The sequence below is a fragment of the Dendropsophus ebraccatus genome, chromosome 4, assembly GCF_027789765.1.
Source record: "Dendropsophus ebraccatus isolate aDenEbr1 chromosome 4, aDenEbr1.pat, whole genome shotgun sequence".
NCBI lineage: Eukaryota > Metazoa > Chordata > Amphibia > Anura > Hylidae > Dendropsophus > Dendropsophus ebraccatus.
In genome coordinates, this window is record NC_091457.1 from 101,859,147 (window position 1) to 102,083,298 (window position 224,152).

The 224,152-nt window shown below is 46.0% G+C and overlaps 10 protein-coding genes across 17 annotated transcripts; 5 read left to right on the plus strand and 5 right to left on the minus strand.

Moving 5' to 3' along the window:
* The first annotated feature begins 23,554 nt into the window (after positions 1-23,554).
* Positions 23,555-39,305, plus strand: USP4 (ubiquitin specific peptidase 4). The gene is made up of 22 exons (XM_069966495.1): positions 23,555-23,774; positions 26,367-26,494; positions 26,582-26,712; positions 26,795-26,921; positions 27,284-27,429; positions 27,508-27,566; positions 27,660-27,818; positions 28,909-29,020; positions 29,118-29,291; positions 30,423-30,581; positions 30,667-30,891; positions 30,969-31,052; positions 31,143-31,237; positions 31,452-31,640; positions 31,958-32,046; positions 32,147-32,377; positions 36,246-36,316; positions 36,403-36,518; positions 36,600-36,749; positions 37,277-37,380; positions 37,537-37,625; positions 37,928-39,305. The coding sequence occupies exons 1-22, from the start codon at positions 23,611-23,613 to the stop codon at positions 38,078-38,080; spliced, it is 2,955 nt and encodes a 984-aa protein (XP_069822596.1). The 5' UTR covers positions 23,555-23,610; the 3' UTR covers positions 38,081-39,305.
* Positions 39,306-43,967: 4,662 nt separating this feature from the next.
* On the plus strand, positions 43,968-46,227 carry C4H3orf62 (chromosome 4 C3orf62 homolog). The gene is made up of 4 exons (XM_069966493.1): positions 43,968-44,031; positions 44,387-44,684; positions 45,045-45,136; positions 45,999-46,227. Exons 2-4 carry the CDS (start codon positions 44,392-44,394, stop codon positions 46,205-46,207), a joined length of 594 nt encoding a protein of 197 aa, XP_069822594.1. The 5' UTR covers positions 43,968-44,031; positions 44,387-44,391; the 3' UTR covers positions 46,208-46,227.
* Positions 46,228-47,980: 1,753 nt separating this feature from the next.
* On the minus strand, positions 47,981-54,774 carry GPX1 (glutathione peroxidase 1). Its single transcript, XM_069966494.1, has 2 exons — positions 54,524-54,774; positions 47,981-48,573 (listed from the first exon to the last, which is right to left on the minus strand). Exons 1-2 carry the CDS (start codon positions 54,740-54,742, stop codon positions 48,208-48,210), a joined length of 585 nt encoding a protein of 194 aa, XP_069822595.1. The 5' UTR covers positions 54,743-54,774; the 3' UTR covers positions 47,981-48,207.
* A 29,216-nt stretch (positions 54,775-83,990) lies between these two features.
* Positions 83,991-104,971, minus strand: RHOA (ras homolog family member A). Of its 2 annotated transcripts, none has more exons than XM_069966496.1 (5): positions 104,759-104,971; positions 87,881-88,038; positions 87,686-87,806; positions 85,407-85,537; positions 83,991-84,829 (listed from the first exon to the last, which is right to left on the minus strand). In XM_069966496.1, the coding sequence occupies exons 2-5, from the start codon at positions 88,034-88,036 to the stop codon at positions 84,656-84,658; spliced, it is 582 nt and encodes a 193-aa protein (XP_069822597.1). In that variant the 5' UTR covers positions 88,037-88,038; positions 104,759-104,971; the 3' UTR covers positions 83,991-84,655. The 2 variants fall into 2 exon arrangements, with proteins under 2 accessions (XP_069822597.1, XP_069822598.1); XM_069966497.1 differs by lacking the exon at positions 104,759-104,971 and adding an exon at positions 104,502-104,525.
* A 6,635-nt stretch (positions 104,972-111,606) lies between these two features.
* TCTA (T cell leukemia translocation altered) lies at positions 111,607-117,464 on the plus strand. 2 transcript variants are annotated; one of them, XM_069966499.1, is made up of 3 exons: positions 111,607-111,931; positions 113,102-113,156; positions 113,449-114,183. In XM_069966499.1, coding segments are annotated over exons 1-3 (270 nt in total). In that variant the 5' UTR covers positions 111,607-111,717; the 3' UTR covers positions 113,450-114,183. The 2 variants fall into 2 exon arrangements, with proteins under 2 accessions (XP_069822600.1, XP_069822599.1); XM_069966498.1 differs by lacking the exon at positions 113,449-114,183 and adding an exon at positions 115,668-117,464 and having other exon boundaries at positions 111,620-111,931.
* A 4,374-nt stretch (positions 117,465-121,838) lies between these two features.
* Positions 121,839-132,576, minus strand: AMT (aminomethyltransferase). Its single transcript, XM_069968651.1, has 9 exons — positions 132,474-132,576; positions 128,851-129,021; positions 127,501-127,581; positions 127,166-127,297; positions 127,009-127,087; positions 126,549-126,694; positions 124,770-124,950; positions 124,514-124,669; positions 121,839-122,639 (listed from the first exon to the last, which is right to left on the minus strand). Exons 1-9 carry the CDS (start codon positions 132,546-132,548, stop codon positions 122,461-122,463), a joined length of 1,200 nt encoding a protein of 399 aa, XP_069824752.1. The 5' UTR covers positions 132,549-132,576; the 3' UTR covers positions 121,839-122,460.
* A 2,356-nt stretch (positions 132,577-134,932) lies between these two features.
* NICN1 (nicolin 1, tubulin polyglutamylase complex subunit) lies at positions 134,933-140,635 on the minus strand. Of its 4 annotated transcripts, none has more exons than XM_069966511.1 (7): positions 140,210-140,635; positions 139,250-139,434; positions 138,991-139,176; positions 138,253-138,366; positions 136,104-136,175; positions 135,658-135,762; positions 134,933-135,328 (listed from the first exon to the last, which is right to left on the minus strand). In XM_069966511.1, the coding sequence occupies exons 2-7, from the start codon at positions 139,379-139,381 to the stop codon at positions 135,287-135,289; spliced, it is 651 nt and encodes a 216-aa protein (XP_069822612.1). In that variant the 5' UTR covers positions 139,382-139,434; positions 140,210-140,635; the 3' UTR covers positions 134,933-135,286. The 4 variants fall into 4 exon arrangements, with proteins under 4 accessions (XP_069822612.1, XP_069822613.1, XP_069822611.1 ...); XM_069966512.1 differs by having other exon boundaries at positions 139,297-139,434; positions 140,181-140,219; XM_069966510.1 differs by having other exon boundaries at positions 140,181-140,217.
* On the plus strand, positions 140,328-163,677 carry APEH (acylaminoacyl-peptide hydrolase). The gene is made up of 22 exons (XM_069966507.1): positions 140,328-140,439; positions 145,655-145,784; positions 147,971-148,097; positions 148,340-148,430; positions 148,512-148,587; positions 155,710-155,861; positions 156,064-156,201; positions 156,287-156,378; positions 156,453-156,493; positions 157,405-157,526; positions 157,833-157,893; positions 157,972-158,069; positions 160,458-160,512; positions 160,599-160,687; positions 160,768-160,906; positions 161,204-161,287; positions 161,360-161,440; positions 161,523-161,611; positions 161,698-161,888; positions 161,967-162,069; positions 162,379-162,485; positions 162,579-163,677. Exons 1-22 carry the CDS (start codon positions 140,425-140,427, stop codon positions 162,682-162,684), a joined length of 2,187 nt encoding a protein of 728 aa, XP_069822608.1. The 5' UTR covers positions 140,328-140,424; the 3' UTR covers positions 162,685-163,677.
* A 1,208-nt stretch (positions 163,678-164,885) lies between these two features.
* On the minus strand, positions 164,886-187,557 carry MST1 (macrophage stimulating 1). Of its 3 annotated transcripts, none has more exons than XM_069966506.1 (19): positions 187,449-187,557; positions 185,143-185,317; positions 184,135-184,273; positions 183,659-183,771; positions 183,340-183,454; positions 183,040-183,176; positions 182,142-182,262; positions 180,552-180,670; positions 175,465-175,633; positions 175,113-175,243; positions 171,383-171,482; positions 169,483-169,607; positions 167,316-167,348; positions 167,129-167,240; positions 166,931-167,008; positions 166,649-166,795; positions 166,462-166,568; positions 165,696-165,841; positions 164,886-165,609 (listed from the first exon to the last, which is right to left on the minus strand). In XM_069966506.1, exons 2-19 carry the CDS (start codon positions 185,195-185,197, stop codon positions 165,448-165,450), a joined length of 2,109 nt encoding a protein of 702 aa, XP_069822607.1. In that variant the 5' UTR covers positions 185,198-185,317; positions 187,449-187,557; the 3' UTR covers positions 164,886-165,447. The 3 variants fall into 3 exon arrangements, with proteins under 3 accessions (XP_069822607.1, XP_069822605.1, XP_069822604.1); XM_069966504.1 differs by lacking the exon at positions 187,449-187,557 and adding an exon at positions 185,526-185,603 and having other exon boundaries at positions 175,465-175,630; XM_069966503.1 differs by lacking the exon at positions 187,449-187,557 and adding an exon at positions 185,526-185,603.
* An 18,886-nt stretch (positions 187,558-206,443) lies between these two features.
* Positions 206,444-211,936, plus strand: TERF2IP (TERF2 interacting protein). The gene is made up of 3 exons (XM_069968652.1): positions 206,444-208,296; positions 211,104-211,216; positions 211,408-211,936. Exons 1-3 carry the CDS (start codon positions 206,502-206,504, stop codon positions 211,813-211,815), a joined length of 2,316 nt encoding a protein of 771 aa, XP_069824753.1. The 5' UTR covers positions 206,444-206,501; the 3' UTR covers positions 211,816-211,936.
* The last annotated feature ends 12,216 nt before the right edge of the window (positions 211,937-224,152 follow it).

The following is a 224,152-nucleotide window of genomic DNA, read 5'->3' on the forward strand; positions in this document are numbered from 1 at the left end:
ATTGTGCTTTTTCAACATGTTAAGTCTGGGTTCACACTACGTATATTTCAGTCAGTATTGTGGTCCTCATATTGCAACTAAAACCAGGAGTGGATTAAAAACACAGAAAGGATCTGTTCACACAATGTTGAAATTGAGTGGATGGCCGCCATTTAATGGCAAATATTTGCTGTTATTTTAGAACAACGGCTGTTGTATTGAAATAATGGCAGTTATTTACTGTTATATGGCGGCCATCCACTCAATTTCACCATTGTGTGAACAGAGCCTTTCTGTGTTTTCAATCAACTCCTGGTTTTGGTTGCAATATAAAGACCACAATACCGACTGAAATATACATAGTGTGAACTAAGCCTAATGGTGCGTTTACACAGGCAGATTTATCTGACAGATTTTTTAAGCCAAAGCCAGGAACAGACCATAAACAGGGGATGGGTCATAAAGGAAAGACTGAGATTTCTCCTCTTTTCAAATCCATTCCTGGCTTTGGCTTCCAAAATCTGTCAGATAAATCTGCCATAAATCTGCCTGTGTAAACGCACCATAAGGCTGGGTTCACACTACGTATATTTCAGTCAGTATTGTGGCCCTCATATTGCAACCAAAACCAGGAGTGGATTAAAAACCCAGAAAGGCTCTGTTCACACAATGTTGAAATTGAGTGGATGGCCGCCATATAATAGTAAATAACTTCCATTATTTCAATATAACAGCCGTTGTTTTAAAATAACAGCAAATATTTGCCCTTAAATGGCGGCCATCCACTCAATTTCACCATTGTGTGAACAGATCCTTTCTGTGTTTTTAATCCACTCCTGGTTTTGGTTGCAATATGAGGACCACAATACTGACTGAAATATACGTAGTGTGAACCCAGCCTAATGCTAAGTTTACACGGAGCGATAATTGGCCCGATCGCACGATTAACAATTTCGAAGTAACGATTTTTTTTTTATAACGATCAGCGTTTAGACAGTACAATATATTGTAAAGAAAAATCGTTTTGCGATCGCCCCCCGGCCCCCTGCTCATCCGCAGCCCGGCCCGACGGTCAACCGCAGCCCCCTGCGCCGCCCCGATTGCCACCCCCGCCGCTCCGATCGCCCCCTTGCTGACGCTCTGATCTCCACCCCCGCCGCCCTGATTGACACACACACACACCCCGCCGCCGCTCCGATCGCCACCCCCCCGCCGCCGCCGCTTCGATCGCCATCCCCCTGCCGCCGCTCCGATCGCCCCAGCCGGCCCGGCCGAGAGCATATTTTACCTGCTCCGCGTAGCAGGTCTTCGACATCCCCGGCTCCGCTCTTCAGTGCACTGATTGGCTGAAGAGGGGAGCGGAGAATTTCAAACGGCTCCTCTTCCAGCCAATCAGTGCTCCTCTTCAGCACTGTTTGACTGAAGAGGAGCCGTTTGAAATTCCCGTCTTCCTTCTTCAGCCAATCAATGCAAGGCAGCACTGATTGACTGAAGAGGAGCCGTTTGAAATTCCCGGCTTCCTTCTTCAGCCAATCAGTGCTGCCTTGCATTGATTGGCTGAAGAGGGGAGTCGGGAATTTCAAACGGCTCCTCTTCAGCCAATCAGTGCTGCCTTGCATTGATTGGCTGAAGAAGGAAGCCGGGAATTTCAAACGGCTCCTCTTCAGTCAATCAGTGCACTGAAGAGCGGAGACGGGGATGTCGAAGACCTGCTACGCGGGGGTGGCGATCGAGCCGGCGCAGGGGCCTGCGGATGAGCGGGAGGCCGGGCTGCAAGCGGGGGGGCGGGCGGGGCTGCGGGCGGATGGTGTATCGCGCGACGACTGTTTACAAAGGAACGATCGCCGAATATTTTGCGAACGACGAACGACGATTTAAGAACAAGTTAAAAGATCAAAATGAACGATTTCTCGCTCGTCATGCGATCGTTCGCTGCATTTACACGTACGATTATCGTTCGAATTCGATCATTATCGTGCAAATTCGCCCGAAAAATTGTTCCGTGTAAACCCAGCAAAATGCTGCTTTCGCACGCAAACGATCAGCGATCGGAGCGGCGGCGGGGGTGGCGATCAGAGCGGCGGCGGGGGTGGCAATCGGGGCCGGGCTGCGGACGAGCGGGGGGCCGGGCTGCGAGCGGGGGGCCGGGTTGCGGGCACGCGATCGCAAAATTATTTTTCCTGCTATAACTATCGTTATGAAAAAAAAATCGTTACTCCGACATCGTTAATCGTACGATCGGGCCAATTATCATTTCGTGTAAAGGCACCATAAGAGATCACAATCAGCTGACAGGCTGATCGTTGCCTTCCAACAAGTGCCGGGTTAGGCCGATAATCGATCAGTGTAATAGAACCTTTAGGGTCCATTTACACAGAAAGATTATCTGACAGATTATCTGCCAAAGATTTGAAGTCAAAGTGAGAAACAGACTTTAAACAGAGATCAGCGCATAAAGAAAAGCCTGAGATTTCTCCTCTTTTCTAATAGATTACTGGCTTTGGCTTCAAATCTTTGGCAGATAATCTGTCAGATAATCTTTCTGTGTAAATGGACCCTTATGCTGGGTTTACACGGAGCGATTATCGGGCGAATTTTCGCGATAAAGATCGAATTCGAATGATAATCGTACGTGTAAACGCGGCGAACGATCGAAAAATCGTTCATTTTGATCTTTTAGCAGGTTCTTAAATCGTCATTCGCAAAAAATTCGCCGATGTTCCGTGTAAACAGTCGTTCACTGATTTTCCCTATGTGTGAGATAGGCTTAAGCGATCGCAAAACGATCGCAAAACGAATTTTCTGTATGATATATCGTACAGTCTAAACGCTGATCGGTATAAAAAAAAAATCGGTACTTCAAAATCGTTAATCGTACGATTGGGCGAATTATCGCTCCGTGTAAACCCAGCATTAGTGATGAAGCCTCTATTGCAGTTTTCCAGTAAGTGAGACAGACACCTAGTGGCTACCCCATGGATTTACAGCATTGTATTTAATATAGAACACGGATAGCAAAAAAAATAAATGAAGTAAATTGCAAATATGTAGTACATGACCTCCTCTGCTGATTTTTCATTATTTATAGGTAACTAGAAAATGTACCCGGCGCTGCCCGGGTATAAAGTGCCAGTGTGTTAATTAGATTTGTTCTAAGGTGCCTAGGAGGCTAAGCTAAAGGTATTGTTTCTTCTGAGTTAATCAGTGGAATTAGTGTATACCTGTAGTGCATAGTTGGAGGGGTTCTGTATACCCACAATGTATAGTTTTTAGGGGTCTCGCATATCTGTAGTGCATAATTGGGGGGGCTCTATACCTATAGTGTATAGTTGGGGGGGTCCTGTATACCTGTAGTGTGTAGTTGGGGGGGGCTGTATACATGTAGTGTATAGTTGAGGGAGGTCCTGTATACCTGCAGTGTACAGTTGGTGAAGGTCCTGTATACCTGTACTGTATAGTTCGGGGGTCCTGTATACCTGTAGTATATAGTTGGTGCTGTATACCTGTAATATATAGTTGGTGGAGGTCTTGTATACCTGTAGTCTATAGTTTGAGGGTCCTGGATTCCTGTAGTGTATAATTGATGGAGTTCCTTTATACCTGTAGTATATAGCTTTGGGGTCCTGTATACTTGTAGTATAGAGTTGGTGAAGGTGCTGTATACCTGTAGTATAGAGTTGGTGTATGTCCTGTATACCTGTAGTGTATAGTTTTGAGGTCCTGTATACCTGTAGTGTATAGTTTTGGGGTCCTGTATACCTGTAGTGTATAGTTTGGGGTCCTGTATATCTGTAGTATATAGTTGGTGGAGGTCCTGTTTACCTAAAGTATATAGTTGGTGGAGGTCCTGTATACCTGTCGTGTATAGTTTTGGAATCCTGTATACCTGTAGTGTAAAGTTTGGGGTCCTGTATACCTGTAGTATATAGTTGGTGGAGGTCCTGTGCACCTGTAGTGTATAGTTTTGGGGTCCTGTATACCTGTAGTGTCCTGTATACCTCCAGGGTCGTATTTACCATTAGGCACCCATGGTCTGGTGCGTAGGGTAGCACCTTGCAGAGGGGCAGTACCCTCCCGTTCAGACTTGCCAGAAAATCTGGTGTCTTTTCGAGGGGGGTATGGCGGTATTGGTCAGGTCTGGTATAGCGGTGTTATCCAGTCACAGTATGGCGGTATTGGTCAGGTCTGGTATGGCAGTGTTATTCAGTCACAGTGTGTCGGTATTGGTCATGTCTGGTATGGCGGTGTTATCCAGTCACAGTATGGCGGTATTGGTCAGGTCTGGTGTGGTGGTGTTCTCCAGTCACAGTGTGGCGGTATTGGTCAGTTCTGGTATAGTGGTGTTATCCAGTCACAGTATGGCGGTATTGGTCAGGTGTGGTATGGCAGTGTTATCCAGTCACATTATGGCAGTATTGGTCAGGTCTGGTATGGCAGTGTTATCCAGTCATATTATGGAGGTATTGGTCAGGTCTGGTAAGACAGTGTTATCCAGTCACAGTATGGCGGTATTGGTCAGGTGTGGTATGACAGTGTTATCCAGTTACAGTATGGCGGTATTGGTCAGGTCTGGTATAGCAGTTTTTTCCAGTCATAGTATGGTGGTATTGGTCAGGTGTGATATGACAGTGTTATCCAGTCACGGTATGGTGGTATTGGTCAGGTCTGGTATAGCGGTGTTATCCAGTCATAGCATGGTGGTATTGGTCAGGTGTGTTATGACAGTGTTACCCATTTACAGTATGGTAGTATTGGTCAGGTCTGGTGTGGCGGTGTTATGCAGTCACGGTATGGTGGTATTGGTCAGGTCTGGTATAGCTGTGTTATCCAGTCACAGTATGGCGGTATTGGTCAGGTCTGGTGTGGCAGTGTTACCCAGTCACAGTTTGGTATACCTGTAGTGCCCTGTATATACATGTACTGTATAGATGGAGTAGGGGGTCCTGTATACATATACTGTATAGATGGAGTAGGGGGTCCTGTATACATGTACTGTATAGATGGAGTAGGGGGTCTACCAGTTATTACAGTGGATGTTGTGAGGCAGCTGGCCCTAGCAACCATTGCTCCCTGTGAAAATGAAAGCAGTAATCCTATTGGTTGCTAAGGCTCCAACTGCCGTGTCTGCTGCAGCTAATTATATCACCTGTGTTTGCAGTGTGGAGATTTTCCCATTCATCTCTATGGGGCGCCGCTCTTCCCCCTCCCCCTCCTCTCCTGTACATCTGGCGGGGACAGGACCTTTGCTAAAACCTTCCCGGGCACCCTATGTATCTGTGTGCCAAATTTGGGGTCAAACGGTTCAGGCGTTTGGAAGTCTATTTGGGACAGACAGACAGATAGACTTTGATTTTTATTATATAGACTAGAAAATGTACCCGGCGCTGCCCGGGTATAAAGTGTCAGTGTGTTAATTAGATTTGTTCTAAGGTGCCCAGGAGGCAAAACTAAAGGTATTGTTTCATCTAAGTTAATCAGTGGAATTAGTGTATACCTGTAGTGCATAGTTGGAGGGGTTCTGTATACCCACAATGTATAGTTTTTAGGGGTCTCGCATATCTGTAGTGCATAGTTGGGGGGGCTGTATACCTATAGTGTATAGTTGGAGGGGTCCTGTATACCTGTAGTGTGTAGTTGGGGGGGGCTGTATACCTGTAGTGTATAGTTGAGGGAGGTCCTGTATACCTGTAGTATATAGTTGGTGCTGTATACCTGTAATGTATAGTTGGTGAAGGTCTTGTATACCTGTAGTTTATAGTTTAAGGGTCCTGGATACCTGTAGTGTATAATTGGTGGAGGTCTTGTATACCTGTAGTATATAGTTTGGGGGTCCTGTATACCTGTAGTGCATAGTTTGAGGGTCCTGTATAACTGTAGTATAGAGTTGGTGGAGGTCCTGTATACCTGTAGTGTATAGTTTGGGGTCCTATATACCTGTAGTATATAGTTGGTGGAGTTCCTGCGGCAGTACCCTCCCGGCAGTACCCTCCCGTTCAGACTTGCCAGAAAATCTTTGGTCAGGTCTTATATAGCGGTGTTATCCAGTCACAGTATGGCGGTATTGGTCAGGTCTGGTATGGCAGTGTTATTCAGTCACAGTGTGTCGGTATTGGTCATGTCTGGTATGGCAGTGTTATCCAGTCACAGTATGGCGGCATTGGTCAGGTCTGGTGTGGCGGTGTTCTCCAGTCACAGTGTGGTGGTATTGGTCAGGTCTGGTATAGTGGTGTTATCCAGTCACAGCATGGCGGTATTGGTCAGGTGTGGTATGGCAGTGTTATCCAGTTACAGTATGGCGGTATTGGTCAGGTCTGGTATGGCAGTGTTATCCAGTCACAGTATGGCGGTATTGGTCAGGTGTGGTATGACAGTGTTATCCAGTTACAGTATGGCGGTATTGGTCAGGTCTGGTATAGCAGTTTTTTCCAGTCATAGTATGGTGGTATTGGTCAGGTGTGTTATGACAGTGTTATCCCGTCACAGTATGGTGGTATTGGTCAGGTCTGGTATAGCGGTGTTATCCAGTCACAGTATGGCGGTATTGGTCAGGTCTGATATGATGGTGTTATCCAGTCACACTATGGCGGTATTGGTCAGGTCTGGTGTGGCGGTGTTACCCAGTCACAGTTTGGTGGTATTGGTCAGGTCTGGTATGGCAGTGTTATCCAGTCACAGTATGGCGGTATTGGTCAGGTCTGGTGTGGCAGTGTTATCCAGTCACAGTATGGCGGTATTGGTCAGGTCTGATATGATGGTGTTATCCAGTCACAGTATAGCGGTATTGGTCAGGTCTGGTGTGGCAGTGTTATCCAGTCACAGTATAGCGGTATTGGTCAGGTGTGGTATGGCAATGTTATCCAGTCACAGTATGGCGGTATTGGTCAGGTCTGGTGTGGCAGTGTTATCCAGTCACAATATGGTGGTATTGATCAGGTCTGGTATGGCAGTGTTATCCAGTCCCAGTATGGCGGTATTGGTCAGGTCTGGTATGAAAGTGTTATCCAGCACAGTATGGCGGTATTGTTCAGGTCTGGTATGAAAGTGTTATCCAGCACAGTATGGCGGTATTGGTCAGGTCTAGTGTGGCAGTGTTTCCCAGTCACAGTTTGGTATACCTGTAGTGCCCTGTATATACATGTACTGTATAGATGGAGTAGGGGGTCCTGTATATACATGTACTGTATAGATGGAGTAGGGGGTCCTGTATACATGTACGGTATAGATGGAGTAGGGGGTCCTGTATACATGTACGGTATAGATGGAGTAGGGGGTCCTGTATACATGTACGGTATAGATGGAGTAGGGGGTCCTGTATACATGTACTGTATAGATGGAGTAGGGGGTCCTGTATACATGTACTGTATAGATGCAGTAGGGGGTCCTGTATATACATGTACTGTATAGATGGAGTAGGGGGCCCTGTATATACATGTACTGTATAGATGGAGTAGGGGGTCCTGTATATACATGTACTGTATAGATGGAGTAGGGGGTCCTGTATACATGTACGGTATAGATGGAGTAGGGGGTCCTGTATACATGTACGGTATAGATGGAGTAGGGGGTCCTGTATACATGTACTGTATAGATGGAGTAGGGGGTCCTGTATACATGTACTGTATAGATGCAGTAGGGGGCCCTGTATATACATGTACTGTATAGATGGAGTAGGGGGTCTACCAGTTATTACTGTGGATGTTGTGAGGCAGCTATTGGTCAGGTGTGTTATGACAGTGTTACCCATTTACAGTATGGTAGTATTGGTCAGGTCTGGTGTGGCGGTGTTATGCAGTCACGGTATGGTGGTATTGGTCAGGTCTGGTATAGCTGTGTTATCCAGTCACAGTATGGCGGTATTGGTCAGGTCTGGTGTGGCAGTGTTACCCAGTCACAGTTTGGTATACCTGTAGTGCCCTGTATATACATGTACTGTATAGGTGGAGTAGGGGGTCCTGTATACATATACTGTATAGATGGAGTAGGGGGTCCTGTATACATGTACTGTATAGATGGAGTAGGGGGTCTACCAGTTATTACAGTGGATGTTGTGAGGCAGCTGGCCCTAGCAACCATTGCTCCCTGTGAAAATGAAAGCAGTAATCCTATTGGTTGCTAAGGCTCCAACTGCCGTGTCTGCTGCAGCTAATTATATCACCTGTGTGCAGTGAGGAGATTTACCCATTCATCGCTATGGGGCGCCGCTCTTCCCCCTCCCCCTCCCCTCCTGTACATCTGGCGGGGACGGGACCTTCGCTAAAACCTTCCCGGGCACCCAATGTATCTGTGTGCCAAATTTGGGGTCAAAAGGTTCAGGCGTTTGGAAGTCTATTTGGGACAGACAGACAGACAGACTTTGATTTTTATGATATAGATGACAGTGACGTAGTTCACTCCACCCTCAGGAGGTAGCTATACCCTAAGGTAGTTTAGTTTCTCCTCTCCCCAGTAAGCAAGTATGTAATTAGGTAGTTAATCCCCCCCAGGCGTGTGTGTATGTGTATGTATATTAGCCACATTTTGTTCCATGTATCTTTACATGGCTGGTTTGCACATATACAGCAGTAACATAAGCAGTACAGGAGTTTTTAGTGCAAAGGCATAACATCAAAAAGACTGTATGGTAAGAAACATAAGGAGATCAGAAAAACTCACAAAAAGAAAAAGGGGAATCACAATCAGCTGATCAAGAAAAGGAAATAAAAACAAAACCCTGTGCCACAGGATGAAGAAAAGATCTGATATCAAATGGTAATTTATACACCTACTAATTATGTAAGTGCAGCAATAAGGGGCTAAAGGCAAGTTCACCATTAATAGATATAGATATCTCCTTTATTATGCAGGCATAATATATACCATTTATCAGCTAATCATCCGATTAAAGGAAACCTGCCTGGGGTTTGTGCAGAATTCCCGCAACGCCCTACTTGGCAGTCCCGACCCAGGTACATTTTTAGATAGCCCCCATTAAATAGGTATGTTCTTAGTAGTTGCAGCCCCCCACCTCCCAATAGGCAGGTAGTCATTGCTTCATGCCAGAATAAGAAAATGCATACTATGCAACTAAATGCAGCTATACTCATAGTAGAATAGTAAATAGGGTTGAAAGAAGACAAGAGTCCATCAGGTTCAACCTAGGGAAACCCTACTGTGTTGATCCAGGGAAGGCAAAAACCCCTATGAGGCAGACGACAATTGCCCCATCACAGGGAGATAACAATCCCTGGATCAACGTATCAACGGAAATCTAATGCCCATAACTTGTAATATTATATTGTTCAAGAAAAGCATCCAGGCCTCCCTTAACCCTTTAAGGACCGTGCTAACTTTCGTTTTTGCGTTTTCGTTTTTTCCTCCATGTGCTTAAAAAGCCATAGCACTTGCATTTTACACCTACAGACCCACATGAGCCCTTATTTTTTGCGTCACTAATTGTACTTCGCAATGACAGGCTGAATTTTTCCATAAAATATGCTGCGAAACCAGAAAAAAATGATATGCGCAGTGAAATTGAAAAAAAAACACAATTATTTTTCTTTGGGGGGGGCTTAATTTTTACGCCGTGTGCCCTATGGAAAAACTTAGTTGTTATATATGTTCCTCAAGTCATTACGATTAAAACGATATATAACATGTATAACTTTTATTGTATCTGATGGCCTGTAAAAAATTAAAACCATTGTTAACAAATATACGTTCCTTAAAATCGCTCTATTCCCAGGCTTATAGCGCTTTTATCCTTTGGTCTATGGGGCTGTGTCAGGTGTCATTTTTTGCGCCATGATGTGTTCTTTCTATCGGTACCTTGATTGCGCATATGCGACTTTTTGATCGCTTTATATTAAATTTTTTCTGGATTTGATGCGACCAAAAATGGGATTTTTTTGCGCTTACACCGTTTACCGTGCGAGATCAGGAATGTGATTAATTAATAGTTCGGGCAATTACGCACGCAGTGATAAAAAACATGTTTATTTATTTATTTATTTTTATTTGTAAAATGGGAAAAGGGGGGTGATTCAGACTTTTATTAGTGGAGGGGATTTTTTATTAATAAAAACACTTTTTTTAACTTTCCCTTACAGTAATATTAAGCCCCCTGGGGGACTTCTATATACACAGCACTGATCTCCCATTGAGATCAATCCTGTGTATATAATAGAGCAATGATCCATCAGATCGGTGCTCTATTATAATGGTCTGCTGCAGACCATCTGAATAGATTGCCGAGCCGGGAACAGCGTCATTCCGACGCTGAGCTCCGGCCGGCTCATTAGAACGGATCTTCCCTTCCGCGATCGCATCGCGGGGGGGAGATCCCCCACTGGACACCAGGGAGAGGGGGCACAGCTGCTATTCAAATGCAGCTGTCAGCTTTGACAGCGGCATTTGAATAGTTAATTAGCCGGCCGCGGCGATCGGCCGCGCCGGCTAATACACGCGGTCCCTGGCTGCACTTAGCAACCGGGGACCGCGCGCTGCAGAGAGGGCTCACGCCGGGAGCCCTCTCTGTTTACTCCTAACGGCCGCATGACGGGTATACCCGTCATGCGTCGTTAAGAGGTTAAACTTATTTAATGAATCGGCCATGACAACATCATGTTGCAGAGAGTTCCACAGTCTTACCGCTCGTACAGTAAAGAACCCGCGTCGATGCTGATGATGAAATCTTCTTTCCTCTAGACGTAGAAGATGCCCCCTTGTCATGGTTACAGACCTAGGAGTAAAAAGACCACTACAAAGATCTCTGTACTCAACTCCTCTCACATGCAGAAATCTCCCAGCCTCCTTCCTCTTCTGCAGTGCAGGCGCTGATGAGTAGTGTCATCGCACCCACAATGTGTTAGGCTAGAGGTCACAGTGGCTCAGTACATCCCGCAGGTGCACTGCTGTCTGTGGCCTACAATGGGCACTTCCAACTGTATGTGCATGTGCGCATACAGTTGAAAGTAACACTTGCTCCTATGGAGAACCAGGCAAAGCGTCCTGGATTTCCATTTAGCAAGCGTGACATGCATTATAATTGGGGCGACTGGCTATCAGCCCTGGGCCATGTACTCCAGAGAGTAACCTATTTTTTCCTCATTAAAAACCACCCCTGCAAACACATTTATAATATATACATTATAGATATCATAGTGGTAAAACAACCCAATTTTAAATATTTTTTTCCCCCCACCATGTCATGAGAACATCTTTTCTGTCTATAGATGTGATGGTGAAGTAGGCAATGAACAAATGTTTGCTGCACATGCAACTATTAATGAAAAAACACCGGAAGACTGGCAGAGACAAAGCGATAAATGCGGGCCATTGTTTTTGAAGTTCATTTTGAGCTTTGAAAACCACTAGTTTGACAAGGTAGTAAAGGAAACCAATACTATAAATGGAGCATTATAGTTGGGGACCCCATTACAGATTTTGCATTGGGATCCATCCATGTTACGTCAAAATAAATTCAGATAATCCCATGCATCCCGTGCCTGCACAAATCAGTGGTTTCCAGCTACATGTAAGAACTGACACTAAACATCAATGTGAACAATTCTCTGCTGGAGTTGATGGGAAAGTGATAATTTCTGCTGAACAAATTCTCTTAAATATTTGGAATATTTTGAGGTAATATAAAAAAAAAGACTGAACAAAGATCCCTTCTACTAATGTCCCTACACGAGGAGGAGGGAAATCCACATTCCGGAAAAGGCAAATATTTACACCCCATATAGTACAGTGTGATCTGACACTGTGTGAACTTGTGACGCGGGTGGGAGTAAACATGAAAAACAGCCAGCCTGAGGTGCTAGAGGATCACACTGTGATTACAAGGCCTGCCTTAATATGTGTGTATAGAGGTGCACCTTGCTGCCTATGCCACTTTTACTTTACAAGTGCGATTTCCTCAGGGGTGGGTTACAATCATTAGGGCGTAGTTATGTGACCTGAATGTTGCTATGTGACTGTACATAAAAAATGGTTCGCAATAACATGACAGTAGAGCAGCACTTGGGGCCATAACTTTACACAGTACTCCAGGAGTACTCCTCATAAGTCCATTACACTGCAGCTGTCTGAAGCCTCACTTGTGAGAACAGGTTTGCTGGCACAATGTTGCTGGCTACAGAGTCGATCATGTTATGCCTATCACTGGAGTCGGGTTGCGTTTTTGCAGCTGCTGTGGTTAAATTATGTGTGAATGACATATAAATGACAATAATATTATACTCTGAAAAGTGAAGGAACTAATAACCGAGAACTGTGGGCTGCAGCATAAAGGGAGACACATGAGGTCTTCAGTCACATACAAAGATGTACCCACAATTCTGTTATTAATTCATGTCTTATACTGCTGTCACACCCAAAGCTGCAGTCACAATTTCAGTAACAAATCATGATCCTTTAGTTACATCTGAAACTGTGACCACTAACTTGCTGGTTGTATTGTATAGAATGTAGTTTATGTGCATTATTCCCTAGCGTACGCATCCCCCATAATGAGCACTTTGAAGTGAGTACATAGTGAACCCACTTTGTACAGACACTGAACCAGCAGGAGGTGGTGGGGAGATGTGAAGTCCTACAGCGCTGAGAAGAAATCAAGAGAACAGTGAATGCAGCTCTGACTAAAGTACAGATATTGTCATATGTGACAGAACTTTTCAAGTCATTTACAAGGTTTATTTGCACTTTTATGTGCCATAACCTGGTGTAGCTACTCTACTGTGGTGCACTTCTGAAATGAAAGGCGCCATCCCATAGAATATGATGCATGCTGCACTGTAAATAAACATACAGCTACATCTCAGGGTATCTCAGTATTAGTATACACTGTATGTGTAGAATGGATGTGAAATGGTGGCAGAAAGTATGACAATTTCCACATAGAGTGCCTATTAGGAAGCTTACAGCAGTCATATTTTTTCTAAATTGAAGGATTTTTCAGAAATTCACCTTGCTTCACCTGATGTTTTATAAACGTGTGCACTTCACGTACAAATTGCACTAAAATTACCAATAAAAACCACCTGCAGAATCACTTGTCGCCATTGTCATCACGGCAGGATTTTCAGCCAAATCTTCTGCTCAAGGTCAGAATGAAGTGTCCAATGTCTGACTGCAGGAAGTTGTGCAGCTCTGCTGCCACCTGCTGGTCACGCTGTAGAATACACTGCAAGCAAGAGGCTTTCGCTTTCACCTGCTGTAGATAGTGGAAAATACATGTTACATGTTAATGTTCACACTACTTAAGTTCCGCAACCGTTGTTACGTAGTGCTGCAGGCTGAGGGAATCCCGGCCGGAGTGTATACACATAGTATACACTCCGGCCAGGATCCCTAGTGGCGCCGTAGAAAACTGACATGTCAGTCAGTTCACACAATGGACAGAGCGGCTACGGGCGCACGCTCCATTGTGTGCTGTGGGGAGTTCTGATGCGGGCGCGCACAAATGCGCCCCCATCAGAACTCAGCAGCGCTAAAGATCATCTGACTGGTACTGCAGTACCAGCCGGGATGATCTTTTCTGAGATCGGCAGTTCCGTGACCCGGCCAGGTCACGGAACTGCCGGTCTCGTACTACGTGTGACAATAGCCTAAGGTACATGAGAGCAATCATGTTTCTGTGGCCACCTGCTGACGTCTCTTGAGAGCTTCAGTTCCTGATCCTCTTTCACTTCCAGCGATTGACAGGCCAATAAATAGGAACTGCAATGATTTATAAATTCATATTTGGTTTCCTTCATTATGGGGAAGAGACATTGATACTGTCTTATTAGGAGTGAGAGAGGTAAGTATGCTTTCCTTATTTTTTCAAGTAGCCTCATCACATACCTCTTTAAGATGTGTCCATTGTGAAGTAGGATTGTGTCTAAAACAAATTGTGGGAAATTTATTATTGGGTTTGAGCATTTTTTTTTCACAAATAATCTGTTTGCACTTGTTTTTCAAATTTATGGATGTCCCATACAAAGAACACTGTTGGTGATACCTGACGCACTGAACATAATTATATTACCCGTGAAATCCTAAAACAAATCTGAAAACATGACCTATCGGGAGCCATGAGTTAAAGTGACTGTAGCACCAGGCCCAGGCTGAAGCACTGGAGGCAGGCCGACCCACACCCAGTGGGAAGAAACCCCAGACCCTCCATGACGTGACTCCATTAGAATCAATGAAAACCTATCATAGAGGGGCTAGGGTTTCCTCCCACTAAGGGTGGGGCAGCCCCCCTCCAGTGCTTCAGCCTGGGCCTGGTGGTACAGTCACTTTAAGAAACCCTATCCCAAGCTGGCTTTTCTCTTTAGCCTGAGGGTGGTCCCTTGCAAGTGAATGTTTGCCAGTACACTGCAGGGAACTTCCATACCCATACTTTACCCCAGGCGCTGTGCAATAATTGGACAACTCCTTCCTGTCACACAGCCACTTATAGCATAAAGAGGAGAGACACTGCTGCCAAGGATTCCTATAGCATAAGTCAGTGCTTACATTTATAAAGTAGCCCATTGATTGCTTTTATATTTGATGGAGAAATGGAAATTTATGATGCGTTATAAAACATATTGATTAGTGGTTCACCTCAGAATATGAATGGATTGGTTGCTACTTTGGGACCTCTGAAAACCCTAAGCAGCATTTGATGCTGTCCTCAAGGATAATGTCACTGGCAGCCTTGTTTCCTCTTACTGCTGAGTGAGACCCAGGAAGGCACAATACATGTCCCACCCCTACCTCCAGCATTCTGTCCTGTCTAGCTGCTGCTAAGACAAAATGCAAGTGACAACAGACAGTGGACAGTGTTTTCACCAAGAAGACCTTTGTTAAAAAGTATATACAAGCTATATACAAGTGCAAAGTATACAAATAAACCTATCTTTTAAATATTAAAAATATTTATATAATGACCTGATCTATTGGAAAGTAACTGATTGCCCCAAATGACAGTAATCCAGGCATACTAAACTTTTTGGAATAGTGTGAGGGTTGCTTTCTAAAGTACAATGCAAAAATACCTGCCAGGGTTCCCTACACAGCTGCTTCTAACTGCTCCCTGTGAAGTTTCTTTCCTGCGGGAAATGTTCGCCCAGCTAATTACTGGCCAAGGTGAGTAACTGCTGTGGCTAGTGATTGGCTGCGTGAGCATTTCCTGCAGGAAAAAAACATTACAAGAAGCGGGGAACAACTAAGAGCAGTAAGAAACAGAAGCCATTGGAACAGCACCAATGGGTATCAGGGCAGGTGAGTACACTTTTTTTTTTAAGCACCTCCACACCATTCTAAAATATGTCACTTACCTGGAATACCTTCATTTCTTTCACTGCTGAACAGCACAGGGGATTGTTCTATTGACCCTATAATTGTAATAACAGTGGGTTAAAGTTAAAAGTTAAGAAACTTTAGGCCCTATTCCACCAACAGATCTGACGACAGATTATCTGCCAAAGATTTGAAGCCAAACCCAGGAACAGACTATAAACAGAGAACAGGTCATAAAGGAAAGGCTGGATTTCTCCTCTTTTCAAATCCACTCCTGGGTTTGGCTTCAAATCTTTGGCAGATAATCTGTCGTCAGATCTGTTGGTGGAATAGGGCCTTTAGCAATTGGTTTTATTTACCTTTTTATCTTCTTCTTTCTGCTAGGCCCTCTGTCATGTTTACAGCTGGTTGTCTAGGTTTCTGTCCACCTCTCTGTGTTATCTCACGCATGCATCAGTAAAGAGATGTGTGCTGGCTCCCCAGCCACCTTATCTGCAGTAATCTAACCAAATCACTTGTACCTTCGGATAGCTGCTTTTAATCCAAGATCTGTCCAGGGGTCCGTTCGGCAGGTGATGCAGTTATTGTCCTAAAAAAAACTTTTAATCCGGCTGCGCTGTGTCTAACGGCTGGGGCTTACATTTGTATATGCATTAGGCTGGCACACCCTCTCTGTCCTTCCTCCCCACCCTCCTCATCATCAGGAATGCTCCAGGCAGATTGCTTCCTATTCCCCACCTGTGTGTATAATAAACATGGGCTGGATCGTTAACCCCTTAACGACATCGGGCGTAAACTTACGCCCTCGCGCCCTGGTACTTGGCGCATCAGGGCGTAAATTTACGCCCGATGTTTCCCCGATCGCTGCGTGTTCGCACACAGCGATCGGGGAAGATGGCCTTCTATAAATCATAGCAGGCCATCATAGCTTCTCGGCACGGGGGGTGGTTAACACCTCCCGTGCTTACGATCGCCGCTATAGGCTGATCAATTCAGATCAGCCAATAGCGGCGATCGGAACCTTTCCGGGTCATCGGTGACCCGATGACCCGGAAAAAAATGGCGGTCGGTGCTGTCCGAGGACGGCACCGACCGCCATTACTGTAAAAAGTAATGGTGGTCACCGTGCCACCGGCCCGATCGCCGTGCACGGCGATGGGGCCGGTGGCACGGCGATCAGAGTCCCACAAAATAATAAATACCTGCCCTGGACCCCTCAGCTAGGTAGCGGAGGGGTCCAGAGCAGGTATTTGTACATTACTCACCTGTCCCGGGCTCCTGATCGGCGTCTTCCGGGTTCGCGGTGTCCTCCATCTTTCCGTTCGGTCTTCGGATCTTTCCGGCGGTCCCCGTCGTCTTCTCTCGGCTATTTTCGGCTCCAGCCTCGTCATTTTCCGGAATTTGCGCTCTGCTGCCCTCTAGCGGCTGATATGTGTAATACACGTATCAGCCACTATAGGGATGTTCAGAATGTAGAAAAAGTTTTTGTTTTTTTTCCAAATTTTTTTTTTTCTATTTTCCGCACCCTATCGCCGCTGAGTGTTGATCAGCATCGCACGAAAGTGCGCTGCTAATCAGCAACTCCTCCTTTTTGGCGTAGGGTGGTTTTTTTCTATATTCTACTGCCACGGTCTGCTGATAAGTGCCGCACATAAGTGCGGCATTTATCAGCAACTCCTTTGTTGGCGTAGGTTTTTTTTTATACTTACTGTAAAAAAAACACGTAAAAAACACTACATTACACCACACTACACTACATTGAATAAAGTTTGACACTACACCACTACATACCCCATATACTAGTCCCCGTATAAAGATGGCCCCCAGGGTGTTTTCGGCGTCAGAGGGATACGTTATTGCCTCCGACACCGAAACAGCCAGTGAGGATGAATGGGGGGATCCTTCTTTCCTCCATTCATCCTCATCATCCTCATCATCCAGTGACGTGTCTGGGGGGTAGCGTAGCGTACGCTGCCCCCCAGACACGTCTTTTCCGCCAGTACCGTCCCAATAAGAGATCACGGTATGGTGAGAAATTCTCCAAACTCTGTGAGCGTACCTCAGGGTACTCTTACAGATTTAGGGTACGTGCACACTGCGGAATGGCGAAGGATAACCCTTTGTGCATTCCGCAGCTGGCACCCGCCGGCGGACTGATGCGGGCGCATGTCTCTACCCGTGTCATAGACTCCATGTTATGCACAGGCGGATTCCGTCGTCCATCCAAAGAATGAATACGTTGGACGGAGAGCGGAATCCGCCCGTGCATAGAATGGAGTCTATGACACGGATGGAGACGTGCGCCTGCATCAGTCCGCCGGCGGGTGCCAACTGCGGAATGCAGGAAGGGTTATCTGTCGCGATTCCGCAGTGTGCACGTACCCTTAGAGTGTATGTAGGAAGGGACACCCGAATCCAGCCCCCAGATGCCCCCTCCCCCCCCCCCCATCCTCGGAACAAGTGGGAAGATCGTCCGGGAACTGATCTTCCCACTGCTGGATAAAGGTCACCACCTGTACGGGGATAACTTTTATACCAGCACCCCCTCTTCCGGTCCCTCGCTGCCCGAGCTACTGTAGCTTGCGGCACGATACGAAAATATCAGAAGTAGTAATAGCGCCCTAATATTTAGTAGCCATATAGAGGACCCAGCGCTTCTGGATATGAAGGACCCCGTATCGCACCAGGACAACATTTTCCAGGTGACGTCCCCCACACTGGAGAACAGGAGACCTCAGAAGAAGTGCAGAGTGTGGCGTAACAGGGAGATCAGGAAGGACGCCATTTTCCAGTGTGACACCTGTTCTGATCCCCCCCGGCCTCTGCATACTGGATCGCTCTAAGGCGCACCACACGTCATTGGGGTTCTACATTATCTAAATTCTGTCCCTTATTCCTATTTCAGGGGTCACGTTGATCCAGGGATTATTCTGATCGCCATTATGGAGTCGGGAAGGAATTTTTCCCCTGTGATGAGGCTACTGTCGTCTGCCTCACGAGGGTTTTTTGCCTTCCTCTGGATCAACACAGGTTGAATTTGATGGACACCTGTCATTTTCAACCTTATAAACTAATAATTGGCCTAATACCCCCAAATAAATTAGAATGGTCCCTTTTCCCCAGCTAAGTAGGTATGGCCGCCATTCCCATTAGAGGATGCCATGATGCAATTACAAAGCCTCTGTGCGTCCAGGACAGTAGAAACCCCCCACAAGTGACCCCATTCTGAAAACTACACCCCATAAGAAATCTAACAAGGGGGGCAGCGGGGATATGGCCCCCTGGTGACGGCCACATTTGGGACGTGAAAATGAAAAAAAAATGGTATTTTTTATTTTCTCTGCATATGTTCTACGTAAGTGACTGTCACCAGTGGGGTCCATATGCTCACTGCACCCCTTGTTAGATTCCTTATGGGGTGTAGTTTCCAGAATGGGGTCACTTGTCGGGGGTTTCTACTGACCTGGCAGCTTTGTAATTGCGACATGGCCTCCATCCTCCATTCCAGCCTCTAAATGGCGCTCTGTCCCTTTGGTGGCTTGCCCTGTGCCCATATGGCACATTATGCCCACATGTGGGGTATTTTCGTACTCAGGGGAAACTACCCTACACGTTTTGTGTTCATTTTCTTTTTTAACCCCTTGTGGAAATGGAAAAAATCAAGGCTAAACCAACATTTAGTGTAATTTTTGTAAAGTTTTTACTCTAAATCATTAATCTTGTCATGATTTTTTCATTTTCACAAGGGGCTAAAAGATAAAAAAAACAATAAATGTGTAGAGCAATTTCCCCTGAGTACGGAAATACCCCACATGTGGACATAAAGCGCCATGCGGGTGCAGGGTAAGCCTCCGAAGGGAAGGAGCGCCATTTCGTTTTTGAAGGCTGGATTTGAATGGAATGGATTTCGAGGGGCCATGTTGCATTTAAAAGGCCTCTGTGTTGCCAAGACAGTTGAAACCCCCCACAAGTGACCACATTATGGAAACTACACCCCTCAAGGAATGTAACAAGGGGTGTAGTGAGCATATGGACCCCACTGGTGACTGGCACAAATATGGAACAATGTGGCGTGAAAATGAAATATTACATTTTTTACACTATAATGTTGGTTTAGCCTTGAATTTATCATTTTCACAAGGGGTTAAAAGAGAAAAAAACACACAATATGTGTAGAGCAATTTCCCCCGAGTCTGTAAATACCCCACATGTGGACATAAAGCGCCATGTGGGCGCAGGGCAAGCCTCCAAAGGGAAGGAGCGCCATTTGGATTTTGGAGGTTGGATTTGGCTAGAATGGATGATGAACGCCATGTCGCATTTACAGAGCCCTCGTGCTGCCAAAACACTGTAAAAACCCCCAACAAGTGACCCCATTCTGGAAACTGCACCCTCAGGGAATCTAACAAGGGGTGCAGTGAGGATATGGACCCCTTGATGACGGGCACATTTGTGCCATGAAAGTGAAAAAATAAAATTTTTTACTTTTACGTCACATTGTTCCACATTTGTGCCCGTCACCAGTGGGGTCCATATGCTCACTGTGCCCCTTGTTAGATTCCTTGAGGGGTGTAGTTTCCAGAATGGGGTCACTTGTGGGGGGTTTCCAGTGTCTTGGCAGCACAAGGGCTCTGTAAATGCGACATGGCCCTTGAAATCCTTTCCAGTGAAATTCAGCTTCCAAAAGCCAATTGGCGCTCCTTGCCTTTGGAGGCTCGTCCTGCGCCCCCTTGGCACTTTATCGCCACATGTGGGGTATTTCCGTACTCGGGAGAAACTGCGCTACACATTTTGTGTCTTTTTTTTCCTCTTATCCCTTTAAGAAAATGAAAAATTGAAGGCTAGAACAACATTTTAGTGTAAAAAAAAAAATTTTTTTTTTTCACCCCATATTGTTCGGAAAATCTGTGAAGTACCTGTGGGGTCCAAATGCTCACTGCACCCCTTGTTACATTCCTTGAGGGGTGTAGTTTTCTAAATGGTGTCCCTTTAGGGGTGTTTTTTAGGTTTTGGCACCCCAGAGCCTCTGCCAACCTGAAGTGGTACAGTCAGAAATGACCAAATATAACGGAGGCATTGAAATTCACTAGGCGCTCCTTTGTATCTGAGGCTTGTGGTTGCGTCAAATAGCGCAATAGGGCCACATATGGGGTATTTCTATAAACTGCAGAAACGGGGCAATAATTATTGGGGTGCATTTCTCTGGTAATAGGTTTATAATTATGAAAAATATTGGATTACAATAAAATCTCTGCACAGAAAATTAAAATTTTCAAATTTCTTACACACTTAGCTTTTATTTCTGTGACTCCCCTAAAGGGTTAAAACACTTTCTGGATATGCTTTTGCAGAGTGTGGGGGGTGCAGTTTCTGAAATGGGGTGCTTTGTGGGGCTTTCTAACATACAGGCCCCTCAAATACACTTTAAACCTGAACAGGTCCCTAAAAATATCTGATTTTGAAATTTTACTGAAAATGTGGAAAATTTTCGTCTAAAAAAAATGAAAGATCGTTTAATAAATGCCGCCAACATAAAGTAGACATGTTGCTAATGCTATTTAATATATAATTTATGTGGTATAGCCAATTTCTGTATACGCAAAAAAGTTTCAAAGTTGGAAAAATGCAGTTTTTCACATTTTTTCACATTATTTGTTTTTTTTTTCATAAAGATTCATTATGAGTATTGACTCCAATTTACCAGAAATGTAAAGTACAATATGTCACGAGAAAACAATTTCAGAATCAGCCGGATAGGTAAAAGCATCCCGAAGTTATTAATGAATAAAGTGACACAGGTCATATTCATAAAATTTGTCTCTGTCATTAAGGCCATTTCAAGCTCTGTCCTTAAGGGGTTAAAGGGAACCAATCAATCCACCTAAAGATAAGGAACATCACCCAGCACGTTTCCCAAACATCCCCCTGTACCCTCCGTGCCCCCCCCCCTCCATCAGTAAGTAATCTTACTTAGAAAAACTCCCGCGCTGTATGTATATTTCTGCCAAGTAGTCACGGTGGGCGGAATCAGTCACCGGTCCTGGGCGTCTGGAATCGGTGTAATCACGCCCAGAGGGGCGTGATTGAAAGGTCTGCGTTCCATCCACTTCTTCCGGAGTCCGCGCATTCGCAGTACGGTGGGAGACGCCACCGACGTACTGCGCATGCATGGACTCCGGAACACGTCGGCGCGCCATCATGTGGATTGAACACAGACCTTTCAATCATGCCTCTGGGCATGATTACAGCGATTCCAGACGCCCAGGACCGGTGACTGATTCCGCCCACTGTGACTAATTCCGCCCACTGTGACTACTTGGCGGAAATTTACATACAGCGCGGGAGTTCTTCTAAGTAAGATTACTGACTGATGGAGGGGGGGGGGCACGGAGGGTACAGGGGGATGTTTGGAAAACGTGCTGGGTGATGTGCCAGCACGTTTCCTTATCTTTAGGTGGATTTTCGCCGTGATTGGTTCCCTTTAATATACCTGTGCAAAGCTCAAACAGCAGTAAATGTTCCTGGATCATTCCTAATCATTCCTAATGAACGTGGAATAGAAGGCAACGATCAGCCGACATCATTCATGTCGGCTGATCATTGCGTCGTTTGTCTTTCAAGCATGTTAAAAAACAAACGACTGTGATAGCAGCAATCTGCTGCCGTTGCTCCGTGGAATAGGAATGGCGGCAGCAGACCGCCACTATCCTCTATGGGCTGCCCGGACGATCTAGTGATCACCCGGGCAGCCCCCCCACTCACCCACTCGCTGCCACCGCGGGGAACAAGGAGCAAAAGAGCGCTAATAGCGCTTGTTTGCTCCTCATAGTTGCCCCGTGGTATAGGGGGTTAACACAGCACAGCAGAGAAGAGTACTGCTGGGCAAAACAGCCAATGTGTCAGGGTGACGGGACTAGAGGACACGAGACAGACCCTAGCACTGACACCCGCCCTGCTGTCCCTGCCTAATAACCTCAAATGCTCTAAATGGAAGCGGATAACTGGTCGACAGTCTCTCACCTGCAAAAGGTGTGACACAAAACGTAGACAAGACAAACACAAAGCTTGTGGTCAGGATAGCAAGGTCAGCAACAAACGGTTAGCGCAGTACAAAAATGTAGTCAAGAGAATAGCCCAAAAGCCAAAGCCAAAAGTCAGGAAACCAGGAACATTAATCAGGCTAAGTCAATATAACACTCAGGAACTGAGGCTCTATCGCAGGCAGGGAATAACACACAGGGGAGGATACTTATGGAGCCCGGAGTCCCAGCCCCAGACGTAATTGGGGCTGAGACTCCAGCTCCAGTATAACACTTACAGCTGACTGGCGGTGCCAGACGCCAGTCAGTGAATAATAATGCATAACACCCTTGTCAATCAGCCCAGGCCGCGGTGATAACAAGGAGAAATGCTGCCACGTCCAAGGCGGGTCATCAGGCCTGCAGGCAGGTTACCAGGGATTCCGACAGAGTTGTTAGGGGGACGGCGCACGCACTAGCAGCACCTGTGCCGTCACAGCCAGCTGCTGACACAATGATTGTGGAAGTGCCTGCCGTCCACCCAAAGTAGGTGAAAGCGGGAAGTGAAAGCAGGCGTGAAGAGGGGTAAATTTTTATACCCCTTAAACTGTGCCAGACTTCCAAAATCATGTGAACAAAACCCAAATACAGCACTGTGAATGTAACAATTTAAAAAATGGTCAATATCTAAGGGGTTAAATAATTAAAAAAAATGGCCAAATATAACAGTTATAAAAAGATTAAAAACTTCTGAAACAATGTCTGAAGTTTCTGGCGTGAATAAATAGACGTTTTTTGTTGTGTAAAATATGTAACTGTAACGTAATGTGCACGGACATAGGCCAATAATTGGATTTTTTGTGTGTATGAAACAGTATTCAGCGGATGAATATTTTTTTAATCTGCCTGTTTTGAGTATTCAGGGGGAAAAAACGCATAATCCCGAGTTATCATTTACACATTTTTTTTGGCACAAGCTGCTGCAGGCATGTGTCTGGTCAGTATAAGGTCAGTATCAGGTGAATTTTGATAAATGATTGAGTCCTATTCGGCCAGATAAAAAACAGATGAATGTCTAAACGTGAATGACGCTGAGATGAAATACCACACAGCCACCAGACAGGTGTGGCGCTGTTTTACGGCGAACGTCGTATTTTCTTAGCCTGGAGGTTGCAGACACGCTAGAGGTTGCGTTATGACGTCCAGGTCTCGACTCCGCATGCGCTGTTACGTTCATCAATACCTCCTGTCACGTGGTCACCCGCCCTTGGCCTTGTGTTTCAGTTCGTGTACGCGCGCGTTACGCTGTGACGTCAGGAAGCAGTGACGACGTGCGCGCCGCCGAACTGTTGGCGCAGCTATGGCTGAGGGGGGAGGCGGAGGAGAACCGGGCCCGGCACCGCCGCACGGAGCGGCCCGCACCCCGTCACCGGCACCCGAACCGAACAGCCGGCCGGACACTGAGACTCAGAAGAACGAGTTGGGGGAGTTACTGAAGGCACCCCTAAAGAAGGGAGACGAATGGTGAGTCAGGTTGTTAGGGAGAGGGCTGCGGCGGGGGATAGGCCCGAGCACCGGCAGTGACTGCTAATGTGTACCGGTGCAGCCACGTGTCTGCAGAAATGCCGGGGCCGCGGGCAGTAGGAGTGCTGTGTCATGGGCCTAGGCCTGGGCCTCCACTGGAGCACCATGTGTCCTATCTCTGAGGGAAGAGAAGGTCTGAGAAGGGGCCCCAGCTCACCACCACAGGCAGGGGGAGAGGCTACTGCAGGGGGACCAGGGGGTGGGGGAGAGGCTACTGCAGGGGGATCAGGGGGTGGGGGAGAGGCTACTGCAGGGGGACCAGGGGGTGGGGGAGAGGCTACTGCAGGGGGATCAGGGGGTGGGGGAGAGGCTACTGCAGGGGGCCCAGAGGGTGGGGGAGAGGCTACTGCAGGGGGACCAGCGGGTGGGGGAGAGGCTACTGCAGGGGGACCAGCGGGTGGGGGAGAGGCTACTGCAGGGGGACCAGCGGGTGGGGGAGAGGCTACTGCAGGGGGACCAGCGGGTGGGGGAGAGGCTACTGCAGGGGGACCAGCGGGTGGGGGAGAGGCTACTGCAGGGGGACCAGCGGGTGGGGGAGAGGCTACTCCAGGGGGTGGGGGAGAGGCTACTGCAGGGGGACCAGGGGGTGGGGGGGAGACTACTGCAGGGGGACCAGCGGGTGGGGGAGAGGCTACTGCAGGGGGACCAGGGGGGGGGGGAGAGCCTACTGCAGGGGGACCAGCGGGTGGGGGAGAGGCTACTGCAGGGGGACCAGGGGGTGGGGGAGAGGCTACTGCAGGGGGACCAGCGGGTGGGGGAGAGGCTACTGCAGGGGGACCAGGGGGTGGGGGAGAGACTACTGCAGGGGGACCAGCGGGTGGGGGAGAGGCTACTGCAGGGGGACCAGCGGGTGGGGGAGAGGCTACTGCAGGGGGACCAGCGGGTGGGGGAGAGGCTACTGCAGGGGGACCTTCGGGTGGGGGAGAGGCTACTGCAGGAGGACCAGCGGGTGGGGGAGAGGCTACTGCAGGGGGTGGGGGAGAGGCTAGTGCAGGGGGACCAGCGGGTGGGGGAGAGGCTACTGCAGGGGGACAAGGGGGTGGGGGAGAGGCTACTGCAGTGGGACCAGGGGGTGGGGGAGAGGCTACTGCAGGGGGACCAGGGGGTGCGGGAGAGGCTACTGCAGGGGAACCAGGGGGCGGGGGAGAGGCTACTGCAGGGGGACCAGGGGACGGGGGAGAGGCTACTGCAGGGGGACCAGGGGGCGGGGGAGAGGCTACTGCGGGGGAGAGGCTACTGCGGGGGGACCAGGGGGCGGGGGAGAGGCTACTGCGGAAGGACCAGGGGGCGGGGGAGAGGCTACTGCGGAAGGACCAGGGGGCGGGGGAGAGGCTACTGCAGGGGGACGGGGGGGACGGGGGGGGAAGCAGGCCCCTCTATGATAGGGTTCCATTGACTCTAATGGAGTCACGTCATGGAGGGGCTGGGGTTTCTTCCCACTGGGGGTGGGTCGGCCTGCCTCCAGTGCTTCAGCCTGGGCCTAGTGCTACAGTCACTTTAAAGGCCCAAGAAATGAGGGGAGAGGAGGAGGCCATAACTGGAGGACCAGAAGATAAGTGAAAGAAAAAGGCCATGTCTAAAGGATCAGGACATGAGGTGAAAGGAGAAGGTCATAGCTAGAGGACTAGGAGATTAGGGTGAAGGAGGAGGCCATACCTGGAGGGCCAGAAGATGAGTGTAAATAAGGAGGCCATAAGTGGAGGACCAAGAGGTGAGGGGGGGGGAAACAAAACGAGAATCAGACGAGATCGCTATAATTGGAGGATGAAAATATAAGGGGCAGTAACAAGAGGCCACCACTGGACCAGGGGATGAGAAAGGAAGAGGCTGTAACAGGAAGAATAGAAGATGAAGAAAGCAAGATGGGGAGGAGGGAGAGGCCTCCCTTAGCGGGGTGCTATACCATAAGGGGGAGGCTGCTGGCTGATGAGGAGAAAAGGGATGTGGAATCCACCACTGGGGAAGCAGATGTCAGATGTGTGCTCATGGGCTTAGTGGATGTTTTGGTTTCGTTTTCTTATAAAGACGTGGGTGTGTCTGTGTTAGCTGAATTCAATGCTAGTTATGAATGTCCTCAACTGACAACCTGGATCCCAGCACCAGGAAAGACCCTGGGGAGCATTGCTTATATTTTTCTACTTTGCTGACCCTCTCCCATGTGATGTAGTGTGATATGTTTATGGCTGCAGTCAGGTGTTGCTGGCTTATTATGCTGGACATTCATGCTAATCAGATGTCATATGCAATAAACTGGTATGATAGCTCTAAATGTGGGTGCGTCCCGTGACTGGGCTCTTAAAGTGACTACTATTTTCTGATTATTTTATATTTTCTGCTTTATTATATGACATTACATTACAGAGGTCACTGATGGTATAACATAATTAAATGTGGGTGGGTCTCTATGACTGGCATCTTAAAGTGACGGTCATCTACTTTTCTTGGTAGTTTAATACCTGTCTTGTGATTTATCATATGGCGTTACAGAGGTTTTCTGTATGCGTGGGTGTAACAAGCATTCTGGTTTTTCAGGTACCTTGTGGACAGCCGCTGGTTCAAGCAGTGGAAGAAATATGTTGGGTTTGACTCATGGGACGTGTACAATGTGGGAGAAAGCAATCTCTTCCCAGGACCTGTGGATAATTCTGGATTGTTTGCAGGTAAAGTAATATCTAATATGGGAACTGAGCAGAGAGCAGGCTGACAGTCATGTTGCAGTAGATTTCAGATGTTTTGTGTTCTCCCAGATCCTGATACTCAGGTGTTAAAAGAGCATCTGATTGATGAGCTGGACTATGTGCTGGTGCCAACCGAAGCATGGAACAAACTAATGTGCTGGTATGGCAGTGTCCCAGGCCAGCAACCGATAGTGAGAAAGGTAAGTTAGCACCCAGGACTGTAAATACTGTATGGCTCCAGTGTGGAGTATTGACCATTCTGATCCCTATGCCCTGCTATAGGTGGTGGAACATGGCATGTTCGTGAAGCATTGTAAAGTAGAGGTTTACCTCATTGAGCTGAAACTTTGTGAGAACAGTGACCTTGACAATGTGGTGACACGTCACTTTAGCAAAGCAGACACAATAGGTAAGAGCAGCACTGAATTCTACTGCCCCAGGATACAGTTTTCACTCGCTCCCTCCTGTCTGTCAGCTGCCCTAGATGCTGAAGACCCAGAATACAGACCCCCCCCCCCCCCCCCCCCCCGACTTTAGTCTGTACTTTTCTCGGGCCTCCCTAAACTCTGCTGTCCCAGAATATAGAGCCCTCTTCCTCGCTCCCTTTTGTTTTTTAGCTGTCGTAACTTTATAATACAGAGCTTCCCCCCTTTCTCCTTCTAAGCCTAAGAATTCAGAGCTCCTGACCGTATGTGCTTTCAAAAGTACCCTAAACTGCAGGCCCAGAAAACTGATGCCGTTGTCTTACTCCATCTTTTCTTTGCTATTAAGAGTCCATAGAAAAGGAAATGAGAAACCTCTTTAATATTCCTGTGAACAAAGAGACCCGGCTGTGGAATAAATACATGACTAACACCTTTGAGCAGCTCACAAAGCCTGACAACACAGTGCAAGATGCTGGACTCTACCAGGGGCAGGTAACAGTCACTACAGCTGTTGGCTCAAATATCAAGAGTTCAACAAAATCCTCTAATCAATTCTTTGTTTTTCAACAGATTTTAGTTATAGAACAGAGGAATCCAGATGGTACATGGCCCAGGCAGCCTCAGACAAAGTGCGTAAGAGCAAAATCTAGTGCCTGGGATACACTTGCATGTACTCTATTTGCTTTTCCGGCTGTTCTCCTCACCCTCCATTCCTTCTCCAGGTCAAGTACTGCAACAAGTAGAACCTATACTACCTCTGGGAAATCTTCATCGAGCGCTTATTCCTCTTCACCTTCCTCATCATCGTCCTCATCTTCTACCATTACCAATGGGGATAGCGGTGGCACCTATGGGCTGAACAGCCCCAGTCTAGGCAAAGGGTGAGTTCATGGCTGGGTCAGGAACAGTGATATAACTTATTTGAAGGAGGCAGTTATAACACAGCATTTCTGAGTACTGTTGGGTGTGACTCTCTGTATGCTATTTCCTGGCAGGACAATGTTGTGTCCTGGATGTGCTGTTGTGCACTTTTAGGCCCTCCTTATACTTCAGGAAAATCTGTTTAGATTACTTATTAGGAGATCTGGATAGATTCCCGAGTTCTACTGGGCACAGACACCCTTCAGGATTTTTTTTAACCCTGGCAAGTGCTGATGCTGGCCCTTTAACTCCTAATCAGGAACATATACAGTTAAATGCAGTGCTGTGTTTGATAGGACCAGGAGCCATAGTCAATCATGCCTCTAGCTGGAGGCAGCATTGTGCTGGCCACGAAAATCCCCCAGCATTGCCTCACACAAGTGACGTCACTTGTTCGTTCACAAAGCAAGGTATGTTTTTTTTTGGTTTTTTTCCCCCCTCCTCCGTTTTTATGGTAAGGAAACACAGATATTATCCTTAAGCCTCCTAAAAAGGTTTACTGACTCTCAAAACTGCCATTGAGGTGAAGAGACGTTGTTCTATAAGTTCTCTACAGTCCCTGCTGCTGGATAGTGCGCAGTGGACATTGGGGACATGCAGCCAAATAAGGCAATATCACTTCTGTAATGTAATAATGAAGAAGCAAAGCTCTCTTTAGTGATGCCTATCCTCACATGTAGACTGATGGTTCCCTAGGGTCATTCTCATCGATCTGTACTTTAGTAATATGCTTATTCTGTGTGTTTGCAGGTTTAATGTAGAATAAGTCTCGGTGGCTGCACTAATTTCAGATGTTTCCTGCATATTCATCTTGTACGGCTGCTGTCACACACTGCAGTTTTTGAGCCAAAGCCAGCAGTGGATCCAGCAGGAAGCAAAAATATAACTCCTTTATATTTTCATTCCTTTTGAATCCACCTTCAAAAATGACATTGTTAGTTTAAAAACAACCTGCAAGTTAAAAAACAAAACAGTGTTGGGTGATGCAGCTTATATGCGACTAGTAAATAATATTGGTTTAACTTTTCTACTTTTTTTTTTTTCTTCAAGTGGATACGGGTCGTCATACAGTTCATACAGTTACAGGGATCCTTCCAGTAAGCCTGGTCTTTGTGGGCTGAGCAATCTAGGAAACACGTGTTTTATGAACTCTGCACTTCAGGTACATCACTGGCCATATATTACCCATAATTTTTAATACTTAGTTTTGATCATGAAAAGGAGTTATCCAGCCATCAACTTTTTTTTATATGTTCCAGTGTTTGAGTAACACCCCACCCTTGACTGAGTATTTTCTGACTGATGAATATAAGGATGAAATTAACAGGGACAATCCACTGGGGATGAAGGGAGAGATTGCCACGGCCTACGCTGAGCTGATTCGCCAGATATGGTCCGGGGAGCACTCCTACGTGGCTCCACGCATGTTCAAGGTAGGAATGACCCAGGGCTGTCTGCTAAGAATCTTTTTTTGTATTAAAGTGACATTATTGATCTTATATACAGATCATATTTATAATGAATCTCCTTAGTAAGTGCTACACTACTTTTCCCTAAAGAAAAGAAACATGGGCAATAGTCTGACAAAAGCCTTGGGGCCTGGCATTCATGTATATATCTTACTTCGACTCTTCCTTCCTATAATGTGTTACAGGCCAAGAACACCCCTTTATGTCACATATTGGCAGTATTTACTAGTAGCAGTCGCATCTATCATGAGGATTATGCATCCTGCTACACTCATTCTCCAATCATTGCTAAACATGTTTTTTTTTGTTTTTGTACTAAAATGTTTGTGTATGGGGAGATCAGCAGACAGCTGTCAGCTGCATGAGCAGTATTTACCCAACTTACCAAATGTGTGTTGCTACCTTTAGGGTAGATTCACACGCAGCGGATTTCACGCTGCGAGTTTCCGCTACGGATATGTGACCCAACCCCTTTTTCCCGCAGCATACATTACCTGCTCGGCGCTGCGGCTGTGTGAGGCTCCCGGGTCCTGTCAGTCCCCATCAGCCAATCAGTGCACGGCAGCACTGATTGGCTGATGGGGAGCCGGGAGCCTCACAAAGCCACGGCACTGAGCAGGTAATGTATGCTACGGGATGTGGGGGATTAAAGGGGCTGGGTCACACATCCGGAGCGAAATGAAAATTCCGCTGCGGGTATGTGACCCCATAGACTTTCACTGCGTGTATGTTACCCCATAGACCTTCACTATACCAGGATTTTGCTCCAAACTCGCAGCGTGAAATCCGCTGCGGATTCGGTATTTGGGAAGCTACCCTAACTGAACATTTGGGAGGTTAGTTATTTTCATGTCATGGCTAATTGTGGTACATTACTTTTGCTGATCTAAATTAGCCTGTTTTATACTCCAGTACTGAACTCACTATTCTGCTGGATTAATTGCTGTTTACGTCCATTACTTATTACCTATACTGATCCTGAGTTACAGCCTGCATTGTTTCCTAGAACTGCTAGTTGTCACTGTACTTAAACTACATGACTTGTCCTTTTGCAGACATTGTCTTTAGTTGTGACTTCTGCTCATCATTTTTCAGACACAGGTTGGCCGCTTTGCTCCACAGTTCTCTGGGTACCAACAGCAGGACTCACAGGAGCTCTTGGCTTTTCTGCTGGATGGTCTGCATGAGGATCTAAACAGAGTTAAAAAGAAGCCATACCTGGAGCTCAAAGATGCAAATGGGCGACCAGATTCGGTATGGAGTAAAGCCCACAGTGGGCAGTACAGAGTGAGTCATAATGTCTGTCACATGGTTACTTTCATTTTGTACATCCTCCTAGGTGGTGGCTAAAGAGGCATGGGACAATCACCTGCGGAGGAACAACTCCATCATTGTAGACATTTTTCACGGCCTTTTCAAGTCCACGCTTGTGTGTCCTGAATGCTCCAAAGTGTCTGTGACTTTTGACCCTTTCTGTTATCTCACCCTTCCACTTCCCATGAAGAAGGACCGCACTATGGAAGTGTTTCTGGTGAGAGCAGACCCTCAGTGTAAGCCCAGCCAGGTAAGTTGATGTGTGGTAATGTGATATATAATGAGTCGCACACATTTCATGTGACACACCTCTTCTCTCCTGTGCAGTATCGATTGATTGTGCCTAAAATGGGGACGGTCTCTGATTTGTGCTCAGCACTGTCTAAACTGTCCGGAGTGCCTGCGGAAAATGTAAGTTCTGGTTCCCAGGTTATCGAGTTGCTGTAAACTCAAGAGACCCCCTGAAACAGCATCACTTGCATTTCTGTCATTTCCTTTCAGATGGTGGTGACTGATGTGTATAATCATCGTTTTCACAAGATCTTTCAGACGGATGAAATGCTTAATCACATCATGGAACGTGATGACCTCTTTGTGTATGTTTATTTATTTTTGTCACTTGTATCATCGGTATCTTATATTGCCAACAGTTCTGCCCATTTAAGTTTGTTTTTGTTATTTAATGACCAAACCAACTACCCTTTTAAGTGGCACGAGTAAAAACACTGGTCATAAATAAGGCAGGCAGCATTGATCAAGGCCTGAACTCCACCTTGTAGTATCTTATTCTTTTCATTATGTTTTGTGCAGGTACGAGGTGAAATCATCACGGGGTAGCGATTCTGAGTGGCTCACTTTGCCCATCTGTTTCCGGGAAAGGCGCTTCCGACAGAGCAGTGCAGCTGGCACCATTCTGTTCGGGCAGCCGCTCTTGATCTCTGTGCCGCGGCAGAAGCTGACAACAGACATGCTGTACAATATAGTCTTGGAGAGAATCCAGTAAGTGATGATTTGCCCTGCACAATGATGACGCATTGCATATGACATACACACAGCATGTATTAGCGTATGTAATGCTGAGCTTGCAAGTTATGCCCTATATATCAAGAGGATGTTTCCTCAAGTGTAATGACTGGTGTTACGTTATATCGTGTGTACATGCTGTACGTGTGTTTACTTACAGCCAGCATTTTAAATATGAATAAGAAAAAATCTTTTAAGAAAGTGGCTATGGGTACTAAGCGGAATCGTGTGAAGACCTCTCTTCTATGTATTTTGGTTTCTTTGTCCCCTCATTTGCCACGTCTTCCCTGCAGACGTTATATAAAGACTCCATTATCGGAAGAGTATTCCTGTCTGTCCAGTGACGCTGCAGCCTGCAATGGTTCAAATGGGATCTATGACGGTAAATCTCACTGCCTCATGATACAGGTGTTTGCTGTACACAGCACGACCTTTTCAGCTCAATCTTATATTTAGTGTTTTATGTTTTTGAAATGGTCAAGATGAGGAAATGGATCATCAGGAGGAGCGGGAAGAGTCCCCTGAAGAGTCAAACGGCCAGTCTGATGACAGCGTGGAGGACGAAAATTCAGAGGGCTGTAGTCCCTGCAATAAAATGCCAAAGAAAGCCCAGGACTTTCGTAAGAGGCTCTTCTGCTTTAGCCTGGTTAATTCATATGCCACGTCTGATGTGGGCAGCATGCCTGCCGAGGGCTCCTACCTGAAACTCACTTGTGAGTATTAAAAAAAAAAAAACACAGATCCATTGTGTTCCTGAGAGAACTTGACTCTTATCTTGCAGTCTTTCCCTCTCCACATACTGTTAGGGCTGTTCGAAAATGGCCTAAATCAATATCGCGGTTTATCGTGCATGTCGTCGCGGTAACGATAAATTGAACTAATTATAACACGCCCCTTTTAAAAGCCACACCCCTTTTGAAAACACTATTTTCCGATGGTTATACAAATGTGAATTTATTCCATATAACGATGTGCAGCAAACTTCACAAGTAATACACAACGTTTTGGCGTCTCCTATGCCATTTTCAAGTGGCACTTGAAAATGGCATAGGAGACGCCAAAACGTGATATATTACTTGTGAAGTTTGCTGCACATTGTTATATGGAATAAATTTACGTTTTCACGTTTGTATTACCATCGGAGTGCTGCAGAGTATTTTTTACTAGCTGACTTGGTCCAAGGTCTCTGATTCGTCTGCTGGCACCCACAGTTTGTTTAGTGTGCTGCCTATATTTGCTATATCTATCTATACAGTGAATGTGTGTGTGTGTATATAATATATATATATATATATATATATATATAAATATAATATATATATATATATATATATATATATATATATATATATTATATGTGAAAATCCAAAGCACTCCAGCATAAGGTGAAAAAAGGTAGTGGTTTATTACAAAAATGTGCAAAAACACAGGATGCAACGTTTCAGTTCTCTCACAGAACCATTATCAAGCATGGTTCTGTGAGAGAACTGAAACGTTGCATCCTGTGTTTTTGCACATTTTTGTAATAAACCACTACCTTTTTTCACCTTATGCTGGAGTGCTTTGGATTTTCGTATGATACTTGGGGATCCCCCTGCCAAGGGATTAGCATTCCAACTGCACCCGCTACACCTGTGAAGAAGTGCGGCTCCTTTCTCATATATATATAATATTATATATATATAATATTATATATATATATATATATATATATATATATATATATATATATATATATATATATATATATATATTAGACAGGAGATCGATAGATAGTGGATAGATAGGAGACAGGTAGACAGATATATTATGGAGAATCCACAGCACTCTTGAGTAAACGGAGAAAAAAAATCTGTGATTTATTTCTTTAAAGCCTAGTGCAAAACATCAGGGCGCAATGTTTCAGCAGCATCTCGCCACCATTTTCAAGCGGACAGATAGGAGTCCTATCTATCCATCTCCTGTCATATATATATCCATCTCCTGTCATTATATATATATATATATATATATATATATATATATATATATATATATAATGACAGGAGATGGATATATATATGACAGGAGATGGATAGACAGGGCTCCTATCTGTCCGCTTGAAAATGGTGGCGAGATGCTGCTGAAACATTGCGCCCTGATGTTTTGCACTAGGCTTTAAAGAAATAAATCACAGATTTTTTTTCTCCGTTTACTCAAGAGTGCTGTGGATTCTCTATAATATATCTGTCTACCTATCTGTCTACCTGTCTCCTATCTATCCACTATCTATCGATCTCCTGTCTGTCTAATATAAATATATATATATATATATACGCGATAGATAGGTCTCCTATCTATCCATCTTTGTATCCATCTCTCATCTATCCATCTCTCTCTCTCTCTCTCTCTCTCTCTCTCTCTCTACCCCCAGTCACTGTCACATGCTGCCCTGCCCCACCCCCCTCTCCCGCACATTTAGTGGCTGCAGGGGTCGGGTATAGGTTGGCACCTCCTTGCTCCACCGGGCACCGCTCTTTCTCTCCCGCACAGGAATCCTCTGCCCCTGTCACTCAGTGTTGTAGCACATATATCTGTGTCCCGGGCTTATCAAAAGATAACGGGGCGCAGAGGATTCCTGTGCGGGAGAGAGTGCAGTGCCCATGGGAGCAAGGAGGTGCCGAGTGCCGACCTATACCTGACCCCCTGCAGCCACTGTATGCGCGGGAGAGGGGGGGGGGGGGCAGGGCACACCGTGCAGCTTCCAGAGAAGCTAGAAGTGAGCCACCCGGCAGAAGCAGCAGCGCTTAGCACACAGCATGCCTGTGCGCAGCCTCTCACTCTTCCTCTTCAGCCCCCCGCAGCAGGATCTTCCATGCCTTGCCTTGCATATGTGCGCCCTGGCTGGGATTGGGAGATGAATCGGAGGATCAGGGAGAGAGATCTGAGGGGAGCAGCGCATGCGGCTGCCGGGTGAGGGGGGGGGGGGGAAATACCACAGATACCGTCCCGGCAGAGTTGAGGTCGGTTAACCGACGCCAGTGACTGTATCGCTATTTTCACGGTATACCGCCCAGCCCTACATACTATGCAGATGTATGTAATACCACTGAATTGTAACTGGTTCAGGGACAGCTAGTGCCTGATGTATTGTGAACAGTAACGCCATACCATTTGGTGGCCTTGTCACATTTGTCTCTGATTATGTGTTGACTTCTCCTTTGAACAGTAGAAGGCAAAATTTGCCAGTCATGGGGAAATGTGTGTATGGAGGCAGATTTTTTTGGGCACAGATAGAATACTTGTAAGCAATGGCTGATGTCTGTCCATAGTTAACCACTCTTGTTGGTTTACCATGGTAAACCAACAAGAGTGGTTGAACTATGGACACACACCTTTCAGGAGATCATATGTGGTTGATCCAAGACATGAGCATTGTGTGGTACATTTAATATCTCTGCAAAAATGTACCACAGTGGACCAACTGACATAGCAGTACAACAGAAGGGAAGCAAATAACCATGCAATGCACATTGCGTCAGCTTGGGTTCATAATTCATTGACTGACAAGCCCCCGATTACCTTCCATCACGCAAGCAGTGCCTCACATGGGCCAAGGAACAAGACCTCAATGGACCTTGGACCCATGGCAAGTGGTTGTTTGAAGTCTTGTTTCCTGCTAAACCATATAGATGACACTGTCTGTATCTGTTGTTAATAACTTGAAACCATATCCTGTGGGTGCACGGTATTGGTTTAACAGGCTGGCAGGTGGTGCTGTCATAGTCTGCAGATGGTCATGGTGTTCCCTAGGACCATTGGTCATTTTACCGCAGTTCTTGAATGGAAAGGATTATAGGGCCCTGTTAGCTGACCATCTGTATAGGATGCCCCGATTACAGTGCCATCCTTCAATACAACAGTGTTTTGTGCCATCAGGCTTTGATCACTAGTAGAGATGAGCAAATTTCAATACAAATGAGCAGCAAATCAGTTCATTAGCTCGGCTATCTGCTTATCAGCTGATTGCTGTTGAAATCCATGCAGCTCCGTCTCGGGTGCCTGGAAAAGCTGGATGCAGTTGTGGGAGAAGTTTCCCAGGACTGGATCCAGCTTTTCCAGGCACCCGTGGTGCAAGAGCTGCAGGTTGATAAGCAAATTGCAGAGCTAACAAAGCGATTTGCTTCGTGTGTACTGTAAATTCGCTCTAGTCGCTAGTTAGTGGTTGAAAGAACATGACAGAATTCTCCACTGCCTACTCAATCTCGAGACTGTAATGTCATTGAACATGTTAGGATATTCTGGAAAGGGCTGTTAGATCTGCTCCTTCACCAACAAAAAATATGCACCTTCTGGTGGAGCTTCTGCAATGGTCATAAGTCAAGTTAGGTATAGAGGCTTTTCACTACCTTGTGAAAACTGCTCCCCAAAGGTGGACCAACCCGATATTGAGTTTGTGTTTTTAATGCAGTGATTGTGCAGTTTATAATATTCTTTTACCATATATAATTCCTTTTCCCCATGACCTTTAGTTGTCCATAGTTATAATGTATGTCAATGGATTCTGCTCTTTAGTAATTGCTGTTGTCTGACCTTACTCAGCTTATTCCACCGTGGCAATTGACTGGGACACAGAGACTAAGAAGTTGTATTACGATGATCAGGAGGCAGAGGTAAGGACAAGGCTCTACATGTTGGGGGTTAGTTATTTTCCCCTTGTGCTAGGGTATGGTTCAGTGACATCTTGTTTCCTGCACAGGCCTTTGATAAACACGAGTCAATGATGCAGCCACAGAAGAAAAAGATGACAGTAGCACTTAGAGACTGCATCCAGCTTTTCACCAAGACGGAGGTGCTGGGAGAACATGACCCATGGTGAGCTGCTTGTCATTTCACATGTGCATACAGGCTTCTATATTTTGCCATCTGTCTCACATATTTCTAATTTTTATTAAGGTATTGCCCAAACTGCCGGAAGCATCAAAGGGCCACCAAAAAGTTTGACCTTTGGTCTTTGCCAAAAATCCTTGTGGTGCATTTAAAGCGCTTCTCATATAATCGCTATTGGAGGGATAAACTGGACGCAGTGGTAGAGTTTCCAATTAGGTAAGAATAGCCCTGCAATATTGTCTATACACTTCTGAATGAATGTCCTGTACATGCCTAATTTAGGGTCACTGAGTAATATACTGTTACCTGGTCACCCAGTGTAGTGTACTCAATTCCACTGTTACCCACTGTAGTAGTCTTTTATTACAGTGTCGCCCTAGGTAGTGCCCTCTAATATATTGTTGTCCAGGGTTGTGTCCTGAACCTCAGTTCCAGGCTTCATCTTGAGTATTTCTTCTTTCGTCCAGCCAGCAATGGATTGGTGTATCCTGGACTAACATTGTGCAGGGGATGTGATTGTAAAGACATATAAATCCCATGTCTGGTCACAGGGCACACAATGGCTGGCTTTAGTCGACTCAGCACCACATTCTAGTCATGGCCTCAGTGCTGACCGGCAGCCGTTGTCAGTGAATGGTGTGTAGCTTGTAGAATGCTTCTAACAATAGTCTGCATGAGTTGTGTTCATCAATTGTCTATTAATGTTCTCTGCTTCTTTAACTCTTAAACTACTTGTGTTCTAGAAACCTTAACATGTCAGAGTTTGTTTGTGACCCGACGGCTGGACTTTATGTGTATGACCTTGTTGCTGTTTCCAATCACTATGGTGGCATGGGAGGCGGCCATTGTAAGTATAGTAACCACAAATAATGTTTAATTGTCAGGGTTCATTATGAAGTCTATCATCAAATATGGGAAATAGAACTACAGAAACGGCACAGTTCTTGGCTCTCCTAATTAACCATGTGTTGTGCTGATGGACATTCTATATTTGTCTCTACAGATACAGCTTATGCAAAGAATCAGGAGACGCAGCAGTGGTATTATTTTGATGACAGCAGTGTTTCTCCGGCTTCTGAAGATCAGATTGTGGTATGTGTCATATTAGTGCAAACCTCACACCAATCCAGTTGGCAATATGGCTTCCACTTTGTAAATGAGACATATTTACTGTATAACTTCTGCTACTTGGTAGTAGGTCCTGCAGATATCCCTCACTATTTTCAGGATATGCAAAGATTTTGAAAGTGGGATGGAACTGTAATATAAAGTCTTAGAGAAAGTTACAGAGCTTTCCATCATACAATGATATTGCTATGTTTACATAGGAATGCACCTGCATTTTATATTTGTCATTGCTTGTTGGTGACATCTCTCTTCCTCCATCTTTGTAGACGAAAGCAGCTTATGTACTGTTCTACCAGAGACAAGATGGCAACAGCTTTAAAGCCTCCTCACCTACAGCTTCCCTTGGCTCTCCCCTCACTGAGGATGACATTGGGGAACAGGACAGACAGCAAGACTTGGACTGTATGGACACCAACTAATCATCAAGCCCCACATGACCGTCTAAGGTGGGAGACCTCTCCTCCAGCCAAGACCCTGCACCAAGATGTACATACTGTCCTCCTCATGAGAATCCAGGAGATGACGGGAGCTCCACTCTCCCTTCATTTTGTCAGTGACTGGAGGACTTTTCTTCCTCCTCGGGTCATACGCTGCTGAACGACAGGTTTATTTAGGCCCTGGCTTTGAAGATGATGATTTTTTTTTTTTTTTTGTCTCTCCGTGTTTACTCTGGACAGATGAGCGGAGCACCAGCAGCCTTCACAAGTCTATTTTTAATAAAAAGAGGCCGATCTCCTGCCGCCGCCGGGTGTTGTGTTATGCCGATGTCACGAGATTGCTGCAGACCTTTCATTAGCTTATTCTGGAGAGGGGTGTCTTTACTACTTGTATTGGGTGGCTCCTATTTATTGCTCTGTATTTTAACGGGACAGTTTCCAGTCATGTAAAGCATCGCACAATGTATAAACCAGAGGATGTGGTCTGCGGATTGTAGTCTCTCTATCAGTCGTCGGTCACCTCACGTTCTGCCCTTTATGATCACCACTGCTGATCTGCTGCAGGAGGTGCTGCTGAGCTATGCAGTTGAATGTTACAGAAGACTGTGTGGGGGCTAAGGAGTTAATTAAATGTCATAATGAAAGCAGAGATGTACCATCATTTTCACATGGGTTTGCTTGCCCCACAATGTGTTACCCCCTCATATATTTCTGCTTGCAACTTAGAAGTGGAAATGCCTTTTTTCCTCCTTAGCTTCCAGTGACCAGTTCCCTCATATGTTACATGCAAGCTGATAGATCTGACTTGCATTAAACAGATCCCACGCTGAGGACGCGGCAGTGAAAACGCCCTATGCATCTGAATAGGACTGACCTTGATCCAAGTGACAATAAGGGACCTTGTAACTGACCTTGACTTACTAGATGTGATCATAAATTATCCAACTGTTAGCTTTATGAGAGGTACATGACTGATACACAGTCACCATGAGGTCCCTGAACAGCCAGGTACATAACTTCATTGCAGACCAGTGAAAACATAGAAATATGGGGAGGGTAGAGCATGTGAGGTGTGGCTAAGGGTAATGTGAAAGGTGGGTTTTACTTGTGCTCATGTCATTGCCCACTTGATTTTGTGGTAAAGACAAAGAGCCTATTCCCACTTAGGATATCTTTTAAATAAAAGTGATACTCCTGCTTCCTTATACATGTGGCTGATTCATGAAGGACATCTGAAATTACTGAATTTGCCATTAAAGCGGTGCACTTGTATGCTGGAAAGAATGGGGTTTGGCATGAATGAATTCTATAGGACGAAACAGTGGATGTGACTCCTGCATGTAAATCCACTTTAGGTGAATGAAATCCTCTTTATCAGTAGCTTTATATTGGAGGTACTGGCGGTGGGAATGTTCACACTGTTCTGTATCTCTAGTGCTGTGCACTAAGAGCAGACAGGCCTGCACTTGCCTGTTACTGCTGCCACTCAACATCATATAATTTTATAAAAGTAATGTATTAGCAAAACAAAAAAGAAAGCTCTAGTTATGTTTGTTGGATATTTTTAGTTATTGTTAAAACTAACACTTTAGGGTTTTGTTGAACTTTCTGGCATATGAGGTTTAAATCAAGTTTTTGTTGGTTTATTTTTTTTTTTTTTTAGGGAATATATCTCCTAAATTTTTTTTAACTGATTAGGAGCAGATAGTTCTCCCCCCATTTCTTATTTCTAATACAGCAAGCCCATTGACATAAGTGGCAGTGGTTTGTGGGCATGCTCTGTAACATTTGCAGAGGTCATCCTAAAAGGAGGGGGGAGCTGTGAAATGCCATCTTTTGTCTTATCTATACATTGGACTGCCTTTACTGTAATCTTGTCTGTGATGATACTACTAGAAATGATCTGTACAAAACACAACTTCTCACCTTAGTTTTAGTGGTCATTCAAGCATAAGATTAAAGAAGAATTTTAAGTTATTGATACCAAATACCCTTAAATAACTTTCACATAAACACTTTCTCAAATTTTCTAATGTCAAATTCCCTTCAAAAGGGTTGTCCTTCCTCCCCTTTTCATATTTGCCCATATGCGTCCCGCTCTCACTTACAGTTTTGGTGTGGGGGACGCGAGGATAAGATGCAGTGATGCTGAGCTAAATGAGCTTGTCATTGTCTCCACCTGACATTAAACGTGCCTCCAGGGTGAATTCAAACCCTTAAAACGTGGATCATCAAAGGGAGACATAGTAAATGCATACTAGCTCCTGATCACCTGAGTTCCGTCACTGCCTGTCCACCAATCTCATATTTGAGAGCGGTGGTCAGGATCCTAGGCAACCACTGTTAACAGCAAGAGAAAGGGGCTAAATTCAAAAGAAAGCAACTTTGCTAATGGTAAGCATTATACAGTCTAGACGGTTTAAGGGGCCAAGGCTGTGTTGAAGTTTCATTATTGTATTCCTCCAATTTCTTCCTAGTGATCTGAGCTCATTGATGCAGACTATTGTCCTGTTGAACGCTTAGTAGTTGAGAGTCTTTCTGAATATATGGGGTAAAGATGGTCAGCTGAGGGATCTCTATAGTGTTCACCATTGTAGGATTTTAGTATGAAGACCAATGGTCCTAGGTCGTGAAAAAACGCTGGCCTGTTGAACGCAATATTGCATCCGCAGGGTACAGTTTAATGCAGTCAACACCAGATATAGACCCAGTGATTAATTGTTTGTGATGATGCAGGGTCATTGGGGGCTCCTTTGCCAATGTTCAGCTATTAAATCCCAGTCAATGCAAAGGGAATGCTGAATAGTTATTGTGGAAATTTGTGCACCTTTCAGAAAGTCAAGGTCACAGCTCCCCCTCTTTCCTTCAGCCTCCTTCAAGTTTTAGTCTAAGGCCACATTCACACGTTCCATGTTCCGCACGGAACACAGACATGGAAGACCTGTACCAGACTCTGTCCCCTGCATGGCAGCATCTCTGATATGCTACTTAGGGTGCGTTTACACAGAAAGATTTATCTGACAGATTTTGGAAGCCAAAGCCAGGAATGGATTTGAAAAAATGATAGATCCCAGCCTGTCCTTTATGACCTGAACCCTGTTTACAGTCTGTTCCTGGTTTGGGCTTCAAAGATCTGTCAGATAAATCTGTCTGTGTAAACGCACCATAAGAGTGGGGGAATGGATCTACAGAAAATAAAAACAGATGAGTATGGTTCAGTATCTGGTTTTAATTAAACCTGTCATTATGCAGCATAAACCACGAGTTATCAGGGTAGTTTCTGGTGGCTTGTGACTGTTCTACCAGCCTTGATTTATAGATTTCTCCTTGTACCCAGACAAGTCGGTCAAGGCTGGTTGGGAAGGGAGAAGCTGATGGGGACTACCCTAATGACTTTTGATATTATTAAGCCAGAAGGCACAATATGCCCACCTTCATAGTGGCAGATAATAATTTGGGAGGTCCACAGCTTCTGGGAGGGCCATGGTTAACACACCCATATTTGCTTCAGCTCCAATAATACGCTGCCCTGGGCCCGTGTAGACAGCAAGGAGTAGTTGGCTCTCAATCAGCCAATCACCCTTGGGGCCACAGGCAGCATTATGCCTCTGGCCACAAGAAGTCACCCCCCAGCTCTCCGGCGCATGAATGACCTCACTTTTGTGTGAAGAGCAGGGAGTCTAATGGTCCGTTTACACGAAGCAATAATTCGCCCAATTGATCGTTTGGCGATTTTGATGCAACAATTTGGTTTTTATAATGATCAGCATTTAGAGGAAAAAATTGTTATTGCGATCGTTTTTAAGATCGCTTAGGCCCATCTCACACATAGGGTGAATCTTTGAAAGACTGTTTACACAAAGTGATCAGCGAAATTTTAGCGAACAACTAAGAACCATTTGAGAACATGTTGAAAGATGTAGATGGTAGCCTTTCTACTGTGTGAATGCATAGCACTATTTTAAGTCCCAAATTGGATTTAAATATTATATGGGGCACAAAGTGGGCACTATTACAGTGTGGAGCAATAAAGATGGGGGACTTTGTATAGAAGTGAGGATGGTGCTGGAGTGAAGATCCTAAAATCAAAGAAAATGCCACTTCATTGGATGTACAGTAACTGCATATTTTCACTGTATGGAGGTAAAAATGGTCTGCATAGTGTTTTGTATACAGTATCATGGTAATAGTCATTAGGTAGTGATAATAAGTGATCATAGTATGACAGTATTATTGTTTCCTTTATAGTGGGGGTGTTAGCAATATTGCCCATGGTATATTGGATTTTATTTGGCAAGAGTATACTGGTAAAGTTATTGTGCGGTAGTAATATCTGGTAAAGGTGTGGTGGTATGATTTGGCCTTTATATAGAGTTTGTTTTTAGCGTCCGTCCAACAAGTTTTATGAACTACCCATTTTCCCTTTTTAGTGGAAGCTGGCCCAACCAACAGCTGTTATTTATGTGGGTAAATTGCTACTTGGCCTCTTCCCACATAGGTTCCATGCACACGGAGCAAAAGTGGTGGAATTGTCTGCTGCGGAATGCTGCCCGCCTTCCTGTCATAATGACACTCTATGGGGGGCTTACACGCCTCCTCTCTCCCCGCTGAAAAATGAACATGTTCATTCTTCAGTGCAGGGAGAAGAGGCGGGCGAGCCTCCCATAGACTCCCACTATGACTGGGTGGCTGGCGGGATCTCCTGCACTCATGGGCCATTTCTGTGCTATGAAGTATATGGTCCTGGCTGTTTCTGCGTGGAGCCAGTGCTGTTCTTTTATAGCTCTCGCTGCATAGGATGCCCTGAGCGTTTGTAATATTTGCTTATGTGAGGAGGAAGCAGGTAGCAATAAGGGTGGCAGCCAGAGATGTGGCGTAACAATGTCTGCTCCCTTGATTTCTTCCTTATTTGCCCTAGTTACAAGTGTTGCAATTCAGGAAATGGCCATGACCACTGACTAGAGACGCTGCTGAGATTAATGAGTCATTGTGTGTTCCAGGAGGATGGGACTTTACTGAAATAAGGAAGCTACAGTGACTACAAGCTATCAAGCGTTATTCTGACTGATGAGAAGGCTGCTCTATCATCTGCTGTGATTATTATGGATAGTGCAGGGAATACCCCGTTAAAGGATGTCAAGTTTTCTGTGATTTGCTGCATAATTTATGACAACTTTATCAACCAACATGGAATAGAAATTTTTAATTGATCACAAAATAAGTAAAAAAGGAAAATGAGGAAAATGTAAAGCATCCGCCCGATAAATGAGTTACGTCCTTTCCGTTCTTAAAATCTTTGCTTGTCAGAGGCTGAGAACTCATCCTGATCCAACAGTCCAGACCGTCCTGTAAGGGGGACTTCAGGTTGCTATATTGTCACTATCAGTATGAAGCACGTATAGGAGGAGCGTAGATGTTGGCTGCTTGCCTACATCAGATCTGTGTCAACAAGTCCTTGAGCTTCACATTATGATGGGAGGAAGTTGGTGGGGTGTGGGTGCACTAACTGGTGAGGACAGGAGTCAGGGTCCCCGGAGATGTCCATCCCCTCTGATGTAAACTCTGAGCACAATATCTGATATCTTCTCCAGACCCTGGCGTGACATGCTTTCTTCCATTGTACTGGCAACACATGTACCAGGAAACACTATTGTATTACATACTTGTATTACATTGTCACCACCAACACCCAACTCAATAAATAATGCTGCTGTCATCCACAGTAAGCAATCTGACTAAAAATAAATAAATAAATGGCTTCCAGTGTCAGAGCTACAACATGGCGGCCTCCACCAAAGCTGTTTGCACTCCCACCTCTTATCAGCTGCACACCAGTGCATCCTGCGCTCTCATTGGTTTTCGCTGTTGCCGTTGACAGCAGGGATTGCCTTGGATCCTGTACTCCAGTGTCATGGCTGCCAGCTTAAAATAATGTAGGATCCTGATTTTAGCAACTGCTTGGTATCTTCTGGCATAATAACATGTCCATTGTAGCCACCATGCTGTCACATAAGTCACACTGTTGTTATTCAATTGATACAAAGTAACAAATCCCTTCCCAGACCTACTGTGAACATGCAAAGAATCACAGAAACCAGGAGGTCTGGGTTGGGACTACACAACGCAGCAGATGCCTTGGTTCCATGCTCATGAAAGCTGTGATGTCAGCCAGCCATATTGTTTGCCAGCCAGCTAGCTTTCCCAGACAAATATCACAAAGATCAGCTACATAGCATACAAAACTTTATTACCCTTTTCTGTTTATTAGCGTTTGGTTTTGTGTTGTAGGAGTCATGTGTGAGAAACTGGAGCGGTGTCGGAATGAACTGTCCTCTGCGATCCAGAAAGCTCTGGAGGGTCCACGGCCCCCAGGGATCGCACACCTGTTCTATACTTGTTCTTCCCTAATACAGTGCAGAGACAGCACATGGGCCCAGGACACCATCCTCAGTCCACCTTCTGAAAGCATCTGTCTGACTCCCACCAACATCCTTCTTGAAGAGCGATGTGATCATCATGCTGATATTGGAAAAAATATTTTGCCCGTCTCCTGTATCAAATGGTCTTCAAAAGAGAACTTAGTAAGGTACAAGTCAGCAGACTATAGTCATGATTACTGTGACATTCCATGTGCCAGTAGAGAAAATTACCTATTGCTTAGATCACTTTTTCTATGTTAAACATATCTTTTAAGAACATAACTGGGTTTTTTTTCTAATTTTCCATCTTACAACTTTGCCATTTTCATTGAAGAAAACATTTTAGCAGTCTGCACCCTATCACAAACTGAATTGCAATATACAGATAAGATGGGATTAGGCCATTCACAATAGGAGGTGCTTAAAGCTCAGTCCACCCTGCACAATAGGTCACCGAGCGTGCCTACAAAACTCTCACCGTTGTCACAGTGACATACCTCTCTTACACCTTTCTTCCTTCCATACAGTGAGACCTTTCATCCATCCGTACAGGACTGCAGGAATGTTCCCCAAGATCAGAGTCTACAGGACATCACTCAGGACTTGCTGGATATGATTGGTGAGTGCAGAGAGGATAAAAAGGGAAAATTTGGCAACGCATCTATGACTCTGTTCACACTGCAGGTTGTGCAACCTGCAGTGTGAACAGTCATAGATGTGCTGCCAAATTTTCCCTTTCTTTCTGTTGAATGGGGATGGGGTGGCTACCTCCTGTTGGCTTGCTCTCCACCCATGTCCCAAGGGTGCTATAAAAGAGATCATTTGGCTCCTATCTGCCCAGTTGTAGGCTTATTAAAGCCCAGGAGAGGCCATTGCTAGTGTAAAAATGCTAGAGTAGGGACCATGTCTCAAGGACACCTTAACGTTGGTGACATGTAGAGATGAGCGGAACTTTCAGTCCGAAAGCCGCTCACTCCAGTACAATGCCTGCGATCCCGGGAATTTGTGGCCGGGATCTTCCAGGGAATTCAAGATACATTCCCTGGAAATCCAGGGAATGTATCTTGAATTCCCTGGAAGATCCTGCCCGCAGATTCCCGGGAGCGCAACTATGCACCCGGGATCGCAGGCATCGACAGTTCGCTCATCCCTAGTGACATGGTACACTCTGTTTCATCAAATAGTTTGCTAAGATCCTCACTTCTTAATATCTACAGAGCAGGTGTTTATCATGTACGCTGGGAGGAGTATATACGGTAAGCCCTTGCACCTGTAGGTTACTGCTGCTGCACTTTTTGTTTTTTTGTGAGTGCAGAGAGGATGACAATCTAATGATGAGAACCTACATCCTGGTATGGTTTAATCAAAATTTACTATTAAACCAGCTTTCAAGGGTTCAGCCCTCATTTGTAGGCGGCAGATTTATGGATATTCATTATTTAACCCTCTCATGTTCTATTTGTATCTCTTTGGGCATTTAGAGAGCACCAGCTACCCAGTAATGGCAGAGATCTTACAGAATTTGGATCGGAGCATTGTCTTCAGTCTGGATATTTTGGGCCTGACAGACGAAATGACACCACCAGCAGGAGACATCACTGACCCAGCATCAAGTGGTGATCAAATCATTGAACTTGCTCTGGATCTTGAGGAAGATTACAGCATCTTGCAACATGCAAAGAACCAGTAATTTCTTACTTTCTACAGCCAGGGGACTTGTCAGCGATACTCTGAAACAGTTATTTATCAGTTCCATGTAGCTTCAGTTAAACGTTTCCTACCTCTACATATACTAGTCAGATGTTATAGCCCTTTCAGTGCCATGTGTGGGGGCAGAGTTATAGGCCCTCATGGTCCTTCCTATATCAATACATCTCCAGTTCTGGCTAAGGCATAAGGCCCTGCCAAGGCTATATTGTCTCACAATCTAAAAAGCCTTTTTGTATTAAGCTTTGTGGGAAGACCTTTTCTCTCCTTAGTTTATGGGTGTAATGTAGTTATGGACTAGAGATGAGCGAACCTCGAGCATGCACCAAAGCGTTCGGCATTTGATTAGCGGTGGCTGCTGAAGTTGGATAAAGCCCTAAGGCTATGTGGAAAACATGGATATAGTCATTGGCTGTAACCTTTTTTTTCCCAACTTCAAAAGCCCCCGCTAATCAAAACGCCAAATTTTTGGCTTTGAATGAACTCAAGCATGCTCAAGGTTCGCTCATCTCTAGTATGGACATAAGCATCAGGCTCTTTTCTGCAAATATATGGTTACGACTTGGATTTATTTTGGGCCAAAAGTGACAAAAAAATGTAAATGCTATAGTTCTTGATACAGCCTAAACAAAGCCAGCAAAATATTGGGGGGGGGGGGGGGAGGCCAAGAATACACCATAAAAAAAGTTCAGACTTTTGCCTGCTAATTTGTTTTGAGGCTCAAAAGGAGCTCCTTCCTAAAGTTCACTCCACACGTTACTTAGCAGGGGCAGTACTAAGCACCAGAGAGGAAAGAGTTTCCTATGGCATCTTACCCATGAGACTGGAGTAGTTTCTCACATTGTGGCTATGAACAGCAGCGACATGGAAGTTGGTACAGTTTTCAATGTAACATCAGCAGGAAATAGTTTACTTTACAAAACTACACACCTATCATTATAACGCTTGAAATTGAAAACCCTCACTGCAATGCACAGCACATCTGCAATGTGAGAAGCCAGCCTGTAGAGCTGTAGATGAGTACATCAGGGGCTGGTGCTAAGGAAACCAGACAAGAATATGCCGAATCATCATGAGACTTGTTCAGGAAGAGCCGAACATGGTCAATGAGTCACCACCACCTGAAGCGACAGGGAAATTCCGACAACTACATCCCAAGTGAGGAGGAATATTCCAGAATGTGCAGTTCCCCACAGTGACTCTGCACCCTTATCACTTCTACTCAGGAGGCAATGATAACCTTATGGCAGCACCTGCTCAGCCAGGATAAGGAGTATAAGGCACATGACAGGGGAAAGGGTGACATGTAGAATATTCACACTCCAGTGCCGGGTGTGAACAAGATATTTATCACAGTGCAACATCCTAGAACACAAGTGTCAAGCTGTGGCACAACTACAACTCTCATCATGCCTGGACAGCCAAAGCTTTAGCTGTACAGGCATGATGGTAGCTTTGCAACAACTGGGTGCGTGCAAGTTTGACACACCAGCTCCCCAGCATCCACTAGAAGGTCTTATTGGGCTAGGGTTAACCCTTGTATATCTTACTGCAAACTATTAAGAGACATGTCAGACTGACTGGAGCTAAACAAATAACTTCATAGTAGTCTGAAATCACTGGTGATCCAATGGAGTCAGCTTGTGACCAACTTGCCTGCTATATACTGGTGTACTACAATACAGGGGCCACTTTATGAACTTCACCAGTGAAATGCTTAAGCCGGTCATATGATGTCTGACAGAACAAAAGAAAAAAGTGTTAAGGATTTTATTAAGGCATTCCTTTACCCACAACTTCCACCATTATGCACCCCCCACAGACCATCTCCAGGCCCATCAGCCTCAACTCTGTGGTTTTCGAGAAGAAGCATCATACATGACAGTTCTGTAGCGTCAGTGCCAACAGTTGTAAAGTCAGAGCAAAGTAAAGCACAGGGTTTGGTATCACAGACGTCACCAGGACAGCAATTGATTGTCACAATTACATCTTATCATCAAAGTGAACGTCCTTTAACAACTTCTCAATGTCATCCCGGATTTTGATGGTCTCAAAGCGGCGGCCATATCTCTTGTATGGGACACCATCTGGTCCAACAAGAAATTTCTCGAAGTTCCAGGAGATATCATTCCTGCGCACTGGGGACCAGATGATGCTTTTTGGGTCACCCATAAGAGACACTGGGTCATCACTGGGATATGGCAGCTGTTCCTTCAGAAAGGTGAAGAGGGGGTGCTCCTTCTCACCATTCACATCGCACTTCTCAAACAGGGGGAAGTTTGGCTGAAAACCACCACCCGGGCGTACGTACCGCAGCGAGTTCAGGATCTCCTGGTTACTGGTGTTCTCCTGCAGAAATGGACAAGAAACACTGCAGTTTACAGACAAACCACTGGCAGCATTATAACGCTCCCATCACCCATATATTACACCCCTTTGGTAAATTTGTGCACCCCTACAATAAAGCTGATGCCATCCCACTGTACATTACCCCCCTACAATAAAGCTGATGCCATCCCAACTCTACATTAGCCCCCTACAATTAACTCATGCCCCCAACCTATATAATACCCCACTACAATACAGCTAATGCCCAGACACAGTGGCGTAGCTACAGTGAAGGCAGGGAAGGCGACTGCTATGGGGCCCCTGCATGAAGGGGGCCCGAGGAAGCCTGCCCTGCCTTCATGGTAGGTACCCCGCTCCCCCAGGGGTCCAGAGAGGAAGAGGGACCCCCACTGCACTGTTCAGCCCCCTCACTGTAGTGCCGGGTGAGCGGGCTGAACAGAGGAGCAGGACCTGCCAGACGGCACAGGAGAGGGATGAAGGACCTTTGGGTCACATGACCCAAAGGTCCTCAATACCTATGTGAAGATCAGCCCGGACTACAGGAGGAGGAGGGGGGGGAAGCCTGGGAGCTGTAAGTGCTGTGTATGTGTGTCAGTGTGTGTATATATGTATCTGTGGGTATATGCAGGGGCGCCGCAATCATGAGGCGACCTGAGTCGTCTGCCTCAGGCGGCGCCACCAGCTGTCTTCATGGGGGCGGCATTCCAAGGCCGCTTTAACCAGAGGGCACATGGTGCACGTGCACCGGGCCCGCTGGTTAAAGGGGCCCCCCCGAGCAGGCCGGCCGTTGCTATGTGCGACCAATGCGGTCGCACAGGGCTCCGGCCACCAGCCTGTCAGGGGGGAGCGCCATGGATGGGTAATCTACTTACCCCTCCATGGCGCCCCCTGCAGGGCCCCCCCCGTCCGCCGCTGCCCCCGTCCGCTGCTGCTGCGGCGCGTCAGCGACACTGACAGAGAGAGAGCCATTGGCTCCCTCCCTGTCAGTCACTCACTCTTGTGGCCGCACTTCCTGCGGTCACAAGAGGCCGCACTCTCCCTCTAGCGGCCGACGTCACTGGAGCGTCGGCGCGAGGGTAAGGGGAGTGCAGCCTCTTGTGACCGGAGGAAGTGCGGCCACAGGAGGGAAGAGAAGAGGAACGCGTGGACCTAGGTGAGTAACAGTGTTTGTTTTTTTCAATGTTATATGGGAGGAGGAGCTATATACTATTGGGGAGCACAGGGGGCTATATACTATGGGGGAGCATAGGGGACTATATACTACTGGGGAGCACAGGGGTCTATATACTATGGGGAGCACAGGGAAGCTATATACTATGGGGGAGCACAGGGGAGCTATATACTACTGGGGAGCACAGGGGAGCTATATACTACTGGGGAGCACAGGGGGCTATATACTACTGGGGAGCACAGGGGGCTATATACTATGGGGGAGCACAGGGGGCTATATACTATGGGGGAGCACAGGGGGCTATATACTACGGGGGAGCACAGGGGACTATATACTACTGGGGAGCACAGGGGACTATATACTACTGGGGAGCACAGGGGTCTATATACTATGGGGAGCACAGGGAAGCTATATACTATGGGGGAGCACAGGGGAGCTATATACTATGGGGGAGCACAGGGGGCTATATACTACTGGGGAGCACAGGGGTCTATATACTATGGGGAGCACAGGGAAGCTATATACTATGGGGGAGCACAGGGGGCTATATACTATGGGGGAGCACAGGGGGCTATATACTATGGGGGAGCACAGGGGAGCTATATACTACTGGGGAGCACAGGGGAGCTATATACTATGGGGGAGGACAGGGGGCTATATACTATGGGGGAGCACAGGGGGCTATATACTATGGGGGAGGACAGGGGGCTATATACTATTGGGGAGCACAGGGGAGCTATATACTATGGGGGAGCACAGGGGACTATATACTACTGGGGAGCACAGGGGGCTATATACTATGGGGGAGCACAGGGCTATATACTATGGGGGAGCACAGGGGAGCTATATACTATTGTGGGAGAGCACAGGGGGGGCTATATACTACTGGGGAGAGTGCACAGGGGGGCTATATACTAATGGGGGAGCGCACAGGAGGGCTGTATATAACTGGAGGAGCACATGAGGGGCTATATACTACAGGGACACCTTAAAACTATGGAGGCACAGAGGGGTATTACTATGTAGGGGTACAAGGGACCTAACTACTGTATGTGTTGGAGCCTAAAATATTTGTCTGGCAGATTCTGGAGAGAAGATTCACAGCCAGGGGAAGACTTCAAGGTGGCCCAGACTGGATGGAGAGAAAAAGAAAAGGTGACAGACTCTGATTGGAGAAGACGCCCCCGGTGAGTCACTGGATGTAACTGCACTCTGTTATAGGATTGTAGTGTTAGGGGTCATGATGTGGCGGTATTATGTAATGGTATCATTGGTGATAACTTTCTGTTTTGTTTAGTGCAGTTTTTATGTAATATGTAATCACTGTATGGTGGAAATAGTGTTATAAGGTAACTACTGTATGTATTGGGGCTCTTGATACAGTGTGGGGGCAAATTCAGTACATTATACAATGTGCCGAAAGGGAAGGGGGGGCCCACTCTTGAGGGCTGTGCACTGGGCCCACCAATGTATTAAAACGGCCCTGCGGCATTCAGTGGCAGACTATAATATGAGCGGTTCGGGCGGCCGCCCACATTATAATCCGCCACTGATTGTACCATGTACCGGAGTCCCCCTGCGCCCGGACAGCATCTGTAATGAGATGCTGTGAGCGGGGGAGACTGTATTCATTACAGCGCGGCGCTTATGAACACAGTCTCCCCCGCTCACAGCATCTCATTACAGATGCTGTCCGGGCGCGGGGGGACTCCGGTAAATGCATTCCACGTCCGTGATCCGTCAGGATCACGGAACGTGGGAATGCAGCCTTAGTCCCCCGGCTGATGTGCGGCTGCCGGAGGTGTCCCGTCCTGTCCCCGGCAGCGCGCGCATCAGAGAGATCCCCGTGCGCCGGAAGTCACAGCCACAGGCACACGGGGAGCTCTCTGATGCGCGCGCTGCCGGGGACAGGACGGGACACCCCGGGCAGCCGCACATCAGCCGGGACCAGACCAGAGAGGCTCGACGGGGGAACGGAGGGCAGGTGAGTTGTGTGCTGTTTTTTGTTTTTGTTTTATCTGCTGTGCAGGGGGGGGGGGGGGGAGAGGGGGACCATATATAAGGTAGGGGGGGAAGAGGGGGACCATCTATAAGGTAGGGGGGGAAGAGGGCGACCATCTATAAGGGAGGGGGAAAAGAGGGGGACCATCTATAAGGTAGGGGGGGAAGAGGGGGACGATCTATAAGGGGGGACCATCTATAAGGAAGGGGGAGAGGGAAGAGGGGGACCATCTATAGGGGGGGGAAGGGGACCATCTATAAGGGAGGGGGGAAAGAGGGGGACCATCTATAAGGGGGGGACCATCTATAAGGGGGGGGAAAGAGGGGGGCCATCTATAAGGGAGGGGCGGGAGGGGGACTGTCTATAAGGGGGGGGGGAGAGGGGGACCATCTATAGGGGGGGGAAGGGGACCATCTATAAGGGAGGGGGGAAAGAGGGGGACCATCTATAAGGGGGGCCATCTATAAGGGAGGGGGGAAAGAGGGGGACCATCTATAAGGGGGGGACCATCTATAAGGGAGGGGGACTGTCTATAAGGGGGGGGGAAGAGGGGGACCATCTATAAGGGGGGGGGGAAGAGGGGGACCATCTATAAGGGGGCATCTATAAGGGAGGGGGGAGAGGGGGACCATGTATAAGGGGGGGAGGGGGACCATCTTTAAGGGAGAGGGGACCATCTATAAGGGAGGGGGAGAGGGGGACCATCTATAAGGGAGAGGGGACCATCTATAAGGGGGGGGAAGAGGGGGACCATCTATAAGGGGGGGGGAGAGGGGGACCATCTATAAGGGGGGGAGAGAGGGAAGAGGGGGACCATCTATAAGGGGGGGGAGAGGGGGACCATCTATAAGGGGGGGGGAGAGAGGGAAGAGGGGGACCATCTATAAGGGGGGGGGAAGAGGGGGACCATCTATAAGGGAGGGGAAAGAGGGGGACCATCTATAAGGGAGGGGAAAGAGGGGGACCATCTATAAGGGGGAAAGAGGGGAGAGGGGGACCATCTATAAGGGAGGGGAAAGAGGGGGGAGGGGGACCATCTATAAGGGAGGGGAAAGAGGGGGACCATCTATAAGGGAGGGGGGAGAGGGGGACCATCTATAAGGGAGGGGGGAGAGGGGGACCATCTATAAGGGAGGGGGGAGAGGGGGACCATCTATAAGGGAGGGGGGAGAGGGGGACTATCTATAAGGGGGGGGGAGAGGGGGACCATCTATAAGGGGGGGGGGACCATCTATAAGGGGGGGAAGAAGGGGACCATCTATAAGGGGGGAGGAGGGGGACCATCTCCTAAAAGATCAGCACCCTCCTCTCCTGACATTCTCTGTGCTGCTGTGACCTGTCCTAAAAGATCAGCACCCTCCTCTCCTGACATCCTCTGTGCTGCTGGGACTTCTCCTATAGGATTAGCACCCTCCTCTCCTGACATCCTCTGTGCTGCTGGGACCTCTCCTATAGGATTAGCACCCTCATCTCCTGACATCCTCTGTGCTGCTGGGACCTCTCCTATAGGATTAGCCCCCTCCTCTCCTGACATCCTCTGTGCTGCTGGGACCTCTCCTATAGGATTAGCCCCCTCCTCTCCTGACATCCTCTGTGCTGCTGGGACCTCTCCTATAGGATCAGCCCCCTCCTCTCCTGACATCCTCTGTGCAGAAAGGGACCAAACATTATGTTTATTGGGGACAGCAGTGGGGGGGGGGGGGGCAGTAGTGGATTATAATGTGGGCGGATTGACGGGGGGGGGGGCGTCATTCTATAGTTCGCCTCGGGCAGCAGAGAGGCTAGAATCACCCCTGGGTATATGTATAGGTCAGTGTGTGTATATATGTATCTGTGTATATATTTATATGTCAGTATGCGTATGTATCTGTGGCTATATATATGTGTGTGTGTGTGTGTGTGTATGTCAGCAATGTCTGTAGCACTGATGTATATGTGTGTGTGTTTGCTCCCAAAGATGTTCTGCAGCAGCTTCTATTAATGCTGGGCTCTAATAAAAGAACCCACCACTAATATCTGCTGCATTTTCTTTTATTTCTGGTTGAGTATTTCGTATTACACTGAGATGATTTCCCTGTGTACAGTATACTCATGGCGTATACATCAGCACTAGTGTAATCACATTACAGCGTATATATGTGTGTATGTCAGTGGCGTATCTGTATATATGTTAATGGTGCCTCTGTGTGTGTATATGTGCGTCAATGTCTGTGTTTGGCGGGGGGGGGGGGGGGTGGGGGGGGTACAGGATTTATGGAGCCCCATACAGTTTTTTGCTATGGGGCCCCATGAATCCTAGCTACGCCCCTGCCCAGACACCTTTACATTACCCCCCCCCCCTATCAAATCTCATGCCCCCACACCTGTACATTACACACACACCCCCAATCAAATCTCATGCCCTTAACCTACGGATTACACCCCCACACGATAAATCTCATGCCCCCAACCTACGGATTACAGCCCCCACACCAACACACGATAAATCTCATGCCCCCACACCTGTACATTACACACACACACCCAGTCAAATCTCATGCCCCTAACCTACGGATTACACCCCCAAATCTCATGCCCCCACACCTGTACATTACCGCCCCCCCAATCAAATCTCATGCCACCACACCTGATTATTACCCCCTACCATAAAGTTTATGCCCCCAACCTACGGATTACACCCTACGGATTATGCCCCTAACCTGTGCATCCGTACACCGCCATTATACTGCCCCTACGTCACGGCTGTACAGGTGGAGCAGCCCTTGTTGCCTTCTCACCTGGTGTCCGAACTGATTGCAGGGAAAGCCCAGGACCTGCAGACCCCGGGCGCCGTACTCTGACTGCAGCTCGTTCATCTGCGTGTAGTCCCGGACGGTGGTCCCTCAGAGAGACGCTACGTTCTCAATGAGCAGCACCTTTCCCCGGTACCGGGCCAGGGGTACCACATCCCCGGATAAAAGCCGCGCCGAAACCTCGTAGACCGAGCGAAGAGACATGGCGGAGTATAAGCTAGAGCATGGCAGCCGGAGAGCAGCAACTTATAGTAGAGGACAGAGAGACACACCCACGTATCAGTGATCGGCCAATCACAAGAGAGTACTTTCTAACGGGGCGGAGTCAAATACATATTAAGAGGGGCTTGTGACGTGCCCGCCAAACGACTGCGCGGGAGTCCGGCCTCACGGCCTGTACACCCTCCACAGCAGGTTATCAGCACCGCACAATGCTTCTCTTTAGTTCCCTCAGGATCTCTGCTGACTGGTACTGAATGGAAACATGCTGACATTTCCATCTGGACTAGACCTGCCCAGATCTCATATGCGTATATACATACAAGTAAAACCTCTGTGCTCAATCCCAATCTGTTCTGGCAGGCTGGTTGAGTACCACACAGTTTTTTCCCCATAAACAGCAATGTTTTTAGTTGGTTCCCGTAGCCAGCTACTGTGCCTCATGGAAAAATGTCCAGTGTTCCCTACAGTATAGTACATAGCACACAGGGACCCTCACATCTTATTCTTTATAGTGCAGGGAGCGGGACCAGGACTAGAGATGATTGAACAGGGCCAAGGTTAGGTTTGTACGCACCCGAACCATCGGCATTTGACACCTGCTGCCTTCACGTTCCATGGGAAAGGTGGGGACAGCCCGAGTACCGCCTGGAAAACAGGGATACAGCCTATTACCTAACACGCGAAAGCAGCGGGAGTCAAATGCTGATGGTTCATGTTCGTACGAACCTGAACCTCGGCCCTGTTCTGTTTGATCATCTCTAACCAGGAGGAGCCAGCCAGTATAGACCATACAGTAGAGGGGAGGACTGGAGGGGAAGGCTCAAGCAGGTGGCAAATAACACGCAACAGCCACACAGTGACGCTGACAGCACCTGCACTGCTTTAGGGCTGTATTACAGGGCCTGATGGCTCAATGTAAGCAAGCACTGATCTGCTAGATCAGCGCTCACTTATTGAGCCCATACACTGCTCAACTATCGTGCAGCAAGGGCAGATTGTATATCGTTAGTGATGTCCGTGCAGTCCTTGCTTTAAAAGCGTAAAATACTAAAAGTTCCTACACACCTGTTCACGCTCCCTGGTGCTTCTGCCCACTCTCTGCAGCCACCAGCCGGCCTCTGTAGTGACAGGCTGCTCGGTTAATCACTGCCCATGGCCAGTGCAGGGCCGCAGGTTCCCCAACACTGTTCTATGGGGCAGGTTTATCCAATGTAAGTAGCAGAATTCTGCAGCAGATTATGTGTGATATGACATAAGGGCCCTGCTCCTTCACCTGGCTCAATCAGTTGTGTGGTCGGGCTGCAGGAATAATCACTGTATTGGCCATGTGTAGTAGCTGCCTAATGCTGACACACAGGGCCTGCATACTGTGCTGCTCAGGGTGTAAAGGAACATGGCCTCCTGTACACTGCAGCCTTTGGCCTTACCGTGCCGATTGTGACCCGATATGTGATGGATTAATCTTTTGCTGGAGTCTTGTGGTAGGACAGTGCCCATTATAGCTCTAACCAGGGGTTAAAGGGAACCAATCACGCCGAAAATCCATCTTAAGATAAGGAAACGTGCTGGCACATCACCCAGCACGTTTCCTAAACATCCCCCTGTAACCTCTGTGTCCCCCTCCATCAGTCAGTAATCTTACTTTGAAGAAGTCCCGCGCTGTATGTAAATTTCTGGCAAGTAGTCACGGTGGGCGGATTTAGTCAAGGTGGGCGGAATCAGTCACAGGTCCTGGGCGTCTGTAATGGCTGTAATCACGCCCAGAGGGGCATGCTTGAGGTTTGCCTTCCATCCCCGTGACCCGGAGGCTTGCGTTTCACGTCGGCGGCACGCTGACATAATCCGCACGCAGCGCAGACGTCTTCTGTAGTCTGCGCATGCGCAGTACGGCGGGAGACGACACCGACGTACTGCGCATGCGCGGACTCCGGAAGACGACGGCGCTGCGTGCGGATCACGTCAGCGCGCCGACGACGTGAAACGCAAGCCTCCGGGTCACGTGGATGGAAGGCAGACCTCAAGCACGCCCCTCTGGGCGTGCTTACAGCCATTACAGACGCCCAGGACCTGTGACTGATTCTGCCCACCTTGACTAAATCCGCACACCGTAACTACTTGCCAGAAATTTACATACAGCGCGGGACTTCTTCAAAGTAAGATTACTGACTGATGGAGGGGGACACAGAGGTTACAGGGGGATGTTTAGGAAACGTGCTGGGTGATGTGCCAGCACGTTTCCTTATCTTAAGATGGATTTTCAGCGTGATTGGTTCCCTTTAAGTCAGTGGTAAGATCATTCTCTGTAAGTTGTTTATAGAGGGGGAGGGGTGGTATCATTGAGCGGAAACACATTCTGACCCATACAAGGAAATAAAGTAAAAGGGCAATACAGTATGTGTTTTATTTGTGATATAGAACCGTAAATGGCAAAGTAAAACTAAGGTGGATAATAAAATATCCAGATTAACAAACGGTAAATCCATCCTCCAGGCTCAGTGATCAGCAGTTTTTCCATAGTCAGCCCACTGCTGGCTCCTTCCTGTGGTGTAATCCCACTTACTGACCTCAGTGTACAGCATGAGCATGGAGGAGGTAGTAGGACACAGTCAAAGCCTTTGAGGAGACCGGAAATGGTTGTCCGAGAACCTCTTTACACCAAAGTTCTGAGCAGGAGTCACTGCTCAGAGATGAATCCTGATAAGGCACAGATACATGGCAAAAACAGCAAGTAAGCAGACGCCATGATGTAAAGGAGTGTCCGGCAACAGAATCACTGAGCTCCAGCTGACAGGTAGTAGTCTTCACCTGAGACTGGTCCTAACACATGTGTTTTAACATAACCATCGATTCCTATGCTGAAAGGTATGCAAGGCTGTGTTCACACATTGCATTTTCATTGTGTTACGGAATTAATTGCAGTGCTTTATAATTTTTCTTGTGATCCCACCCACACAGCACACTGTATTCTCTGCCTGTAACACCACACAGCACACTGTATTCTCTGCCTGTAACACCACACAGCACGCTGCATTCTCTACCTGTAACACCACACAGCACGCTGTTTTCTCTACCTGTAACACCACACAGCACGCTGTATTCTCTGCCTGTAACACCACACAGCACGCTGTATTCTCTACCTGTAACACCACACAGCACGCTGTATTCTCTGCCTGTAACGCCACACAGCACACTGTACATCACACAGCACACTGTGTTCTCTACCTGTAACACCTGCTTCACTCTCTGCCTGTTTCATAGATTCCATTCTATGGTCAGGCAGATTCTGCTGTCCGCCCGATAAATGAACATCAAGAAATTCAGTCTGAGATCCCCCAAAATTGTATGTAAACACCAGATTGAATTTTGTGATGTGTCAATTCAGGTGGTCAACGAAGGGTTACAATTGGGTGGCTTTCGTAAACCAATAGCCACTAATATGTTACTAAGATAGGAACACAATCACTCAGCCAAAGTAAAGAGGGCTGTCCCATATGAATAGGTTGTCCGGTTGAGACATATCAGTAATTTGGAGGAAATCGCAGAGGAGCGATCCCTGCATCTAGTCCCGGCCGGGGTCTGCGCCGTAATGGCGCTGATCCGGCCCAGCACTCTATTGATTTCGGCTACAGCAGCCGAAAGCAATAGAGTGCCTATCTCCATGGATCTATGCAGTATATCTATACTGCATAGATCTCTGAGAGATCAGAGCAGTCATACTAGAAGTCCCCCAGGAGGGCTTCTAATATATGTGTAAAAAAAGTAAATAAATGTTTGTTTTTTTTAATAAATAATCCCCTCCCCTAATAAAAGTTTAAATCACACCCCTTTCCCCATCTTATAAATAAATAAACAAATGTTTGGTATCGCCGCGTGCGTAATCGCCTGAAGCATTAAATTATCACATTCCTGATCTCGCACGGTAAATGGCGTAAGCGCCCAAAATTTCCAAAGTCCAAAATTGCGCTTTTTTAGTCACATCAAATTTTTACCTTCCTCTGGATCAACACAATAGGGCAGAGGTCCTCAACTGGCGGACCACGGTCTGAACCCGGACCACGGAGGCCAGCTGTCCGGACTCCTGGCTGGACTCCCCAACCGCCCGAATCCGGTGCCGTTCCGGGACGGCCCCCATGTGTCCCGCTCCCCCACTGCACTGCCTCCCGCCCCATAGGCATACTGTCCTTAGATTTCAGTACGTCTGTGGAGCTTGAGACAGTGTCGGCCTGGCCGCCGCCTGATACGCGCTCTCTGGGGACGTCCCGGGGATACTCCAGCAGAGCGCGCATATGGGGGGGAGCGCACAGGGGGACTATATGGGAGGGGGAGAGTGCACAGGGGGGCTATATGGAAGGGAGAGAGCGCACAGGGGGGGCTATATGAGAGGGAGAGAGCACACAGGGGGGCTATGTGTGAGGGAAAGGGCACACGGGGGCTATATGGGAGGGAAAGAGTGCACAGGGGGGCTATATGGGAGGGGGAGAGCACAGGGGGGCTATATGGGAGGGGGAGAGTGCACAGGGGGGCTATATACTACAGTGGGAAAGCACACAGGGGGCGATATACTACTGGGGGAGAGTGCAGGGGGGGCTATATACTACAGTGGGAAAGCACACAGGGGGGCGATATACTACTGGGGGAGAGTGCAGGGGGGGCTATATACTACTGGGGGAGAGTGCAGGGGGGCTATATACCACTGGGGGAGAGTGCAGGGGGGCTATATACCACTGGGGGAGAGTGCAGGGGGGCTATATACTACAGGTAGAGAGCGCACAGGGGGGGCTATATACTACAGGGGGAGAGAGTGCACGGGGGGCTATATACTACAGGGGGAGAGCTCACAGGGGGCTATATACTACAGGGGGAGAGCTCACAGGGAGCTAAATACTACGGGGGTGCGCACAGTGGGGCTATATACTACAGGGGGAGAGCTCACAGGGAGCTATATACTACGGGGGTGCGCACAGTGGGGCTATATACTACAGGGGGAGAGCGCACAGGGGGGCTACATACTACAGGGGGAGAGTGCACAGGGAGGATGACCAGGCCCGCCCCCCACTTGTGACGACATCGTCACAAAATGGCGGCGGGAGAAGAGGACTGGGGTCGACAGTTAACCTCTTAAGGACATATGACGTACACCTACGTCATATGTCCTCACTTGCACTTCAAAGTGGGGCCGCGCGGCGGCCCCGCTTTGAAGTGCCGCGATCCCGGGTGCCGCGAGTAGCCCGGGACCGCTGCTATTAGCGGGCACGGTCTGATCGCCGTGCCCGCTAATTAGCTAATCGGAGGCAGCTGTCAAAGTTGACAGCTGTCTCCGATTACCGGAGGCAACGTTTCCCTGGGGTCTAGTGGGGGAGATCGCTCCTCCGGGACCTTGTCCCGGAGGAGCGATCTCCGTTACTGATGCCGGCCGGGGACGCGTCCAAGATGGCGCCGTCCTCGGCTCGGCACTCGTTCGTTTTCGGCTGCAGCAGCCGAAAGCAAACGAGTGCCGATCTCATGGATCTCTGCAGCATATCTATGCTGCAGAGATCTCAATGAGAGATCACAGTGTATATACTAGAAGTCCCCCAGGGGGGCTTCTAGTATATGTGTAAAAAAAAAATAATAAAGTGTTGTTAATAGTAAAAAGCCCCCTCCCCTAATAAAAGTCTGAATCACCCCCCTTTTCCCAGGTTTTAAATAAAAGTAAACAAATAAATAAATAAATAAACATGTTTGCTATCGCCGCGTGCGTAATCGCCCAAACTATTAATTAATCACATTCCTGATCTCGTACGGTAAACGGCGTCAGCGCAAAAAAATCCCAAAGTGCAAAATTGCGCATTTTTGGTCGCATCAAATCCAGAAAAAAATTTAATAAAAAGCGATCAAAAAGTCGTATATGCGCAATCAAGGTACCGATAGAAAGATCACATCATGGCGCAAAAAATGACACCTGACACAGCCCCATAGACCAAAGGATAAAAGCGCTATAAGCCTGGGAGTGGAGCGATTTTAAGGAACCTATATTGGTTAACAACGGTTTGAATTTTTTACAGGCCATCAGATACAATATAAGTTATACATGTTATATATCGTTTTAATCGTAACAACTTGAGGAACATGAATAACAAGTCAGTTTTACCCCAGGGCGAATGGCGTAAAAACACATTTCCCCCAAATAAAAGAAATGCGTTTTTTTTTTTCAATTTCACCACACTTTGAATTTTTTTCTGGTTTCGCAGTGTACTTTATGCAAAAATTCAGCCTGTAATTGCAAAGTACAATTAGTGACGCAAAAAATAAGGGGTCATGTGGGTTTCTAGGTGGAAAAATGCAAGTGCTATGACCTTTTAAACACAAGGAGGAAAAAACGAAAACGTAAAAACGAAAATGGGCCCCGTCCTTAAAGGGTTAATGAGGGGGGGTTATGGGGAAGAGGCTCCAGGCAGGTGACTAACACACATTACAAAGTTATATAACTTTGTAATGTGTGTTAAGAGTTAAAGGAGAACACCCGCGGTTTTTTTTTTTCTGTTACCTTAAGGATGAAGTGGTTCGGGCTATGCAAAAAGCACAATGTTTAGATTGTAATGCCCTGCATTATAAATGATCAGAACGACAGAGGGAAAAGAATAGATTTGTTTTTTTATTTACACAGTCCCATCAATAATGTGGTAAGAACAGTTATTTTTACGAATTGGCACATAGTAGATAGTGATAGCATCCTGTCCAAAGAAATCCAAACACGCCCAGTGAAAGCGTTCAAAATATTCCGTAATTTATGAGACGAGTTGGTAAAGGGTAGATTCCTTATACAGCAGGGGATGCGGTTTCTAGTATTGCACCATGTGTGCTACTTACCAGGAGGTGGCCATCGACATGCTTGTTTATTGGTTATGGAAGTGATATGTTTGTAGCTTGAATAACTGCTCAGCATAAGATGTCAGTAATTGTTTTTAATTATGTTTGGTTACTTTTATTAATTTTTTTACTTTTATATAGTACACATTCATGATTGGATACGGGAGTCATTTGATCCTGATTTTGTATCTTTTTAACATGGGAGTGTCACAGAGTGTAAGCCACAACTCCGACTCCTGAATTTTATCAGGACCGACTCTGACTCCTGCTTCTTCATAAATGGCCAGTCATATACCAGGGGAGTTATTTATCACACTGGCTCAGTAGCTTCTCCTCAATGTCCTACATGATCCTGGGGCGACTTCTGAGGGAATGAGGAAAGATATAAAGCAGCTTCTCCTGTGTGTGCAGTGGATGCAGCCAGTCTCCAGCCTCCATGTCCTGAACAACTAAGAACTAGACTAGATGGAGCAGGTGGTCTTTTCCTGCTAACAATCTTCTATGTTTCTAACTAAATATTCACCATACACACAGAAACACTGCTAACATTGCCAGATACCTGTAATATAGATGTCAGCCATAGTGATATAGAGGGGTCACTGTGAGTGTGGGGGCACACACGCACACACACACACACACACACACACACACACACAGCCTCCTGCAGCCATAAAACACACAGCTGCAGCCATAGAACACTGAAGAAACACACCACACTGAGGACAGAGGTTATTGCTACGCTACTTATGTCTTCTCCTCCTCTATATTACACAGGATATCTTCATATTACACTGCTGCTCATATACAGGCATCCGGCATCCAGGAAGAGAACAGCACAGATCTACACACACACACACACACACACACCTCACAATGGACTCTTCAAGCTCAGAAACGAACTGCCAAATAGTGACCGACAACTTTTTCTCAACCCCCCCCCTTATATAATAGGGCTAGTGTCCTATTAGAATGTTGCTCATAATAAATATTGATAAGCAAAACTTAGAACAATTTAGAATTGAGTTTTGATATGAATTTTATAAGATTTTTTTTTTAAGTCGGAGTCGGTACATTTTTTTCCGACTTCAGCCAAAACTAACTCCGACTCTGACTCCACAGCCCTGGTATCAAGGGCCCAGAGAAAGTGTGTGGAAGTGTGTGAAACGATCTGTTGCCCTAGCTCAATCCACATCCCATGACTGTTGATGGATTAAAAGCATTTATATGAAGATTGTGCATGCCACAAATTATTTCATCTTACCACAAGGCACCACTATATGGTCATGCAGCCACGGCATTATGTGTCAGTGAGCGTTCTGTGAAGCGTGGCTGAAAAATGCACAAATGCAGGGGCAGTGCTGGGGTAACTACTTTTTCTGATTAAACAAGTTTTGTAGTCCTATTTTCCATTTACTGTCAGTGGTGAAAAGCCACTCAAGCAAGGACTATCGGTAATAACATTATATTAGAAAGTTATTTATCTTTGGGTGATAGTCTAATTTAAATACAATTTTCTCATACTGGAGTACCGCTTTTATGCACACATTGCCCTTGGTTAGGACTGTAGTGGTGCAGGACAACTGTGCTAACCAGTCACTCCATGCTGCCTTTTTCCCCAAGGAATATATATGCACATACTTCACTTAAGGCGAATGTGTCTTCAGAAAATGACCTATTAAGTGATCTGTACAGCATTTCAGCAACGTGACACCAGTAAATAAAAGAGACAATACAGCTCCAGATCACACAGCGTGCTCAGTAATGTTTTACATTCATCTCAGGGAGGAAAAGGTCTGTCTTTTGTCGTCTGTGTCCATGAGTTTTGCTGTTAAGTATATGGGGCAACTCCCATAACAATGTAAAAAAACTAAAAGAAAAGATTAGAAAATAAAAAATTACAATCAGGAACCGGTTAGAGTAAAGGAATAAGACTCTGATTCTAAACAGTATAAAGAAAATCTAATCTAGACACATTCCCTTTAAAGTAAGGCTGCATTCACACGTTCAGTGTTTTTCCTGGTCCGTGATTGTGTTTTGCTAGCTATCTCCATGATCCATGAAAAACCATCCATGTTGTCATCCGTTTTGCATCTGTGTCTGTGTTTTTCACAGATCTGTTTAAAGCATTTTAAATTAAATTAATTACAGTGAAAACACTGAACATGTGAATAGCCCAATACAAAGCAATGGGCTATAAATTTGTCTGTGCACACGGACAACTTCACGGAATGTGTGAATGCAGACTAAGGGTGCCTTCACACCTACCGGATCCACAGCGGATCTCACTTTTGCGTATTCAAAGCGAGAACCGCTGCGGATCCGGTACCATTCACCCCTATGATAGCACATATATGTGCTTAAACCCCTCGCTGTCCGCAGCCGCATCCCCCATCCCCGCCACATCCAGCAGCCCGCATCCCCCATCCCCCGCCGCATCCAGCAGCCTGCCGCCGAGCGCATAAAGTACCAGCTCGGCGGCGCGGCTGCAGTGAGGGTCCCGGCTTCGGTCCCGCTAATGAGCGGGACCGAAGCTGGGAGCCTCACTGCAGCCGCGCCACCGAGCAGGTACTTTATGCTCTCGGCGGCGGGATGCAGGATGCGGCCGGGAATAGGGGATGCAGGATGCGGCCAGGGATAGGGGATGCAGGCTGCTGGATGCGGCGGAGGATGGGGGGATGCGGCCGGATCCCACAGTGGGATGTTAATCCCGCTGCGAATATGTGCTATCATAGGGGTGAATGGTACCGGATCCACAGCGGTTCTCGCTTAGAATCCGCAGAAGTGAGATCCGCTGTGGATCCGGTAGGTGTGAAGGCACCCTAAAGGGTTTTCTATCTGCAATGCATTTGGAAAATCTTCAGACCTTTTATACTTACATAGTTTGGTATCAAGTTGGTCCATCAAGTTCAACAAAGGAGGAAATGGATAAATTTGATATTCCTACATATGCATTAACCCTTAACCCCTTAAGGACAGAGCCTGAAATGGCCTTAAAGTGACACTGTCACCCCCTTTTGTGCATTCTGACATCTCTACACAGGTGTAAAGGGTAAATTTAGCGGTTGTCATACCTTATTTTATATCATACGTCATGGTGCTTGTTAAAGTAAAGTCACCTTTTATCAACTGCAGATTGTGTTAAGTGGGCGGGGCCTCACTGCAGTAGTGCCACTTAGCCCCGCCCAAAACGCCACAGTTGGTCCCACCCCCTCGCCAGCCATTGGAACAGGCTGGCAGAAAAGTCTAGACCCCACCCCCTTTACGTCAGCCAACCAATGGCCATCAAGGGGGTGGGGCCAATGGTGTAGTTGTGGGCGGAGCTAAGTGGCGCTAATGCCGCTAGGCTACGCCCACTTAATACAATCTGCAGTTGATAAAAGGACACTTTTTACTTAAACAAACACCATGACGTATGATATGAAATAAGGTATGAAAAACGCTAAATTTACCCTTTACACCTGTGTAGAGATGTCAGAATGCACAAATGGGGTGACAGTGTCACTTTAAGGACCGAGGCAAATTTTATGAATATGACCTGTGTCACTTTATTTTGAGTAAAATTTCAAAATTAGATTTTTTTTTTTTAGGGACCTGTTCAGGTAGAGGCTGGGTTCACACTACGTATATTTCAGTCAGTATTGTGGTCCTCATATTGCAACCAAAACCAGGAGTGGATTAAAAACACAGAAAGGCTCTGTCCACACAATGTTGAAATTGAGTGGATGGCCGCCATTTAATGGCAAATATTTGCTGTTATTTTAAAACAACGGCTGTTGTATTAAAATAATGGCCGTTATTTACTGTTATATGGCGGCCATCCACTCAATTTCAACATTGTGTGAACAGAGCCTTTGTGTTTTTAATCCACTCCTGGTTTTGGTTGCAATATGAGGACCACAATACTGACTGAAATATACATAGTGTGAACCCAGCCTAGGCTATAGTGTAAAAAATGTAATATTTCATTTTCACGCCACATTGTTCCACATTTGTCCCCGTCACCAGTGGGGTCCATATGCTCACTGCACCCCTTGTTACATTCCCAGAGGGGTGTAGTTTCCATAATGGGGTCTCTTGTGGGGGATTTCAACTGTCTTGGCAACACAGAGGCCTTTCAAATGCAACCAGGCCCTCAAAATCCATTTCAGCCAAATCCATCCTCCAAAAACCAAATAGCGCTCCTTCCCTTTGGAGGCTCTACACATTTTGGAGGCTCTACACATTTTAATCTTTTAACCCCTTGTGAAAATGAAAAAATCAAGACAAGATCAATGATTTAGTGTAAAAATTAAACATTTTTTTCATTTCATTTTCTTTTTTAACCCCTTGTGGAAATGGAACGCAAACCGTGTAGGGCAATTTCCCCTAAGTACGAAAATACCCCACATGTGGACATAATGTGCCATATGGGCACAGGGCAAGCCACCAAAGGGACAGAGCGCCATTTAGAGGCTTACAAAGCTCTTGTGCTGCTAGGACAGTAGAAACCCCCCAACAAGTGACCCCATAAGGAATCTAACAAGGGGTGCAGTGAGCATATGGACCCCTCTGGTGACGGGCACATATGTAGAACATGCGCCGTGAAAATAAAAAATACCATTTTTTTTTTTCATTTTCACGGCACAAATGTGCGCGTCCCCAGGGCACCATATCCCCGCTGCCCCCCTTGTTAAATTCCTTATGGGGTGTAGTTGCCAGAATGGGGTCACTTGTGGGGGGGTTTCTACTGTCCTGGCAGAACAGAGGCTTTGTAATTGCATCATGGAAAGTCTCTAATGGGAATGGCAGCCATGGCTATTTAGCTGGGGAAAAATGGAGAATTTTAATTTGGGGGTATTGGGCCAATTATTAATTTATAAGGTTGAAAATGACAGGAGGCTATCATATTCAACCTGTGTTGATCCAGAGGAAGGCAAAAAACACAACAGTAGCCTCATCACAGGGCAAAAATTCCTTCCCGACTCCATAATGGCGATCAGAATAATCCCTCGATCAACGTGACCCCTGAAATAGGAATAAGGGAAGGAATTTAGAAAATGACGTGTGGTACACCTTGAAGCGATCCAGTATGCAGAGGTCGGGGTGATCAGGACAGGTGTCACACTGGAACATGGTGTCCTTCCTGACCCCCCCTGTTACGGCACACTCTGCATTTTTTCTGGGGTCTCTAATTTCCAGTGTGGGGGACGTCACCTGGAAAATGTTGCCCTGGTACGATACGGAGTCCTTCATATCCAGAATCGCTGGGTCTGCTCCATGGCTGCTAAATATTAGGGCTCTTTTACTGCTTCTGATATTTTCGGATCGTGCCGCAAGCTACAGTAGCTTGGGCAGCGGGGGACCGGAAGAGGGGGTGCCAATGGCAACAACGGCCGTATTTTTACCGCGGTGGAAAAATGCCTGTTGTTCTATGGGATCCCGGCCGCCGCCGCAAACAACTGACATGTCAGTTTTCTGCAGCCGGAATTCAGTGAAAGACCTGTCAGTTCACACAGTGAAGCAAGCGGCTCCGGATGCTTGCTTCACTGTGTGCTATGGGAAGCTCTGATGCGGGCGCGCGCATCAGAGCTCTGCGGCCGGAAGATCATCCGGACAGTACTTCAGTACCGGCCGAGATGATTCGGCAAGAGACAGGCCAGGTCACGGAACGGCCGGTCTCACACGCAGTGTGAACGTAGTGGGTACGTGCACACTGCAGAATGGCGAAGGCTAACCTATTGTGCATTCCGCAGCTGGCACCCACCGGCGGACTGATGGAGGCGCGCGTCTCCGTCAGTGTCATAGACTCAATCCTATGCACGGGCGGATTCCGCTCTCTGTCCAAAGAATGAACGTTTTCATTCCTTGGACAGAAGACTGAATCCGCACGTGCATAGGATGGAGTCTATGACACGAGCGGAGACAAGCGCCTCCATCAGTCCGCCGGTGGGTGCCAGCTGCGGAATGCATAAAGGGTTATCCTTCACCATTCCGCAGTGTGCACGTACCCTAAATCTGTAAGTGTACCCTGAGGTACTCTCACAGAGTTTGTAGAATTTCACGCCATACCGTCATCTCTTATTGTGACGGTACTGGCGGAAAAGACGTGTCTGGGGGGCAGCGTACGCTACGCTACCCCCAGACACGTCACTGGAGGATGAGGATGAATGGAGGAAAGAAGGATCCCCCCATTCATGCTCACTGGCTGTTTCGGTGTCGGAGGCAATAGTAGCGTATGCGTCCTCCACCGAAAGCACCCTGGGGGCCATCTTTATACGGGGATTTAGGGCTGGGCGATATTGGCCAAAATCAATATCGCGGTTTATCGCACACGTAGCCGCGGTAACGATAATTGAACGATAATTCTGACACGCCCCTTTTGTAAGCCACACCCCATTTGCAAGCCACACCTACTTGCCATGCCAAAGTGGCAATATTTTGATTCACAAAAGTGAAAAAAATAATAACTCACTTAGCAGCAACACAAGGCAGAGCCATTTAGTGCATACTAGTTATTACAGTATAGGGGCACGGCGCACAGTATAGGGGCACGGCGCACAGTATAGGCACAGTATAGGGGCACGGCGCACAGTATAGGCACAGTATAGGGGCACGGCGCACAGTATACTGTATGCACAGTATAGGGGCACGGCGCACAGTATAGGCACAGTATAGGGGCACGGCGCACAGTATAGGCACAGTATAGGGGCACGGCGCACAGTATACTGTATGCACAGTATAGGGGCACGGCGCACAGTATAGGCACAGTATAGGGGCACGGCGCACAGTATAGGGGCACGGCGCACAGTATAGGCACAGTATAGGGGCACGGCGCACAGTATACTGTATGCACAGTATAGGGGCACGGCGCACAGTATATGCACAGTATAGGGGCACGGCGCACAGTATATGCACAGTATAGGGGCACGGCGCACAGTATATGCACAGTATAGGGGCACGGCGCACAGTATATGCACAGTATAGGGGCACGGCGCACAGTATATGCACAGTATAGGGGCACGGCGCACAGTATTTGGGCACAGTATAGGGGCACAGCACAGTATTTGGGCACAGTATAGGGGCACAGCACAGTATTTGGGCACAGTATATGCACAGTATAGGGGCACGGCGCACAGTATATACACAGTATAGGGGCACAGCGCAGTATATGCACAGTATAGGGGCACAGCACAGTATTTGGGCACAGTATAGGGGCACAGCACAGTATTTGGGCACAGTATATGCACAGTATAGGGGCACGGCGCACAGTATATGCACAGTATAGGGGCACAGCGCAGTATATGCACAGTATAGGGGCACAGCACAGTATTTGGGCACTTACAGCTCCTGCAGACACCAGGGACAGGCTGAGGGCAAACAGCAGCTCCAGAACCTGGGCACTGGGCACATACAAGGAGAAGAGGATCTGCAGGGGCTGGCAGCTGCTTCCTTCCTGCGGGGTAGTGACAGCTCTAGATCGCAGTACCATCTTCTACAGGTTCTCTCCCTTGGGCTACCGCTACCTCCGCGCTCTGATGGGACAGGTGCTGGGTGGGGAGGGGCTCTGATTGGACAGGCCGGGACGGGTGCATGGAGACGGGCATAGCGCGCTCTGATGGGACAGGCCGCGTGGGGAAGCATGACGCGCTCTGTCGGGCAGGAGGGGGTGCGCTCTGTCATGCCGCGCACGGAGATGGGGGGGAGGCGCACTGTCATGCCGGGCTCTGAAGTATGGGCATCCCTGCACAGACGGCACACGGGGTCGGGGGTCGCGCTCTGTCGTGCTGGGTGCGGAGGGGGGCGCTCTGTCATGTCGGCCTCCCTGCACAGAGAGCACACTAATTCACTGCTCACGGCTCAGGCGGGGAAAGCGTGAAAATACCGCACATACCGTCCTGGCAATGTTGAGGTCGGTTAACCGACGCCAGAGACGGTATCGGTATTTTCACGGTATACCGCCCAGCCCTACGGGGATTAGTATATGGGGTATGTAAATGGGTAATGTAGTGTAGTGTAAAACTTTATTTCATGTAGTGTGGTGTAATGTAGTGTTTTTTTACATTTTTTTTTGACAGTAAGAAAAAATAAACCTACGCCAAGAAAGAAGTTGCTGATAAATGCCGCACCTATGTGCGGCACTTATCAGCAGACAGTGGCGGTAGGATATACGGGGGAAAAACGCCCCTACGCCAAAAAGGGCGAGTTGCTGATCAGAACTCAGCGGCGTTAGGGCGCATAAAAAGAAAAAAAAAATCTTTCTGCTTAAGAAAGGGGGCGGACCCCGAATCGTAGCAGCACGTTCGGTCGTCATCAGACCATCTGATGAGAGTGAGAGTCTCGGAAGAAATGGAGCCAGCCAGCGCCTTGGCGTGAACATCTTATACTCCCGATTCCTGCGCACTGTGGTGATGTGTTTTGTTACATTTTTTGTATGAGAAGAATTTTTATATTGCATAAGAAAAATTAAAAAAAAAAGAGAATTTTTGAAGATATAAAGGTGTCCTGATTATTCTATTTTCTGATGGTGTACTAACCAAGGTGAAGCGACTTGGTACAGGACCGTGCACACACAGTGCAATTAGGCACATTGTTTTTTTTCTATTATATAAGTGATAAGTGGGCCGGCCTATCACGGCGATCTTGGGGGTTGCACCGGCGCCATGTTTTGTGGGGACACTGATGGCGATTGGTGACAGCACCGATGACCCAGAAAGCTGAATTTAGCTCCTATCGGCTGATCTGAATTGATCAGCCTATAGCAGCGATCGCCGGCACCCCCCGAGCAGACAAGCAGAGATGGCCTGCTATACATTATAGCAGGCCATCTTCACCGATCGATGTGTGTGTACACACAGCGATCGGGGAAACATCGGGCGTAAATGTACGTCCGTTTGCATCAAAGCCCACCCTGCGGGAGCGTACATTTACGCCCGATGTCGTTAAGGGGTTAAAGAACACAGCAATTCTTCAGTTTAGCTTTTTTGCTTATCGCTTTGCGTTCAAATATTTCTAATTCTTTTAATTTTTCCATTAAAAAAGTGATATCAGGGCTTATTTTTTGCAAAACTAAATGTATTGACTTCATTTGTTTTACCATAAAATGCATGGCGAGATGGGGCTGGGGGGGTTGGGAAGGAGGTGTGGCTCGCAGGAGCGTAAATCATGATACAAATCTACATTTGCTCCCAAGCAGGTGTAGATGTGTTCCGCAATGCCTGTGCCAGGCCCAGGGCCGGACGGCTTTACTGAGAGGCGTACACCATCTAGTAAATCTGGCCAAGGAAAAGATAGAAGTACGAGTATACCGGTCTTGATAAATGCCCCCCAATTGTCTTCACTCTCTGGGTTGTTATCCAATTTATATAGGTTTTATTTTATTTTCCAGCCTAAATTTTTTTTTTAAAACATTTTCCAAAAAATGAATAGGCCTAAAAGTGCACTATTCGGACCCTTTTCTCTTATTTCCCCCCTATAAAGCTATATAACAGGTCCTTTTTTTTTTTTTTTGCGCCATGGTCTGTACTTTACCTTGGCTGAGCAGGCTGTCAGTCCTGAGTAGAGTTTATCTAGGAAGTGGAGGCTCTGCAGTCAGCAGGGGACACTAGAGGAGGACAAAGAGGCAGCACTGAGAGGTAAGGATAACGGGGGAGATTTATCAAAGTGTGTAAAATATACACTGGTGTAAACTGTCCACAGCAGTCAATCACAGTTCAGCTTTCGGCTCTGGTAAAGTAAAATAGGAGCTATGATTGGTTGCTCTGGTAGGCAGATTACACAGTTTATATTTTTTACACCCTTTGATAAATCTGGGCAAACATAAAATATGCTGGAAAACCATTATTTAACAGTGAAATTGAAAAATAAAACGGGGGTGGGGGGTTCCTGTTTACACTGTTTTCTATGTTCCTCAAGACAGTACGATTACAACAATATGTAAATTGTATTACTTTTATTTATCTGACTGCTTTTAAAAAATGTAAAAAAAATTTGAAAACTAAGGGTACAAACACACTGCATATACGCTGCGTATTTACTGCTGCGATAAGCAGCAGATACGCAGCAGATTAGATCTAAATAACTGAACACAGCATCAAATCTGCTGCGTATCTGCTGTGTATACGCTGTGTGTGTTTTGTACCCTTAATGTGTTTAAAATTGCTGTATTACCGTCCTTTATAACTATTTTATTTTTTGGTCTATGGGGCAGTGTGAGGTAATGTTTTTGTGCCATGATCTGTTCTCTCTATCAGTAGCTTGCTTAAAGGGGTTATCCAGCGCTACAAAAACATATCCACTTTCCCCCTACTGTTGTCTCCAGTTTGGGTGTGGTTTTGAAACTCCATTGAAGTAAATGGAGCTTAATTGCAAACTGCACCTGACCTGGAGACAACAGTAGGGGGAAAGTGGCCATGTTTTTGTAGCGCTGGATAACCGCTTTAAGTACATGAAACTTTTTGATCACTTTTTGTTACAATTTTTTCAGACTGAAAATGTACAATTTTGCACCTGGTAAAAAATGGTAAACGGGGGGGGGGGGATTTAAACTCTTATAATGGGGTGGAATTTTTTTTTACTAAAAACTTTTTTTTTTTTTTTTTTACACACACTTTAACTTTTAGTCACCCTGAGGGACTATTATTATTACGGCACTAATCTCTTATAGATCAGTGCTTGATTACAGTGGGCTGAGAATCAAGCACCGAGCTTGGACCAGCGTCATTGCGATGCTGAGGCCCAGCCAGGTAAGAAGCAGGGATCGCTCCTTAACCATTTTTTGTGGTTTTGCTGGTATAAAGAATTGCTGTAGGTATCGAATTAAATGACAGACTGTTATAGGTGAATTAACAGAGTACACACAGAGAAATAGATTTTTAAGTCCGCTGGAGCTTTTGTATATAAGTTTGACACCTGGGCTCTAGGGCCACATATAGGATTTTCTTTAAAGAAAAAAGAAAGGCAAGAATTACAGAGTTGAATGTGGTAAAATGCAAATAATTAAATGGAATATCTGCAAAAAAATGTAAACTTAGACCTTGAACTTTTGAAATGTAAAAAAATGTAAATTACTAACCTGGTAATTTCTTTTCTTTGAGCCCATGATGGCACCCCTAGAGAGGTCCACCTCCCACTCCCATAGGACAGGAAACAGGATACAGGAAGTCCCTGGATCTTTAAAAAGCATGCGCTCCCTCTTGACACCAGAATTCAACAAAGACCTAGGAGCGAAGCTTGAGATGCACATACAAAACAAAAAACAAAACATCTTTTTTATATATATATATATATATATTTACATACTATAATATATTTACATAATTCAGGGTGGGTTTTAGGCGGGGTGCCGTCATGGGCTAAAAAAAAAGAAATTACCAGGTTAGTAATTTACGTTTTCTCTCATCGCTCTATGACGGCACCCCTGGAGATTGGACTAGGAATAGAATCGCCTAGGGAGGGACTACTGCCTGCAATACCCTGCGGCCAAAGGTTAGCTCTTCATTAGAACCTAACTGAAGTCTATAATGACGGAAAAATGTGTGTGGAGTACTCCAAGTTGCTGCCTTACATATTTGTTCAATGGGAACTGATGCCCTCTCTGCCCATGATGTTGCTACTGCTCTGGTAGAGTGTGCCCCAAAGCCTACTGGTACCTCTTTACCCACATTCTGGTAACATTGTACTATGGCCTGTTTGACCCATCTAGATATGGTCTGAGAGGAGGCTGCTTTACCTCTCGTTTTTTCCTGAAAAGAGATCAATAGGTTATTACTTGTACGCCATCCCTCTGTGGTTTTCAGGTAATATAGGATAGCTCTTCTAACATCTAAGGTATGGAATAAGGCTTCACGGTCATTAGATGGAGAGTTACAAAAAGAAGGTAAGACCACTTCTTGGGACCTATGAAAATCGGATACGACCTTGGGTAGGAAGGCTGGGTCTGGTGAGAGTATTACTCTGTCATCCCTAATAGTCATATAGGGAGGCTGGATGGAAAAAGCTCTTATCTCGCCAACTCTCCTGGCTGATGTAACAGCAAGTAAAAAAGCTAATTTCCAAGAGACAAATCTGATGTTACATTCTGTGATGGGTTCAAATGGAGCAGCAGTGAGACCATTCAGTACTAAATTAAGATCCCAGGGGGGAAGTCTGGATTTAATTGTAGGATGGAGTCTAGAGGCCGCCCTAACAAACCTTTTTATCCAGTGATGGTCGGCTAATTTATAGTCAAACAACGCACTTAGGGCAGATATTTGTACCTTAATCGTACTCGGTCTGAGATGTTAGTTTAATCCCTCCTGTAAGAAGTCAAATATAACTGCGATGTCAGAGGGGGAAAGCATGTTAATAGGTCTATTGACGAATCTGCAAAAGGCCTTCCATGTTCTAAGGTAAATGAGGGAAGTGACCCTTTTCCTACTAGATAGTAATGTGGTAATGACTTCCGATGAGAGGCCTCTGTCCACTAGCAATTGCCTCTCAAGTGCCAGGCCGTCAGATGAAGGTTCTGTACCTGTGGATGACATACTGGACCCAGTCTGAGCAGATCCTCCCTCTCTGGTAGTACCCAAGGGTCTGAAACTGACATTCTCCTCAGAAAAGGAAACCATACCCTTCTGGGCCAAAAGGGTGCTATTAGGATAATGTGGGCCCTCTCTTGTCGAATCTTTCTGATCACTCTGGGCAAGAGTCTGATTGGCGGGAAGGCATATAGAAGGCCCCTGTCCCATGGTTGAGCTAAAGCGTCTATTGCCAGGGGATAGTCTCTTGGGCACAGGGAGAAGAAGTTCTTGACCTTCTTGTTTGCTCTTGAGGCGAACAAATCTATTTCTGGAGTGCCCCATAGTGTGCATATTTCTGAAAAAGTCTCTTGGCATAATTCCCACTCTCCCTGATTGAGGGAATGCCTGCTGAGAAAGTCCGCCCTGACGTTCTCCACACCTTTCAGATGTAAGGCTGATAGAGAAAGGCAATGTGGTTCCACTAACCTGAACAGGAAGTGTGCCACTCTCATAAGGATCTGAGATCTGGTGCCCCCCTGATGATTGATGTAGGCGACTGTAGTCTGGTTGTCTGACAAAATTCTTACATCCTTCCCTTCTAGGAACGGAAGGGCCTGGGACACAGAGGAATACTGCTCTTAATTCCCTTACATTCTGGGGGTCTTTGGGTTCTTCCAGGCTCCAAAGCCCCCGGAAAACCAGAGAACCTGAGTGAGCCCCCCACCCCCGAGGGCTGGCATCTGTAGTGATAGTGATGACGTCCTTGGGGTTCCAGGGGAGACCCCTGGAGAGATGGTCTAAGTCTGTCCACCAGGAAAGTGATCTGCGAGTCTGTGGAGACAGAATAAGGGAAGAGTCAAGAGATTCTACTGTACCATCCCAGTCACTAAGTATTTGTGCCTGAAGGACCCTCGAGTGATATTGTGCCCAGGGGACAGCAGGAATGCATGAGGTGAACAGGCCTAGAACTGACATTGCTTTTCTAAAGGTGGTGCAAGGTTGATCTATGAGATTTTTAGCTTTAGAGGAAACTAAAGAGATCTTATGCTGTGGTAAAAAGGATCTTTTAGTTCGTGAATCCAGCAAAACCCCTAAAAACTGACAGGATTGAGAAGGGATCTTATTGGATTTCTCGTCATTCACTTCCCACCCCAGTTTAGACAAGATCCCTTCCACTTTGCAGATCTGGGATTGAAGAGAGGAGGCTGAGTCACTGATTAATAGGAAGTCATCTAGCTAGGGAATGATGATAATGTCGTACTCCCTAATGTGAGCCATGACTTCTGCCATCACTTTCGTAAATACTCTGGGAGCCTGAGAGATGCCAAAGGGTAAAGCTTGATATTGATAGTGGCAGACCGTATCCCCTATTTTAACTGCGACCCTGAGGAACCTCTGATGTTCTGGATAAATGGGGATGTGATAGTATGCATCTCTCAGGTCCAGAGTAGCCATAAAACAACCTTCTGAAAGAATCAAGATGGCCGAGGAGATTGACTCCATTTTGAATTTTTCATAGGTCAGAAACTTATTCAGGGGTTTTAAATTGATAATGGTTCTAAAGGAACCATTTGGCTTCTTGACCAAGAATAGCGTGGAGTAGAATCCTCTACCCCACTCTGATTCAGGGACAGGAACCAAAACCTGCTTGTTCAGGAGAGACTGCACCTCTAGGATAAGAGCTGCATGTTTCTCAAGATTAGAGGACAAATCAGTAGTAACTAATCTTTCCCCTGGGGAGGACACAAACAAAATTTTCAAGCCATATTTTATTGTGTCTAGAACAAAAGTACTATTAGAAATACTGGTCCATTCAGACACAAAATACAGAAGGCGACCTCCCACAGGGCCCTGGCGTCATTGGGTCTGTTTTTTGGAACTGTCTATAGTTGACATTAGGAACCCTTTGGATTTTTTAGGGGCTCTCCATTCCCTTTTATTGGTCGCCCCTCCCCTTTGTATGTTCCTACCTCTCCCTCTGAAGGAACGGTTGGGTTGCTGTTGAATGAGCGGGAACCCCTTTTCCTACCCGAGGCCTTCTCAAGGATATTATCCAGAGCTGGTCCGAATAACGCTTTGCCCTCACGTGGGACCCCACACAATTTTGCCCTTGAAGTGACGTCATCCTTCCACTCCTTGAGCCAGATAGATCTTCTAGCTGAATTAGCTAAAGCAGCGGATCTTGCTGATAATTTAAGAGCATCAGCCGATGCTTCAGACACAAAAGACACTGCATAGTTTAAAGTGTCAAAAGACTTGAGGAGATCTTCAGCGGGGGTACCCAGGGCCGCTTCTGCCATGAGGCGGAATGAGTATTCCGCCTCAGGCGGCACATTCTGGGGTCCCTTTAGGGGCGGCAACTTCTGCCCTGTCATCTGACTCCCGCCGCCCGCTCAGGTGTCCCCCTTTCCGCATCCCTAGAAGCTGCAGCTCTGCAGCTTCTAGGGACGCACTGCCGTCAGACTCGTGGCCCTCGGTGACAGGAGAGGACGCCCCCACTCACACTATAATCCTCTCCCCTGTACGGCATCCGCTGGGTGACAGGCCCCTCCCCCAGGCCAGGTCACAATGCTGTACAACAGAGAGCGTGTATGGCGCTGTGACCTGGCCTGGGGGAGGGGTCTGTGTGGCGTCTTCTCCTGTCACCGAGGGAAAGGAGAAGCGGTGGATCCCGGTCCAGATGGTGAGGAGGGGAGCAGGTGGGGGCCCCCAGGTTTTGCCGGGACTGTCCTGATTCTGACGAGACAGCCCCGGCAAAACCATGTCCTGGGAAGCTCCGCCCCCTGCCGCGGGAAGCCCCGCCCCCTGTCGAGCGCGAGTGATGTCACCCATGCAGAGCGGGAGAGGAGTCCCTGGAAGACTAGAGGGTCCATACTGGTGAGGTGAGTATGGCTTTTTTTGTTTTAAATACAGATGAAGGGGCTAGTGGTATGATGATGAAGGCACAGGAGGAGGATGAAGGGAGAAGTAGTATGATGATGAAAGGGCAGAAGGATGAGAGGGGTTATACTATGATGATGAAAGGGCAGAAGGATGAGAGGGGTTATACTATGATGATGAAAGGGCAGAAGGATGAGAGGGGTAGTAGTATGATGATGAAAGGGCGGAAGGATGAGAGGGGTAGTAGTATGATGATGAAAGGGCAGAAGGATGAGAGGGGTAGTAGTATGATGATGAAAGGGCGGAAGGATGAGAGGGGTAGTAGTATGATGATGGAAGGGCAGGAGGATGAGAGGGGTTATACTATGATGATGAAAGGGCAGAAGGATGAGAGGGGTAGTAGTATGATGATGGAGGGACAGGAGGATGAGAGGGGTTGTACTATGAGGATGGAGGAGGAAGGAGGATGAGAGGGGTTGTAGTTTGATGATGGAAGGACAGGAGGATGAGAGGGGTAGTACTATAATGATGGATGGGCAGGAGGATGAGAGGGGTTATACTATGATGATGGAAGGGCAGGAGGATGAGGGGGGTTATACTATGATGATGGAAGGGCAGGAGGATGATAAAGTGGGTCGTAGTATGATGATGGAGGGTCTGGAGGATAAAGGTGGGGGTAGTAGTATGATGATAGGGCAGGAGGATGAAGGGGGGAGGAGGATGATGGTGGAGGGGGAAGGAGGATGAAGGGGGGAGTAGTATGATGATATGGGTAAGGTGGTCTCTGAGGCTAACAGTATTATTGAGTGTCTGAAGCTGGCAGTATTAGGCCGTCTGAGGCCTATACTATTTGGGGGTCTCTAACACTTGGCTCCCCATATGTCACCACCATTAAGACTGGCACTTATACATGCTCCTCTGCAGCCGCCGCTCTCCGCTCAAAGAAGTATCACGTTACTTCTTCGAGCGGAGAGCGGCGGCTGCGGAGGAGCGCACGCTCTCCCATAGATGGGCTATGGGACAGTGAGACAGGCGGGATCCTGCGGCGGAGAGTTCCACCGCGGAATTCCACCTGTTTTACTCAGTGTGAACATACCCTTAGTGTATGCACTTCTGTTATATAGTTCTGTATGCACTGTTGGTATGTAGTTATATATGCAATGTTCACTGCTGGTATATAGTTGTGTTTGCGGGGGAAGGGGTGCAGTTTCAATTTTCGCCTCAGGCAGCATAGAACCTAGAATCGGCCCTGGGGGTACCTCTACTAATGAGCTCCTTTAACTCAGACATCCAGACTTCTAAAGATCTGGAAACTGAGGTTGCTGCTACTAGGGGTCTGAAGGAAGCGGTAGATGCTTCCCAATTCTTTTTTAGGTAGACTTCTGCGCGTCTGTCCATGGGGTCTTTTAAGGTTGCGCGGTCTTCAAATGGTAAAGCATTACGCTTTGAAATTTTAGCAAGAGGCGGATCTATTTTAGGAGCGTTCCCCCAAGTAGCTGTTTCCTCCTGGTCAAAGGGGTACTTCCTTTTGAACTGTAAAAAAAAATCACATATACATGTGCCTCATAAGTAATGATACTTGGATCAAAAAAAGAAAATAAACAAGTATGGAAGTATATGACTTACAGCCCCTGGTACGAAGAACTATCAGGGTTGGACCACTCATGGTTGATGAGAGTCTTTATACTCTGATGTATAGGAAAATTGAGGGTTTTTTTGGGAGCTAAGCCCTCAAACATAACATCTTGGACAGATCTGGTTTCAGGGATCTCCTCCAAATCCATTGTCTGTCTGACTGCCTTCACCAGATCATCAACATAATCAGTAGCAGGTGTAGGCCCAGTCATGTCATCCTCAACTTCTGGATTAGAAATCAGTTCCTCTAATCCAGATAATTGTTCCTCTTGTTCCTCCTCTTGGGTAGATGGAGGTAGAGGTGGGGGATAGTAAGGTCTACTTGGCCCTGGTTCTTCCAAGAAAATCGGAGGAGCAATAACAGGTGTTTGTATTGGTTGCTGGGGAGGGTTAGAGGCCTAGGTAAAAGACAAATAATGGTACTAACTAATCTAAAATGATCAAAAGAAAAAAAGGGGGGCTAATCTGTACATACCCTGATTTCATTTCTAATCATTTCTTGCATGTTACGCATAAATGAGGGACCTTGTTCATCCAACACCTTATTCATACACCCTCCACAAAGAGTCTTGTTATATGAACTACTCAAACATTTTCTGCAAACCGGGCAGTCTTTGCTCTTAGATCTAGCTTTTTTACAGGTAACTACCTAAAAAAGAGGGAACGATAGGGTGTCAGAGAGAAAAACACATATACTCCAATACTGTTGGGGGGCTCCCCTCTTACCCACTTCATACCGCAGTTGCCTGTGCTTCAGGTCTCACAGCTTCAGCTGTGTCAGCGCCTTCATTCTCCATGGTGCCTCAAAAGCTTCTGGAGGTCAGGAGAGGATCAGTGGGTAGATTCTGCAATGCAGCAGTCCAGCACTGAGCACTCACCATTGTGAGGCCCTGAGCTGGCTTTTAAATCTGGCGCCACGGATCATGTGACCGGCTGGCCCCGCCCCTTATGCCGCGCGCTGATGCGGCCTACACCCTCCCGGCATTCTCCCGAGATAGGCCGCAGCCACCGGAAGCTGTCAGGCACGGCCACAGCGTTCCCTCCCCCCGACGTTACCGGAAGTTTGAGGAGGCCCTTACACAGCGTGCGCGCGAACGCGCCGCTGCGCTACACGTGGACCTCCGGGTATTCGGGGGGAGCCGGGGAATTACCGGGGATCCATACCTGGAGGTGCCGAGGACCGGGCCAGACTGGGCGGCTGCTCTCCAGAAGGAGACTAACGCCGCCGGGGACCGGTAAGGTATTAGGACCGGCCAAACCCCAGTCCCGCTTTCTTTATCCAGGGAAGGGAAGGTGGAGTAGCCACCTTCCAACTCCTGCTCCTGCTCCAATAGGGACAGGAAACAGAACTGGTGTTAAGAGGGAGCGCATGCTTTTTAAAGATCCAGGGACTTCCTGTATCCTGTTTCCTGTCCTATGGGAGTGGAAGGTGGACCTCTCCAGGGGTGTCGTCATAGGGCGATGAGAGAAAAAAATTAAATTATAGTAGTGTCCTGAAAAAGAAAAATCTCAGTATCACTTGAATAAGTAAAACCGTACAAAAAACATGACCACAAAGAATCACGTCAAATTTGAAAAATGGGCCTTGATCCTAAATTGGTTGTACTTTTAAAGTTTGAGGCCATGTTCACTAGAGTTGATCGAACCTTGGGAAATCCTAGGTTTGATCAAACTCAAACATTCACGAACCTGCTGCATTTGATTGCTGATGTCTTCCCGGTCCGTCGGGAAGGAGAGTGCCCAGGTACCGCCTGGAATTTTGGAATTCAGCCTAGGTAATAGGCCATTGTTCTCATAATGGAATGATTTGCATTGAGGTCAATGTGTTGACCAATGGCCATCGAAATAATGTATGAGATAATGATGTCATCTATTTCAGGCTGTTGTCTATAAAGCTGAATGCAGTTTTTCATTTAAATCAATGGCTGTTTTTATATGCAGTGGGAACCTAAAGTCACCAAATAACTGAAATCACCAAAAGAGAGAGACCAGGGCTCAAAAAATAAACTATAATAGTAACAGTAGAAATGTCAGCAGCATTAAAGGGGTCATCCAAGATGAGAAAAATGTAGCTACTTTCTTTTTTAAAAACAACCATTCTTGCTCTTAGTTTGAATGCAATATTACAGGTGTGGGACTAAAAGCAGCTTTTGCAAGAATGCATCTAATTCTGGACAACATTTTAATGGGAACGTCTCACCTAGTGTGGTTTTTTTTTTCATTTATCAGAGCCAAGTAGTGAAACTTTTTCTTTCAACAAAAATCTGTTTGTATAAATACAATTTTTTTTTCACATAATTGTGGAGCTGCCATCTTGCCTAAGCTATTTTATCAGCATTGTATATGAGCAGCAGTGCAATATGAAGATATCCTGTGTATAGAGGAGAAGCCATAAGTATTGTAGCAGTAACCACTATCCTCAATGTGGTGTTTTTACCTCTGGGAGAAGATTGTGTTTTTCTCCAGTGTGCTATGGCTGTAACAGGCTGTGTGTGTTAGAGAGAGGCAGAAATTGAAGGAGTATTCTGGGTAACAGTAAAAAAAAAAAAACAGGGTGCACAGGGGTTGGTGGGATCAGACTAAAGAAATCCTGTTTATTTTACCTGCCCCTGTCAGGCTCTTGATCCTGTGATGTTACAGACTCACTCAGAAATGGCCCCTCAACCAATCGGTAAGTGAGGCGGGACACAGTTGCAGTGACTGGCTGAGCGGGTAGTTCCCTTGGGCTCACAATGATTCAGGAACGTGAAAGCTGATAAATCTGGGCCTATGGCTGAACCCTCTATATTACAGGTATCTGGCATTGTTAGCAGTTTTTCTTTGTGTATGGTGAATATTTAGTTAGAAACATAGAAGTTTGTCAGCAGGAAAAGATCACCTGCTTCAACTAGCCTAGATTTGAGTTCTTCAGGACATGGTGACTGGAGATGGCAGCTGCACACACATAGGGGAATCTGCTTTATATCTTTCCTTATTCACTCAGAAGTCGCCCCAGGATCATGTAGGGCATTAGGAAAATGCTGCTCCGCCACTTCTACTTTACACCAGTGAGATAAATGACTCCCTTGGTGTCTGATTGGCCATTTATGGTGGAGTCAGAAGTTGTTCCTCGATAACATTCAGAAGTCAGAGCTACGGCTTACCAACTCCACAGCCCTGGTAACAATGAAGCACTTTATCTCTGCAATCTGATAATCAGCCGGCTGCCTTTTAACACTGCTGCTCTCCCTGACTGACTGGAATTGAGAAGCACAGATTTAAACAATAGGTCATTTTCTGATGACACATTCCCTTTTAACCTTGGACATAGGCTAAGGAAAATTTTGCATGTCCTCCTACTTCGGTTTATCTGGATATGTTAATTATAATAAAAGCATATTGTTATAGAGGCGAGTACTCAAGGTTTTTTTTTTTTACTCATACAGAGTATTGAAAATGCCCCCAAAAAGAGCTTTAGAGTCACAGCATTGACAGTGCACACTCACCTATAATAGTGACTGTGAATTGGAACACTATAAATAATGCACTTTGTCCATAAACGAACACAGGTAGTGCTTATCTGGTATGCAACCAACTCACTGACACCTTCTGTGTCACAGTAGGAAAGTTAAAATTGTGTAACTGGATTTTCGACAGCATGTGGGAGAAAAGTTCCCAGCTTCATTCTCCACACTGTACTGTCCTTGTGGTTTGTGTGTGTCAGAGAGCCCAGGAATACAAAATTCGGGGAGGATAGCAGATGCTAGAGGGAGCAGCTGAACAGCACCAGAAAAAGGGGGCTCATCTACTAGATGATTGTGAGTCAGTACATACTGTTTGCCTGTATTATACTTCATGCAGCTGCTGTCACCTTAAGGCAGGCATGTCCAAACTTTTTTCGAAGAGTGCCAAATTTGATGAAGTGAACATGTGCGAGGGCCGACCATTTTACATGCTACATGCTATATGCTTTATAACACAGGCAGATAATAGCAAGCTGGATACCTGGGGGGCCGTAAAAGTTCGGAACGCGGGCCGCAAATGGCCCTCCGGCCGGACTTTGGACATGCCTGCCTTAAGGTGATGGAGCCTCCACTACACCAGGATCAACCTGTTGTACCAACATTCATTACAGGGTGTACATTTAGAATCCAATCAAGGCATACATCTAAAGAACCCATGTCTATGAAAGCACCCAGTGGGCGGCATCTGTGTGGGTCATAGAAGAATGCAGAATCTTGGACTAGAACATTAATAGAGGTGAGCATATCGCCCATGTAAACGAAGAGCTTTGTTGGATCAACAAGCGGCCTGCTTTTTAACTACTTCCTGCTGCTCCTCCCCTGGGTGTTGGGAAAAGCTGGTTCCATTCCTGGGAGATATCTCCCGGTTTCCCAGGACTGGGCCCAAGCTTTTCCCGACACCTGGGGTGGAGCAGAACAGAGTTGAAAGGCAGGCGGCTGATAAGCCACTTGCCGATCAAACAAAGCACTTTGCATAGTTTAGATGGGCGATTCGCGCATCTCTAAACATTACCTTGTATATTAGCGGCCATGTAAATGGCTAGCTGCCATGGTGACAGCTCATCTCTGGAGGCTTCATGATAACTCTTGCTACTGGCCCCTTGGTTCCACCTTCTGCCACATTCACAACATACAAAAGGTCATTCTCACAACTTTTCAGCTCTTTTATTGTCAAAAACACTTTATTAAAAAAAAAAAAAAATCTTACCCAGAGATTACAAGTAACAGTTAGAAATTCCAATTATACAAAACATGAGCACTACATCTGCCGGAGACAAGAGAGCAGGGGGAAGAGCAAAAGATGTTACCAAAAAACGACACTACTCCCAACATGTGGGGGCTGCACGCAAAGGGTTGAGGTTTCCGCTACATGGACACATCATAGCTTAGTTCTCCTGTCACTAGCTGACTGCAGGAGTAATATCGGCAGCTATACCTGTGTCAGTAACTAACCAAATGCTTTCCCCTCCCTGCAGCTGATGCAGCCAAACTACCCCATTGACCAGGTGTGTCTGGGACAAATAAATCTATAGTGCCCCTGCATGATTGGACCGTCTGCTTGAATATGAAAAGTCAATAAAGCTTCAAGTGACGCTTACAGGGCAGGTATCTAAACCATGCACATAATGCTTCATCCCGTCCGGACCCTTACATTCCTCTGTAGCTGTGTTTACTCTATGTAACACTGGAGAAATGCTGATCCCTAATCCTCACTGTGTGCTATAGGAAACACCCTCCCCCCCCCCCCCCCCCCCAGAGCACCCACACTGTGGGTCCCAAACCACCCCATGCGTCGACCTCTGTCTGTTTTACAGTATGTGGCTACAAGAGATCTTCATCTGCATTCTAGGTAATTTCTCCACGACAAATGCAATGTTACAAGACCGATACAGAAAATGATTTTATTTACCAATGCCACATAAAAAAAGGATACTGACAAAGTTGGTGAGCCTCACAAATCAACCCTTTCAAGGCCAAGGGAACTCCTTTATTGCAGGTAAACCACAGTACTAAATTTATATCCAAAAGCTGCATTAAGCAGCAATGCAAAAAAGTAATGCAACGTCTGTAGTGCTGCACCGCCCATCAACATGAGCCTCTGTGAAGGGTACGGAAATAAAGGACAAAAACTCAGCAGGGGTGGCAACTAAGTGAAAAACATATTGTAGCAGCGGTCAACCAATCAGCAGGCTGCTCCTGAACCAACAGCGCCATTGGATTGGGGGGATATTTTCTCACAATGCGACTGAGGCCCCGGGCACATGTGCCCTCATGACTTGGAATGTAGGAGTTAGTCTGCTGCTAACAGTGAAGTTACATAGAATAGATTTATATATAAAGAAAATGTTGACTTTAAATACTGATCGCAAGATGACTTTTTTATAAAATCTCTTAACTCATTACAGAATAAATGGAAAAGACAGAGGCCGGTAAGAACACTCTAAAGATTAATAAACATCACTTCAGGGGTTCCTGTGACAGATGCTGGGCGCTGACGTCCTGTCTCACAGGGGGAGGGGGAGGTGTCATGTGGTGTGCGGGATGTTCATCCATTAGATCAGAAGGCACGTAGTTTTCTTCTTGCCACGTCTGGCTTGCAGGGCGGCCCGTGTGGCCAACTCAAACACTTCCCTGACGCCATCTTTTGTTTTTGCGGAGCACTCCATGTAGCCGTAAGCAGAGATCCTATTGGCCATATCACGTCCTTCTTCAGGTTTAACTGGTTCCTGATATAATGAACAGAAGAGACCAAAAATTTGATATGCACCAGACAACCAGCCACTGAGGGTATGTATGTGTATATATACATTTAATAGTTCGGGTAATCCTGCATGTGGCAATAGCAAATACGTTTATTATTTATATATTTTTTTTTTTACACCAATTTGTAGTCTTCCTTGGGGACTATGAACAATACATTTGGTTGCTCATAAGGATCAATGCAGCACATATGTACTGCATTCATCCACAAAACTGGCACTCGATTGCTTCAGCCTAATACAGACAAGCTGAAGCAATTCTAGAGTCAGGCACCCTAGGACACATCACAGAGGCCCCGGGCTGCCTGAACAAATCGTCTCACTGCGGGAAGACGATCTGGCCATTGAGCCACCAATAATGGAATGCCAGCAGCATTTAAATACTTAAATGCCTGCCATACAGGATCGCTATGTGCTGGGTATTATCTCCGTCCCCCAGCTGCTGATAGCAGCACTGTACAGAAAGAGCTCACGTTGTTAGCTCTCTGAACCCCCTTAGGGACACCATGGCATAATATTAAACAGAATATGGGATTCTACATACCTGCTTCATCTTTGTCAGCTCCCGGCGAGTGTGCTCATCATTGCGCAGATCCTTCTTGTTTCCAACCAGGATAATGGGCACATTAGGGCAGAAATGTTTTACTTCAGGGGTCCATTTTTCAGGGATATTTTCTATAAATACCGATATTACAATGTGTGTTAAAAAGCAAAAGAATGACCACAGTTAAACTAAAGCCAAAGTACAAACTGCCCCAAAGGACAACATTATCACTGAGATTGACCAAGCAACCTGTAATAACATTACAATGTTTTAGGTAGCAGAACCATTATAAGTCCAATGGAACATATGCAGCATTTTCTACTACAATTACTAGGCTACTAATGTACTGCACCAAGTGTTTACAAGCTTGGCAACTGATAGAGGATGGCACTTCAGGTTGACTGACAGATTTGTACACAGGGCAGACACCATTTTTTTCAGATGTGTAGATTCCGCAGTGCATCATCCCTGACATATATACATCTGCTGCCTTCATAAGACAAAATGCACAGATTTGAGAAGACTTAGCATTTATGTCTCTCCAGATCAAACAAATCACTCAGAAGAGGGGGAAATTGAAGACCACTAGGATGGAAGTTCCCTTTACCTGCTTTGTGTGTTCATGTCTGCCTTGGCTACCAGACCAAGAAATAAACATAGATCTGCAGGGTCATTTCCATTAACATTAGGTGTGATTGTACATGAGTAGCACTATTTCTGGCCATTTAAGAACTTGTGTATGGCATTTCCTCACCAGATTTCTGCTCTGCAGGCTGCATTTCTAATTTACAGTTGATCCTCTCTGTGTTAGTCTTGCCTGTTCACCGTTTCTTTGCAAATAAGTAGTTATATACTTGCTGTGTAACATTTATTGGTTTCCTGCTGTAAGTATGCGTATCTGTGTTCTCATAGTAGCTCGAGCGATTTATCTAGGGCTGTTGAGCTATGCATACGCGGCGGGAGGACCTTATGGACATTATCCAGCTACTGGTTTTTGGCACGGATTTCTAGAACTCGCGCTGGACTTGGTGCTCGTGCTATTCTACAAGGCTCTCCGTTGGACTTTTGGGCCCTTAATGTCATTGTACGCTTTAAAGGGGTAGTGCACCAAAAAAAAATTTCTTTCAAATCAACTGCTGCCATGAAGTGCCAGAGATTTGTAATTTACTTCTATTAAAAAATCTCAAACCTTCCAGTACTTATGAGCTGCTGTGTGTCCAGCAGGAAGTGGTGTTTTCTTTCCTGTCTGACACAGTGCTCTCTGTTGCCTCCTCTGTCCATGTCAGGAACTGTCCAGAGAAGGAGCAAATCCCTATAGAAAACCTCTCCTGCTCTCCAGACTGGAAATAATACGAATTCCTGCTGGGCATACAGCAGCTGATAAGTACTGGAAGGCTTGAGATTTTTTTAATAGAAGTAAATTACAAATCTCTGGCACTTCATTCCAGCAGTTGATTTGAAAGAAAAAATTTTTGGGTGCACTACCCCTTTAAGCACTATAATAATGTTTCTGTTGATATGTCTGTATCCCCTATTTTAAAAATTCTTTAATAAAATAAGAGTTAAAATTTACAGTTGATCCTGAGCTTGGGGGTGGACCCTAGCTTCTATGACAACTTCCATACAATGTACACACATGAAAAAAAGACCCTACTCCTCACTATCTGTAAAGCCACAAGGAGGACACTACAGAGCTGTGCTTAACAGTTAAAGCTGTGAATCTAGCCCTGGTGTTAAATATAACGCATCCAAGTCAGCCTGTGTTCCTTATTGTTTAGTCTGTTTGCTTCTGTCTGTCTACAGTCCCCCCCCCCCTTCCCCCCAATAGACCTTAATTTAACCTTCCACATCACACAATTTTTGAACGATTGCAATTGTAAATAAGCGTCATTCTGCAAGACTGACGCACATTTGCAATGCCTTTACAAGGCATGATTAAATTGCTGTATCGTTTGTGCAGCCATTTAAATAGGATGTGCTGCTTACAATGATCTTTTATGTCCCAAAAAAGGTTAAATCAGCCGACAATTGGGTATTTTCTCACTCATCAGCTGATTCATTGATGATCGGCCCACATAAAGGGCCTTAAGTTAACAATGAGTTGGAGGAAGCATTTTGTCTCTGTTAAAATACTTAGCAAAGCTTCTTATATTCACTTGTACTAGTTGTTTATGCACAGTGACTATTTCATATATTTGTGTGGACATGGCTGGCCACAAGCTTTTGTCATACATGGGGGAGAAGAGTCTATTCTCATGGTTAGAATACCGGACACTTACCTAAACTATCTGGGCTATCAATGGAGAAGCACATTAATATAACATCTGTGTCTGGATAGGACAGAGGCCGCAACCTGTCATAATCCTCTTGTCCGGCTGTGTCCCAGAGGGCCAACTCCACCTGGGATTAACAAAGGAACAGTTAATTGCTGCAGATCTTAACAGTAAACCCCCCAGCCTTAGCCATAAACCTACCTGCTTTCCATCCACTTCAATATCAGCCACGTAGTTCTCAAACACTGTGGGCACATAGACCTCTGGGAACTGGTCTTTACTAAACACAATCAGGAGACACGTTTTTCCACATGCTCCATCACCGACAATCACAAGTTTCTTACGAATTGCTGCCATCACTGCAAAGAAACAAAAGGTCAGTAAGGAACAGCCAAAAGCCTAGCTGCCACACACATTATACCCATATACAGAACTGCATTATCACTCAACGTTGTTACAGGATCATTTTTAATATAACCCAATCCTACAAGGCCAAGAACACTAGCTTTGCATACAGCACCCTGACTCTTGATATCATTTAGGTACAAAAGTGGAAATGAAAGGCTTCGAATAGTGTTTGGTGCACTGCAAAGACGCTCATTGTTCTGCTGTTGGGCAGCAGCTGCATTCTAGAACCCCACACCCATTATAGCAGAGACCCTGCACTGCACTAACTTTCTGAAAACGGTCCTGGATATATACAGTTCCTCATAGAAAAGGGAGTGCTGAACACATACACCACATACAGAGATCATTTTCTAGTGTTACTTTCTAGTGTAGTCTTAGTAACTTTAAAGGGAACCTGTCACCGGGGACGCGGGCACAGAGCCTGCCTGACCCCCCGGTGCAGCCTCCGGATACTTACCCTTTCCAGCGAGTCATGCTCCTGGAGCCGATCCCTGGATGAAGATATCAGCGCCTGAAGCCCTGCGCGCGCGGTGCTGTGAGGAGTCCGATGCCCATAGAGAATGAATGGCGACGTCATTCTCTATGGGCATCAGACTAATCTCTGCAGTGCGCACGGCTTTGGGCGCTGATATCTTCGTCCCGGGACCAACTCCAGGAGTAGGACTCGCCGGAAGGGGTAAGTATCCGGGGGGTGCACCGGGGGGTCGGGCAGGCTCTGTGCCCGCGTCCCCGGTGACAGGTTTCCTTTAAGTACTGTAACAGCATGTATGCTGAGCATTCCTCTGAGTTCTCTTTACCTTGAGGAACTTCTTTAAGAACACCATGATCCTTGCCCTGATATGACTTACTGGCCATATGAGGGGGTGCACCTTTTTCTCAATAGCATTGCCAAATAAGCGGCATTAATTTCACAGCTCAGCCAATGAGCGCCACGTAAGTAGCTATAAAACTTATTGGAAACTACCAGCAGGTTATAAGAATCTAACCTGCTGACATGTCACTATTGCACTTGGGCGCTGAGGATAAAGGCAAGTTTATTACCTTTTCCATACTATTAGGCATTCAATCCCTATACGAATTAGGAGTCTTGGGGCACTGTGGTGGGACTACTGTACCCAAGCCAACCAGAGGCAAATGCACTGGGGGTTGTAGTCTCACCACAGTTCACAAAAACTCATAATAAGCATAGTGATTAATGGCATGAAAACTGTGCAGAGGATTTTATTTATTTTTTTTTTTTTATTCTTTATTTCTTTTTCCAATATAAAAATTCAAGGTCATTTTCTTACAACATTAAGATAAATGAACAATGTCATGTCGTATGAACAATAAAGCGAAGCTCCTGATAACAGTGAATATCCTTACAAAGAATTACCATATATAGCAAATATCCAAACATTTCCATACATTTCCACACGACATCCATTGATAACATATGTGACCCTTTATATCCCTCTAACCCACCCCAAACCGCTCAGAGGGGGAGAAAAAGAAAAAAAAAAAAACACATTAAATTAATAAATAAATTAAATTAAATTAAAGAGGTTACTCCTCTCCCTCCCTCCAATTTTTTAATTCTATCAACCTGGTTTATCCACTCCTGTTTTGTGGGTCCGGTGACACTCATCCAGTTCCTAAGCACCACTAACCTTGCTTGAAAAAGAAGATTGTAAATTAGGTCTCTATGCTTCTTTATGTCCCTGTCTTCCTCTAGAACTGCTCTTATAAAGGACAGTGCTTCAGAGAAGATCTCCCTGACTTTTAGCTTCTCTGTTACCTGGAACCAAAAGGTATTCAACACTTGGCAGGACCAAAAACTATGAATCAGTCCCGCCTCTTCCATACCACATCTATGACACCTAGAATCATTATGGAGACCAATACGTTTCATTAGTACTGGGGTGTAATAAGATCTATGTAATATTTTACACTGAGTCTGTGTTCTGGGTTCGAGTATACCCTCACTACTCCCCCAACTAGTCCTTCTCCCATTGCTTCCTAAACCAGAGGATAAAGGTAAGAAACTTGCCTTCATCCTCAGAGCCCTGTGTGATATGTCCCTATTGCACACTCATACATACACAGTCACTCACTTCATTGTAATATTGAGGACTTTTGAATTTCATGATCTCAGGTTGCACCAGTAATGTGAACAGAGGCTGCATAATACATCTGTGTATGTAGGGATGGCTGCACATCACAGTCCTGTCCCCAGATACACAGATAAAGAGAGGACAGGGGAGCCAGAGCTCACTGTCACATTCTATAGATTTCACACTTCTGCTCTCATATCCTGCATTATTGGCTACATTGCTTCCAAGTGATCTCCCACCAAGCACCGAAAGCCTGTGAGGATACAGCTAGACAAACACTGCACGCAGGCCATCGGGACAGGGAGGGTGAAGGGCCTATTACACGATGGTCGTTTAGAGGAGCAAACGAGCGCTCTCAGCGCTCGTTTGCTCCTCGTTCCCCGCTCGCTGCCGCCGCTATTCAACGCGGCTGCAGCGAGCGGGTGAGTGCGGGAGGGGGCGGCGGGGAGCTGCGGGGGGGCTGCCCGGGTGATCGCTGATCGTCCGGGCAGCCCATAGAATATAGCAGCGTCTGCTGCCGACGCTCCCATTCAACGGAGCCACGGCAGCAGATCGCTGCTATATCAGTCGCTTGTTTTTCAACATGTTGAAAAACAAGCGACTGCAATGATCAGCCGACATGAACGATGTCGGCTGATCGTTGCACTCTATTCCACGGGACGATTATCATCCGCAGCGGCCGATATCGGCCGAATACAGACGATAATCGTTCCGTGGAATAGGGCCTTTAATAGTATGCTCTTCCGATCAGACAGAGTGTCAACTGCAGAAAAGAGCAGACAACCACCAGTCTCTGTTCTTAATGGTCCAAGGTTCTGTCGCTTCCCAGGAAATGCAGAATCATTCATGATGGGCGAGCTTCAATAACTTCCCTATTCTTCATACTGCATTTATTATTTAGCTTAGCGAGGATGGACATGAGCCAGGCTAAGCAGGAGGTGAAGCAGAACCAATGGGAAATGATTGGCACGTCTGTCCCTTGCTGAAAACACAGCAGAAATTATGAGCAGTGGTGACAATGTACAGTAAGTGCTTAGTACTTTCTGTACAGTCACACCCAACAGATTTCCTGTACACACAAGAGGTTTCTACAAACATCAGCCCAAGAGAAAGCAAAATGTAAGAGGAGTTGAGAACATCAGGACATAGCCTCACAGAGATGGTGAAAGACTAGGATAATACAACTTTGCATCTGCTGTGGACTCATACAAGTGACCTGTTTTATAGTGCACAAGGGTAAGCTATGCAACATACAATTAGTTAACACAGACCTGACTCTTTCCAGAAGCCAGACATAATAAAGACCATGTAACTCTGATGTCTGAGGCAGCAAAAAAAAAAAAAAAAAATTACAGTACAAGAAGCTGGCAATGTATCCCCCTCCTCCTCACTGCACAGGATGTAAAGTCACAGGAACTGCCCTGCCCAGGTCATTCTTTTTTTTACTACAGAGCAGTGGGCGGCTATCTGGACGGCCATTTCACAGCATAGATTCCTGCACTTCCTGCTGCACATACAGGCTGAGCTCACAATATCCAGCCCTGACCCTGCACACAGCAGATTTCTGCTAAGAGATCAGTCCTTATTCTTCCCCTCATACCGTGCTGAGGGCAATACAGGCAAGCCAGGAAATGAGCCCTGAATCTCATCCACAGACTGCAAAAAAAGATACAGATTAAAGGGACTCTGTCACCTCAAAACACTTGCTAAACTTAAAGCGACTCTGTACCCACAATCTGACTCCCCCAATCCACTTGTACCTTCAGATAGCTGCTTTTAATCCAAGATCTGTCCTGGGGTCCATTTGGCAGGTGATGCAGTTATTGTCCTAAAAAAAAACTACTTTTAGGCTATGTTCACACAAGCGCACCCGCATCAGAGCTTCCCATAGCCCACAGCGGCCGGAGGCGCTTGCTTCACTGTGTGAACTGACAGGTCTTTCTGCGGCCGGAATTCACTGAATTCCAGCCGCAGAAAACTGGCATGTCAGTTTTTTCCGGCGCAGCATGGGATCCCAGCCGGAGCGCATACGATGTGTGTACGCTCCGGCCAGGATCCCGTTGAAAATAAGGCTATGTGCCACCCCTCAAAACTACGGCCGTAGTTCTGTGGCGAGAACTACAGCCGTAGTTTTACGTAGTGTGAACATAGCCTTAAACTTGAAGCCTTGTGCCTGAAGGGAGTATCTCTTCGCTAACTTTGCACCAGCACTCTGTCCCTCCTCCCCACCCTCTCCATCATTAGGAATGCCACTGAAACATTTTCTCCTGTCTGAACATTGCACAGGTGCATAACGATCCAGCCCATGTGCTGGGCTGACACAGGTGGGGAATAGGAGACAATCTGCCTGGAGCATTCCTAATGATGAGGGGGGCAGGGAGGAGGGACAGAGAGGTTGTGCCAGTCTAATGCATACACAATCTAGGCCACGGCCATTGGGCACAGGGCTGCCAGTTTAAAAGTTGTTTTTTAGGACAATAACTGAATCACCTTCCGAACAAACCACAGGACAGATCTAGGATAAAAAGCAGCTATCCGAAGGTACAAGTGGTTTGGGGGGGGGGGGGGGGGTGTCAGATTGTGGGTACAGAGTCGCTTTAAATTATACATCAGTAGAGTATACAATGCTGATCCTATATGTGCAGGTTTTATCTTTCTATGTTCTTGCATTCCTTTGCTATAAGCCACAAATGAATGAGTCTAAGTAGTCCTCTCCATTATACTCTTGAGCTAAGTAGTCCTCTCTATGCATCAACGTGCCCAATTTGTTGGCTTGCAGCAGACAAATACAGAGGAGTAGAAAGCTACAGATTATAGATTTAGAATCGGCATCCTTTATCCTACTTACAGATGACTTTAGTTTAGGGTTTTGAGGAGGGTAAGTTGGAGGTGACAGAGTCCGTTTAAAGGAAACTGGGCATATCTAGTCAAGGCCCTGGGCAGTTGGAATCGCTGTAATTGATTGAAAGACCTGCATCCCGCCAACGTCACCCGGGGCCTGCGTTCCACGTCGAAGGCGCCACGCATGCGCAATACGTCAGCATCTTCTCCCGCCGTACAGCGCATGTGTAGCGTGCTAAAAGAGTCGCCGCCAACGTGGAACGCAGGCCCCGGGTGACATCGTCGGAATTCAGGTCTTTCAATCACGCCCCTCTGGGCGTGATTACAGCGATTCCACTGCCCAGGACCGTGACTAGATATGCCCAGGACCGTGACTAGATACGCCCACCGTGACTACTTGCCCGGCATTTACATACAGCGGGGGACATCACAAAAGTAAGAATACGGTCTAATAGAGGGGGGCACGAAGGGTACAGGGGGATGTTTGGGAAGCGTGCTGGGTGATGTGCCAGCAAGTTTCCTTATCATTAGGGCAATTTTCGGAGTGATTGGTTCCCGTAAGGGTGGGTTTACATTTATTCTGCCATTTGGTGGTGTTTCCATCCAGCACAGTAGCAAGGTACCAGAGGGAAAAAAAACTGATCTTTGAACTGATTCCATTTGTTTGAATGGGACACTTCAGAAGATCTGGCAATTCAATTTGGCACAAAGGATCACTGGACAGCCCATATGGCAGAATGCAACTTGCAGCGCATTGCCTGATGGAAAAGGATAGGACAACTGATGCCTTTTTGTAGCATCAGTTTCTTTAAAAAAGGATGCCAGACCACTTACCCTGGCCTAAATTTGTTATTCAGAATAAAAAATTATTTTTGGGGTGTGGAACCAATTGTCTGCATTTCAATAATTTCTTATGGGAAAATCTGCTTTGGTTTAAGAGTGGATTTGGATTACAAGCATGGTCCCAGAGCAAATTATGCTTGTAATGCAAGGCACCACTGTATATGCTTTTCAATCAACCTGCATAGAGAAGGAGGAGCATTTACATGCATTTCACACAGCTGAAGATGCCTGTTTTTTCCTTTGCTACATCCATCTTGACAGGAAACGTCCCACTCAGCTAATCCCTTACTGCAGTGTCCCACTTCCGCCACTGACTGACTGAGCGGGGCAGTTTCTGTGGGGGGTAAACATGTCACAGGAGCAAGAAAGAAGCTGTGATGATTCAGGGAATGAAGGCTCAGTGACAACTGCAGGGGAGATAGGGGGTGGAGAGTATAGGGTTTTTCCTTCTTTTTAATAGCCCCAGCTATATACACTTTCATTCCTCGACAACCCCTTTCAACTAAAATAGAAGATTACAAGAATCTAACCTGCTGCAAAATTTCCACAGAGTACAGGACACTAAGGAAAAGTTTTCCTACCTTTATCCTTAGCGCTGTTTTCCTGCAATATCCTGTTTAATTATTGTTAATAAAGCAATTTGTCTCACTGAGACTGCAGCCCTTGATTCACCGATCTGCTTGCATCTCCATGACTATACATCCGGTGTGCTGCAGTGATGAGCGGCTGGAGTGACACCACCTCAACATAAGAGTGGTGATTAAGAAAACTTCCTTTTTCCTTAGCGTCCCTTGTAACAGCAGGTTAGATTGGATTCAACCTGCTGTTAGTTTCTTTTCAAATGAATAATAAAAGAAAGACTAAGGGTGGTATTACACGGGCTGAGCAGGGCCCGATAATACCTGTAAACGAGCAGCGATCTGCTAGATCGTTGGTCGTTTACTGGACCTATTACACGGCCCGATAATCGTTTGACAAGAGCTGCAAGGACATCGTTACACGTTCCAGGGCTGCTCCTGCGTCCGCTTCTCCCGGGGGCCCCGCGCGCTCTCTAGCGTCACAGCAGCCTGTCAGCTGGTAGGCCGCTCAGCCAATCACAGGCCGGGACCGCCGCGGCCTGTGATTGGCTGAGCGGCCTATCAGCTGACAGGCCTCTGTGACGCTAGAGCGCGCGCGGGACGCAGGGAGAAGCGGACGGCAGGAGCAGCCCTGGAACGTGGATGGGTAATGTATATCGTTAGTCGCCGGCCACGCACCGCTATTACACGCAGCGGTGCGCGGTCGGCGCCCGACGAAAATAGGTTCTAACCTATATCAACGATCAGCCGATGATCGTTGTCATCGGCTGATCGTTGCATTTATTACACGGAGCGATAATCGGCCGAATCGGGCCAATTCGGCCGATTATCGTTCCGTGTAATACCACCCTTAGGCATAACTGTGCTCAACCAATCGCGGCTGAGCAGCCAATGACGCGGCCGCGTCATCAGCTGCTCAGCCGCGATTGGCTAAGCCAAACTGTGCTCAGCCAATCGCGGCTGAGCATCTGATGACGCTGAAGAGGGCGGCCGGCACTCAGGACGCTTGGAGGGATTCGGCCTGGCCGTCCGAAGACGACGTCGCAGGCTGAAGATCGGAGACGAGTCGGCACGTGACAGGTATGTATAGCGCACCACACTTCCGGGTACACGGGTGGGGGTGGTGGGACACTGGGAAGGGGGCCATTCACATTGTAACATACATTACAAAGTTGTATAACTTTGTAATGTGTGTTATTCTGTCAATAATTCTTTACGGCCGCACTACCCGACAACATCTGCAAGGTTTTTGTATGTTCTTCAAGTGTTTGCGTGGGATTCCTCTAGTTCCCTACCACATCCAAAACATACAGATAAATTAATTTAGATTATGAGGCCTAATGGGAACAGGGCCTGATCTGAGTGTAAAGTGCTGTGGAATAAGTTAACGGTATATAAATAAAGGAATTATTCACTTCAATGGAACTGAGCCGCAAAACCACACCCAAGCTGAGGACAAGAGTAGGCTATTTCTCTAAAGGCCCTAATACACCAACAGATCTGACGACAGATTATCTGCCAAAGATTTGAAGCCAAACCCAGGAGTGGATTTGAAAAGAGGAGAAATCCAGTCTTTCCTTTATGACCTGTTCTCTGATTATAGTCCGTTCCTGGGTTTGGCTTCAAATCTTTGGCAGATAATCTGTTGTCAGATCTGTTGGAGTAATAGGGCCTTAAGTCTGGATAACCCCCTTTAATATCAGTTCAGGAAGGGGGGCACAGGAGAGGTAGGTTCACAACTATCCCACACCATTACAATGAGAGGAAAGTTAAAAATGTATTAATATTCATCTGACGCTATCCTCATAGACCTGAATGGGGCAAAGAGTCAAAAAAGCATGGCACGTACATTTGTATGCGCTTTTTTTCTCTCGTATTAAAAAAAAAATATAGTCCTGCTCAACATGATCTTCTGTACGTTTTTGTTTTTTTTACACTTCCTCCCCCTCAATTATATGTATATATATATATATATATATATATATATATATATATATATATATATATATATATATATATTTGTAAGGCAATGGGCTCCTCTGCGAACTGAACATTGGCTGTCAGTTGTGCTTTGTACAAATACAGTAAAAATAAAAGTAAAAAAAAAAAAGTATGGTTAAAACCTATGCAAACGTGTAGAAATTTATGCCACATATTTAGCACATACATCAAAGTATACAAATGTACATTACATTACAAGTGGCTAGACAAATTGACATCTTGTCATACTGTCACCTACACAGCCAGTCAGCCACAGAGAAACAACTGCACAGATTTACTAAAAGGAAAGCAAAGCAGCTTAGAAACTACAAATAAGGCATGTCCTTTGTTTTTTCAGAGAAAATAGAAACCCTACTATGTAGTAATTTTGAAACCCCGATAATATTAATAAATCTTGGCCAATGATTTGTTAAAAGTAGACACAAGAGAGGAAGCAGTCTAGCTCAGGGGGTTCAGAGATTCAAATGCTCCCCCGTAGGTCTGAACCTGATCCCCACCCCTTTCAACAACGCACTTTAATAAATCATACAGAAGGTCACACTCCTCATTATAGACAAGCATAAAAGAGAAGCTTCATATATAAGCAACATTTAATTCAATCTAATAATCGTACACAAGTCTCCCATCATTGTCTGATATTAAGCGGAGGGGTGACAATGAACAGTGTCAGAGTTGTGCTAGATTAAATCCCTATACAGCTACCACACATATGGTCATACAATAAAGAATCAACTATCAGATGAAACATATGGAAATAACAAAAGAAATCGGCCATGATTACACATCTTCTAAAATCAAAGGAAATTAGTCAATTTCCTGGCCAAGAAAAGAACAGAGACCAAACCTGGGGTAAAGTCCAGGCTGGGACCTGTTAAGTACTGGGAAAGACCGGTCCATCCATCTGCACCCTAGATGGAAGTCAACATCAATAGTGAAGGTCCAGAAAATTTAAAGATGTTTGACCTCCTAGGATCTATATGTCCTTAGAGCAGCATTGCATGAAGCCCTCATCCACTGTACACTAAAGAATGTCTCCTGGAACTTCTGAGAGTCTGCCTGGCTACTGCAGAGGTCCCAATTCCTTGCAGACACTAGACGAATCCCACAGGACAACTCTAATAAATGACAATATTTCCTAATACACACAAAGAGGGCAGAGTCAGATAAGCTTTTAAAGGGAATCTGCCAGCTTCTATGGAGGGGGAGTGGTGATGGGTTTGTGCCGCACTTTGGCCTGCCTCACCACTCCCCCTCCCAGCTTGTACTGAATATTCATTGCGCTCACCCGGTCAGTGTAGTGCGCGCACGCTCACGCAGCGATTTGCGGCACTGAGCGAAGCCATTCAGGGGTAAGGTTTAGTGACAATCTTACTATACAATGTCCCACTCCCCGGAGACTTCATTACGGGCAACTCACTAACAAAAGGCGGAATCTAGGTAGAGGAAGCACAAGCAAAGTCAGGTACAGGGGGTGCACTAGCGAAAGGGTAGGTCCCCTGTCTCCCTTCTCCTTACATTGACAGATAGAGCTTTTTTTTAGGGATTTAACCTGTACCTCTCATTTCAAGTGACTTTTCAGGATAACATGAGGAGAAGCACTGTATCTGGCCATCATCTCTTAAATAGACGGTGAGTGTAAACTAGTCTATAGTGACTGTACACACAGAAAGGGAGATCCTGCAATTTTCTGTCATTATCAATGGCCTAAAAAGCAGTGGGAAAACCAGGAGAAAGCTGTGGGGACCAGTCTAAACTGAGGGGCGAGATCTTATACTTACAGAGCTGTCTATATACTTTATACTAAAGTTGTCCACCCCCTCCGCTTTGATCTATGCAAAAAGTTTGCTGAAAGTATGTTAGCAGTTGTATTATACCACATACAGTCTATTATGCTACAACATCCGTAGCTTTAAATTTCTGGTGACCTCATGATGGCACTTCCTCTGCTCATTACTGGCAAGTTCAGTGTTTTATCACCCATGGCTCCCCATTCACATCAATATCCATTCATATATGCGTGCTAAACTAGTGTACTGTGCTGTACCATGGATACTAACAACTAAACAGTCTACAACAAGGCTGACAATGAAAGAAATGAGCACAGTAGACGTTGTCATAAGACAAGCAGAACACATCAGCTGCAAGCTAATAGGGTACTTTAACTGGTCCCAATACGGTGCTGGGTAGAGAGGCAAACAAGCGCCATAGAGATTGACACTTATTTGAAGTACCTTTGCACAATAAATCACTCGACCAGGCTGCACAAATTAGTGTATCGTTTGTGGGGCCATTAACATTCACTGTTATCAACCGATAGTGGCCGATAAAAATAAATTTCACTGCAGCACAAAACCTCAAATCAGCCAATGTGCGAGCAAACCTCTGACACTTTTAACCTCTTAAAGCGTAACTGTCATTTCAGGGCCATTTTTCTGAAAACATTAAATATCAACAGTACAAGCAATTTTAAGAAACTCTGTAATAGGTTTTATGTACTAAAAGAGTTTCCTTCTGGACTGAAAAAGCAATCTCCCAGCCTCCCCCCTCACATCAGATGAAGCAGGATTTCTGTCTCCATTATGTGGCTATGGAGAGGGGAGGGGCTGTTAGGAGTGACTGAGCACAGAGCAGTCCTGCACAGCACAACACCCGGCAATCTTCTCTCAGTAAGTTCATAGATAAGGACTGACCTTTCTGACACCTGAATTTAGCGTTTTAGGTGCCCAGACAGTCTACAAACAGCTGACCTTCATGTCACCTCTTCCTGTTCCCTCATCTCCCTCAGCCCCTCCCCCCTTCATAGGCTAAGGGTCCTATTTCACGGGCCGAGGAGGGCCCAATCAACTATGTAAACGAGCGGCGATCTGCTAGATTACTGGGCCTATTCCACGGCCTGATGATCGTTGAGCGAGGGCTGCAAGGACATCGTTTACCGATGTCCTTGCAGCAATACATTACCTGGCTGCAGAGCTTGTCCTCCGCTCCGTCTCCTTCCCGGGTCCCCGGCGCTCTAGCTTCTGAATGGCCGGTCAGCTGACAGGCCACACTCTCGGCGGTCTCGGCCTGTGATTGGCTGAGCGCTCCGTCAGCTGACCGGCCATTCAGAAGATAGAGCGCGCGGGACCTGGGGAAGACGACAGCGCGGAGAAGAAGCCCTGCAGCTAGGTAATGTATGATTCTGCTTCTTCTCAAATCGTTGGTCGCCCGCTGCGCACCGCTATTCAACCATAGCGATGCGCGGTGGGAGAACGATGATTTTAGGTCTGGCCCTAAATGAACGATCAGCCGATGACACGATCATCGGCTGATCGTTCTCTCTATTTCACCGAACGATAATCGGCCGAATCGGGCCAAATGGGGCCGATCCAGCCGATTATCGTTACTGTGGAATAGGGCCCTTACAATGGAGAGAGCAGAACCAGTCTTCACTGGCTTCTCTGTAATGAAGACGTGTTTGCCTGATAATGCACAGATAAGAAGTCAGGGGGGGAGGCTGGGAGATTGCTTCTTGAGTACAGAAGGAGGCTTTTTTGGCTGATGAAACCTATTACAGAGTTTCTTAAAATCGCTTATACTACTGATTTCTGCAATAAAAAAAAACATGACAGTTACGCTTTAAGGACGCATGACGTACCCGTATGTCATGCGTCCGCAAAAGGTGTTCAGAGCGGGGTTGACAGCTGCATCCGAATGCTGTATGCAGCACTTCCCTGACGTTGTCCCGGAGGAGCGTGTCTGGTGCCGGCCGGGGTCTCCGCCAAGATGGCGCTGATCCCGACTCGGCACTATACAGCAAAGATCTCAATGAGAGATCAGTGTGTATATACTAGAAGTCCCCAGGAGGGCTTTTAGTATAAGTGTAAAAAAAAAAAATAAGTGTTCTTATTAGTAAAAAGCCCCCTCCCCTAATAAAAGTCAGAATCACCCCCCTTTTCCCATGTTTTAAATAAAAAATAAATAAATAAAAAAACATGTTTGGTATCGCCGCGTGCGTAATCGCCCGAACTATTAATTAATCACTTTCCTGATCTCGCACAGTAAACTGCGTCAGCGCAAAAAAAAATCCCAAAGTGCAAAATTGCGCATTTTTGGTCGCATCAAATCTACAAAAAATGTAATAAAAAGTGATCAAAAAGTCGTATATGCGCAATCAAGGTACCGATAGAAAGAACACGTCATGGCGCAAAAAATGACACATCCCACAGCCCGATAGACCAAAGGATAAAAGCGCTATAAGCCTGGGAATGGACGATTTTAAGGAACGTATATTTGTTAACAATGGTTTGAATTTTTTACAGTCCATCAGATACAATGAAAAGTTATACATGTTATATATCATTGTAATCGTAACGACTTGAGGAACATATATAACAAGACAGTTCTACCCCAGGGCGAAAGGCGTAAAAACAAATACCCCCCAAATAAAAGAAATGCGTTTTTTTGTTCAATTTCACCACACATTGAATTTTTTCCTGGTTTCGCAGTGTACTTTATGCAAAAATTCAGACTGTCATTGCAAAGTACAATTAGTGACGCAAAAAAAAAAGGGCTCATGTGGGTTTCTAGGTGGGAAAATACAAGTGCTATGGCCTTTTAAACACAAGGAGGAAAAAACAAAAACGCAAAAACGAAAATTGGCCCCGTCCTTAAGGGGTTAAATGAGCCGATTATTTGCTAAAGCCCCTACTACACGGGGGAACATAGAGGAGCTGTTAGTACTGGTTTGCTCCTTGTCCCCAGCTTGCTGCTGGCGCTATTACACAAGTTGGCAGCGACAGGGTAAGTGCGTGTGTGTGCGGTTATCTCATGCTGCCTGGGTGATCGCTAGATTGTCGATCTGCCAATGTTAAAGGGCCTTTAAAGGCCAGTCACAGACAGGAGGGGCAGGGAAAAAAAAAATGTTGTGAAGATGTCACGACTCTGGGGGAAAATGCCTGTCCCCATGGTCCATCAGCCAGGACGTGACATCAGCTCTGCTAGATATCCCGGAGCACAGCGGGGGTCCCAGAGCGTCGATCTAGTGCTAGAGAGGCAAGTTGGTATTGTTTGTTATGTTCCCTGCCTAGCCTGAGACTTGAAAGAAAATGCCTGTGGCAGGCCTTGCACTTTAATATCAAGTGCTAAAAGACATTAAGATTAAAAGGGTTTTTAATCTTTCTGACCACTTTAAATCCATGATATAATAATTTCTGTAGTTCACAAAAAAGGCTCCAGAAGACCATGAATGTGACCAATCAAGATGGTACCATAACCTCTCTCTCGTTGTACTTTCACATGTCACGTGATCTGTCAGAATAGCACTGGCAGCTGATTTCCATTTCACATGCAGCAAGGGGGATTGTGGGAAAGTGTCTGCACTGTTGCATGGCCACAGCAGCGTCAGGGATCAGAGAGGAAACTAGATAGATAGATAGATAGATAGATAGATAGATAGATAGATAGATAGATAGATAGATAGATAGATGCAGTAATGAAGTGTTCACAGACCAGGTGTCTACACAAGTAGCATTTTATCCCATATAAACAAGTGACTGCACTTTATACACCCCATGTCCATTACCCAAAACAGGGATAAGGAACCTTTGCACCCCATTTGTGCTAATTGTCCCATATCGGTGGGGGGTGGGGACTCCACTTCCAGACACCAAACATGGCACTTAGAATAAATTCCTAGATCAACATCCCACCACCAGATATCTAGTAATCATAACCAAAAAGCAAAAAGCCGCAGCACTCAACTGATAAAAAAGTAACCGCAGCACGCCAATCAACTTGTGATAAAAAATAGCCATTTATTTCTCCCATGGTGCAATTGCAACCGGATATATTATATTTTTCATTGCCCATTCAGGTCCCTAATGAACCACCACAGCATCATGTGACAGTGAGATCTGTAGACTCACACTTACTACAGTGAAGAATCCCTGTCTGTCACCACCAAAACCTTTCCCCACAAATTAAATAAGTTTGACAGGAACTGCCAGCTCAGCCAATCACTGGGTAGGTAGTAGGTCACTCCTGTCTGAAATGAACAAACTAAAGAAAAAAAGCAGCAGGGACACCAATAGTCAATATGAAAAAAAAAAGTTTTAATACCCCTTTGTAGCTTCAGGTGCGCCGATTCCAATGCTATGCTTCTTTTATATCCCATAAGTTTACTTGTCTTTGCAGCAGTCCCTAAAGTCAAGTATGTTGATCATCAACATTCCCAAGTACTTTTCAGCACATAACTCCATTTTTTTTTAATGGCCCAAGTGCAAAAACTAGTGATGAGCGAATACTGTTCAATCGAACAGATATTCAATCGAATAGTAAGCTATTCAATCGAATAGTTAGCCGAATATTCGATAAGCGTTCAAACCCCCCAGCTTCCGTTTTTTACCTCCAAGTGGTCAAATAGATGTTTTTCAATAACCGAATACTTGTTCCCATATTCGATCGAATATTCAGGAGATATTTGTACGGATATCGAATATTTCACTATTCACTCATCACTAGCAAAAACCTTACATGATGGTCCAGTACCAAAAAATCATCTTAAAACATGTAGTGCCACAAATATCTATTGACCACTACAGAACTCACTCACCACAGAGAGCAAAGACCCTGCAGCCAACCAGAACTGTGCTTCCACCATACCGGCTCATAGCAGCATGCAACCATACAAATTCTGGCATACACATGTACACCCCCACTCTGCAGAGGATGCTATACATGTATAGCCGCCTGTGTAGTGCACAATACTGGCCCAGATTTACTAATCTGAGACAGAGACGGTCTGATCTCCCCATAGAAGCCACACCTCGGCTTTAATACCTCAAACTGTGCTTGTAGAATGAAAGCTAAACTGTGATAGAGATAGATATATATATTATACACACACGTACACAGCAGCTAATGGTTAGTATTGTTGCCCAGCAGCGGTCCTGGGGTCAAATTTCGCAAGGGAAACAACTGCAGGTAGTTTGTACCATTGTTTGTGTGTTGTCTCCAGGTACCCTGGTGTCCTCCCACACTTAGAAAACAATTAGGATTGTGAACCCCAATGGGGCACAGGGACAGATGTGAGTGATGGCCATCTCTGTAAAACGCTGCAGAACATGTTGGGGACATCTACAGGAACTATGATTATATACCGCCACTGCATCCCTGGAAAGACCACATCGCCATGTCTCGTCCCCAGCCCTGTACAGTCACAGACCCCACTATATACATAGCACCATGTCTCGACCCCAGCCCTGTACAGTCACAGCCCCATTTCTGGTCCCCAGCCCTTTGCAGTCACAGCCCCCACTACATACACAGACCCATGTCACGTCCTTAGCCCTGTACAGTCACAGCCCCCACTATATACACACAGAACACAGACCCATGTCACGTCCTTAGCCCTGTACAGTCACAGCCCCCACTATATACACAGAGCACAGCACCATGCCTCTTTCCCAGCCCTGTACAGTCACAGCCACCACTATATACACAGCCCCATGTCTCGTCCCCAGTCCCGTACAGTCAAAGGCCCCCACTATATACACAGCCCCGTACAGTCAAAGGCCCCCCACTATATACACAGCCCCGTACAGTCAAAGGCCCCCACTATATACACAGCCCCGTACAGTCAAAGGCCCCCACTATATACACAGCCCCGTACAGTCAAAGGCCCCCACTATATACACAGCCCCGTACAGTCAAAGGCCCCCACTATATACACAGCCCCGTACAGTCAAAGGCCCCCACTATATACACAGCCCCGTACAGTCAAAGGCCCCCACTATATACACAGCCCCGTACAGTCAAAGGCCCCCACTATATACACAGCCCCGTACAGTCAAAGGCCCCCACTATATACACAGCCCCGTACAGTCAAAGGCCCCCACTATATACACAGCCCCGTACAGTCACAGCCCCCACTATATACACAGCCCCGTACAGTCACAGCCCCCACTATATACACAGCCCCGTACAGTCACAGCCCCCACTATATACACAGCCTCGTACAGTCACAGCCCCCACTATATACACAGCCTCGTACAGTCACAGCCCCCACTATATAGAAGAGACCTCCATCCAGTGATGCGACACAGCCCGGGCCGCCGCAGATGCTGAGGATACACAGATCCGCCCAACCACCACAGCTACACAAGCGGCAGGGGCACCGCGGCCTCCCTCAGCCTCCACCACACAGCCCTCCGTTATATGTTATTGTTCTGCCCCTTCTCCTCCGCCGGTTCAGGTCCCAGACACCTCGGCCCGGAAGGACCTCACCCTCCCGCAGGCCTGAGCCGCCCCGTCTCCCCCTCCCCCGCCCAGAGCCTCACCTATCGCCTGGCCGTGCTGGGCCGCTGCTCGCTGCTGTAGCTCTGGAGAATGTCGGGAAGCGGCTAGCTGGTCTCCTGGCCGATATTCGGGTCTCCGTCCCTCCCTCGGGCGGCGGCCGTTATTACCTCACTCGAACTCCGGCTTCTGGCAGCAGAAGAACCGCCCGGCAGAAGCTCGGCCACGACGGCTACGTGCGCGTACACATTGGGCGGGGGCGCGCCCAGCGACGACTTCGGAGAGAATGGTGGCTGACGTGATGACGTAATGAGGCGCGGCCACAGCAGAATGTCACAAGGAGAATGGCAGTGCGCAGGCGCGGCCGGGGGCTGATAAGGCGGGGTCGGGATAAACTTGGCGCTCGATAGATCTCAGTTACAGGCCCAAAAATGCTTACAATGTCCTCAGTTTATAAGAGGGCAGAAGGCGATCATGTCCATTATTCATCACAGTGTGCATTATCATCACACCCAAACCACAGAACCCCTTTTCTATAAATATGTCTCTAGTTGTGACGAGGGCTGCACAGTGTGGGTGGAGCCGGCAGAAATCTGTCCAATCACATGGGGCGGAGGCGGGGCGGAGGCAGATGCAAAGCAGGGCGGGGTATAAATAGCCGTGCTGCTATTTCTGCTCCTCACACATTCAGGGATCTGTGAGGAGGGGTGGGGATGAATCACTCCATGTAAATACATGAAGTCATCGTCCGCTCATACACACCAGCGTATGCTGCCATTCATACCTGTGTCTCATACACCTGACACACGTAAGGGGCAGCACAATATTACAAGGTAGATTTAGTGTTACTATTGGAAATCCAGATCTCTGACTGTACAGCCACAGCACAACATATCAGCATTCACTAAGGGTCCGATTCCACGGAGCAATAATCGGCCTGATTCGACCAATTATCGCTCCGTAGAATAGAGACAGCGATTAGTGGATGGATCGTGTCATCGGCTGATCGTTTATTTAGGTTCAAACCTTAAATCAGGCACCGAACTCGCGGCGGGCGACCAGCGATTTTACACCACAGAGAGGTGGTGGGTGGCCATACTTAGGGTCCTATTTCACAGGCTAAGACGGCCACGGCCAGTGATTTGCTCAGCTGTCTGTCAGCTCAGACAGGCCGCACCGAAGCTGCTGTGCGCGGGACCGGGAGGAAGAAGGAGCGCAGGAGAAGCCCTGCAACATGTTTAGGTAAAGTATGGGGTTTAAACAAGGGATGTAAGGACATCGGTAATGATGTCCCTGCAGCCCTTGCTAAACGATTATTGGGCTGTGGAATAGGCCCAGTAAACAAGCGCCGATCTAGCAGATCGGCGCTCGTTTACATTATTGATCGGGCGTACACTGATCCCTGCAGATCCTGATCCAATGCTCTGCCCAAGGGCAGCCACACAACACTGTATACAGCAGGGTACCCTCCCCCCATGTACTGTATAGTTTAATATACAGTACCCAGGTGATGCTGCCTGACATGATTGCTGGGTGCCGCAGCCTTTGCACAGCGAGACGTGATTACTTTGCCAGCTTGCTCTGCTAGTGATTCCAGGTGTAGAGAGGTAGGGGAATTGAAAAAGGTTTTTTAAATTATTTTTATTCCACAGTCACAAGTTTTTAGCTAAATGCTTTTGATGCAGACGTAAAGCCAAAACAGCTAAACACATTCTGCATGTTTTTGGCTTGTTTTTGGGCTCTAAACTCATAACAAGAGACAAAACACGCAGCTGTAAACACTGTACTTTACTACCTTTTTTAAAGAGGTTTTTTGAGAATTTTAGTAAATTACATTTAAGAAATACTCACCTACCTTGATTCCCTGCAGTTGACCTTGCTGGTCACTACTTCTTTGTGGTTCCTGTGACGCAGTGATTTTCTAAAAATAAAATTGATCATCTTCGGCCGCACATCTTCCCGTGTAAACAAGGTTATGTGTGGCCGATAGCGACAGCACGGATATGCATATATCTGTGCTGTCAGTTTCCAGATCACAAGCAACAGTGTAGGCAGGAGCCCCCGGACATGCCGGTGTATGTTTGCCCCGCCTCCTGGCTTCGGACGCAGTGTCTGCAGAGAAATGGTTCTCCCCCTGGATCCTGTGGCGGCCTTACTTCTGGCCCTGATGCCGCTGACATGTGACATCATCAGGACGGGATCGCCGCTGATTGGTGGTATGGCAAACTCAGCCCCTGGTTATTGCCTGGGAAATTCCATAAATGTTGCTTGTTAGTTGTGTAGCCTTGCCCACACTCTGCCAGGAGCACTCGTTTGTGATTACTAGGTATGGTAAGTAAGGGTCTCCAGAGGTTTTCTGTGTACCCCTTCTGTATTTTTTGCTCTTTAGCTATTTGCTGGTACCTGCTTGCTTTCCTGGGATGGAGAACCAGCAGGACAGCACACCAGCAGGGAAAAGGAGGCGCAAGGAGAGACACAGGCTTTGTCTCAACTGCCAGCAACCTCTTCTAGATGACTGTTCTCCTGATGTCTGCCAAGGCTGCTTAGCCACAGTCCCACAAGGGAGCTTCCATTCAGAAGCCAGGGAGTTTATAGGACGGGTTAAGGATCAACTCTCTGATGCTTTCACAGAATTAAAAAGCTGTCAGCAATCTGGTTTTGCAGCACCATCTCTGGCTCCTGCTTCAATTCTCTCCTCCCCATACCAATCAGCATCCTCTGATGACGATTCAAAATCAGGATCTTCATCTGATAAAGGTAGCCCTGATAGTGTCTGCCAGATTACCACTATCTGTTTCATTAATTCCCTCATTAAAACAATTAAGAAAACGGTAGAAAGTGAACCAAGCTCATCCAAGCTTCCCAAAAAAGAGGCTCTTTTTTTAATTTTTCTGAGAGCTCTCCCCACTCCCTACCCAATCAGCCATTGTTGGACTCTTATCTAGGCCGAGCGGGCTAAGACTGAGAAGAAAGTTGTAGTAGGCTAGTAACCACGCATATGGAAGAAGTGCTCCGGCACAAACAGTTGTTGCTGCGCTTAGAGCGTCCACTCTGTTACCTGCTTTATGTGAATTTGATCATTGTTGGAATAAAGCCTTAAGAAGATACTACAATGAAGTGAGTTTCATATTATTTTCTACGACAGATGACAAATAGTTCAGATTTTCTTACCAAAATCCCAAGGTGGCACAACAGAGGGAGTTAAACTACTTGCTCTTCTCCTAATAACAGAATCAACAAGATAGTAACAATTATTGTCAATTAAGAACAATTAACATAGGGTACCAGCCCCATGTGCTATATAAACCCCCAGAGACCCCACACAGATGTGAAGTATGCAGTAATACATTTTAATGAAGGCGGGTAACTTGTGCCGTCTTGGGACACATGGAAAGAAGAGATTTTGGTAAGAAAATCCGAATTTTCCAATCGTCCCTGCGACGGGACAGCAGAGGGATATACACAGCAATGAAAACAAAAGGAGGGGTATTTATTCAGGAAGTCGCCAGTTCCAGCACACGTCTGCCAAATGACGGCTCTCTGTTAAGGCCCTATTCCACGGAACAATTATCGGCCGATATCGGCCGCTACGGACGATAATCGTGCCGTGGAATAGAGTGCAACGATCAGCCGATATCATTCATGTCGGCTGATCGTTGCAGTCGCTGAGAGCGCTCGTTTGCTCCTCTAAACAACCCATGAAATAGGGGCTTTAGGTAGAACATCCAGTCTGTGCTTGATAAGGGTGACCGAAAAAGACCAGGAAGATGCTCTGCATGTTTGGTCTAGAGAAACTTGAGCCAATTTCGCCCATGAAGTGGAGGTTGACCTGGTTGAATGCACTCTGATTACTTTTGGAGGAGAGACCAGAGGAAGAGTAGCACTGGACAATGGTACTCTTGATCCAACGAGATAACGTACCTTTAGAAGCAGCTTTTTCCTTGCTAGGACCCACATATTGAAGAAACAGACAGTCCAAGATTCTCAAGTCCTTAGAATTCTCTAAGTAATAGAGTACTGCTCTCTTACCATCGAAAGTATGAAGCTTGGCATGAGCCTAATGTCAGCTGAAGACAATGGTTCAAACAGATGGTGCGTTTACACAGGCAGATTTATCTGACCAATTTTGGAAGCCAAAGTCAGGAATGGACTTGAAAAGACAGGGAATCTCAGTCTTTTTTTTATGACCTGCACCCTGTTTATAGTCTGTTTCTGGCTTTGGCTTCAAAAATCTGTCAGATAAATCTCTCTGTGTAAACGCACCAAGAGGCAGAGACATGCCCTCAAATAACACTGGCAGATCCCAGGAAGGTAAGAGGACAAAGGGTTTTTATTTGCCTTGAAGAACTTCCCTATTAAGGGCTCCTCCAAAATGCAAAACTATGTTGTACAAAGTTGTGAAACGCGACAAACTTAATTATTTCTGATTATTATATATTTTATTTACTATTATCTTTAGCGAAAATGTTTTCATAAATTATTCTATGAGAAAACTGGTGTGAAGAAACCTGCTAAAACAGCAGATCATGTATATGATTAGCTAGCTAACATACATAACAGCACAAATTTATTGATAACTGTGCCCTAAAATAGTAAATACATTGTGATATTATGCAGATTTTCACATGGTAGTCGTAAAACCACAGGTTGAGCACTTCCGCTCATTGAATGCAGCATTTCACTGTTTAGCTATGATGCACAACTTTCTTATTCACTGTACAGAAGTGACATAAACTGGACAGACAATTCACACTACTCAGCACAATATACTTAAAGAAATACTATAGAGCAGTAATCTCCAGCTGTTGTGGAACTACAAATCCCAGTCTGACAGGATTGTCTCCACCACAGAAAACTGATGTGAGACAAAAAGTAGTTGCCCATCTGGTTATTTCTTTTTTTGTGGCTATTAGGATATACAATGCATTTAGACTGTATTCAGACCCATTCATTTTTTCACATTTTACATTTTGGCCTTGTGCAAAAATTAAAGAAATAATCAATTTCCTCCGTCATTCTGCACACTATACCCCAGAATGACAATAGTTGTCCAGACCCTTTACTCAGTACTGAATGACCCTTGGCAGCCGTTGCAAGCTGCCAGTCTTATTGATGCCACAAAGTTTATACACCAGGATTCTGGGATTTTCACTGTTCGGCAGGTGATGCAGTTATTGTCCTAAAAACAAATTTTAAACTTGTAGCCCTGTGTCAAACGGCCGTTGCTTCGAGTATCTGTGCCCTAACTTTGCATCACCCCTCCATCCCTCCTCCCTCATGATAAGGAATGCCCCTAGAACATTTTCTCCTGTCTGAACATTGCACAGGTGCCTTAACGATCCAGCCCATGTTCAGTATTCGCACAGCTGATGAATAGGAGACAATCTGCCTGGAGCATTCCTAATGATGAAGAGGGTGGGGAGGAGGGACGGAGGGGTGGTGCCAGCCTAATGCATACACAATTTAGGCCACGGCCGTTGGGCACAGGGCTGCCAGTTTAAACGTTTTTTTTTTTAAGGACAATAACTGCATCACCTGCCGAACGGACCCCAGGACAGATCTTGGATTAAAAGCAGCTATCTGACAGTACAAGTGGTTTGGGGGGGGGGGGGGGGGGCACAGAGTCACTTTAAATGCTTTAAAGTGGCTATCCGGACTAAGGGTCCATTTACACAGCCCGATATGAGGATGGGGTCGACAGTTATATAGTATGTATACTTTAACTTCTGGGGGGTGGGGGGGGGCACACATTACAAAGTTATATAACTTTGTAATGTGTGTTAATTAAGCAGAAAAAGTAGATTGCCACACTACTCCTTTAAAGGGGTTTTCCATACAAAATAGACTGACAAATTATCCACACAATAGCAGGTATCTCAGTTGACTGTAGAACAGATGCCGAACTGATCAGTGACTGATGAAATATCATGTGGATAGCTCATTGGTCTTTTTTTCCCGGAAACCTCTTTATAGAGGTCCTGTAGTCAACCCCCCAAAAATGATATAACTATCATTAAAGGGGTTATTCAGCTATCCAGGGGTTATCCAGTTGTTTTATTTTCAGTCTGACACACTGCTGACGTCTCTGGCTGAGACAGGAACTGTCCAGAGGAGGAGAGGTTTTCTATGGGATTCATAGAAAATTGAGACAGAGTTCCTGTCTCGGCCAGAGATGTCAGCAGAGAGCACTGTGTCAGACTGAAAATAAAACATTTCCTGCAGGACATATAGGAGGTAAGTATGGAAAGACTTGAGAAATTTTAATAGAAGTAAATTACAAATCTATATAACTTTTTTGACAACAGTTAGTTGATTTGAAAAAAAGATTTTCACTGGACAACCCCTTTAAATTGTGTAGGGAGCCCTGATTCAGGGGAGGATTAACTTTACCATACCTTGAAGGAATCCTCCATTGGTTTGTTTTTTTTCTGATGGTCTCCCTGAGCTCAGTGATTGTTGTGTACACAGTTAATTGCCCCCAGAATGCTGCTGCACACTGATGGCGGCGGGCCCTGCGGGCACCCCGGGCAGCCGTCTGTGGAGGGACGCTGGCTCTGGTAATCCCTGGTCATGTCACAATACTGGCAGAAGGGGCCACCCTGGTATTTCTTTATGTAAATCATGTGTTTGCTTGCAAGAATTTTTACACATTGTTCCCGCATTTTTGAGGAAATAAAATAGAAACACTGACCATCTGGTATCTGTCTATATCACAGATATCTGTAGAAACAGTCAAGAATCGCACTCAGCATTTACCGGCGTATCACGGGGAGGTCACACGGTATTATACCGTCGCATCATTGGGGGGGGGGCGGTCACGTGGTGTTACTGACAGCCGCCTCCTTCCCCGTCTATCTCAGACCATTCAGAGCGCCTGCAGGGAACGCCCACCTAGGTGTGATTGGCGGATAGTGGGGCGGGGCTTGCCGGCAGAGGCGTTACACTGCCCTCTGCCGAGGTGTCCCGGTATTGTCTCCCTGGTTATATCCAGGGCCCGGTGAGGATGGAGCCTGAGGCCTGGGGCTCTGACCTGCTGTCTCCGCTTCTGGGCTTTGTGCTCGGGGTCTGGACTGACTTCAGCCGCGACTGGGAGAGCAACGACCTGAGAGCCGCCATCTTCAAGCTCCTGCTCGCCTGGCTGGTGCTCAGCGTCACTGCTATCCAGCTGGCCTGGAGGAGCTACGGTCCCATCGTCAACGGGCTCTACTACCGCCAGGGTGAGTAGGAGGGGGCACAACAGGGGTGCAGCTCAGCACCGTGTATACCGACCCCTCCAAATTGTGCACCCCATACTGACACTTCATCACATATGCTACTGTACCCCAGCACCCTGACATAGCACTATAGTACCCCAGCACCCTGACATAGCACTATAGTACCCCACCACCCAGCACCCTGACATAGCACTATAGTACCCCACCACCCAGCACCCTGACATAGCACCCCACCACCCAGCACCCTGACATAGCACTATAGTACCCCACAACCCAGCACCCTGACATAGCACTATAGTACCCCACAACCCACCACCCTGACATAGCGCTACATGGTACCCCACAACCCAGCACCCTGACAGTGCTATAGTACCCCATAACCCAGCACCCTGACATAGTGCTACTTGGTACCCCAAAGCTCAGCCCCCTGACATAGTGCTACATAGCATCCCAAAACCCTGCACCCTGATAAAGCGCTACATAGCACCCCAAAGCTCAGCCCCCTGACATAGCACTACATAGCATCCCAAAACCCTGCACCCTGATAAAGCGCTACATAGCACCCCAAAGCTCAGCCCCCTGACATAGCGCTACATAGCATCCCAAAACCCTGCACCCTGATAAAGCGCTACATAGCACCCCAAAGCTCAGCACCCTGACATAGCACTACATAGCATCCCAAAACCCTGCACCCTGACATAGCGCTAGGTAGCACCCCAAAGCTCATCACCCTGATATAGCGCTACATAGTACCCCAAAACCTTGCACCCTTACTTGCCACTATATACTGTACCTCCGAAATCCTGCACCCTAACTTATATACTGCACCCCAAATACAAATAAGCAGCAGTCCTCCCAGGTAATTGTAAATAAATCTTCTCTGGCCATTGGTGGGTGGCCATCTTTCATCTATATCATTGATGGAACCATTATCCTTGAAAATAGAAAGGCAGAAGAAACCACAGGGACTATTTGGAAATGTCTGAAAGCCCTGCACCCCCTTCTGGAAGACAGTGCTGTACTAGGGTTGTAGCTGTATTCCATGTGCCCACAGCTGTGGCCCTCTTCTGGCACCTTCTCCAGGCATATGTGTGTCCAGGATGCACCGTCCCCTCCTCTACCTGACACCTTCACTGTACACCTGTAGCTGACTAACTTTCACTGTATTAACAGGAATGGGAGGACAAAATGGGGGCACCCCGGAGTACCCGTCACATTACCCCATGTGGTGAGTAGCCCATTATATATCATCTGTATCTGTTCTCCCATTCACTGACTTCTTATTCCATGAGTGGGTGGGGGCAGGCGTCCCTCCCATGGGCTGAAATTCCACTAAAAGCCCTATTATGTGGAGTGATTGTTGCTTAAATGAATATCGCTATAATGACCAAAAATAAGCGATTATCTGCCCGTGTAATAACACCCAAGGATCAAACTATGAATGAAAAGGTGTTAATCATTGTCTTTCAACATAAAAATTATCGCAGGTAGTAAGCAGATTGTTCTGTCTATCTTTGCAGATATAACATGCTGTGTGGGTTGTCCTGAGAAACGATAAGCGACCATATAACAGCGCAGAAATGATCGTTCATAACAGCAATCTGTGACTGTAATAACCTCGGAATCATTCACTACAAAATCGCTAGTTATCACTAACAATCGTTCATTATAGCGAATCTTTACATAATAATCGCTACATGTGACAGGGCCTTAAGGATTTTAGCCCCGCCATCTTTCAACAGAACTTTTTTTTTTTTTTTTATCAACTGACACCTAAATGTTATAGGGTTCTATAAATGACTTTGATTAAAAAAAAAAGTTCTTCAAGTGCTTATAAGCTGCTGTGTGCCCTGCAGGACATGGTGTATTATGTCCAGTCTTGCACAGTGCTCTCTGCTGTCACCTCTGCCTGTGTCAGGAACTGTCCAGAGAAGTAGCAGATCCCCATAGAAACAAATCTCCAGCTCTGGACAATTCCGGTCAGGGACAGAGGTGGCAGCAGAGAGCATTGTGTCACTCGGAAAAGAATTCCTGCAAGACATATAGCAGTTGATACGTACTAGGAGCCTTGAGTTGTTGTTTTTTTCTTTTAATAGTGGTTAAAGGGGAAGATTATAGCAAACTAATTTCAATATATGTTATTAAACAACAAAAAATTATGAAAATTACTAATAGACATTTATTAAGGGAATCTCACCTATTGTCTATTTTCTCTGCACTTACTACAGCATGGAGTGTTCAGGTCTTTGTTAAGTTGGTGATGTCACGTCACATAAACTGCTGCAGCAGATGTTGGCAGTTTATGTGACATGACATCACCAACTTTACAGAAACCTAAACACGCCACGCTGTAGGCAGTGGTTAAAGACAATAACCCGCACTGTAGGCCTCCTCAGCCGATTAGTGGCTTGGGCTGGACACTGCTACAGCCACTTACTGTCTGGGTGGGCCTGCAATGTCATAACCTCAAAACCCTTAAAGAGACTCTGCCAGCAGGTTTTAGTTGTCCTATCTCAGGGTAGCATAAACTAGTGACAGAGAAGCTGAACACAATGCTGTATCACTTACATTGTTCTGTGCAGCTGCTCCAGGGATTTCCTTCTGAATAACATGGACAATAAGTAGTCCTCTCTATTATGTGTGTGTGCTTAGTAGTCCTGGATATTCATGAGAAGCAGAAAACTCCACCCACCAGCTGCTGACTGTCAGTTACCTATCCATGTTGTGTATTGGCAGTCAGCTGTCAATCAGCAGCTGGAGGACGAGAATCCTATTCTCCTGCTTATCAGGAGAACAGCTGAACGCAATGATGTAAGTAATAGTTTGATCATCCTCTCCCCTTCCTGGACAACCCCTTTAGGGTAGCTTCCCACGTACCAGATCCACAGCGGATTTCACGCTGTGACTTTGCAGCGAAATCCCCTGCAGATCCTGGTATAGTGAAGTTCTATGGGATCAAATACCCGCAGCTGAATATTCATTCCGCTGCAGATGTGTGACCCGGGCCCTTTAACCGCCCGTGATTTTAGAGCAGAAAGAAGACACGTTTTATACAGATATATCGATATAGATAGTGCGGAGAAACACACATAGAATAAGGACTTATTCCCACATGAAACACAGACAGTACGGACAGGAAAGCCCTCTAATAGAGTCTTTCCCAGCGCATGATATTAATACATCATGTCGGGAGCGTGGAAAGTGAGTATTTGCAGCACTGTAATGACACAGCTCCCGCCATAAAGTGAATACATCATACAGCGCAGGGAAAGACTCCACAATAGGGCTTCCTTGTCCGTGGTGGTAATCCCAACGAGGGGTGACTGTCACTAAGTAAGGGTGAACACACCTGTAGGGTATAAACCCACACACCGTATACGCAGCAGATATGCAACAAATACGCAGCAGATTTGTTGGTACAGATTTGATGCTGTGTTCAGTTATTTAGATCTAATCTTCTGCGAGTTTGCTGCGTATCGCAGCAGTAAATGCGCTACATATACAGTGTGTGGGTTTATACCCGTAAAGTGTGAACTTTTTCACGTCCCTATAAATAACTTTGTTACTGAACATAAAATGCAGCTTTGTATTAGGGAACACTGAGCCCTGTTTATAAATGTGTTTGCTTTAGAACAGAGCTGTGGATTGTGCAACGCTTCATGTTGTAAGGGGCCCTAGGATCAGACATTATTTTGCACAGTGCCGATACCAAGAGATCATGATGTTGTTCATTTCTTAGGGAGAGCGCCAGCACAGAATCCCTAAAAACGCACCAGGAGTGACCGTGTGAGAGGAAGGAGGAGATGATGTCAAGTCTGTCCGCCCCGGAGTCACAGCACAAGGTCCTTACATGCTCCCTCTGACTTGTCTGCTATGAACTTGTGTCCAGGCAGAGACTGCAAGAGGAACAGAAGGCAATGTCCTGTGACTGCTGCCCCCCCCCCTCCATCTGCCTGCAAGGGGTCTAATGTCCAAATCCTGTCATTAAGGGCTTTGTGTATAGAAACATGCTATGTGCTTTCTGAGACTTGTATATTCGTGCTGGGGAAAATTCAAGTTTTTTTGTACCTTTGGATGTAGTTTGGGGATTGCCCCCTTTGCCTTAGTTTAGGGGTGGCGTCTCTCAGTCTCGGCTTCCTCAGAATGTGAGTCGATGACTGCACAGTATTGCCTTCCATGTGAGGAAAGTAGCCTTATTTTTCCATATACTGACATGTTGTCCAAGGCATCCTTACGTAAGGCTATAGTTAATATGGAAAGGACGTTCATTTTGGCTGACATTTCGATCCTCTGAGTACAGCCATGTGTTGTGGGGTGAGGCCTGATAGCAGCATAGGGAGTGATGACTTTTAGGCAACATTCACGTAATCGTAAATCTTGTGGACCTTAAGGTCTGCAAAATTACATACGTGTGAATGTAACCTTACACCGCCCTCTATGATTGACCCACATAAATTGTAAAACATCAATGAAAACACCAATGAAGATCAGGCCTGACATGATTGACAGATTAAAGAGCCAATGTCCAAGCATCTGTGAATTAATCTACATACAGCCCTGCATAACATCAAGTTCTGCAACCTTTAGGTAGACTAAGACATTGTGACAAACCCTCAGCTGTAGGGTGTGTATATATTGAATGTTTTTCTTCACTGACAGCAAGCCGGGATCAAGAAAATGGTGAGGAATTCAATGGGTATTGTCACTTTAAAAAAAAATTTGAGACATCATTTTGATCAGGGTTTGATTGTTGTAAACGATTAGTCACTAGAATGAGACAAGAGGATAGCACACTTCACATGCTCTCCCAACTCTCTGCACTGTGACAGACACAATCCCAATATAAATCAATGGGACAGGCACAGAGGGTGTGGAGAGAACTGCTCAGCTGGGCACTTCTCTCCCTGATTTTTCTATGAAACATTCTGCTCTTTCTAGTCTGAACACACAGACCAATAAAAACATTTGAAATGACAAGGGTTTTAACTAGACAGGTACAGTAGCAGAACAGTTCTCTGGATTGTCTCTTTGAAGGGGAACTCCAGCCAAAATTGGGGCAAGGGGTGGGGGGAACATAATAAAGCTTTATACCCATCCCCATGCCCCAGCAGTGGCACCAGCTACCAGACAACCCCTGGTCCCGTTTTCATCATAGTAACACCCCGTGGGTGTTTCTCAGCAGAGTTGTGATGTTACAGGAGCAGAAGCTGCAGACGGCTGGCGGGGGTCTGGGAGTGGTGACACGGCGATGCAGGGGGACAGGTAAGTATCATTTATGTTCCCCTACCCCCTTTTGGCAAAGTTCTCCTTTAAAATTTTGAAAGTGGTGGATTCAGCCGACGCTTATAGGCTCAAATTTTTTAATGTGTAAAACAATGAGTGGTGTCATTTGCCTATAGCAACAAATATCAAATCTGCAAACACTGGTGTGAAGTCTATGGCCAGACTGAAGGGAATGTATCACTTCAGTGATTTCTGAATTATTAAATCGAACTTGGAATGTAAATGTATTTTCTTTTATTGCTAATTATCTGAATTTAGTTTCTAATTGTATTTATTTTCTGAATATATGGGTGTCTATCCTATGCTGGGTTCACACTACGTTGTTTGCAAAAAAAAAATAAAAAATGATGGAAAAAAATGCGTTTTTATGCATCAGTTTTTCCCATTTAGTTACATTATAAATAAAACAGATCAAAACACATCTGGGTTTTTTTTAACGTACACAAAAATAAGGTGAAGTACATTTGTGTACGTTATTTGTGTGCCATTTGATCTGTTTTTTTTTCTAATGAAAGTCAATAGAAAAACGGATCAAAATGGGTGCACACAATTGCATCCATTTTCCCATTCTGTTTTTTACAAAAACGGCTGAAAAAACATATTGCTAAATTGTAGTATGAACCTAGCCTTACTTAAAGCATACCTGTTACGGTTCAGTCTTCTAACTTCTGGGATTACCGTGGAAACGTCCTAAGCATCGCTGTGTTCTGTACACAAGTCCTATTAATGTTTGTGCACAGAATTCACAGACACCTGGGCAGTTTCTGTGGCCACCCAAACTTCCTTCAACACCTGTGTCTGCAAATGAAAACTTATGGTACTTTTACACGGTGCGATAATTCGCCCGATCGCACGATTAACGATTTTGAATGAACGATGTTTTTTTTATAACGATCAGCGTTTAGACGGAACGATACATCGTACGGAAAATTTGCTATGCGACGATCGTTTTGTGATCGTTTAAGCCTATCTCACACACATAGGTGAAATCGCTGAAAAAATTTTACACGGAACGATCTGCGAATTTTTTGCGAACGATCAACGATGATTTGAGAACATGTTGAAAGATCAAAATAAACGATTATTTTCTCGTCGTTTGCTCGTTTGCTGCGTTTACACGTACGATTATCGTTCGAATTTGACCGGTATCGTGCAAAAACGAACGATCAATCGTCCCGTGTAAAAGGACCATCAGGGTCCTATTCCACGGGCCGAGGACGGCCCGATTAACGATGTAAATGAGCGGCGATCTGCTAGATCACCGCTCGTTTACCTATTCCACGGCCCGATGATCGTTGAGCGAGGGCTGCAAGGACATCGTTACCGATGCCCTTGCAGCATCATACATTACCTGGCTGCAGGGCTTGTCCTCCGCTCCGTCTCCTCCCCGGGTCCCCCGCGCTATATCTTCTGAATGGCCGGTCAGCTGACAGGCCACACTCAGCCAATCACAGGCTGTTTCACCGAACGATAATCGGCAGAATCGGGCCAAATGGGGCCGATTACCGTTACTGTGGAATAGGGCCCTCAGAAGAACCATGACAGGGACACCTTAACTGTTGCAGGGAGAAGGAGCTAAGCCATCCATATCATTTACTGACTTGCAGTAAGGGCCCTATTTCACAGTAACGATAATCGGCTCCATTTGGCCCGATTCGGACGATTATCGTTCGGTGAAATAGAGAGAACGATCAGCCGATGATCGTGTCATCGGCTGATTGTTCATTTAGGGCCAGACCTAAAATCATCGTTTCCCCACCGCGCATCGCTACGGTTGAATAGGGGTGCGCGGCGGGCGACTGACGATTTCAGAAGCGCAGCATCATCATCATCATCATCATACATTACCTGTCAGGTCTTCTTCTCTGCGCTGTCTTCATCCCCGGGTCCTGCGTGCTCTATCTTCCGAATGGCCGGTCAGCTGACGGAGCGCTCAGCCAATCACAGGCCGGGACCGCCGCGGCCTGTGATTGGCTGAGTGTGGCCTGTCAGCTGACCGGCCATTCGGAAGATGGAGCGTGCAGGACCCTGGGATGAAGACAGCGCAGAGAAGACCTGCAGGTAATGTATGCTGCTGCAAGGACATCGGTAACTATGTCTTTGCAGCCCTTGCTCAACGATCATCGGGCCGTGGAATAGGCCCAGTAAACATCGTAAGGCTCGTTTACATCGTTGATCGGGCCCTGCTCGGCCCGTGGAATAGGACCCTAAGTGTGCAGAGTTGAGCTCTCCCTGTGATAAGACTTGTATGGAATGGGACATAGTGAGCATGCTCTGTGAAATACAAAGAGGTGGAGAGGTGACTAAGTAGCTAATCTGTCCTATTATAGAATGGGCTTCTATGGGTGATTTTAGTAAACATGGTCTTTGTCGTACATTGCCTCTCATCATCATGAAGTTGGCCTAGGCCCCTTAAAGAAGTCCCACTAAACTGAAAAATGACTGAGGGTGGGAAAAAACAAACTCGTCTATCCTCGTGCCCTGTGGCTCTGCTCCGGGGTCCTGTTGACAGCCGCTGGTGACATGAAGTTCTTTTAGCTGCAATGTCATGTCCCCAGCTGAATGAATGCCTGCTCAGTCAATCATTCACTGGCTGGCTAAACAGGCAATTGCTCATCCAGGCCATGACGTTGCACGCTAGGAGAACCAGATGCATGACGTACCCAGTTTCCAGCTGAAGATGACATCCGGCGACTTTCAATGGGACCCCAGAACGGCGCAACAGAGGCACGAGGACAGGTGAGTTTACTTGTTTTTCCACACTCCCTGCCGTTTTTCAGTTTGGTGGGACTTTAAGTTCCAGTGAAGAGAAGTCTTAATGCTTCAGCATATCAAGATATGTTGTATGTTTCCATCTTTGTGTGGACAGTTTGGGTCCGGCTCTCTTCTGCTCCAGCACAGCTGCGCCCCTGTGCATAAAGTAAGGTCCATAAAGGCATGGAGGGGGAGTCTGGTGTGGAAGAACAGGACTGCCTCATGGAGAGCTCTCAACTACAGCGAACACAATGGGAATGAACTAGAACAGAAAATACACCTCCAAAATCCCGTAGAAAATGTTTCCAGAAGCGTTGAACTGTTAGAACTGCATTGGGGGAACCAACTTTATATGAATGCCTATGGACTTACAATATGAAGTCCTAAAAGCTACTGTAGATGTCCCCACACTTTTTGATCATATAGCGTATCACTTACAATTCTGTAGCTTTACAGCTAAATTCTCCAAGCGCTTTGAAGATGTCTCTATGAGGTTACCTTTTGACCAGCATCTGTACAGTCCTTCAAAACAGACACACTGCCCCCTGCATTACAGGCACCTGGCTTAGCTGTTAAGGGGTGTCTGTTCACAAACTTTCTGACTGTTACCAATAACAACCAGCAGAATTATGGGTGTAGCACTGGAGTTACATAAGTTCTATTCTACAGGACCTTTTGCTGGTTTAGCACTACAGTGCCCACTGTCACAGCTCATCTCTCTGGTGATACAAAGTCAGGGCATGTACTATACCATCATGAAGACACAGAAAGAAGAAGTAAAGGAAACTACTTTTAATTTGCTACAAAACTTACTAACACGTCAGTGGATGTGGAAATGCATTAACATGTAACTTTCATTTTATTTTTTCAGATATCAATAGCACAAGCGATTTTCAGAAACTCCATGATAGGTTTTACGTATAGGTTCCCTGTATTTAAAAAGCTGTTTTTCCAGCCTCCCTCCTCACTTACCTATCTGTGCATTATCAGGCAAAGCCGTCTTCATTACAGAGGAGCAAAGTAAAGATGGATTTGCTGAGTCAATTATAATCTATGGAGGGAAGAGTGAGATGAGTGAGCAGGAATAGGAGATAAGCAGTTGTAAAGTTTGGAGACTGAGCACCTAAAACGCTGGTCAGAAAGGTCAGTGCTTATCTGGGAGCTTGGTGAGAGAAGATGGCAGGATGTAGTGTTTTGCAGAGCAATTTTTCTCCTCTCTGTGCTCACTTACACACACCCAGCCCCCCCTCTCCCTAGAGCATAATGGACACAGAAATCCTGCTGCTTTTGCAGTGAGGGGAAAAGGTAGGAAAACTACTATAGAAGGAAACTCTTTTGCTTAATAAAACCTATTACAGAGTTTAAGATTGCTTGTACAGTTACACTTTAAGGATCCACATGCGATTTCACAGTTTGTACAGCCAGCCCCCATAACATCAACCAAGAGCTGTTAAAGGACTGGTGCAGTCTACAGAAGTATTGAGATCACTGCAGTCTAAAAAAACTTTTTATATATACTTTCCAGGCTTCTAATAACAAACCCTAAGTTAGGACACAGGCTCTAGCTCTGTTTACATCAATTAAGTCCTAAAAGTTACAAATCTACATTAGAAAACAAGCAAAAATATACTCTGTGTATGTTGGGGTGCCTATAGAGTTGCAGAGTCTAGTTTGTGTGACTAGAGTAGGTATGCTTTGCTATCCCACAAAGACTATGGAGGAGATTTATCAAACTGGTGTAAAGTAGAACTGGCCCAGTTGCCCCTACCAACAAATCAGATTCCACTTTTTATTCCTCACCGATTCTTTGGAAAATGAAAGGTGGAATCTGATTGGTTGCTAGGGGCAACTGAGCCAGTTTTACTTTACACCAGTTTGATAAATCCCCCCCTATGTTTGTTATGGTGTAATGACCATTGCAATGTGTGACTTTTTTTTTTGCACAGTGAATGGGTCTTTGCTGATATATCTATATAAATAAGAAATGTTACCAATTCACTAACAGGATTCAGATATATAAAAATATGTAAGGAGCTGAAAAACTAATATCAAAACTGGTACGAAAAGGTGCCGTTCTACAAAACATTACACTGCATAAGAAGAAACTCGCCACCTGCGGAGACCCATGGCCCTTGGAATGTCAGCCATTATTTTGGCACGTTTATATTATGGTTCCTGAGTGAAAACCTGAGATGTGACAAAGAGATAAGATACAAGCTTCCCCACACAGCTCTGTACCTAATCAAAAGGTGCTATAGTAATAATGATATTGGAGGATGATGGGGGTGGAGGTATAATGAGCCGGAGGGGACTGTAGTGATAAAGGGGGATGGTTCCAGTTATAATATGGCTGGGGACAGCTGTAGCAATGATATGATATAAGTTGTGATTGGAGTGGGGAAAGTTGTAGTGGAGACAGGAATCTGGGGTAAGAGCGAAGGAGGATGAAAGATTTCCTAAATAGGGGGGAGGTGCCTCTATCTTTCTCTGTTTTGTTACTTTATGTTATAATATCTTGATGGCACAAATGGCATTTTGCAGGTTTTGCCATCCACCAGCTTCTTTCTGACCTCCAGCTGCAGAGCTGTGCCAGCTTTTGCATACTCTGGCTCCACGTATCCCATCGCCACGTTCAGACGTAAGCAGGGGGAGGGGCAGCCACTGGTCACTTCCCCTGGAAAGAACAAAAAGAATATTATACCTGCAGAATGATGCAGAAACAGAACTGACACCATGCTGATGCTGTGGTGCTCTACGTTAAGTTGAAAACAGATGTAAATAAGCCCAGGGCTAGAGATTAATCATCAAGGCAAATTTTTTTTTTATCTCTATAGCGAATCCCAGCACCAAGGTATGACCTCTTATTTTTATAAATACAGTAGATGAGGGTGAAAAGCCCAGAGGGCATTCCCCAACACTGTAAAAGTCCAGGTAAGGTCAACCTAGGGCTGGGCGATATGGCCAAAAAAATAAAATCTCGATTTTTAAAAAAATTTGGGACGATTCTCAATTTAAATCTCAATTTTTTTTCTTTTTGCTAAATAAACATTATTTTCCCTGCAGCATCAGATACTATTTTATTAACGTTTGAGACAACTGTACTGCTTCCCAATGTAACAGTGCTCCCCCTGTGCCCCCATGTAGTAGACAAGCCCCCTCTGTGCCCCATATAAGTAGTTTTCCCAAATATGTGCCCTATGTACTCTGTGCCCCCATACTGTATAGTATAGGAGATCTTCTATGTGCCTCCATCTAGGTAGGGTGTAATAGTAGGGGTACAGTGAATAAGGGGTGTCGTAGTACAGGAACAGATTAGGGGGACTGGGGCAGCTGAGGCAGCTAAGGGTCACTGAGGGGGTATGGGGCAGACTGGGGGTGACTGAGGGGGTATGGGGCAGACTGAGGAGGTATGGGGCAGACTGGGGGTGACTGAGGGGGTATGGGGCGGACTGGGGGTCACTGAGGGGGTATGGGGCGGACTGGGGGTCACTGAGGGGTATGCTGCAGACTGGGGGTCATTAAGGGGGTTTGAGGCAGACTGGGGATCACTGAGGGGTATGGAGCAGACTGGGGGTCACTGAGAGGGTTTGAGGCAGACTGGGGGTCACTGAGGGGGTGTGAGGCAGACTGGGGGTCACTGAGGGGGTGTGAGGCAGACTGGGGGTCACTGAGGGGTTTGGGGCAGACTGGGGGTCACTAAGGGTGTGTGGGGCAGACTGGGGGTCACTAAGGGTGTGTGGGGCAGACTGGGGGTCACTAAGGGTGTGTGGGGCAGCTGAGGGGGACTAAGGCAGGCGCGGTAAAGTGTGGGGTCCCGCTGTACAGCTCCAGGACCCGTAGCGACGCTGTCTCCTTCTGCTGCAGTCCGTGCCGGCTCCTCCACAGACCGGGGACCTGCACGTGTGACAGGAAGGGAACCGGACGCAGGTCAGCGCGGGTCTGCCATGTAAGGGGCGGGGACAGGTCAGCCGCGGCTCTGAGGAGAGGCTGGAGCCGCCGGTACCACATCTCTCCTGACTGCCGGCCCTGCACCTCACAGCGCCGCCCTGACACTCTCCGGACCCGACACTTTACCGCGCCGTCCGTCCCTGCACCGCTCCGCCCGCAATGATTTTTTTATGAAAATCGAATTTACGATTTTTACAAAAAAAATCGATTCTGACTTTCTGGGCGAATTAATCGAATTATTCGATTACTTGCCCAGCCCTAGGTCAACCCACCTCTTTATTACCACATCTGTACATACTACCCAATTTGACTGACAGGTACTAAATAAAAATTAAATAGGATGGGCTTTTGCCATACTGAGGAACACCCCCTGGGCTTTTGACCCTGATCTACTATATTAGCAAAATGACTTATATTTTGACACTGAAAAGGACTATAGAGCTAAAAGGTACACCTAGGATAATGATGGCTTGGAATAGCCATGTGCATATTTTCACCGATTTTCCTGCTAACAGTCCTTATATAATGTTGGCAACGATTTGGGAGGTCGTACAGAAGATGATGCTTTAACCTGGAGTGCCTCATCTGTCCAGTACTCACCAATGACACGTCCTTCCAGATTCAGTATCGGTGTGTGCTGGCGGACAGGAGGCCCCGTAGATGTCAGTCCCACGCGTTTACGTGTCACTCTTCCTTTAATCTGTGGAACAATGACTGAAGCTCCAGGAAAGTCCATGGCAGTTCTGCGGCGTTTACCTATAAAAAGTGGAAGGGTCATTGTATTATGTTCGGCTTCATGATGTCTGCTCTGACTCCAAACTTACATCAGTGATACCACTAATTTCCCCTCACTCACCTAACGTCCACACCAGACTCGCCTCCACTGGACTGGTGGTCTCATCAATGTCATTGCCATACAGACAGAGGCCAGCCTCCAGGCGTAGACTGTCTCGGGCTGCTAGACCCGCTAGCCTCACTTCACTGTTTTGCAGCAGTCTCTCAGCCAGTTCCACTGCTCTGTTAGCAGGCACAGAGATCTGAAGAGGCATCACAGAAAGCATGACTTCCAAAAATAAGCATATTATGTACCTTAAAGTGTAACGGTCATGTTTTTTTTTTATTTATTGCAAAAATCAGTAGTATAAGCGATTTTAAGAAACTCTGTAATAGGTTTTATTAGCAAAAAAAGCCTCTTTCTGTACTCAAAAAGCAATTTCCCAGCCTCCCCCCCGACTTCTTATCTGTGCATTATCAGGCAAACACGTCTTCATTACAGAGAAGCCAGTGAAGATGGGTTCTGCTCTCTCCATTATCTCCTATGAAGGGGGGGAGGGGCCGAGGGAGATGAGAGAGCAGGAAGAGATGACATGAAGGTCAGCTGTTTGTAGACTCTCTGGGCACCTAAAACACTGGATTCAGGGGTCAGAAAGGTCAGTGCTCATCTAGGAACTTGTTGAGTGAAAATTGCAGGGTGTTGTGCTGTGCAGAAATCTTCTGTGCTCATTCACTCCTCTAAGCCCCTCCCCTCTCCATAGCCACATAATGGACACAGAAATCCTGCTTCTTCTGAAGTGACAGAGGAGCTAGAAAAACTGCTTTTTCAGTACAGAAGAAAACTCTTGGTTAATAAAACCTATTACAGAGTTTCTTAAAATCGCTTGTACTGTTGATATTTGTTTTCAGAAAAATGACACTTAAATGACAGTTACGCTTTAAGGCCCTATTACACAAAACGATTATTGGCCTTACTTGGTCAATTACCGGTCGTTTAGGCTGATAATCGCTTTGCGTAATAGGATGTGTTGAAAGATGCTGATTTTTGCAGTGATGTTCTGCTGCACAATGCTCCATGTAAGAGGAGCGGTGGCAGTAGAACACTGCTGACTTTAAAGGAGTTATCCAGTGCTACAAAAAAAAATGGCCACTTTTGCACCACTCTTGTCTCCAGGTTGGGTGGGGTTTGAAACTCAGTTTCATTTAAATAAATGGAGCTTAATTGCAAACCTCACCTGAACTGGAAACAAGATTAGGGCAAAAGTGGGCCTTTAATGGGCAGTCAGAACGATCTAAAGATCATTAGGGCAGCCCCTTCTGCAGCTCCCTGCTCGCTGTCTGTAATAGCAGGCAGCGAGCAGGGAACGAGGGGGAAGTGAGTGCTGAATTGACAGGTTGACGCCCGCTTCATGCCGTGTAATACAGCCTTTAAACTGTGCCTGTACTTCATTATCAACTCTGTCTGTAGTCAGTGGTAGTCTCAGTATTTCATTCCAATCAGAAGCCTAAGAACATGACTGGGGATCAGTAGACAGCTGTTACAGGGTTATTGCCCCTAGTTAGCCCACAGCAGGGAGCTGCCTGCAGGGAGGCCTTTCATTGTAGGACCAAAGTAGAAACATAGCATCAGAAAGCTGCTTTGTATATCATTCCCAATGTAGCATGAAAGACTTATAAGTCTTTTTACTTCTTTATGATTATCTCCTGAAGGAGAAACATTACCCCTTTGTTCCTATAGATTAGCAAATTCATTTTCTAAAATACTCTGTGCTTACAAGCATCTAAAGACTATTCTGAGGTCCAATCCTCGTGACAGACCATTTTTAGTCTCAGTTACACCCTCCATAATCAGCCCACCTACCTCCATCCCGTCCTCCCCTGTGTACCCACATCGGGTCACTCTGCAACCAGAAATCCCAAACACATTGGTAGTGACCCCAGTCATGAATGTCAGCTTGGAAAGGTCATCACTTATTCCGGTCTGGAGAACTTTAGCAGTAGAAGGACCTGGAGGTAAAAAAAAAAAAGAAAGATTCAAATTGTCATCAATATCTGGATCCCGACCACTGATTCTGCAGTCTGTCCTGTAGACTGTAAGCTCTAGTGTTTCACGCTAGGATAGTAATCTGGTTTACCACCAGCAGTGGGCATACAGAACTGACTGATCTAGGAAATGATCCACAGGGCAAACTCATCCCCCCTCCCCCTTCTGGGGTGATTTAAGTAAGTGGGGCCAGGCGGGACTAAGGTCATATTACATATTACATAATGGCAATCGTGGCTGGAATAAAGTATGATATTGGAATAGAGCGAGATGTGACCTTGCAGAGCCAAGAGAGCATAGTCCACGACTTCTAATGCCACGTCCTGTCCAGCTGCTCTGAACTCCTGCAGTTTGTTCTGGAGGAGACAAATAAATACAAGTGACTGGTCAACTTTACAGGATGAAACTGTGAGTGACAAGATGAAAGCTGTTACCTGCATATGGGCAGAGTCTTTCTCAGCACAGCCGGCATTGGACACTACATAGAGGTAACCCTCTGAGGTGTTCGTTACAATGAGGTCATCAATAATCCCACCGCTATCATTAGTGAAGAGGGACAATGTACTCTACAGAGACAGCAACAGAGGTTGTCACAGCCCAGCCCCTGTTACGGACATCACTGAATATACAGTAATACAACTCAGTGATCAGACATGAGATCTACACATTTTATCCTACAGCCCCGCCCATTAGACATCACTGAATATAATTGTAATATAATATTTTGTAGGACCCGGGAACATAATAATATGTGTATAAAGATAATAACCTGATTTTGCTTCAATTCCGCAATGTCACCAACCACAAGGCTTTCAATGAACGCTATCTGATTTTTTCCGTGTATCCGGGTCTGAAATACAAGAAGTGAACAGTGCAGCAGCTTTCCTCTACTCATTGGCACACTAATAATGTACAATACAGATTTTAATTATTATTAAAGGGAACAAATGACCTCACTGAGGGAGTGTGACCTGGCTCCAGTATCAGCTCTCCAATGCTGTGCCCGGCAATTTAAAAAAATACAACTTTAATGCTTGGTCCCATCACTCGGTAAGTAGGTTGGCAGCCTGAGCGCTGGAAACTTAAAGGGACTCTGTCAGCACCTGGGCCCTACCTGATGTGCTGGCAGTGTGCTATAGTTGGCAGTCCCCTAGTGAGTATGTTGCCTTTTGGCAATTTGTCCATGGAGTGGACTATGCACCATCTCGGGTCTCCAAATGTAATGAGGAGTCAAAGTGGAGTTGCGATAAAGCTTTTGTGGTTCAATTTAGCACACCTCACCAATCTTCATGGATAATCAATGCTGCCCGGCCTCCTGCTCGCTCAGCTGTCAGTCAGTATCTGCCCACAGAGAACTGCAATCAGATATAGTTGAAATTCCAAGCCTGTGTCTGAGCTGTGGTCTAGAAGTAAATAACCCTCTAGAAACCAGCAACAGTTTGTTTTCTTTGGTTCGAATCCCCGGATGGAAATGAAATAGTTTTTTTTTCTTGTCAGGATTCTATTAATAAAAAACTAAACAAATCTGAAGGTGATTGTAAATTCACAATTACTTTTAAAAGTAATACAATGATGAGAAAAAATAAAACATAAATATCTAAATTTCCTTTCCATCAGGGGAATTGAACCAAGGAAAACAAACTGGTCTCTGGACAGGTGATTTATCTCTAGGCCACAGCTCATACATAGGCTGGAAGTTTCAACTACATCTGATTGCAGTCCTCTGTTTGCAGATACTGACTAACAGCTGAGCGAGCAGGTCAGGCAGCATTGATTATTCATGAAGAAGAGTGAGGAGGAACAAGTGCTGAGGTGTGCTAAATTGAGGCACACCGCGTGACAGGGTCCCTTTAAAGATAAAAAAAAAAAAAAAAAAATTATTTATTTAAATTGCCACCCCACTGGAAACTCCCAGGCCCAGCAGTTTTAAGGTACTGGAGCTAAACAACACTCCCTAAGGGTGCGTTCACACCTACAGGATCTGCAGCAGATCTGCAGCAGATTTGATGCTGTGTTCAGTTATTTAAATGAAATCTGCTGCAGAAAATCAGCTGCAGATCCTGTAGGTGTGAACGCACCATTAAGGAGGTAATTGGTTCCCTTTAAAAGAGCTGCTTACCTGAAGCATGTGAGAGACGTCAAACAGCGAGCAGTGCTGGCGGGTGTGGAGGTGAGATGCAATGTGACTGTCCTTATACTGAACTGGGAGACTCCAACCAGCAAAGTCCACTATTTTACCGCCATGCTCACGGTGAAAGTCGTAGAGCGCTGTGTGGCGAGATGCCTCCCCCTGAAGACAGAAGATAAAGAAATAGAAATCACCACCTTGAATACAGTGTATCTACTGCTGTATGTTAGGCCACATTCACATCTGATAAGTAGCCTATGTTCGGAGTATACAAAATAGTGTGCTAACACATACTGAGGCATACCTGTACCAGGTCCATTACACTCAATAGACAGAATGTAGTCTACTAGTAACCACGTTTGGTCCCTTTCAAAGAGTCCGAAAACTGAACAAAAGTCATGAGTAGACTACGTTCCGTCTTTTGAACTATATGCCAGTATCTCCATGTATACTCTGAACACAGGCTACTAGAGATGAGTGAACCTCGAGCATGCTCGAGTCCATCCGAACCCGAACTTTCGGCATTTGATTAGCGGTGGCTGCTAAAGTTGGATAAAGCCCTAAGGCTATGTGGAAAACATGGATATAGTCATTGGCTGTATCCATGTTTTCCAGACAACCTTAGAGCTTTATCCAAGTTCAGCAGCCCCAGCTAATCAAATGCCGAAAGTTCGGGTTCGGATGGACTCTACAGGCTACCCATCACACATGAACACGGCCTAAATCCTGTCATTAGCCCAAGCTGCTGTGCCAGATCCAGCTGCTTCTGCTGCGATTAGTAATGTCTGGCTGAGCACCAGGAACAGGAATAATAAAGATTCATTGTAAAAGCGACAGAAAGCAAAAATAATTGTGCCCCCTGCTAATAATGCAGCCTTCCCCACACAGCACCCCTACTAATAATGGAGGATGGCTCTTGCCTCAGGGTATGTTTGCAAACATTGAACTTTCATTGCAGGAACGAAATAAAGGAAAGCTGGACGTGATATGGTTCCCAGCTGCACAATACAGATCTACTTTGCAGCTCCCTGAGGCTACCAGCCGCATCTGCAGCGGTAGCTTTTCATTGGGAAAAAGGGAGTTTTGGAATCGGAGAGCTGCACAGTAGCTTTGTACTGTGCAGCTTGGAACCATATCAGCACAATCCTGCTGCTTGGTTCCCTTTAAAGTGTCCCTGACATTATAACTTTCAAAAAAATCAACTTGATTAATAGCAAGTTGATATAAAGCAAGTTTGCAATTTAAATTCATTATGTTTATTAGTTATAATGGAAAACCCGGCACTTTATGTTTTTTTGAGGGAAAAAAGTCAGAAAACAGGAAGTCCCCTGTATCCCAGGCCATCTGAGCACTCACAGAGAGAAGGCAGTCATGTGACTGATGGACACATTGAGCCGTGACTCTCTGTACTGGCCGGAATTCCTGTGTTTAGTATCTTTTTTTTTTTTTTTACAACCAGCACAAGTCAGAAAATCTGCCTTCAGGAGACTGGACCTGGATTTCTGGTAAGTTCAGCTTTGTTTTACAGGATGGTAACAACAAAAATAATGAATGTATATTGCAGACTTTACTTTGCTTTACATCACATCTAGTGTTGATTTAGATTTTGAAAGTTATAATGACAGGTACACTTAATAGTAATAGATTAACTCAATGAAAATGTACTGTGAACACAGACTTAATGTAAGTGCCCACTGACTGAATCTCATCACACCCAAATACGTAAACGCTATCCTGGCGGCAACATTCCTGAACGTGTCCCTTATCCCCTTATGTCACAAGCTGAGGCCAAACTCCAGCAGAGAACCAACCTTTGGTCTCAGTAACAGACTGTTGTCATTCTCTCTCTCTATATATATCTATATTATATATATATATATATATATAGATATCTATATGTGCACACACACCACCACCTGTATGCAGTCACACTCGAGACCTGTTTGCACAATGATACACGTGGGGGCTCCGCTAAGTCTATGTTCACACATAGCACTTAATGCGCGTTTAATAAGCATTATTTTGCCGCAAAGTCCGTAATGCGCAATAAAATATTAACTTTTTTGTCACAATTCCATCAAAATTGCGGCAAACCTATCACTATTTACAGCGAAAGTACGAATTTGTGGCAAAGTAGCACTAACTAACCCTATTAAAAGCACATTTAGTGCTATGTGTGAACAAAACCTAAACACATGTCCAGAGTCACAATAATGCAAAACACATGATTTATACAGATGGTGATCAGGCATAGTTATCATGGATCAGGCATACTGATGGTGATCAGGTATACAGATATCATGGATCAGACATACAGATGGTGATCAGGTGTACATTTATCATGGATCAGGAGTACAGTTATCATGGATCAGGCATACAGATGGTGATCAGGCATACAGTTCTCAGGGATCAGGTGAACAGTTCTCATGGATCAGGCATACAGATGGTGATCAGGCATACAATTATCATAGATGAGGCATACAGATGGTGATCCGGCTTACAATTATCATGGATCAGGCATACAGTTCTCATGGATCAGGCATACAGATGGTGATCAGGTGTACATTTATCATGGATCAGGAGTACAATTATCATGGATCAGGCATACAGATGGTGATCAGGCATACAATTATCATGGATCAGGCATACAGATGATGATCAGGCGTACAGTTCTCATGGATCAGGTGTACAGTTCTCATGGATCAGGCATACAGATGGTGATCAGGCATACAGTTCTCATGGATCAGGCATACAGATGGTGATCAGGTGTACATTTATCATGGATCAGGAGTACAATTATCATGGATCAGGCATACAATTATCATGGATCAGGCATACAGATGATGATCAGGTGTACAGTTCTCATGGATCAGGCATACAGATGGTGATCAGGCATAGAGTTCTCATGGATCAGGTGTACAGTTCTCATGGATCAGGCATACAGATGGTGATCAGGCATACAGTTCTCATGGATCAGGCATACAGATGGTGATCAGGTGTACATTTATCATGGATCAGGAGTACAATTATGGATCAGGCATACAGATGGTGATCAGGCATACAATTATCATGGATCAGGCATACAGATGATGATCAGGTGTACAGTTCTCATGGATCAGGCATACAGATGGTGATCAGGCATACAGTTCATCATGGATCAGGAGTACAATTATCATGGATCAGGCATACAGATGGTGATCAGGCATACAATTATCATGGATCAGGTGTACAGTTCTCATGGATCAGGCATACAGTTGTCATGGATCAGGCATACAGATGGTGATCAGGTGTCCCGCTATAATGGATCAGTCATACAGATGGTGATCGATAACTCTATGTGTATGACTGAAGACTCCCTTCCATGTGACGCTTTCTGCAGCAGATGCATGAATTTTTGCCCAAGTATTGATCAGACTTAAGGTGACTGATCAGTTATTGATAAGCTGTAGAGACGTATAATAATTATCTGATCAGTGGTGAGTCCCCTGGTTATCGATCGGTTGCACTCATCTGCCCTATGGTCCCTGATCGCTCTCATGGTTATTGCTGCAGCTGTAATAATGGTAGTAGCTATCTCCCCGCACACGGTGGAGCCGCCCTGGTGCTCCGGGTACCTGGCTCCCGCTGTAGCCTCTCTCCTGCCCTCCGGATCTCCACACACGAGCAGCGACCGTCCGCAACCAGCGCATCGTTTCAGCTCACAACAGCCAGTTCAGTAGTCTGCGCCTGCGCAAGGAACACACCTCCAGCTGCCGGCGCGCATGCGCAATAAGCAAGCACCTAGCAGATACCGCGCATACGTGCTAATGTTAGTTGCCTTCCTGTGCACTAGGATGTTGTCGTTCCAGTACCAGCAGCGGTAATTTTACACTTCACAAAACCTGATTTTTTATTTTTTTTTATATATCCTGCTGCTGCTGAGTAACCGGCGATAATATTCATGCTGTGTAATATCGAAGCCCCCAAGCGCTGTATAGTTCTGGGTGTAAGGAGCGCCCCCTGGTGGCTAGATTAGAGTAAACTCTCTCCACCTTCTTATGCAGACCAGATAACTTGTAACATATTTCAGTTTCAAACTATGGCTACCAATGCATATGAGATATATTGTCTAACTGTAGCAAACTACCATGAAATCATAACGATATTGAACATTGAAACCTGAGTTAGAGATAAGCTAATGTGTCAGAGGACCAACGAATGGGAAAGAGGAGCCAAATTGTGACTGGATTAGAGGTTCTCTACTGTGCTCTGTATACAGTAGCCTACCAATAGTAGTCCAAGAAAGGACAGCTGCTGGGGTGGCTATGGGGTCATGTGTTTCCAAGGATCATTGATGAATGTGGGAGTAAAAACACATTATCTCCCCATGTAAAACAGATGCTGATGACAGTGAGCTGGGAATTCACTGCCAACTATTCAACCATCTAAATTCTAGGGGTAGATTCACACATAATAAAATAAACTGTGATACTCTGTACTGTTATGGCCTATGGCTCTGCATTCTCGATTCTGCATTCTGCTGCAATAATGTAGTGACTGCCTATTTATCTAATTAGCTGCCGGGCCTTAAACAGATCACGCTTAGGGCCCATTTACACAGAAAGATTATCTGCCAAAGATTTGAAGCCAAAGCCAGGAACAGACTATAAAAAGAGAAAGCCTGAGATAAAGGAAAGCCTGAGATTTCTCCTCTTTTCAAATCCTTTCCTGGCTTTGGCTTCAAATCTTTGGCAGATAATCTGTCAGACTGTAGCGAAAATAGGGGGGGGGGGGGCGCAAAGGGGGCGGCTGCTCCTGGGCCCACCAAGGCTGGGGGCCCCACTGATAGAGGTGGGTTGGTCCGGGTGGCAGGGTGATTTTTGCCTCCCGGAATAGTGAGTTTTAGCTGTGCGTACGGCTTTAAGACGCACGCACAGCTAAAGGATGGCACGGTGGGACAGAGACCCATTCTTCCTGTGCAGGCAGCCTGTATGTCAGTCTGCCTGCACCGGAAGCTAGAAGAGGAGGAGCTGAGGACTGGCCAGGAGAAGAGCTTCTGGGAGCAGAGGAGAGGTGAGTAGGGGGCACTGCACAGAGGAGAGGGGCACATACTGGTCAGGGGGGGCCTACAGGGGTGGGGGGAGATAGGCTGTGTTCATAGTTGAAGGGGCCCTATAATGTGCCGATAAGCCCCGCCCCGTTTTCACAAGCCCCGCCCCCCAATGCGGCCCGCTGGTGTGCTATTAACCCTGTTACTTCCAGATTGTACAGGGCAAGAGGAGAGAGGGGCTCTATAGCAAGTGGGATATTAACTCTAACTCAGCCAGTTAGAGGCCACCCTGCTTCCCAGTATCTTATAGTGAGGTCCTCCAGCGTCCCAGTATCTTATAGTGTGGTCCTCCAGCGTCCCAGTATCTTATAGTGTGGTCCTCCAGCGTCCCAGTATCTTATAGTGTGGTCCTCCAGCGTCCCAGTATCTTATAGTGTGGTCCTCCAGCGTCCCAGTATCTTATAGTGTGGTCCTCCAGCGTCCCAGTATCTTATAGTGTGGTCCTCCAGCGTCCCAGTATCTCATAGTGTGGTCCTCCAGATTTCCAGTATCTTATAGTGTGGTCCTCCAGTGTTCCAGTATCTTATACTCTGTATAGTGTGGTCCTCCAGTATCTTATACTCTTATATATGTGGTTCTATATGTGAGATGTAGAGAGTATTTTTCCTGCTCTTAGTCCTTATTCACTATGAATAATGTAGCATAATATTCCTTTTATTATTTGGAAAGCAGTGTTGTCTGATGAGGTTCCCTATGGAAAACCTAATCGGTTGGGGGCCCACTGAGACTCACTCGCCCCCCCTAGGCAGAACCCCTAGCTACGCCCCTGCTGTCAGATAATGCATTCCTTTGTTGAGAGCATAAAAGGGACGGTTTTAATGTTATATATGTGTGTGTGAGTGAGAGTGTGTGTGTGTGTGTGTGTGTGTGTGTGTGTACAGCAGATCCAATATTACCTACTGCAATAGTATATTGTTTCTCCTTTATCTTGTGGGAGCATGAGGCCCATGATCTTTATCTACCCACATACATAACACGTTAATATTAGAAGGAACCAATTTCACAAGGTTTATTTTTCAAGAATCTACACAAAAGTCCATCCCACATACTGTTACCATAGGGCTAATCCAGTGCCCTCAGAGGCACACACTGATGAAGGGGCCCCACAGCCAGTAAGGTGTTCTGCGGGGAGGAGGAAGTTCCATTATTACATGCACAGAGTTATGGTTATAACATGGTTACGTCTGGAGGCCCCAGAATGACACCCTGAGAAGCCTGAAGCCCTCTGTAATCACAGAGCAGAGACCTGAAGAGGACACCGAGGACTGGGCCTTCATCACATCTCTCAATGTCTTCTCCACAGACAATGTCCTGACTTCTGTGGGAATCTTGTGTGCATTATGTATACGAAAGGAGATTTATATCGTAACATCCATCCACCTGTGAAAGAAGTGATAAATTCTGTAGTGTTTGTGAAGAGCAATGATCAGAGGAAAAATCTAAAACTTATAAATGTATCAAAACTAGTGCAAACGTGGAGTAGCCAGCAAATAAATCCAAGCAGTTTCCTGCTTTCATTTATCATTTGGAAAATGACTGGATACCCAGAACGCCTGCTGTTGCACCAGTTGTGATCCCCCTCACCCGCTGCCCCCATTAGAGTTGCTGGAAATTCCTTTACATTGGCTTTGAACTTAACATGTTGGATTTACCCATTCCCCATTATGGTTTCACAACAAAGCAAACCCCATGTGACTTATGATACTCACATCGAATCTCCCAACTGCAGCTGTGCTCTGACTGGAGCGCATTACCTCTGTCAGCACCCACATTTGTTGAACCTCACTGGATACACGCTCTGGATCTGGGAGATCCTGGAATGAAGAAAAGTGTGAGCAAACAACAACAATGTCTATAGCCCAATGCATTCAGATCCTATTGCTCCCAGCACCCCCCTGCATCTAGCCATAAGACTCGGGATCCTTAAGGCTGAGATTTATCACCAGCCATAAACATTTTCATTGTAAAGAATCTATAGCCATGGACCCCAGAAACCAACAGCTATGCAGAGAATGTCCATTGTGTAAAAATATATACTATACTGTCAGGAGCCACAGAGCCCTAATAAATGTCAAAAGTCAATATAAACCACCATGCAAAAAAACCTTGTAGCCTGACAGGCCTCATTGGTTACTTTACCATCCTCAGTCCTTACCTTGTGCAGATTCTGGAGCTCCTCTCTGGGCGGCAGATGAGACAACCACCAGGAAAACTGCTTCTGTGGACTCTAGAAAGGAAGAGGTTAATACAGGTTTTAACACTCCAATGACTGTCACACTGTAATCTTTCATTAAAGCCTTCTGCAGTCACTGAAGGGGCCACATGAAAGATGTGGCTCAGATTCGTCTGCATTTCTCAAATGGCCCAGATTTAGTAGATGTTCCTAGGAGCTTCCACTCCATCATCAGCAGGACTGTCTGTGAGACAGCAGAGGATGTTGCTACCAGTATGCCTTTATGGTAAAATGACTAAATATACCTTCAAAGAAGGCAGCATAAACTAGTGACAGAAATGCTGAAGAGCACAGTGTACTACTTACATCCTTCTGTTTAGCCATCCTCCTGATATGTAGGAGAATGGGCTTTGTGCCACACCCTCCGGCTGCAGATCAATAGCTGTACGCACAGATAGACAACTGGCAATCTGCAGCTGTTGGGCAGAGGGAGCTGGTGCTCATGACTATCGAGGACTACTGGGCACATGCACATTATGGAGAGGACTAGTGTGTAGTGCTCAGTTACCTGGTTATTCTCAAGGATATCTCTAAATCAGCTGCACAGAACAATGTCAGTGATACATTATTTTATTCAGCTTCTCTGTCACTAGTTTTTTTTTGTTTTTTTTTAAATCAGGTCATAAAGTCATAAAAAAAAACTTTGCTTTTTTTCCTTTTTTGAAAGTACAAACATTCATGACATAAAGAAAAAAATAGAAAGGAGAAACCCAAACAGTTGCATAACAAGTTCAGGAAATTTGTGAAGGTTACATAGAAAGGGAAAAACTGGCGGAGTAACGCACAGTTCTCTGTCACTAGTTAATGCTGCTCTTAGATAGAGGTCTTTAACTGTAATTTCATGGAGAGGCAAGATGTGGTTGGCTCAGTGGTGGGGACCATGGTGTATAAGAGTGTTATGAGCACTGAATGCCACCCTTTATCTGGAAATAGCATCACACTCTGGGCAATATAGTATTTACTATGTATCTGGGCACTGTAACACACTATTTTTCTGAGGACTATATGGCATGGTCCAGACCCTATGAATCAGAAGAAAACTGATGTGTGGCTAAGGCCTAAAGTCCAATCTTCTGTTTAAAAGTTTCTTTTGGTGTCTCCAAACGGGGAGAAATATCAGCTTCAGCCATCAAAACGATAAAAGAAAGACTGGCTTAAAGGTGAAGGACGTATTAGGAATTAAAGAGTCACTGTCGATAATTTTTTTTTTTGCAGAAATCAATAGTCCAGACGATTTTAAAAAACTTTGTAATTGGGTTTATTAGGCAAATATGCCATTATCTGCATTAAAAAAGACTTTCCCCAGGTGCCTCCTTTCTCTCATCCACTGCTCAGAATCAGGAAATCTCGACTGTTTTACATCAGTCGGATCCTGTCTGTGCTATGGAGAGGGGAGAGGAGGGGGATTTGTCGGCAGCAGAGAGCAGAGAACAAAGGATTACACCACAGGGAGCCGCTGAAAGCCCCTATTCAGAGGTCAGAGAGATCAGTGCTGATGTCAGAGGAGAGAGCCTGGTGATGTAGCTGTAAATGAACTCTTTGTTGTCCTGTTTTGGTGCCTCATCTCTCCCCTCTCCATAGAAAACAATGAAGATGGGGGGGGGGGGGGGGGAGAGCTTCAAACAGCTTTTTCATGATAAAAATGAATTTCCTGAGAAATGTTGTTATGCAAACTGGGGGTGACAGTGATGGAAACAGAGACTCAAGTGTGTAGAGTAACTACAACATTACTAAAGTCACTGTTTAGGTGGCCATACACCTTCAATAAACTGTTGCTAGAACATATATTTTTCCCAGAGATTGCCTGTAATTTTTATTACATTTCTGTTCTACTTTAATCCCTACTGGAATAAGTGTAAAGTGAAACTGGCTCAGTTGCCCCCAGCAACCAATCAGATTCCACATTTCATTCCTCACAGACTCTTTGGAAAATAAAGGGTAGAATCTGATTGGTTGCTAGGGGCAACTGAGCCAGTTTCACTTTACACCATTTTTAATAAATCTCCCCCAATGTCTCTTCCATCCTTGCACCTTAAAGACAGTTCTAGTATAGATGTTGATGGCCCCTTACCTGCCTTCCAGGAGGATTGACCTGTAACTCTTCCAGAGTAAATGAGAGCCAGACGGGTGAAGGTTGCCTTAAAATGAATCGAATTGACACAACCTTATCTGCATCACACAACATCTGGAGGAAAAAGAAGAATTCAGCCAGGCTCAGGAGATTAACAACACCCAAAAACCGACCAGCGTTACCCCAGAATATGGCCAAAATGTTATTTCCATTTCCCAACATATGCATGGCAGGGGTAAATGGCAGCCCTACCCCCTATCTTACCAGGTAGCTCTGTTCCACTGATCAGAAGCCAACTCCTGTTTTGCCACTTCTGGTGTAGACCAGAAGTTACTTTCCCCAATGAAGATGCTCAACGAGTCTCATACAGTTACATTGGTACAGTGACCTCAGGTCCACACACAAATCTCAGTGTAAATCAGCTGGTCACACTAGAGAACAGCAGGCACCAGACATGGCATTCTATCAGAAAAAGGGAGTTAAGAGTAGTGAGCAGGGCACCATGTTTATGCTAAGAAGAGCATAACCTTTGGCTGGAGTTGCCCCTTAAATAATGTTACAGATAGAATCCATGGTAATACAGGGCTGAGAAAAGTACAGTACCAACCCACATACCACAGCAGTGCCCTGATTTCAAAGAACACTGCACCCTTAGCCTGTCTCATGTACATGTGCTGTGCAGACATAATTCATTCAATTCTCTTGATTCCCCATGATCACAACTAGAAGTCAAATCACCTGCTGTCTGTACACAGACATGTAGTCCTGGGACCCTTCCTCCATGTGGGGGTTTGGCATTAGCTGCAGGTTCCTTACACACGTCCGCCATGCTGCAGTCTTGTTCTTCTTAACCTCGGTGGACTGCTGCTGGAGTTTTATAGTGAGAAAGGCAGTGTAGTAATTCTTGAAGGAAATCTCTTGCACCTGAGAGAAGAAAGACAATCAGTGATTGTGCCCACAGTGGTAGATGACACAGCATGGGACAAAGGACACTCACATCAATCGGCTGGGAAACAGGGAAGGAGACATCGATGACGTTCACACCTGGATGACCCAGCTCAGATTTTCCATCTCCCACCTGGAGGGGAACCGGCACTCGAATGTTGCATGGAGCTACCTCCTGGGCCATGATGGAGCAACACTGGAGATCAGCCTTTGCAGCAGTTGTCAAGGGTTATGGTACTGGCAGGATATAAAATAGGATTTAAAGGCTCATAACTCTAAGAAAAGAGTGATGTGGGCGTAGCTAGGATTCACAGAGCCCCATAGCTATAAATTTTTATCCCCCCCCCCCCTACGCACAACACAGAGCACTGCGCATATATATATATATATAGCTTTACTGCTGGTGTACTCATAACCCCTGACCTCTGCACATAGCTCTGCACATTTTCCTTTCCTACTTGATTGTAAAGCTGGAGAACAGAGGTCAGAGGTTATCAGTGCAGTGAAACAGAGATCTCTGTCTTCTGCTTGTTAACCCTTTTTTTGTGTTGCAGCATGTAAGTAAATATTGGGACACTTACACACTGCAGTACATAAGGGGTTAAGCAGAAGGACACACACTCTTACCTTCTTCCCTGGGCCCCTCCTCCTGCATGGGCCCCATAGCAACTGCCTACCCTGCCTCTATGGTAGTTATGCCACTAAGTAACTGTAGCCTAAGCTGCACCCCACAAAAAAATCTCATAAGACACAGCCATTCCATTACAGGGTACCCCTCCCTCACATACAACACAAAGGAGGAGGCATGTTAAATGGAGATCACGTGACCTCAGCCCTGGTTGTGGGCCTGGTGATGTATCTGTACAGGCAGGTGTTATTATGATGGAGATAAAACACCCCTGTACTCACCTCATTCACTCTCTCCCTGTGACACATTCCCTTATGAAATATGCCGGCAGCACCTATTCAAAACGGTAATGTACCCTTAACAAACATGGCCGCAGCAGGTCACCTGATCCCGCGTCTCCCAATCTCCATGGAGATAGAGGCGCGAGCTAGGTCACATGACTAACGTCCTTCGCGTACGCTGCCACCTGCTATCTACTGTCATGTGAGGCCCTGCCTCCAAGTGTGGGCGAACCAATCAGTGACCTCGGGAGGAACCACTGGTTCTGGGGCAGGGGTGACAGCTGGAGTTGTGGCTCTTCCCCTCAGACGTGTGTAGTGATGGCGGCGGCTCAGGTAAGTGCTCCCTGGTTCCGGGTCAGGTTTGGATGAGTGTATGCCCAGCGCCCTGGTTAGACTGGCAGAGCTAGAACTACAACTCCCAGTATGCAGTGTGTTGTGTCCAGCTAGTGTCAGTCCTGAAGTAACTTGCTTCTTGTGGTTCTTTGTGTGTGAGGGAACTGCATGGCACAGCATGTCTTCCCTGTAGGCGAGGACCCACCCTGTTTATAATCACGAGTGAAGATGTCAGCAAGCTAGAATCACATGGAGCGATGATGTCATCAGGGTAGGGAGCCCTGTAATCTGTGTTACATATGATTGGCACATGAGTGCAGGGGGGTAATTAGGAACAGTGAGCTGTCATCTCTTTCCCACACCAGGATTAGTGCTTTGTGCCTTTCTGTTATTTGACATTTTTTGTCCAAGTTCCACAAACAGTAATCCTTAGTGCGTCTGTATTGCCTCTGTAGTTACGGAAACTGTCTCCAAATTTACATGGACTCATTGATTTCTATAGGTGAGTCTGTGGGGCACAGATCACAGTCCCATAGAGGTCAATGGGTAAAATACTGTCTGTAATTGCGGACAGTATCTTACTGATGCATAGCTCCTAACTTTTTGAATGGCCAAAGAGGAACACTTGTGGTTTGGTCTGTGAAAATTTTACAGCCAATTCAATATTTTTTAATTCAAGGATGCAGTCACACATCCAGGATCTGCTGCAGATTGATGCATTTAGTTACATTGATACAGGGCCTCCAGGTGAGTTCAGGGGGGTTGGTTACTAGGGAGGAACAGTATGTGTATTATGGCATAGAGCAGTGTTATTCAACCCTTTTCAATTTGAAGCTAAAAAAAAAAAATCATTCAGTAACTCACAGGTGACGTCTTCTTTGATCCCAGGCGTCACTTTCCATTTCCTCTCCTTCTGACCCAGACCACCATGACGATTTCTTGCAGCTACAATTTATCTCTTCTGAACCTGCAAGACAAACATCTTAAGCTCCGCACTTTTTCAACAACTTCCACTTTTTTTGTGTCATGTGCAGTAAAGTCAGTAGGTATGTGGGGTTCCCCCTGTATGTAGGATCCCAAGCTATCCCCCCAATAGTAATCCCACCAGTATGTAGCATTCCCTCTGTAGGTAATCCCCCGTTAGTTAGCCCCCACCCCCTTAGGCATTTAGCCATACCCCCTGTAAGTAATCTCCCTGATAGTTAAACATTCCCCCCTATATATAGTAACCCCCAGTGTAGGAGACATCCCAGTTTAGCTAGTTAGCCCCCCCAGCAGATAGCATCCCCATGGTAGGCACTCCCCCTGGTAGTTAGCCCCCTGCCTCTTTTAGACATCTCCTCTGTTAGTTAGCCCTACTCACCTGCTATGTAGGCATCCCCACAATGGTTTAGCCCCCTCACCCTGATCTAGGCATCTACCCTATGTAGGACCCCCCCCCCCCCCTTACCCCCTCTCATGCAGCCATCTTCCCTGTTAGATTCCCCCTATGCAGCCATCTCTCCTGTTATTAAGATCCCCCTATGCAGCCATCCCCCTGTCATATCTCCCCTATGCAGCCATCTCCCCTGTCAGATCCCCTCATATGCAGCCATCCCCCTGTCAGATCCCCCCCTATGCAGCCATCTCACCTGTCAGATCCCCCCCTATGCAGCCATCTCACCTGTCAGATCCCCCCCTATGCAGCCATCCCCCTGTCAGATCCCCCCCTATGCAGCCATCTCACCTGTCAGATCCCCCCCTATGCAGCCATCTCACCTGTCAGATCCCCCCCCCTATGCAGCCATCTCACCTGTCAGATCCCCCCCTATGCAGCCATCCCCCTGTCAGATCCCCCCTATGCAGCCATCTCACCTGTCAGATCCCCCCCCTATGCAGCCATCTCACCTGTCAGATCCCCCCCTATGCAGCCATCTGCCCTGTCAGATCCCCCCCTATGCAGCCATCCCTTTGTCAGATCCCCCCCCTATGCAGCCATCTCACCTGTCAGATCCCCCCCCTATGCAGCCATCTCACCTGTCAGATCCCCCCCTATGCAGCCATCCCCCTGTCAGATCCCCCCTATGCAGCCATCTCACCTGTCAGATCCCCCCCTATGCAGCCATCTCACCTGTCAGATCCCCCCCTATGCAGCCATCTCACCTGTCAGATCCCCCCCTATGCAGCCATCTCACCTGTCAGATCCCCCCCTATGCAGCCATCTCACCTGTCAGATCCCCCCCTATGCAGCCATCTGCCCTGTCAGATCCCCCCTATGCAGCCATCTCACCTGTCAGATCCCCCCCTATGCAGCCATCTCACCTGTCAGATCCCCTCCTATGCAGCCATCTCACCTGTCAGATCCCCCCTATGCAGCCATCTGCACTGTCAGATCCCCCCCTATGCAGCCATCTGCCCTGTCAGATCCCCCCCTATGCAGCCATCTGCCCTGTCAGATCCCCCCCTATGCAGCCATCTGCCCTGTCAGATCCCCCCCTATGCAGCCATCTGCCCTGTCAGATCCCCCCCTATGCAGCCATCTGCCCTGTCAGATCCCCCCCTATGCAGCCATCTGCCCTGTCAGATCCCCCCCTATGCAGCCATCTGCCCTGTCAGATCCCCCCCTATGCAGCCATCTGCCCTGTCAGATCCCCCCCTATGCAGCCATCTGCCCTGTCAGATCCCCCCCTATGCAGCCATCTGCCCTGTCAGATCCCCCCCTATGCAGCCATCTGCCCTGTCAGATCCCCCCCTATGCAGCCATCTGCCCTGTCAGATCCCCCCCCTATGCAGCCATCTGCCCTGTCAGATCCCCCCCTATGCAGCCATCTGCCCTGTCAGATCCCCCCCTATGCAGCCATCTGCCCTGTCAGATCCCCCCCTATGCAGCCATCTGCCCTGTCAGATCCCCCCCTATGCAGCCATCTGCCCTGTCAGATCCCTCCTATGCAGCAATCTCCCCTGTCAGATCCCCCCCCCCTTTGCAGCCATCTCCCCTGTCAGATCCCCCTATGCAGCCATCTCCCCTGTCAGATCCCCCTATGTAGCCATCTTCCCTGTTAGATCCCCCCTATGCAGCCATCTCACCTGTCAGATCCCCCTATGTAGCCATCTTCCCTGTTAGATCCCCCCCCTATGTAGGCATCTCCCGTTAGTTCCCCCCCCCTATGTAGACATATCTCCTGTTGTTAGATCCCCCCCCCCATGTAGGCATATCTCCTGTTGTTAGATCCCCCCCCTATGTAGGCATATCTCCTGTTGTTAGATTCCCCCCCCCCGTAGGCATATCTCCTGTTGTTAGATTCCCCCCCCCGTAGGCATATCTCCTGTTGTTAGATTCCCCCCCCCCCCCCTATGTAGGCATATCTCCTGTTGTTAGATTCCCCCCCCCCCTATGTAGGCATATCTCCTGTTGTTAGATTCCCCCCCCCCCCCCTATGTAGGCATATCTCCTGTTGTTAGATTCCCCCCCCCCCTATGTAGGCATATCTCCTGTTGTTAGATTCCCCCCCCCCCCCTATGTAGGCATATCTCCTGTTGTTAGATTCCCCACCCCCATGTAGGCATATCTCCTGTTGTTAGATCCCCCCCCTATGTAGGCACATATCTCCTGTTGTTAGATCTCCCCCCCCCCCTAATGTAGGAATATCTCCTGTTGTTAAATCCCCCCCCATGTAGGCATATCTCCTGTTGTTAGATCCCCCCCCCCCATGTAGGCAGAATGCTGCCTCCAACCACAAGCTGAGCAGAGCTGCGGGCGGACGGCGCCACTGCAGCTGCGGAGTGGCAGATGATGGGGTAGGCGGAGGGGCGGCCGGGGTTGACACCAGCGCCCCCTAGCTGTCGGCACCCTGTGCGGTCGCCCGGCTCGCCCGCCTATAGAAACGGCCCTGCATTGATATCTGCAGCAGATCCTGTATGTGTGTCTATATCCTTAGGTCCCATTCACACATCAGGAACACTGTGGGACATTTACTAAGGAATCTAATAAGTGCAACTATTCTAATAGGGATTGGTGTGTATTTTGCTCTAATATCTTGTGACTGATTCATTAACATGTAGCACTGCCATAGTAAATGCATCTAAATAAAAGGTGCAACTATGAAAAAATTGCGCAGTTTTATTCACCTGGTTCTGACCAGACGTAAGCTTGCGTCTGTTTATGCGACTTTTTAAAAAGTCGCAAATGATAAATTGGGCGGTAATTCCAGATTATGCAAACTTTTGGGTGAATAATTAAAACAGGCAGATTAAAAAAAAGTTGCATCTAAATATATTCACCTGTCGAATACTGGTTTATAAATAGAACTTAGACCAAAAATGGGTAAAAAATGCAATTATTCTCCAAAAATTAGGCCCAAACCCCTTGATAAATGTCCCTACATTGTCTATAATTACAGACCCACAACTGTGGACAGGATTACTATGTGTTTCAGTAACTGTCCGCATTTGCAGGTACCCACTGTCATATAGGTGACACAGATGCACAATGGCTTCATCTTTTTTTTCCCGTCAGGGATCATTTCCCCAAATGGATCAGTAACACCTACAGATGTGTGTATGGGGCCGTGTGAAATGATGTGTGACAGGGGCCATACTGTCACACCATTCATCTGAATATAACAGATTTTAGGATCCAACTTGCACCACATGGTGGAATAATCTGCAAGTTTGGGAAACCAGACAATTTCTAAAGCAACATAAAAAGTCTATCAATGCAAATCTAATTCTTAGGCCCAAAAGAGGGACATAGGCACGTGGGTCAAAAGTAGGGACTGTCCCTCTAAAAGAGGGACACTTGGGAGGTATGCTGATGTGTGAGCTGGGCCTCAGGCGGTAGACATGTGATTTTGTGCGTTGGCATTTTTCTGCCTTACAGGTTAATTAGCAGAGGGACCTTTCTGAGGTTTCTTCTCCGCACCCCCTTAGAGTCAGACGTCCGCTCAGCAGCAATGTTTTCAGGTGACTGGAGCTTGGGGACCGCTTTACTCTAGGCTTGATTTTTGTCCTGGAGAGCAAAGCTCCGTCACTGCAACAATAGGAGTTTCAGCAGATCAGTAAAATCTTATGTATTACTTCTTGGGAATGCTTGGTGACACAAGCAATGTGGCTGCTCCCAGGGATAGTGCCACCCAGCTTTTCCTGTCTCCTGAATAACATGCTTGCCCAGGTATTTAGTGATGCGGATTCGGGTGGACACCATTGATGACTGAAGTCTCATTCTGTTTCCCCCCAGTTGATTAGTAAACCAAAGGAAATTGTCACATTATACCGTGATCTCAGCCAGTTCCCATCTCTGTCCAGTGTGTCTATAGGACCGGAGGTGACCACACAGTATGGTGGAAAGTACAGCAACATCTACACAGGTAACCCAAGCTCTGCCTCTCTATGGAGCCATCCGTGTGTGCCTACAGCTTCATCATTGTATCATGAAAAGGGCTGGAACTTTGTAACAGACTTTACCTTTCACCTCTTCATCTTTTCCAAGATCTTGCTGATAGCTCTTACTGCACTTATACATTGTAATACTGCTGTGTGATCAGGACTAGGTCTTAATGGTTTCTATTCTCTGGCAAAAACAGAGATATTAAAGGGGTACTCCGGTGAAAATCTTTTTCTTTTAAAGGGAACCCGGCATTACGGCTCAGAGCCCTCTCGACCCCCCGGTGGAGCTCCAGATACTTACCCTTTTTCTGCAAGACCGCTCCTGGACTCGGGCCCCGGAGGGAGATATCGCCGCCGGAAGGTGAGCGCACGCTGTATGCAAATTACCAGAGATAAGTCCGATGCCCATAGAGAATGCCTGGAGCAGTCATTCTCTATGGGCGTCGGACTCATCTCTGCAGCGCGCACGGCTTCCAAAGGCGAGATCTCCGTCCCAGGACCGGGTCCAGGAGCGGGACTTGCAGGAGAGGCTAAGTATCCGAAGCTCCATCGGGGGGGGGGGGGGGGGGGGAGAAGAGTCGGAACGGGCTCTGCGCCATAATGCCGGGTGACAGGTTACCTTTAAATCAACTGGTTTCAGAAAGTTATATAGATTTTCAATTCACTTCTATTTAAAAATTTCAAGTCTTCCAGTACTTATCAGCTGCTGTATGTCCTGCAGCAAATGGTGTTTTCTTTCCAGCCTGAGGGCGGGTTCAGACTACGGAATTCGCATGGATAAAATACGGCTGATTCCGTTGCCTATACACGCTCACGGCCATGCGCCTCTCCGCCCGTGACATAGTCAATTCTTTCGGCGGATAGCAGAAATGCAGAATGGTGTCTATGGAGCCGGCGGAAAGGCGCGCAGCTGTGAGCGCGTACAAGCAACGGATTACGCCGGATTTTATTAGCGCGAATTCCGTAATGTAAACCCGCCCTTGACACAGTGCTCTCTGCTGACATCTTTTTTTCATGTCAGGCACTATCCAGAGAAGTAGCAAATTCCCATAGAAAACCTTTCCTGCTCTGGACAGTTCCTGACATGGACAGAGGTGGCAGCAGAGAGCACTGTGTCAGACTGGAAAGAATACAACACTTCTTGCAGGACATACAGCAGCTGATAATTATGGGAAAACAAATTTATATAACTTTCTGAAACCAGCTGATTTGAAAGAAAAAGTTTTTTTTCCGGAGTACCCCTTTGAATATTCAGACATGTAAATTATCCTGTACAGTCTTTGCTTCCTTTTGTACTTTGTCCCTGGCTGTGTCTGGTAAGCACTGGTTGTTTTGGCGCAAAACCAGTAATGGTAACAGGTGAATGTGAAGGCGGTCCTGATTCTGGATTTCCAAATAATTGAAAATCTTTGGTTACCTTTAATATCTGTTCCTGAGGATGCTGGGTGAGCACTAGCATGGCCACCATGGCAGCTTCCACAAGAATTGTCTAATGTGATTCACACCAGGAGAGTGCAAGGCTGACATGTAATGCTGGAAGCTAGGTGTCAAACCAGTTAAAAGCTGTCTCAGCAGTCATGCTAATTTTCACCCGGTTTTCCCAGGCACAGACATATCTGAGAATTGTCTGAACAAAAATTATAAAAAACCTGACAGGATGGAGTTTCAGGGTCTTCTTATACTGGAGAGTCTTGGCTTTTAGAAGCATGGCTATACAAACATCCACCCATACCTGGGGTTATTCTGTATACCACACATACCAGTCCTGTCACTGACCACCAGTGTTTTCTCTGCAGTGTGTCTCAGCACATACCAGTCCTGTCACTGACCACCAGTGTTTCCTCTGCAGTGTGTCTCAGCACATACCAGTCCTGTCACTGACCACCAGTGTTTCCTCTGCAGTGTGCCTCAGCACATACCAGTCCTGTCACTGACCACCAGTGTTTCCTCTGCAGTGTGTCTCAGCACATACCAGTCCTGTCACTGACCACCAGTGTTTCCTCTGCAGTGTGTCTCAGCACATACCAGTCCTGTCACTGACCACCAGTGTTTCCTCTGCAGTGTGTCTCAGCACATACCAGTCCTGTCACTGACCACCAGTGTTTCCTCTGCAGTGTGTCTCAGCACATACCAGTCCTGTCACTGACCACCAGTGTTTTCTCCACAGAGTGGTCCCAGAGAGATCTGGATCGTAATGAGCAGGTGAAGTTTTGCCGCCAGTACATTGTCTTCCATGATAATAACGCTGTTGTCTATGCTGGCGCCTGTGGAAATGGCAGCGAGATTAAGGGAGAGTAAGTATATCCACGAGGCAGACTAGAGGCCAGCAGTAAAAGCCCTGTATTCTGGCATGTTATAGTCTGTTACAACAAAGAGTCATACCTGTGTATGCAGTGCTAAGCGATAGTCCAGGATACCTTATGATAGAGCGCCTGTGCAATCCTTAGCATACCAGGTTATGGGACTTACTGTAAGTGGTGCACAGCAGTCACTTGTTTTCAGTAACATCCAGTTTCCACCTCTGCTGTATTCCCAGGCTGCTTAGCAGCGAATCGCCCTCTGGAGCGCTAAAAGCAGTGTTACGAGAGACCAAGAACAAGAGTGGGGAAGACTTACAGTTTCTAGAGGTGAGTAGCTCCGACACTGGCAGCTTCTGATAAAGAATAAAACTAGGCAAGCCCTGATGTCACCATCTTTTTTCTTTCTAGATTTGGGACAGAAACCGTAAAGTGAAAAGTATCAACTTGACTGCGCTGGACAAACATGGGAAGGTGTATGAGGATGGTAGGTATTGGGGAAATAATAAGAGATAATAAGAGGTAACACCTCACAGTGGGATCCTTCAGCTGCTGTGTCTGGGGCATTCAGTGCTGGGTACTGTCTCCTTATTTCACTCCTTAACCCCTTAAGGACAGGGCCCATTTTCGTTTTTGCGTTTTCGGTTTTTCCTCCTTGTGTTTAAAAGGCCATAGCACTTGCATTTTTCCACCTAGAAACCCATATGAGCCCTTATTTTTTGCGTCACTAATTGTACTTTGCAATGACAGGCTGAATTTTTGCATTTGGTACACTACGAAACCAGAAAAAAATTCAAAGTGTGGTGAAATTGAAAAAAAAAAAACGCATTTCTTTTATTTGGGGGAACTTTGTTTTTACGCCATTCGCCCTGGGGTAAAACTGACTTGTTATGCATGTTACACAAGTCGTTACGATTAAAACGATATGTAACATGTATAACTTATATTGTATCTGATGGCCTATAAAAAATTCAAACCATTGTTAACAAATATATGTTCCTTAAAATCGCTCCATTCCCAGGCTTATAACGCTTTTATTCTTGGGTCTATGGGGCTGTGTCAGGTGTCATTTTTTGCGCCATGATGTGTTCCTTTTATAGGTACCTTGATTGCGCATATACGACTTTTTGATCGCTTTTTATTACATTTTTTCTGGATTTGATGCGACCAAAAATGCGCAATTTTGCACTTTGGGATATTTTTGCGCTTACGCCGTTTACCGTGCGAGATCAGGAATGTGATTAATAGTTCGGGCGATTACGCACGCGGCGATACCAAACATGTTTATTTATTTGTTTACTTTTATTTAAAACCTGGGAAAAGGGGGGTGATTCAGACTTTTATTAGGGGAGGGGGCTTTTTACTATAAACAAAACTTTTTTTAGGGGACTTCTAGTATATATACTTTGATCTCTCATTGAGATCTGTGCAGCATAGATATGCTGCAGAGATCAATGAGATAGGCACTCATTTACTTCCGGCTGCTGCAGCTGGAAGTAAACTAGTGGCGAGCCGGGGACGGCGCCATCTTGGACGAGTCCCCGGCCGGCATCAGTAGCAGGAGGAGGAGCGATCTCCCCCACTAGACACCAGGGAACGGTTGCCTCCGGTAATCGGAGGCAGCTGTCAACTTTGACAGCTGCCTCCGATTAGCTAATTAGCGGGCACGGCGATCAGACCGTGCCCGCTAATAGCGGCGGTCCGGGGCTACACGCGGCACCCGGGACCGTGGCGCTTCAAAGCGGGGTCGCCGCGCAGCCCTGCTTTGAAGTGCTAATGAGGACATATGACGTACGGGTACGTCATATGTCCTTAAGAGGTTAAAGGGGTGGTTCAGCAAAAAAAAAAAAAACAATTCAAATCAACTTTTTTTTGCTGAACTACCCCTTTAAGCCCTTTTACGTGGGCCGATTATTTTGCAGTAAATCAGGGCCGTAGTGAGGGGGGCAGGCAGAGGGGGCAGCTGCCCCGGGCGCAAGGCTGGGGGGGTGGGGGGGTGCCAGTCTTCCTACACACTCCCGCCCCTTCTGCTATGCCTCTTCATGATCAGGCAGTGCTGTTGTTACCGAGGCAAGGCAGGAGCAGGGCAGAGCAGGGCATGGCCCTTGGGGAAGGGGGGGGGAATTGATCTGGAGTGATGGCCCCTGACACACACACAACAGACAGGACACTGTATGATGCACACAAGAAGCGCCCCTCCCCCACCTCGAGCATCTGTCCTTACACAGCCTCAGCCTTCTGCACTGTATGCTTCTTCCCTGTGTCGGGACACAGGAGGAGGGGTGAATGTTTGCAGCTGGGAGCAGGTCCTGGAACAGAAGATTAATTTCATTCTGTGGACCCTCTTTCAAGTCTGTATGTGTGTACAAAAAGCATGTAGGTATGTCAGTATGTATTGCCTATGAGTGTGTACTGTGTGTGTATATATATATGTCAGTATGTGTGTGTGTATGTCAGTATGTGCTCTGTGTGTGTATGTCAGTATGTGCTCTGTTTATTGTCTGTGTACTATGTACTGAATGTATACATGTCAGTATGTATTGTCTGTGTGTGTACTGTGTATATATGTATATAGTGCTCTGTGTGTGTACTATGTACTGTATGTATACATGTCAGTATGTATTATCTATGTGTGTGTACTATGTACTGTGTATATATGTGTATATATAGTCTATTCCAAGTGGAAACAGCGGAACCTCCGTATAGACGCACAGTCCTCCACCGGGTTGGCCTGTACCCAGTACTTCATCCAAAAAAAAAGTTGCAATTGAAGACAGCGTCCTAAAGTATCAAAAAATATTATCCTTTATTTTGCCATATGCGTATAAAAATACGTTTCGGCCCTTTAAAACATGCTGAGCCTTTCTCAAGTATGTGTGTATATATATATATATTTATATTATATGCTCTGTGTGTGTACTATATGAATATATGTATGTGACTGTGCATTGCCTGTGTGTGTACTGTATGTATACATGTATGTGACTCTGTATTGTCTGTGTGTACTGTATGTATATATATATTTGACTCTGTATTGTCTGTGTGTGTATGTATGTGCTCTGTGTGCATTGTCCATGTGAGAATACAGAAGGAGATTACCCATCCGCGCTCCGGTTGCTTCTGGGGCTCCTGTGGGTCCTGCTCAGCCAATCAGTGCGATGTCCCGCCACAGCCACTGATTGGCTGAGCGGGACCTAGGGAAGTTAGGAGCCACACAAGCAAGCCGGAGCACGGACAGGTAAAGTATTCTCCTGTTAGCAGTGGGTTAAGGGGGGGGGGGCGGCGTTTACATAATGGCAGCGGAATGAAAATTCTGCTGCTAGTATGTAAACCTATTCAAACTGACAGTACAGGGAATTACAGCGGATTTCACGCTGAGAGTTCCTGTCATTTTCTATAGCTGTACATATTTGCAGGAGCTTTTTCTTTCCACTGCGAGTATGTAAAGCCCCTTCCCACTAAACCCACCGGTGTTGGGCTAATATATTACCTACCCATGCTCCTGCTTGCTTCTCAGGCTGTGCAGGACACTAGGGGGAGCCTGAGAAGCAAGTCCGGATGGGACTGAAGAGGATGTAGAGGGTGGACTGTGTGAGGAGAAGTACAGAGAAGAACTCTTCCCCCTAAACATACAGAAAATGCTTCTCACCTGTGCCCCCCATTTCCAGTGTGTCCATCCCCCTTCTCTGCTCTTCTCCCCTAGAGTCTTCAGTAGTCCCCCCTAAACTACTACACCCTTGGGTTACACAGTGGTTTTGGCTATGATAGGAGACGTGTGACTGTAAATTGCTGTCTCGTTATGCAGGGGATCTATGCTGTGTTAGGTTAAATGGGCACTGTCACAACAAAAAACTAAAGGGGGCAGGGGCGCAAAACTGAATGTTTGCCCTGGGTGCAGGAAAGGCTAGCTACACCTCTGAGTAAATCATTAAAGAGAACCTGTAACCCCCCCGGTGCAGATCTATATACTTACTGCTTTCACGAAGTCCCGCTCCTGGACCCAGTCCTGCGGTCGCAAAATCCCCGCCCGTGCGCTCCCAGAGATGAGTCCGACGCTCTTTAAGCAATGATCTGCTGGTGTAAATGTGGGAGCAGTCAAATGACAAATGAGAAAACGCTTATATGTCTTTGATCGCATCTTTTGAGCTGACATCAAAATCATTGTTAATTGATTGCTAGTCTTTCCGCGTAAATACTCGTCTGGTGGTTGGCAGGGCCGGTTTTAGGCCAAGTGAGGCCCTGGGCAAAATAAAAAGTGGGGCCCCAATTAAATGTACAATGTTTGCTGTAGATTGGATGCAGTGTTTCGTCATTCATTTACACAGCATAGTTCGCAGCGTGAAATCTGTAGCGTAAAATCTGCAGCAAACATAGTACATCTAAATGTCCCCTTAAGGGTGCGTTCACATGTAACAAGTTAGCAGCGGATCTTATGCTGCAAGTTTCTCCGCAGCGATACTTGGTATCATTATGAACTCTGGCCCTGCATTCTGAATATCTGCTGCAAGCATGTAGTGATCGCCATGTTTAACTAATTAGCTGCAGGTAAAAATAGAGAGCAACTGCTTACCTGCCCGCACTCCCTGGTCACTCTTCTCCAGGAGTCTCTGGGTCTCTGCACTCAGCCAGTTTGCTGTCCTGCGGCAGCCTTTGATTGGCTGAGCGGCCATCACTGATCAGGGACCCGGAGACTCAGGCAGGAGCTTGGGCAGGCAAGCATCAGCAGGGGGACTTCTAGCATATATACTTTGATCTCTCATAGAGATCTCTGAAGCATAGATATGCTGCAAAGATCCATGAGATAGGCACTCGTTTACTTCCGGCTGCTGCAGCCGGAAGTAAACGAGTGCCGAGCCGGGGACGGCGCAATCTTGGAGCGGTTCCCAGCCGGCAGCACACACGGAGATCGCTCCTCCGGGATAACGTCCCAGGGGAGCGATCTCCGCCACTAGACACCAGGGATAAGCTGAATCCAGTAATCGGATGCAGCTGTAATGTTTGACAGCTGCATCTGATTACTGTATTAGCGGGCACGGCGATCGGACCGTGCCCGCTAATACCGGCGGTCCCGGGCTACAAGCGGCACCTGGGACCGCCGCTCTGAATGCCCGCACCTGCGCGAGGACGTACAGTTACGTCCTCGTGCGGGAAAGGGTTAAATAAAGATCACAATAATATTTATTTTTGATTGTCCTGCATTCTTTGTGGATCCTGATTTGTATCTTATGCGTTAAGGACTATATATTTTGGCCATTTTTTGTTTTAGGACCTTTCTTCTCTGTTTGATCAGGTAGTAATGCCACAGCACCCCTCCACCACCTGGCAGGCACTGTACACATATGGTCCTATAAGGCCATATGCATGGTACCTGCTAGAGATGAGTGAAGCAGATTTGTTTTACTTCGTACGAAGCAAAACGTATCTGCTTTGCTCCTCTCTAGTACCTGCATTAGATGGTTTGCTTAGCAGCTGTGCCACATGGCGTGCAGCAGTTTCTCTACATACCCAATGTCAAACTGGGCCGAAAAGAGCTGCGCTGCACAGCGGTATTGTCACTTATCTAAACCTCTGACAGGTCGGGGAGAGACCTGCTGAAATTGTCAGTTATAAGTGGGTGAAGCACATAGTAGTGCACTTCACTCCCTGCACCTTGCAGCTGGCCTGGGAGTGGTGCACACTGCTGTGCACATCACCTGCTTATAACTGGTGATCCCCATAGGTCTCTGAATGGTCACTAGTTAAGACAAATGGCAGCACCTCTTTAATACCTCAATATAGTATAAATATAATACAATATACCTTTTACAGTATGTGTGTATATATATATATATATAGCCACTTCTTATAATACCTATGTATTGAGGCACTTTATATTTACTCTACATTGTATTATATCCACTACGCATTGTGATGTTTACTCTTACATGAGAACACACACATATACAGGCTATGTTCACACAATGTATATTTTGTAAAAATCACGGCCGTTGTTGCAATTTGCAACAACGGCCGTGATTTATACAAAACACATGTTCTATTGAAATGAATGGAATCCCGGCCAGATCGTATACACATAGTATATGCTCCAACTGGGATTCCATCCGGCTGCACAAAAATACAACACAGAACATGTCAGTTCACACAATGGAGCATGCGGCTCCAGCCGCTCGCTCCATTGTGTGCAGCGGTGAATTGGGATGCGGGCGCCCACATCCGAATTCAACGAAGTACTGGCCGGAATGATCTTTAGTAACACCAGCCGTTCCTGTGACCCAGCCAGGTCAAAGAACGACCGGTGTTATACGTAGTTGTAAACCTGGCCTCACACATACAATCTCACACATATTCACACATATTCAAACACACATTATTATGCATAAACAACCAGTACACACAGACACACCATTGAATATGTCTTATAAAACAGTACACCCCCCTAACACATTTAACCATACACACACACACCCCATACACATTATATAGTATCCACATATACAACTTCACACATATCTAAACACACATTATGTATATGTAAACCTCCAGTACACACACATGCACACCTACACATTGACTATACATTATATAAGAATACACACCCCATACACATTATATTACAGTACACCCCCCCCTACACATTATATAACTGTACATCCATACACTTTATACACTATATACATATACTTACACTAGGAGCTGGAAGTAAATAAGCTGATGACAGGGCAGGACTGGAAGCCTCATGCTGCTGCTGCCTGGTGACTTCCTCCTTTTCCCTCTTGTCCCGACTGCTGAGCAGTGTAACATTACACCAGCTGGAGCAGGACAGGACCCTCCACCTACAGGACCTTGAGGGGGAGGAGGAGGGGGTGTCGGCTCCAGCAGCAGCAGGTCGGTCTGTGCTGAGAGCAGACGGCTGCTGCCGTGTATTCTTTCATCTGAGGTACAGGAACCACAGCAGCAGCAGGGGGGCCCCAGGGGGATGGGGGCCCTGGGCATTTGCCCTGTTTGAGCGCCCACCCATCCCCCCCCCCCCCCCAACACCGGCCCTGGTGGTTGGTAGGGATCAGTATTATATTACGATATTAGAGTGATCATATTCTTGACTTTTTGTACTGATTTATCCCTTGGTCTAAATGCCTAACGTTTAAAGAGGACCTGTCACCCCCCGTGCTGGGGTGACAGGCTCCCGATCCCCTGATAGATCCCCCTATACTTACGTGATCCCGCCGGGTCCCGCTTCCTGATGCGGTCGGGTCCCGGAGATAACAGCGCCCGAAGCCCGGCGCGCGCGCTGAGAGATGAGTCTGATGCCCATAGAGAATGACGGAGCATCGGACTCCCCATTCATTCTCTATGGGCGTCTGACTCTGCTGTCAGCGCGCGCTCCGGGCTTCGGGAGCTGATATCTCTGGAACCTGACCGGCTCAGGAAGCGGGACCCGGCGGGATCACGTAAGTATAGGGGGATCTAACGGGGTCGGGAGCCTGTCACCCCGGCACGGGGGGTGACAGGTGTCCTTTAAAAGAAAAAAATAATTGTTTGTCGGCTGCTAAACAAACATTTTATCTGTATGTGTAAAAGGACCCTTAGGCTGTCATTTTTCTCCTCACAGAGCAATTTGGGTGTCTGTCCTGGTCTCATTCAGAGACACATCTTCTGTACATTGCTGAGAAAAAGAGACCAAAAACCAAATCATTTTTTGATACCGGAGATACAGCAGTGACGACTGAGGAGGAGGAGGATGGTGTCGGGAAAACTGTAAAGGTGAGTCTGTCAACCTGACAAAGCATTCACCTCACAACTATTTTCCATATTAGTGCAGTGCAGGGTGCAGTGAGTGAACGTAAGGCAGTCATCCACAGTCATGTAGCAGCTGCGCTATAAATACTGTTATACATTACTCCTCATCATCAGTGTCATCACCAGCTCATATCTACCCTTCCCCTCCATTTTGTCATTGCTGCAGGGGGATCAGTTTGTTCTTCATGAGGATTGGGGAGAAGGTTTGGTGAATAAGAGTGTCCCAGCATTGTGTGTGTTAGACATAGAGAGTGGAAACATCTCTGTGCTGGAAGGAATACCTGGTCACGTGTCTCCTGGTCAGGTGAGCATTCACCACCTCTGCTGTTCTTCTAACACTGACTGATCCCTGCTTCCCTGCATGTGACCCTCCTCTCTCTTGACACCAGGCCTTCTGGTCTCCCGATGACACAGGCGTGCTGTTTGTGGGCTGGTGGCATAGTCCTTTCCGTGTCGGCTTAAAGTACTGTGCCAACAGAAGGTAATGTTAATGGAGGCAGAGCCACCTTTTCTCACACTGTAATTCACTTCTGACGCTCCACCTTCTATTTCCAGATCTGCTCTATTCTTCGTGGACCTGACCGGTGGAAAATGTGGTAAGAAGCAAAACTGAGTGATTCTTATGAGACACTGGGTGGACTCAGAGATGCCATCATTATCTGAATGGGAACATTTAGTAGATAAGATTAGCTGCTTAGAAAAGATATATTACTCACGTAGCATGAAGGGAAAGAAAAGGTATGAGCGAATTTCGGATACATGGCGAAATTCTTGGAGTTGAGATTTAATTTTTTTTTTTTTTTGCTCTCCCCTTCCTCCTCTGTACCAGGGTGGGTGGAGGTTTTAGTTGGGATCTGGGATATAGTAAGTGATTTGTCTGATAATGTAAAAATTAGTTGTATATGTCAGTAGGGACTATACGTGCAAAGTCCCTTTGTCATTCGTAATCATGTATTTATTGATTTTTGCTTTTTTTTCTGTTGTTTCGAAATTTAATAAAGAGATATTTAAAATAAATAAGAAGCAAAACTGACCTAGAGCCATGACCCCAGAATCGTGCCCTCCATTTTATTTGTGGAGGATGTATTTACACAGAGCTAAGTGAAAGTGATTAGAAAGTGTTACAGGAGAAAGTCTTATACAACGGACGCAGAGAAAGACTTCTCTCTGTCAAGGTTATCGGACTGCACTTACACTGGAGACACAAATATGAGGAGTGGACAGTGTCCCGCCAGTGTTAAACAGCATTTTTATTACATGTAGACTATGTACATAGTATGTAGCTCTGGATTATAATACAGGATGTAACTTTGGTTTCATAGGGGATATGTTATGTATTTACAGTTTGACTCCAACTGCTGAATAGTGAGTGCAGCTCTGAAGTATTAAATTGTTTTCTCTCATTGACATTTGCTGTGGTGGTCTGATGTCTGTTCCTTAAAGTTTAATCTAACATGTGCCAGGATGTACTTTCATGACATCACATCATATACAACCTTTTTTCCAGAAACCCTGTCATGTGACTCTTCTGCCATCTTCTCACCACGCCTCAGTCCAGACAAGTGTCGTATTGTGTATCTGAAGTGCAGTGTGTTCGGCCCTCACCAACAGTGCTGTCAGATGCTCATGGTTGGTGCTTTTGCCCTCTGTGCTGACAAGGAGAGGGTTTGGGTGGCATCTTGTCTCCAGTGATGTTATTGTTGATGCTGAAGCTCAGTGGGTTAAATGTTTGTTTAGGGGGTGAAAGTCACCTCTGGTACCTAGTGCCCAATGCAGCATAAGGACATAGCAGAGCTTTAACTGGCCAGTGATGGCTAATAATCTCCAGTAAAGATTAAAAGAACCACTGGCTTTTAGCATAGAATATATTATGCCAGACATGCAGAAAGTTGTAGATTTGAAAATATGACTGATCCTTTGTTCCCTTTTTTCTAGTATGACTGGTACACTAAAGTGACCTCCACAGTCGTGGACATAGTTCCCAAGTCCATAGATGGTAAGTGATTCACTGCATGCCCCATGTTCTGCTCAGTCTTCCACCTGTTCTCTCCATTGTTCCCTTGGTTCCTCTTAGGGCAGTTTGAGGGCATTTACACAGCGTTGTTGGCACCGTTCTGCTGGTCAGCGGATAGCCAGAGAGTCATCGTGGACACTGTGCTGCGCAGTCAACAGGTAAAAAGCTGTAAATGACAATCATCCAGCATCCTTTATGTTGATCCATATTGCAGAACAGACAAACTATCTAGCCATGACTTCTATGCCCACAGTTTGTATACACTGAACAGCCATCACATTCAAACCACTGACAAGCGAAGTGAATAAAATTGATTATCTCATGACCATGGTGTTTGTTAAAGATATGGATATATTTAGGAACATTGGACAAAAGTAGTGGTTTAAGCAACTTTGACAGCAGACAAATTTGATGGGTACAAAACTTTTTAAAACATCTGCAAACCAGCAAATCTCCAATCTCCAAAATTGGTTCAAAGAGGGGTCAACCTTTGAACTGGTACCAGGTAGGACATAGCCTGACAACAGATGCATCAAATGAAGTGGGATAGTTATTAATCTGTTGCATGGTGCTTCTAATTTTCTTGTTTTATAGTGACAGCCTTGACTGTTGCCATTGTCATAAGGATATTATTTACTTTACTTGTCAGGGGTTTGCAGTGATGCAGTTATTGTCCTAAAAAAACACTTTTAAATTTGAAGCCGGTGCCAAACGGGAGTATCTGTGCCCTAACTTTGCACCGCCCCTCCGTCCCTCCTCCCCACCCTCTTCATCATTAGGAATGCTACTGGAACATTTTCTACATGCTGAACACTGCACAGGTCCTTAAAGGGGTTGGCCACTTTATAGTAAAATAGGTCAGTATACAGTATTAGTAACTGTACTCACTGTATATACTAACAGCAGCTCCCTGTGTACCTCAGGAGAGCTAAAATCAGACTCCCCTCCTCCAGGCTGGGCTGCCCTGCTCTGTGGTGTTTTGGTTCATAAGTTTGCTGACATGGAGAAGCATTTGACCTAGCCCCGCCCCCCCACCAGCCTGTATATGTCTATGGAGGACACAGTGGACAGGGCATGGTCACATGAGGTACAGAGGGAGCTGCTGTCAGTATATACAGTGAGCACACTTACTAATACTTCGTACTGACCTATTTTACTATAAAGTGGCCAACCCCTTTAATGATCCAGCCCATGTGCCGGGCTGATACAGGTGGGGAATAGGAGGCAATCTGCCTGGAACATTCCTAATGATGAAGAGGGTGGGGAGGAGGGACGGAGGGGTGGCGCAAAGTTAGGGCACAGATACGGGCCTGCCCATGCCAAACGGGAGTATCTGCCATGAGGCGAGGTGAAGTGTTCGCCTCAGGCGGCAGATAACACAGCCCTTGAGGGGGGCGGCACCAGCGTCCTGTGTCATTATTATTACAACTAGTTACAGCTCAGTGCCCAGCCGTGTTTCCTGTCAGTTGCCTCATGAGAAGCGCTGAGGAGGCACTGGAAGCCTCGTATTCACAGGTATTCACATCACATAAGACATAGATATAGTGTCTCCTGCTGTTAACCCTTTCAATAATGCAGAGTTATTATACTCTGCATCACTTACACACTGTAGAAAAGAAAAAGTTAACAGCAGCGGGGACGCTATATTATGTCTTCTCTGCACTGCTGAACTCCGAGCTGACCTCAGCATAGTGCAAGAGCAGGAGAAGAGGCATAAAAGTAATGTTCTGCTCTGCTGTTAACTCTTTCTGTATTGCAGAATGTAAGTGATGCACAGTAATACTCTACATTCTGCAGTACTGAAAGAGTTAACAGAGCAGCCCGTTTTATGGCTCTTCTGTCTCCTGATGTCAGAGGTTATCTATAGTGCTGTCCCATACACACTGCGCACACTGTTATCTATAGTGCTGTCCCATACACACTGCCATGCTGCACTCTGCCTGTCCTGGATCTTCTCTCTCTGACTATTGCTCTGAGGTCCCTGCAGTTTAGACTGCTGTCAGGTCACAGGATAGGATACTCAGCTGAGGCATTAATCATGTTGAATGGGGGGACCTGGGAGTGCTGGAGTTCTTGTATGGGGAATGTGAGGGGCACTATGCACATGGTAATATTACAGGGAATGTGAGGAGGGCAGGGGGCATAATAATCTTGTAGGGGGAATGTGGGGGAACAGGGATATAATGCTGAATTGCAATTTTTCAGCTCATTCAAGTACAGCTGCTAGTACTGCTTCATCTGTGTCTTGGTGTATTTTTTCTGCTTATTTAACATAAAAATAAAAAATTAAAGATTTAAATCGAGAATTGTCTCAAAATAATAAAAAAAAAATAATTATATTTTTTGGCCATATAGCCTGGGGGGGGCGCTTTGTCAGTTCTCGCCTCAGGCGGCAGAAAAGCTAGAATCGGCCCTGGGCATGGGCTTCAAGTTTAAAAGTATTTTTTTAGGACAATAACTGCATCACCTGCCAAACGGACCGCATGTCGCTTTAAATGTATGGCTGATCAATGTATCTAGAATAATTATCTTTATCTTCCTTAAAGGTTCTGTTTGTAGTGGACACAATGACAGGAGAGGTGACTGCCCTACGGTCCAAGGGTAAGCGTCTCTTGTCACATCTCATAATGACCACCTGGTTTGCAGGAAGTGTCTTTGTTCAATATCTCCTCATTGTTTCTCTGCAGAATCTTCTCCTGGCAGCTGGAAATTAATGGCCATTGACCGTGATCTCCTTGTTGTTAGATTTTCCTCTCAAAATTGTCCTCCGACCGTGGTGAGCCCTCTGCTTCCCCTTCTTTTTCTCTTCATCCAGTGTCGTCAGTTACCTTATTAGATATTTCACCTTTTCTACAGAAAGTGGGGTTCCTGCCTCCAGCCGGTAGAGAGGCAGACATCGCTTGGGTCTCTTTGGAGGAGGAGAATACCATTACAGATATAGACTGGAGCTACAAGAAGCATAATCCCCCGCCAGAGCAGGAAAACACCCAATATCGTAAGTATTTAAAGGGATTATGAAGGCTTAAAAAGCCATAGATATGTACTTTCAGAAATCGCACCGCTCTTGTCCTTAGTTTGAGTGTGCTTTTGCAGTTCAGTTCGAGTGAATGGAGCCTTTTTTTAAGGAAGGCAGCTGTATTTATAATCATGGATAACCCCATTTATTTAATCTGCAAAGTTATGCTTAAAAAAAAAAAACAATAAGCACCCCCAAGCTAAAGTCACTAAACTCTCCACCTGTTGTCTATGATGCTAGGGTTCATTCTGAAATTTTCCTCCTTTTGTCTTGTAGCTGGCTTGGACTTTGAATCCATCTTCCTGAAGCCGAAGAACATCCCCTCAGACGGCCAGCTTCCTTTGGTAGTTTTTCCTCATGGTGAGTTCCTGGTGGTCATCTTGTCTCTGTATCCTGGTACCTGTCTTTGTCTCACAATGTCTCTTCCTGCAGGGGGTCCACACTCTACATTTGTCAGTGAGTGGATGCTTTTCCCAGCAGTGCTGTGTAAAATGGGCTTCGCTGTGCAACTAGGTGAGGGGGCAGTTAGTGTTGCTCTGGCTTGTACATAATATACAGCCCCAGCTCACCTTTGCCTTCTGTCTTTACACTGCAGTAAATTACAGAGGGTCTTTAGGATTTGGCCAAAATAGTGTCCTGTCCCTGCTAGGAAAGATTGGAGATCAGGATGTAAAGGACATGCAGGTAAGTAGTCTTTGCTGCGTGGTTAAGATTAGGAGGAGGTATGTTTTATGTTTAGCATTACTAATTCCAGGTCTTTTGCCATCCAGACAGCAGTGGAGCATTCTCTACAGACAGAGCCTATTCATCCACACAAGGTTGTGCTGTGTGGAGGTTCTCATGGAGGTTTTCTCTCTTGCCATCTTATTGGACAGTACCCAGAGTTCTATAAAGTCTGCGTTGTCCGCAACCCAGTGACCAACATCCCTGCAATGGCCGGATCCACTGACATACCAGACTGGTAGGATCTGCACTTGAAAAGAAGCTCTTCCTCAAACTGTGAAAACTTAAAATGATCTTGGGCCTCTCTGCCTTCCAGGTGCCATGCAGAATCTGGCTTGACTTTCTCTTGTGAGGTGCTTCCAGAGGCTGCACAGTGGGGGGACATGTTAAAGAAATCACCCATCATCTATGTCTCTAAGGTACTTCTTGTTGAGCATCTCTTTCTATTACCTGAGCACCACTATGGAGCATATCCTTTTTTTTTGCTCTTCCTGTGCTAGATTTTAGGATTTAGTGTAGAGTTTAGTGTTGATTCAGCCCAGTGAGGTCCAACAGGGATATTAGTCCAGATTTTTTAAAGCAGCCTGAAGTCCACACTGAGTGGTTTTCCCCACAGCAACCAGATCAGGTTTTAGATCTTAAGAAGTGCTAGTAAAATAAAATCTGACCTTCTGCAATAAAGTTAAGAGTTCACAGTTTTCTCTAACTTACCATTTTACTATCCTCAGGTAAAGACTCCAGTGCTGCTGATGTTGGGAGCAGAGGACCGCCGGGTTCCGAATACTCAGGGCCTGGAATATTATAAAGCCTTGAGAGCTCATGGAGTAGAAACACGGTAGGCACCATCACCTATAATGTATCCTTACTATATACTATTACAATTTCTCTGTGCTGCTTTTAACTGCCTCCTTTTTCCTCACCCCTGCAGGTTGCTCTGGTATCCTGGGAATAACCACTCCTTGGCCAAGGTAGATGCAGAATCTGATGGCTTTATGAACATTGCACTGTGGTTGCTTAGACACCTGGAGAAATGAATCCCTCAACTCTGTTAATCTGTCAAGGGCTAGATCGTCCAAGATATTCATTTAATGGATGGACAGATCACTGGTTAGCAAATGCACTGCCAGAAGAAGTGGCATATTATAACCCGGCACTATGTAAGGATATTCTAACCCCTTGTAACATGTGGCTTACTGGCTGTTGCAAAACCAGACCTTCCAGTAGGTACAAACTGCTTGTGACTAGTCATCCAACTAATATATACACATACATACACACAACAAAACCACAGTTGATCAGAACATTGTTGTCCTTAGGTATCACACTGCATCTTTAAAATGTGAACACAGTCTAAAACTGGTTCACATGTAATATTAAAATCAGTATTTTGTTCAGCATTTTCTAGCAAAACAAAGGGATGGAAAGACTTGCCCTATAGGTTTTAGCCAAAATATTGTTCAAAATGAGAATCACAATACTACATGTGAACCCAGCCTTAAAGCACAATGGTAATCTAATTGCACCTATCGTACAGCTATGTGAGGGATTTCTAGGGTAAGAGTCCTATTACACAAAGCGATTTTTAACAATTAACAATCGCAAACGAGATTGTTTATCATTAACCTGAAATAATTTATCATATTACACAGAGCAATAGTTGTTAGTTACGATAGTTAGTGGTCGTTACTATGATAGTTTACTCCATCTGACCCCAGCAAAGGTTCAGGTCAGGTTCAGATCTAAATAAGCGATCAACATGAACAATCGTTGCCTGCAATTACACAGAAAGATTATCATTTAACTTCGAACAATATAACGATTTTTCGCACGATAATCGTCCTGTGTAATAGCGCCCTAACACTTTTCTCTAAAGTCTGTGCCACAAGTGCCATCGTTGTGCAGAGACAGAGTCCTGAGCCCTCTGACTCCCACCTCCTATAAAGCAGTACTTTTTTTTTTTTTTTTTTTTTTTTTTTAATTAATCCCATCTTTTCTTACTTCTATGCAGCAATAAAATGTCTCCAGTCTACTGGCTCCTGTGTCTTCAGTTTACCACCACAATCCTAGAGCTATTCTGCAGGGCAGCACTATACACTGAGGACTTGAGTGAACAATACACACTTCACTGCAGTTTGTAGTACACTCTTCAAGAGGTGTAGCTAAGATCTGCAAATGGTCAAATTTGCAGGGATATAGTTAAAATCCATTGCATGTGGTATAAAAGCCAAATCAGAACTTTTTTTTCCATGCCGTGTGCAACCATGGAATTCAGATCAGTACCGTATGTACAGTGGCTCATGTTTGACAGTTATCAGCACTTCTGTCCCTCTCAGTCACAAACGGAGGGACAGAATCCTTAAGCTGAGAGACCTTGGCTTATCACTGGGCAATTTCTATTGGTGTAGGGTATGTTGGCACTGTTACATTGCATATCCCAGTTGTCAGGAGACCAACGATCAACTGGAGTGTCAGCGAGCGGTGCACAGAGGTAAACCTCTGCATTAAATGAGAAGAATGATATTGATCAATTTATTACTGCAAGTAAAATTAGACCAAGCCTAGTGCATCCAAAAGTTAACAAAAAGCATCAGAAGGTGCTTGTATGACACTGGGCTACGAGCTAGACATCCATCTGCAGGCATTCCACTGACTTTCATGGTGCAGAGCAAGACTAGATTGGAGGTTTGTGCTCTTCAGTAATGAATCCTACTTTTCTTGGTTGCAAAATAATAGCTGGAGTGGTCTGGAGACCTCCTGTCAACACCATGAAAAAAACTAACAAGAGAACACCACACAGTCTTACTCCTGGGACTATGGTATGGATGGCACATTGTATGGTAGCCAGACCCCTCAGCCTTGTGTTACTTTGATATGGTTGTGGAACCAATTGTACAACTTTTTTCTCCTAAATGTCCCAGAAGCCAGTTGCATGTTGCTCATGCTTGTGTGAGCAGCCTACGTGGCCTCAACATGCCACTATGGGCTGAAGCATCTCGAGCCTTGTCTTCCATAGAGCATATCGGGAACATAATTTGTTAGCGATGGTTTTTGATGAGTTGCACACCCAAGTGCATTCAGTGAAAAACAAGTTTCTTCATTTTTATAATGACAGGGACACTTTTAAATGTAACAGAACTGGTAAAACAAAACAGTATGAATCCAGCCTAATAAAGCTCTTCCCAGATCATGATGGGAGCAGCACTCATTTCCACAGTGACCTCATCTATATTACACATTTCATTTTAGCAATCTGAATTTTATTGCAATTATAAAAATATATTGATTTTCCTTCCTGATACATTAACTATGCAATGATGGCTTCTCTACTTTACATATAAAGGAAGTTGACAGACCCTAACCTTCTGCAGCTGCAGAGATAATCAAAATCTGACACTGTGGTATAAAGCAGAATAAGAATTTGCTGCCTCACTGTGAGGTTATTGTTCATCTTGACCTGACTTATTTAAAAAAGGCACAGATTTATCAAAGGGTGTAAAGTATACACTGGTGTAAGCTGCCCACAGCAACAAATCACAGCTCCTTCTTTATGTTACCAGAGTTAAGAGCTGAGCTGTGGTTGGTTGTTGTGGGCAGTTTACACCATTGTTTATTTTACACCCTTTAATAAATGTGGCCCAAAATCTTTACTTGACGTCTCACCATTGTCCTCTTTACTTCGAAAGCTGTTCTTTATATCTGAATTTACCTATAAAACCTTCCCCAATATGAAACCCTCCTCCAAAATGTCCAGTCTTTTTTGTTCATAGCGCATGACGCTGAGAATTGTGCACCTCCCCTTACATCATCTTTATGACCTTGTTAATCCAGTCTACATACACCGAGACCCTTGTGAACACTGCTGGTACGTTCTTTTTTCCACATCCGCGGGCTGGAATAATAATCCCCTCTAACACCCAGCACTCACGACTCAGGCAGGCAAGTGGACCACCATAATCCCCCTGGAAGTTAATTAACAGATAAAGCAAATTAAGAAATTGGTGATTTAAAGAATCAGAAGTGAAACTACTTCCCTAAGGTCACTCACCTCACAGGCCCCCACATCTACTGGCATGGGCTTGGTACAGATTTCATTGTCCTGCACCAGCTTCTTGGTCTTACTGTATGTGTTACATTCATCATTACTCATCACATAGAACTCCGCTACCTTCAGTACATCGTCGTATCCAGTACCTAAGGACGGAGGAGCAAGATATGGTCAGACCCCTCCCAGGAGAGATGTGTTGTACAAGAGGAGCCACAATTTGCAGATTCATTGGTTCATTCCGATTCTAATCAACACCTGGCACCAGGGGCGTAACTAGAAATGACTGGGCCCCATAGCAAACTTTTGATTGGGGCCCCCATTTCTTCCCAACTGACCCTAAGCTGCCCACTTGGTGCTGCAAATGATGACAGCTCAGGAGGGCTAATTGTATTGCAGGAGTGGGTAATAGGGGCCCCTGATGTGGTGGGCCCCATAGCAGCCGCCATGGCTGCTATAGTGGTAGTTCCACCCCTGCCTGGCACACAATGCACAACAGAGATGGTAAAACATTGCAGCATTCAAACTTTTTTTCCTCATACTGTTTTTCTTACTGTTTTTTCTACTTCATCATTAAATGACTACAACTTCAGGAGTTGCATGGGGTTAGTCTTACACGAGAAGAATCAATGCCAGTAAGGATATTGTTCTCCTAAATTAGACCAACACTAGAGGTTAACTGGAAATATCCCACAACCCTAAAAATCACTCTTCATTCATTTATGGCTATGGCCACCATATACTAGTCACTATTCCATTTAGTACATACCCCGAGTGTCTCCCCAGCCAGCAATCTCACATTTTTTCTCTGGAGGAACAATGTATCTTTCTGGAGGAAGGCAGATGAGAGCCACCCTAGAGTTCAGGGTCACTGGTCTAGAAATATACAGGACACATGAGATCTGAAATCAGGATGAAACTGGGATATTATGGACACCAAAGCAGCACTTACTCACCTTTCTAGTTTCAGCATGACAAGGCTGGAGTCTGACGGGCCACACATGATCTTACTTATGGGTATAGACTGCATATCAGGATCATTGGGTCCTGGGTTAGTAAACAGTGTACCCACCATGGCATGATATCCAGAGAGGTCAGCATCACTGCAGAGAACAGAAATGATCATCTACAATTACACTGAAGATGGGAAGGTGTTGTGCTACAAAAGCCCCTCAGTTTATACAATTAACCCAAAACATCCTGATAGCTCCTAAGAACAGTAACCCCCAGTCTCTTACCAGGAGGAGAAGCATTGTCTGGTGCTGATCACCCAGTTCGGTTTCACCAGCGACCCTCCGCAGAAGTGAGCTCCTTGTCTGAGAAAAGTAGGAGGAGAATAAATAAAGTGGCAGTAATACTTATTCTAGCACACACTGAAGGCTTAATACTCTCAGACCACTGGTTTGTCAAAGTCGCTCTGAGATAGTGGGGCTCACCTGTTGCGCAAGCTGACAGTCCAGGGTGAGTTTCTTGGTACTCCACCCACCATACGTCCCTTCTTCATGGCTCTGTCCATCCTTTTACCACATGAATCAAACACAATGTTTTCTGCAAAGATGGAAACCATGAGACACAGAATGAAATGGGGGTAGGGCTACAGGAAGCAGCGAGATCATATCTTACCTGCTTCTTTAAGATTGATGGCCAGCTCTCCATCTGTTAAAAAGAAGTTAGGATTACAACAAAGCAAATAGACAGAAAAAAGTTAATGAAACTATCAGATGTCTAGTGGAAGTCTGGTACAAAAGCAAGTGGGATACTGTATAGTCAAGACCAAACTAAAGATGATGTATCTATGTATGACCAGGGTTCCTTTAACGATTCCCTTGGGGAAGCTTTAAATGTTAATAAAGCCAGGGAACAACCTCCTGTCTCCAGACTGAAATTGCTAATTATTACTGTTAAAGGGGTTGGCAACATTATAGTAAAATAGTTCAGTGTACAGTATTAGGCTATGTTCACACTACGTAAAAAACACGGCCGTATTTCATAACAACGGTCGTAATTGTGCAAACAACGTTTGTTTTTTGTGAAAAAAAAACAGACGTTGTTTGCGCAATTAAGGCCGTTATTATGAATTACGGCCGTGTTTTTTACGTAGTGTGAACCTGGCCTTAGTAAGTGTACTCACAGACCTTACTGACAGCAGCTCCCTGTGTACCTCATAGAGCTAAAATCAGACACCCCTCCCCCAGGCTGTGCTGTCCAAAAAATGGTTGACGGGGAGAAGCATGTGACCATGCTCCGCCCCCTAGTGTCCATCACTAAGCCTGTATATGTCTATGGAGGACCCTGGGGGCAGGGCTCCTCCATGTCGGCCATCTGATGGACAGACTGACCACAGAGCAGGGCAGCACAGTCTGGAGTAGGGGTGTCTGATTTTAGCTCTATGGGGTACACAGGAGGCTATTGGCAGTAATTGCAGTGAGTACTCTTACTAATACTGTACACTGAACTATTTTACTACAAAGTGGCCTACCCCTTTAAAGAGAAGCTGTCGTGCTCCCATGGCCTCAAACACTGGCCCCAGAGCCTGACAGGTGAGGAGAGAAGCATTGTGACAATGCCACATAGGGCCAAACTCTTTTTCCATCTCTATGCAGCTGAGAAGAACAGCATCTGAACACTAAAGTCCTGGGCTGGTGGGGGTCTTTAACTTTCAGAGCTGTAATCACATTTCTGATGTTTTTGTGCAAAGGTGGAGGACCTCACATTTCCAGTGTAGTATCTGCTTGTTAAGCGTCTGAACAAGCATATTATGTCATGGTGCATTTTTATTATGGCTGAAAGAAAAACTGTCTTTGTTGCCCATGGCAATCAATCAGAGCTCTGCTTTAATTTTACCAAAGCAGTTTAAGAAATGAAAGCAGCTGGCAGAATTGAGATTTGGATGTCACTCACCACAGACTGTGACATGAACAGAACTGTGAGTATAGCTATAGATGTGACTGAAGTAAGACACATGATAAGTCTCTGCATCACTACCAGACACAAAGCACAGGATTTACAGTCACCAAGGTGTATTATAGGAGACAGCACCTTCAGTAGAAAATAGTGTCTTCATTCCACACCACAAATGCAACATTTCGGCTTTACAGGAAGCCTTTCTAAAGCACGTACAACCAGTGCCGACATCCCTCTTTAAATATCCTCAGATGCAAATACATACAGTGAATTGATTCATTAGATAATAAGTAAACATTGTGCATAAAAATGTGATCACATAAACAAAGTGTAATTAAGGCATATACAATCAAAACAGTATACATCGCAGCAGTGAAAAGTGTCAAACAGTAATATCAGTGAATAAGATGAGATCACACTGGGCATACATCTGTGACATCCGCATCACTCGTACCTAAGGGAACATGTTTACTATACCACTCGCATCTGCTGTTGCCATCTTGGATGAAGGCAAAGAGCCAGTACATATAAATTAATGAAAAATACATAATAACAAAGTTAGATGATACATGCGCCGTTAGACACGAGTGATGCGGACGTCACAGATGCATGCTCAGTGTGATCTCATTGGCGTTTAACAAGGCTCGGGCCACCATTACAGTGGAGCATGTCCAGAGGGTAATATACTTTGTATTTACTTATAATTATTAGACGCAATTTAGCTATGATGACACTATTTGTATAGAGTTGGTGAAATATTCTTTTCCCTGCTGCGATGTATACTATCTAATTGTGTACTCCATAATAACACTGTTTATGTCATCATATTTTTATACACAATGTTTACTAATTATAACTGTCTGACTGTCATGTCTATCCTTCTTACCGCAAGGTTTGATAGCACAATAGTCAAAGGGGGTGTTGGGGTCTTTAGTGTAACACCAAGGGCCGTGGCTGTCACCATCTGGGTTACGGCAGTAGTTTTCCTGTAGGGAGTCACCATAAGGGAACCTAAGGAGAGAATAGTGACCATTTATTGTTTTGTTTTGTTTTTTTTAAACAAAACTTTTATTACGTTTTTACAACTCATGGAAAGGATACATAAACAGTAATACATAAAATATATAACTGGAGATATACAATGCTGTTCCCCTAGTTCCCACGAGAAGACATGTTTTTAGCCCAAGTCCATACTATGCACCCCATCCCTCATTGTGTCTCTCGAGATCTACCTCAGAAAAGAGGAATGGGATGTCGGCAGAGAAGAGGGGAGGGCCCCCATGCTAAGACCTTCCCTGTAACATTAGGAAGTCAAGGATATCATCAAGATCTTTGTCCCTAATGAACATTAGGGTACCAACCTATAATCCAAATAAGGCCAATGGATCAACTATAGACACATGACGGCCACACACACAACTAAGACACACAAAAAAACAAAAACACAGACAAAAACAAGAACAAAAACAGAGAGCCAGCCGGACCAGCAAATAACACTTAGGTGACCCTCAAAACACCCAATGTGCCTTTAAGATCTTCAGTACAGTACCATTCTGATGCTCTAAACTGCAACATAATCTCCTTTCTTTCATCAGGAGTAGATACTTTTTCTAGGAAAGGTCTCCATTTGTGGAAGAATTGTTTGGTAACCCTTCCCATAGAGCGTAACGTGTCCAGTCGGTCTATGTGAAGGAGTGTTTTCAACTGGTCTGTTATTTCAGAAATTACTGGCGTGACCATTTCTTGTTTTGTGTTTTTTATTACATGGCCTATTCAAAGCACAGGCCACCAATGTCTGATTAATGAGATGCCTACATGCAGCACCCCTGCCAATTAGCTGTTTAAGGGAGATGCTGCACCAGCAGCAATATACAGTGAACTGTGCCAAAAGCTTTATGCCATCTACTGTGTAATGGTTATGTGAGTTAGGGGTCTTTAACACTGACCTTGTAAAAGTGACAGCGATCTGCTGAGGAGCAGGAAAATGCCCCATCCTCGGCTGACAGCTCCAGTGTAGGCTTTAAAATTTATTGTTATGAGTAAACAGGAGATGTGCAACCGAAAGAAGGAAACAGAGAGCATGGATATGAATATATCCATGCTGTCAGTTTCCAGATCACACAAGCAGTGCATACATACCTAATGACATACCTAGTGCGCTGCTGTGTGATCAGGCATCATGCTCTCCCGTCTAGCTCCGGTTGCTGCTGTATCTTCAGGCTGCACCTCTTCCAGAATGATTGACAGCCATAGGAGACAGTGCAGCAAGACAGGAGAGCGGGATGCTGGATCACACAGCAGCACACTAGGAATGTATGCACTGTTTGTGTGATCTGGAAACTGACAGCAAAGATATACACATATTTGTGCTGTCAGTTTCTATGGCCACAAAACCGATACACCTGTGGTACAGTCTCTCGATTACCTGTGCTGTTTAAAGGCACTGCAAACAAGCGATCATTTGTGTCCTTGCACAAACCCATGTAGGGCTGTGTAAAAGGACACTTACTACTTCTGTTCAGTTCAATAGGAGCTGAGCTTCACCTGCACCACCATTACGCAAACAGCACAGGGCTTCCAGCACCATTCACTGTGTATAGATGCCGATGCAGCAGCTCCGCAGAACAGCTGATCATTGAGGGAGCCGGGTGTCAGCACCCCACCAATCAGACATTAATAAACTATCCTGTGAATAGGCCATTAATGCTATAAACCCGGACAACCCCTCTAATTTTCTAAACCCCTCAACAGGACATGATGTAAAAGCTCAGAATCATGCAACGTACTGAAGTTCATTGGACATCTCACTCCAGTTACGACATGGGATCCCCTTTCTTGTCTTGTTGGCCTTTCCATCATAATTTTGACCATTACCATAAAAACAACCTGCACAGAAAATAAAAACAGAAAGCGGGAATTAGGTTGTGCATATCACAGAGGATTCATAGTAAAGGTCCACTGCGTACTACATAACATAGTGAAAAAAAAACCCTTCTGCTTATTTATTTATCCTTTTTTGTCAACTCCTGATATTTACTGGGCTAATAAAAGATCTAGTAGGACCAAAGAGTAAATTCTAACTAGTATCACCAGGAGTCTCATTGTTGACAGCTGTCTAAGTTACTGACCACCTCTTTACTCTAGGGCAGCGTTTCCCAACCGGGGTGCCGCGGCACACTGGTGTGCCGTGAGAACCCGCCAGCTGTGCCGCGGGATCCCGGTCGGAAATTAGAAACTGTCCCTTTAATATCCCTAGAAGCTGCGGCCGCGCAGCTTCTAGGGATATGCCGATGGATTGATGTTCCGCCCGCTCACACAGTGAGCGGGCGAAACATTCAATCGCGCACAATGTCAGAGCAGGACCTGTCAGCGTCCTGCTCTGACATTGACTCCCATAGGCCGCGGCACTTCATGCCAGCAGCCTATGGGAGGCCAGGACTTGACCTCTCCGGCAGGCGTGATGATGTGACGTCATCACGCCTGCCGGAGGTTCAGTCGCCGCGGCTCACAGGACGGAGCCTGAAGAGGAGGGAGAACACACAGCGCCGATTAGGTGAGTATGATGGTTTGTTGTTTTTTTTTTTTTTTTAAACTATTGGTGCATATTGGCATACTGCAGGGGGCATTAATATATGGGGGCATACTGCAGAGGGCATTATATGGGGGCATACTGCAGGGGGCATTATATGGGGGCATACTGCAGGGGGCATTAATATATGGGGGCATACTGCAGGGGGCATTAATATATGGGGGCATACTGCAGGGGGCATTAATATATGGGGGCATACTGCAGGGGGCATTATATGGGGCATACTGCAAGGGGCATTAATATATGGGGGCATACTGCAGAGGGCATTATTAATATATGGGGGCATACTGCAGGGGGCATTATTATTATATGGGGGCATACTGCAGGGGGCATTATTATTATATGGGGGCATACTGCAGGGGGCATTAATATATGGGGGCATACTGCAGAGGGCATTATTAATATATGGGGGCATACTGCAGGGGGCATTAATATATGGGGGCATACTGCAGAGGGCATTATTAATATATGGGGGCATACTGCAGGGGGCATTATTATTATATGGGGGCATAGTGCAGGGGGCATTATTATTATTTTATGGGGGCATACTGCAGGGGGCATTATTATTATATGAGGCATACTGCAGGGGGCATTATTACTGTATGAGGGCAAAGCAGGGGGCACTTGTACTCTGGCCTCATGGCCATAGTACGTCTCATTGTACCCCTTTATACTGCAGTTATATGAGCCACATAATTATCAGCACCATATACTGTGGCTATACAGTGCACATCACCACAGTATATGGTGCTGATAATTATGTGCTCATATACGTGGGACTGTATGTATGAGTTTTCATGGGACTGTTTATATATATATATATATATATGGGAATACATGGGACTGTATGTATGAGGTTACATGGGATTGTATATATGAGGGGGTTATCCTTTTTTATTTCACTTTTTTAGAATGAATAATTTATTGAAAGGATCTCTGCCCGGCATATGTCACTCTTGAGGGCTTAAAAAGCAGCTCTTGTGGTGATAAGAAGCTGATTTAAAACCCCCAAGAGTGAACTCCGTGAACTATATGTATAACATGTCCTGTTTTAGTGTCATTTTGTGCCATTTTGGTTGGTGGTGTGCCCCGGGATTTTTTAAGTATAAAAAGTGTGCCGCGGCTCAAAAAAGGTTGAAAATCACTGCTCTAGGGTACCGTTCACATGGAGTAAAACTTTGAGGAAATCCACAATGCACGAGCCTCCTATAGACTCATTATGACACGGAGGCTGGCGGGATTCCGACAGTTTTAGTCCGTGTGAACGGAGCCTAAAAGCAGTGATACAGGTGGAGGCTGGGTTCACACTATGTATATTTCAGGCTGTATTTGGTCCTCATGTCAGGTCCTCATAGCAACCAAAACCAGGAGTGGATTGAAGACCCAGAAAGGATCTGTTCACACAATGTTGAAATTGAGTGGATGGCCGCCATATAACAGTAAATAACGGCCATTATTTCAATATAACAGCCGTTGTTTTAAAACAACAGCAAATATTTGCCATTAAATGACGTCCATCCACTCAATTACAACATTATGTGAACATAGTCTTTGTGTTTTCAACCCACTCCTGGTTTTGGTTGCTATACAGCCTCAAATATACATAGTGTGAACCCAGCCGGAAAATGTATGTGTATAGTGTAGTGTTATTGATAAATGCTGTAAAAAAAAATAAAAAATAAAAATAAAATTATATATATATATATATATATATATATATATATATATATATATATATATATATATATATTAGGTTAATTTATCCGATCAGCAAGCATTCACTCCTGTCACCAGAAGCATGTGTAAGTATTAAATCAGAACAGGGCTTGTGCAAAGAACCGACCAATATCGATAGTAACCCCAACTTCGGCAACAAGAATGACTGCACGCCAATTGAGTTAAATGAACCTTATTAAAGGTACCCTTTTTAAGCCGTGTGAGCAGAGAAAAGTCAGGACATGGAGAAAGACATTTGTGCTGCTGCAGAGATTTCCAGATGTGCAGCAGAGGGTCTCCTCTCACTGACTAGAAGAGGGGATCATGGAAGGAAGCAGTAAGTAATTGAGGGAAAAAAGGCAGGGGGGGAGGGGGGGGGGGGAATAGCTGTCTCTGTAAGGAATAGCTGCTCTTGAAGGGGGGGGGGGAATAGTTTTTATGAAAACAGCTGTCCCTTGTTCCCTGAGTAGGTGAAATGGAAGTCAAATATGTGTACAACCACTTAATTCACTTGTTATTGGACTGCCAACAGTGTGGGGATTACGTTTCATACACCAGTCTAATAGTGCGTTTGCGCAGACAGATTTATCGGACAGATCTTTGAAGCCAAAGCCAGGAACAGACTATAATCAGGGAACAGGTCATAAAGGAAATACTGAGATCTATCCTCTTTTCACATCCATTCCTGCCTTTGGCTTGAAAAAATCTGTCAAATAAATCTCTCTGTGTAAACGCACCATAAGGCTATGTTCACACAACGTATTTATTCAATTAATAAAATTACTTCTATGGAATGATTCCTTGTGGCCACACCAAAAACTGACATGTCAGTTTTGTGCTGCCACTATTCATCGAATGTCTGCTCTGTCAGTCTTGTTCGGCCGCTAATGTAGAGTGCAGCTCCGGCTGCACTTTACATTGTCGGCTTTGGTTAATTGGAATGCGGGCACACCCGAATGCGCCTGTATCCCAATTAATTACTGGCCGGGATGAACTTCACAGTGTCATAAGTTGTGTGAACCTGGTCTAAACATAAAACTAAATAGATTAAGATGTTCCAAATTAATTAAGTGCTGCACCTTACTATTGTTAAATCCTTAATAGCTATGGTAAAGTGGGGAATGGCAGAGATCAGGAGCATTTTATAGCAACACCGTTGCCTATCAGGTGTATTAGACTAGTGACATCTGTATGATGAGTCCATCACTCACCAGCGTCAGGCACATCATCTGGACAGCGCTTGATCTGGAAACAGTACGCGATTCTCATTTTGGGGTCTGTGGTAAAACACCAGGGAGCTTCTGAACCATCAGGATTTCGGCAATAGTTCTCCTCCAGCCCCCTGTAAGGAACAGCAGACGGCAGCTTATATGTAAAGTAAATCATGCTTACATAGTTATAGCAACAATTCCCAGTATGGTACAAGCTGCCAGGAGAAGCTGAGAGTTGTAGTGCGACACAGGCTGCAGACCACTTAGAGGACACTTATGTCACTCAAATAGTAATGAAGAAGGTTTTCTTTATGTTCCCATGAACCCAGGCTTGGGTATCCTTATCACTTACTTGCAAGGGTATTTGTCAGGCAAGAAGCGGTGCTTGTGTGGTATCTGGGAGTCCCATCTCTGGCAGGGAATCCCGGAGGTGGTCACTGCAGCTTTCCCACGGTAACCTTCGCCTTTACCTGAGAAGCAGTTACTGGTGACCGTAACACTGTGCAGACGTTGCTTCTCTGCTTCACAAGATGGGACATAGAGAAGACAAAGACACAAAGCTATGAGCTCAATGACTTTGGCCAAAAGTTGAAAGGAGCCACAAACATATTGAAACAGTGTAAGATAGATAGACATTTTATATTACAGTGAAAGGAACAACCTAATGCAAGAAATCAATCACTTATCCTGGTCTGAACCACAGTTCCAACATCAAAGTATAGATAAACAATTTTGGTTCGAGTCATGTTAAATTTATATATGTTGGTCTGTTCTGATGGGGTGTTACATAATAAATTAGATAGCTGAATTAGATAGCTGAATGTATTTCTTGCTGTGTAGACTGTGCCAGAACTTGTGCATTCATTCTGGTCTTGCAGCATATAAATTGTTAATGAGATTTCTCTCCTCACCTTCACGACGGCACCACAGGAGTTAACTTTTACCCTAGGGACAGTAAAAGCACACAGCGAGAGGTTAAAAGCCCCTCCCCTTCCCCCAGACACCAGTGCTTTTCCTGTCCTTGAAGGGCAGGCACGAGAGGTGTGGGGGATCCGTGTGAAGGTGAGGAGATCCCCTGAAGAAAAAGTTTCCCTTACCAGCGGGATCGATCGGGTTCATCCCCTTCTGGATGGGTTAAGAAAGGCCCACTTTGCGCGCCATTCCAGTAGTGACGGGGACGCGCGGGGATTGCTGGGCGGTAGTCTCCAGCTCTCCCCTGCGGCAGCGTGTCCGGTCGGGCTTCCAGTCAGGCGTGTGGCCTATTTGGCGTCCGCCGCGGCCTACTTCCGGTCCAAGTGAGTTCCGCCGGAAGTGGGGCATAGGACCTGACGTGCGTCACCACGTAACGTAACGTGGCGCGCTGACGTCACAGACCTGAAGCGAACGCTCCGGCAGCCGGGAGAACGCCGGGCAGTGCATTTAAAAGGACGGGCTCTTCTCTGCGGGTCGCCCGTCCTGAGGTCTGCAACTCACCATGGATTCAGCCTCCGCATCATCAGCAGACAAGCCTTCGCACCTGCCAGCGGCGGTAAGTGTGCCATTTATTTGCTACACTGGGGGTTGTGGTGCAATGTTATTATATTCCACCTATTTCCAACCCTCTCTCTCTCTGGGTGCCCACCTGCTGTTTCACTAGGTGTGGGGCTTCCTTGCTCTCCTGCCATGACAGTAATCTCCTGCGTTCATGCCTAGAAGAAAGAAGCCACTCAGAAAGAAGAGAAAGCAAAAGCTTCCCCTCCATCTGCTAGGAAATGCATCAACTGTAATTCTAGATTGCCATCTTCCTTCAAGCGGAATATTTGTACGGCCTGCATTAGTGAATTGATAAAGGAGGACAGATCATCTTTCTTATCTGACATAAGACAGCTGATTAAAGATAAAATAAAGGGTTCTATACCAATCACTCAGGCTATGGCTCCGGCTCCCGCCCCAGAACCAACGATTAATCCTCCTCCTCCTGCTGATCCCCCTGCTCAGCCTCTGGTCTCGACTCTGCCGGCAAATATCACTTCTGCTATGGTAATACCGGAATGCTCGGGATCCTCGATCTTCTGTCATGTCTACCTCCTCGGTCTCAGAGGTCGAATCAGGCCAAATATCGGACTCGGGGGCTCGATCTGAAGCGTCTGACACTCAGGAAGCAAGAAGGAAATACTTCTTTCCCTCTGATCATACAACGCTGTTGTTAAAGGCCGTAAGGAGTGCTTTAAGTATTGAGGAGAAACAGGAGGAGATTTCAGCTGCAGATCAGTTATTCGCAGGACTTAGGGCAAAGAAAAAATTAGGTTCCACTATCCACAAGACAACTAAAGTGGGACATACAGACTGATCATAAATTTGAAACCTGTAAACAAATATGTGAGATACAGGAGGTTCAAGATGGAATCCATAAAGAGCAGGACTCCCTTGATCCCATCAGACGCCATGATGGCATCAATCGACTTAAGAGACGCATATTATGTCCCGATTCATCCATCATCCCAAAAATACCTAAGATTTGCCATCAGGATGGACGGGAAGGTACAACACTATCAATTCAGTGCCCTTCCCTTCGGGATTTCGTCAGCCCCACGCATATTCACCTGCATCATGAGCGAGGTCACCTCCTATCTACATCTGCTAGGTATAAACGTAATTGCTTATCTAGACGACCTTCTTCTGGTGGCAAACTCCTCAAAGAAGCTCCTAGAAGATTTATCTTGCACAAGGAACCTCCTCCTCTCCCTGGGTTGGTTCCTGAACGACAAAAGTCGGACCTCAACCCAGGCACAGAAAAAGTCTTCTTAGGAATTCTTTTGAATTCAGTAAAACAAATGTCTTTACTCCCTCCAGAAAAAGAGAACGCTCTCATAGATAAGATAACTTTATTTCGCAGGAAAAAAGCATGTTGTATCAGGGAAGCAATGTCGGTTCTGGGGTTCATGACCGCATGTATTCCAGCCGTGCCCTGGAGCCAGGCACATTCCAGAACTCTCCAGTCCCAAATTCTATCCTTCTGGAACAAACAAAAATGGGGACTGGACAAGACCATGCAGATTCCGCTTCTAGTGCGTCAATCCCTGGACTGGTGGTTAAACCCTACCAACCTGAGGAAAGGGGTACATTGGAACCCAGTTCCAAAGAAAATCCTAACTACGGACGCAAGCATGTCAGGCTGGGGCGCGAAGGTGGATTCTCTTCTGTTGCAGGGCATTTGGACTCCGGAGACAGCCGGAAGATCATCCAACTACAGGGAACTCCTTGCGGTATGGATGTCTTTGCAGCAGGCCAGAAATACCTTAAAGGCATCTCATCTACATGTCCTCTCGGACAATATCACGGTGGTCGCTCACTTAAGACACCAAGGGAGTGCAAAACAGAACTCCCTCAGGTACATCTCAGACAAGATCTTTCGGTGGGCGGAAGACATCTTCTCTCTATCACAGCCACTCACCTCCAGGGAATAGAGAATTCCCAGACAGATTATTTAAGCAGACATGTCCTATTGCCAGGAGAATGGAGCCTGAAGGATTCTATCTTCAGAATGATTACGGAGAATAGGGGCCGACCACAGGTGGACTCTTTGCGAACCACAAAAACAAGAAAATAGGAAATTTTTTCTCCCTACAACCAACAGGGAATCCGTTGGGAATAGATGCACTGGCTCAACCTTGGGCCTTCAACCTAGCCTACGGGTTTCCACCGATTCCTCTAATACCCAGAGTATTACAGAAAATCCTAAAGGAAGAGGTGACGTGATCTTAATTGTCCCCTTTTGGCCCAAAAAGGCTTGGTTTGGAAAGCTGAAGAGGATGGCCCTGGAACCTCCTATTCTTCTTCCCACAGATCCAGACCTCCTACATCAAGGTCCTCTTCTCCATCCAGGGCTAACAAATCTGAAACTTTCAGCCTGGATCCTGAACAGGAGATGCTTAGAAGCAAGGGACTTTCAGAAACAGTGATTTCCACCATCCAGAATAGCAGGAAACCAGTCACCTCAAAAATGTATTTAAAATTTGGAAAGTCTTTACTTCCTGGTGCCCGACAAAACTGGCTTTTCCTGCTGATCCCAACATCCCGCTTATTCTTGATTTCCTTCAAGCAGGATTAAACAAGGGCTTAAAACCAGCCACACTCAAAGTGCAAATTTCCGCCTTATCAGGGATATATGATTACAACATTGCTGAAAACTAGATGGGTCCAGAGATTTATGAGGAGTGCGGTTAGGCAAAATCCTCCTGTAAAGAATTTACTTTCCCCCTGGGACCTAAATATTGTCCTTGAAGGTCTGACTCAACATCCTTTTGAGCCTAGTCCTTCCCTCTTTTTGCTCTTCATCAAGATCCGACTTAGAACACAAGTTCCATTCGCTTGATGTAAGAAGAGCTGTTCTACACTACCTTAAGACCTGTGAACCATGAAGGAAGGATCAGTCCCTTTTCGTCCAATTTCAGGGGAAGAACAAGGGAAAAAAGGTGTCAAAGAGTGTGTTAGCTCGTTGGATTAGTAACGCGATAACTGAATCTTATAGTCTACAAAATTTACCATCCCCACTGCTATTCAAGGCCCATTCCACCAGAGCGATAGCAACAACATGGGCAGAAAAGGCATGTGCGTCAATCGAACAGATCTGCAGAGCAGCCACCTGGTCCACACCACATACCTTCACAAAACACTACCGACTACAGCTGCAACGCAACGAAGACCTTGCGTTTGGTAGGAAAGTTCTACAAGCTGTGGTCCTTCCCTAAAGTAATTTGTTGGTATTACTCCTGTGGTGCCGTCGTGAAAGTGAGGAGAGAAAGACGTATTAGTCTTACCGGTAAGACGGTTTCTCCAAAACCTTCACGACGGCACCAACAACCCTCCCTGTATTGTATATTATTATTAATGTATGATACTCACGTGGTGCTAAGACTTAGTTATAATGCACTGGTTTCAGGGGGAAGGGGAGGGGCTTTTAACCTCTCTCTGTGTGCTTTTCCTGTCCCTAGGGTAAGAGTTAACTCCTGTGGTGCCGTCGTGAAGGTTTCGGAGAAACAGTCTTACCGGTAAGACTAATACGTCTTTTTTCTCTCTTGATCTCAAATGCACTTCATCCATACAGAAGCACATTTCCCTGGTTACATATAATCATTTTCTGATCATTTTAGGGACTCTTCCTTAGTTATCTGTTGTGGATCAGGTTCCATGTATATTTCTGTCGTACTGTGTTTTTGTTGACTTGGTAAAATTTGCATAAACTGTTTTCCTATTTGATATTTTCACAGAAGATGTCACAATTATAATAGCCTATTTTAGGATTTATTTCCATAATCTCAACATGTCTAATACTTAGCCATTTGCAGGAAAGAGGGGAATGATGTTCCCAGCCTTCACTTTGGTTTCTATAGGCAACATTATTTGCATAAATACGCCTTCACCCTCTTGTACCCATTACCCCTCATAATCCAATCTTACTGCATTTCACGATATTGCAGTACTCTCTCTCCATATTAGGGTCAGTAGTGTAGCACCAGGGCCGCTCTGAGCTGTCTGGGTTCCGGCAGTAGTTATCATCCAAGTGCTTGTCTGGATACCTGCAAGGAAGAGGAATCACAAGGTTTATATTACACTGCAGCTCCAGGCCAGAAATACACAGGAACAACAAGTGGCACTCACTAGGGGACTGGTGTCACTTATAACTGCAGAGCTATTAGGTTCTGGGCCAGATTATGGGTGAAAGGAATATGTCTTGCTTAAGGATTTTTTTAGAACAGTTACTTTCACAAGCACCCCACAGATACTAAGCAAAATAGCACAGCTGTAAACACCTGTAAAGAAACAGCAAACCCATCAGTTTTGCCCTTGTTAAGTGCAGTGCACTGTACAACACCCCTACAACAGCCTTACAACACCCCTAGTTTACTGTGTACACAAGCTGCCCAGATACTAGAGCAGGGATGCACAACCTATGACCCTGAAGATGTTGCAAAACTACAATTACCATTACGAATGAATAAACAAAAGATGTCCATAGATTGGAATTGTATTTTTGCAGTATCTTCAGGGCCACAGGTTGTACATCCTCACTAGAACATACAGTCCTCTAACAACCACCAATATTCAGTAGGGTCATGTTTCCCTCTGCTGGCAGCAGTCAGTAGTGCATCACTGCAATATTACATTAAACAGGGCATAGGAAATAGGGGAACAAACAGTACAACAACCTTAAAAGAAACAAATTACTACAATATTGCCCCTGCAGATAGAAATATGTGTCCACTGACCCTAACTACTCACGGCTGGCAAGAAAACTATTTGGAAATCAGGGATAGCCCCTCCGTGGCGCTGCAGGTTCCTATACACCAATGCTTCCAGAGAAACATGATAGCTGAATAGTTTTCCCACCAGCCATGACTAGCTTACAGCAAGGAATGTTTTCGGGCCATATAAGTAACGCTTTTACTTATATGCCTGGAAACATTACTTGAAGCTATATAACCACGTATTTACAGCTGTAGGGGCAATTTGGTAGTATTTGATCCCCTTTAAAAGATGTCTGGCGTTAGCAAAATTTTCCTATACAGCTTCAGTCATATAAAAATAATATACATCTTTTGCTTACACTCCCCCTAGTGTCCTCCTAGCGGTGTCTCCAGTGTTCCTCACAGACTGCAGACTCTTCACTTCCGAGACGGACTTGTCGGACAGCCCGCTTAGCCAATTACAGGCCACAGTTATAGCCTGTCTCAGCTGATGACTTGCTGAGCGGGCTGTCCCTCCAGAGAAAAGTACATCTCAAAAGTAAAGTGTCTGCAGTCAGCAGGAAGTACTGGAGACACCAGCAGCAGGACCGGGGGAGCACAGACAGGTAAGCATAAGATGTCTATTTTCTATATGACCGAAGCTACATAGGAAAATTTTGCTAACACCAGACAACCCCTTTAAGCTCCCATAAAGTTGGGAAATAGCCTGAAAAATAAATAGGGAGGGAGCTCACTCCTTGCAGGACACAATCCTGCCATTCCTGGACAATGGTGCCCTCTTAAAGAGAATCCTAATAATTACTTCTCTGGGTTGTAGGGATGAGAGTGAGGACTCTGCAGGTCCCATCGCTGACACTCTCTGCCGGTCTCTGTGCGGTCCAGTGATCCACGATAATCTTCTCCATTGCAGTTCAAGCAGACAGCTGGAAGAAACAAAAACAAAAAAAACCCACAAAGGGCAGTACATCAGATGCTAGAACACCAACGATGCCCCACCAAGGACAGGGAACATCTGACCACTGCACCTAATACACATTTTGATGCACAGTTGATTAATAACAGGCTGGTTCAGTTCATTGTTAATAAAGCTTCTTAAATTGTACAATAAGAAGTTAAACAACTTTCTAATAGGCTTTGTGTTTTGATTCCGCATCATTTTAAAGATCTCTGCTGCTGTCAGTGAATGAAAAAAATAGCAAAAAACAGGATGAGGTCGGGTTTAATTGTAAGGGTTTGTTACAACATACCAGTGTGCACAAGCCTTTGTGATGTACACTACAGCAGCATAAATTTTTCTCCCATACTGGACCCAAGGCTCTCACCCTGTTTCCCTGAAAATAAGACATCCTCCGAAAATAAGGCATAGTGGAGGATTAACAGGATAGCTTTTAAAAAAAGGCCTCCCCCGAACATAAGTTCCCCTCTGCCACCAGGGTTATGCTGGTTTGTGATGACAACTACTGTACAGTATATAATACATTTTCTTTTTTTTGGTTCAACAATTAGTGTAAATTCTTTATGGAAAAATAAGACATCCCCTGGAAATAAGACATAGCGCATTGCACTTGCAAATTGTGAGGAACTGAACAAATGCTATTAGGAAGTTGACCAACTTAACTTTCTGCACCACCAGCTCTTAACACAATGCCACAATGGGCAGGAATGCTGCTGTCTATCAGGCGATGCAGTCGTGCACTTACCCTCTTCACACTTCTTGATGCCACACACTTGATGCCTCACATTCTTGTCGGTAGTATAACACCAGGGTCCACTCACATCATAATCTGGGTTTCGGCAATAATTTTCATCCAGCCCATTCTGAGCAGTTGGGAAATATCTGAGCAAGAGAAAATTACACCCTTATACTACCTAGTTTACCACTGTGGTGATGCATTGCAACTCATAGCGTATACACATATCATAAGCTGTGAGTTCTGATGTCATCACTTTGAATCTCGCCATGAACACTATTATCACTGTTATTATGGGGGTGCACTTACTTGTGCTCATGGGGGAATTTCAGCCTCCAGTGCTGACATGTTTTCCCTTTGTTTGTTTTAGAGACTGTTCCACGGTAAGATGATCCATCACCCACAACACATTCTCGAACATAATCTGAGAGTAGATCAACCATTAATGGAAGAAGCAAAATGCTATATCCTTTTTTACATGTGTGTCCAAAAAAGCTGGGCGACAAACATGGTTCTTTTCTACAGTTCTTGTCAGCTTTCTCAGGCTCTTAGCAGCAGACGTACTGCAAGACAAGAGCCAGGATATCTCTCCATAGAACTAGGCAGATATTGGGAGATGGGCACCTACCTTTCTTTTGGTATACATCGTAGTTGATGTTTTTCTGTAGTGTAACATGGGCAGAATTCTGGGTCCATGGGAGCAGCCGACAGCTCTGAGACTTTAGGTTATAATCAAAAGATCTAAAAATATCAATGTTTCAACTAAGAATAAATCACTAAAATGCTCTAACAGCCTGTATACTCCAGCAGAAATGTGAATGCAGCTCTAGAGTGTAATATAGCTTATAAGTCAGTAAAAGACTAATAATGTATGTACACAGTGACTTTACCGGTAGTAGAATGAGTGCTGTTCTAGAGTATAATACAGGATGTAACTCAGGTAAAGTTATATATGTTTATATGGTCTCAGTCTAATACAGACTGAAACTAAGGACTAGTACTGGACAAGGGTAATGCTAACATGGGTAAAACATGAACTCATGTGAAGTGTTGTGCTTCAAAGACCTTCCCACCTCTTGTACAATGGGGATCCCCAGCACCCACCTGCAGTCCAGGAGCTCAGAGCACTTCTTGGCACAGACATGGACATCTTCCTTCACCTCCTCCTTGACATTTCCATCATGTAGGTGCACAAGTTCAGTGGCCTTGGAACGCTGGTAGTCATTAAGCGCACTACGCTGGACTAAGGAAATTACAGAATTATGACAATAGATCAAAGATTGCAATTTCACCAGAGACAAGTCTATATAGTGGAGTTTAGTTCTTCCTACTGTGTCACACAGGGTATTGCAGTCTGGATGTGACGCTACAGCCACATAATTTTACACTATTTTTTATCCAACAAATTATCTTAATATTATATAACTATACTAAATGTACAAAAAGTAGGTGACCCCCCCTCCCCAACAACCTATAATCACGAAACACAATGAGCAGTTTACACTGTGTCCTGAAATACCCACATACCCTCCTGAACTGCTCAGGATCATCTGTTTCCTTCCACACACCAAGAGTTATACACAAGAATATTCTAGCAAGCTGCAGCTACCAGTGGAGGATCTCGCTGTGCAGTGATTTATTATTGAGATCATCGGAGCTTAATAGAGGTGAGCGAACCTCAAGCATGCTCGAGTCCATCGAACCTGAACGTTTGGCATTTGATTAGCGGTGGCTGCTGAAGTTGGATAAAGCCCTAAGGCTATGTGGAAAACATGGATATAGTCATTGGCTGTATCCATGTTTCCCAGACAACCTTAGAGCTTTATCCAACTTCAACAGCCCCAGTTAATCAAATGCCGATCGTTCGGGTGGACGCGAACCCGATTCGCTCATCTCTAGAGCTTAATCATCCATCTGCAGTAGCTTTATTGTGATGGGAAAAATAATGGGGCAATCAGAGCCTTGTTAACCCCTCCTGCCACCCTCCCCCATAGCTGTCTGATTCTGTGACATACAGTTGACATGCTTACTTTTATTAATGTTTACTCTGTTTTACGCGACATGCCACACACTGACTATAAACCAGAATTAAATAATACTTTACTGACTTACCTGCAGCGACTAAAGTAACGGTGTACAGGATAAAAGTAGACAGTCCCAGCAGCATGGTGTCTGTATTGAGCTCCGGATCTATCCGGTACAGAAGTTGTGTACTTGCCCACCTCTTCACAAATATTTGTCCAGATAATACATTAACCGGCTGGCGGTCCACACTGCTACAGATTGTCTATTAGTGATCAGAAATAAAAGGAAAAAAAAAAAAAGATTAAGAAATTGTAAATGCAAAATTCAGGTCTAACGTTAGCTACAAACCAGCATTCCTGTTATCCTAACCCTTCACTGCTGAAAGTGTTAAGTTTAATACAGACTCCACACAGTGGCCCACTCAGGTGATGAGGGTGCGACAACACCTTAATGGATAAAACAGCTTATACTTGGTCTTGTGGTTCCGCAGCAGTGCTGGAGATCAGCACATGGGTGGACAGCAGACTCTGACCCATGACATTTCCCAAAAAGACTAATTTCCACAGAGAATGATTCCAGGCAAAGCCTGAGGGGATTTTGAGCTGGGGCTATGTGATATGCACCTATCGGCATCTGTGGGATGTGCTTGGAATCTACCCACGTAAATATGAAGGACATGTCCCTGTTTGTCTATTTCTGTTGAGTAGTTAAGGAAAACTAAAAATAAGAACCTCCAATATAATACGTAAAAACCTTTACACACCTATCCAACCTGTCTGTGATCCAGCGCTAAAGCTCCATAGGACATGCCAGCCTTTGTTTATTTGTGGCTCAGAGATGACCGCTGTAGCCAATCAGTGGCCTTAAAAATCATGTGCAGTACTCCATATTTTGGGGTGTAAAAGTCGACAAAAAAAAAAAAAAAATCTCCTTAAAAAATATATTTTTTTTTGAACTACAGATTTTGCTGAAGCCAGAAAAAGTCAAAAAGAACCCAACAGCAAAAAAAAAAAAAAAAAAAAAAAAAAAAAAAGAAGAAGAAAAGGTTGGAAGATCATTGAAAATGGCAAAATAAAAAAAACACATCTATAAACAGATTTCTTATTACCCTAGTGTCTGCTGCCGTTTTGTCTCTGCAGGGTGGATGTAGCTGGACCCCAATGTTAGGATGGTATTACACAGCCTGGTGATCAGAGTAAGTGAGGGACAATCTGCTAGATCAGCACTCGCTTACAGAGCCGATTAGATGGCTTGATTATCATGCAGCAAGGGCTGAATGGACATGGTTAGAGATGTCTGTGCAGCCCTTGCTTTAAAAGTGTAAAATAATAAAGATAAAAATTACAGATGCTCCTATAGACTTCTATGGGACAATCTGTGCTGCACTAGAGCTTATCAGTTATTTTTGCGGATGCAAATTTTGAGGATTGCAGATCCGTAAATATAGAGACAGTGTGGACAATCCAATTAAAATTAATAACTATGCAATGATCGAATTGAAAGGCCATTGTTGCCCACATAGGGGCGTGGTTTTGGCCGAATGCGTTCACCGCAATGGGGAAACACATTCTAAGGCCACATTCACATTCAGTAAAACACGGGCCGTTCTGTGACCTAGCCGGAGCACAGAATAGCTGGTGTTGCTGATGATCAACCTGGCTGGTACTGCAGTAATTGCCGGATGATCTTTAATCCTGTTGAATTCGGATGTGGGCCCACCCGCATGCGCCCACATCCAAATTTACCGCTGCACACAATGGGAGCATGCAACCAGAGCCGCACGCTCCATTGTGTGAACTGACAGGTTCTCTGTGGCCGCTATTTAATTGGCAACAACGGCCATGGTTAACACAAAACTTACGTAGTGTGAACATAGCCTAATGGTGTGTTTACACAGAGATTTATCAGACAGATTTTTGAAGACAATGCCAGGAACAGACTATAAATGAAAGACTGAGATTTCTCCTCTTTTCAAATCCATTCCTGGCTTTGGCTTCCAAAATCAGTCAGCTAAATCTCTCTGTGTAACTAGGTATTTCTAGTCACATTGCAAAGCACACATGTTAAATTCTAATAATAACAAAGAAATGCAACAAAAATGTGAATGTGGGAACATGTGCATTGTAAAAGTTATACCGTGAATCCCCCAAACTAAATTTCTCAACAATGGAGGCACAATTCAGCCCCTTAAACTTCTATATCTGCCCTATTATAGGGCCATAAAACTCTAATAAAGTTACAGGCATCAGCGCAGTTCCTCAGTTACTATAGAGGACACAGCACACATGCTACTAACACAGAATGACTCCACATTAATGCTATACTCTGAGCACTTCTATCTGAAGTTACATGAAACATTGCATTGTCCACATAGAGCATGCAGAGCTTCATACCTCCACGCTTCTGTCCTGGCTGCAACAGATGGATGGGAAGATGAGGGAGCAGTTGTTTGTTGGGTCTCAGCAGGGAAGAAGGAGGAGGAGTCCTGATCAGAAATCTTGTTTTTCCTCTCATTTCCAGCTGTGAACACAGATCAGGTGACTTCCTAAATGAGACAATTGGTCTAATAACAAAAGCCTCAGCAACCTTGAGAAACTGCAGCACCAGGCAAAGTGTGAACAGCAAGCAGCCCCAGGAGAATGACCAGTAACAGCAGCCCCAGACAAGAAGCACAGAGTAACAGGCAGCTCCAGACAAGAAGCACAGAGTAACAGGCAGCCCCAGACAAGAAGCACAGAGTAAAAGGCAGCCCCAGGCAAGAAGCACAGAGTAATAGGCAGCCCCCGGCAAGAAGCACAGAGTAAGGAAGCAAAGAGTTAAGACCTGTAAGCTTATTCCGTTCACTGCACTGTACTATTACACACATAGACAGCGAGCGGGGAGCAGAAGGAGAGGCCGCCTGAACGATCTTTAGATCCTGCTGCTGCCGCCGCTTCACTTAGGGACCATTTACACAGAAAGATTATCTGACAGATTATCTGCCAAAGAAACAGACTCTAAACAGAGATCAAGTCAGAAAGGAAAGCCTGAGATTTTTCTCTTTTCAAATCCATTTCTGGCTTTGGCTTCAAATCTTTGGCAGATAATCTTTCTGTGTAAATGGAACCCTACACGGGGAAACGCGCACCAGATTGTTGTCTGATTGTGCACGTCAGCTGATTGTGGCCTTTCAACATGTGCTATAAGGCTAGTTTCACACATACCACATCACAGCGAATCCCACTCTGCAAGTTTTAGAGTAAAATCTGCTGCGATACTCATTTAACAGTTATGACTTCGCATTCTCACAGCAAATTTTTATTCCATTGGGAGAATGTAGCCACTGCCTATTTAACCCATCAGCTGCCAGGCTTCAAACAAGCTAATACATTACCTGCCCGCACTCCCGTCCGCCTTAACAGCAAGCAGCACAGTCAAAAGATAGCTTCTTTTATGAAGCCCCAGACATAGCCAATATGAAGTGGCAACTAATAGGGATCCCCTGACAAGGCTTGATCAGCAACAAATAGGCAATGGGAAAGAAGCTGGCCAAAGCAGCAACCCCTGACCAAGAATAATCAATTAAATGCTGCTCCAAGCAAGAAGCAGCCTGCAACAGAGTGGCCCAGGCAAATAGCAGTCAGTAAAAGATAGCCCCAGGTAAAGAGTGGCGACTAGTAGGCAGCCGCAGTCAAGGAATGGTCAGGAATGCAATATCCCACTGGCACCCCTGTACTTTTGATACCTATGACGTTTTCTATTTTTGATTTCTTCTTTTTTTTTTTCTTAAACGGTTTTTATTTAGAAAAGAGGAAAAAAAAAAAAGGTGCACACAAATGAGAATCCAAACATAGTACATAATGCACATGGCTCGCAGGTAAATACAGTCAAGATCAAAACGCAATGTACAGCGGTTGGAGCTAACTATCTGTAGTCTAGACAGTAATCCAAATGCTAAGGTAAAATAAGCTAACAATACCGTCCAAGAAGAGGCCGAGTAAACGAGGGTCGCCATACAGCACCTGCTAGGCATTATATTATCACATCAGTGCAAACTGGAGTAACAAGAAGAACCAGAGGAAAGGCTTGCGAACAGCAAAAGGAGAAGAACAAAGAAACAAAGAGAAAAAAGAGGGGAATTGCCAATGTGGTCCGTCCCAGCCCCATAGAGAACCCAAAGTTCCCAAGAAACTCAAATCACGGACGGGGGGAACCCCCGTGTCTACAGTACTCAGGAGATTCAACAAAGGTCACCCATGGCATCCACAAAGCTGTGGTAGTCCGAGAACTAGTAAGCAGCTCTGCCCTCAATTCCTCCATCCGATGAATCATCATCACCTCCTTCAACCATTCCAGCACCGTGGGCGCTGCAGTGTCCCGCCAGTGTCTTGGTATGACCGCGTGCGCCGCTGTCAAAAGAAACCTGATCAGCGATTTCTTTTGGGCCTTCAGGGTCCCGGCAGCTTCAGTAGCAGTAGGACCAAGGGATCGGGAGGCAACTGGGTAGAGGTGATCACCTTTATCAAGTCAATCACCTGTGACCAGAATGGTTGGAGCCTGGCGCACTCCCACCAGATATGTAGCATAGATCCCTGTGCCGATTCACATCTCCAACAGCTATCAGGAACCGTAGGGTATAACGCGTGCAAGAGCGTCGGCACTCTATACCACCTGGCTAATATTTTATAGTTAGTTTCCTGATACCTGACAGAGATCGATGACTTGTGGCAAAAGTAGTAAATTTTCCCCCAGTCCGTTGGGCTAATCCCACATGAAAGTTCCCGCTCCCAACCCCCCTGAAAAGCTGGAGGCGAAGGGCTCGAGGAGGAGAGTAAGAGGGCGTATATTAACGACACTGCGTGTCCAGGGAAGGCACCTGCCACACACAGATCCTCAAAAGGAGATAGGGGCCTGTGGAACTGCAAGAGGGTCCTATTTGTGGCATAATAATGCGACAGTTGATTATACTGTAATAACATTGCATTAGATCTATTACCCTCCGGGACTATATCCCCATAGCTTTTTAGAGCCGATGCCGTCAGAAAGTGGCGGATGTGCAGAGTCCCCACGGGGCTAGAGCCCAGGAAGGTAGAGGAGGCCCCTCCAGGCAGGAAGTCCGGATTATGCGTGAGTGGAGTCAACGGCCCTCCAGCCACAAATAATGGAACGTTTCGGAACTGTGTGTGGAAGGCAGAAATCGTGATGGAGGAAACAAAGGGCAATGAAGCCACTCTCGAGCGCGGCCATCTGGACGGGTACATCCACAAGATGGATGAAAGCGGCGTGTCCGCCACCTTCGACTCTACCGCCACCCACAGCTTCGCTGCCCCACTATGGAACCAATCCAAGACTCTAGTTGCCACTGCAGCCAGGTAATACAGGAAGGGGTCTGGGAGGGCAAGCCCACCGGCAGCCTTGGGCCTGATCAAGGTGGCTATTTTTGATTTCTAATGTTTTAGGCCATGTTCACATGATGTATAAGAATGGACGTTACTGCATTGAATGAATGTGCCTGGAAATCAATTAACTATTGATTTCCAAGCACACTCCGGCTGACATGGCAGCCTCTGTCAGGACAGGGGACTAGTACACTTGAGATGGGTGAGCCCTAGCACTGGCACCCGCCACGCTGTCCCTGCCTAATTACTCCAACTGCCCTGACTGACAACGGATAACTGGTCGATGTTCCCTTGCCTGTACAAGTGAGACACAAAACGAGGACAAGACAAACAAACAAAAATTCAAAGTTGGAATGGCAGGGTCGGCAACACACGGTCAGAGAAGTACAAAATCGGAGTCAGGAGAGTGGTCTAAAGCCAAAGCCAGTAGTCAGAAAACCAGGAATACTTATCTGGATAAATAGTTATAAATAAATAATTCTCAGGTACTGAGGCTCCACCGCTACTTATGTAGCCTGGAGTCCTAGCCCCAGGCATAATTGGGGCTGAGACTTCAGCCCCTGGACACATTCTTCAAGATGACTGGTGGTGCCGGTCGCCAGTCAGTCATACTTAATGCAGGGCAGCTGTTCTGCTCAGCCAGGGGGCAGTGAAGCCTTTGTCACAGCAAGATTAAGGGACGCCGCCACACTTCTAGCAAACGTCGGCGCACCCGTAGCAATGTACCAGGGATGCCACAGACACCATTGACAGGCCCCACTCGTGACAGCCTCACAGTGGGTGAACTGTCAATTATCTGCAGCTGCTCTTTCCGAACAACGTCGGCAAATAATTGATAGGTCAATTATTTGTGCAGCCATTGTTCAGTACACTGTGTGAACAATGCCCACTTTTTTTTTTTTTTATTGTTCTAAATTTTATTATATATTTTTTTCTGTATATAGGATACAAACAGCACCCACCAGGGCATGAATAAAAAACACAGAAGAACACAATTTGGGCATAATATGCCAAGTTAGTGAAGGAACCAAAGTAATGCACATGACATCATATGTACAAAGATACAAACAATAACATAGAAATAAGATTAAACATGATATGTCCAAGTAGTACCATGTGTGGGAAAAGCGGGCAGAACAGTGGTAAAACTGTGCTGCAAGGTCCTCCATGCGCTTAATGTCTTTGACCTTCCACAGCAACATAGAGATCTGAGGGCATCCGAACTGCGGGTATGCAGGCTCTGGCTGTCGTGGTAAGTTTTAACAGGAATTTTGGGGGAATGTAGGAGAAAAAAAATGCCAAAGTAAAGGGCAACCGAAAGTCTGTGAAGGAAGAGGCTAAGCCAATGGCCTCATTTTGCATTGATTTCAATACTGCTCAATAATTTATTACAAGACCAGCCGTTGTTTGACATAAAAAATACATAGTGTGAACATAGCCTTATACTGTTTGTAATATATTGCTAAAAGGTGGGTGAAGTTCAGCTAGCCCTGACTTTCTTCAGCAGGAAGTTCAGTTCAGTGTGGTGGAAGACAGCATGGAGAGAGCAGTTCTAGCTGAGCTGTTTGCTCACCCAGAAAGCAGCCTCACTCCACAGAGGAAAGAGAGGCAGGGAAGGATCTTACCCTAGTTTGGCCTCTCTACATTTGAAAGGAGAAGTCAGAGGAGGAAAGCTAAGGACAGCTTGGGATGATGCCAGCTTCTACAAGGAAATCCTGAGCCAACTTGATGTTTCCTCTTTTACTATTCAAGAGCTCTGTCTGTGGATGATTTTGCTGCTGTTCAGAAAAAGAGCCACAAGTTGTTACAATGTATCACAGTGTCTGGCTCTGTCAATGCACACAACTAACAAGGGACACCTCAACACACCACCAGACAGGCATTTCACATATGGTGTGCCCTGGGTGAACGATCACCATCCCTAGTAAAAACCCCTTTTTACTGTGCCAGCATACAAAGCGTGAGGCCTCAAGCCATAGTGACCAGTGAAAAATAGTACTACCCTGTTTCCCTGAAAATAAGACAGTGTCTTTTATTAATTCTTGCTCCCAAAGATGCACTATGTCTTATTTTCAGGGGATGTCTTATTTTTCCATGAAGAAGAATTCACACTTATTGTTGAAAAACAAAAACAACCATTTATTATATACCAGACTAAATCCTGTGTACTATTATTACTTATTGTTTTCTGAAAATTGACATTGAAATGACAGTTACACTTTAAGAGACTTTTCCCTCGACTTGCACCGTTGAAAAAAAAATAAAAATCTTCCTTTCCACCTTGTTGTGGTTGTTGATAATTCTGTCACAATTCTTCAGAACAATGTGAACTGCGCCTTTGCTAAATTGTTTCCAGCCTTTGAGGGGTTTACTCAGAATTGTTTGCTGTGCCATCAAAAACTTGTTTCAGCCACCGCCGTGCCCGTTCTTTGAGCCCATCTCTTCAGCCACACAAGGTGCATTACCACTCTGTGCTCCTGCCTGCTTCCCTGCTCACCAGCACGTGTGCAGGCTCTGTGAAATTTAAAGGGACAGTGTCACATTTTTGGAAATTTTTTAATGAAAAGTAATAAGATCAAATAAGTGTGTTGGATTTTTATTTTTTTTTTTTAACTTAGTGTTTGATTATTTTTAATAAAATTTACTCCTGCACAGGGGGCTGCCATGTTTATAGTGTCTGTGTGTGACGTCATTTCACGGCACACACACAGACGCTATACGGCACCTCCAGATCATTAGAGTGAACCGACGGAGTCCGTCTGGTTCACTTACATTGAGGTTCCGTCGCTGTGTACTGCGCATGCGCATAAACATGCGCAGTACACAGCTGAAGTACATGGGGTGGGTGGCGGCACCATTTTCTTGAAGTCCCGGCACGGGCGGCACGGGAACCAGGGAGGAGAGAGAGACAGGAGATCTGTGTGTGCAGCGCTCTCTCTGCACCACCCCCCACCCCCCGCCGGAGTGGGAGAAAGTAAATAAACTTGTGCTTTGGGTGTATCGGGACACTGCTATCACCCAGCAATGTCCCGGCACCAGTCACCGCAGCTCTCTCCTTTCCCCCAGCAGCATGCTGCGGGGGGATGGAGAGAGTCAGGCTGATCGCTGGAGGAGCAGGGCACAGTAGTGTCCCCCCTGCTGCATGCTGTCCCCCCTGCGGCTGCCGGACCCGGGTGCGGCAGCATCGTGATGGGGGTGACAGAGGAGGTGAGGAGATGAGGGGGTGGATTTAACATCGGGGATCTAATCGGCGCAGAATAATCCTATTCAGACCTGAGAGGGATCCGGGCAGCTGTCAGAGAACCAGGCCGGCGAGGAGTCGGGGTGCGCGCTCCGGGCTGTAACAGAATGCAGACTGGGAGATGGGGCAGCCCCGGCGTCCAGGGCCACCAGGTGGAAACAGCGGCGGCGGCCGATGGATGCCGGGGCTGCCCCATCTTCCGGTTTGCATTCCACTCCTGTCACAGCCCGGAGCGCGCACCCCGACTCCTCGCCGGCCCGGTTCTCTGACAGCTGCCCGGATCCCTCTCAGGTCTGAATAGGATTATTCTGCGCCGATTAGATCCCCGATGTTAAATCCACCCCCTCATCTCCTCTGTCACCCCCATCATCCCCTCCTCTGTCACCCCCATCATCCCCTCCTCTGTCACCCCCATCATCCCCTCCTCTGTCACTCCCAGCATCCCCTCCTCTGTCACCCCCATCATCCCCACACCTCCTCTGTCACCCCCATCATCCCCTCCTCTGTCACCCCCAGCATCCCCTCCTCTGTCACTCCCAGCATCCCCTCCTCTGTCACCCCCATCATCCCCTCACCTCCTCTGTCACTCCCATCATCCCCTCCTCTGTCACCCCCATCATCCCCTCCTCTGTCACCCCCAGCATCCCCTCCTCTGTCACTCCCAGCATCCCCTCCTCTGTCACCCCCATCATCCCCTCACCTCCTCTGTCACTCCCATCATCCCCTCCTCTGTCACCCCCATCATCCCCTCCTCTGTCACCCCCATTATCCCCTCCTCTGTCACCCCCATCATCCCCTCCTCTGTCACTCCCAGCATCCCCTCCTCTGTCACCCCCATCATCCCCTCACCTCCTCTGTCACCCCCATCATCCCCTCCTCTGTCACCCCCATCAACCCCTCCTCTGTCACCCCCATCATCCCCTCACCTCCTCTGTCACTCCCATCATCCCCTCACCTCCTCTGTCACTCCCATCATCCCCTCACCTCCTCTGTCACCCCCATCATCCCCTCCTCTGTCACCCCCATCATCCCCTCACCTCCTCTGTCACTCCCATCATCCCCTCACCTCCTCTGTCACTCCCAGCATCCCCTCCTCTGTCACCCCCATCATCCCCTCACCTCCTCTGTCACTCCCAGCATCCCCTCCTCTGTCACCCCCATCATCCCCTCCTCTGTCACCCCCATCATCCCCTCCTCTGTCACTCCCATCATCCCCTCACCTCCTCTGTCACTCCCAGCATCCCCTCCTCTGTCACCCCCATCATCCCCTCACCTCCTCTGTCACTCCCATCATCCCCTCCTGTCACACATGTCATCCCCTCACCTCCTCTGTCACTCCCATCATCCCCTCCTGTCACACATGTCATCCCCTCACCTCCTCTGTCACCCCCATCAACCCCTCCTCTGTCACCCCCATCATCTTCTCCTCTCACCCCCATCATCTTCTCCTCTCACCCCCATCATCTTCTCCTCTCACCCCTTCACCTACTCTCACCCCCACCACCTCCTGTAACTGTTATAATAATAATAATAATAATGCTTTTATTTGTATAGCGCACACAGATTCCGCAGCACTTTACATCGTTTTTGTTTTGTTTTTTTTTGCCAATTATTGCTCCCTGTCCCCTTTAGGGCTCACAATTCACCTATCTGTATGTTTTGGGTGTGGGAGGAAACCCACGCAAACACGGAGAGACACGGAGAGTGCTAACCACTTGAGCCACCGTGCTGCCCTGTTCTGGGGGAAACCAGCCTGCCTCTACCGTGCCTTCTCCCTGTGCCCCCCACTTTTCCCCGCCCCCTGTCACCCCAGCCTCTCTGCCCCCTGTCACCCCAGCCTCTCTGCCCCCTGTCACCCCAGCCTCTCTGCCCCCTGTCACCCCAGCCTCTACCCCCTGTCTCTATATCCCGCCTACCTGTGAAATGTGTGACACAGCGGACACCAGCGAACACTAGCCTGTAAATAAATAAATTATATATATATATATATATATATATATATATTTATTTACAGGCTAGTGTTCGCTGGTGTCTGCAGTGTCACACATTGCACAGGTAGGCTAGATAGATAGATAGATAGATAGATATGTAGACAGACACACAGGAGAGTACAGGCTATTGTTCTCTGGTGTCCTCAGTGTCACATGCTTCTTCTAGCTGTACTGCTGTGCAGACAACAACAAAATGGCGATGCCCAACAGTACACATAATATCACCTTTCCCCTCTTTGTTCTTTTGTGAAAAGAGGGGGGAGGTGATGATGTCACAGCAGCTGAGCAGGGACTGCCTCTTTTTTTTCAGCATCCCTTTTTCAGGCTGCTTTTACCAGCAGTTTCCTGCTGGAGCTCCCCCTGGTGGCCATCACTGGGAAAAATGAAAAATTCGATTGTTAATTTTTCATATTTACTGACATGTTAAAAAAATTAAAAACACATATAAATTAATAAAAAAAATAACAAATTCAGTTTTAACACTTTCAAAAATTTTTTTTACTTGGCGACACATTCCCTTTAAAGGGACAGTACGTCCCTAATTAAGTACACTAAACACCTCCCTATAAATTCCGGCCTGCCCTGACTGTTGTGTTGGAGCCCCTGTGCACTTCCTAATGTGTGGTTCCAGCTCTCCCGTGATTCCTGCCCTGGTTTCTGACACTTGTGGTTTCAGCCTTGAGTCCTGCTGTGTTCTTTTTGCCTGTGGCTCCAGTCTTGAGTCTTGCTGTGGACTGTGAATCCTGGCATAGGCAGGGCAGAGCTGAAGCTGCAGAGGAGACGCCCACTGGTTTCTCAAAGACCATCCAGAAGGTTCCCTGAAATCCCTGCAGGCTCCAAGTCATGCTCCCAGATTGGGTCTGCCCATACCAAGGCCCTTTCCAGACAGAAAAGAGATAATGAATGCCACCTTGGAATATTCTGTGGGTAACCTGTGCCAATGCAGCTAAAAATAAATCAGGAAAAAGGAAGGAGACTGTCCAGCACAAAAATACATAAAACACTGGTTCTTAATTAACGTTGAATCCATTTAAAATACTTGATAGCGAGTAGAAAAATGTGTGCACACTAGACGCGTTTCTGCCGTCGGCCTTTGTCACAGCATTATGGTGTGACAGCCGCGCTCTGAACCGCCGCGATCCCAGGTGCCGCATGTAGCCCGGGACCGCGGCTATTAGTGGGCACGGTCCGATCGCAGTTGACAGCTGCATCCGATTACCATATGCAGCCGTTCCCTGTGTCTAGTGGCGGAGATCGCACCCCCCCCCGGGACGTTGTCCTGGAAGAGCGATCTCAGTGTCTGGTGCCGGCCGGGGTCTCCGCCAAAATGCCACTGATCCCGGCTCGGCACTCGTTTGTTTTCGGCTGCAGCAGCCAAAAGCAAACGAGTGCCGATCTCATTGATCTATGCAGCATAGATCTCAATGCGAGATCAGTGCACCTATACTAAAAGTCCCCCAGGGGGGCTTCTAGTATAAGTGTAAAAAAAAAAAAAAAAAAAAGTGATGTTTTCCTTTAAAAGCCCCACCCCTAATAAAAGTCTGAATCACCCCCCTTTTCCCATGTAATAAATAAACATGTTTGCTATCGCCGCGTGCGTAATTGCCCATACTATTAATTAATCACATTCCTGATCTCGCACGGTAAACGGCGTAAGCGCTACAAAAATACAAAATACAAAAAAGTGCAAAATTGCGCTTTTTTGGTAGCATCAAATCCAGAAATATTGTGATAAAAAGCGATCAAAGAGTCGCATATGCGCAATCGAGGTACCGATAGAACACATCATAGCGAAAAAAATGACACCTTACACAGCCACATAGACCAAAGGATAAAAGAGTTATAAGCATGGGAATGGAGCGATTTTAAGGAACATATACACTCACCGGCCACTTTATTAGGTACACCTGTCCAACTGCACGTTACCACTTAATTTCTAATCAGCCAATCACATGGCGGCAACTCAGTGCATTTAGGCATGTAGACATGGTCAAAACAATCTCCTGCAGTTCAAACCGAGCATCAGTATGGGGAAGAAAGGTGATTTGAGTGCCTTTGAACGTGGCATGGTTGTTGGTGCCAGAAGGGCTGGTCTGAGTATTTCAGAAACTGCTGATCTACTGGGATTTTCACACACAACCATCTCTAGGGTTTACAGAAAAAGAAAAAACATCCAGTGAGCTGCAGTTCTGTGGGCGGAAATGCCTTGTTGATGCCAGAGGTCAGAGGAGAATGGGCAGACTGGTTCGAGCTGATAGAAAGGCAACAGTGACTCAAATAGCCAACCGTTACAACCAAGGTAGGCAGAAGAGCATCTCTGAACGCACAGTACGTCGAACTTTGAGGCAGATGGGCTACAGCAGCAGAAGACCACACCGGGTGCCACTCCTTTCAGCTAAGAACAGGAAACTGAGGCTACAATTTGCACAAGCTCTTTGAAATTGGACAGTAGAAGATTGGAAAAACGTTGCCTGGTCTGATGAGTCTCGATTTCTGCTGCGACATTCGGATGGTAGGGTCAGAATTTAGAGTCAACAACATGAAAGCATGGATCCATCCTGCCTTGTATCAACGGTTCAGGCTGGTGGTGGTGGTGTCATGGTGTGGGGAATATTTTCTTGGCACTCTTTGGGCCCCTTGGTACCAATTGAGCATCGTTGCAATGCCACAGCCTACCTGAGTATTGTTGCTGACCATGTCCATCCCTTTATGACCACAATGTACCCAACATCTGATGGCTACTTTCAGCAGGATAATGTGCCATGTCATAAAGCTAGAATCATCTCAGACTGGTTTCTTGAACATGACAATGAGTTCACTGTACTCAAATGGCCTCCACAGTCACCAGATCTCAATCCAATAGAGCATCTTTGGAATGTGGTGGAACGGGAGATTCGCATCATGGATGTGCAGCTGACAAATCTGCGGCAACTGTGTGATGCCATCATGTCAATATGGACCAAAATCTCTGAGGAATGCTTCCAGCACCTTGTTGTATCTATGCCACGAAGAATTGAGGCAATTCTGAAGGCAAAAGGGGGTCCAACCCGTTACTAGCATGGTGTACCTAATAAAGTGGCCGGTGAGTGTATTTGTTAACAATGGTTTGAATTTTTTACAGGCCAAAACAAATACCCCCCCAAATAAACAAAATGAGTTTTTTTTTTTTTTTTTAAATTTCATCGCGTTCCATACGTTTATTTTTTTTTCTGGTTTTCCGGTGTACTTTATGAAAAAATTCAGCCTGGCATTGTGAAGTACAATTAGTGGCGCAAAAAATAAGGGCTCATGTGGGTTTCTAGGTGGAAAAATGCAAGTGCTATGGCCTTTTAAGCACAAGGAGGAAAAAATGAAAACGCAAAAATTGAAATCGGCTCTGTCCTTAAGGGGTTAAGTATGGTCACTATTAGCTATATGGTTCTTTTCATTAATTTATTACTTATTTATTGATTTGTTTATTTATGTGGGAACTTGTACTTTAACCCCTTAACGACATCGGGCGTACGTATACGCCCCCACAGGGTGGGCTTTAACGCAAACGGGCGTATACGTACGCCCGATGTTTCCCCGATCGCTGTGTGTTCACACACAGCGGTCGGAGAAGATGGCCTGCTATAATGTATAGCAGGCCATCTCTGCTCGTCGGCACGGGGGGTGATTAACCCCTCCCATGCCGACGATCACTGCTATATGCTGATCTATACAGATCAGCATATAGCAGCTGAAAACAGCTTTCCGGGTCATCGGTGACCCGGTGGCCCAGAAAACAATGGCGATTGGTGCTGTCCGAGATAGCACCAATCGCCATTAGTGTCCCCACCAAAGATGGCGCCGATGCCACCCCCACGATCGCCGTGATAGGCCGGCCAGTACCGGCCGGCCCATCACGGCGATCATACTGTAAAAAACAGTTTTGCCGGGTTCTGCACCCCCCAGCTAGGTAGCTGAGAGGTGCAGAACAGGTGTGTGTGGTGCAGGTGTACCATACTCACCTGATCTGGCCGTCCGGAGTGAAGATCTTCGGTCCGCGCCGTCCTCGCGTCTTCTTCGCGTCGCTTCCGGGTTCGTTCGTCCAGCGTCGGAAATCTTTGGAAACGCTCGGGTCCTCGTGTTCGGCGGGCCTCGGTAATCTCCGGCAATCTTCTCTCTACTGCCCCCTAGCGGCTGATCAGTGAATATCATTCACTGATCAGTTGCTTTGGGTTTAAAAGATTTTTTTTTTTTTCAATTTTTTTTTTTTTTTACTTTTTTTGCGCCCTAACGCCGCTGAGTACTGATCAGCATCGCACGTAAGTGCGCCGCTGATCAGCAACTCCTTTTTGGCGTAGGAGCGTTTTTTCCCCCTATATCCTACCGCCACTGTCTGCTGATAAGTGCCGCACATAAGTGCGGCATTTATCAGCAGCTCCTTTCTTGGCGTAGGGATATTATTTTCTTACTGTCAAAAAAACACTACATTACACTACACTACATGAAATAGTTTTACAATAAACATTTACATACCCCATATACTAGTCCCCGTATAAAGATGGCCCCCAGGGTGTTTTTGGCGTCGGACGCATATGCTATTATTGCCTCCAACACCGAAACAGCCAGTGAGAATGAATGGGGGGGATCCTTCTTTCCTCCATTCATCCTCATCATCATCATCATCATCCAGTGACGTGTCTGGGGGTAGCATAGCGTACGCTGCCCCCCAGACACGTCTTTTCCGCCAGTACCGTCCCAATAAGAGATCACGGTATGGCGTGAAATTCTACAAACTCTGTGACAGTACCTCAGGGTACACTTACAGATTTAGGGTACGTGCACACTGCGGAATGGCGAAGGATAACCCTTTGTGCATTCCGCAGCTCGCACCCACCGGCGGACTGATGCAGGCGCGCGTCTCTACCCGTGTCATAGACTCCATCCTATGCATGGGCGGATTCCGTTGTCCGTCCAAAGAATGAACACGTTCATTCTTTGGACAGAGGGCGGAATCTGCCCGTGCATAGAATGGAGTGTGACACGAGCGGAGACGCACGCCTGCATCAGTCCGCCGGCGGGTGCCAGCTGCGGAATGCACAAAGGGTTATCCTTCGCCATTCCGCAGTGTGCATGTACCATTACAGTGTATGAAGGAAGGGACACCCGTATCCAGCCCCAGATGCCCCCTCCCCCCCTCAGAGTTAGTGGGGAGATCGTCCGGGAACTGATCTTCCCACTGCTGGATAAAGGTCACCACCACCTGTACGGGGATAACTTTTATACCAGCACCCCCCTCCTCTGGTCTCTCGCTGCCTGAGCTACTGTAGCTTGCGGCACAATACGAAAATATCAGAAGTAGTAATAAAGCCCTAATATTTAGCAGCCATGGAGCGGACCCAGCGCTTCTGGATATGAAGGACCCCGTATCGCACCAGGGCAACATTTTCCAGGTGACGTCCCCCACACTGGAGAACGGGAGACCCCAGAAGAAGTGCAGAGTGTGGCGTAACAGGGGGATCAGGAAGGACACCATTTTCCAGTGTGACACCTGTCCTGATCACCCCGGCCTCTGCATACTGGATCGCTTCAAGGCGTACCACACGTCATTGGAGTTCTACATTATCTAAATTCTGTCCCTTATTCCTATTTCAGGGGTCACGTTGATCCAGGGATTATTCTGATCGCCATTATGGAGTCGGGAAGGAATTTTTCCCCTGTGATGAGGCTACTGTCGTCTGCCTCACGAGGGTTTTTTGCCTTCCTCTGGATCAACACAGGTTGAATTTGATGGACACCTGTCATTTCCAACCTTATAAACTAATAATTGGCCCAATACCCCCAAATAAATTAGAATTGTCCCTTTTCCCCAGCTAAGTAGGTATGGCCGCCATTCCCATTAGAGGATGCCATGATGCAATTACAGAGCCTCTGTGCTGCCGGGACAGAAGAAAACCCCCACAAGTGACCCCATTCTGGAAACTACACCCCATAAGGAATCTAACAAGGGGGGCAGCGGGGATATGGCCCCCTGGTGACGGCCACATTTGTGGCGTGAAAATAAAAAAAAAATATTTTTTATTTTCACGGCACATGTTCCACATATGTGCCCACCACCAGTGGGGTCCATATCCTCACTGCACCCCTTGTTGGATTCCTTATGGGGTGTAGTTTCCATAATGGGGTCACTTGTCGGGGGTTTCTACTGTCCTGGCAGCACAGGAGCTTTGTAAATGCGACATGGCCTCCATCCTCCATTCCAGCCTCTAAATGGCGCTCTGTCCCTTTGGTGGCTTGCCCTGTGCCAATATGGCACATTATGTCCACATGTGGGGTATTTTCGTACTCAGGGGAAACTACCCTACACGTTTTGTGTTCGCTTTCTTTTTTAACCCCTTGTGGAAAAGGAAAAAAATCAAGGCTTGACCAACATTTAGTGTAAAAAATGTTTAATTTTTACACTAAATCATTGATCTTGTCTTGATTTTTTCATTTTCACAAGGGGTTAAAAGATAAAAAAAACACAAAATGTGTAGAGCAATTTCCCCTGATTATGGAAATACCCCACATGTGGACATAAAGCACCATGGGGGTGCAGGGTAAGCCTCCAAAGGGAAGGAGCGCCATTTGGTTTTTGGAGGCTGGATTTGGCTGGAATGGATTTCGAGAGGCCATGTTGCATTTAAAAGGCCCCTGTGTTGCCAAGACAGTTGAACCCCCCCACAATTGACCCCATTATGGAAACTACACTCCTCAGGGAATGTAACAAGGGGTGTAGTGAGCATATGGACCCCACTGGTGACGGACACAAATGTGGAACAATATGGCGTGAAAATTAAATATTACATTTTTTACACTATAATGTTGGTTTAGCCTTAAATTTTTCATTTTCACAAGGGGTTAAAAGAGAAAAAAAACACACAAAATGTGTAGAGCAATTCCCCCTGAGTCCGTAAATACCCCACATGTGGACATAAAGCGCCGTGTGGGTGCAGGGCAAGCCTCCTAAGGGAAGGAGCGCCATTTGAATTTTGGAGGCTGGATTTGCCAGAATAGATGATGAACGCCATGTTGCATTTACAGAGCCCTCGTGCTGCCAAAACACTGGAAACCCCCCACAAGTGACCCCATTCTGGAAACTACACCCCTCAAGGAATCTATCAAGGGGGGCAGCGGGGATATGGACCGCTTGATGACGGGCACATTTGTGCCATGAAAGTGAAAAAATGAAAATTTTCCCTTTCACATCACATTGTTCCACATTTGTGCCCGTCACCAGTGGGGTCCATATGCTCACTGCACCCCTTGTTAGATTCCTTGAAGGGTGTAGTTTCCAAAATGGGGTCACTTGTGGGGGGTTTCCAGTGTCTTGGCAACACTAGGGGTCTGTAAATGCGACATGACCCTTGAAATCCATTCCAGTAAAATCAAGCTTGCAAAGGCCAATTGGCGCTCCTTCCCTTTGGAGGCTCGTCCTGCGCCCGCTTGGCACTTTATGTCCACATGTGGGGTATTTCCGTACTCGGGAGAAACTGCGCTACACGTTTGGTGTTTTTTTTTTTCTTTTATCCCCTTGTAAAAATGAAAAATGAAGGCTAGAACAACATTTTAGTGTAAAAAATAGAATTTTTCCTTTTTTACACCACATTGTTCTGAAAATCTGTGAAGCACCTGTGGGGTCCAAATGCTCACTGCACCCCTTGTTACATTCCTTGAGGGGTGTAGTTTTCTAAATGGTGTCCCTTTAGGGGTGTTTTTTAGGTTTTGGCACCCCAGAGCCTCTGCCAACCTGAAGTGGTACGGTCAAAAATAACCAAATATAACGGAGGCGTTGAAATTCAGTGGGCGCTCCTTTATATCTGAGGCTTGTGGTTGCGTCAAATAGCGCAATAGGGCCACATATGGGGTATTTCTATAAACTGCAGAAACGGGGCAATCAATATTGGGGTGCATTTCTCTGCTAATAGGTTTATCATTATGAAAGATATTGGATTACAATAAAATCTCTGCACAGAAAATAAAAATTTTCAAATTTCTTACACACTTAGCTTTTATTTCTGTGACTCCCCTAAAGGGTTAAAACACTTTCTGGGTGTGCTTTTGCAGAGTGTGGGGGGTGCAGTTTCTGAAATGGGGTGCTTTGTGTTGCTTTCTAACACACAGGCCCCTCAAATACACTTTAAACCTGAACAGGTCCCTGAAAATATCTGATTTTGAAATTTTACAGAAAATTTGGAAAATTGCTGCTAATGTTTTAAGCTTTCTATTGTCTAAAAAAAATGAAATATAGTTTAATAAATGCCGCCAACATAAAGTAGACATGTTGCTAATGCTATTTAATGTATAATTTATGTGGCATAACCATTTTCTGTATAAGCAGAAAGGTTTCAAAGTTTGAAAAATGCATTTTTTCACAATTTTTCACGTTATTTTGGTGTTTTTCATAAAGATTCGTTATGAGTATCGACTCCATTTTACCAGAAATGTAAAGTACCATATGTCACGAGAAAACAATCTCAGAATCAGCCAGATAGGTAAAAGCATCCCGAAGTTATTAATGACTAAAGTGACACAGGTCATATTCATAAAATTTGTCTCTTGTCATTAAGGCCATTTCAGGCTCTGTCCTTAAGGGGTTAAGGGTAGCTTCACACGTACCGCATCGCTGCGTTTTTAACGGTGCGTTTTTGGTGCGATTTTTACATGTGAGTTTTGATTTTCACATGAAAATCATGTGAAAATCAAAACGCGCATGTAAAAAAACACAGCAAAAACGCAGCGTTAAAGACGCACCGTTAAAAACGCAGCGATACAGTACGTGTGAAGCTATCCTAAACATGTTTACATACAGGGCTTTCAGTTTACATTATAGGGATTGTGTAATATAGTATACAGGGCTTTGATTAAGTATTGTAATTGGGGCTATGGTGGGGGTGATAGGTATATTTTTACATATCTCTCTGGTGATGGTTTACACTTTAGTGGGTTTTTAATCTGTATTTCCATTTGTCATGTTTTGATGTAAGCAGAATAATAAAGTTTTTATTGATTTTCTAAGATATTTGTGTGGGTGCTCAATTTATTTTTTCTCTGTCCTTAATTTGTAGTATGTTCTGTGGTTGGAACATTGGCAGCATCCATTCTTATAAATTATTGTAACTCCCACCTTTTTTCTTGTATAGGAGTTTTCATGGATTTTTGTGCTGGACAGTCTCCTTCCTTTTTCCATATTGCAATCTGAAAGGCTCCAGGTTTTCCTTTGCACATCCAGAGACATTTTTTTCAATTATTCAAAATGAATCAGGAACTGGTTTTGGAAGATGATGCCATTGGAGGTGCTGGGAATTCTGGTTTCTCAAGAAGCCGATTGGACATGATATTCAAGTGGGCAGAGATGTTATGCACCAATTGCACATCCTGGCGCTTGCTCTGGCACTTCATTTCCCGTAGCAGCTGTTGAACAGTTGTCTTGGGCTGACCAGTGGGGTCCATGGCCTAAGCGTACTGTAGCAGACAGCGAGTGTAGCTGTGCACCTCAACCATTCTGGCTTTGGGCCACATCAGGGAGCATAGTATAAGTGCCCTCTAGGTCTTAACCCTTTATCCGGCTTCAGGATATGGAAGCTGGACTGCTGCAGCTAGGTCACTCCACAAGTGTAGTGCTGGTGTGAGCAGCAGCTATTCCCTAAGGACCAGGCAGAGTTAGTAAGCATAGTCAGCAGAAGAGACAGCACAGTACCAGGGGTGAAACGGAAACATAGTCAGGCAAAGTGTCAGGGCGGACGGCTTTAGAAGCAGGTCAGATAACCCGAGTCGGCAACAGGACTAACGGTACAGACAGCTGTCAGACAAGAAATATAATGTGAAGAACAGGATACACAGGAATAGCAGAAAGACACAAGACACCTTTACAATGTATGCAGGAATTCAACCAGGCTCAAGCAAGGAAGGGGCAGGTGGAAATAGTTAAAAAAAAAATGGCAGTGCCAGATGGCCCTATAAATCCAGAGCAGCCGCATGCGCACCCTAACGGCCAGAGCTATAATTGCAGCGGGGATCAGAAGGAAGTGGAGACCAGCATGGAGTACAGCAGAGAAATGGACTCAAGAGCTGTAATGACCCAACAGTTTGGGACCTACTGTGTTACCAACCGGGTGGGGAGATGGAGCAGAGAACACAGTGCCTGGACACGCTGCAGGTGGTAGGTGCCAACCGCTGGTGAGTTACAGTCACAAAGCCATAGGTCACTTTTCCACATATAATTCAGCTTGCTTTTCCACAGTGTTCGGATAAATGTGTGGAATCACACCATAAGGAAAACCAGAGACACCTTGGACAAACCCAAGAGGTCTCCTTTATGAGCCCATTCACATAGGTGCACAGCAACAAACACACCTGTGAAAACACCACTCCAACCCCACAATGCCCATCACATAACACCACAAACACTTCAGAGAATAGTGGGAGAAGCAGAGCTCTTAGTGGTAATTGTTCCCACAGGTATACAGGCCAGAGCGTGTCATGTTACACAGGAGCCAGAATACAACAAAGAGAAACCTTATAACAGCTGCATGGTCCCCAACAACTGTGACAGACTTTACTGAGGAGCAGCAGCTCTGGGAGAAGTATATGGGGAGGAGGGGCACGTGTGGGTGTGGTCACCGAGGGCAGGTGGGTGTGGTCTTTAGTAGTAGGAGAAGATGCAGTTGTGGGCGGGACGGTGCTAGGATAATATTATCGGGTTGGCGGGAACGACAGTATCACGTGATGTGTCGCTGAGGAGACGCTTGGCTCAGACTGAGGTAAAACTGAGCGTTTGTCGGGTCGCAGCCTCATGACGTCATCTATGTACGCTGATGATGTAGTAAGATGGCGGCGTTGGAGCTTTTCTCTCACTCCAGCTCCTTGTTTATAACGGACCTAGGTCCGATGCGGTTCTATGTGCGGCCGGGACCCCTGAAGCGGCAGCTGTCGCCTCTCATCACTCATGGCGGCGGGATCATGTGTCGTGTGCAGGAGCCGGGGGCCTTTCTCCTAGCAGAGCCCGGGCAGGCTCAGGGGATCCAGTACATGTCCAGCACCTACATTACAGACTGTGTGCGCAGCAACCGGAGACTTTCCCCCCGGAAATACCGCCTGCTGAGCCGAGGCATTGCGGGGCCTGTCCGGACCTGTATTAGAGCAGGGGCCCCTGTCAGGATGCACAGAGTGGAGACAAAGAACCGGTCTCCAGAGGGGGGCACCTCTGTGTCATGTGACCAGAGCCCTGATCCCGGGGGTGAGGGGGCCACCTCTGTGTCATGTGACCAGATCCCTGATCCCGGGGGTGAGGGGGCCATCTCTGTGTCATGTGACCAGAGCCCTGATCCCGGGGGTGAGGGGGCCACCTCTGTGTCATGTGACCAGAGCCCTGATCCCGGGGGTGAGGGGGCCACCTCTGTGTCATGTGACCAGAGCCCTGATCCCGGGGGTGAGGGGGCCACCTCTGTGTCATGTGACCAGAGCCCTGATCCCGGGGGTGAGGGGGCCACCTCTGTGTCATGTGATCAGAGCCCTGATCCCGGGAGCGTCCACACACCCCTGGACAGTAACCCTGCAGGAAGTAGGTCTGCTCCTGATTATGACAGCTCCATCTCAGCTGCTCCACCATCATGTGACCCTATAACCGCTGACCCCGGCCACTCTGCTGAAGCCATTACCCTATGTGACCCCAGTGCATTCTCTGGGTCCCCTGCATTGTGTGGCCCCAGGCCCTCTCTTGAGGCTCCTGATCCACATGACCCTGGTCTATCCACCAAAGACTCAGCATTGTGTAACCCCAGCCCCCACGCCCCTGTGTCATGTGATCTTGGGCCTGCCAATAAGTCCTCTGTTACAAAGGATAAGCCTGGAGCTGACAATGAACTAATGGCAGAAAGCGGAAGAAGTCAAGTGCAGATAACAGGAGTCAACCCCATTGTGATGCAGACCACAAATGAAACAGGGACAGAGAATGGGGGAGGGCATAGCGCTGTAGAGGACAACCAGTGTCAGGCAGTGCCAGGACAGAGCAGCCCGCTCCATGTTACACCAGGTGCAGTGGGGAGGCTCCCATTCAGCAGGCAGGAAGACATTACCATATTACTTTATGTCCAGGAGAATAAGACTCCCAAGAGATCAGTGTCTGGGACCCTCCTGTGGAAGGAACTGGAGAAGAAACAGCTCCTGAGAAGGACATGGCAGGCCATGAAAAGCCGCTACACCAAGTACATTGTACAACACAAACACCGGTACAGGCTTTCCCCGAAAGAGCTGGCCCAGGCAACCAGCAAAATTGTCCCTATTGAGTCACCTGTGGATGATTCCGACCAACATAGAGAACCATCCTCTGTAGATACCACTAAAGACCTCATTCCCCAGCCTCAGGACCTGTCAACTGTTGAGAAGTCTCCAAATAGTCCACATGAAGACCCTCCTGCTGCTGCAAGTTTGGTGGTTGGAAACACCAGGGAAGGGGCATGTACAGATCTCAACACTTATGACAATGATAATAGTGAAGGTGAAGGTCATAGTGATGAAAGCAAAGTGATCCGACGACTGAGGAATGCAAACAGGAGAATAGTTACTGAGCTGGCACTGAAACCTATGGAGGAAAATGGTGAATCGACAGCTGAAGGAGAAGAAGGTGTGTCATTTAGTGGCCAAGAGGGGGGACCTTCACAGGCATCTAGGGGAACTGAGCAGGAGCCACAGCAGGTCACTTCTCATATATAGAGTCGCACCCTGTTTCCGAATGCCTGTGCCATTGTGGGTAAATGTGTCTGGCGAAACATGTCATAGTAACATAGTAAATAAGATTGAAAGAAGACTAGTTCATCAGGTTTAACCTAGGGAAACCCTACTCAGGAGACATGGGAAGATTTTAAAAAGCATTTGCTGTCAATTCTGCTAGCAGACTGCAGCTACTCTTTTAGTGTCTTAAACGTTACCACTTCACGTGTTAAATACCCTACATACAGTAGATAAACTTAGTGCTTTAAGCACATTTATTACAAATGTGCATGGCAAATACACCAGCCTTTGAAGGTGTCACAGTTCACCTGATAAGAGTGCCAACCAGTCCAAATCCGCATTTGCATTAGTGAGTGCTTTTTAACCCTTTAAGGACGTGGCCCATTTTCGTTTTTACGTTTTCGTTTTTTCCTCCTTGTGTTTAAAAGGTCATAGCACTTGCATTTTTCCACCTAGAAACCCACATGACCCCTTATTTTTTGCGTCACTAATTGTACTTTGCAATTACAGGCTGAATTTTTGCATAAAGTACACTGCGAAACCAGAAAAAAATTCAAAGTGTGGTGAAATTGAAAAAAAAAACGCATTTCTTTTATTTGGGGGAAATGTATTTTTACGCCATTCACCCTGGGGTAAAACTGACTTGTTATGCATGTTCCTCAAGTTGTTACGATTAAAACGATATATAACATGTATAACTTATATTGTATCTGATGGCCTGTAAAAAATTCAAATCGTTGTTAACCAATATACGTTCCTTAAAATCGCTCCATTCCCAGGCTTATAGCGCTTTTATCCTTTGGTCTATGGGGCTGTGCGAGGTGTAATTTTTTGCGCCATGATGTGATCTTTCTATCGGTACCTTGATTGCCCATATACGTCTTTTTGATCGCTTTTTATTACATTTTTTCTGGATTTGATGCGACCAAAAATGCGCAATTTTGCACTTTGGGATTTTTTTGCGCTGACGCCGTTTACCGTACGAGATCAGGAATGTGATTAATTAATAGTTCGGGCGATTACGCACACGGCGATACCAAACATGTTTATTTATTTATTTGTTTACTTTTATTTAAAACCTGGGAAAAGGGGGGTGATTCAGACTTTTATTAGGGGAGGGGGCTTTTTACTATTAACAACACTTTTTTCTTTTTTTTTACACATATACTAGAAGCCCCCCTGGGGGACTTCTAGTATATACACTTGGATCTCTCATTGAGATCTCTGCAGCATAGATATGCTGCAGAGATCCATGAGATCGGCACTCGTTTGCTTTCGGCTGCTGCAGCCGAAAACGAACGAGTGCCGAGCCGAGGACGGCGCCATCTTGGACGCGTCCCCGGCCGGCATCAGTAACGGAGATCGCTCCTCCGGGACAAGGTCCCGGAGGAGCGATCTCCCCCACTAGACCCCAGGGAAACATTGCCTCCGGTAATCGGAGGCAACTGTCAACTTTGACAGCTGCCTCCGATTAGCTAATTAGCGGGCACGGCGATCAGACCGTGCCCGCTAATAGCAGCGGTCCCGGGCTACTCGCGGCACCCGGGATCGCGGCACTTCAAAGCGGGGCCGCCGCGCGGCCCCGCTTTGAAGTGCAAGTGCGGACATATGACGTACCGGTACGTCATATGTCCTTAAGAGGTTAACTTATACTTAAAGTGTCACTGTCGTTAAAATTTTTATTACAGAGATCAATAGTCCAGGCGATTTTAAGAAACTTTGCAATTGGGTTTATTAGCCGAAAAATGAATTTTTATCATGAAAAAGCAGTTTGAAGCTCTCCCCCCTGTCTTCATGGTTTTCCTATGAAGAGAGAAAGTAAAAGCAGAAAAACAGGACAACAAAGAGTTAATTTACATTCACATCGCAGGCTCTCTTCTCTGACAGTCACCACTGACCTCTCTGAGCTCTAATTAGGGCTCTGAATAGCCCCCCCCCCCTGCTGAGCAATCCTTTTTTCTCTGCTCTCAGCTGCTAATCTTGCTCCTCCCCCATCCCCTCATCATAGACCAGACAGATCCAACTGATGAAAAAACTGTCGAGATTTCCTGATTCTGAGGAGTGGATGACAGAAAGGAGAGGAGAAGGGGACCTGGGGAAAGGATTTTTACATGCAGATAATGGCATATTTGGCTAACAAACCCAATTACAATTTCTTAAAATCGCCTGGACTATTGATCTCTGTAATAAATTTTAACGACCGTGACCCTTTAAGTCTTATTGCCACCAGGGAAAGATGTTTTTGGAGAACTAGTTTTTATGGGATGTATACAGGCCATCAGTTGTCACTCCCCCCTGTTGTTGTTGGCTTAGACTGCAGCATAACCGTATGAGAGATATTTGAAGCTGGTTGGGTAATATGCGTGGGCTGGAGAGCACAGAATTCCCACTGGCAGAGATAGGAGAAGATCCAGCTTAAAATTGAAGTGAAGTATTCATGTTTTTTTTTTTTTTTTTTTATTATTTTTTAACTTGAGAATGGCAAATAACCCCTTTAATGTCTGTCAAAAGGGAACTGACTGCACTAACGTTACTCTATCAATAAAACAAAGTGACAGTGGAAATAGGGACAGTCTTTTCCTTTTCGACTCCTGCCTCCCAGTTAAAGATAAACCTGTGTTCATGTCTGTATGTATGATTCCAATACTGATGGTGTCTCTATACTCATAATGTCTGTTGTTTTTTTTTTTTTTTTTTTAGGAAGTAGAGTATTTATGGCTACAAGTAAACTGCCGCCAACCCCCCAGGAGAACCGGGATACTGAGAGCTCAGAAGACCTACAAATATTTGAGATAGCCAACATGGAGTTTGAGGTATGGGATGGGTAGGGGGAGGGAGAGCATTGTGTAATAAGATATACTTGAATGCAAATCACCTGAATGCTATGTGCAGAAAATATTGTGCTGTGGTGGTAATGGTAACTTTTCTCAGCATCATCTTTTTTTATCTGCTTTGCTGTAATAGCTACAGTCCATGCTCTGATCATCTGTCTTTTTCCTGACAGGTGGAGGATGAGGATTCTGGCCGCAGAGTGAAGGCTCCAGGCATAAGCCTAAAAGACTTTGTGATGGGGGAGGACTCAGTGAGTGTGGACACACAGATGCAGGTGGATGATGTGAACTCAAGCCCAGACCTGTCTGATACTGAGGGTCTGCAGGTTGCCCTGACTGACATGATGAGCGAGTTTAAGCTGGACATCTGCCAGGTCACTCAGGCCCTTCTCAAGAACAATGGGGAAGTGGGCAGCACCAGACACTTTCTTCGCGTTGGCCGGCGACCTGATGGTTTCCCCATCTGGGAGCATGAAGATGATGTAGACTTGCAGAAGAATGACCCAATGGTGCAGGCCCAGCTGGCCAGGAAATATGGTGCGGACAATGTAGCTAAAAGAGCAGCCTTTCTAGCAAGTTAGAAGGCCTGTGACCATGATGCTGCAGGACCACCTCTATGCAATATGTTCTTCTGTATCAGGCAACATTTGGTGTATAGCCCTTTCCTTATGCTCTAAGGGCTCGTTCCCACTGAGGAAAGGTAGCGGAATTCCGCGACGGAATTGTCCGCCGCGGAATGCCGTTAGCCTCCCGCTCATAATGGGAGTCTATGGGAGGCGCGCGCTCCTGCCCTGTCCGCGCTGAAGAATGAACATGTTCATTTTTCAGCGCGGACAGGGCAGGAGCGCGCGCCTCCCATAGACACCCATTATGAGCGGGAGGCTAACGGCATTCCGCGGCGGACAATTCCGTCGCGGAATTCCGCTACCTTTCCTCAGTGGGAACGAGCCCTAACATGTGGCTGTGTAGTTAAGTATCTTTCACCTTCTAGAAAAGCAGGGAGATGTCCCTTGCTGAAAGCTGTACATATTGGTGGTCTCCCAGCTTTAATGGAAATGCATATATGTAGTTAAGGTGTATGGAAGGAAACAGTAGATTACAGCTTAGCTATACAGTGATTATTTGTCTCTACCTCCCTGCTGTGTCGTTGACTAGAGTGTCCATTATTTCGTTTGTTTTTCTTGTATAGTTTGTATAATGTCAGAAGATATTTTATTATTAAAGTTCTTGATTTTAAACTTTTCTTTAATAATAATAATGTAAATGGTGTCAGGAAAAAAAATATACAGTGAAAGAAAAAGACTGCATCTATCTTTAGTTTCACTAATTCCTTCTGCACTGTAAAACATCACTGCATTGGCTTACTAACACCAGTAGGTGGTGCAGGAATCATTACTACTAACAAGGTGATCACAAACCCAATGCTCCTCAAACACCACATTCATACAATGCTGCTCGCTATTTTTGGCTCCCCTTAATTTTTTCATAGACTGTAAAATATCTTCACAAATAAATGTAAATGTACCAGTCTTATATCTTCAGGATGTTATAATTAGTGATCAAAGTAAAACAACAATAAAATATTGTTTTCAACTTACATGTAATTTTAAAGCGAATGTATCATCAGGTACATCATGTTAAATTGTTTATATTAATAGACTGGTGCAAAGTGCCGGTCTATTCCTGGGCACCAGCCTTTTTTTGAACTGTGGCCTGATTCCAGAGCACAGTGCCGGGAACGCAGCTCCATTGATTCTAATGGAGCCTCTTCACAGAAGGGAGGGCAGATCATTAAATTCCTGGGAATAGACTGCCGCCGTGCATGGCATTTGGGCCGCAGTTCGAAAAAAAAGACCCCTACACTGCATGCCAACGCCGGACTATTCATATAAAGAATTTAAAGATGAAACAGCATGTGCATCAATAAAGCCCCCCCCTCCCAAGTTAATACTTGGTTACACACTGCATTGATGACAGCCTCCAAACATTTCTCCCACTCCTCATTTTCATTTTTTTAGAACTATTTTTTTAGATTTTCTATGGGCTTTATGTCAGTACTTATTACTTGCCATTTTAAAACAGTCCATTTTTTCTTTTTCAACCATTCCTGTGTACTTTTGGATGCATGCTTTGGGACACTGTCTTGCTGGAGTACCCATGGTCTTCGACTAAAACCAGGTTTTCTTACACTGGGTTGGACATTTTGCTCTAAAACCTCTTGATAATTTTCTGATTTCATGATTCCTGTGATACCTTTAAGGCCTCTGGTCCAGACACAACATAGCAACTTCACAGCATTATGATTAGTACAGGCGATTTTAAGAAACTTTGTAATTGGGTTTATTAGCCGAAAAATGCATTTTTAAAAATGCAAAAAGCAGTTTGAAGCTCTCCCTCCTGTTTTCATGATTTTCTATGGAGAGGGGAGGGGTGGAGGGAGATGAGGCACGAAAACAGGACAACAAAGAGTTAATTTACAGCTACATCACCTGCTATCTCCTCTGACAACACTGACCTTTGAATACCAGCTTTCATGCAGCTCCCTGCTGTGTAATCCTTTGTTCAATGCTCTCTGCTGCTGACTAATCTCCCTCCTTCCTCCTCCCCTCCCCTCTCCATATAACATATAACAGACAGGACTTGACTGATGTAAAAGAGTCGAGATTTCCTGATAATGAGCAGTGAATGAGAGAGGAGGGTGGGACCTGGGGAAAGTCTCTTCGAATGCAGATAATGGCAGATTTGCCTAATAAACCCAATTACAAAGTTTTTTAAAAATCGCCTGGACTATTAATTTCTGCAAAAAAATTAAACGACAGTGACACTGTTGTGAGGATGTGCTTTTTGTTATAAGCTTCATTGTGCCGTCTGTAAACAAACTGTTGCTTTGCATTGCCAAAAAACTCAATATGTGTTTCATCTGTCCAAAGAACATCTCAGAAGGTTTGTGCTTTAGGTTCCTATTACACGGAGCGATTTTTAAAGATTAACCCCTTAGCATCTCATGACGTACCTGGTACGTCATGGTGGGGCAGGGGGAGTTCAGAGAAGGGTCCCGCCGGGACCCCGCTCTGAACGGCACCGCTCCCGGCTGTTATCTGCAGCCGGGGGGTGCCTCTATTAGCCGGCGCGGGTCCCGTTGCCGCGCCGGCTAATTAACCATTTCAATGCAGCTGTCAAACCTGACAGCTACATTGAAATGCTTTATACTGCATGTCCCTGGTGTTTAGTAGGACGGATTCCCCCCCCCCCCCCCCCCCGCGCGATGCGATCGTGGGGAAGGAGATCCGTTCTTCTGGCCGGGCCGGGCCTCAGCGCCGCAATGACGCTGATCCCGGCTCGGCAATACATTGCTCTGGCATGCAGCAGGCCAAAGCAATGTATCATCGATTACAATCATCATTGCTGTGTATATACACAGCATTGATCTCTATGAGAGATCAGTGCTATGTATATACAAGTCCCCCAGGGGGACTTCTTGTTAATGTAAAAAAAAGAAAAAAAAAAGTGTTTATTAATAAAAAAAATCCCCTCCCTTAATAAAAGTCCAAATCACCCCCCTATTCCCATTTTATAAATATAAATAAACAAATATACAAACATATATGGTATCGGCACGTGCATAATCGCCCGAACTATTAAGTCATCACATTCCTTATCTTGCATGGTAAATGGCGTAAGCGCAAAAAAATTCCGAAGTGCAAAATTGCCCATTTTTGGTTGCATCAAATCCAGAAAAAATGTAATAAAAAGTGATCAAAAAGTCGCATATAGTCACAATAGAAAGTACAGATCATGGCGCAAAAAAATGACACCTCACCCAGCACCATAGACCAAAGGATAAAAGCGCTATAAGCCTGGGAATAGAGCGATTTTAAACACATTTAGTTTATATAAATGGTTTTAATTTTTTAAAAGCCATCAAATAATATAAAAGTTATGCAAGTTACATATCGTTGTAATCATACTGATGTGAGGAACATAGATAACATGTCAGTTTTACCATAGGGCGAACAGCGTAAATACGAAACTCCCTGAAATGAAAACAAATTCCTTTTTTTTTTTTTCTATTTGACAGCGCAAATGATTTTTTTCCGGTTTCACAGCATATTTTATGGGAAAAGAATGCCTGTCATTGCGAAGTACAATTGGTGTAGCAAAAAAAAGGGCTCATATGGGTCTGTAGGTGAAAAAATGCAAGCGCTATGGCCTTTTAAACATAAAGTGAAAAAAGCAAAGGCGCAAAAACCTTAAGGGGTTAATGACTAACGATAAACGATCGCAAACGAGATTGTTTATCGTTAATCTTAAATCGTTCACCACATTACACAGAACGATGGTCGTTAGATACGATCGTTATTGCGATCGTTACTATGATCGTTTATTCCTTCTGATCCCAGCAAAACATTGAACAATGTGCTATTACACTGAACGATTAGTGGAGAAATGCGGAATTACAGCAAACGATTAACGATAATTTTAGGTTCAGATCTAAACGACACAGGAAGGATTTTTCGATCGTTGCCTGCAATTATCGTTTAAATTCGAATTATATAACGATTAGTCGCACGATAATCATCTCGTGTAATAGGGTCCTTAGTGTTTGGCATATGGTACTTGTTGTAACCATGACCCCAGACTGTTCCAGGTTGGCCTTTAGGTTTTTGAATGTTTGAATGTTTGAACCATTCTCACCAACCATCAAAGACATCTCTTGTCAATTTTCCTCTTTCCCCCATGTGCAGAGAGGTTCTTAATGGTTCCGTGCTTTGCAAACTTCTTAATAACATTGCATGCTGTTAAAACTGGGATACCAAGTTTGTGTTTGCTAATAATATTTCTAATGTCCTCAGACAGCTTTTTTGTCTTCACCATTGTGGCACAGTAACAGGGCCTAACGTGTCTTTTTTATACACTGAGGGTACAAACCCACACACCGTATACGCAGCAAATACGCAGCAGATTTGATACTGTGTTCAGTTATTTAGATCTAATCTGCTGCGTATTTGTTGCGTATTTGCTGCGTATCGCAGCAGTAAATACGCTGCGTATACGGTGTGTGGGTTTATATTCTTAGGCTGGGTTCACACTACGTATATTTCAGTCAGTATTTTGGTCCTCATATTGCAACCAAAACCAGGAGTGGATTGAAAACACAGAAAGGATCTGTTTACACAATGGTGAAATTGAGTGGATGGCCGCCATATAACAGTAAATAACTGGCATCATTTCAATATAACAGCTGTTGTTTTAAAATAACAGCAAATATTTGCCATTAAATGGCGGCCATCCACTCAATTTCACCATTGTGTGAACAGATCCTTTCTGTGTTTTTAATCCACTCCTGGTTTTGGTTGCAATATGAGGACCACAATACTGACTGAAAAATATTTGAGGCTGTATTTTTGAGGCTGTATAGCAACCAAAACAAGGAGTGGATTGAAAACACAAAAAGGCTCTGTTCACATAATGTTGTAATTGAGTGGATGGCCGTCATTTAATGGCAAATATGTGCTGTTATTTTAAAACAACGGCTGTTGTATTAAAATAATAATGGAAGTTATTTACCGTTATATGGCGGCAATCCACTCAATTACAACATTATGTGAACATATCCTTTCTGTGTTTTCAATCCACTCCTGGTTTTCGTTGCTATGAGGACCTGACATGAGGACCAAATACAGCATCAAATATACATAGTGTGAACACAGCCATAGGGTGCGTTCACACGTACAGGATCCACAGCAGATTTGATGACCCAGATTTGCGTTGCTTTAAATCTCCAGCTTCAAATCTGTGGAACCTGTACGCGTGAACGCAGTCTAAAGCTATGTTCACACTACTGTACGTGACAGTACGGCCGTTGTAGCCATCGGCAACAACGGTCGTACTTTGTACAGTGTGGAACACTGCCTATTCTTGTATGGGATCCAGGCTGGAGTGTATACACATCGTATACGCTCCGGCCGGGATCCCATGCGGCTCCGCAAAGAACTGGCATGTCAGTATGATATGGTGGCAGGTGACAGGATAATGACAGACTGTGTGCAGTTCTACATCTGGCAGTGGGGGACAACAGGGATGGTGGCAGGCGACGGGCCTCTTGATGCCTTACCTGCACATTTACAAGTGAGAGCTATGGAAGGGAACATCGGGGGTTAGCAGTAGGTGATGGTCTTCATGTCCTACATGCAGCTGCTCTGCAATAGATGGTGAAGGTAGTAGATAATGGCGGTGGACTAAAAAGAGTCACAGCTGCATGCCCTGGTATTCTGTTGGCTAAAATTTTGCTAGGTGTTACTTTTGATGGAGGCCTTATATTTAGCAATTCAGCCAGGGCCGCCCGCCCCATCAGCTGCCCAGATTGCCGCCACCCCGCCCGGGGTGCGCCCCCCGGGCCGGTCCCTCCAGGCAGCCGGATCTAGTACAGTGAGCTTCCGGCACAGGCAGCCTGTCACACACCTGCCCGGAAGCTCACTGCTGTAGCCCCGCAGCGCCCGGACTTCTCTCTTCTGTTTGGCAGTGGACATGTGACGAGATCACATGACCGCCGCCGAGGAGAGAAGTCCGGGCGCTGCGGGGCTACAGCAGTGAGCTTCCGGGCAGGTGTGTGACAGGCTGCCTGTGCCGGAAGCTCACTGTACTTACAAGATCAGCTGCCAGACAGAGGGAGACGCTGCCGCAGGATCCAGGAGAGGTGAGTGTATTTTTTTTTCTTCTCATAACTGCTAGAATGTGGGGGCTACAATGGGGCCAATAGTATGGAAGGCTACACGGGGGGGGGGGGAGGCTACATGGGGGGTGGGCTATACTATGGGGGGCTATTTGGATGGGGGGCTACTCGGGGGGAGAGCTATACTATGGGGGGCTACTCAGGGGGAGAACTATACTATGGGGGGCTACTCAGGGGGCGGGCTATACTATAGGGGCTACTTGGATATACTTTTGGGGGCTAGGCTATACTTTGGGGGTCTACCCGAGGGGAGGGCATTACTATGGGGGGCTACACAGTGGGTCTATACCATGGGGGGCTACACGGGGGGAAGGCTATCCTGTATTGGGCTATTACTATCTGTACTGCACAGGGGGATTAGTACTATAAGGGGGAACACTGGGGGGATTATTACTATAAGGGGAGCACAGGGGAGATTTTTACTATGGGGGGGCACTGGGGGATTATTACTATTGGGGGGCAAAGAGGGGATTATTTCTATGGGGGGGCACAGGGGAAACGCTCCTGAATTCAGAAAAACCTCTACTAGGTCTTATTTTCCGGGGATGACTTATTTTTGGGGAAATGGTATGATTAGTTCAGGACCTTGCCTAACAAGGAGCGTATGTCTCTCTGTCTCCCGATGTCTCCTGCTTGCTCCCTGCAATGTGACTGACAGCATGGGAGCAGAGCTATGAATCTCCCACCATCACTTCCTATTGACCATCAAAAGTGCTGTTGTTATTATTTTTTTTTTAAAACATACTTTATTAGTTTTTACAAGAGATAAAGAAGGTAAGGCAAGTATCATACAGGATGAGGAAGCCGTACGGCCAAAACGATGTACAAAGCAGTAAAACGCAGTAGAAAACTTTTCGTGAGTCCAATAGCATAGTTAAACAGTCCATGTGATGATACCCTGAAAGATGCTATAGATAATGTCCATCTGTAGTATAAATGTTTATCCAAAAGGACTGATCGTACCGCTTCGGATGGTCTATATGGCCTGAGCAATAACATCCGTACCAGCTATTCGCTTCTTGCCAAAGCATAAAACCGAAAAACAATAAGAAACTAAAATGAAAAACAAAAAACAGAACCATTATTCCGTCTCAGCTCAGATAAATGTAGTGTATGGCAGGCTTAACCTATTCCCCCGTTGGCACATGCATGCAGTATCCTTATAGGAACAGCTTTAGACTGATATTATTGGCTTCTTGCGTATCTCACCACCCAAAAGGCTTACATATATTCGTATAAGGAACCGGTGATATTCACCCCTGGGGGGATCACACATTCTTCAGATTAGCCTGGACAGACGTGTCACGTGGTGTCTGGGGCCTGTCGTATCTCTAGAATCTTGAGATTACCTAGTGACCCTTTAAGATCGGACTGGCAGTACCACGAAGTCATCCTGAAATGGTCCATCAAGCGGTGCCTTCTTTCAGCTGACGGCCAGGCCTGCACATAACCCTTCCACTTGCTAAAAAAAGATTTTGTAGCATGTTCCTTGTTTCTCAATGTTAATGTGAGTTCATAATGGAATATAGAGTCCATGTAGTCTATGATTTCCCCGACTGTTGGAGTGGTGGGCTGGAGCCAGTGTCGTAATATGCATTTTAGCCCTGCTAGCATAAATAGGTGTATCCCTTTGTGGGCCATTAGTGGGGAGGTGGGGTCAGAGGGGTCCTTAGGCACATAATGTAATATATAGGCAAGAGGATCAAGTGGGATCTGAGTGTTCCATACTTGTTTGATAAATGTTTGTACCTCTCTCCACACCTCCTGAACTTGCGGGCATAGCCACATACTATGGAGTAGGTCTGCTTTAGGTAGTTTGCATTTAGGACATTTGTCTAGGTGGATAACTTGGGTGTCTCTGAATGGGATATTGAAGGCGTATGTAGCCCTATGTATCATGCGTAGATGGGTCTCCCGTAGTGTCTCGCTAGGGGTCGCCTGCCTGACACAGTAGATGCCTTTTTTTATCTTGTCGGGGAGGTCCTCAACCTGTATTTGTGGTGCCCATTTATTTAAAACCTTAAGTTCTACCGGCTTGAGGTGGAGTTCCTTAATATTTTTGTAAATGTCGGACAGTGAGTCATGTCTGTTTGCCGGTCCTATGAGAGAGTCAAAGGCATTTGGTCTTTCTATTGTCTCGCATTGCGAGGCCAAGGCTTTAAAGTGGGATTTTAGCTGTATGTACTGCCAGGCTTGTGTAGGGGGTAGACCATATTTGGTAGAGATGGCTTCCCAGGGTAGAAACCCTCCCCTTGAGAGATCCAACAGATCCCCAAAGCAACGTATCTCATGTGTCATCCAGTCTCTATAGAATTTATTGGAGGAGCCCTGGGGGAAACTTGGTGAGTGCCACAAGGGACAGAATTTAGAGACCACGTAGGGTAGATTATAAAGTTTTCTGACCTGTTTCCAGGTGGAAATGGTGTCTATGACTAGTGGATTGGATCGTACACCCCCTGGTAAGGACGCGTATTTGGAGTGCAATAAAGCTGCCAGCGACCATGGTGCGACTAGTCTGGATTCCAGAGCATAGTTCGAGTGGTAATTGGTGTGTAGGATCCAATCTCTAACGTGGCGGAACATAGCTGCAAGATTGTACATCCTGAGATGAGGTAGCTGCACTCCCCCCACTAACTTGGATAAGCACAGTGCATCATAAGATATACGGGGTCTTTTCTTTTGCCAAATGAATTTTATAAAAATGCTTCTCAACTTGTTGTGATCGTCGTGCCGGAGGAGCAGGGGAATAGTTTGCATTGGGTATAAGATCTTGGGGAAGGAGATCATTTTGAGAAGGTGTATACGGCCCATCAGAGAGAGAGGCAGGGAGGACCATCTGGAGAGTTCCACCTCAATTTTCTTAATTAAGGGCGGATAGTTTAGATTATATATTGAGGTGGGGGATTTGCCAATTTTTATGCCTAGATATGTTATGTGGGAGTAATTAATCGGGATAGGTAAATGTTCGGGAATGTCTGTTCTATTTAAGTTACCATTTAAAGGTAGTAACTGACATTTGTCGACGTTGATCTTATATCCTGAAAATGATCCAAAATGGGTCAGGGTTTCGATCAACGCCGGCAAATGGTCACGGGGGGAATTCATGAAGATAAGGGTATCGTCGGCAAAACAAGCTACCTTGACCTCACAGTCGCCCACCATGATTCCTTTATAGGTCTTGGTTTGGATGAGATGGCGGACCAGAGGTTCCAAGGCTAGATTAAACAACAGAGGCGAGAGGGGGCAGCCCTGTCTGGTGCCCTTCTGAAGTGGAAAGGCCTCAGACAGGTTGCCTGGGGTGTGTACCCTGGCCATAGGATTTGAGTATATGGTTTTTAGGAAAGTGCAAAAGTTACCTGAGATGCCAAATTTTTCCAGTGTCATATCCAGCCAGGCCCAGCTAACGTTGTCAAAAGCCTTTTCGGCATCCACTACAAAGAGGGCTGGGGCCTGATTGGAGTAACCCCGTGTGCTAATTGCCATCTGAGCCGCCAGTACTGTTCTAATGTTAGATACCGCTGACCTACCCATAACAAAGCCGGACTGGTGGGGTCCTATCAGATCCGGAAGGAAGGAGCCCAATCTGGCGGCCAATATCTTTGACAGCAGTTTAAGATCCTGATTGATCAAAGATATTGGTCGGTAGGATCCCGGGAGGGTAGGGTCCTTTCCTCCTTTGTGCAGAACTTTTATGTGGGCTATCTCTCCCGAGCGTAAACGGCCGCCTTCTGTCAGTATGGCATTAAATGTGCTTACTAAGTCCGGGACAAATTTTTCAGCCAGAATCTTAAAATATTCTCCTGAAAATCCGTCTGGACCAGGGGCCTTGTTGTTTTTTAGTAATTTGATGGTCATAGCGACCTCTGTCTCCGATATAGGTGCGTTAAGTGATTCCAGGGCCTCACCCGTCAGTTGCGGCAGCTGCAGTGCGGCTAAGAAACATCTCCCTGCCTCCAGATCTAGTGGACCTTGTTTATATAAGGTCTGATAGTAGTCTTTCAATATCTGTGAAATTTGTGACTGATCTTGCTGTAGAGATCCATTTGGGTGTCGCAGTGATTTTATATGCGTAGGTTTCCATCGGCCCTTGGCTAAATTGGCCAGCATCTTTCCCGCTTTGTTGCCAAAGCGGTATAGGTCCGCAAACCTCTGGTCTCTATAGCAGTTTTCTAGGGTGTCTCTGTTGTTATTATTGACAAGCATTCATTGAAAATGGAGCTAAAACAGTGATGCCTAGTGGCCAATGTTATAACTTTAAATTACACATCAAAAATATATATTTTTAAATAAAGTGAATTACAAACATGCTAGATATTGATACCTCTGTCAGAATATGCAAAGTTTCTTTATGACACGTACTCTTTAAGCTGTGTTTAGAAGTGGCAGAATTTCTACATCTGTTTTTCCACTGGTCTGTGATTCAGTTTCTGACCACTGAAGTCTTGCCTTCCTGTTTTCCTAGGCTATTCTGCAGATAAGGGGCATTCACACGTTCCGCAATTACGATCTGTGCAAGGACGATGTGCTACTGACCTGAATACAGAATTCCCGATCAAACTCATGAACATCAAGCTCTAAAACCTTTGAAATTTTCATGCATGAATGATGATGTTGGGGGTTTCAAAGTCTGCTCCACAGCACATCTATATCATAAAAATCAAAGTCTGTCTGTCTGTCTGTCCTTCTGTCTGTCTGTCTGTCTGTCCTCTATAGACTTCCAAACGCCTGAACCGTTTGACCCCAAATTTGGCACACAGATACATTGGGTGCCCGGGAAGGTTATTGCGAAGGTCCCGTCCCCCCCAGATGTACAGGAGGGGAGGGGGAGGGCAATGAGACGCGCCCCATAGAGATGAATGGGAAAATCTCCTCACTGCACACACAGGTGATATAATCAGCTGCAGCAGACACGGCAGTTGGAGCCTTAGCAACCAATAGGATTACTGCTTTCATTTTCACAGGGAGCAATGGTTGCTAGGGAAGCTGCCTCACAACATCCACAGTAATAACTGATAGACCCCCTACTCCATCTATACAGTACATGTATATACAGGGCCCCCTACTCCATCTATACAGTACATGTATATACAGGACCCCCTACTCCATCTATACAGTACATGTATATACAGGGCCCCCTACTCCATCTATACAGTACAGGTATATACAGGACCCCCTACTCCATCTATACAGTACATGTATATACAGGACCCCCTACTCCAGCTATACAGTACATGTATATACAGGACCCCCTACTCCATCTATACAGTACATGTATATACAGGACCCCCTACTCCATCTATACAGTACATGTATATACAGGACCCCCTACTCCAGCTATACAGTACATGTATATACAGGACCCCCTACTCCATCTATACAGTACATGTATATACAGGACCTCCTACTCCATCTATACAGTACATGTATACAGGACCCCCTACTCCATCTATACAGTACATGTATACAGGACCCCCTACTCCATCCATACAGTACATGTATATACAGGAGCCCCTACTCCATCTATACAGTACATGTATATACAGGACCTCCTACTCCATCTATACAGTACATGTATATACAGGACCTCCTACTCCATCTATACAGTACATGTATACAGGACCCCCTACTCCATCTATACAGTACATGTATATACAGGGCACAACAGGTATACCAAACTGTGACTGGGTAACACTGCTACACCAGACCTGACCAATACCGCCATACTGTGCTGGATAACACTGCCATACCACACCTGACCAATACCGCCATACTGTGACTGGATAACACTGCCAGACCTGACCAATACCGACATACTGTGACTGGATAACACCTCCATACCAGACCTGACCAATACCGCCATACTGTGACTGGATAACACCTCCATACCAGACCTGACCAATACCGCCATACTGTGACTGGGTAACACCGCCACACCAGACCTGACCAATACCGCTATACTGTGCTGGATAACACTGTCATACCAGACCTGACCAATACCGCCATACTGTGACTGGATAACACTGCCATACCAGACCTGACCAATACTGCCATACTGTGCTGGATAACACTGTCATACCAGACCTGACCAATACCGCCATACTGTGACTGGATAACACTGCCATACCAGACCTGACCAATACCTGCAAACTGTGACTGGGTAACACCGCCACACCAGTCCTGACCAA

Excerpts from the sequence above, each read along its gene's own strand:
- USP4 (XM_069966495.1), top strand. The coding sequence starts at position 23,611 with ATGGCTGAGGGGGGAGGCGGAGGAGAACCGGGCCCGGCACCGCCGCAC. Across the intron at positions 30,892-30,968 it reads CTCAGTGTAAGCCCAGCCAG|TATCGATTGATTGTGCCTAA; the intron begins GTAAGTTGATGT and ends TCTCCTGTGCAG. Across the intron at positions 32,378-36,245 it reads CTCCTACCTGAAACTCACTT|CTTATTCCACCGTGGCAATT; the intron begins GTGAGTATTAAA and ends GACCTTACTCAG.
- AMT (XM_069968651.1), bottom strand. The coding sequence starts at position 132,548 with ATGCGCTGGTTGCGGACGGTCGCTGCTCGTGTGTGGAGATCCGGAGGG. Across the intron at positions 127,582-128,850 it reads ACGTCTCTCACATGCTTCAG|ACCCGGATACACGGAAAAAA; the intron begins GTAAGCAGCTCT and ends CTTGTATTTCAG. Across the intron at positions 124,951-126,548 it reads CAGGGGAGGACGGGATGGAG|ATCTCTGTGCCTGCTAACAG; the intron begins GTAGGTGGGCTG and ends ATGCCTCTTCAG.
- TERF2IP (XM_069968652.1), top strand. The coding sequence starts at position 206,502 with ATGGCGGCGTTGGAGCTTTTCTCTCACTCCAGCTCCTTGTTTATAACG. Across the intron at positions 208,297-211,103 it reads GACAGCTGAAGGAGAAGAAG|GAAGTAGAGTATTTATGGCT; the intron begins GTGTGTCATTTA and ends TTTTTTTTTTAG. Across the intron at positions 211,217-211,407 it reads TAGCCAACATGGAGTTTGAG|GTGGAGGATGAGGATTCTGG; the intron begins GTATGGGATGGG and ends TTTTCCTGACAG.
- TCTA (XM_069966498.1), top strand. The coding sequence starts at position 111,718 with ATGGAGCCTGAGGCCTGGGGCTCTGACCTGCTGTCTCCGCTTCTGGGC. Across the intron at positions 111,932-113,101 it reads CGGGCTCTACTACCGCCAGG|GAATGGGAGGACAAAATGGG; the intron begins GTGAGTAGGAGG and ends CTGTATTAACAG. Across the intron at positions 113,157-115,667 it reads CCGTCACATTACCCCATGTG|GGAGAGCGCCAGCACAGAAT; the intron begins GTGAGTAGCCCA and ends TTCATTTCTTAG.
- MST1 (XM_069966503.1), bottom strand. The coding sequence starts at position 185,591 with ATGGGTCAGAGTCTGCTGTCCACCCATGTGCTGATCTCCAGCACTGCT. Across the intron at positions 184,274-185,142 it reads CGTTACTTTAGTCGCTGCAG|TCCAGCGTAGTGCGCTTAAT; the intron begins GTAAGTCAGTAA and ends TAATTTCCTTAG. Across the intron at positions 165,610-165,695 it reads TAGATGTGGGGGCCTGTGAG|GGGGATTATGGTGGTCCACT; the intron begins GTGAGTGACCTT and ends ATTAACTTCCAG.
- NICN1 (XM_069966511.1), bottom strand. The coding sequence starts at position 139,381 with ATGGCCCAGGAGGTAGCTCCATGCAACATTCGAGTGCCGGTTCCCCTC. Across the intron at positions 139,177-139,249 it reads CTGTTTCCCAGCCGATTGAT|GTGCAAGAGATTTCCTTCAA; the intron begins GTGAGTGTCCTT and ends TTCTTCTCTCAG. Across the intron at positions 136,176-138,252 it reads TCAATCCTCCTGGAAGGCAG|AGTCCACAGAAGCAGTTTTC; the intron begins GTAAGGGGCCAT and ends CTTCCTTTCTAG.
- C4H3orf62 (XM_069966493.1), top strand. The coding sequence starts at position 44,392 with ATGTGTGAGAAACTGGAGCGGTGTCGGAATGAACTGTCCTCTGCGATC. Across the intron at positions 44,685-45,044 it reads TCAAAAGAGAACTTAGTAAG|TGAGACCTTTCATCCATCCG; the intron begins GTACAAGTCAGC and ends CCTTCCATACAG. Across the intron at positions 45,137-45,998 it reads GGACTTGCTGGATATGATTG|AGAGCACCAGCTACCCAGTA; the intron begins GTGAGTGCAGAG and ends TTGGGCATTTAG.
- RHOA (XM_069966496.1), bottom strand. The coding sequence starts at position 88,036 with ATGGCAGCAATTCGTAAGAAACTTGTGATTGTCGGTGATGGAGCATGT. Across the intron at positions 87,807-87,880 it reads TTGAAGTGGATGGAAAGCAG|GTGGAGTTGGCCCTCTGGGA; the intron begins GTAGGTTTATGG and ends TGTTAATCCCAG. Across the intron at positions 84,830-85,406 it reads AGCTGACAAAGATGAAGCAG|GAACCAGTTAAACCTGAAGA; the intron begins GTATGTAGAATC and ends TCATTATATCAG.
- APEH (XM_069966507.1), top strand. Across the intron at positions 161,612-161,697 it reads AGGATGTAAAGGACATGCAG|ACAGCAGTGGAGCATTCTCT; the intron begins GTAAGTAGTCTT and ends TTTGCCATCCAG. Across the intron at positions 162,486-162,578 it reads GCTCATGGAGTAGAAACACG|GTTGCTCTGGTATCCTGGGA; the intron begins GTAGGCACCATC and ends TCACCCCTGCAG.